We start from the raw sequence: 264,294 nt of genomic DNA, 5'->3' as shown, positions 1-264,294 counted from the left end.
GGTGAAGGGGTGGTTGGATCGTCAGAGAGAGAGTGGCTGTCGATATGCCTGTAAATGGGGCTCTAGATCCTGGTTTTGTGGAACAGCTGAGATCGAGCTCCATCCCAGTGGGGGCGCAGCCAGACTTGGAGGAGCCAGTGGCGGAGAGGGTAAGTGACTCAGGAATAAGGACTCTACGACGCTCATGATTCCCATCCTGATGAATCTCATGCCTTCTAATCGCTTAACCCCCCTAAACAATGTTAAGGGTTTATGTGGGATAATTGCATTTTGCATTTGAAAATCTGATATTCAGATAAAATCAATATATTAAATCTATACTTTCTTCCTCTGGACACCAATTTCTGATGAGATGCCAGCACACATACTGAGGAAGAGTAGTTGGCATGTGTATTTTGTCATTTCACCAGTAGGGGGTGCTCTCCACTCAGAGCTGGGTACTAGTGCAACCAGTTTGCACCGAAAGAGGATCTTTTTGACTTTTTCAAATGTGCAAAACTTTGATTTCAACATAATGCTTATTTAAATAGATTGCAGTGGCACTGACAATAACATACAAAGTAATGACTTCGAGGACTGCTTGTAATAATATATAACACATAATATATAAAAGTAGGTCGATCGCTGTGACAGGTGTCATTTGCAGGCCTTATCCTGCAGTGCACTGTGGGAATGCAGGGAAGAAGTTGAGAATGGATTGTGTTGAAAGGGTCTTTCGTTTCCTTTAATCTCCCGAAGGAAACAGTTCACTTCACCTTGACCTTTGGCGAAGTGCATTGAGGGGAGGTGGTGCTTTTCAAAGACTATGGTGTCTCGCCGGTCACACCTCGGCCTCTGAAGAGCCTGCGGCTTTAAGCGAGATAATGCCATAGACAGCGAGGCACCGGGGGGCTATTCCGCGCGGCAAATGGCTCACTCTGGCCTAGGGGGGCAGATTATACTCGCCGGGGTCTTCAAGCCAGATCAGAATTCCAGACATTTCCCTCTCATCGCCGACCTTGACCTCCCGTAAGCCATGCAGGAGACTGACACCATTCACTCTAAACCCCCCTTCAAATGGCGGGGAGGGGTGTCATGTGTCGGTACTCACACAATACTACACAAAAAAGGCTGCCAAGTGCTCCATAACTGATGGATTCAGCTGCTAGTAGGGTTTGTGTACACAGTGTATGTAAGCAACCCAAATGGATTAATTTGCACAGCGTTTTGATACATAGCATTTTTTTTTGTGATGGTATGGCATGCCAGAACCTTCTTTGGGATTCTTTTTAACATTTTATTTTTTAAAACTTTAAAAGTGATTTAGTGACACTTGTCATACCACAGATTTTTGTCTTTGGTCTCTACTGTCCTTTCCCTACATGTTCGAGTCGTAAACAATTTTGAATCTTTTGGTAATTAAAATCATGAGAATAGGGTGGTCTTCTGCACATCATGAAATCTTTTTGCATACCAGAAAAACCCGGGACACAGTGCTTTTTTGAAGGCTGTAGCTTTTTATCTACGCTGTATTTCGAACAGGCTGAATCCAGCGATGAAGTCAGGACACAAGCAGGATAGAAACTCTGCCCGCTCGGCCTGTAAATATTAATGCGGATTTTTTTAATACGGGCCAAATCCCGACGGCAGCCTCCACATCACCCTCAGCCCCCATTCGAGGGTTAGTTAGTGAAGCATGACAAAGGATGCACATTGGATAAAATTAAAAACCGAAACGGTGCATCAGAGAAGTTGCATATCCACTGCGGAGTATGACAGGTCAAACTCTACCATATGTAGGCTCAATTTATAAAGTTGTGCCTCATCCATCCTTTTTCTGTACACACTTATCCTATTCAGGGTCATGGAGGTTTGGAGCTTATCCTGGAAACTAGGGGCGCAAGGCAGGGAATAACCCAGGAAGGGGTAGCAACCGATGTCAAGGCACGCACACCTGAGGACATATGGTAACTCGAATTCACCTTGCGTGTTTTTGGACTGAGATGGGGAGAACCTGGAGGAAACCCCACCACGACAAAGGGAGAACGTGTAAACTCCACACATGGAGCCACGGCGGAGAGTCAAACCTCCGTCCCGTAGGTAGGAGGCAACATTGCTAAACATTGCACTACATGAAGAAACGTAATAACGTTTTTTTTCGTGATGAGTGACCTGCACAGGCTTTGTTTTCGAGTTTTTTGCCACTGTGTCGTTTGCATTCATCCCTTGCCAAATCCCCCCCCCAGCAGATACTGTGCAACTGGCACAGGTATTATCTTCGGTACCAGTGTCTCTCAGCTGCATTCCTGTCATTCCACAGAAGAGCGAAGAGTACAGTCCCAATGTCACCCTTACTTCCTTGTGTTTGAAAGGGGGGAAAAAAATCCAGACTCTAAGGTCAGACCTCCGGTCTTATCGTAGTAAAAATAACGGGGGTATGAGGGGCATCGAAAGAGCATAACTTCTTCATGTGTTCATGTGTCAGCTCTTGCACACAGGGTTGTCAATCCTAAATTTATCCCACTGTCCATCCGCTAAGGAACGGCTGGTATTTACGCGTATCGGGCCAGCAGTTGCTACTATCATTCAGCACTTCAGTAAGAGTCCATGTCTCTCTCTGGTGGGCAGGGAGAGGAAGAGAGAGAGCGGGAGAGAGTGAGAGAGAGGGGGGGGAGCGGCGGGATCGTGATTCCTTGAAGTGATCTGTTACTGCAGGCTTGCTGTTACTGCGGGCTTGCTGTTACTACGGCGATGGGGCCCAGCCAAGCCAGCCCTTTCGTTTAACGTTTTTCTGCTCGCCCAGACCTGCCCACGTGTTTGGACATTATGATGCCTGGGGAGGCCAGTGGAGGTACGTTCGATTTTATGACTATGGCGGAATTTCGGGTCTGAGCACTGGGCAAAATTCCACTCGGGTTCAAAGGGTGAGCCAAGAGGGGAAAACGGAGAATAGTATCAGGAGAAGTTTCTGGAGGTTCAGAGCTCGGACGAGCCAGGGGGGTTGGAGGGCTGGGGGGGCAATCTGAGGGAGAGAATAATAATAGGGAACCTGTGCTTTGAAGTCTTGTTTGAAAGCTCCAGAGGCACTTTGATGGGGAACCCACTGTCGTGTGGGTGTGAAGCGATAGGCAACTCCGTTCGGTGTTTGGGGGGGCATGGAGAAAGGCAACAAAGCCCCTCATGCCCCTGTGTTCTTTGCGTCGAGAGGGTGAGCCAAGCTAAGGGTGGAGGGGGGAGGCGAGCTGGGGGTTGGCCCCTTCGGAAGAGCAGATGGGACCTGGCGGGATACAGGCACCACCCGACGAAAAGCCGTGAGGAGCAGACGAGAGGCAGGGCCTGTGCCACTGCAGCTGTCCGTGTTCCACCACCTGCCCCCGCCACCCTCCTGCCCTCGCCCCCGCCACCCTCCTGCCCACCCTGCAGCCCCGAAGACGCTCTACTGGACCACTCACACAAACCACAAAGAGCCGATACCTCCTCGCTGCTTATTGCTGCCTTGAGTTCACCAGCTCACTCTTTAAAAAGGATTGCACTCAAAAATTATTAGATATTATGGATGTTTCCAGGATAAACAGGAAGCTAGTTACTGCCAGGAAGTGCATAGCCTGCTTTGTATAAAACATAAGCAATTTTTGCGTAATTTCACAATAGGGATTACACACACTATTTTAAAAAGTATCTGTAGGAGGTTAAACAGTATAAACAATAGTCAGTGAATGAACTTTTAGCTTGTGTTTTGCTGGGATGTAAGTCAGGTAGTGTGGCCTGATTGGGCATGTGATTCCACCCGAAGCATAATTCCTAAAATTACGGGTACTCAGAAATAGAAAGTCCAAGTTCACCCATCTACAAAGAAATAAAACAAATTGAGGAAATAAAAGACATGTATTGCAAAAACACAAAAAAAGAATAATAGTGATATTAATATTTAACCTGTTTAGAAATTATGACACTTTACTGACCATAAACCAATGGCAGCATATTCTGATACCCCAGATAAACCCATCAGAACCTACTACCTTCAGTATTTAACCTGTTTAGATACCATAACCCTAACCCTGTTTCGATTACACTTCACAGCTTTGGTCGTGAAAAAAATACTTTTCATGTTTATTAAAAAATACAAGACTTGGTGCTGTACTTTTTCGTGTTTTCACGGAGCTACTTCAGACTAGTCTTCGAGAAGCGTATGTTGGTAGCATAAATTTATGGCCGTGTAGCCGCAAGAAACAAACATGCTATGCACTATGCACATTTCGATAGGTTGGATGAAATTATAGAACACCTATATTTTCCTGGTGGGCTGGTTTAGTGAGAGCTGGTCTTTCTTCCCCATCCCTGGCATTAAATAGCCGATGTACATAAGGGGTGCATGTTTGTTGATGATTAATAGATAATACTTTATTTAATTGGTGGCTGATCAGTTGATCGCGATCAGCACTTTTTGGTTCAGATTCACATTTTAAAGTCGCTCAGGATATTAAAGTTATTGTCATGCCTGTATATTATAAACAATTTACATGTATGTCTTACTTTAAGGATGTGAAATTAATATAATCCTTATCAAAATTTAAGAAGAATATTTTTAATTGATTTTGGAAGAATATTTGTACCGGCCTAACTGAACTAATACGTTTGAGTTAAAAAATACAGCTGCAGTCTTCCATGCAGTAGTCTGCCATGCGATAGTCTGACATTCAGTAGTCTGACATGTGGTAGTCTGACATGCAGTAGTCTGACATGCGGTAGTCTGACATGCAGTGGTCTGCCATGGAGTAGTCTGCCATGGAGTAGTCTGCCATGGAGTAGTTTGCCATGTGGTAGTCTGCCATGTGGTAGTCTGCCATGGGGTAGTTTGCCATGGAGTAGTCTGCCATGTGGTAGTTTGCTATGGAGTAGTCTGCCATGGAGTAGTCTGCCATGTGGTAGTCTGCCATGGAGTAGTCTGCCATGGAGTAGTTTGCCATGGAGTAGTCTGCCATGGAGTAGTCTGCCATGGAGTAGTCTGACATGCGGTAGTCTGCCATGGAGTAGTTTGCCATGGAGTAGTCTGCCATGTGGTAGTCTGCCATGGAGTAGTCTGCCATGTGGTAGTCTGCCATGGAGTAGTCTGCCATGTGGTAGTCTGCCATGGAGTAGTCTGACATGCGGTAGTCTGCCATGGAGTAGTTTGCCATGGAGTAGTCTGCCATGTGGTAGTCTGCCATGGAGTAGTCTGCCATGTGGTAGTCTGCCATGGAGTAGTCTGCCATGCGGTAAACTGGCCTCCTGTTTAAGGGGGTACCTGTAGGCCTACAATACTGGATAAGTCATTATGAAAAAATGGATGGATGTCCAGAGTCATATTTTATTATGTATGGTATCCAACTTGTCAGTCAAATGGGAATTGGCTTTTTTTAATGCCAATTCACAATTTTTTATGGGAAAATTGCCAATAGAGAAACGGCAAGTACCAGAAATGACAGGGCAAGGAATTGGTACGTTGTTGGATTAAGAATAAAATCGTTAGACCCACTTGCAGCAAGAATGGTGTCATGATACAAGTGTTGACACGAGTTGAACTGGTAAGATTTATCTTCGAAAGCAAACTGAAAGTGCATTTCTATGGGTGCCTTATTTGATGAGGAAACTGGTTTAAAGTGTTAACTTACTCGGTGTCTTGGGGGAGTCTGGTGCATTTTTTATTATTATTTTTTGGTTCAGGTTTGGAACGGAACAACACATTCAGCAAAACAAATGAAAGAATGTGTCCACAGAATATCCAAATTTCTGTCCAGAGACAGACTTAAACTCCCATCCAGAGTCATTCGACATCAACCATCACAGAGGGATCCAGATGTAGGAAGCTGGGCTACATTACCTAAATTTAAGAAAGACAAATTGTTTTCCCCCTGGCATCTGCCTCAATTGTTCTGGGTGTTGCCATTATAAAGAACATTTATTATTAATGATGATTAATATTTTTTTGCCAATTCATTCATTTTCTGTAATGACTGTGGGGAGGCGGGGGGGGGGGGGGGGGGGCTATGGGTGCAAGGCAGAGGACAACCTAGGCTGGGATGCCAACCCATCGTAGGGCACACTCACACAAGTACACCTAGGGGCAATTTGGTAACTCCAGGTAACTTCAGCAAACTTTTGGACTGTGAGGGGAGAGAAGCCAGAATACCTGGAGGAAATCTGGAGAAGAACATGCAAGTTCCATACACATGGAACTGGGGTGGAGAACTGAACCTTGGGGGGTTCTCTCACAGAGATGGCAGGGGACCGCGCTAACCACAGCGTTACCGCGCCGCCCCCTCGTTAATCCTGTTATACATTAACACTACAGTCTGTCCGATTAGCCTACTGGAATGTCTTTCGACCACACCGACTCATAGGGTCCAAGTACTGCCGGACTATAGAGTCCAAGTGCCACTTACTTGACTGCATGGTATAGGCGATCTAATAAAATAGCAGGCGACTTTTCGGTGTGCATCTTTTACCCTTTATCCAGCTGCAGTGAAGTGCCTGTTTAAACTAGCTTCATGTACGAGAAAAGCGCTGCCGCTTGAATGCAGAATTTCGGCGCAATTATGAGAAATTGGCTAATCACAGGGTTTACTGATCACGGTCGTTGTGGTCCTACGGCTCATATTTCAGCCATTCATTCGCAATAACTATACTCGCCTGTTAAATAGCCTCGAAACCATGACTCCAGTGGCGACTGCTGGCAGTTGTAGTAATAGCAGGAAAATTCTAATAAAAATGCTGCGCGCAGAGCCAATGCGTAGATACCTCTTTGTAAATTAATCATTTGGGGGAGTTTGGACATTTGATAACTAGACACGTATTTGGTCGTTAATCGTTTAAGCACGTTAGAAAGTACTTATACACGCGAAAGCATAAAGGACTTATCTTTACATTTAACTCCATATACGTTTTGAAACATGTAGGCCTATTCTTTCTAACATACAAGCCCTTCCAAAATGCATTTAAATAAATGGTGTATGTGAATTAAAAAGTTATTTAAAATAATTTCCTGTGTAAAAATGCTACTTGTGTTTTTTTGAATAGTATGAATTAGTGGAATGATCATAATGAACATAATGTAAGTACATCTTTTTAGGACGTGTAATTTAGGATATTTACCTCAACTCCTGTTTAGTTTGTGAGGAGCTAATTACAACCAATAAACAATAATTACATATTTAGTTCTTTTGAAATAGGGGTTGTATAGTAATGAGATGGTACGATTAATTAGTATAATATTACCTCAAAGTAATTATGCGTTTTGAAAAGACTTCTTAGTGGCATAAGTTAGGAATGACAAATTAACATCCCCTGGGATGAATTATTATATACATCATCATTATATACATCAGTAACATTATTATAGCATCGCTATAATAATTCTTTCTGCTCTGAAACTATTATCTTGTCCTGACCGCCGTTCTTTAATTTAGAGCTCAGTTAAATTATTGTAAAGTATTAAATTTTGACTTCATGACCAGGTAGGGGTAAATATTTGAATTTAGGTGCGGACTGCTAATTCTGGATGATAATTCTTTTCGTTGTCTGTTGAAGTTAAGAGCCACTGAAAATACATAAACAAATAAATAAATTAATTTATTATGACATTTGTCATGGTTCAAAATATCATTATAAACTAGCTTGAAAAACCATCCAATATTACTTTAGCTATATGGAGGACCGGCATATAACAAAAGAAAAGGTACAGTACGTTATTAATGAAACGCTTTTATGGCAGGTCGGCACAATGACTCCTGCCAGATTGGCTTCGCAGGCCTGCAATGGTAAAAGCCGGCTGCGCTGTGATTTCAATACAAGCATAGTCAGCCACACCTTTGCATTATTACCTGCGCGGAAGTAAAGGGGCAAGGTTACACACAAGCATGTCTGGAGATCGCACACTGTAGGTTCTACCTTCGTAACACAGGTAAGCTGGTCTTATCTATTCCCTCCCACAATAATGAGTACAGATACTATTCTTAGGGGTGAAAAAACAGGGTATTAAAATATGAAACTGTTTTTTACCCTTTAAAAAAAATCTCTGACAGAAACATCCGCGAAGATCAATGGAGATTGTCCTGCTGAGCCTGAGTTTTATTCTTCTGTACAGTCTCAGCGTCGTGGGAGGTAAGGAGCGCACCAAACTATTTCCGTCATTTTAAACAGCAAACTTGTAGCTTTTAAAAATGCGATTATTCGCATTCAATTATATAAGCACGTTGCTGGGTCGCTTTAAACACACTTTAAATATACTCTTACGGCTGAAGCGCTTTACCGAAAGAAACCATACGACTGACTAGCGCTTTAGTTGTAACTCGTACGGCATAATCTGGTCTTTAAAGTGTTCAGATTTTTGAAATTTCAAAGTGCTGATATAACGACAGTAACGACCAAGAAAACTGTCTACGTCGACCATACAAGAACAATCATGACTGTCCAACATGAATGCGTTTTCTTTTATTTTAATAGCGAGGTACTGTCATTAGTGATAACCATCCTATTTATTACGCGATGTGTGCTGTTAGAAAAGACAACAGTTTCGGAGAACAATAGACTCGTTTTGTGTCTTGAATTATGACTTGCAAAATCACCCAGGCATAGCGTCAGATGTCCAGTGGTATAGGTGTATACATATTGTACCTTTTTTTTGGATGGTCAGGGACCTGCTCCGTTGGAAGCGTGGTGACCTGTAACGACTGTCTGCGGCAAGGTCCTCAGTGCGCCTGGTGCGCGCAAGAGGTGGGTCGCCGACCGCCGCAACACGAATACTGATATATTAAGTATATGACTATTACAGTATGAGGAATAGTATTAGGATGCGGCTTAGCTATATCTAGATAATCTCTTACCCTGTGTTGGATAAGTGCTTCCAATATGGAAATATTTCTCTATGTCCCAGTTTAACCCCTGCCGCTATGTGTATTCCGTAATTGTCTTGTTGAGAGTTTGTTATTGAGTCTCTGTGTGGTTTGTAGCTCAGATGGTTAGGGATGTGTGTTTGTGTTAGATAGGTTATGGGTTTGAATCCCATGGATGGTAGACTAGTAATACAGTCACTGGGCCCTTGAAGAAGGTCCTTAGCACTAAATGCTAAGGGGCCACTGTTTGCTTTTGCACATTTCTCACATAAAATGTAATCTAAATTGCAAGTTAAATTAACAATGTCAGTGCAGCTGTGACTCTGCATTACACCTCAACTGTAGCATTTGGAAGTACCAAGTCCCATCTCCACCTTGCAGAACTTCACAGACAGGTTTTCTGTCAGCGAGAGATGTGACACGGTGGAGATCTTGGAGCAGAAGGGGTGCAGCCTGGAGCTCATCGAGTTTCCTGTAACCAGTGTTTGGATCTATCAGGATGAGCCGGTGGGGAAGAGCGAAGGCGCTGCCAACCTCACTCAGATATCACCACAAAAAATGTCCATGAGCATGAGAACAGGTATAACTCATTTTCACGGCGCTTAGAACATGGTTCTCTCCGTGTGGAGTTTGTCTGTTCTCTCCGTGTGGAGTTTGTATGTTCTCTCCGTGTGGAGTTTGTCTGTTCTCTCCATGTGGAGTTTGTATGTTCTCTCCGTGTGGAGTTTGTATGTTCTCTCCGTGTGGAGTTTGCATGTTCTCTCCGTGTGGAGTTTGTATGCTCTCTCCGTGTGGAGTTTGCATGTTTTCTCCTTGTGGAGTTTGTATGTTCTCTCCTTGAGGAGTTTGCATGTTCTCTCCGTGTGGAGTTTGTATGTTCTCTCCTTGAGGAGTTTGCATGTTCTCTCCGTGTGGAGTTTGCATGTTTTCTCCATGTGGAGTTTGCATGTTCTCTCCGTGTGGAGTTTGCATGTTCTCTCCATGTGGAGTTTGCATGTTCTCTCCGTGTGGAGTTTGCATGTTTTCTCCATGTGGAGTTTGCGTGTTCTCTCCATGTGGAGTTTGCATGTTCTCTCCTTGAGGAGTTTGCATGTTCTCTCCGTGTGGAGTTTGCATGTTTTCTCCATGTGGAGTTTGCGTGTTCTCTCCATGTGGAGTTTGCATGTTCTCTCCGTGTGGAGTTTGTATGTTCTCTCCATGTGGAGTTTGCATGTTCTCTCCATGTGGAGTTTGCATGTTCTCTCCTTGAGGAGTTTGCATGTTCTCTCCGTGTGGAGTTTGTATGTTCTCTCCGTGTGGAGTTTGTATGTTCTCTCCATGTGGAGTTTGCATGTTCTCTCCGTGTGGAGTTTGCATGTTCTCTCTATGTGGAGTTTGTACGTTCTCTCCATGTGGAGTTTGCATGTTCTCTCCATGTGGAGTTTGCATGTTCTCTCCTTGATGAGTTTGCATGTTCTCTCCATGTGGAGTTTGCATGTTCTCTCCATGTGGAGTTTGCATGTTCTCTCCTTGAGGAGTTTGCATGTTCTCTCCGTGTGGAGTTTGTATGTTTTCTCCATGTGGAGTTTGCGTGTTCTCTCCGTGTGGAGTTTGTATGTTCTCTCCATGTGGAGTTTGCATGTTCTCTCCAAGTTTCTCTAGTTTTCAAGCTACTCCAGTTAACCCTTGTAGTCAAAGGGCATGCAGTTAGGTGAACTGGTGCCAATAAACTGCCCATAATGTGTGAGTGTGTGCCCTGTGATCCGCTCCAATCTGGCAGTTACCCATCCAGGATCAGTATGAACCTGCCTAGGATAAGTGTTTATTGTACATGAGATGAGAATGATTCCTTCACAACTCTTCTGTTATTTTGCTTGATTTTGTCTCAAGGGGGCAAAAAAATGTACTTGTGATTTCTGGCAGGAAGTGAGGTCACATTCCAAATCCACGTTCAGCAGACAGAGGACTATCCCGTGGACATTTACTACCTGATGGATCTATCTGCATCCATGTTTGATGATCTGCAGATGATTAAAAACTTGGGAACCACCCTATCCAAGGAGATGGCCAAACTGACAAGTAAATTCAGGCTGGGCTTTGGATCGTTTGTCGAGAAACCGGTCCTCCCTTTTATTAAAACCATGCCTGCAGATTTAGAGAACCCCTGCAGGTACTCCCTCCCGAACACGTTTGGCCAATCAGAAGCAGGCTGAAATTCATTATTCATTAGCCATCATTGTCATTACAGTCACATGCCATTATCTAGCATTACTGACTTTTGTCTCTTTCATTAAAGGAGAGTTCTTCCAAAATTTGATCATCTCATATATAGCACATGTTTGTTTTCTGAAGAAATATCATCAGATAAACTGTATTTTAGTTCTCTGTTAAATATCATAACAAATTTGAAGACTTTCTTTTTGATTTGGACATCACTCTTGTTAGCTAACTGTTTTACATAGGTCTCAGATAGCTTGTTTTTTTCTTACATTAACTCCAAGTTACTTCCAGAAGATAAATGTCTCTCAGTGATGCCAGGGATTGACTTTTTTGCTTGATATTTGGGACTTATTCATTTTGGATACATAGTAACTCTTATGATGATCAATAAATCAGTTAGGAGTGGAATTCCCTTTTAAGTCTGAAACAGTGACAATTGCATGACATCTTTGATTTTCAGTTTTCTCCTCTAACTCTGACTCTCACTGTCCTCAGCTACTATGGCATCAGTTGTCTGCCCACATTTGGATACAAGCATGTCCTTCCACTCACTTCCAACATGGAGAAATTCAATGAAATCATAAAAGCCCAAAAGGTCTCAGCCAACGTCGACGATCCAGAATGTGGCTTTGATGCCATCATGCAAGCAGCTGTGTGTGGGGTGAGAAAGAGCTCATTGATTGTTTCACTATTGAACTGACACCTTTAATCGATTTATTAAAAGTATAGCAGAATAGTGACAACATATCATGACAGTGCAGCAAGGAGTATTATTATCTTGCAGCTCTTATAGTTTGCAGATGGATCTAGACCTGGCTTCATGGGGCCTGCAACCCTGATGGCATGAGTGGGTTCTAGAGCAGGGACGTGAACCTATGACCTTCTGGATACCAGTTCAACTCACTAATGTACCCACTGTCAAATATACAACGTCATTTCTCACCGTACCAGTTTTCAAGAAATTTCTATTTATTAATACAGCAGACACCTTAATCCAGAGTAACATCTGAGATAGTGCCCCTGGAGAAATGAGAGTTAAGGGCTTTCCTCAAGGGCCCGACAGTGACATCACTCTGCCAGACGGAATTTGGACCAGTGGTACAGAATCCTGATCCGTAGATTTTTAATTTCCGCCTCTAACAGGAGCGGGCTCACAGGAGCACTGGCCTCAGCTGGAAGCCGATTGGCTCCTAGAGTGTCCCCTCCCCTGTCACTCGATGATTCAAAACATATCATTGGCTAATGCTAAGGTGGACCCCTCTCTATGCCCTCTCACCTTGAATTCTAACCTACCAAAACCATCTCTGTCCATTAGGAGAAGATTGGCTGGAGGAATGACTCTATGCACCTGGTGGTATTTGTTAGCGACGCTGACTCGCACTTCGGAATGGACAGCAAGATGTCGGGCATCGTGATCCCCAATGACGGGAAGTGTCACCTGGATGACAGAAACGAGTATTCCAAATCTACTGTCCTGGTAAGACAATGCCACAGTACAACATTCTGGAATGTCCCGGTACAGGTAATCCTTTGTATTATTATTGGCCAGTTTCGACATTCACACACCTATCTGATCTGGCACTTGTTCCCACTGTTCCTGACATAATCATTTTCAGGCCGAGTTCTTTTTGTAGCCTGAGAGTTTATCTGAACTGGAAGGGTAAACAGTAAGTCTGTTTGCGTTCCGTCTCCGATTCATAGCCGTTTCTTTTCACAAACCCCAGGAGTACCCAACTCTTGGACAGCTCATCGACAAGCTGGTAGAAAACAATATCCTTCTGATATTTGCCGTCACTAACAAGCAGAAGAGTAATTATGAGGTAGGCTGTGCCACTACTGCGATCTGAATTGTAATGTGCCTGTTTTAATCGTGTCAATGTGTGTCTGCTCCCAGGATTTTTAACTCTGGTTTGTCGGTGCATAGCAGGTCCTGCCATACAAGCCTTTTGCTAAGGCAAGGGTGTTTCTCGATAGCTGTGAATAATTATGGCCAATTACACCCATAGTCATATATGTAGTGCGCTAATAGGGATGTGGGGGTCAGAGAGTTCAGTGCGGCATCTTGCATGTGCCGTGATGTGCAGATGTTTCTCGTTATCTTCCAGTATGAACACGGCTGTGCAATGACAGCCTCATAGATTAGCTTAAGCTAATGTGGGCGTGGGAAAAAAAAAACTGAATCATGCTTTAAACGTTTCAGTGCCTGAGAGTTTACGATGAAATGTGACACATAATATTTATTTCGCAGAAACCTTTATTAAAATGACGTACATTTTTTGAGCTGGCAGGGTCAGACATTTAGGGCTACAGGCCGTGCATAGGAGCCTGACGGTGAAATCAGTCTGCTGAGTCTGGGATTTGAACTAGCAACCTTCAGATCACAATCTCAGGACCCAAATGGACCGGGACACATGCTGCTCACCCCTATTTCTTTATGTTGCCTGAACCCATCATCAGCGCATGTACGAGATCACGCTTGTTTCGTGTGTCCTTTCCAGAACTATGCCAAGCTCATCCCTGGGGCTACTGTCGGAGTCCTTGCCGACAACTCCCAGAACATCCTGGAGCTGATTGTGAATGCTTATAAAGTAAGAAGGCACCGTCTGTCTGCGTGTGTCAGTTTCGCCGCTTGTGTCATACGGCGTCGACAGCAGCGAAAGCGGGAAATTAAACTGGAGTCAAACGAGTCTCGTCATCTGAAAAAAACCACGTCAGGGACCCAGAAAGGGAAGAAACTGGAAACTTCCATGAGAACTAATTTTCAGCTTATTTTTTCTCCCCCTAAATATTCCTGTAACCCTGTGTCTCCACCTACTTCTTGATTGGTCTTTCCATTAAGCTCCGCCCCTAAAGACTTCCATACCGCCACCAGTAAGGACTTCCATCATAACCTCCCCCCTTTCTCCGCTTCACCAAAGCAAAATCCGATCCAGGCCCACCCGGGAATTGGGAGGAAAGCCAGGGGAGCGTCTCTGAGCTTGCAGACACTTTGATTTGTCACTTTGCAGGAGCTGCGGTCGGAGATCGAGCTGGAGGTCCTGGGTGACACGGAGGGCCTGCAGATCTCCTTCACGGCCCTGTGCCACAACAGCACTGCGCTGCCTGGGCAGAAGCACTGCTCCAACATCAAGGTCGGGGACATGGTGAGTGGCTCCTCCAGAATTTATAATTAAATCAGGGTTTTGGGGCATTTCTATTTGTCATTGTGCAAGTGGGTTACACAAGTGCAATGAAATTTAGGAGCAGCCTGCATAGATGGTGTAAAAAAAAACATACATATGTTCATACATGAAGCAAGAGTCAAATACGGTCTAAAATAAATATTAAATTATCTTGTAAATAAATACCTGAATAAATAATACATACTTCAAAAAGGGTTGTAATGTATTATAATGAATACTATACATATGCAGTAGGTATAATCTGGTGGCTCAGTGGCTGAGACACAAGCATCTCCTGCTTTGTGTGTGTGGAGTATATATGCTCTCCCCATGTGTACATACTTCTCTCTCTCTCTGGTTTACTAACGTCAGCTGCGGTTGAGGTTGACAGCTGAGCAATCAGAGGTGCCAAGCTGACGCCTTATGGTGTCCCAGATGAATCAGCATTTGTGCAGTAATGCAGCGACCACAGTACATGGTAGAAGTCTGGCCTCTAGGTTTCTTTTCAGTTGGACCAGATTAATTAGACCAGGGCTTCTCACACTTTTTGATCGAGGTTCTACATCAGGGTTCCAGAACAGTTTACAATAACAAAACAGCACTTCATGAACTTTAATGAATTAATAACTTTCGATACGCACATGAATATATAACAATACTGGATTTTTTTTCACTGATCGTTTCAACTGTGTCAAGGGGGGCTGGTTATGACAATTTATATGTTTGTGAAGGTCGGCGGTTCTGTCTTTTGTACTCCAAACATGTTAACATGTCAGAGTTATTTATTTATGTTAACCATGCTGATACATCAGGTGACTTAACTTGTGGTTTGTCCCGACTTTGAGAATCCCTGGCGTAGGCAATCCTAGATTTAGAGTAGGGCTCCAGCAAAATCTGGGGCCTGGTTGGTTAAACGGGAGCCCGGCCCTCCTTGAAAAACATGGAACTGGCCAATCGATCTCCTGCTTCCCCTGGCACCTCATGTGCTGATTGGAGGATTATTGATATTACATCGTTTTTAGTTCTCTTTCATTTCTCTTTGGGCTCCAAAAAAAAGCTCAAGTGGACCCGCTTGCCCCCCCAGCCATGCTAGCCCCTGTGAGCGAGTATCCGGTCGCTTCAAGTGCAAACCGTTGTGAAAACCCAGCCCGGCGGTTCTGCCTCGCAGGTGTCCTTCAACGTGACAGTGGAGCTGTCCGAGTGCCCGTCGGGTCCCAAGCACTTCACCGTGAAGCCAGTGGGATTCCAGGATGCACTGGAGGTGCAGTTGGAGGCGCTCTGCGAGTGTGACTGCCAGCGGCGGCCTGAGCCCCACAGCAGCCTGTGCAGTGGTGGCCGGGGGGCGCTCCAGTGCGGAACGTGCCTGTGCGATGCCGGCTACATGGGCCCACACTGCGAGTGCACAGAGGAGAGCGTGCAGAGCAGCAGCTGCAAGGCGCACCCCGAGGCGGAGTCCTGCAACGGCCAGGGCGAGTGCTACTGCGGGCAGTGTGTCTGTAACCCCTCCAACTTCGGCCGCATCTACGGTGCCTACTGCGAGTGCAACGACTTCTCCTGCGTCCGCTTCCGCGGTGACATCTGTGGAGGTAGGGGGCGTGGCCCTGGAGGCCCCAAACCAAGATATGACCAATCAAGAGCAGTTCCCTTTTTAGGCAATAGTAAAATAACTTCAGATACTCAAATTACTTCAGCAGTTTCCTTTAGGAAACAATCTATCTATCAATCAATCAATCAATCAATCAATCTATCTATCTATCTATCTATCTATCTATCAATCTATCCATCTATCTATCTGTCTGTCTGTCTGTCTGTCTGTCTGTTTCTGTCCTTATGAATCTATCTATACAGTACATATCAAAATCCAAATACCCCTGCTTTTATTGCATTTGTCTATATTTTGCCTGTGTCATTCACCTTATAATAAAAGGCGTCGATCCCGCAATGAAGTACTGCATATCAAGTATGGCAACAAACAAGAGAAGTGTTCAACATATCAAAATTTTCTTCGGTTTTAGACTCCTTTAAATAGGCCTTTTTGCATTGATGTCAGGACTCTTGGCATTCTCTCAACCAGCTTCCAGGAATAGCTACTTGGAATGCTTCAAAATCAGGACTGAAGGAGTTTCCACAAGTTCTGAGCACAAGTTGGCTACTCTGATCTTCGATACAACTCATCCGAAAGCAGCTCTGTAGGGTGTAGTTTGGGGGTTGAGGGGGCCAGGTCATCTGTAACAGCACTCCACCAATTAACCTTCTTCGCGAGATAAAACAATACTTACACAACCTTTAGGTGTGCTTAAGGTTGCTACGTTGTTGAAAAACAAATGATTTTCAGTAGGTGTGTCCAGACTTTTGACAGGTATTGTATCTATCATCTGTTTATCTAAATTAAATCATGAGGGTTTCGTACACGCGAGCTACAGAGGCTCTGTTGTTTCACGCCTCTAGGGTTGAACTTTGCATGTGTTCTCCCACAGTCCACAAACATGCAGTTACTTGTGGCCCTGCCTCTGAAGGGCACATTGTGTGCGAGTACGTGTCTGAGTGTGTGTGCCCCGTGGTCTCCTGGAATCCTCTCCATGCCCTTACTCCCTGGGAAAGACTCCAGGCTGCCGACTCCATACCTGCACCGGAAAAGCCCTTATGGAATATGGCTGGAATATCCACACTAAGATATTTGTCAAAGACTTTAACCGGATCAGTAATACTTGTTTATAAGTGGTATATACACTACCAGTCAAAAGTATTTACACACACTGAGATTTGCCACATTTGCATGTCACTCATTTAACATTTACTAAAATAGCACTCAATATTCTTTGCTACAAAATTAATTTACAGTATGTTTGCCAATGTAATATCTTTGATTAATCAAAGTAACCTCCTCTAGCAGTTATAACAGCAGAAAAAATCTGAGGCATTCTTTTTACAAGGATGCATTAAATACTGCTCTGTTTCATGGGATGGAACAGTTAACTAGTGCTTTTACAGACAAATGACAACCTAGAATTTGCCGTCACCACACAGCCAGCCAATAGGATGTCAGATGTGCACTGTTACGTATTCTTTCCATGTTATAATGGAAACTTGTTTGACTTATATTTTCATTTATAGTTGCTTATTCAACCTTCCAGTGCTTAACATGAATAAAAAATCTGCAGTTTATGAAATAAAGGGAAAAGTGGTAAAAAGCCATCGTGTGTAAAAACCTTTGACTAGTAGTGTATAATTTATAATGTAGCATTGTCAGTGATATGCGCTCCCGCGATCGTCACGCATGGCCGTCGCATGTTTTTCCATGCAGGACACGGGGACTGCGACTGCGGCCAATGCGCATGCCACCCGGGCTGGACGGGCGAGTACTGTAACTGCAGCAGCAGCACGGACGCATGCCTGTCGGCGGACGGGGCACTCTGCAGCGGCCGGGGGAAGTGCGTCTGTGGGAAGTGCGCGTGCTCTGTGCCTGGGGCGTCAGGGCGAACCTGCGAGCGATGCCCCACCTGCGGGGATAACTGTGCCCTCTTTAGGTGAGGTCCCACCCTCGACGGTTACGGTGGGGGAGTCATCCGGCAGGAGATCCCTATGCCTGGTACCCTGTGGGGGGTGGGGGTGGCATGTGAGTCAGTTCCTCAACAATCACTTCATCTGCATGTTTCTGATATGATAAAACGGTTCCCACGCCAGCTGTAACTGTATACGTGGTATTCTGGATATTCCGTTACTGGTATTTGTGACATGCGCTAGCAGTAATGTTTAAGGAAGAATGGTCATTTGGATCACTTATAACCAAAATCCGGACACCCCCTCCTGCTCCCCCTCTTTTAGAAATATCCCTACAAAGGTCTTCCTGTCTGTCAGGTCCTTTAACAGTACTCGTGTTTGCATGTGTCCCCTGACCGAGCTCCTGAGCGTTTCTGAACACAGTGCAAATCCAACATGTGAACTTTCAACCGTTTAACAGACCTGAGATCGACATCGCTTGCATTTCATCATCAGGAACACTGTGGAATGTTCTGGACCTCTTTGGGGTTCGAGTGTAAAAGCATTTTCTTTGCTCTGGATTGCATGAGGGGGGGGGGGGGGCCTGGGGGTGCAGTAGGCATGACTGTCCTTCTGCTTCCCGCCAGGGGCTGCATCGAATGTCACCTGCAGGACAAGGACCCCCCCGAGGACTGTCACCTCAAGTGCAGCATCCCTCACGTCTCCGTCAACCGCACTGCAGGTCTCTATGTGCCAGCCGCTTCGGGGAGGGGGGCCACAGCCGATCTGAATCGACGCTGTAGCTTCACTTTCTGTTTCCATGGCAATCTCCCCACAATGGTGTAGGAGGGAGTTTCATACTAGGGGAAGCACAACGTAATAATTTAAATACAAAGGTTTATTTGTTGCCAGATGAATGAATCCAAATTAAATATTGGGGGGTACACTACCCCCCAGATTCTAACGCCCTCGTCTGCACATTCAGAAGTGAATCATAATGGTTTGCATTGAAGATGTGATGTGTGGTTCAGTAATAGCTACTAGCAGTAATTTAAGCACAGACATGGGGCGCCATGTTAAACCCTTTACACGGGTCAGAGATCTACAGGAACGACACCCTGCCAACTCTGGTGACCCTTTATAAACCCGGTCACCCCTTCAAAAACTGTAGATTTGTTCGCCTGACTCTCCACAAAGGGGAACATATTATTTACCGTGTCGTACAGACAGGCTTTTTGTTGGCCAGCTGAATGCCAGGCCCTGGCCCTTTGAACGGTGCTTATTATCACTCTATTCACGCTAATGCAAGCTGAGAGGTGTATCTGATGGGAGAAGCTGATGAACCATACATCTCCCGGCAACATTTGGTTTTGTTGCCAAGTCTTTCTCATGGAAATTGCCGCAGCCGAAGGAAGGGGAAAAAAAGACTATCTTCTTACACTTGGACAAAGACTAAACAGTAAGGGATGCTAGAGATAGAAATGCTACACTGTGTCTTTTTTTTTTTGTTGTATTCTAGATAAAGTTTCAGAGTATGATGTGAGCCAGTCCGTCACTTGTACCCTGAGGACAGAGAAAGACTGTGTCCTTTCATTCGGACTGGTGACAGGAGAGCACGGCAACGTCATCTACAACCCCAAACTATCCGGTGAGTTCACAGACCTCTCAGACATTCAATCCCTCTAGCTGGCCAACCCAGGGCAGAGAGTGCGATACATATGACTGCGTAATATATAATTGTACATCCATCGCTTCCCAAGTGCTTAATGAACTTTTTTTTTTTTTTTTTTAAATGAGCGATTTAGCTTTCAGTAACATCAAAAGCCCTGTTTTTAACACAGGGGTCAAAATTTATGGTTGCTAAGGATGACAAAGTAGTGCTTGAGGGTTTCTTTAAACACAGACAGCGCGTTAATTATGCGAGAACAACCGCCAGGAATAAAAAGAGGAGAGGAGCAAAAACAGACAAAATCGTTCTCCGTGTCATTTCAATACTCGCACAATGCAGCGGTGTGACAAGGTGGATCAGTAACTCCGCCTGATTGGCTGTAGTGTGACTTGCTCAGGCTGTCACCCGCCGTATGTCCTGTGCTTCCTGGTACAGACGCCAGGATCACATGGTTCAGCATGAAACCGTTGGGTCTTTGCGACTTTTTCAGACTGCCCCGAGCCCCCCAACATTGAAATGATAGTGCTGGGCGTGTCGCTGTCGGTCCTCACCATCGGGCTCATCCTGCTGGGAATCTGGAAGCTGCTCGTGTCTGTCCACGACCGGAAAGAAGTGGCCAAATTTGAGGCTGAAAGGGCCCAGGCAAAATGGCCAGTGGTACGTCACCCCACCCCATGTGACATGTCCCCCCCCAAGAAGCAGTTGGGTATCTTAATAACAGACTATTATTCTTTATCTTCCAGGGTACGAACCCGCTCTTCAGAAGCTCGACGTCGACCTTTAAAAATGTGACGTACAAAAATAACGACAGGCAGAAAGTGGACATTTTACCGGATGGATATTGAGCCCTTTCACACAACGTCTTTTATGAACTGCAGAATTATTATTATTATTATTATTTTTGCTGTGAGCATTTAAACTTTCAGGGACGTGAAAAAATCAGTCACTACTACTGATGCAAATGTTTGCTGGAACACTGGAATATCACTCGTTTTTTTACTCCTTTTCTCTGTCAGACTGTACTGTATCGTTTTGTGTGTCGCGTTCGTCACTATTTGTATAGAAAAGTTTAAGAAATCTTAGATGGAATCCTCGAGGCTGAGCCTTGAATTGTCGTAAACTGGACACTTATTTAGTAATATTTACGCTAATAAATCTTAAGTGTGACGGAGCTGCGGTTTTAAGACTGTTTCTGTTGTCTGATTAACGACCTAATCGTTAGCTAGTAAAAGACGAGTTTTTACTTGTGTGCCATATTGAAAACAAACCTAACTTGGTTACACTCCATCTGATTACACAGCAAAGTCTCCCCTTTGAATATGGCTGCCGCTGTCAGAGTGCAGTCTTCTGTCGCCAGCTGTTATAAACAATTTAACTCTGGGATTTCCTGTAAAAAGGACTCTGCGTCCAGTTTAGCATTTGCTTATGGATATACCATCTGTGACAACAATGTGTGAGCGGCCCCCGAAAGGAGGGAGCTCGACAGATCCCTGCAGGTCTGGGAGGCGTGTTCGCAGGCAGCCGGGAAGGCGAAGCCCCGCCGCTCACCCCGCCCATGACACACGAATGGCATCAGGTTTGGAAAATGGACTGCGATTATATATGCTTGGAATGAACTGCTGCGGAGGACACCCCCCCAAGTCCTATGATTGGTTACGGACGCACCCTGGTGGGAGGGGACTCAGGAAAAGGTGGGCACGGATTGGTGGCTTCTCATTCCGGCCGTTCCATTGCCGGGCTGTTGTAAGGATATTAAGTTACATTGACGTTCACCTTTTCCCTAAACCTGAAGATGTTAATCAGAAATTCAAGAGAAAACGGCTTTAGAAACCCTTAAGACTGGCCTTTTTAAAATCATACCTGCTTCATTCCCCCATCTCCTTTTTCACAAATAATACCAACAGCATCCTACGCTGCATTTTTGTTTATTTATTGATAGGTAATAGATCTTCAATGTCCTTAACATTGCTGTTTCCATTATATTACTTTAACTTAATTAATCTACCACTGGGGTATTGATCTTCTTAATGGACAGTTTATAGGCCGATTTACGTCAGATAAAAGTAATTAGCAAGACAGTAAACCGTTGTGTTTTGTTTAGGAGGAAGTCACTCTTATGTCATCAATGATACGGGCAGTTAATAATAATAATAGGTATTACAGCCGCTAAAAGAGCTGTAATATGGTGAATCCCGCCCCGCACCATCGGAGCCGTATGGAGGAGAAATCTGGTTTTACTTCCCCGCTGAGATCAGTGACGCGGCGAGTCCGAAAAGTTTCGGAAAGTTTCCGAGTCAGAAAAGAAAAAAAAGAGGAAAAACAAAACCCCCCAGAGCAGCCTGTCTCTCTCCCCCCCGACCCCGGCATGCGTTTGCGCCTCTCCGATCGCGTCGGCTTTGCTGAGGGAAATGGGAAAACGCCGTTTAATCCGCCGCAAAGCCGGAGCCGCCGGGGCGCTGCTGACTCTGTGCGCCCTGCTCTCAAGCTGTGTCGCAGGAGAAGATGGGGTTTTGGAGAAAAGGCAACTTTCCGAGCTATACAGTAAGTTGAGTCGGCCTGCATGAAACACGGGTACCGTTAACACTTACTTAACCCCCCAACATCCGAACGGGTCTGATTCGGAACCGAAGCGGGATGTTTCATCGCCAGTCCCGTACGTGTCTTTGTAAGCCCCCTTTCTTCCCATCTCTTAGGTTAACATTTCTAGCTGCGGGCGAATTGGGACACAAGTCATTACTTGCTCCTCGGTGCTTTTTCTAACTTAATTCTGGAGCCTTGCCCTCACCCCCCACACCCCCAACCCGCCACGACAAATTCCTCTCTCTTTACACAACTTGTTTTGTGCTACAGTTTGCATTTCGTTTAACTAAATCCCTTAAAATACATCCACCACATCCCGGTTTAATTGTCTTCTGCATACTAGAATGAAACGTGGGTAAACAGAGTGTAAACCAACACCATCTGCAAAGTAATACTACTACCCTAATAATAATAATAATAATAATAATGTGTTTTATTATAGCAAAACCGCTTTAAAGTGACAAATTGAACATTATGGAAGAAGAAAACGCATTCCGCATTATTTTGTCTGGTTGAATAACAGGTTAAATAAAACTCATTTAATTGCATAGTGGAAGATAAAGCGGAAGCGCATCTTCGACAGGGCAGAAGGTCAGACATGTACCGTCCCGTCCCGTCCAGTCCTGGCATGGCGGTGGTCCCCCATGGCGTTCAGGGGGATCCCAAAGAGGAATCGCCTACGGCCATGTATTTGGTAAAAGGACTGTGTTATAAACAAGTTTAACACCCATATCCGCTGCCGCAAGTGTACATCTGAGGGGTGCCTTCATTAACGATTTTCACCTCGGAATTTTTTATCTGGTTAACTAACTATGCTTTCGTCCGTCCCTCCAGGAATACCGATCCTTAACAGTAGATACTGTATTAAAAAGCAGTGCATTTAATTGTTGAGTCAGGCGTTCATAAGGAAAAAATGACCAAACTATGATTTTTAGAGTTTGTTTGAATAGACAGCCACCACCCAGAGCTAATGCAGATAAAATGTACGATTTTGAGTGAGCTGTCAAATTACGCACCCTTCATATAAAAACAAACTCAGCGATAATATCAAACTGGGTCAGGTGATGTAACGGTGCCGTGGAACGTGGACTGGAAAACACGCACACGCCCCAGCACGTTCCCCCGGCCATGTTTCCTAAGCCCGTAAAACTCCCTCCACACCAAAACTTGTTTTCTTCATCTCTGCCATGTTTCCACGATAGCCATCTGAAAATGTAGGATGAGTTTGGCTTCAAAGAGCAACATGGTGGAAATGTGAATGAGTAGCACTTCTGTGTGGGGAGCCCAGGGAGCCATTAGCTTTGAGTTTACTACCAATTAGGCCCTGTACAGTGTCATTTTGTTTTAACTAAAAGATACAGTCATTTTTAGGAGGGGTTTAAATCGCGTATATTATCTTTTGCAAGTTACAGGTCTGAATATATATTTTGTATGGAACTCTAAGTTAAGTTGGGTTATTTTGCTGAAGATGTGCCACTTACTGATTAAAGACACCTCTGGATTTGATTTCTTACAATTGCATCTTTGGTCGCTGTTGCGTGGCTGTTATTTGGATTGGGGTGGGGTGGGCTGGGGGGTGCTGGTGATCTGTGCCGGGCTTTGTGCAGACACAGTAAGCTGCAGTCGCGTCTGAATAGGGAACAGAATGGGGCTGCTATGTTCACGCTGGTCCTCACATTATCTGGCATGCCGCGCCCTCGGCCCGCATGTGAGACGCCTTGTGCCGCTCGGCGACCGGCCCACACAAAGAGCTGAATGTTAACTGGCCGCCTGGTGCCCCGGGTCACAGATGACTTATCCCGTCCCGCTGCAGATCAACGGCGCTGCGTCATCCGCTCTACAGCCGCACTCCTCCATCGACTTTTCCGCAATTTTTTCCGAATGTGTAGGTCTTGATTTTAAATACACTGTTTATTTTCTTATTTTGGGCATTTGTTTGATTTTTAGAGTGTAGCCTATATGCATTTTCGGGCAGATAAGGGTCTAGTTCACAAAAACCGGTTCTAAGAAGTCATTTTTATCTACAGTTATCGGACTGTGGAGGGCTATTTTTTTGGTTGACTGTGCGGCAGTAGGAGTGGTGCAGTTACCCGAGATCAATCTGAATTCAGAATGTAAATAAGTGAATGTGGAAATATCCAAGTGTCTTTTTTTTTTTTTACCCAATATAGACGTAAAAGCCAAGGTCACGCAGCTCTGCCTAAAATGACTGGCAGGTATGTCAGTTGACAGCGATTTGGCAGCCGACCAGTCGCTTCTCCTGAAATCTAAAAATATGCAGTGTCTGTCACTGCTAACTGTCCAAATTCAGTGCATATTTCAGATATGTCCTAGCAGGAAACCGCCCACTTCTGGGAGGTGCAGGTGGGGAGATGTTTTGATCACTGGTCCAGTTAGTAGCACTGAGACCTGCATGCAGTATTATTATATTCCTTCTCCTTCCTTTAAACAGCCTTCTGTTAATTCCATACCTTTGTAGTTTCTAGTCACATCTACTCCCATTTTGTAACCTTTACTTACTTATCTTTACACTATGTGTGTTACCTGGGATTTGAACTCATGATCTCTGCTTTGTTGGCGCCATATTCCATTTGTTCTGCTACACCAGCGCTTGGGTGTGTTGTGTTTTTTTTTGCGTTGTGATGTCTGATTAGGTTTCATGTCACTGACTGAATGACACAAACAGTAATTCCCATTCCTGTAAGGCAAATAAAGAATGTAGAATCCTGAATAATATGAACAACGTGGTGGTTTGGGGGGTGGGGGAGGGTAAAGCTTTTGATTCCCCCAAACCCCCCCCCCCACCCCCACCCGCAGTCCAAAAACATGCACTTCAGATAATTCCCTCTGAACGGCTCGTGGTGTGTAAGCGATTCTGAATGGAACGGACCTGCATCCCATTATGGGTTGTTCAGCAGGTTAGGATGCCATGTCCCTTTCGTCGTTGGGTCCTAGATCAAGGTCCCTAAACCCAAATTGCTGTGGGGCACGATCCCCTTTTCTGGTCCAGGAGGGCCAGGATCCAACACAGTTTGCAGATTTCCCTGCTCAAGTACATCTCAAGCAGCTAATTACCAGGTCTGGTAGGTGTGTCTGAGCTGGGAAATCTGCAAGCTGGTCTTCCAGGACTGGAATTGGGGAATCCTGCTCTCTCCACTGTCTCACGCTGCTTTCTCTTATCTTTCTGGATAAAATGGTTTGCTGAATTACAAATAAAAATCCAGGGTTTTCCCAGCCTCCTGTCTTGTGTTTCTGGTGACAGGCTCGGGGCCTCATTGAGACCTCGTACTGGATCATATAGAGGATGGATGGACTTTGCGAGTATATATATCCAGTGTTTCCCAATCCGGTCCTTGGGAACCCACAGACAGTCCATGTTTTTGCTCCCTCACTGCTCCAAAAATGTGGACTGTCTGGCAGTGAGATGGGAGGGAGCAAAAACGTGGACCGGCTGTGGGTTCCCCAAGATCCGGATTGGGAGACACTGATATAGTTGTTTAGATGCAGACACCCTCGCTCCCTTTCAGACCAAGGCGTCTTCATCCTGGAGAGTGTCCAGCTGAAGCGCTGCATCAGCCTGGACCGCACCAACCTGGTGCTGGAGAGTTGCGAGAGGCCCACCCGCAGCATGCTCTGGAAGTGGGTCTCCCGGCACCGGCTCTTCAACCTAGGCGGCAGCCAGTGCCTGGGCCTCAACACCAGCGATGCACTGCAGCCACTGGGCACCTTCGAGTGTGATGCGCCTCTCCGCACCCTGTGGTGGCGCTGTAGTGGGGACACTCTCTTTGGGGCCTCCCAGTTCAGGCTAGCTGTCACGGGCCGCCTGGTTGTGGCCAAAAGGACTGCATACCACCAGTGGAGGAGGTACTTCACCACTGGGGAAGGCCCCTGCGCTTACCCCTATGAAGGCAAGGAACACGGCAATGTCCTCCCACGGTGGCTTGGAAAATGTGCACCGCTGATGTACTTCTGGGAATAAATTTTTGCTGTCTTTACCACAGAGATCCACACGTTGTTGGGCAATGCCCAGGGGATGCCCTGTGCCTTGCCATTCAAGTACAACAGCAAGTGGTACCCAGAATGCACCAGCGAGGGCCGCGAGGATCACTACCGCTGGTGTGCCACCACGAGCAGATACGACCAGGATGAGAAGTGGGGGTTCTGCCCAAGTACAGGTACTACGTGTCCCTCTGCCACCCTTTCATAGATATCCATGTTAACATGCATGTTGACCAGCAGGTGGCGCTGCAGCTCAGTGGCCAGTTTCTCTAGCTGCCAAATTGTGGGCTACAGGTTGAAGGCCAGGTCCGGTCCTTGTGCTTCCTCTGTGTCAGTGCTGTCTCAGTGCGCTCTTTCTTCCCACTGCCCTGAGACACGGCGTTCAGGGAAATTAGTGACTTTTGAATTGCTCTTAATTACGTACTGATGTCTCATTTAGGGTGTACCCTGGGTACGCCCTGTGGTTCCGGGAATAGACTTGGAAACTCCGAGCATCTTGATTGATGGGCCGGATAGTATGTTATTCTGTATTTTCAGAGTTGGGCTGCGACACATTCTGGGACCAGAATGCAGAGACACGGGCATGTTATCAGTTCAACCTGTACAGCATCATGACATGGGGGCAGGCACACTCGTCCTGCCGGGCGCAGGGTGGGGGCCTCCTCAGCATCACAGATCTCACAGAGCAGAAATACATCAGAGGTATGGACCTAACAACCACCCCCGAGTTGCCCCGGATACGCAGACGCCTGGCCCTCCAACCTGTGGTCTGGTTTGCAGACAGGCTGAACGATGTGGGCGTGGTGGTGTGGATCGGCCTGAATCACCTAGACGAGAACGCCGGCTGGAACTGGTCCGATGGTGCTCCCCTGGCATTGGTCAACTTCACGGAAGGTAACCCCTACAGCTAGAGGACCTCCTTGTTGGCCCGGGGACCAGCAGTAAATCAGACACCCTTGGGCGATTCTAGGATGTGAGATATATAAAATCATTGTTACCAAGTTTATCCCATTGCCCCACTCACATACTACTGCACTGAGACACTCCATACTTGGGTGACGTATGTTGACATAAGATGTAACGAGCTCGAGTGGCCAGGCGTTTCCTGAAAACAATGGGACACACATGATATCTGAAGAGGTGAACAAGAAACAAGCTATGTAAAAACTTGTTATACATCTTTGCACACTGAAAGTGAAACTTCTTGGGAGGCATGTTGCACTCTGATACACCAGCAGACATCCTCATGTTTGATATAAACATTAGTCGTCATAGGTGCAGTCTGTTGTGGTGTATATGCTTAGCCAAAGGCTGCTTTCATGCAGTATTTGGCAAAGTGTGGATCAAACGCACATTACTTGGGTACTTGTGGAAAGCGCGTGAACGCACCTACCAAGTGTGGTGTGTTTAAGTGTGTACTCAGTGGGGCAAATTGGACGAAGCCATAGGTTCTTGCTGCATTTCCTTAAGCAAAAATGTGCAGGGCGGGGGAAGATGAACGACAATTGACGAATTGTAATGAAAAAGAATGAGAAAATGCTTTAAACTAGTAGGAGGTAGGAGGAGGTAAGGAACACTTACACACACCACCTCAGGGACGAGAACCCGAGTGCAGCTGTGCAGGAGGTGACCACACCAGTCAATATGGACCAGTGTGACTTTTTTACTTTGCTTTTTACTTTGCTTAACAAACATTTTTGCGGGGCTAAAGCCTTCCTCACACACGGTGCTCAGAGAAAGTCTGCTTAATTCAGCAAAACTATTGCAAATTTATTGGTTTAATAACGAAAAGCATTACTTTATTCCTTTGTTTACAAAAACATACATCACAGAAGCATACAGATTATAATTGAGCTGTTCTGAGTTAAAAAGTTCATTGAAAAGCAGTCAATGGAGTCTTTTTACCCTCTCTGCACAAGACCTCTAAGCACTTTTCTCTCTTATTTGGGTGTGTGATAACATTTATTGTGGTTCTCACGTCATCTTTCTGTGGTGGAAAAAATGACTGCCCCTAGCGTGCTGCCTGTTCGATGACTCAGCCCCCCCACCGTTTTGCCTCACCTGTGTCGCCGCCCTGCAGGCATCACAGCCCCGTCTCGCCGCGAGAGGCAGTGTGGGGTATACAACTCCACCTCTGGCCATCCATGGCAGAGCCTGTCCTGTGAGTCGGCGCTGCCCTACATCTGTAAGAAGACGCCCAATGACAGCAGGAGGGCGGAGTCCTTCGGTGAGCCTCGGGGTAGCCCCCTTCCTCCTCCTGCGCCCTGTCGCGCCCCATCAGGAGGGAAGATTCTTCTGGGGGGGGTGCTTGTGTTTGGTGATCACACGTCGTTATCTTTGTTATGACAACCCCAGTCGTGCTTTTCCGTACTGCTAGATTTCTGGTCTGCTTCTGTATCTTTCGACGAAATACCTCGTCTAAATCAGATAGATGTTGTTCTCCGTTGATCTTAATTAAAATGCCAGTAACCGAGGGGAGAAATCAATGACACCATGGCTAAGGATGCATTGGAACAACTTGAGCAAATGGGCTGTGGGTTAAATGATCATGTGACCCCATAGACCCCACTTCATTCAGTTATGTAACCCCCCCCCCCCAGGTAACTGGCAACACTATGGCACAGTGTGTCCCGAAGGCTGGACTCCCCAGAACCACTTCTGCTACCAGGTCCTGGAGGAGCCACAGAGCTGGCCGGACGCCTCCGCCTCGTGCCGGTCATTGGGAGCCAACCTGACCAGCGTCCACTCCCTGGCTGACGTCGAGCTCCTGCTGGGACTCCTCGCTAACCGTGAGCTCGGCCGCTCGCGGGGTTTGGGGACCGACAGCCGCGAGGGGGAACATGGGCAGGAGGAGCTGGTTTGAAGGGAAATCATAACCTCTTCTCTTTGCCATATAATTCACACCGTTCTTCATCCTCACATCACTGGGAGGGTGATAAAAATAGCTTGTGTCTGACGCTGACCTTACGTCCGTCACGCAAACTTCCAGAATCGTTTGCAGAGGCTTGGATCGGCCTGAGGAGCGAGACCTCGGTGGTCTTCGAGTGGTCCGACGGCACGCCCACGTCTGTCACGTTCTGGCACAGGCACGAGCCCGACCTCCGGCAAGGCAGCGGGCCGCTCTGCGCCAAGACTCACCGGGAGGTACGTGGGACACGTCCGCTCTCCTCCGGAGGGACGTATGCATTCAGCTCGTAAGCGATCGCTGAGATTTATTTTTATTTGATTTTACTTCTAAGCACGGAAACTGGCTGCTGGCTCCCTGTGGCGCAAAGCTGCCCTCGGTGTGTCGGAAGCTGGGTCTCGTCCCCATCAGGGAAACCGGGGCGAGGGACGAAGGATGTGCCGAGGTGGGTCTCGCTGAGCGCCCAAGGCCTTTCAGCAACTCTATACTCCTACTGCCCTCAAGCAACCAGGCTGTTCAGTAGCTCTCAGGGAGACTCATGTCATTGCCTGTATCTCCTGCTATATTCTGTACTTTGTGCATTTGATAAATGGACTTTGATTTGATTTGTTTTTGGTTTGAAAACGACCTTATTTAGTCACAAGCGAACTTGGTTAACGTCACGGCTTCCTTACAGAGGATTTGGCCAATACTGTGCCTGCATTTTCCCTCAGATTATCAGTCCAAATCAGTGTTTGTTTGCAAGTCATCTGTCAGCTGTGGAACTTCAGGCTGCGACCTGTTTTGTAGCATGGATGACCGCATGCTTGTGGTATCTGCATCATGACTTAGTAAATGTATGCCAGGTTGAATGAAAGCAGCCCCGAAATCCCCCAGCCTATCCTTGCCAGCTGATGTGTCCATCAAACCCCTTGAGCTGGGCGGTGATGGTGGTTTAAATATCTCACTGACATATCATCTGTCTTCTCTCAAGATCCCAGTTCTTAAACCGCTTGAAAAGCTCACGGGAGATTAATAATCACGTGGAGTGAATCCAGGAGACCCTCAAGTAGGTGGGAAGGCCAGGAGATGAGATACATATTTAGCCAGCGGTGCAAGTTTATTTATTTATTTTTCTTTTTTTTACAGAGTTTCGCGTGTATTGGTGGAAAAGCCACTCTGTGCCACTTTCACCTCATAACAACGTACACATTAAATCGTTAGTCACTTAACACTGGGTCCTGTTGTCTAATAGTTTTTCACACTTCGGAATTTTCTGAAGCTGGCAGCAGGGCAGTGCTGGAGAGATTCAGATCAACAGCTGATAAATGGGAAAAATGCTGTTTTTGTGTTCAAACTCCCATAATCCTCTCACTATTTAAACCGGAAACCTAACACCAAAAACTTAAGCTTTAGAACTTTTGACCAGACCTAACCTGACCCGTTTAGTCGCGAGACCAGTGAATCAAATATTTACTATATAAATGAATAATATACTATATGGATACCTGGGGTTGAGGTCAGGGCTCTGCGCAGGCCTGTCAAGTTCCTGCACAATAGATTCACCCAACCCTGTCTTTGTGGACCTTAGTTTGTGCACAGAGGCACAGTCATGCTGGAACAGAAAAGATCCTTCCCCAAACTGTTCCCACAAAGCTGGAGGCATAGAATTGTCCAAAATGTCTTGCTGAGGTATTAAGAGTTCCATTTACTGTAACTAAGGCGTCTAACCCAACCCTTGAAAAACAACCCCATACCATTATCCCTCCTTCACCAAACTTTACAATTGGCACAATGCAGTCAGGCAAGTAACGTTCTCCCTGGCATCTGCCAAAACCCAGACTCGTTCATTAGACTGTCAGACAGAGAAGCGTGATTTGTCACTCCACAGAACACGTTTCTACTGCTGCAGAGTGCAGTGGCAGCGTGCTTTACACCACTCCATCTGACGTCTGGCATTGCGCTTGGTGATGTGAGGCTTGCATGCAGCTGCTCGACCATAGAAGCCCATTCCGTGAAGCTCCTGGCACAGTTTTGTGCTGCAGTTAATGCTAGAGGAAGTGAGACTCTGCAGTTATTGAGTCAGCAGAGTGTTGCCCACCTTTACACACTATGCATTTCAGCATTCCGTGACCCCGCTCTGTTATTTTACGTGGTCTGTCACTTCCTGGCTGAATGTCTGTTGTTCCTAAATGCTTCCACTTTGCAATAATCCCACTTACAGTTAAAACGAACGATTCTTTCACAAATGTTTGTAAGCCTGACTGCATGGCTAGGTGCTTGATTTTATACACCTGTGACAATAGGTCTGAATGAATCACCTGGATTCACCGACTGAGGTGTGTCTCAGTACTTTTGTCCAGATAGTGTATATAGATATAAATGCAGTTTTATGTTCTGTTGTCTGTCTTCAGCAGTGTGTTATCTATGTTTCGATATCTACGTTTTGAATGTTCTAAGGAAGCTACGCTGGGCGATTTTTTTTTTTATGTACGATAAGTGATGCGCATTAGTTTTAGAATGCTGGTACACTGCGCGTTTGCTGTCACTTCAGGAACTTGTTCTTACTCGTCCGACGTGCCCTGCCGTAGCTTACAGGTCTGGTTCCAATAAACCAGGGCTCTCCGGCACTGGCTTCTCATCATGGGGGTCATGGGACTATGAGCACACCGGAAAGTTCTGGTCCGAGCAGCCCACTGGCTCGCCTTTATCTATCCACTCCTCGTGTGCCATTAGCTCATCCCAGGTTCCTTTGTCCTTCAAGGGCTGGAAACGGAGACATCACTTCTGCTACAAGGTGAGCCGTCACCAGCAGAACTATGAGGACGCCATGAAGGGGTATTACTGTGGCGCCGCCCTGGTGACAGTCATGAATAGGTACGCCCGCCTTCCCTGTAGTTTCAGTAACATCAGCATGGAGCAACCGGTGGCTTGGCGGGTGGCTGCTTGCCCCCAGCGTGCTATATTGAATTCTGGCCCCCACCCTGTGGGTGGAATTGGCAGTGTTGGTGCACATCTCCTTCTTGTTTCCTCCCTTAGTCCATAAATATGCAGTTGGGTCAATCGGTGTCCCTAAATGGCCGCAAATGTCCAGGGTGTTCACTGCCCCCTGCAGGGTGCCCTAGGTCGCTGCGACTCAGATAACTGAGTCAGGAAAACGGATGGATTTGAGTGGAATTATGAGAATGTCTTATTATCCACTCCCTCAGGCCATTCTCTCCCTCCCCCCTGCAGGTTTGAACAAGCCTTCCTGAACAGCCTAATAAACACCCTGAGCATGAACTCCACTCAGTACTACTGGACCGCCCTACAGGACCGCAACAGAAGTGGCGAGTACAGCTGGCTGGTACAGAATGGATCAGGCGAGCCGCTACTCTACACAAACTGGAACAGACACCAGCCAGGTGCGTAACGTGAGGAAATCCCCCCCCCAGCCCCCATGACTGCTGTCTATGGTCAATGCTGGGCTTGTATGTTTAACAAGCGTCAGACAGAAGTCCTTGTTTGAAGCCTTAACACAAGTCTGCGGTATTCCCCTTAAAAGACGGGTAACCGTGAAACATCCTCCCCCTCAGAAGGCCTCCTTGCGTTCAGATTCCTCACACAGCTATCAGAGGGCGACATTGCCGGAAGCTTCCTGACTCACTAAGGGAGCATCATTTGCATGTAATTAATGGCTTTTGCAGCGCTGGGAAGAGGGGCTGAGATAGTTGTAATTATTGCCCCCTGTGTGCCTGCTGCACGTTCCGGCTGGTCCCTGTTCGCATGAGAAACACCAGAGACACTGTTTTTTTACCTTTTTTTCTTTTTTTTGCGGCGTTTCTGGTAAACATCAAACCCAGTTATGTAGCCCGAATTTCATTTTTTCTTTAACTCGACACTCGAAGCGTTTGATGCTATGGAATTTTTGAGATTTGTTTTCTATATATAACTACAGTTCGATCCCTGAGACCCTCAACGCTGTATGTCACATGATTTCATAAAGCAATGGAACATTAATGGAATTCCTATGGGATAAACCATTTGGCGGCATAGGAAATAAGATATGGGATTTTTCTCTGCAAGGCCTGATGGGTAAATTATCAAATGACAGGAGATATCGGTATGTTTTTTTTAATAGATGCCAGAGGTTTACATGTTTTTCAAAGGCTGCTCAGTGCCTAAGCCTCACGCTTTGTCCTCTGCTATTCAAAGACTTCTTTGTTCCTGTTCGGCTGTCATTTATACAGGAATGTAACCGTACCTTGCTTTACACCTCCGTTTGCAGCTCCAAGCGGACAGATCGGCCGCTAAAATTGCGATGACATTTTTGGCACTGGCTGGGGCGACGTGGAGGTCGTGCGTTCTTCCTTCCTTACATTTTTTTCCATTCTTAATCCTCTCCTCTCACATAGTCCAGCTCCCAGTGAACCCCCCACCCTCCCACCCCCAGGCTGGCCCCCTGTCCTCCTCAAGACTGATTACCTGCACTCTGCCCGGAATCGTCCACTTCCTGTTCGTGTCTCAGCGCTTGGCGTGTTTGCAGCTCAAGGACTGATGATAGCTCGGCGGTCACACAAGTGCACGCTGTGTTTTTAGGGTCACTTTTATTGAAATCCCACAATGGATAGCCGTCCCATCTGATTGGTCTCCTGTCTTGCCCCAGTGCTTTATGGGATAGGTTCTAGGACGCCCTGCATGGAACAATTATTAAAATAGGCAAAAACATGGCTCCGTGATTCATGTTCTTCCCATGTTGTTGTGGGGTTTCTTCATAGTATTCCGGGTTCCCCTCCCAGTCCGAAAACATACTGGGTTATTTCCTGCCGTGTGCCCGTAGTTTCTGGGATGGGCTACGGACACCTGTGGCCCTGCATAGGACTAACGGGTATAGAAAATGGATCAGCAGTTGTGAATGGATAATGGTACTTATAGTGCGTTTATACCCATTTATACCCTGTCCAGGGTGCATCTGGGGACAGACTCAGTGTAACAGAGTACTGGACATGCAGATATGGAGGATGTGTGGATGAACTCTTATTGATGGTGTGGATTTTCTCTTACTGCTTTAACGGCCAGCATCTGTTCTGTCTCCCGCAGTCAGCGCCGGCGGCTGTGTGGCGCTCACAGGCGGTCAGGCTCTCGGCCGTTGGGAGGTCAAGGACTGCAAATCCCACAAGGCCCTGTCGGTATGCAAACAGGGGATTGGCAGTCGCCAGGAGATCCAGGAGTCTATGGTGCACATCAACAGTTCTGCCCCTTGCCTAACTGGCTGGCAAAGCAAGCCCGGACTGCTCCACTGCTACAAGGTCAGGTGATCCTTAAAATGGTCGGCTGGTAGATGGCAATCAGACCGTGCAGCTGGCACAATGCCTGATGACAGTGATAGCTAGCTGTACTTCCATATTTTGGTTTTTGCTAAATTGCCATTAAGGCCATATCTGTTCCAGCTTGTCATTATTTGCTAGCAGAGTTAGGCGCTAGATTCGAAGCCTTTCGAGTAGCTTGGCTGCCTCTGCATTGTTGAGTGATCTTCATGCTTTGAGCTGCTCCTGTAGTGCTGCTGTAGAGTGACGCTCTCATAGCCTGATGCTATCTTAGCATTGTCTATTTTCTTTAGCACTATTTGGCACATTAAGGATGAAAGGAAGGTAGCTAAGAATGTGGATCGCGTTCCTAAAGCACTGGTAAAGGTGAGAAGGCAGCAGTGCCCTGCAGGTTAACACATAGCTGAATACCTAGCTGGCTGGCAGATAGTTTAGGGAAGTTCTCCCAGCTTTTTGCTCCGAGTAGCTCTTCCGTAGTGTTGAACCATGTGCCATTTTTTAATGGGCGTTAGGGGGCGGCCCAGGCTTGCTTGGCCACCATATTAACGGGAACCTGAGGATGGGTCTCGTTTAGGTGTTTCATAGTGAAAAGATCCTGATGAAGCGCTCCTGGACTGAGGCAGACTTCTTCTGCCGGGCTCTGGGGGCAAACCTGGCCAGCTTCCGGCATTACGGCGAAGAAGCCTTTGTCAAGGAGGCACTGGGGACGATGTTCGCTGGGTCAGTCATTCCCATTTGACGCAACTTTGACATGTGTGCATGCGTGTGTGTGCGTGCATGGGTGTGTGTGCGTGCATGCATGTGCACATGCCCCCCTGTGGAAAAATGGCATCCCACCCTGGGCTTGCCCTGCCATGTTCCCTTTACTTTTTGGGACGCTCTCCAGGATTGCCGCAAGCTGGCATTGGATAAGTGGTTATGTACTTTTGGTATAAAATTACTGTCTTAATTACTTGTATAATTCACTGTAGTGACTTTCAAGTTTTTTTTTTTTTTATGGTTTCGTAATTAGATCTCAGAAAGATGTATCGAGATTAATTAGGCATGCTGCTTAAGCTGTGGCTTAATTAGATTGTGTCTACAAGAGTTTCTATAGCTCAACAAGAAGAGCATTGTGCTAACGACATGATGGTTGTGGGTTTGAATCCCAGGGAGTGCACAAAAATTATAACTCTTCCATCTCATTGACTCATTTTGGTTAGAAGCATCAAATACATGTGAAATGATTACATGTAATGGACACTGGTAATAAGAGCTATTGTGCTGGTTCTCTGCAGGACGCAAAATCGTTCGTTCTGGGTGGGATTCAATAAGAGGAGCCCCTGGGCCTTTGGCAGCTGGGAGTGGTCCGACGGGACACCTGTGGGTAGCTCTCTCCACCAGCCAATTAAAATTTATTATAAATGATCTTATAATGCCTTATACTTTAAGCGCACTGAATCTGAGCATTCCACGTGATGCTTTGAAAGCACTTAACAGAAAACAGAATCTAAAGCTGAAGGCAAATCTCGTCACGGTTTGCTAAAAATAATGAGTTTAATAAATTAACTGCAGATTTTGTGTGCTGTGTGTTCAGTAGAGATGCATCAATGTCATGATAAAAAATAACTCTTGAAAAGTGGGGGGAAAAGCTCTCTAGGAAAGGCTTGGTAAGGGAAGTAGCCGTGGCCAGGAGGCCCGCAGTGCGGCTAATCTGCTTCACTGCTCTTCAGGTGGTGACCTCCTTCATAGAGGACAAAAACAGTGAGGACGATGAGCACAACTGTGCCGTCTTCACCGAGTCGGGCAGCCTGCTGGTCCCTCAGCCATGCGACAGCAAACACGAGTGGATCTGTAAGGTCCCCAGAGGTAAAAACATTGGCTGGTGGCTTTGATCTCTGTGTGGGTGGGGGGGGGCCCTCTCTCCATCCTGCGTGCAATCTTTTAACGTCACTGTTCTCCACCTTTGCTTGGATTGATGTACCATATCATGGTGTCATTATAGGGTTGGAGGTTTGGCCTAGCAATCAGAAGGTTGCTGGTTCAAATCCCAGAGTCTGCAGAGTGATTTAAAATGTAAAGTTGTCTAATGCCTTTCCTCATGGCTCGCATTTATCACAATGGTCGGTGCGCTGAATGTCGTGTGCCGTCTTTTCCTAGGTGTGGAGCTGACCAAGCCATATTGGTACACCGAGCGTAAGTCCCCTGCTTCGCTCTCCTCTGTTTGTTCGTATCGTTTATCGTTTACACCCGGGCATCCGAGGACCCCCCTGTTCACCTCCCTCTCCGTGCAGAGCATCAGTCCTGGGTATTCTTCAGAGGTGCCGAGTATTATTTTGACCAGCAGCTGTTCCCGTGGAACGCCGTCTCCTTCGCCTGCAATCTGATGGGTGCCAACCTGGCCTCCATACACTCCTTGGAGGAGTTGAACTTCATCAAGGGGCGGATGGAGGTGTGAGACTGGAGTGTGTGTGTGTGTGTGTGTGTGTGTGTGTGTGTGTGTGTGTATGTATGTATGTATGTGTGTGTGTGTGTGTGTGTGTGTGTGTGTGTGTGTGTGTGTGTGTGTAGGTCTCTAGCAGCAGTGTGACTAGAAACATAAACTGGTAGCTTCACTGTGAACGTGTGTTTGCTCACAATGATCATCACTGTCATTCCAACCATGATATATACTGATAGATTCCATCTTTTTTTGCATTAAAAGTATTTGAATTTTTCTTGAAATAAGCATATCTCCTCAGATGGACAAGGATCCCTCCCAGTGGTGGATTGGATTGTCATCAGACACCATTAACAAAGAGTACAGGTATATTCTTACGTCACACTTCCTGAAATACAGCTGCTCCTTGACTTACGATGGGGAAACATTCTGAACCCATCGTATGTGAAAAAGATCGTATGTAAATAAAAACTACTGTTACTCAATAAGTAAATAAATAATTACTCTACCTAACTAAATACCAGTAATTGAAAAGAAAAATGAAGTATATTAAGTTAAACAGAAAACAAACACCATACTATTCATTGTTAAACACTGTATGAGATATTTACGCCCCACAGAGAATGGCTGTGTGGATGCTACCATTGACCAGCATCAGTAGAAAGTATCATAGAGCTATCCTGGAAGCTGATTGAAATTCAAAGATGACTAATGAATATATATCACTATCATACCATCGTGAAGTCAAAATATCCTAAGATTGTAAAGTGAAGAGCATGTGTATTACACCATTTCATAGTTTTAATAATTTAGGAATGACACATAATCTGTCGTCCAACAGCATTACATGATTTAGAGTGAAATACCAAATATGTTTTTAGAAAATATACTGAAACAGAATCATCAGGAAAAAAAATCTCTTTGTGTTAAATCTTAAAGTTGTAAATCTAACGGGAAGGTGACTCGTGTTCGCCTCCCAGTTGGAGCGATGGCTCCCCACTGCAGTTCCAGAACTGGCCACAAGCACATCCGCAGAAATCTCCACCGCAGAGTGACGTCTGCGTCTCGATGTCCTCACAAACAGGTGACGAACAGCGGATTTTAAAAACGTTTCATTGGGTTTATGCAACCACAGCAAAGTCTTGAAGAAGCGGCATTTAAGCAAATGCAAGTCTTTACAAATTACTGCATGTTTAAGAAAAAACAAAAAGTTTCTAATAAATAATAAGTCAATGAACTGGACTACCCTTAATTGTGGAGAATAATGTATGCTGGGCTTTACAGGAAAGTGGTCAGGTGACCAGTGTGGCGATCGCCACGGCTACGTGTGCAAACGCAGGATTTTGTCGGTGCTGGAGATCCCCCGCCAGCCCCACTACATTGGGGGCTGCCCGGAGAAGTGGCTGTATTTTGGGCACAAGGTACAGTAATCACTCAGCTATAGGTTTCTTTTTTTGGAGTCCGTTTGGAGTGCACAGAATGTAAACCATGATCATTGGATGTTATTGTTTGCATTTAGCGCCCTCTGGAGCAATCTTGGAGAACTGCTTCCTGTTTATACATGTGGTTCAATTTCGAAATGCTAATTTGTCTCATTAAAAAATGTCTCTTGTTTAACTGTGATGAATATATTACTAATTTGCATAAGAATTTGCTTGGTGTTACTGATTTATGGAAATATTAAGTTGTTCACAAGTTGCGATTACTGTGATTAAGTAATGTATTTGCACAACTTAATGTTATTTTACTATGGAATTTGGGTTAAATTAAGCCCCCTCCCCCAAAGCCTTTACATTACTTTTGTTTTGTTTTTTTTTGTGATCCCCCCAGTGTCTCTTTCTGCATCTGCCAAAACACCCGGAAGAGGGTAAGACTTGGCAGGAGTCTCAGACGATCTGTTCCTCATCCCAAGGCTCGCTGATCACCATAGAAGATGAGATTGAACAAGGTACAGTCAGACATCTCCAGCTACAGCTGCCGCCTGTCCAGGGGCCGCAGATCCCCCAGGGGAATCGTGACAGAATTGCGGCGTTCTTAGCGTATAACGCACTGCATTCAGTACAATTGCAGCTGCTGTATTCTATGTGGAATCTGCACTAAATCGCATCCTTTTCACACCAATGACATTATATTACTTCAGTACAAAGTACATTATACCCTGTGGCAGTCTAAATCTGTCATAATAATTTGTCATTTAGTATTGGCATATTGTCCCTGTCCAAGGAAAACTGCAGATGTCCTCTTTTTGACCATTGTGACTTATTGTCCTCTGTCTGCTGACAGTTTGACATCTAATTGACCAATGATAAGATGTTTTATGAAGTCATGTATTTAACTATGATTATATTTGCCTCTCCAAAGACGTACATGATTTTAAGACATCAAACTGTTTACTAACAGCTGTGTAAAGATGGGTTTTTATTTATGGTATCTCATGTTTTGTGAATTAGTCTCTGAGAAAATGTGTTTTTTTCCCCCCTCGCCCCACACCCCTGAAATAATGGACTTTTGGAGATGCATGTCTTCATTGTCTCAGTGACTTTAAACATCAAGGTTATGTCAAGGAACGAAAACACAGGAAGGCTCAGAATCCTCTCTGTGTTAAAGTTTCCTCTAATTTAGTGTGGTCTCTAGTCCCCATTATTACTTAAAATATGCTCTCATGCTGGGGGAGTTTTTGCTCTCGATTAAAAGTGATTTATTAATTTCTGTTTTTTTTTATTGCAGCTTACGTTACAATGCTGCTGCCTGGTGGCACGGCTGACGTTTGGATTGGACTGCAAGATGACGACCACTGGGTCAATGGGAAATCTCTCACTTACACCAACTGGTCTCCCGTTGATCAGGAGAGTAGTATCTCTGTATGTAGTCTCAATGAAACCTTAATGCGTGTCCACCCTTCCATCATTGTAGGAGTTCTTATAAGGCATAAGGCATGGCTGCACCAGATACCGTCACCTGGTATCCAACCACACACTTTGGACAGTCTAGAGACACGAGTTTGCCTAACCAGAGGTCGATATTTCAGATCCAGAAAGATTTTGTTTCAACCACCCAGTTTTGTATAGTCAGTCAGTCTGAATTTTTACTTTCTGGACCTGAAATTTCCACCTCTTTGCCTAACCACATGGCTATTGGAGAAAACCAGATTACCCAAAGGAGGTACAAAGGGGAACATGCAAACTGTGCATATGGGGAGCGGAGGTGGGATTCGAACCCCAAACCCTGTAGGTGTGAGGAAACAGTGCAACCTACTGCCCATCTAGTATTATTCACATTAATCTCACCATTTTGTAATATGTCGTATTTGTTCATTAGAAAACTCGCGATTTTTGGATGGTTATAACCACAGTTCTCTGTTGCCTCTGGTAACAGGACTATTATGGGCCAGGTGATGGCAAAGAGCCACTCTGCACGCTGCTGTCCAACTACCACAGCTTCCACTTCACCGGCAAGTGGTACAGCGAGAAATGCTCGGCGACCGGCTACGGGTTCGTGTGCCAGAAGCCGCAAGGTGGGCCGTCCGCTGGTTTCTGAGCTGCCCCTTTCCCATGGTCCTCTGGGAAGCGCTCCGTAACTGTGACTGATTAATCAGAATCCACCCAGCTCCTGTCAGCTCTAACGTCATTATCCTGGTCCCGGCCCGCTGCAGCAGCTGTAATTATATTTTAAGGGGTGGCTCTCTTATTATGGGGTATAGTTTGCTGAGTTAGGTTGAAATGCTTTGTCATCCTTGTTTTTATTGACCTGAATCCCTTGTAGCCATCTTGAGGTTTAAATGTTTATACTGTGATTCTGTTTTGGTTTTTGCCGAATATTTACTCACTCTAACTCTCTCTCTGTTCCCCCCCCCCCCCTTTTTGAGACAGACCCAACTAAACCCCCATCCCAGTCCTATTTCCATCCTCTCCCCGACCCTATCGAGTATGAGAACCGCAGCTACAGGGTCGTCCGGGGCAACCTGAGCTGGTACGAGGCTCTGAATAGATGCTTGGAGAGAGAGACGCAGTTAGCCAGCATCACAGACCCCCACCATCAGGCTTTCCTTACTGTCCTCGTGAATAAATTGGCGCTGCCCCACTGGATCGGACTCTATAGCCAAGACGTACGTATCCCCAGTCCCTCATCACGGTTCAGCCTTCCGCTGTTAACGGCACGTCAAGCCTCTGCTTTATGACCTCCCTTACCACCTCTCTCTCCACACGGCCCCGAATGCGCTCAGAACTGACGGCTGCGATGTGCAACGTGACGTGTCGAGCGCTCACTGGAAAAATTCCCTCACGTCTCAGCTGATGCGTGTCTTTGTTTGCATGAGAGGAAATACTGCTTTGGCGGTGTCTTTCTTAGATGGCTGGTTGTCTTTTCTGTTTGCCTCTCTATCTTTCTCCTTTCTCTCTCTCTCTTTTAATGATCAAATGCTTGGGCGTGTTGTTTTCAGCCCCAGGGTTGTTAATCAGGAAGAGGAAAGAGATTGTTATTCTTCTGAATGTCAGTGTGTTTGATGACCCCATTTTATGACAGCTTTTCAAAATGGTCGCCGTAGTTACACCGGTATTGTGTCATGCGGCAATGAGAATGCAAAAGGGATGCAGCCAGTCCTACGTGCTGATAAATGTGCTTCGGGAAATGACAACCCTGAAAGGAATATTTTGCCTGTAGTGTAACGTCTGGAGCTACTATAGCGGATTGCTTCTATACACGCACACACACACACATAGACAGATACAGGTTTGTCATTATATCTTTGTGGGGACTCTCCATTCGTCTCTGTGGGCAAAACCCTAATCCCAACAATGACAATTTTAACCCCTACCCAGCCCTAACCTTAACCATAAGTAACCAAACAAAATACAAGACTTCTGGCATTTTTCATTTTTTGATTGCAGTGACAGATTATTATGAAATTTTAGTTCCCCCTTGAGGGGACTGAAAAAATGGTCTCCCAATGTCAAAATAACACACACACTCGCATTCCATGGTACAGGCACAACTGAGCCCTAGCGTATGTGTAGCTGCAGTTCCACCAGCTTTTTTGACGTTTCAAGGAGTGATAGTTGGACTCCTCATGTGGGTAGACGTTCAGGCATACGGGTGTTCTGGAAAGAGGCAGGAAGGATTCCTACGCAGCTTTAGCAAGCGGCTGGGAAAATTGATGGATTCCCCCCCGGTATGAGTGTGACAGGCAATTACTTACATTCCCCGCAGCGCGAGGTGGGCCGCGCCCTGCCACGTCCTCGCTTTTTTGTCATGGTTTGTGAGGACGTGTGTGCAGAGGGCACCGCAGCGACTGAGTTGTCTTTCTGCCCCCCCCACCCCCCGCCCATAACAGGATGGCATCAGCTACCGCTGGTCCGATGACAGCGACACAGCCTTCATGCACTGGGACTCGGGGGACGATGAGGACGAGGACACGCTGGGTAACTGCGTTTACATGGACATCACCGGTGCCTGGAAGAGGGCCGACTGCGAAGAGACGCTGCAGGGGGCCTTGTGCCAGGCGCCCCCTCCCAGTGAGTGCCACCCACCTCGTCGTCGACGCTCTCCTCATGTCCTCTCATGTTATTATTGATGAAACATTTCAAAGAAGTCTAATAATCCAGCGATAGCATAAATATGGCTGTGGAATTCTCAGTGGGCGGGACTTACCATGGACAATTAACCAATCGGCCAATTAAAATAGCTATAGCCACACCTGTGTTTCTTGTCACTGCTTAATGATCTATAAGGCTTTTATAGTCAAGTATCTTGACAGCTGAAACCAAAGCAAAAGAACCATTAGAAAGCCTGGCATTGGATTAATTATGTCTGCCGTCCACTGGCATTTATACTAATGCAATCTTAGGGATAGCTGAACTGTGGAGCATTGCAGAGAGGGAGATGTGGACAGCGATATACATGACGTAATTGTAAATGTAAATTGTTATGTTTGGAGGCTGTAAAAAATGACTGGTTCTTTCTGCCCTCAAGAGAGCAACGCGGTGTCATATGAGGTGACCTGCCCCGACAGGTGGATTAAATTTAAGAACAGCTGTTACAGCTTTGAGCCCATAATACAGAGACAGAGTCTGGAGGAGGCTAGAGAGCGCTGCAGACATACAGGTAGGGGAAGACTGTGAGTCTGCGAGGGCTCGCCAGGCCCCAGAGCATGCTGGGAGCCTCGCAGGAACTGAGCTGTGTGCTGTTAGAGCTCCCCCTACAGGGAGGTGTTACAGCTGCATGCATACTGAAAATGTGCAGGAATTAAATTTAAATTTATTACTAAATTTAAACTTCTGTTAATCTCAGATTAATTAAATTTAATAATTATGTGTGTGTGACATTTAATCTTATGTGTCATTAAATTTTTTATTAAACTATTAACCATAAGTGGGACAGCACCTTTAATATGTTCCTTACACTCGGTTTGGCATCTAGTGGCAACATAAGTGTCCACTGATGGCAAGTGTTACCCATAAGCAGTTTGTCTCTATGTCTGATAATGAATATTAGGAGATTTGCTTCCACTTCCTTCCAGCGAAGTCCTCGGACCTACTGACGGTTAAGAGTGAGGAGGAGAATCGGTTTGTCCTGGAGAAGCTGAAATCCTATGCCCTGCCTCACCAAACAGTCTGGCTGGCCATCCTCTACGACGCCAACGGCAAGTGCTCTAGCCCACGGTTTACGACTTGGTCCCGCATCCTTTATTTACTGGGGGCCAAATGCCCCCAAAACATTCTTTCATATACCACATCATAACGCTCTTGTAAGTAGTCCACCATACATTAACTTTTTTTCTCAAAATCAACTTAATATAAAATGCCTCCCAAATCCTAATTATTAAATATTATCCTGCTACAAGGGACGTTTGGTTTCAGCAGTGGTAGGGACCACATCAGCCACATCAACCCGCGTTCCTATACACACACGGTACTCCGTAGTATTGGTACAGATCGTCCATTCCCTAATCTCTGCCCTTGTTCAGCTAATTTTGGAGCAGAGCTATGTTTGGTCAAATGGCCGGTATTCTGCTGATGCACACAGCCAAAATGCGTTCCGCACTGTTGGCATAGCAAAAACGTTTACCGAGCTCAAACAAGTTTTTCCTCTTCTGAGTAAAGTTTGCATAAGCCTGTCTATGCAATATTTCATTTGCTTCCAACTTTCCTTGTATGCACAAAAAATGTGCAGTTATACCATTTAAGCATCTCTACCATTGCTAAGTACTGTTCTTATACTTGTCCATTCTGTTTTATAAAACTTATGTGCATATTTTATTTGTAAAATGAGAGCGAGTGTATGTAAGAACATTGCTTTTTTTCTAGTATATTCTATAGCCTCCTTACTAGTCCTTGCCCTCTGATTGGTTTGTTAGCTGTCCGCGCTCCCTCTTCCCGCAGTCCTTGCCCTCTGATTGGTTTGTTAGCTGTCCGCGCTCCCTCTTCCCGCAGTCCCTGCCCTCTGATTGGTCTGTTAGCTGTCTGCGCTCCCTCTTCCCGCAGTCCCTGCCCTCTGATTGGTCTGTTAGCTGTCTGCGCTCCCTCTTCCCGCAGTCCCTGCCCTTTGATTGGTCTGTTAGCTGTCTGCGCTCCCTCTTCCCGCAGTCCCTGCCCTCTGATTGGTCTGTTAGCTGTCTGCGCTCCCTCTTCCCGCAGTCCCTGCCCTCTGATTGGTTTGTTAACTGTCTGCTCTCCCTCTTCCCGCAGTCCCTGCCCTCTGATTGGTCTGTTAGCTGTCTGCGCTCCCTCTTCCCGCAGTCCTTGCCCTCTGATTGGTCTGTTAGCTGTCTGCGCTCCCTCTTCCCGCAGTCCCTGCCCTCTGATTGGTCTGTTAGCTGTCTGCGCTCCCACTTCCCGCAGTCCCTGCCCTCTGATTGGTCTGTTAGCTGTCTGCGCTCCCTCTTCCCGCAGTCCCTTGCCCTCTGATTGGTTTATTAGCTGTCCGCGCTCCCTCTTCCCGCAGTCACTGCCCTCTGATTGGTTTATTAGCTGTCTGCGCTCCCTCTTCCCGCAGTCCCTGCCCTCTGATTGGTCTGTTAGCTGTCTGCGCTCCCACTTCCCGCAGTCCCTGCCCTCTGATTGGTCTGTTAGCTGTCTGCGCTCCCTCTTCCCGCAGTCCCTTGCCCTCTGATTGGTTTATTAGCTGTCCGCGCTCCCTCTTCCCGCAGTCCCTGCCCTCTGATTGGTTTGTTAGCTGTCCGCGCTCCCTCTTCCCGCAGTCCTTGCCCTCTGATTGGTTTATTAGCTGTCCGCGCTCCCTCTTCCCACAGTCCTTGCCCTCTGATTGGTTTGTTAGCTGTCTGTGCTCCCTCTTCCCGCAGTCCCTTGCCCTCTGATTGGTTTGTTAGCTGTCTGTGCTCCCTCTTCCCGCAGTCCCTTGCCCTCTGATTGGTTTGTTAGCTGTCTGTGCTCCCTCTTCCCGCAGTCCCTTGCCCTCTGATTGGTTTGTTAGCTGTCTGTGCTCCCTCTTCCCGCAGTCCCTTGCCCTCTGATTGGTTTATTAGCTGTCCGCGCTCCCTCTTCCCGCAGTCACTGCCCTCTGATTGGTTTGTTAGCTGTCTGTGCTCCCTCTTCCCGCAGTCCTTGCCCTCTGATTGGTTTGTTAGCTGTCCGCGCTCCCTCTTCCCACAGTCCTTGCCCTCTGATTGGTTTGTTAGCTGTCTGTGCTCCCTCTTCCCGCAGTCCCTTGCCCTCTGATTGGTTTATTAGCTGTCCGCGCTCCCTCTTCCCGCAGTCACTGCCCTCTGATTGGTTTGTTAGCTGTCCGCGCTCCCTCTTCCCACAGTCCTTGCCCTCTGATTGGTTTGTTAGCTGTCTGTGCTCCCTCTTCCCGCAGTCCCTGCCCTCTGATTGGTTTGTTAGCTGTCTGTGCTCCCTCTTCCCGCAGTCACTGCCCTCCGATTGGTTTGTTAGCTGTCTGCGCTCCCACTTCCCGCAGTCCCTGCCCTCTGATTGGTTTGTTAGCTGTCTGTGCTCCCTCTTCCCGCAGTCCCTGCCCTCTGATTGGTTTGTTAGCTGTCCGCGCTCCCTCTTCCCACAGTCCCTGCCCTCTGATTGGTTTGTTAGCTGTCTGTGCTCCCTCTTCCCGCAGTCCCTGCCCTCTCTTGGTTTGATGGCTCTGCCATCCTGTACTCAAACTGGCACTTCAAAGCCCCCAGTGTCGAGCAGCTCTCCGCTGACACATGCGTCTCCATGAGGGCGTCCGACAGCATCTGGCATCTGTCCCACTGCGGTGACAAGCTGGGCTTCGTCTGCAAAATCACGGCAGGTACGTCTTGCCGCTACGAATTGCACGTACAGTTAGCAGAGGCTTTAACCAAAGTGATGTCGCGCTGAGAAAGTAGGGTCAGCCAGTCCCTGGAGCAGTTGAGGGTGAAGATCCTTGTTCAATAGCCCCAAGGTGACATTCCTCTGCCAACCAATGGACTCTAACCGGTGACCTTTCACCCTTACAAATACAGTAGTGGCCAAAGGTTTTGAGAATGACATAATTGGTTTTTCACAAAGTTTGCTGCTTCAGTGTTTGTAGATCTTTTGTCAGATGTTTCTATGGTAGATTGAAGTATAATTACAAGCATTTAAGTGTCAAATTACATTAAGTTTATGTAAAGAGTCAACATTTCCAGTATTGGCCCTTCTTCTTCAAGACCTCTGCAATTCGCCCTGACATGCTGTCAATCAACTTCTGGGCAAAACCCTGACTGATGGCAGCCCATTCTTGCATAATCAAAGCTTGGAGTTTGTTGGAATTTTTGGGTTTTTGTTTGTCCACCCGCCTTTTGAGGATTGACCACAAGTTCTCAATGGGATTACGGTCTGGGGAGTTTCCTGGCCATGGACCCAAAATGTCGATGTTTTATTCCCCGAGCCACTTAGTTATCACTTCTGCCTTATGGCACGATGCTCCATCACGATAGAAAAGGCCTTGTTTGTCACCAAACTGTTCTTGGATGGTTGGGAGAAGTTGCTCTCGGAGGATGTTTTGGTATCATTCTTTATTCATGGCTGTGGTTCTTAGATAAAATTGTGAGTGAGCCCACTCCCTTGGCTGAGAAGTAACCGCACACATGAATGGTCTCAGGATGCTTTACTGTTGGCATGACACAGGACTGATGTTAGCGCTCACCTTTTCTTCTCCGGACTATCTTTTTTCCGGATGCCCCAAACAATCGGAAAGGGGATTCATCAGAAAAAATGACTTTACCCCAGTCCTCAGCCGTCCAATCCCTGGCATCATAAAAACTGAGGCAGCAGAATTAAAAACCAATAGTGTCATTCTCAAAACTTTTGGCGATGGATCTTAACACAGAGGCATATGTCACCCCCACAAAATATTACTGTTTCTTGGTGGCTGGGGTTGCCAAATATGAACTTGAGGTAGTAAGACTGTTATGGCTCTTTTCTACTGGCACACGGGAGCCGAGCCGTACCTGAGCCATGCCACGAAGAGAGCACGGTTCCAGCTCGCTTTGGTTTTGCACTGTTGAAGGGTCGGCTCAGTAAGGGCGTTGCCACGTTTGGAGGCAACAGTAACGAAAAAACCAAACAGACATTTATTTACTGATCACAAGGTGGACATCATGATTTACGATGTGCTGAATTGTACTAGCACGTCTGTGAGAACCGCCATGTTATGTTGGTATCAGACGCTAGCGGAATTCGCAGTCGCTTGTGTAAATTTGCATAATGAATCCATTCCGTTCAGCTGTTCTATAGTACATTTTTAAGTAGGAGATTTTCAGGTTTCAAGTTATTGGGAATGCATTAATACATCGCAATGGGCGATACTACTAATAATTAATTTATATAGAATATAAAGAATATGTAGAATATATAGTTTTTTTCCTTCAGATAATCCATGCACATAAACACAGATCACTGGTATCTCCGTGCAGCTCAGTTTTATCACGCTTTCGACCCAACTAGTAAGCTGGGCCAAGTCTGCATGGGTACAAGTTGCATGCGGCTCGCATACTTGGAAATGCGTCAGTTCGCAATACGCGTCAGGTGCAGCTCGGTTCCAGGTAATAGTGGAATGGCGCCATAAGTGTAGTTTAGCTAAATATTAGCATAACATAGGAAGCTGTTTAATATTTTAAGTAATATTTTATTGACTTGTTTCAGATGCAGTAAATGAAGTAGAAGTTGAACCGCTTAATGGTAAGAGATGTGATACATTTACTTGATCATTTGGTTCTTAAAAATGTATTTTAATGAAAACTGGTCATGGTGAATGACCTTAACTGGGTAGGACACTTGCATGGATTGTCTTTTTTTTGGTTTTGAATTCCTCCTTCCCTTCTTGGACTATTTCGTAATGTTCTTTTACTAACATTTGCTTAGTCATAGGGAAAAAAAATCATTAGAACTTTTCCTAAACAGCAGATTGATTTTATTTTACTTTTTTTTTATTTCAGTAGTGGGATGTTTATTTAATGTGATCCTGGCCCATCTTCTGCATTCCAGGGCTGCACCATGGTGTTATTCCTGCCGCCGCCCTGGTGGCCATCTTGATATTTGCCCTCCTTGTTGTATCGCTGTGGTGCGTGTACAAGAGGAACGGGGCACGCCTCCGCAGATTCCCATTCCTCGGGAGCGCATATTACCGGCAAGCCAGCTCGCAGGCTGTGGACTCTGACGTGCTCATAACAGACCTTGAAGGCAACGCCGGCGAATAGGGCTTCATCTCGGAGACCCCTTTACCCGGCGTGAGGGGAGCACAAGGGACTACAAAACCCCCCAGAGGGGATTAATACTCAGCTGAAGGATGTATTAACAAGTTGTTTACTTGCATATTTGCGCATACAGAAATGGGGAAGGGATTCCGTGTGTGGAATTTCCGTTTATTTTATTACGTGTTTTGTTGTCAATTTTTGGTAACGATGTTTTAATGCCAAGAATATGAGTATGCCTAGAATATATATTACCGGAGAGCTTGGCATCAAGATAAAGGTGTGTGTGTGTGTGTGTGTGTGTGTGTGTGTGTGTGTGTGTGTGTGTGTGTGTGTGTGTGTGTGTCTGGTGCGCATGCACCTGTATCTTTTCTGGCTTAACAGTGTCATTGCCATCTTGTCACACACAAACATGGATGAACACATCTGCATAATCGCAGTGAAGCCCAGTCCTGTCAACGCAGGTTACCTTCCGCAGGCACGTCTCATTCTGACTGTGGGAGCTTGTGATTTAGACAGAAATTTCTTTAAAAAGATACAGACGTGTCGTGTTTTTTAATGCGGGACATTATTGGTGAAGAATACCAGGCAGTTTTGCTTAATTGGTAAATATCCTATAATATGCAAAGAATGTAAAAACAACAAAAGGTAGACTAGGTTGAATTTTATTTTAATACTGTGTTTGTTGTGCATATATTACGGTACTTTTCTAGTTTTTAAACATGTACAGAGAACTATAATTACGTCAATGTATCCTTTTGTTGCACACGTCATAGTTTACATCCTTGTATTTAAAGCAATGCAATTATTAATTGAACACTGCTTACACTGAAACTTGATCCATTTGGTTGGTTCTGAAGGAATTTGTGTGTATTTGGCAGCAGCTAAACCATTTTTTTTTACTTTTTACAGACGTTATTTGTTATCAATTATACGTTTCCATTGAAATATTTATATTTCGTTTTTTTTTCCACACTAAATGAACGGTATGCTAAAAGTTTACTAAATAAAAGGTGTATCTCTTAGGGTCTGGTGTCTGTGGCAAAACGTAAGCATTCACGAAACATTTTACCGGTTGTCAACATAGATTTTTAATTGTCTTAAACTAGTTAAAGTGTGTGTGTTTGTGTGTAAAGTTACTTTTTTTTTAAATCTCGCTGTTGTTGCTTAATTTCAGTAACAAGACAATACATTGTGATCCTGGGGATTTTTTAAAATTAATATTACCGTGAATGACGTGTCACTTCCATTTAGTTGACGGTGAGTGCGGTTTTCAGCATGAAGTTCCCTCCTGTCCTGCCTTCCCTATTAAATTAGTTGCTAGCTGGAGATGTGCTCACTTCTGCCCGTACGCTTGGCGCATACGTTTAGGGTGGTATATTGTTTTGACGCAGATCTCCGGCAAGGGATAAAAGCAAAAGTGAAATGAGAAACACTTTTAGTTTTTTATGATGACCATAAAAATAACCATGCATGCCACACTGGAAGCTGCGATGTACCGATATTCGATCCTTCTTGTTGGATTCGGCTTTATTTATTGCGGGGCAATTGCACAAGACGTATATTCGGGTAAGAAAATGTTTGTAATAAAAGAACAGGTTTTCGTTTACTAGTATGTCACAATTGTGTATGTAGCCTTATTGTAACAGAAATGGCTCAAGCATATATTTGGATTTTACTTCAAGCATTGTTACCTGTTCGGTGTAATGTAACAGCTAGAAGATCTTTGGTTGTCCTATTAAAATCTTAATTTAATAGAATGGGTAAATATAACGCGGAAAGTTAGCTATTTGTGTGAACCTAAAATTTAAAAAATTAAACGTACAGTTAAGGGGGTAAGTAGAAGAAATGAAAGTGAAACTAAAGTCCCGGGGGACTTCCCCGCTGTACCTCTCACTTCGTTTGACGTGTAGTATCGCCTCCGTGATGTGCCCCGAAGTAGATTCACGTAAAACGGACGATGAATTAATTAAAGGAAGCTTGAAAACATAGATTGTACAAGAGTGCCTTAAGATCAGGCTTTTGCGCAGGGGACGATTCCTTCAGCATCAGCCACGTGAGCACGCGGAGGTGCCTCCAGGGTGAGGACCGGCGCGTGGGCGTGGCACACTGCACCAGCTTTGACCAGCAGCGCTGGAAGTGGGGCTCGGGCCACCGGCTTTTCCACGTGGCCACGGGCCGCTGCCTGGGCCTTGAGACGGACTCCAAGACCCTGGCGCTGCTCAGCTGTGACTCGGCAGGGGACATGCTCTGGTGGCGCTGCAGTGGCGGCATCATCCACACTGCGTCCCAGGTGTCCCTGTCCGTGATCGATGATACTGTCGCAGCCAGAAAGGGGTTTGGCGACCAGTGGATGAGAGACAACTCGTCAGAAAGCATTTGCCAGAGACCATATCAGGGTAAGGCTGCGAGAACCTCACTCTCCACCTTCAGTGATCTATTACCAAGTAAGATTAGCTTTGCAATGTCCATCCATCTATCCATCCATCCAAGTGAGCTTAGAGCCTGTCCAAGACAACAGAGTACAAGGCAGGAATACACCTTAACTATAACTATAACTTAGGAAAAGTTCCCACAAAGAATTCAAGGAATTCAAGGATCTAGATGATTGATGGTTCCGTTTCATGTTGTAGAGGAACAACAGCAGGTTAAAATTAAATATAGAGTTTCCCATCTCCTTGTAGGTTTCCTGTCATCATCTGTGTTTGGCTTATTCCATTTCTGTTAGTGCCCGGCTGTTAGTGACAGTACTTGGGAATGCCCTGGTTTGGACATGTTTCTATAGCACCAGACCACTGTGCTTAAACAGCTGAAATGGCAGTTTAACCGCAAAGCGAAATCCCGCGCTGTTCTGCAAGTCAATCGGGGATTTTTGTGTACAGTGTTTCGTTGCACTTTCTTTGTGTTCAACCTTCTTGGAGTTTAGGGGGGATTCCATATGATAATGAGAATAGTTTCATCCTTCACAGCTTCAAGATTTGGTGTGATAAAATGGTAGTGAATAGATATTAATGATTTTTTTTATCCTTTTGATGGGCTGGCAACCCTTCGAGAATGATGTCTTCTGGCTTTTGCTAATAAGGGATAAGCTCCCTGTAATGCTGAATTGAATATATGGATGGATGGACTATTTTTTTACAAGAAGCTGATATCACCTGCATTTGTATCAGACAGATGTACATATGTGTACATGCTTCACTGCGATGTCCGCTGGGTATTTTTGAAAAAGCAAAATGGTCAAAGAAATTGTTTTGGAAACAAATAATTTTGTTTTCTGGCAAACAGCAACACACATCTTTATATAACTGCCCTTAGGAGTGTTCAAACATGAATTAAGTTTCTATTTTAATTCTATTTTTAATTTTAAATAAATTAAAACACGTGGTAAAAATGAGCATATCCTTAAACCTGTTCACTGTAAAAGAAGCCTTTACTAGCGGAATTAGTTTTATTTTTACTTCAGTTGGATTGTTCTCATTTCCCTATTTGTTTTTTTTTTATCTCACTGCATCTCACTGATCAGTTTTGTACAGCATCATGGGAAATTCCTTCGGGGCAGCCTGCGAGTTTCCCTTTTACTACAATGGCAGCTGGAGCCATGGGTGCCTGTCACATGGCCAGGACCGCCCCCTCAGCTGGTGCGCCACCACTGGCAACTACGATGCCGACCAGAAGTGGGGTTACTGTCTCAGTCCGGGTAAGCGTTGTCCCTCTCACTGTCTGTCTTCAGTGTGATGTTTTCAAGAAGAGGCGTTCGCTACAGGTTTTATTTTCTTTTGTCTAGGCAAAAATATGCCTACGCCTGAATTCAGACGCTTAACAAAGGAAGCTTTACCCTTGGAAATACTTCTATGTATTTTCATATATAAAAAATTATACCACTATATTTTTAAACAAATCTTCATCGTTGAATCCTGGTTTAACCCTGGCTCTGCTGGCAGAAGGCTACACTGTGAGGCAGGCTGCTTCCAGGCTTAAAGTTTCTCAGACAGCAGTACACAAGGACAAAGGGCTTTTGTGATGTTATGCATGTGCCACAGAGGAACAAGAAATGGTCACAGGCAGCTTGTGACTGTCGATGCAATAGCAGTAGGATAAAAACATTTTTTTTTCACCAAAGATGCAGATATTCTTTCCTGTTATTTAAGTTATTTCTCAGTGCTGTCAACAATTTTACTCCACATGATCTTAATATTTCTCAATTGTGAATATCATGTAATGTTCTTGAAGGGATTATTTTTATTAGGTAAATGGTAAGCAATTTTCCTACACATTTTGAAAGAAGTTTTGATTCTTCTGTAGACTACATAGTTTATTTAATATATTTTGTCTTATTTTCTTATTTGCTGCCATCTTGGCCAGGACATTACCCTCTTTCATTGAGGATGCCAAAAATTCTGAAGCTGATTGTATTAACATATGAAATAACTGGAATTTTGCTGGAATTCCCATTTAGTAAACGGAAAATTCACAGCCATCTTGCTGTGTTGCATATTTTGTGTTCCTCTGGACTTCTCTGGTGGTGCTTACCGGAATTCAACTTTTCATTCCTTCTAGAACAATCCTGCGATGTCCTATGGGAGAACCATGGTTCCGGAAGCTGCTACCAGTACAACCTTCAGGCGGCCCTGTCCTGGCACGAGGCGCGGGCTTCCTGTCGCAGCCAAGGCGGGGACCTGCTCAGCATCTCCGGCCCCAAGGAACTCGCCTCCGTGTCTGGTGAGAGACACTCCGCTGCTTTCCACTCTCGGTCTCCAAGGAGAGATGGATCGCCCGGAGGAACCAGGCGTCAGAGATTCACACATTCGCTCATGGATACGCGAGAATGAAAGCAGAGGGCGGAAATCCAGCAGCAGGGTGGTGTGTGGTTCGGCGGATTAGAATGTTGTGCTCGTGATTGAAAGGGACCCGGTTCAAATCCCAACGTTGACAGAGTGATGTCGCCGTTGAGTCCTTGAGCAAGACCCTAACCCTAAATGGACTGACTGTTTCCTTAATTATATTTCACTTTGGATAAAATTGCTAAATAAATGAACCAAATGGGTGCTCACGCTGCTACGGGGCTGATTGCGACTTTGTCATTTAAGGCACCTGAGCAAACTCTGGACAGCAGTTTGGTCAGCTGACTGATTTATTTCACTATTTATTTGTTCTCTCAGCTCCAGCCAATGCTAGTTTGCCTGAGCAGATGTGGATTGGACTGAATCAGCTGGACATGTCTCAAGGCTGGCAGTGGTCAGACAGCACCCCGCTCAATTTCGTTAAATGGGATAATGGTAAAAATGAGCTTTTAACAGGTCTTAAAAACCAGCATAGGCATGTTGAAACATTGTAGTGTGCATTTTAAGGTAATTATGGAGTACTTCTGTATTTGTAAACACATTTGCATTTAATCTCTACTCTCAGGATTTGATGCCTCTGTATATGTTATGGGCTACGTGATTGGCTGTGTAATATGTTATGAGCTGTTTGATTGGCTGTGTAATATTCTATTGGAGAGCATTATTTAATATGTGCTGTCGGTCTGTCGTGAACACTTTCACAGGGATGCCGCTTACCTCCATCTTGCGGGAGGCAGATTGCGCATTGATGACCCCCAGGGGCTCCTGGGTGAGCGAGGCATGTAGCATGAGGCTGCCCTACATCTGCAAAAAAACCCTCAACCGCACTCAGCCTGAACCAGCGGGTGAGAGCTGCCAGCCGTCATGCTGCTAGGGGCGGAATTTATTCGTTTTGCTAGCTTCCTTTAATTGATTGGATGGGGAATGGTGGGTGGTGGGGGCGGCATGGTGGTGCAGTGGTTAGCACTGTTGCCTCATACCTCTGGGACCCGGGTTTGAGTCTCCGCCTGGGTCACACGTGTGTGGAGTTTGCATGTTCTCCTCATGTCGTCGTGGGGTTTCCTCCGGGTACTCCGGTTTCCCCCCACAGTCCAAAAACATGCTGAGGCCATTTGGAGTCTCTAAATTGCCCATAGGTGTGCATGTATGAGTAAATGGTGTGTGAATGTGCCCTGCGATGGGCTGGCCCCCCATCCTGGGTTGTTCCCTGCCTCGTGCCCATTGCTTCCGGGATAGGCTCCGGACCCCCCGTGACCCAGTAGGATAAGCGGTTTGGAAAATGGATGGATGGATGGATGGTGGGTGGTGCTTAATATACCTGGACCCTTCCTTCAGCACCACCATTGGACAAGACCACCTCCTGTGAGCCAAACTGGAAACCTTGGGACGGCTTCTGCATCAACCTGGTGAAGGAGGAGCCCCAGACCATGACCGAGGCCCAGCAGTACTGCGAGAGGAGTGGGGCGGACCTCCTGAGCCTGCACAGCCTCAGCGATGTGGAGGCGCTCAGCACGGAGCTCCACACAGGTATCACACCCAATTGGTGAAAACTACCAAAATATTGTGTTTTTCCTGTGTTGTGTTACCTAGTTATTCACATTAAATAGCTTTGCCATAGTGACACGATAAAATCATAGCTAACCTGATATTTAGCATTGATAGGTGTATTTTAAGGTTTTGTTACCCCCCCCCCCCAGTACATACTCAGGCACCCAATCCATTGATCTCAAACTAAACCCCTGCATGTTCATGTATTACTGAATCTGCACAGACTAGGGCAGAGTGACTAATACGTTTGGTTATGGTCTCCTCAGGTGATGTGTTTGAGGTGTGGACCGGCCTAAGAAGTGAAGCAAGCCCGTACCTTTTCAGCTGGACCGACAGGTCTCCAGTGTCTTTCACATACTGGAGCAGGGATGAGCCCCAGTTCCCCGATGAAGGGAAACCCGCCTGCGTCTCCTACTTTGAAGAGGTACCGTATGTCAGAAGGTTTGAAGTTTGATGAAGATCTTAGTAGAAGTGGCATGGTAGCCCCACAGGAAGCTCTGTAGGCTCCAGACTGGGTTGCATATCTGTGACCTTCGTGTTTGTGTGGCTCTTCTCCGGGTATTTCGGTTTCCTCCATCCATCTATGTGAATTGGTGCCTCTAAATTGCCTGTAGCGTGTTAGTGTGTTAGCGTGTGTCACCTGACTAGCCAGACTGTCCTCTGCATTATACCCGTACTCCTAAGAATAGGCTCTAGGCTTAAAGCACTCTTCTACTGGATGACTGGTTACAGACGAATCAGGGAAAAAAAAGACAAAAAATATCTGTAAAACTGACATGTATCATTTCTGAAATGATTGGGACGGTTGTGTTCTAGCAAAAAAATGTAGCAAAATTTTGGCAAAAAATCATGCAATATAATGTAGTATATTGGAGTTTTCTTTTTCTGTTTACGGCACAGTCCCACTTGTGGAAAGTGACTCGATGTGATGCTAAACTGCCCTTTGCGTGCAAGAAGAAAGGGGAAGTAAAGGAATCTACTGAAAAAGAAGGGTGTCCTGACGAGGGCGTGAGTACTCCAATTACGATTTGTAAAACTACCATCGACTTTGTTCCGAACGTTTATCCATTGTTGTGCTCGCACCTCTTAGGCAGGCAACTCATACCGTCTCTTATCTGCTAGGAATGGAAGAGACACGGTAATGCGTGTTACAAGGTGGACACCAATGTCGTCTTGTTCAAGGACAGGTGTGACCTGACCATTATGAACAGGTAATGAAACACTGTAATAAAACGATGAAATCCAGGGAGCTTTTTCCATTAGGGTACCTTTCTGTTAAACCAGGCTGCATTGTGTCTTTCACAGGAGCTTTTTCCATTAGGGTACCTTTCTGTTAAACCAGCCTGCAATTGTGTCTTTCACAGGAGCTTTTTCCATTAGGGTACCTTTCTGTTAAACCAGCCTGCAATTGTGTCTTTCACAGGAGCTTTTTCCATTAGGGTACCTTTCTGTTAAACCAGTCTGCATTGTGTCTTTCACAGGAGCTTTTTCCATTAGGGTGCCTTTCTGTTAAACCAGCCTGCATTGTGTCTTTCACAGGTTTGAGCAGATGTTCATCAACAGCCTTATCAAAGAGCACGTAACTCATGAATCAAAATACTTTTGGACTGGGCTTCAAAATGTTAATGACACTGGAGAATTCCAGTGGATTACTAAAGATGGCCGTCAGAAAGATATGACCTACAGCAACTGGAATGCATTTGAGCCAGGTACACAATGTGTGAGAAAATCAGTGGGATATTACTTTCTGGTAACTGGTGACACAGTAGCTCAGTAGGCGGCACTGTTTCACTGTAAGGTTGTAGGTTCAATGACTAACCCTGGCTCTCTGGGTACTCAGACTTCCTTCTGCAGTTCAGTGGTATGCAGTTAGGTTAGGTGCAATGAGTGCCCATACTGTGTGCCAAAGCATATACTGAGATGGATTGGAATCACATTCAGAATTTCATGAAGTTCCACTGCATATATGGTTATGGAAAGTGGATGGATGGATGGATGGATGGATGGATGGATGGATGGATGTGTTTATTGTGCCTGTCTATCATGGGTCATGTTTTTGAAATTAGATATTGACATAATTTCATTGGGAATATCTGGGAATTGGTTGGCAATCTGACCAACACTTTGGGAGAAGTATTAGCTTGACTGTTGTAATTAGGGCTACTTTGTTAAAGACAATTAACATTGATTTCAAGGTTGTAATTACAGCTCTAGCCAGCGGGTGTGTCACCATGTCCACCAAATCACTGGGTAAGTGGGAGGTGAAGGACTGTAACCAGTTCAAAGCTGCCTCAGTGTGCAAGAAGGACATCAGCCATCAGGAGGATCCAGAGCCAGACCTTAGCCTCCCCTGCCCTTCCGGGTGGACTTCCATGCCTGGTCTTCAATACTGCTACAAGGTGAGGAGAACAAACAGCCTCTGAGAACCAGAGGTGGGCAGTAGGGAGGAGGATCTGTTAGGATGGACTTGCAGCACTATTGTATTCCAGTAACTTCAGGGTGCTCTGCTGCCGTCTGCTGGTAGGTTATCTTCTGTGACGTTACCTGACAGGTGTTCGATAAAGTGCGGCTGACTCGCAAGCGGACCTGGGAGGAGGCCGAGCGCTTCTGCAAGGCCCTGGGAGCTCACTTGGTTAGCTTCAGCCACCTGCAGGAGATGAGGACTATTCAAGCCATCCTGAAGTTCTCCATCAGGTCTCACCCTTGTTTCGCTTGTTTACTGCCTGTAGCAAGATGACAGTCATGGGTCAGTGACATCACACTTGCTGAAAACATCCCTGCACGCTAACCAGTCCCAGTAACTGGAAATAAAACACCGCCTTAATTGTTAGAACAAGTTTGGACTAGTCTGGCAATCTTAGTCATATCTAGAGAAAAAGGAAAATGCTGTAGAGTCTCTTGCTCTTTAACTTCCTGATCCCTGGCTGACCATTAACCACAGTGACGGTCTGCTGACATTTATTGCATATGAAGCAGCTTTGCAGAAGGACTGGGATGGGTATAGAAGTAGTCTGCGTGGCAGTAACTTGCGGTAGTTACTCAGCTGCAGACTCTAGTGTGCGTTTGCGTCTGCTATTCAAGGCATACTTCCTCATTGCCCTTTTCTGCTTCTCCAAAGCAGCTTCACAATGCCGCCCGTTTATGAGGCAATGCTATGACTGTCCCAGTTCGTTACCCATCCTGTATGGGAGTAGCGTCACGCTACCGAGCAGGCCTTTGCATCCAGGCCCTCTGTTAGCACATGGCTAACTCTGTGCTGTCTTAGCGCCCAGCAGTGTCTACCTTAGAGATTGCCCTCTAAAAAGAGTCTATTGTATATTTGTAAACAGCATGAACTCTGGCCTTTTCATTGTTGATCTTTTGCTTATCCTTTGCAAAATGGCGATTTGACGGGCAATTGTTTTGACCTTTCGTTCCCTGAAGCCGAGATCAGGACCACTATTTCTGGAGTGGGCTAAACAGGCGAAGTGCCAAGTCCGAAAATTCATGGGAGTGGAGCAATGGAAGACCAGTAAGTGGAGGACAACCTGGAGAGTGATGAAAACCGAAAGGGAATGTATCATAAAGCCTATGCACCATCAGTCACCATTTGTCCGAAAAGGATAAAGGTTATGATGTAGCTAAAGATGTGGGCTTTGAATTCCAACAATGTCTGGCTAATTCTTAACAATTGTTCGGAAATGCACATTCGCTATTCTGCAATTGGTACATTTTATTTACTTCTATTCAAAAGTATTTTTGGATTGACTAGAAAGTAGGAATTAAGGACATCTCAGGAGACCGATCCAGCATTTATTGAGGGATTCCAGCTGATGTGGTTATTTCTGTGCTTTAGGTTTCAATTTTCTCTGAAGAGCTTCAGGAGGAGGATGAGTTCAACAGGGATTGTGCAGCTTTCAAGGTATACTGCCGTGCTTTGTATGTACAAATATGCATAAAATAAATACGTGCATAGACTTTCCATCGCTTTCGCATGGAAAATGAGGAAAAATCCCCCATGTTAGCAATGGGGCTTGCTTGGGAGTGCATTTCGCACCTGGTTTTAGGAGAACGTCCAAAGGAAGAGGATTCGCCATCCTGTTTTCGTTGAACAACGTTGCAATGGGCTTCCTCATAAGGCTATTTTTGCGTCTTCACATGCAAAGCCAAGACGCTCATTGAGCAGCGACGCCTGCATCGTCTATCACATAACACATCCTGCTCCATATTACGTGGTTTACTGAGTCGCGTCGATTTCTTTTTTTTGCACATCCCAATACATCTCGCGAGAGGGGAAGTCTCTTCACTGGGTTTTTCCCTGTGTGCCAAAACAGATCCACAGGAGTCAGTTCACCCGATATCACTGGTCCTACCACTACCTCTCCTGGGAACAGCCAGCCTACCTATCCCCATTTCACTGTGATGCTCAGCTGGAATGGGTCTGTCAGATCCCCAGAGGTAAACCTTATATCTGCCAGCGGAGTATGTTTATAAACCTGGCATCCAGAGAAATTAGCATTTAGAAATATCTATCTGGTAAATTCTGATTGACTGAATGCGACCTAGAGAACTGGTATCAGTAACCTCATTGTGTTTTCCTTGATATCCTAAAAACAATATAAAGGAGTTTTTTAATGTATGTGCTTTTTGCATCTTTGTACCTACAGGCAAGAGCGAAATAATTCCTGAATGGTATAATCCAGGTGACTATGCAATTCTTTTATACGTAATTTACTCATCATTAGCTCGAATTATCTATTACAGCAGCACAGAAAACGCTACTCTTTAGCGAAACATAGCTTGTCTTTTATACATCTACATTTTTTTTTTTTTAACAATTTGTACTTCGTTAAGTCTGTTTGAAAGCTGATTTTGAACTTCGGCACACTACGCTTTGTCTTCTTGGTAAGGCAGCGAATTCAAAAAGCCGTCCCGAGATTTTTTCACAGCAGCCCTTTACTCGATCCCCCTACGCAGGAGGCCATCACGAGACATCAGTATTGGTGGGTGGGAGAGAATTCTGGTTCGTGGCCGACACGAGGCTCACCTACGAGGAGGCTGGCGAGTACTGCTGGAACAATGGGAGCAAGTTGGCCGCTCCAACGACGTTTAACATGATGAGGCAGATTGTGCAGAAAATCTCTCAGGTACAGCCTTTCAAGAACTCAAGCCTTTCAAATCTCGTGTGTGACTGAATAGGCCTCTGTGTCTCTCATCAGAAGGTGACCAGTTCCAAACTATTCCTTGGTAGAAGAATCATGTATTTGATGGACCTTTAACCTCCCAAAATGCTTCAGTGGCACCTAATAAATTGCTGACCATGCACTCAGACCTCAGGCTTTGCTCTCGCTTATATGTGTGAGTGTATGTCTCAGAGGAGAGCATGATGGGATGTATGAGAAGAGGCATTCCAGTGTAGCATTACTTGTGCAAGTGCAGGTACAGCATCATTTCATCTTCACTGTTGTAGTTTCAGCCATTTCCAATGTTTATGATAAGTATCAGGGATCCCAGAATTATGACCCTTCGATTAATTAAGTCCAAGACTTTAGGATTGAGGCTGGGAGACTTCCTCATGTTCACATTCATTCTCTCCCACCTGCGAATATCAGGTGTAAGTAAATGTTCAGTGAAATACTGGATTGAAATAGTCGGAAATGGACATTTTGGGGGGCCCCTTTTCACATTGCCAAACATGTGACTTGTTTCAGATTTCAGAAGATGCGCAAAACTTATTTTGGTGGGTGGACCTGAAAAACGCCATGTACCATTTTCCCTTCAGGTCAGTTAGTCTGTTTCTGAATTTGTCTGTATGGTGTTCCAACGTTTTCCTGGTGTAACCACAGGAATGAGAAGGACTGCATATTAAACATGACAGTTCCTATTAATTAAAAGTAAAAGATCCCGTTGCCTATTTGAGTCAACATTATGTCTGCATTTACGACGTACATGAGACGTTCAGGCATTCTACGCGTGATGAACATAGAACAGCACTGTGCTGAGGCTTTCATATGCAATATGAAATCTGCACCTATGTGAAAATTACATAATTTTTCACTCTACAGATTCTATTTCTACCATTACCCCGGTTCCTATGGTGGCTGCAGTGCTATACATTCATACCAGCCTCCGAGTAAGTTATCGGTCACTCTGAGCTGCCACGCGTGGAGCGTCATAAACTGAGACATGTTGTAATGGAACAGTTGCCAAAAAATCTCTCTCCCCCCCCCACTCCTTTCGCTCAGACTACATGCAGTACTGCGAGAATCGCCTTCCGTTCGTGTGTGAAAGGGTGAACGTCACATCTGTGGAGAAGCTTCCCCCAGGGCCACATCCAGCTGGCATGTCATGTATCAACGGCTCCTTGACCTTCGGAGACAAGGTTTGGCATCGTTGGCGTCGCGATGCTTGGACACGCTCTCTCCTTTTCCGGAACCTGAGTTTGTCGCTGATGCTCTTTTAGTTTTCCGCCCAGTTACCGTAACGCATCCCATCTAAGAATCCGCCATAGTCCTCCATCAGCAAACCCGTGTGTGTATGTACATACATAGTCTTTGTGTAGGAAGCGCCTTTGTAGTTGCAGATATTTCCTTCATGTTGCTCCTTAGTTGCACGTGACGTATGCTCTGACATCACACTACTGCCCAGCTCAGAAAGCAATGATTACATTCAATGTAGAAAATAATCCATCCAACTTTCTTATAGTCTGGTACAGGATTGTGGTGAATTTGGCAAGCAGTGGACACAAGGCAGGGGGCACCCTGGACATACAGTTACACAATCACACTCGTGTAAAACCTATTAACTGCACACAGCACAGAGATCCTTGTTTTGTTTGATGAAGTTTACGAATGTACGAATGTGTAGGTTGGTGGGAATGGCAAGCTGGTGACTTGTAATGTCAGAGCATGAAGGGATCTTGTCTGTTCCTGCAGTGCTACACGGTGATCAAACCCCGCTATCTATCATTTGAACGGGCCAATGATTACTGCCATTCACTGAAGGGCACCCTTCCCATCATTTCCAGCCAACTCGAGCAAGGTCAGTGGGGTTCCTCAGTGGCGACCTCGAGATTCTGCATGACGAACACACAAGGCCACACATCTCAACAAATCTTTTCCCATCTGTTTCCTTTCCCCCTCAGATTTCATCACATCCCTTCTTCCTGACCAGCCCATTAAGTTCTGGTTAGGCCTCAAAATGAATGCAACCATGGGCTTGGAGTGGGTCGACAAGTCTCCAGTCACCTTTATCAACTTTAACCCCCTATTGGATGGACAATACAGACCTCTGGGAAGAGATGCAAGTGCCTCCTGCTGCCTAACATCTGTAGCCACACTTTGTTTGGTCTTCAACACTGACTCATGACATTTCCTTGTTTTTTTCTCAGCTTCTAAATCCAGGGGGTAGGGAATATTGCTCCTTTATGATCCGTGATCCTCATCCGGAAATTATGGGCACCTGGAACTACGTGCCTTGTACAGACTATCAGTACGTCTCCATCTGCCAACATTACGCAGGTAAACAAGCTAATTAACTTCCAGGCAGGAGTTAAGATAAGGGATGTCGTGCCACACTGTCACAGCATGAATTGGTTTGGTGAGTGTAGGTCAGTGTTATCCAATCCGGTCCTCAGGCACCCACAGACAGCCCATGTTTTTGCTCCCTCCCAGCCTGGTAGGGAGCTCAGAGGAAGCAAAAACGTGGACTGACTACGGGTCCCCAAGGACCGAATTGGAAAACACTGGTCTAGATCATATCACCCATTGGAGTGGTGAGTCAGACAGCATTGTATGGCCATGGCACAAATTAATCCAGGTCTCGAACCCTTTTCCAGACAAACCGGAGCGTGTTCAGGTTCCCACGGGTCAGTTTAAGGTTGGCAACCATACGTACAGAATCCTGCAGGGGAACCTGACCTGGTCTAAGGCAATGGAACAGTGTAAAGAACTGGACATGAACCTGGCCAGTGTGACGGAGCCCTTCCAGCAGGCCAGCCTTAGCGTGACTGCCAGCAGAGCCAACATGTCGCTGTGGATCGGCCTGTACAGTGCAGATGTAAGAGATTTGTATTTTTTTTAATTAGTAACATGTATGCTGAAAGACGCATCAACGTCTGCCTCCTTGAATCCTTGAATCTTTAAATATTTGAGAACAATGCTTGCGAATTAACTGCTCTCCTGTTTCCACTCCCCCCTCCAGAATTACAATTACAGATGGACAGACAACAGTCATGTGACCTTTAGCCGCTGGTCTCCCGAAGCCACGAGCGGGCGATGTGTCTACCTGGATACCGACGGCTTCTGGAAGGCCGTGGATTGCGAAGCTGAGCTGCCGGGTGCAATCTGCCACATCCCGCAAGGTGAGGCTTGGGATCGAGGGACTGACAACAGAAACCATACAGCTGACTGGAGTTTATAGTCATAGGATGAAGAACTGGGATTAGTCTGTGTGTATATATAGTCGCGGAAAAAATTAAGAGATCGCTCTATATTTTTAAATAAATCTGCATTTTTAAAATCCTGGGTTGATCCTGGTTCTGCCGGCAGAAGGCTACACTGTGAGGCAGGCTGCTTCCGGGCTCAAAGTTTCTCAGACAGCAGTACATAAGAACAAGGTGAAGCAGGAGACAATGGGTACGACCAGAAGCCATAAGAAGCCCTTCATTAATGAGAAAGCGAGAACTAGGCTGCAGTTTGCAAAAAAAAGCATTTTATTCACACAGAAATTGAGAAATGAGTGAAACAAAAAATTGTGCAGTGGTCTCTTAGTTTCTTCCAGAGCTGTATTTCTGTGTGTGTGTGTGTGTGTGTGTGTGTGTGTGTGTGTGTGTGTGTGTGTGTATACACATACACACATAAATATAAACTGTATATATGAGGAGTTTTGTGCCTCATGCCCCCCCATCCATGACCCTGTATTTCATTAATTGAAAGATGGATGTCAACTTGAAATTACCTCATTGCAGTCATGTCAGTATGTTTTTTTTTTTTTTAAGAATTTTTTTTAGAAATGACTACCAGTTACAGTGCCAGTCAATCCCATTGAGTGACATATATAGACACCTAGGGTGCCATCTTCAGAGGGGCACCAGCTTAGCCAGCCAAATTCACTTTGTCTCCAAGTATGTCTCACTACGACCTGCAGGAAGGACGTCCAACCCGGCCTACCGTACTGCACCTTATCAGCCTGTCAGTGTAAATCAAGCAAAATAACCTGCTTCTTCAACAAACGGCATGACATACCCAGATTTACATTGATAGGCTACATTGTATTTGCAGTTCGTAAGGTTATCAGCTGTGATATAACAGTAGGTGGATGGTAGCACTATGGCGTTGCTAGTAACTTACCTCCATAAAATTGGAAACCCATATGAAGCCTGCTGATTGTCATTTGGCCAGGCCCTGTAGTATTTCATGACGCATAAAGTCTTCAAGTTATCAAATTTTAAGCCTTGGTAATTTCACGGAGGCTATATTATCAACAGTATTTTCTTTACCTGGTTATAGTTTGGTAGTTAGTTGGAAAGGCATCTGACTAGAAGCAATACAACCACAGTTTTTTTATGCTGGAATTAAAATTAAATATTTTTTTACTTACCAACATAATTGGGCCGGTAGGACGTCTTCGGTCTCCTTCGACTCGCTCATATTCATGTTTTCAGTCTCATCCTCATTGTTCCTTTGTCCCCATGTCATGTTCTTTACAGCTGTGGTCACTCCAGAACAGGATAAGAAACCTGTGAATTGTCCTCATGTCAGCGGTGGGCCCACATGGGTTCCATTCCGGAACAATTGCTATACGTTACGGGTGGATTTTTCCCGGTGGGACAGCACTCCAAGGATGGACATGCGAGAAATGTGCAGGAGACTAGGTACCTCAGCTTGTTTGTCGTCTATGATGGGAAGCTGAGCCAAGTGATGTTTGTAAACTGTAGGAGTGATGCCAACAGCTCCAGTTGTTGATTCTGTTTTCACAGACAAAAGCGCAGAGATTTTAACCATTCGAGATGAAACAGAGAACGAGTTTGTGAAGGAACAACTCCTGCCTTTCAAAGATCTAGCCCAGTTTGTTTGGCTTGGACTTTTCAAAGACGAAAATGGTAAAACACTATATTGTTTTCAGTTGTATTTTTCCAAATATAAGCTATTTTGCTTCCAAAGACTCCCCCCCCCCCCAAAAATCTTTGGTATACCTACTTTTGGGGGTGGCTCAGCAGGTTAGGTGTTACTGGGGTGTTACAGGTTACTGGTTTAAATCCCATGGCTGCCAGACTAATGCTGCCATTGGACCATTGAGTAAGAGCCTTAGCAACACCCCCCAAATTTATCATCAAATTTAGAAACCGATATACCTCACCTAATTCGTAAAAATAAGGGTTTGTCGTCAAAAACAGAAATTAAATATATGCCAGTTGTGAAGTACAAAGATTTTAATAAATAATAATAAGTGATAGGGGCGGTATGGTGGTGCAGTGGTTAGCACTGTTGCCTCACACCTCTGGGACCCGGGTTCGAGTCTCCGCCTGGGTCACATGTGTGTGGAGTTTGCATGTTCTCCCCATGTCGTTGTGGGGTTTCCTCCGGGTACTCCGGTTTCCCGTAGGTGTGCATGTGTGAGTGACTGGTGTGTGAGTGTGCCCTGTGATGGGCTGGCCCCCCATCCTGGGTTGTTCCCTACCTCGTACCCATTGCTTCCAGGATAGACTCTGGACCCCCCGCGACCCAGTAGGATAATCAGTTTGGAAAATGGATGGATGGATAATAAGTAATTAAAACTGCTGGTGTTAAAGTCACTTTAGTAGAGATGGTATTGTGATGCGTTGTTACGTGTGATAAAAACGTGTCTTCATATTTCATTCTGTAGACAACAAGTTGAAGTGGTATGATGGCACCAATGTCCAGTATTCTAACTGGCCGGATGGAAGACCAGACATAACAGAAGACTTCATGGTGGGCCTCAACCTCTATGGGACCTGGGAAAAGGTCACAAAATCGCTCTTTACTCAGTTCAAGAAGAGAAGCATTGTGGTCTGTAAAATTGACAACGGTATGTCCTATTTTTTTACCGAACAAGAAAGAAAATAATTACAGATATTTCGTACTAAGCCATCTTTGACCTGATGTTTTCCTGATGTATCTAGATGAGTCTTGGGCAAATATTTTCTGGGGAGGGCCAAATCTGAACTTTTCTCATGTCTCATGAAAGCCACAATAATAGATTTGTTAGATTTTACTATACATTTGTTATTCATTCAAAGAAGGCTTCGGAGATTTCAACGTAAATTTTAAATCGCTTTAACCTTTTTTTTTTTTTAAATGACCACTCAGGGCATTAAAAAAAGTTACTTTTTGAATGGGGCCCCAGAGAGGACAGAGTGCTTGGAGGATGGATCTACCTAAAGAAGCAATACATTTTAATGTCTTTAATTATCGAAACACTGTCATTAAAATTAAAAAAAAAAATTTCTTCCGCCAGACCCAAAACAGCAATATAGGACGTCTCTAGCAGAACTGGGAACCTATGGCAACCTGAGTTACACCATCATCCAGAAGAAGCTGACTTGGTTTGAGGCTCTTCGTGAGTGCCAGAAGACCGGAGGCCACCTGGCCAGCGTCCATGACTCCACCCACGACAGGCATCTGGAACAAGTATCCACAGTGGATGGCTTCCCACTGTGGATTGGCCTGTCCAGACAGCAGGTACATCCTGGTTGGCGAATCCCTATTTAAGATGCTCTTACCATTTCCCAGAATTCCAATTTCTGATATGATCAATAAGTCATTTGCAATTTATACATTTGGAACCGCTGAAAATCCTCTTGTCGATGGATCAACATCTGTGACTTCGCTTGGCTCTCTATGATGTATGAGTAGAATAGGCAAGCATGTCATAGGTATTTATTTTAGTAATATTGTACAGTCCTTATCAAACATATAGTAACATATTGTAAGCAATGCTGAATCTATGCACAGACTACACTCTCAGAGTTGCGTTAATGACTAAAAACATACACATAATGAATAATAGACACCTACTGCAGCGTGAACCAACTTGAGCGTTTAACTACCCAAATGGTGTTCACAGAATCCTTATAATGACAACGTATGTGCTTAGCAGAGCTTGTCCATGCATTTGCACTGCAATTCTTAGGTGCTTCTGTGCAGTGAAAACATTTGCTTTAGAGCTGTTAAGTTATTACTTCTAAATGTATGCCCTGCAATGGACTGGAATCCATTATATGTTTAACATAAAACTCCCTACATGCGGCCCTAGTTTCAAGTAAAATGAATGGTCACACAACCCATGTCAGTTTCACATATAAAATCCATCCTGTAACTCATCGGTATTGATCGTTACAATCTTACAAAAAGTTCTGTATTAATGACAGGATGCTTTCTTATGACCCTGCTTTCTTAGATGAATGGCTACATGATTTATGAATGGTCTGATGGATCCTCATACAACTACATTCCAACTGAGTTCTTGGACTTTGAAGACACAAATAGCAGCTGCGTGTCGATAAACATGAACGGCTCATGGATACAACGAGACTGTCAGTCTCAGCAAGAAGGAGCCATCTGCTACATCAACAACATTCAGAGTGAGCAACTAATCAGTTCTAGAATTGAATAGAATTTGGTAGAGTGTCCATAATTAAGCGATATGAATTAAAGGTTAAAATTGTGCCTTACAGCCATAATCTCCCCACCGGTGGCAGGAAAGATGGATAGTTTTTATTTATTATTTACAGATTCAGACCCCCAGCCCATCTCTGCATCACATAGATGCCCAGAGGGAAGCAACACATCTCGGTGGATTGAGTACAGGGACCACTGCTACGCATTCGACATGACGTTCTTCAACTACAGCATCTACACGATGGACAGTGCCAAGAGAGCGTGTCAGAGTCTTGGTGCGTGCCTTTCGTTTCCAAGGGCGGACGATGATAACTCAGTATTAACATTCATCTTAAACAGACATAAACTGAAAATTGTCGTGTTTGTTGAAGGAGTCGTGATTCCGCTTTTCCGGGAATCAAAAATGGAGGTATTTACACATGCACACTTTTCCTTTTCCACAGATGCATCGTCTCAGCTCCTCACCATACAGGACAGGGAGGAAAATGACTTTGTCTCCAAGTACCTGTCAGAAAACCCCATACTCACCAGCAGAGTCTGGCTCGGCATAGATGTCGACCCCTACGGTACATGTTCGGAACTTACTGTCTCTGTGGGATATGCTTTAAGATAACCCTAACCCTAACTAGTATTATGGTCACATATAGTCTTTGGTAAAAGCCTTTATTTTGTTGCACACATGCTCTGCATTATATAATGACAATCAGACACTGCTCCAGCTTTGAAATGTTCGATGGGCCACAAGATTATCTAAGAGGGGTGGGGGGGATGTAGTTGGGCGCATGGTCTCACTCATGTGCAGTTGACTTGTGTTTGCTGTGCGTTAGGTGGTTGCTGATGCTCTCTGTCTGTTTGTAAGGGTTGCATAGAAATCAGCTTTTCTAATGAGCGTTTGACAGACACTGAGTCTCAGGGAATTTGCTTTGAGTCTGCCAAAGGCATAGCCGCTAAACAGTTTTTTAAAACGGTGACCAAAGGGGTATTAAAAGTTTTCTGAATACCAATTTGCTGAAAATTGCAGTGTCATGTATTTGGCCCTAGAACGAGCCAAGCTTATGATTGGATGGGGCAAGCCTACCCTAAGCATCCCCCCCATCCCTACCCCCCCATGGAGCTGGGACAAATGACAATAAAGTTGAAATCAGTTCAGTTCAATTCAATTCAGTGCAGTCCAGTCCATAAAGGTATCATGCATGATCCAAAGTTATGGGGAGTTCCTTGACCACATGATTGTGCTTTGCTACAATTTCTGATGGCAGTGATGCTAGGAGCCCATTAGAAATGACTGAAGCATGCTGTTTGGGGTTCTTCAGCTCGGAAATGCTGTATGGGTGATCAGCATCCCTACTGCCTCCGCCATTGACTGCACAGTAAGCAGCTCGACTCACCCTAGCACTTCCATTTCTCCATCTTTCTCCACCTCCTTTCTTGGCTCCTCAGGTGAGCCAGTCAGCTGGTTGGATGGTTCCAGCCTGCAGTTCTCTAACTGGGATCTGACAGGTGAAACACACACGCACCTCAAAGAACGCTGCGCTGTCCTTTTGGCGGGAAAACAAGGGGCCTGGAAGCTCGTCGGCTGCAAGGACACACACAGTCGGATCGTCTGCAAGATGCCCAGCTGTGAGTGTTGACCTTCATGACAAACCCGAAATAAGAAATCAACTATTATAATACTGTATTATGGGGCCATGACATGTACCAGGCTGGTACAAAGTGATCAGAACTAAGGGTGAGAATTGCCTGGAGAAATAAAAAGAGATATTTCAAGTCTTTGTGGCTGAATGCTGAAGAACTTTTAACATTGCTCTGCCTCAGAAATACACCCTTACTTACTCCTATTGTCTCTCTCTCTCTCTCTCTCCCCCTCCCTCTCCCCCAAAGGGTCAGAAAGAACAAAGGTAGTCCTCGCCTTCTTCCTCATCATTTTTATAACGCTGGTCACCGCTTTGCTCATCCTGCTGTACAGGAGGAACAGGTCACGGTTTTTTTCCACAGTGCGTTACCAAAGGCACTTTGACAGAGCTGACTGCACCAGCATTGTAACACAGCTGGAGTAAGCAGTGACTTTCGCAATCAGTCAAGGTGAAAAAGACTACAAAATTTAAGCTTTTTTTTTTGTATGTCCACTCAACAAAAAAAATGAATAATATCTGGTGTTACTATGCAATCAATATTTCTCGTGTGTTGTGGAATAACTCGGGCGAATACTTAAAACTCTAGATTTTACATGGTAATATTAAGTAATGATCAAGTGTAAATAGTGTTTGTGGAAAAAAAATGCGTATTGCTCATTCTGGTTTTTCTATTCGCTACAACAATGCTTTCATCTTCAGTAATGTCAAAGCCCCCTCCCCTATCAAAACAAACACGGCTGATTGTCTCCATCGGTTATTGTCTAAATCCTGATCCCCGTTTAATCATTTAAAAACAGAACGTGGTATAATCGTGAGTTCGCGTTCAAGCATGATCACACTGAAAGCTGATTTCTAAATTAATGTCAAAGCTGAAATGTATTTTTCGTACCTTTTTATGTGTTTACTTTTATGTTGAACTGATTTTGATCTGTGAATTGCATCGAATTGCACTTAAATTGCACTATTGTCCAGTTTTTCGTTTTCGTTTTGCACATTTTGTAAATATTTTATCTGTAGTCTTGGACGAGAAACTAATTTATGAATTTAAAGTGAAATTGAGCGACAACCGTATACCCTCGACTTGTTACTAATACTGGAAGCATTTCTCTGATTGTAAATAATGTTTTTTTTTATTATTTTCCTGTATCAACTTAATAAACACTGAAGAATAAACCGGTCTTCTGTATTTCTACTCTATACATTTCTGTTGTATTATTAACCCTCGTTCTCTTTGCTTTGTTGGCAAATATTCGTCGAGTAATGATAAATATGCTGCCGTTTTTTTCCAGTAATGTAAGACTACATGTAACAAAATGTTACTTGGGGTGTGAAGTTGGTGAAGCAGTATTGTGTTTTACGAAAGCGGCAAAGCGGCGCTTCCCAGTCCGGGAGGCTGGGTGGGCACTGGGTGACGCGTTATTACATTTCGGCCTTGTTGGTTGAACGGGAAAAAGTTTGTTCTCAGTTCTCCTCCGCTGAAAACATGGACTCTACAAGGCGATGTCTCCCGTCCTTCTTATGCAAACTCGTTGCTTTTGCACTCTGTTGTCGTTGCTGTTTTGGCGGCGGTAAGTAATTCATCTTAGTTAATTATTTCACAATTACTTAATCACCTTGTACAGCGCAGTTTTATTATTGCGTGCGGGCATAATTCGGATTAATCATTTGTTTCTTTTTACTGCGGTTTAAACGCTACGGCCCGATCATGTGGGTTGACGGAGTTTTTTGTTTTGTTTTTGTTTTTACCCCAGTAACCTTATTGCATTAACTTTTTCAAATCTGTGGCAAAGTCAAGAATGTAGATCGATAGCTAAGTAAACTTGTATATGTGATGGCGGCGGGTCAAGCATGCTTTTATGCAGTTTGTAGGATGGTTGGAGAAAAGTTACTGAATTACGAGACGTTCGTAAAATAACTACTGAACGTTATCTTATATTTCTGTGTCGTATATTATATTTTATAATGTAGGGTTACTGTGTCCTTGGCGTAGAGCTACTTCATAAACATGCCCGTATGTGAAACGTGCACTCTTACTTGCCCCGTTACTCGGCTTATGTCTACAATTTTTATTTATCGCGCCTATAGTTGTAGTGATACTGGGCAAAAGTTTTATACTGCATTGTGTCAATATGTCAGTATGTGGTGTTTTGAAGTAATAGAAGCTTGGCGGTCAGTAGACTTGTTGTTTAGTTGTCATTGCTTGTGACGTTTAAATAGCTGGTTTGATGTAACCGGGTTAGAAAAAACGAAGTAGCGTCTGTTTTATATCAAACTCAAGTGAAATTCTTGCGTATTTCATAAACGATCTTTTTTTGGCAAATAAAGCTAAAATAGAAAAAAATCGCAAGGCAGCTGAACATTTACTCAAGTCTCACAATATAAACGTTTTGCCAGCTAATCTTTTTATATATAGTTAACAATTAATCTGAAGGCCGTTTTTTTCTTTCGGTAGTACGGAATTTTTCGCAGAATCTGAAGCAAATGTCACTGGTATTGGTAAGTTATGTAACATGTTAGTTAATCATGTTTGAAAAATGGAATTACATATAGGAGCACAGAGGTATTATGACGTTTTATTTCCGGATGCGTTTTAAAACGAGCGACGTCACCAGTCGTGAATCGGTCTGGTAAATAATAATAGTAATAATAATTACATAATAATGATCGTTCTGATCAAGAGACGCGGCTATTTAGCTGACACTGCTGAGAACAGGCTTTTCACGTACTATATTGACAAATATGTCAGGCTATATGCTGTTTGTTGTTGATTTGTATTATTACGTTTTCGAAAAATTGTTTTAAAGTGCTTGAAATTTATTCAGCAGTGAATGTTCTTATTACGTATACGTGTTATAAGTAGTTATACTTTTACGTTTTCGTGCATTTTAGTTAAACATGTTAGGGAGAGACTGAAAAATCTCTAGTCTGTGTGTAGAATTAGCAAATCACGTTTCTGGGGTGAACTGTCAACTGTGTGTGTGTGTGTGTGTGTGTGTGCGTGCGCGTGTGTGTGTGGATTATGTTTATATTACATTGTGGGGAACATTTGGTCCCCATAAAACCTGTTATTTTGACATAGTGGGGAGATATTTTCAGGTCCCCACAAAGATCTATGAATGCAATCAAAAAAGCAAAAATGCCAAAAGTCTGAGAGAGTAAAGGGTGGGTTTCCTTCAGTGAGCCCTGCGCCTGTTGAGCGGGGCGCCCAGAGTACATGTGACACAGCTGTCACCTTCACAGGAAACAGCGGGTCTCTCCTGGTCTTTTCTAAAACCATCGAGACGGAGGTAACTTTCGTCCCTCAGTCTCGGCACCCGAGTGGAGCTCATGGCTGGTTCTCTCCTCAGAGTGTCCTGCTGATGGGCGCATGTGGGTACCTTTTGGGAACAGCTGTTACCATTTTGTGCATGGGAAAGAAGACGTCACCAAGAGCTACAGCATCGAGCTGGCGAAAGACCTCTGCCATGGATATGGTAGTGTGATATTGCCGCTAGTCAAACGAATTCTGACACACATGCCCTCCTATCTGGCATTATTTTGAACAGTGTTATCATATTTATTGTACCTTCCTCTTCTCGACAGCCCTACTGACTGTAAACAGCGAGGAGGAGAACACGTTCGTCGTCAACTACAGCTCTGAAGTTTGGAAGGGCAACGTAAACGTATGGCTTGGGATGTACTATGATTCTGACCGTGAGTGTAACTACATGTGATCACATACTTTGAGGGGATTATTGAACAGAGCCTTTTTATGTTGGCCACGTTCCTTCACTAAGCATTACGTAATGCACAGAACAGAAAGAGGATGTTTATTTGTAAATGTGGAGGGGGGGGGGGTTGTAATATTTATTCCTAAAAGGCTCATTTGTGCGTGGGAGCACCTAGCATTTTCTTTCCATGATTTCTCCTGATTCGAGATATACCTGCAGTTTTACTGGATTATTTAAAGTTGAATCAGATATCAAGTTCAAGCCATGGGAAAAAAATCACAGGAGTCTCTGGTCATGAAAAGCAATACTCCTGTACGTTGTATAGGAATACATCAATTGTAAGGTTGTGAAAGGTTATTCGTTGTATAGGAAGGCGTCCGTGCAGCCTAATGACTGGAATTGTCTGTGATATGATTTTTGTTTGATCTGATGAAGAAAGTATTGCCTAATGTTGTGGTTATTGGGGGAGTCTGCCAGGAAACCGCAAGTGATTGTCTGAATGTAACCCCCCCCCCCCCCCCCCCGTCACGGGGCCTGCGTTTGCCACCACAGAGATGGTGTGGCAGACAGAGGAGCCTCTATATTTCACCAACTGGGGCACAATCTCGGAGGAGCTGGCCAGCATGGACACGTGTGCCGCCCTGAACGCCTCCAGCGGCATTTGGGACATAGTCAGCTGCGAGGAGACCTCAGAGAACGGCGTGGTGTGCGAGACGCTTCAGGGTGAGGGGATACCACCAGGGGGCGCCACCAGGGGGCACATCCTTCTCACACAGAGAGAGTATCAGAATCGGAATCCCTTTATTTGCAGAGTACGAGAAGTGCGAGCAGTCTGTTTTGATTCTTGGCGTATACAATTATACCTACGATCAAGTCAGAAATACAAAAGATGATAAATGGAATAAAGGTGGAAATAGATGTGCAAAAAAGAAACATATATACAGATGTGTGGCTTAGTGGGCTAAGTCTCTGTGCCTGTGATCGGAAGGTCACCGGTTCTATTGAAATTCAAAAATTGGCAACATTTGGAATGAAATATATCGGCTTGTTGTGTTAGAAAGGTCATCATAACGTGATCCTTTGGCTGCCAATACTGATATTTTCCATTTCCTCTTTCAGAACCAGAAAAGAAGTCCAAAAAGAGTAAGTCGCCGGTATGATTACCCGTAGGGAGTTTCCTGGTAAGTTCGGCCTTAACCCTTTTCCTGCTGCCCTTCCCTCCAAAGGCGGCACTTGGCTCCTCTCGGCACTGGTCATCCTCAGCGTGGTGGTCATCTTGGGAGTCTCCGCTGTCATCTGGTTCATGCAGCAGAGACACAGCTTTGGCCCCGTGTTCTTCACCGCGTTCGAGTTCCACCCGCCGTTCCGGACTCTCGCGCCCGACGAGGCCTGTCTCATGGAGGTGGAGACGGGGCCGCTGCCCTGATGAAGCCCCTCCCCCAAATCCCCATCTCTCCTTTGGAAGGGCGTGGCAACTTATCGCATCACAGGGAGTGACATTCGGCTTTCCGAAGCATTTGGGTTCAAATTTCTGTTTCTGGTATATAGCAGGGTTGGGGGTGTGTTAGGTTGGGGGGGGTCCAAACTCCTATCTGCACCAGGTAAGGATTGCCCTCTCAGGGTGTTAAAGGGGCCTGTTTGCAATGCTGGCTTTTTCAGTGTCCCACTTCGGTTCGATATTCTCCGAAACACTGCATTTTAAATATGTATTCGCCATAGATTTTCGCTACATAGCCGTATTTCGGCTTGTTTTGAATAGGTGCCCTTCACAATCAGTATTCTTGCACTATTACGGGTAAAGCTGGTGATTGTTTTTTTTTCGTAAAATGTGAAAAAAGTTTTTGTCTGTATACCCAAGTGCACTGTGCCCGCTGTACAATAATATATCATTAGGGATTTAGCATCGAGTTGCTGTTGTATGATTTTTTTGGTTCTCCTGCTAAAATGCACCGCGTAAACCTGTTTTGAGACTCTGTGGCATAACATTCCAGGATTGCAGGTCTCGTTTAGTTGTGATAATGCAGTAAAGCAGCTAAGCACGTTTGAAACGTAAAGCCATGGAATATCGCATTCAGGCGGGAGGGTGTGTTTGTGCTGCTTAACATTTAACATTCAGGTGACTGAGAAGCATTGGCTGTCAGCAGTTTGGGATGGGATTGTGTGCACAGACATTATGCTCAGTCACTGTGTTTTTAGTCTGTATGCCGTTATTAATAAATGGTAGCCGGGTGGTAATCGGAGCGTTGCTTTATACTTCTTCTGCATTTCTGTTGATCCACATAACTAAATGCATTTCGAATGGTTTTCATTCCTGCGGGAAAATAAGTGTAGCTTTAAAAAAAAAAAAAAAAGTAAAAATCCATCACGTCTTAATCATTAAACCATTAGGGCAAAGGTTAAGTCAAAGGATGGGGTAAATGAACATGGACGAAATCCATTTTTTATTATCTCGTTAAAAATACATGGTCGAACGGCGCGGAAAGTTCTCACATTTTCTCCTCTGTGCATACTGTGAGAAAGAATGCATGTACATAATCAAACGTCCTCGAGGAGGGTCCCGCTTCTCCTGCCAGCTTCAGCCGGGGGAGGGCCGGAGCAGGGCCGGAGCAGGAGAGGGGGTGCCCGGTTCCAAGGCCGAGGCGGCCACAGGGCACAGTGATTCTGACTGCTGTAGTAGTTTTAAAGCACTTGTGGCATTTAGAAGTCACACAAACAATTCACATAAATGGTTAAGTAGCAACTAAAACATTTCCCAAAAGCATTTCCTTATCTTTATAAAACACTCATTAAGGCTAGAATTTTCTGAACGAATTCTTGCCTTTTTTCCCCCCTAAAACACCTATATAGACTTTACATATAAGCTTGTCACCACAGCATGAAATGCAGTTCCGCTTAGCCGGCCGTTGCTCAGCAGCGTTCTTCCTCATCAGAGTCACCGAAGTCGACAGATGGACTGTTTTGCCGTGCCTCCTCTTCCTCAGACTCCCTGTAAGCCCCTGAATGAGAGAGACGAAGATTAGGTAGGACAATACTAGTCTGTTATTTATCGAAATTCTCGATGTACAGCACCCGCACGGACCATCCCAGTTAGAGCGACATATTACGGAGGCCTTTCGTGATACCTCTGTCACCCCGGCCTGGTTAAACGCTGCAACATAAAGCGGTTGTTATGAATCATAGTGGCTGAAAACCCAGTTTATGCCTTTGTAACATTTTTGAACAGTTGACAAATCACTTAAAAAGGGACTTTCCCAGTACATCTTCTGAAATACACTCATAAGAACATAAGTTTACAAAACGAGAGGAGGCCATTCGGCCCATCAAGCTCGTTTGGGGAGAACTTAACTAATAGCTCAGAGTTGTTAAAATCTTACCTAGCTCTGATTTAAAGGAACCCAGGGTTTTAGCTTGCGCTACACTAGCCGGAAGACTATTCCATACTCTAACTACACGCTGTGTAAAGAAGTGCTTCCCCAAATTCATTTTTAAATGTTCTTCTGCTAATTTCCACTTATGGTCACGAGTTCTAGTATTTAAACTAATATTGAAATAGCCATTTGGCTGAAAAGCATCCAAACATGTTAGAATCTTATACACCTGGATCATGTCCCCCCTTAGTCTCCTTTGCTGGAGGCTAAACAGATTCAGCTCAGCTAACCTATTCTCATAAGATAAGTACATTTTTAACAAGCCACCCCCCACCGCCCCACTTTGAGATTACAGCAAATGACGGGAGTGTCGAAACGTACTTTCGAGATTGTCCATGTGCTCACGCAGCGTTCTCGCCAGGTTGAAAAACTGGGCGAGAGAGGGGAGGGGGGAGGAAGACATTTTACGGGGAGGCGGAGCTCAAACACGGATAAGACCGACGTTTCCAGCGGTACAGTCACACAAGCGTCACACCATCTCCGGGGCGATGCAGCCAGGTCCGCCCTTACCCCGACGTCGTTGGCGATCCCCAGTGTGTCGGAGAAGCGCTGCTCACACAGGTGCAGCAGGACCACCAGGTACAGGCCGCAGCTGATGAACTCATACTCAGACTGTTCAGGGGAGGGGCCACAATAAGGTCATGTGACAACAGCCAGTCCACATTTCTGTTCTATTCGATTAGCTAAACACCTGATTTTACCTTTTAGCTGGGGGGGGGGGGGGGGGGGGACTATACAGGGTACATGTGGATCTTGGAAAAGTATTACATTCGCTAGTCTAAAAAAGGCTTTCATTGGTATTCATCTTACAACCATCTCTTACGGGTCATAAAAATGGCACAACCGTGGACGATATCACTGATTTACGTGTTCATGAATGGGAAGATTTTATATGTTGCTGTGATTTTGTATATTAATGTCACACTGAGCGGAACCAAGAGCAATCGTTTGTTTGCGGGCGGGAAGGAGGGACCCTAGCTTCATATAACTAACACGTTGCTCTAAACACCTGTAAGTAACGTTATTGTAACGATAATGAATATGAAGCTTATTGTAAACTGTCTACGAAGTTCTTCAAACACAACACAGGGGAATCTTACACTTAAGTGGCATTAAGACAGATTAGAAGATATTTCTAAGCCAACTTTCCTAAACCTGCAACAGCGTTATCTGGCTCTACAGATGCTGAGCGATGTGGGGGCAGAGTAGCAGCATTAGTGCTATGTAAGAGTCTCTCAGGAGCGCCAAGCGCAGCTCGGAACCGACTCGCTGACCCTCTCATGGGTCCGGTGCAGCTCGTTGATGTCAAAGTCCTCGATGTCGAGCTGCAGCTTCTCCCTGCACAGCTCACAGGTGGTGATGGCCTCCAGGCTAGAACCTGGGTGGGGGGGTGAAAGGTCACCTTAAGGCTACGTCTCAATACTGGCATTTCCACTGACCTAGATATACGCAGTCTGAAGATGCAAAAAATGAAAAGCCGTCAATGGAAACACTCCAAATTTCGGAAAAAAAAAAAATCTCGATATCACAAAACAAAAGTTTGTTTGAGGTGGTTTCTGTGGTGAGCCAAAAAGACAATCTGCAAAAGTGCAATCAAAACAGAATTTGCAGATTAGCAGATACGTAGGACAACATAATTTGTTCTCATAGTGCTAACTTGTGGAAAGTCCATTCCGTGTTGGGGTATGAGACACGGATCCTAATCTCGCAGAGTGATTAATGGAAAGTATCATTCATCTGACATCCATTAATGGAAATACACTCTATCCACAATTTAACTCTACCAACGTAAAAAAAAAATTGCTTATAATTTCTGCAAAACTAATGGAAATGGGGCTAATGTGAGTGTTTACCGGCGCCCGCGATACCTGAGCTGATTTTAGCGAGCAGCCACTTCTTCATGCATTCCTGATGGACATACTGGAGGCTTCCTGTACACCGGCAGGGCACGATCAGCGGGTCGGGGGGGGAGTTGTGTCCCATCTGACAGATGCGGCAGAGTTCCCCCTCCTCCTCATCAGAATCCTCCAACAGCAGGCTAAGGAAATGGGAAAGGGGACAATTTTTGGTGCGAATTACTTCAAATTTAGCCTAACTCATTGCTCATTACAACTACATATACCTACATTCCTGTCAGTAGATAATTAAACAGTGGCTGATTAATTACAATACAAATTTGAGGACGGCCTAATTAATTTAAGTATGTTAGCTGTCTCTGTGGTTTGGCTGGTTACCTCTCCTGTATCTTCTTCACTCTCTCCGGGTCTCGGGACGAGGTGGGCTTCTCCTCCCTTTGTTCTTCAGAAGGGATCCTTCCGGGCGCCATCATGTCGATGGTGAGCGCCGCACTCCCACTGGCGCCCTCTAGTGGCGACGGCATGGAAAGTCGCAGCAAGGATCTAGTGATTCCAGATAGCTCTTGGTCTCCCCCGGTGTGAGAGGGTGCGGCTCCTGCCCCTCGGGGCTCTTCTTCCTCGTCCTCCTCCTCGGTGGCGTCGATTCCTGAGGCATGCGTCGTCAATGGCGAGCGCCGTGAGCTCGGGAATGCCGTGGCAGACATGGAGAGCGCCGTCTCGTCTCGGCCCTCCCGCCTCCTTCGTGGAAAGAGCGGGGCGCACCGGTTCCTGAGCGACGATGACAGCCAGGAGCCGGAGGCCCGTGGAGACTCCGGTTCAGACTCTGTGCTATTCCCCCACGGTACAGGCGGCGTGCTCTGGCGCCTGCGGCGGAGGAAGGGCAGCCCAGGCGAAGGGTCTTCCAGACCCCGGAGCCCTGCTCTCTGGAGGCTGCTACCAGCCTCACTGGAAACGGCGGCAGAGCCGGGACCACCAGAGTCCTGGGAGGAGCGTCTGGAGAACAGGGTGGAGGACATGCTGCTGGCCAGGCGAGACAGCAGCGGCTTCGTGCTGTGGCGCTCCGCGAGGTCGCTAGGCCGCCTACGAGGGCGATACAGCGGGGAGACGCCTGGGGACCTCTCAGGGAGGCTGTCCGTCCAGTCGCCTGACCGAGAAGTCCGAGTTCGTACCCGAGGATCCGCTGATGGTTCCCGGGGCTGCGCAGAAGCGTCGCTGCACGACTCATGGGAGAGCCAAGATGGCTGATAGTCGGACGGTAGGCGGTGAAGGTAAGAGGCACTCATCCGACTGGAGGAGACGCCCTCTTTGGGCCTCGCTCCTTGTGCGTAACAGGAAGTGACACGCTCCTGATCTGAAATACCCACAGATAAAAGGAACCGGCCCTTAATATTTAATATCGTCAAATGTCAAACAACTACCAGCACACTTTGTTCCTGACATCTATCTTACATTCGCAGGAAATCCAGGAAGGACCGTGAGCAAGTCGAATTCGGTCTAATAAGCAATTCATGATTTAAGTTACCGCAACCAGCTCTGACTGACGCTCGTCATTAAGAAAGCATTACAGCATCAAACCCACAGAAGCATCATTCATACATCGCTGAAAGAAAAAGTGACAATTTATCCCCTTACTTCCTAATAACTTAATCATTTCTTTAAAAATTTAATGGCCAGTATTCAATCAGCTGCAGGGCTTTGTGAATGTGTTTTGAATCAGCCTGAAGAATACATTACAGGTTTTTGTGTCAGTTTCTCTCTCCCTATATTGTAGATCGATTGTCATATTTGTATTCAAATTGTAAAAAAAAAAAAAAAAAAAAAATCCTGTCTTCAAACCTTTAACGGTGGACATAAGACTAGCATGAAACACAGTGTGATCTTACTGTACAAAATACCGTGAATAACATGTCACCCAACCCCCTCGCTGAGACCCTCCCCGCTGTTAGTCATGTCCATTTGTGTGTCAGGGTTGGCTGTATGCAGTCTCTCCCTCCTGGCAGGATGCAGATCACCAGACGCACATGCCCCTGATTCACCTCCCCACAGCACTCTGTCCTCTTTCCTGTCACTGCAAATTACGCTCTCACAGAACCCCCCCCCCCCCCCCACCAAACACAAACATGGGCCCCAAAATTATAAAAAGTGACACAAAAGTCTACAGCTATGAGGAATGAAAGGATGTGGGGCAGGGAGACGTCTGAAGGTCCACTGGCTAGTCAACAAGATACCCCCGCCTGGTTTAATCTGCCCCCTCCCCTGGTGCAAAGATGCCGACGCGCTCCACCATGGTCTGTGACTTAGCCTTAGCCCCAGCCTGCCCTTTGGACCCTCTGAGCCTCCAAACATCTCTATACTATAAAAGAAAAATGACAGCAGGGCGGCGCCAAACCCTGGAGGGGCATCACACAGACGTACTCTGAGAGGTGAACAGGCTAGTGCTTCTGCTCTCCGGCAGTCCCGCGGTGTGGCCCCCTGGACCAGAGAGGCTTCGGTCCGATCTCTTGTGAAGCTCTCGGCGAGACCAGAAGCCCTCAGAGGAAGATGACGACGACGACGACGACGAAGATGTCGACGACCTGGAAGGAGGGCTGCGCGCCAGCCATGGTGAATCTGCACAGGGGGGAGGCAATTTGTTATTCAGCTGCATGTTCGAGAAATTGCAGCTTAACCAACAGTGACTCAACTGTCAAGGCTAATTACACTGCATACATAAATTACTTAAGTATAATAAGTATAATATCTGCTTCAAGATTACCGATTATTATCTAGCAGGCATGCTATCTGTCACTCTACATGAAACCCAGAACAGATCTACATGAAAATGACTGTTCTGCTTCAACGGTTGATGGAGAACCAAGGTGTGCCTAGGACAGTACCTGCGCTTGAGTAATGGCCGCCCTCCAAGGATGAGCGGGAATCCCCGGAACACGACGCCCTGCCGGTGCCGGATAGTGCAGATCTTTTGCGATCTGCGTCTTGCTTGGTGTACATCTCCTGCTGCGTTTCAGGGCTCCTCTGACGATAAAACTACGAGGAGAAAACATGTCCGAGTTAGACGGAGCGTGGCTGGCTGCGGAGTGGCACGTACACTGAAGATGGAGGACAGATATTCAAATTGTGAGATCTAAATGGCATTAGTGCCTTACCTGCTTGTTTCTGCTCCCCCCAGACTCGGCCCATGTGCCGTCACATGATGCAGAGGTGGGGCTAAGGTGTGAAGGGCGTCTCCATGCAGGATGGCGGCCCTCGGAGCCGCCTTGGCTTTTGGACGAGTCGTTAAATCTTGGACTCTGCGGGAATGGCAACGAAGACTGTCACATTTTCTGAGACCCCGGACACAGGAAGCAAAGAACAGATAATATGGAGACAGCGGACAGCGACATGCGATTTTCTCGATATCGTATTTTTGCAGTTTCCACACAGGCTGTTTGGTTGGCGATTGACCTTACAGTTTGAGCCATTTAAATATTACTCGAAGGTAACTTTGTTTAAATATTCACCTGCCGAGATAATGATGATAATCACAGATGAGCTAAATCCATTTGGAACATGATAGACGGCTAATCTTAAGTAGCTAGTTAGCCCGCAGTGGCTCAGTGTCACACCACACCTGTCATGAAGCACACAAGCAAGCAAAAGCGAGTCCATGCCGCGCCACTGCAGCCTCAAGCATCACCCTACTGTAGCTAAGTGTTGATTCTCTGCTTTTTCTACCCGTCTTTTAACCATTCAGGATTTATTCTCATACCACATGGCAACCGCTCATTGTCAGCTACAAACACCCATTGCAAACAGTGACTCGGTTTCTGCAACAATCCTGGACAACAACCATGTTATGGGCAGGGATCCCAAGCAGACTTTAAATAATACATTTTCAAAAGCACAGACAGGGTAATGTGAGAAGGGGTACATGCAAAGCCGCAGCTCCGAAAAGCACTGGAAGCTGGCACACAAACGCACAAGGACACACCCAGAAATGCATTTCAGACAGTCTGTTACTTCTGAGTGAAACAAGCCACGCTTAAGTCACAGGCACAAAAAAACAGGTTAATTCTAGAAACCGGAGTGAGAACTTTGAGCCACACTCAACCCTGCCAAGATATATCTTTAGCAGTTTCGTATTAGTCGCCATGTGAATAAGTTCTAAATTTAACAGTGGTTTTTCAGTTCTTTAGATAACCCTGTAATTCTTTTTTAAAATTTGCACACTTTAAGTTTTTAAATGCACAGGCCTAATTCTTGACACACGGCTCCTTGACATAAGCACAATTTCATACATTAACCACAGAAAAAATATGCTAGTGTGGATTAAACAAAAGAAGATGTCTGTCAGTGTTCTGAGGGGGCAAGAACATACTCAATACCTGAGAATCAGAGTCTAGCTTAAACGGGTGTCCTCTGGTATGCTGATCGCAACCCAGCACACGATCTCGGCAGTAGAGCTGACCGGTTGGTGAGGATGAAGAGGACATGGCATTGGACTTGGGAGTACACGTCAGCCAGCGAGGTTTGGAATCCATCTCTGACACCAACAGAAAGAGGGGAACACAATATATCAAAAGACATTCATTACAGTCAGGGAAATAGCATTTCCCAATATTAACACTCTGTTCCTAGGTTTGTAGCTGCATGCTAACTAATCAGGTGTTTACAGCTAAGCAAATTAATCAGGGTGGATTATAAATTACAAATTTTATAAAGAGACATTTATAATAATATATGGCTAAAGCATTTCTGCATTGGGATTCTTTAATAGCGTCTCCACGATGCTGAAAAGCCAATTCACGTAAATGCACTATTGAAGGAAGACAATTATGAATTATGAATACAATAATGCAGTGTGTAACAATCAGGAATACGATGGTGTGCAAAAAGGAAAAAAAACGATCAATAACAATTCTACCAATACTACTAATAATACCCATAATAATAATAATAATAACAAAAACTTGTTCGTGTTTCACTTAAAACACTGACATGCAGTTAGGGGTGAAACATGTTCCCCAGCACAGAGAAACAAAATTAAACTTTGTACCAGCACCTAAGATGGAAGCTTGCCTGTCCCTTTTACACTTAAAATGTCACCCTCTTTGAGATAAAAGGCGCTGTGTGCCCGGTATACGGGCGGAACAGCAATCCGAGGAACTACACGCAGACTTATCTCACATTATTTCAAATGTCACCACCGCTCGACGGAAACGTAACCATCTATTAGCGCATTAACGACCTAGCTTAACAATTAAAAGGCTGTCTGCAGCAAAGTTAGCTAGTTGGCTAAGTAAAGCTGATAATCAACTGAGCAATATGTCAGTTCCGTCTCCGCAGAAAAAAATATTAACGTTAGGAAAAGGACAAGGTACAAGTGAATTAGCTACTCTCAGCTAGCTAGTTAGCCATTTTCTAGGCAACATATCTTCACCTTAGCAAGTTTGCAAGCTAGCCAGCAATAAAACAGACTTTGGTTGAATATCTAGGCATTATTACTGTCACCGCGAATGATAATAAGCAGTACGTTATTATTTAGTCATAGCAGACTTTCAGTTTTTGACCAAGAAGCAAAGCAAACGTAGGGTCTCACCTCCAACTTCCCCTGATTCACTTCTTGCCGAATATTAATAATGGAGACGCTGTGTTGACATGTGCTGTCACGTGATGCCTATCGTCAGCGAGTGCAAAGCTCCGCCCATTGTGATGACTGTAGGGAATCTGCACCAATGAGAACCTGGTGTACAATAGAATATTCATTAAATATCAGAGGTGGCCAATCCTACCCGCAAAGGGCCAGTGTATAAGCAGGCTTTGGGATAACCTTTAGGTCAGCTATTCAAACCCAGGTGCGAGGACTCTTCAGCCAATCACCCCACTATTTAGTAATCTAATTAGGGAGTTGCACTGAAAACTGGCACATCAACCGATTCTGGATAAGACTGGCCACCCCTGGTGTATATAATAACAGATGTTATAATATTTCTCACTTTTTAAGTTAGGCCTTTTAAGCACCACTGCAATTAACATCACTATAAAATCAAAATGGCTAATCCTACATTTGAAAATACACAAAATGGAGACTTACACAGATATATATATATATATACATACTACAGACATGCATGCATGTGCACATACATAAATACATATATATATGGGCCATTTTGCCAAATCAGTGCAGTTTCTGTCCCTTGATATGTATTAATATGCATTAGTTCTGTCCCCGTAGATTTTATCTATCTATCTATCTATCTATCTATCTATCTATCTATCTATCTATCTATCTATCTATCTATCTATCTATCTATCTATCTATCTATCTACATTTTTGGTAAGTTACTTGGATGTGCTCAATGTTATCAAACAATAATCAACAAAAATCAACAACTTGTTAATAATTATTTTCATAGTTAATATAAACTGTTCATTGGCATTAAAAAAACTGATGATTTGATAAGATACTTGATCTTATTTCCCCATAGTCATCAAGACACTTGAAATTAATCTGTAACTGCAATAACTTGTTGCTATTTTGTGTCACTGGGGTGACCCACTAGTCCGCAGTTTTCGAGGTTTTTCTTGTACTGACACCCTATAACCACAACAGCTATTGCAACTTGTCCCTCAGATCTATAAAGATGACAACAAATTAGATAAAAGGTTCTTCATTCATTTTGTTTGCCAGCTGTTTTCACAAACCACGCCCTTGTACACCTGCTTGCAGCTCTCTTGCCATTTGCTCTACAAATTTGCTCATTTAAATTAAAAGTTTTTCGATATTTTTCCATATTTTGCAACAAAATAGTCAGTTAAAGTATAAAATATTGAATTGTATTTAATGGAAACTGCTTCATAGTTTGGAATCAACAGACAGCTGGTCCATGCAACACGAAGGAAGTGTGATAGAACAAAGCAGGTGGGTCGCCAAGCCCGGGTAAGGTGCGTAGATTTCGGATGTACTCCTGTACTCGATTTATTTTAGTTCCAATATAAAATAACATTACATGACATGCGCTATAAAAACAAAACTGTCTGGTGAGCAAATCAGTCAGCAGTTTTTTAAACCAGAACCTTTAATGCTGATCTGGATAATATGTTTAGTTTCTTGCCATTTTGGTATATAATGTTTTATCCCTAGCATTTTAAAATTCCGGTTCCAACCAATACTGTGGCATGTTTGACTCTTGCTCCCACAGTCCTTCACTTCCTCGTGAATAGGACATCTTTGGCCACTAGGGGCACTAATGATTACATTTCACTGACTTAAAAAAAAACTGCATCTAGTCCTTCTCTCCCTCCTTCCCCCCTCTTTCTCTCTCACTCACTCTCTCATTCTCTCTCTCTCAAACAGGTTGCGCTGTTTCTGTTTTTTTTGCAGCATGTTTATGTTACACATTGTTTGTTTTGTCATACAGTGAGATCATTAAGATCATTGTAAACAGCACTAATTATACATTCATTTGAATAATAACTAGAGCAGAAGCAAACTTCCCGATGCAGAAAAAGATATTCAGATAAAAATCCTCTTTATTATCCAGTTCGACAACTAAATGTAAATTGCCTTATTTATACTGCATTCCAGCTGAATATTTCTGTGTACAATCGAATGTGAATTTAAATGAAAGAGTTAATTATCACCATCCATCCATCCATCCATTTTCCAAACCGCTTATCCTGCTGGGTCGTGGGGTGATGTATTTGTAATTATTAAATATTAATACAATACTTTTTATTGTAATTTCTTGAATTTGAGTTGGTTAAGAATCCGTTACTGCTGATGTGGTAGGAAAATTAAAAAAAATGCATTTTTGGCTTTTAATTTTGCATTTATATGTGGTCCAATGGACAAACAGAAAAAAAGACTGACATTCTGTTTTTTTAATATAATTTCTTAATTTTCCACTTTAGACAAAGTTGTGAGCCGCAGATGAACAGCCTTGTATGGGAGCTTTGAAACAGCCTTCTGCTCACACGTCTCCGCTTGTGTAATCGCTGAGGAATGCCTTGTGACATTTCTCCTCTCCTCCGCCAGTGTTCCCAGGCTTCTCTCAGACCCAGGAAGCCTGACTCTGCGCCACATGCTCTGCATTCGAGGAGCAGGCGCTTGCAATAGAGCACGCTTTAGATACCAGTACCTAAACACTCGGAGAACGCGAGTAAGGAACGCTTCAAAGTCTATCGTTGTAATATCAAATTTTTATCAAAACATTTTGCCCGCTCATTGTCTTTCAAAGTGCATTCTCTTTTAAAAACAATTCTTTCTACTTCGACTTAGTCACATTTTCACTCTGCGCTATTAGTTGAGTTCTCCCCAAATGGGCTGAATAGCCTCCTCTCGTTTGTATATTTATTATGGTCTTATGTAAACTACTTGTGAAAATAATCCATCTTCAGCCTATCCCATCTTCCATAACTGCTTTTCCTGATTTGGGGCATGACGAGCCTACAGATTAAATCTGGAAGTGTAGGGCAGGGGGCATCCTGGATATGATGCTGATCCATCAAGGTCCACAAACTCATGCACGCTCTATTGGCAATTAAGAGACACCAGTTGACCTAACTGCTTGTCTTTTGTCTTATGAAATCCAAGCAAACTTGATGAGAACACGCAAGACATACAGACATACGGAATCAATGGCAGGATTCGAACCCCTAACCCTGGAAGTGTGAGGGCAAATTGCTGCCATGTGGTACTGATGAGAGTAAAACATTTAAGAGTCAAAGACAAAGCAATGAATGCAAGTGCTGTTTGACTAGAAGGTGCCGTAAAGACACACTTCAGTGCCAATGTTTTGATTTCTACCCAGCCGACTGTCGATAAAATGAACAACTTCTACATATTGATAACACCTGGAAAAAGATGGCTTAGTAAAAAGTGTTGGCACAAAATCCATAAACATAGATTCCCATAGTTGAATATCGAGTTAACAGCATTATATCTTCATGAATACTAACCCCACGTTACTGTTACACTGTTTCATCCATTTAGTGCTGAACCCTGTAATAAAATCTTTTACGGCCTCACTGCACTAATAGGATATATTAATTTGTACGAAATTTATTTTGGAATACGTGTTTATATCTTACATGGAAGCCAGTATACTTCTTGTGTGCGTCAGTGTGAAAACAAAAGACTTGCTTGAGGTCTTCCAAAGCCTGTTTACATTATAATCACATTGCTTTGTTTTCCCGTAACATAAGTTTCCCATCATGCTTTTCAATGGGCTCCTCAATTCCAGGACGTATTTTTATCCCGAAATGGGTTCCTTCTGGGGAGCGCGCGTCGCAAGGAAATCCCGGCGCCCGTTATGGTTAACGCGCTAATGGCCTATGTCTGATCCGATCTCCGCCGAAGGCGTTTCACACGTCTGCCTCGCTAGTATCTGGAGCAGGATGGCACTTGCGGTGACCAGAAATGACTAATTAAAACGGACAGTGTTTTGCATAAATACGATGTAACACAGCCCGACAGTTGGCACCAGACTGTGTCGGACCGCTTCTGTTTACAGAATGTGTGAATAACAATGGATTTAATTTTAAAACACAGCCATAAACAGAACGTGTTGTTTATTGAAAATATGTGTTTTTTTTAGTGGTTCAATATGTATTCTTTGAATTTACGCGTTGCTGATTCAGAACACATCGCATCTGTTCTATAAGTGCATCCAGATTCAAGGACTTAATATATTCTCCCACATTAGTATGACACGAACATCATGATTTGAACTAATATGTTGATTTCCTGATGTTATTCCTATTATATGTTTATTTTACCACAAATTAAAAAATGGATGTGAAGCAGGGTTAATTACTGAGGAAAAAATATGAATCGTGCAACTTTTGCTTAAATTGCAAAGAAAGATCCGGTGTCCAGAAAACGGGTCAATGCGTCAAAGACGAAACAACCAAACTTCAACGCCCCCAGAGAGAGAGAGGGGGAGAGAGAGACGGAGGGAAAAAAAGTCACGAACGTGACATTTAACAATGTTACCTAACCTGTAAAACGGTGCCGTCAGCAAAACTATTATTTTCCGCAACATTAAACAGGTGTTTTTTTTAGTTTTGCTGTTACATTTGATATCTATCCTTTTTTCTCTGTCTTCGTTGCCACTTTTGTGAACGTAGAGTCAGGTAGATGGGGGGCGGGGAGCGTCGCAGGGCTCCGCCGTTATTGTGATTTCCTTCTTTGTCCCGCAGCATGCTCCAATTAACAAAACAAAAAAAAAAAAACAATGGTTACAGACAAAAACGGTCGCCAATCGGTGGAGGTGAAGCAAAGTCTGTTTACAGTCGTAGGGGGAAGAGTGGGTGAGGGAAGTTTTGTAATCCGTGCAGATTCATCCTTAAAAACATGCCATTATCAATATGTAAGCGAGAGGACTTAAGTCACAGGTCAGGGAGAAACCAGTCCCATCTTAGGTGACAACATGTTTTAAAAAGTTTATTTGCATGTTATTCATGTTACTCAAAGGAAGCTCGAATGTATTCCTCCATTTACATGCTATTCCTCTTTTCTTGTCTAGCGTCACACACGTAGAAGCCTTCATTAAGCATGAGATGAATGACGGTTGCTTCTCTCGTTCTGTTTCGCTCACAGATGAAAGGTCTGGCTCGCTTTTATTCGGCGGGAGGCCTGGTCTTGAACGGAGCGTGATTCAATGAGGCGGAAAGGTGACTTTGCGTGGACCGCGGAAACCTCACATTCCCATTTATTTATATATTTCATAGGGGACACATACAATTATTTGCACTTAAAAGACAGCGCTTTCGTTTCTCCAGAAAAATGTAGCTTATTGGGATCGGTCAAGGGGACAAAGATGCGGTAAGAGGGGGGTGCGTTACGTCATGTCGGGACTTCTGTTAACTGTTGGACTGAAGGTCAGTAGGAAACCATAGAAATATCTGTTTCAGAAACAACATTCAAACAAGGTTTCGACATTTTGGTTTTCACTTCAGTTTTAGTTTAGAAATTAGACCTCTCTGCTAGAATCTCTGCTCATCTATCACTCCACCCATCTATCTCTCCACCAATCCATCCATCCATGGACATAAATTATGGGAGGATGGGGGGGGTTGTCAAAGTAAAAAAAAACCCTACAATAACCCCTACAATAATCAAAACTACCCAATACAACCCCTTGGACCCTCTTAAATGGGTTTGGACCTCAAACCCCCCAATGATCAACCAAAAGTTATGTGCTTGCATCCATCAATCTTTCATGTACACAGTACAGGATCAAGGTGGTCAGCATAATATGTGAAGAACTGAGTATCAGGGAATTAAACCAGCTGTTAAACCAACAATTCTTGGTTCAAGCCCCAGTTTTACCTCTGAATAAAATACATAACCAGAATTTATCTGGTTATTCTGTTTATTTGTGTGGCTGTATGCTAAACAACTTAAGATGTATTTAATTGTTATTTAATTGTATCAGTGACATTTAGTATTTGGTCAGTATTCATGTCAGTATTATCAAATCTTCACTAACATTTTAAACTGCTTCTGTTTCTAAGTCGAGCTTAGTGTGTGACTGTGTTGGCTGTGACCGACTGGCGTCCCATCAGTGGTGTCTCCCTCGCCGGGGATAAGCCCCAGGCTCACTAAGACGCTGTATACTGGGTAAGTGCTTATGAAAGATAGACAGATGGATAATAATAATAACATGCCCTAATACCCTGTGCTTCCTGGAATAGGCTCCAGGCTCACGGCATTTCTGTGCCGCATAAGTGATATGAAAGGAAAGATGCATATTCCCTAAGGCAAAAAATTAGTAAGTTATAAGTGCAGTAGAAAACCTATGTTGCACATTATAGATGAATTTGATTCTGCAGCGGTATTTGAAGATCTAATCCGTGGAGAAATGCATCGTGGGAGTCCTATGTCTGTCTGGATGCTTTCAGTTCTGCTTCTTGAGCACTGTGTCGATTCCCTGTCTGTGTATTAGTCTCTGGCTCCAGTGAGTCACCGCCTCTCTGGCACCAGTTTGTCCTCACACCTACGCTGTCATATTTATGTGCTTTTCCACATTCATCCCCAATTCCTCATTCGACCTCCGGGTTCTGTACGGCATCCGGCGTCAGGCAGCATGACAGATGACTGAAGTGTCAGGATAACTAAAAACACTCATAACACATGCAGATCAGCCGACTGTGAATTATTTTGAGCTGTGAATGGGGGTGGGGGGTGGGGGGTGGGGTGCGGGTTGGGTAATATAAAACATCCTTCATTTTCAGTTAATTCCCAGGGTGCAGGTAGCTCTTGGGAGTGGAATTTGGGAGATCATCTGAAATATTTACAGGTGGCTGTGTGCAGGGGGGCATTACATGGTTGCAAGTCTCTTGCTTGGTGCTTTTGTAATATTGATCGATAGTTGAGCTATAGGAGCTAAATTACTGAAGTGTTTTCATGAGAAATGTTGCTTTACATGCAGAGCTTACAAACGTCATGGTCAAATATTATAAGAATTTATGTCCTTGAAAATTGCCAAATCTTTCTCTATAATGATTTTGGTCAATGCCGGCCAAACCATAAGGTGACATAGGCACCGCCCTGGGCACCGTCTTCTGAGAGGGCGCCTACTTAGCAAGCTCATTTCACTTTGTCTCAGACAGGGGGCGCCGGCGGTAAAGCTTGACTACGGTCCTGCATGGGCTTGGAAAGATACAATATTGCACGTTGTTTATCTTCGCCATGTATTTCATTGTCACCGTTAAATATGGTAATGTGATTCTCATATGTTGCACAGTATTTAACAGAGCATATCAAGGCTCATCAACAATCAAGAAAGGTTTGTTAAAGATTCCATCCCACCGGATGAAGACATCCGCAGCATCCCGCTATGCGCTCCGTGTTTCTGCATCAACCGTTGGCGCATAGCGTTCTGACACGCGCTACAAACTGCTAAAATACTGGGCTTTTGAGACAAGAACGGATCTATTCGAGGCGCTACCGATCCAACTTTGATCCTAAATAAAGATCACAGCCTGTTTATTTCCTTTTGGATTATTAATTGAATCATGCAATCATTTAGGCAGATTTTTATTAATAAATACAAATAGTGATATTGATAAACTATGCATGTGAATGTTGAACTTTCAGTTCCAATTTGGAAGAAATACCGTTTGTATTTTCCATATAAAAATATATCCCACACAGCATCTGAATGGAAATAAATTGTAAAGTATGACAATAAAATATTCTGACCTTCCCGTTTTCTAATAATATGATTGCGTGTAAATCTTAATGTTATTTAAAACACTAAAACAAGCACTCGGCTTAATTGGTTTTTAATTCAGTGCACGTTAATGACGTAATATTAGGAGACGATTGTCTTTATTGCAGTTATTAGCTTCTTATTTAAAGCTTTTGAGAGAGACATACCATGAAGGAGCCCAAATTCAATTACGTGTTAAAACCTTAGGCCACTTTCACCGGCGAGGCACCGTCTGCAGCTCCGAGAGAAATTTGTGTCATTGAAATTAAATGCTTTTGTGGCGCTGGAAGGTTCTTGTTTTTAATGGAATTACAGAGTGTGGTGTAGTGAGATGATTAAAATCTGTATTCCCTGAATGTGTCGGGCAAAAATCAATAATTGCAAGCACAGCTCCGCAGCGTGATGGGTATCCTGGGCTCGCCACGAAACTAATAGAAAAATAATAATTAAAACCAAATCACCACATTAATTTGTTTTCCATCAGTCTCAGGAGGGATCATCTTTACTAGTTCTTTTGGTAGCTCATTATACTTTCTAATCAAGACTCTTTAAAAATCCCTTTAAAAGAGACGGACTGCTTTACCCTTCCCCCAACGTGCTTTCATTGCAGGCATTGTACTTACACTTATTATGTTACAAATGACCGAGCTAAGGCTGACATTCTCATCCCGGGGAAAAGGACCCAAAGCGCAGAAATGTTCTTTAATGAAGCGGCTTTGAGCAATTTCTCGCCGGCTGTTATTAACGAAGTTCCGCCGGACGATTAAAAAAAAAAACTCGCCGCATCGGCCAGTCGGTGTGACGGACGCATCAAATTGTTTGTCCTCTCCTGCCATTTTGCGTCGAGGCGTTGTTTTGTCCAGATCCAAAGCAGATCGGAGGAGAATGGGAGAGGGAAGAAATCGATGAACGCACAAGCACACAGCCCTGTTTAAAATACCTATAGCTGAATAAGGTTTGCCCATATTTAATTTAGGAACGGTTCTGTTTCTAAACACTGCTGTATCCAATTACGCCTAGTGTATATGCAATTTAATTTGGAAAAGGGATAGTTTATTACAATCAACAAAGGTACAATTACAGAACTGTTCCCTTGAACTTTGAGGTAATTAAAGTAGAATTTCCGATGTTTCCGCATGTTTGAAAACCTACATAGCATGGCTTTTGATTTTAGGTTTAAAATTGAAAGCATCACGTTAACAAACATTTAGCGTGGAAGCGACATGCTAATGTCATTATGTTGGCTATAGCGGGTTATTTATAAACTAGTCTTATAAAGGAAATCTGATTTTTCTCAAATGTAGGCTGTATAAAAAACTGAACGTGAATTTTTCCCAATAGCATACCAAATTGTTCTGTTGACAGTTTGTTTTCTATAATATGACACGGTAGTATAGTACATCCATTACTGTATAGCTCTTGTAATGTTGAACTGTTTATCGCAGAATGGGATAATCTTAACCCCCTTGTCTCAAGTCAAACTGGGTCAGAAGGTCCCCGTTCAGCCTGTTGCTGAGAGAGAGAGAGAGAGAGAGAGAGAGAGAGAGAGATACACACACACAGTTAGGTACAGATGGCAGTCTTTGCCAAGGTGTTACAAGCTAGCACTTACGCAACAGAGAACTGAGAACTTCTTGAAATCGCCTAGACTGCTATAGTCTACATATCATTTAGTTTAAAATTCAATGGATTTCTGATTTCTTTTCCTCACTTCTTTATGTTTTTCTAAACCATGGCTGCATAGACGAATTTTCTCTAATAACCCCTAAGTGTTAAGCCTTCTGTTGTATGCCTCACTTCCACATTTGCTTTGCCATGGCATGTTTCATTGTATTCTTAGGCGATGACACTGTTCGTGGTAAGATACTAATCTTCACTGGCATGTCAAGCATGTGTTTTATACAGCAACATCTTACGATAAACATTTGCTTATACGTTTGATATACTTTTCTTGATCTACATGTTCAGAACAAAATACACTCACATACATTAAAATATCTTGTGTTTAGGTAGCCTATATGTGTATATGTCACAAAGTAATTTATCTTAATTCATTTGCAGACTTAGGCCTGGAATATCACATGAATGAGACAATGACCTTAATTTTAAATGTAACAATAAACCTCACTCTAACATATTATATGATAAATGTAATTATTAATTCATATTTAGAATAGCTGACAATATCCACCCACATGTAATTAATATTATTTTTCTTTCATGTACACTATAGAGTATGCATATTTTTCAGAAGTTTGTCTATGGAAGATATACTGGCTGAATGTCGGTATAATTTTTGTGAACAACGTGGTATTGATGATGGTGGGATGCACGAATCAGTCCGGGCTCTTATTGATCAGTGGCTCTTATTTGTCATTCTGCACTGTCGCATGGCGATATTACGGAATATAAGTTTTTTTGCCGTTAAAGAGCTCACAGGCTGACGTCACTTGGGGCTAGAAGCCGAAAAAACCGTGAGATGAAAGTCTCCGTCAATTTGCTGTTAGTGGCTGACACACTCATACATTACATACAGACACTAACACATGCACACACACACACACACACACACACTCACTCACTCTCTGGCACGCACGCACGCACGCACACGCACTCACTCACTCACTCACTCTCACCGAGACTCAATTACTGCCCAATTCCCTTCTTTATCTCTGGCTGCCGGCCTCCACTAACGCGATCGGAGAAGGAAGCGAAACGTTTCGCGTTACTTGAAATAAATACTTGAAATAAGGCGAGTCGCGGCAGGAGACCCATCGAACAGCGCAAAAAAACTACTGTAAGTTTTATTCAGTTTATTATGATCGTTGTTTTATGTAAGGTGGCTGTTGGGTGCCGCGGATGGGGGGTCGTTTAATTTCGCTGGGGTTCGATCGCTGCATATGTGTGTTTCTTTTCGTTGGGTGTCTTGTCCGTGTGCTTTCCTCTCTTCGCAATGTAAAAGCGCAGGTTGATTCAAACTTGCTCGGACAAACCGGTCGATCGCTGAAATGAAAAAAATAAAGCGACTCGCCGGGTGTTACTTTTTTAAAGGGGGAAAGAGGGGCATTAAAAAAACTTTCTCTTTTTGAAATACATCTAGGGACCTTTGCTTGTTGCTTTTTTTGGTCGCACTGGTGGCGACTTGGGTTTACGAGAGTCAAAAGCGACGAAATCGCTCGTCTTTTGTGCCCTCACTCTTGCGGTTGAACTGTTTCTCTTTTAAAAATAAAACAAAAATCTTTTAATATATATAGGTACAGGATATATGTCGCCGTCTCCGCGGTTTGTCTGTCTGCATGTTTCAGATGTTTTGTATTTAGTTTTTAAATCTATTTTAAACGCCATGGGAGTCTATGGAAGGTAGAGAGTACCTTTGGTCTGTTAATATGTCTGTCCAAGAGATGATGGGGGGGGGGGGGGGGGGTAATGTAACAGATCTCCGCTAAAACAAACAACATTACTAATTAACAAATTTGTACGTTTCGCATTTTGGCACATGGCTTATGGACGCTGGATGGGCTTTAAACACATTTTTTGGCGTTTCTTGGGGGAAATCACGCTCGTTTTAGAGGGCAGTCCACGATCGCAGGCTTTCCCTTCTCCTGTCTTTTGTTGCTTCCTTGGTTATAAAGAGAAGCAGCTGCTGCCCGGCTGAGTTGTTGAAATTTATCCCTTTGTGTATATTACAATATCCTCCATTTTTTCCCTCTGCCCTCTAAACAACAAGCCTCTCGCCATCTTGGGTAATTTAAAAATCACTGATCTTTTTTTTACCCCCCCTCCCCCGTTTCTCTCTCACACACACACACACTACTACTACCACCGCCGCCACTTTACACGAAATGAATGGTAGTAAAGACTAAAAGTTATGAAATGTTTCGAGGGGAGGCGATGACGTCATGTGAAGTTTAAGATGTATTTATTCGTGGTAACGCGCATATTTAATCGTTATGGATTCAGAAACCCAATAAACGGCAAATAGCCTCTGTTTCCAGCCAAGGCGGAATGTGCCCAACTCGTTGTTAATAATTATTACTGTTTGGTTAGGTGACAGGTGGGGAGGTCAGTACCCCAGAGCATGTTACGTGAGCGTTATTAGCGGTCTTTCAGCAGTGTGTTGAGCTGTTTGCATTGAGCTGTAACCTTATTTTTTGTTTATTAATAAAGTACAAAAATAATTTTGTGTCGTATTGGGACTTTTTGAGGAGCAATATGTTTAACCGCTTTTTGCACGTTTACGATCACGATACAGCTACCGACATACATATTTGTGTATTTTTTTATTTTTTTTTTGCAGATCTCGCCGAAGATATATTTTTCTGAACATTTATATTTGAACGTTAAATAGTAAAAAGTGTTCCCGTGGTTTATAGATTGCGTTGATGCGTATGGTATGGCATAAATGCAGTTCTTTGTTAGTTTGTCACTGCATTTTCTGTGTAATTGTATGAAATTGAGTACCTGCGTTTACCTAATAACCCTGATTTTTGAATGTCGTAATAATGCATCAGTACTCTAGGGAACGGCTCATGTGGACGCCATCAACAGACGGGTGGAAGAAATTCATTTTTTTAAATCTACAAGCAATCGTTACGTTTTATATGAAAAGGACACCTGATTTGGAATGACACGGTCATATTGGGATTTAAAGATGAATACGTCCTTGTTTAGCGCTCTCTAACGCATTTTATAATCCATTTTTATAAACTTTTATAATCCTGCTGCTGTGTGCATCACACCTTTGGAAAGTTCGTCCGTTTAATAAAAAGACGCACGAATATCCCGATTCTGTTTTATGACTGCAGTGCATTCAAGTGTATTTTGGATCAAAGTTAGAAATATCAAAGGCAGTTAATAAGCCTTTACTGATTCTCCTTAAACATATGTCTAGGTAAAATAAACATTCTGAGGGACAGGACAAAATTACACCCTAATTTCATGGATTGAAAATAGTTTATGAAAAACGATGAGAGCGCCTGAAATGTTAATTTTTATAGTCCAACGTAAGCACGATGTCATTAAAACTTTACAAGATTTTGGCCTAATTATGTGTAGAAGTGCATAATTTCCCACGATGTGGTCACTGTCCCCACAAAATATCTCGTCTAAGCAGTGAAAAAGTAATTTGAAATGTCATTTTTTTTTTAATTTTGAGAATAGCGATTCTCGTTTAAAGTAGCCTATTCTACTTCTCGCACTTCTCCGGTCCTTTTCTGCTTATTGTTTGACAGTAACTTCCTGCTAATGTTTTGCTGATTTAAGCGATCGCTAACCTGGTCTACGTCCTACTCCATGCCGCACAAGAAAGTTTGACCTCCCGACCTCTTTGAGACCGATGGGTGGCTCACCTTATGACCGGGACTTTAAGATGAACTCTGGGGAGACCAAAACCGGCCTCTACACACTGCAGTATCGTCAGGATGGGCCTTGTTTAACCCGTTTGGATCCCTCCCCCGTTAGATGGCTCCCCCCCTCCGCAGACTAATAGACAGTAATGTCGTCTTAGCAGAATGCCTTTTATCCAGACGTTAATCGTTGTTCCTCCAATGTCTTTGTCTAGATGCCCACTGCATTTTTTTTAAAGGCGCAGGTGTTTTCGCCGAAGATCCCAATGTCTCTCTTTCCCCTCTCTCCGGATCGCGTTCGCTCATCATCCTGATGTACCGTCATGACAGCTGCTTGATTCTGTGGGGCTGCTGAGAAGCCATTAGTGCCATCAATGAATTGCGACTGAACACACGCTACCGAGCTTCATCTGCCATGACAAATGCCTTTTGTCGCTTTTCCCCGTGGTGCAGCCGAAGATGCACAGGAAAATGTTTTGTTTCTATATATATATATATATATATATATATATATATATATATATATATATATATATATATATATATATATATATATAATATAACAAAATCATTATTAATAATACTCACATTGTGTACCTTAATGCAACATAGGAGACCACGAATCTGTCAGGGCTTGTTTGTGATGTTTTTGTCTGAGCAGGGAAGGGAGTTTCAGAGAGCAAATTCAAACCAGTGATGACCTCATGCATAGCTGGGGAATCTTTAAGGAAAGTCTTTTTTTGGCATGAGATCTTGAGTATTTTTTTCCCCCCGTTTAGGTATTTTGAAAACAATACTTTTACAGGATGTCGACTCCGTGCTCTCTATGGGGGAAAAGATAAATCGCTTCCACTTCAGCTCTCGGAAATTTCAGCCAGACATGGATAAATCCCAAACCGCGTGTCTCGCAAAGTTGCACCCAACATTTTGCCTTTGACTAAGCTGATTAGGAGAAATTAGGATTTGGGAATGTTGAGTCTAGGGATGCTGTAGCTGATGAAACCAGGGGGGGGGTCTATGTTTAATTCATTGCTGTTTGATTGGGTCAAAGTAAAACTATCTTTTATTGTCAGCTTCAGAGGCATGATGTGAGGGGTCAGACACTTGGCTAAAATAAAAAATGTTATTGGTTATAGTGTCAATTAGGTATAGTAAATGGAGTATGAATACTGAGACATACAAACATAATACAAACATAATACAAACATGCCGTTTTAAGATGGGGACAGCGATACAGTTAACCATGTGATTGATTGGGAAAGATTGTGCAAATGTGGTAAGGAAGTTTCGCTTGGAAGCAGGATGTGCACTTAATACATGGATTTAGATTCAGAGTTATGATTCCTGAGAGTTTAGTCCTTTTAACAGGCCCAGTCTTAGGTTGAACAGTTGAATACTGAACTACCATCCAACTGCCATTAAGTCTCGCCATCCTGGCTTTGAATGAGTGTTAAATTAGGAGTGTGTTTACATCTTTTTTTCCTTTAATGTTGCCATTTTGACTTGTAAGCCCTGTTAATATTGGAATGTAGGCCCATTTAATATTTAAAGGTCACTTAATGATAATACGACCAACTTTTTTTCATTATCACTCTCTGTTACGGCCAAGTAGTGCAGACTGAGCACAGTTGTGGTAACGGATCCCAGAGGGTTTGGGTCGAGATGACGCGGTCCAGGTGTTACGGTAGAGCGAGGCTGCACGTTTCCCTCCTCGATCTCACTCCACTGGCTTGAGACCTCCCACGCTGCACAGATCACTGGAAAGAAAATATTACTGCATCATCCTGGACGTGCCTTTCTTCATAGGTCATATTCTGTAATGTTAGAAATGGAGCTGAATGCATAAGCTGGAGTTTTACTGCTAATGGCAAAAATCAGATGTTACAGTCATCATGCTAACGATTCTCTTCAGATAATTTTGTACCTCATCTTGTTTTTTTTTTATCAATATGCAAGAAATGGTTAACAGAATGTTTGAGCCAAAGCTAAGTGTTGTCCAGGAACAGCAATCTTGGAATTCTAATAGTCTGTGGTTTTAAGCTTTAATTACGGTGCATTTACCACTAAACAGTTCTGAGTATTTGTTCATGTCTCTGACAAATCGGGTCCCATTGCTTGCTCCTCTGGTTCTCTCCAAACTGCATGCTAACAAAACAATGCTACTCAATGTTCAAATTGGTCATTTGCTTACTTCCACACATTCTCATATGATTTACATATTCATTATTTGTCAGGGTAATGTCATTCATTTAAAAACGTGAACTTGTATAAAATAGTTTAAACTGATTTTCTAGGCACTCAGAGACGTTTAGAAAATGTTAGCTTATTGGCTAATAGTTTAGTTTTTTGCTAATTCCTAATCCCATTTCCATTAATAGTAGGAATTGTAACATAAATAATATTCGTGGTAAACATACTGCTTTGCAAATTAGTATTCTTCTGTTGCCTGTTTATCTTCCGCTACAGGTTTAGGTTGCGTTATCTTGAGTGACAGGAAAGTAAATCGCCAGATCTGGTCAGGAAATGCCAATCGTTTACCCAGGCGTGCTAATTTCTGTCAAACTCAGATGTCGTTTTGATTAGCTGATGATGCTGCTTTAGATGTCAGGCCAGAAATGTTTTTTACATGGCAGACACTGTTAATGAGTTAAAAATACAACTACATAGAGGTAAGAACTTTATAAATAAACGGGAAAAAAAATGGAAAGTGTGAAACTTGGAAGCGAAGGTGTGAATTTTCACTCTGCTAGTTTTAGCAGCGCTTATGTTTGATTTGATGCCCCTGAAACTACTGTTGATAGACACATTGTTTGTTTTGTGACATTGATTTCATGTGTTCACACAAATGTCCCCTTCGGTGACTGCGCCTTGGCCCTGTTAGGATTCCATCGATTTCTTTTCCTACATAGTTAATTGACGATAATGAACTATTGCTCAGGGTATAAGTGAAACTCTATAATTAAGGTCCATGATTTGAATAGTTTTAGCAGAAAAAGGAAATGAGATGAATCTGATTATGATTTTCAGTGTGGCAAGCATGTATCTACTGGTTATCAACAACCAAACCGATAACCAGAATAAAAAGATTATGGAATTTGTCGTTTTCAGAGGGAGTGAGGATTTTAGGGTGAGTTATTTAATAGGAAAGAAAACAGCGATTGAACACTTCAAATATAATCGGCTATTTTGTCTCGCGGATGAAAATGCACTCGCTGAAGGTTACAAAAATATCGCATAAGAGTATTTGTAAACACTGCTGGACTGCAAGTTTTAAAGCTGTTTTTTTAAGGTGATTATTTTCAGGCAGATTTAATTATGGAAAATCTGCCATTTGACAATGATTTCATCGCTAATAGCCACATATCGTTGGGTAATTTATTCGCACCCAAGGTAGTCGTCACTGTAACTGATGGTGGAATATGGATCGCTGTCAGTGCCAGGCCTGTTAATATGATGAATTTGTGTATGGTTTGCATTCTCGTTTCGGCCGCTCCACCGTCTCTCTGGGTCTCGCCAAGGTGATTTGTATTAAAACGCTTATGACTTTTAAAGAGCACCAAACGGACGGAGAGCTTCCCAGAGATGACGAGATTGATAGGCCCATCTTCACAGGTATAATTGGCACAGAGTCCTTTTCTTTACACAAAATATGAGCAAACAAAGGGATGGAGGAGCGGTAGTTTGTTGCAACAGCCGGTGATTAACGGCGCGTTCTTGTCTCGTCTGTTTCTCTCTGTCTATCCTTCAACAAGAGAATGTCCTGGATGGAGCTCCAAGGTTAATTTTCTTTGTATGAGTGCATGTTTGGCAAGGTGAGGAGGATAACTGTGCCTGGTGTTAAGCTTTATTTTGGGTTAAATTTGTGTGTTTTGTTGGATGGGAAGGGCGGGAATCAAAGTTGCGATACCGGCAAGACAATATTTAAGTTAATAAAGTTTTTCTGTGACACCAGCTTCAGTCTGGTCCGGTGGCATTTTAATCCAACTGTGACGAAATTTCTTTTCTTGTGTGTTATTTATTGATTTACTATGAACAAGAGGCCCTAGCATATTATTTATGTGGGGTGGGAGGGAAGCCTGGGAAAGGATGAACTGGTTCCAGTAGTACTTACAGCAGCTATCCTGATGACAGCCTGCCAGAAGCTTGTGCATTTTGCCCCCCCAATTCCTTACTCTGTGCTGTGTCCTCTGTGTTTTCCACGAGCACGCATTCATTAATCAGAGACTCAGAACTCCTGCTGGTTGGGGGGGGGGGGGGTCGTCAAATTGGCGGCCAGCTCGCGGTCCGGATGGCGGTAATGGTGGCTCTTAGTGCTCAGACGTAAATAAATCTGAAGTCTTTGTATGCAAACCCCAGAGGTTAATACTGTATAATTCAGTGTCCTCTCTTTGTTTTTCCTGATTGATGTTTTGAAATATTTGAGGCTCATCGTGAGTCCCTTAGTAGGTCAGGAATGACAGCTCTTGATTGGACGAGCTAGAGAACTGTAGGGCTGGTTTAATAGGAATACGTTGTAGAGATTACTATCCTCTCCCCCCCCCCCAGTGTCCTCATTGTCATCTTTATTTCTTTCTCTCATTCCCCCCCCCACCCCCAGCCAGATATGACTGTCATGCCGCCTGCATTGTGGCAGCAATGTGCCACTGATGGAAAGTCTCTCGCTGTGATAATGGAGGCCAGCGGTTCTCCTCCTTTCCTCTGCTTGCTGTTTTTAAGTGAGGCGGCGCCATGCGTGCAGCCAAACTTGTCGGGATTTCATTTATTTAGCTATTTATTGGCCGCTTCCGCTGGCGGCGGGTGTGAGTCTGTCGGTCACAAAGGCGGCTGCAGGAGGAGCACGGACGTGTGGCGGTAGCTATTGCGCGTGCCGGCGGCTCACGCGGGCAAGATCGCACTCGGGCGGCAACCCCGCCCCCCCTTTATTTATTGATCTTCATGCATTTAAAATCCGCTCGCTGCAGCTACAAAGGCCTCACATTTTAGCTGCGCTAGCAAACTGCTGTAGCCTCTCGCTCTTTTTTTTTTTTTTTTTTTTTTTAATATTTAATCTCAGCTGAATGCCTCACAAAAACACAAGGGCAGGGAAGGGGACCTGTTCGTCTCGCAAACGACGCGCCTGGATCAGCAGGGGCACTGAATGTGACCGCCGCTTGTCCGGCTAAGATGCGCGTAACGAGGGCAAACAGAAGGCGAGCTGGGGGTCAGTTGGTCCTGTGATGCGTTTCTGCCTCCTCGCGTTGCCGTTTGTCCCGAACCATCGTTAGCTCTCATGCAGAGCTTTGCTGTCATCTCTTGCCACCAATAAAAAAAAAAATCTGGCTACGAAAACAGTGAATTTCCTCATGGACTGTAGCCCATCAGAAGAAGCCAATGATGCTTAACGTTAACGCGATCCGGAGCAGAGACTTCACTTTCTCGTTAAAGTTCGTTAAACAGCATTCTGTGGGGATATCTCGCACAGTGCCCCCTACACTTTTTTCTGGGAGGGGGGTTACATGGGAATATTTATATGAGGATTCACATGAGCGTGAAGAGAAGACACAGGTTGGTCCTGGAATTATATCATTAGAGCATCATTCCTAATTTGACCAGACGTGTTTGTTTTGTTTCGTTAATCTGGCCTGTAGTTTGATGGACAACAAACAACAAAGATCGATTACTGGCAGAGCGAAGGATTTTCTAACCTTCCTGCCCTGTGTTTAGCTTGTGCCATGTAGCGTCCTCCTCCACATACCACTCAGAATTTTTTTCGAGTTGAAATGGGACCTTTTGTGCAAATTGATCCGCAGGTCGTGGAAATGAAGTGAAAATTTAAGGTGGACTTTTAATCATGGGGTGTGGGGGGGGGGGGGGGGGGCAATACTTGCCAGGAAATGGTGAGAGTGAGTAATGTTTCCCAGCTGTCCAAGGCGATGGAACGAATGCTGGACTGACCTAGGGTAGCACAACTGTTTGTTACTCATGCCTCTTTTTCTCTTGAGACAGCTGCAGATTATTGTCTTTTAAAATTTATCGTCTTTTTTGTTTTTTGTTGCTTGAAAGATGACTGCAGAAATATGAGACGGCCCAGCCCACGCTGGAGTTCAAACAGCTACTGGGAAAGACCTGTTATCTATGGCCTGGGAGTGACCTTTTTTTGTAGCTTGGAGCTCTGTGCTAAATGTCTGAGTATTAAAGCAAGTAATATCATTTCCTTCTCAACGTGCAAACATTCAAATGGCGCTGGATGGAGGGGGGGGGGGAGGGGTCGACATCATCCCTGGTAAAAGTACCCACAATCCCCCTCCAGACTGCAGTATATGCTCCATAAGCATAACTAGCTGTAATCCAAATATTTGGAGGTAGTTTAAGCGTGTGGTGGACTCCATCCAGGCAACGAGTTGTCACTGAGGAACGGATGCGATGCATATGGGTGGGAGGGAAGCATTTTGTCACCTGCATTTGGCATTATACCCCTAACTGCCCCCAATTCAGGTTTAATCCTGATGGGTGTTTGTACCGCAGCCATTTAATAAAGTTTTATGTTGAAAGTGTTTTTTTTTATAAATCACTTTTTTTCTATTCTGCATGTTTGAGAGGCGGAGATTTGGGGGGAAAAAAGAGATGGGGAGGACACCAAACCAGGCAAACTGTGGAGTGCCTGGTTGGTTCAGAACAGTGAGATATTTTTTTTTTGGGGGGGGGGGGAGAATTAGCGTGGTTGTCATTGCATGAAAGCAGCAACAGCTGTGTCGGCTGCCGCTTTGACCTCCACGTGGTGTCTGGTGAAATTTCAAGGCCCTTTAATCATGAAGATTTCCGCGGCTTTGAAAGTTCCTCTGTGATGTTTCCCGAACCCGGAGCCGAGGGCCCCCTCGCTCAGCAGAATCAAACCCAAGACGCTTGACTCTCGGGTGCCACTCAGTCAGTGCCTGAGCCCTGAGTGCCTGAGTGGAGTGGGAAAGGCCAGATGAATTCCTTAGGCCATATCTGGTTTGCGTTTACAGATTAATGGTCTGCTGTTTTTCTTAGCTTTTTTTTATTATTAAATATCGGATGACGCACCTTGTATTTTCATTAAGAGACGCGTACGGCGTGTTTGATGCCCAGATGGTGTGTGAAATCCCTGGTTTTTGATTTCAGCTTGGCCTATATGTCTGTGATAAATGCCTCCTTCCGCCAAATGTGTCGATAGAAAGGTCCATAATTATGGACGTGACATTTGCACTCAAATGAAACACAAAATGTCACATAGGATTACTAATTGAAACGTTGTAATGATGGAATATATCTGCGTTCTGCCTTTGGATTATTACACTTCTAAAAAATTATGATTCTTATCAAGCTATGCTATGTTATTGCTTACAAGTGTGCAACTTATTTTTTTACAATATAACCACAATAATTATAAAAAAAAAAATTCAATGATTTATTTGGTGGTATGTAAGGGACATAGCACCTGAAACTGCAGCTAATAACGGAAATGGTATAAAAATACATAATGCATATTAACAGCCAGTATTCCGTGATGCAGTTCTTTTGTTTAGCTATTAGTGCTGTTTTGTGTGAGTTTCTATTTCATTATATATATAAAAAAACATACTCAGCCAGTTCCAATTCAGTAGAACCGGCCTATTCTGCTGAAAGCTTAAATGAAACACCCCCACTGCACTGTCAATTCATATCATAGTGTTGCAAATGGAGGAACGAATTCTTTTTTTTTTCTTTTGGCGTAAAAACACCATACCTCCAAAATGGTAACGTTCTCCCTCAATCACCCTGATCCGGCGTCAGCTGCATTCACGCCCCTGCCTGTTTACACTCTTTTAACTGGCTGTTATTTTATTGCCAGTGTTTACAAACTCTGAGTACTAACAAGGTGTCTGGGGCAGAACATAGACGCGTTGCCGCAGTGGTAACATTCCCCTATCAGTGCCAGTCTAAAAGCGCGAGGTCGATTCGGCGCGTCTATCATTATACGCCAGCTAGGACGTCAGCGGAGTGACGTAACTCCGCGAACGCAGCGTCGCAGATGGTGACGTCACGCCAAACACATAGCAGATGTTTTCCTCAGTCGTCGTTCCTTCCGAACATTTCGAGTTGATTGTGGAAACGGTACTCTCGTTTCCTTGTAAATATTAGTAATTTGTAAGAACAAACATTTCAAGACGGATGTATCCCCCCCAGCAGGCACTCGGCGGTCTAAAATAAGACTCCCTCGTTGCAAGCGGCTTTAAGTTTTGTTTGCCGTGTTTAAGAAGAGAAATCCGGAGAAGAGCTAGGAAGAATAGACGCATCCACTGTTTATTTCTTATGATAACTGTGGCTCGTTCCCTTACGGAGCAAAGCATGGGGGCTCAGGACTGTCACTCCTCTAATTAATAAGAGATGCCGGTTCTCTGCACGGATGAAGACAAACTGACGCTACTATTCATTGGATCAGAGCCATTTTAGTAGAGGCAATAGCACGCCCCCGATCCGGGGCCTCCTCTAACATCCAAACCTAGGCAAATGGCAAACAGGGACCTGGTTTACAAAAGATTAGGGAATATTTAAGTTAGGCACAGATACAGATTATATATTAGACATGGCTGGTCCCTAGTGGTAGAGTAGGTGGAATCTCCTCTATTCCTTAAATTCAATTATGAAGCGATTAACTCATTACTAAAATTTAATTGTCATTTAAAATCACATTCTTTCTCTTTGGGAAAAAAAATCACTATTGTAATATTTTAAAACGTATCTATTTATCTAACCATTTTTTTCTAGCTACCAGCTGCGAATGATGTATGTATCTTTAAAATGGTTTTTTGAACCACAGCTGGTTTTCCCTGCACATTATTTTTAGCTGCATATTTGGAGTAATTTACAGTAATGAAAAAATGCTTAAGAAAAGCAGTATAGGGGGGAGCAGGAGGGGGACAGGCAGCGAGGAAAGCGGGGCAGCGTGTGTGCATGCAAGCGCTGAGATGAGGAATCGCAGGTATTTTTCCTTCTGCTTCCTGAAAGGATTGTACAATAGTTCTCAGAGGGATATTGTCAAGACTTGCCTGCTTATCCTGAAGTCTCTCTCGCTGTTTTTTTTTTTTTGTGGCCTGCCAGTGTGTTACATACAAGCTGTTTAAAGTTTCACAGAAAGGTGTAAGCGTGCTGGCAGAGACCTCGGCAGGCTTTGCTGTTCCAACTTCAACTGCCATCCCCCCCCCCCCCCCCAAGATAAATATGCAGGCTGGCTTGGTCCAGGACAAAGGTGCAACTTTCTGCTATTACAAAACAATAACAGAAACCGTCTGAAGAGCAGGCTGGCTTATGTGCTTAAGGCCTCCCTTTGCTGTGACTGTGCGGCAATCAAACGAGGGTTAATTTTCAAGCCACGCTGACGTCTGCTTAGCAGGGGTGAATAAATTTGTTACTTTTGTGATTCTAGCTATGTAATATTAATAATCATTCTGCGTGATGGTGATGCTGACTTTGCTCAGCAGTGGCAATTCTAGGATTTGTTTAGTTTTTTTTTTTTTGGTGCAGGGCATGAGAGGAGCCATAATTCATATATAAGAGTCAACCTTATTAGCCAGTGACATGTTTTGAATCATTGAGTGACAGGGGAGAGGGCACCAATCAGCTTTCAGCTCAGGCCAGTGCACCTGTGGCCCCACCCCTGATGATCAGGTTTTATTTGTTCACACTTTCAGGCTAGTCACTTTAATGTGGATTGAAAAGCTTGTGTCGGTTCAGTCGTCTTTAAACACCGCGACACATTTTCCTTGGAATTGCTTCATGCTACTGATTTTACCCTTTTTGCTGCAGCTGCCGTTTGCTGTCATAGTACCATGACAGTCGGATCAAACTCTAAATGAATGTAAATATTGTGAATAATACTGATCCGGTTGATGATGATGTTTGCACAATAAATGTCTGGTTATGCAAATGTGGACTGTGATGCTGGGGTCGTCCCAGAATGCGACACCTTGACCCCCAGGAGACCGCGAGGGGGCGCACAGCGGGCCGTAAATCACCACGCTGAAGTTTGCTGCCCCTTCACTCGCGTTAACCACCCATGGCCTTAGTTTCCTCCGCCTCGGGGACTCGAACCCCAGAATGGAAACATTTAATAGCTATAAGGGAAACCCGATGGCTAGCTGGAGGTACCTGCCCACCTAGCCGGCCCTGTTACTCCCGATCCCTGTTCCATGGCAGTCGGGAAGGGTTATGCAGTGGTGTGTCAAGTCACGGGATGGAAAGAAAAAAATGGTACTTCACTAAAACTGTGGACAGTAACATGGAAACTGGAAACCACCCCAAGTCTAAAAATGCATTATGTATTACTTCCGGTTTTGCCGCTCAAGTTCCAGCAGGTTTAAAAGCGAAATCGCTGAGAGTGTAGGCGACGAGCGGGCCAGGTCGTATCACTCTGCATGTGACCGCTCTTAACCTGCGCCGAGCTGCGGAGCGACCCGCCTGTCTTCCCTTTACGGCCCCCCGCACTGGGGGCTGTGGTTTCCAGAAAGGCTTCTGTGGCGCTTCTGGGACACTGAATGAAAAAAAACCATCGGCGCTAAGCCCTTCACCTGACCGCTGCCTGTGTCTCTCTTTCAGTTTGCAGGGAAGTGATGTCACTGGGCTGAAGACACTCCGCAGCGGTAAGCCTTGAGTCGTACCTCCTGCATGTTAATCGCCTGCTGTCGTCGTTCGCTGTCTGCAGCCGCTACCAGGGCTGCTGTACTGACCTCCTCTCCTCAAACACTGAAGACAAGATGTTGGATTATTTCTTCATTTTAATTTCAGTGTTTTTTTTTAAATTTTTTTTTAAAAAGCTCAACATCTATTAGTACTGCCTGAGACAAATTTGTCCTCCTTGTGCAATTTTTCAAATAAGATGATTAGTTTCTCACTTTTTTTGTTGTTGTTGTTTTTAAGAAGGCTGAAGTTTGCAGCTATACATGTGGTTTAATATGCGTTGCAGTTCTCATCTGCGATTTCACATTGGATGCCCTCAAGCTAAATCCTTCACCCTGTGTCCTCTGTTAAGAAAACAAAAAGATTATGGTCCCCGGGCCCCTTGAAAACATTAGTGTCAATAAGTAAGTAAATGCAGGTTTTAGATCTTGATATGTTTTCTTCCTTCCTTGTGTGTCTCGGGGGAATCGAGGATGGGAGTATTTGAGGGTGAACAGTCTCGCAGTGACACACAGCCTGGCTGCTGTTTGCAAGCTCCGTGTGGGATTCGGCTGAGTCCTTTGCTGTCAGGAAAATTACTGACGATTCGGAAGAAATGTTTTAAATCAATATCTTACCAATTAATGCCCCTCAATAAGCAAGAGCCTAGAGATTTCTGATAATCACTCGTAGTGACTCACAACCAAATACCAGAATGTCTCAGTAAGTTGATCAGCTGATTTAAATCAAGGTCTGACAGAATATATCAATATATTCCAGTTGTAGTACGATGGATGCGGTCCATAGAATAGTATATAAATAAAACTTCAGTTTCTTACCAGACAGATCTGTTCTTCAGGTATCTGTATCGGGAGCCTGAGCGCAGCCAAAACTGCACACGTGTGTCATATATGACATAACATTACACGCTTACATATGTATGCTTGTCGCTTGTTCGGTGTGGCCAATGATTTCAAACTGAGTGTCACGCTTGGCTCAACGAAATGCCCTCATGCTCAGTAAAGGTGTGAACTCATCCGGCAGCGACAAGCCTGTGGCTCCGCCCCCAGGCTCCGGTTCCAGTGCCGTATTGGACGAGCAGCGCCTCATGCGCGGCGGGCATCCGACCTTAAACGGATGAGTCCCTGGGGCCCTTTAGCAACAGGCTGTTTGCTAATTATACAGCATAGTGAGTGCCGTAGAACAGGACTGGGTTGCCCACCTGCGAAAGGATGTGCCATTGTACTGGTTTGTGGGCCCCCTCTTTAATTTTGAAGTCTGAGGATTCCTGGAAATAACTAATTATTCATGACATTCGGGTAATTGGTGGCTTTTGCTTTTCCTCCTTCTTTTGATTTAAGCCAGAAACGGAGCTGTTTGAACACCGCTTGCGAACGCCCGGCGGTCCTTAAGGCCTGGTGCCCCCCGGATGATTCCGGAAGGAAGCTTTAAACATTGGTTGCAGTCCTCTCAGACTTAGGATTTTCTTTTAGCCCCAATTATTACCACATGGCAGAACTGGTGCTCATTAGCTAGTATGTAAAACACATGTTTACAGCGCAGTTTTCATACATATCCCTGCCTGTGATGCTTTGGGGAAGGCGAAAGTTTAGTGGCACACATGTGATATGCCTGCGAAGGTTTCAAGGCATTGTTTTTTTTTGCCGTAATCCACAAATTTCCAAACAAAAGTTAATCCATGCCAGGTTCAGGATTATTGAATTCGCAATCTGGAGATGTACTGATCTTGTGTGTGGGTTTTTTTTTTTTTTAATTTCCATCTATTTTACGGTAGTACGCTAACAATTAATACAGGAAGTGAAAATGTGATACAAAATCAACTTCTGATTTCTGTGGAAAATTCTAGTTTTTGCAGCTCTCTGGGTCTACGGGTAACCGTTGGTGGAGAGTTTTTTTTTTTTTTTTTTTTTTGTTTTCAGTTTCAGCGTCGGTCTGTGTGAAACGCCTACCTGATAAAGAACCTAAGCAGGCCTCGGTCTTTTGTTTGGGATTGACACAACGTGGGACGGGATGAAAAAGGAAGTGAAAAATATTAGCTGAACTCCCAAATAAAAACAAACAGGAAGCAGAAGGACTTTGGAAAGAGAGTGGCGTTTGTGACAAAAGCATTTTTAAAAACTGATATCTCCAGCAGCAGCTCCTTATCAGGCATCTACAGCTATGGACCATGGCACTGGTACTGGACAATAAGCTAACGCCACAACTAGTTTTCTTATCTGTGATTTATTTATTTTTTTTTGGTCCCTGGTTCCTGGTTGCATAGCTGGGAAGGTATATCTGGTGTTCATTAGTGCATAGCGAGGGTCTTCAAAGGATACCTAACACAAAAATGCTGTTTAATAAATCAGTGTTAGCCAGGAATTTTAGGATTTTTTCCTCCTCTCGTAAAGGCTCACAAATGGTACGGATGCAGACATTTTTGTCCTTCTCCGTTTCAGCTCTGTTCTAACGTGGGATGATGTACAGTAATTGCTGAACGATTTCAAAAGCTTCAGAAAGAATTAGTTTACAATCTTTGTTTACAGTCTCAGGTATAATGTCTAGCAACAATAGTCGGAGGCGTAGGGCTGTGAGGTTTTCATCATGGATGCTAATGCCGCTTAGCAGAAACCAAAACGCAATTAGCGCTTCCCTGCAACGGCGTGTAATATATGCGACCGCTGTGCGTTTTGGCCCTGCCACACTAATTTTTTAACGCTTTCTGCCATGCAAGCATGCCTCAGTCCAGCAGTCAGCAGGAACATTTTCCCGTAGCCAGGTTTAAGTGCCACCTTAATGACGGATGCACTGTATTGACTCACTCGCTCATCAGCCACACCCCCGACACTGCTTTCTTTAGAGGGGCTGCTTCTTAAACGTCAGTGTCGTTTTCCTGTTTCTTCGTTTTAAAATATTTATGTCCTCCTATGGTTAACAGTGTGCCTTCAAGGAATGGATTCTGTGACCAGGGCTGAATCACTAACGGATTGCTGTGGCTTTGTAATATGATGTGCTGTTAAATACTGCATCTCTTTCTCTTGCAAGAGTGATAGGGAGGGTCGTACATGTCCCTGTCTGAAAGCATTTCGTCAAGGAAATTAGAATACTCCTCATTGATTGGCTCTATCACTCCATGTACCTGGATTGGGGAAGGTATTCAAATAGAAAATCGCTAAACAACAAAATATTTACACTTTGCATATTGTGAAGTGATGTTGTTATTTGCCTTTTGTCACTGTATGAAACTTGTTGGAGACAGTTTGATAAGTGTTGCTTTCCTGTGACCAGTTATTTTGGGATACAGTAAGCAAGTAGAAGGATGTGTTTTTGATTGTTTTTGAACATTTTAGTGGGGAGAGCGTCATTCATGGTTTTCTTTTATGGAGGGGAGCTAGGAGACCATTGAGATTGCCACATTGAATTTGGAGTGGGGGGGTGTGTAGGGAGGGGCGGGGTTTGGGCAGGGAGTGGCGGACAGAGGGTCGCCTGCTTGCTCTGAATTTTTTGGGGTGGGGCTGTGGAGTTGCAAAAGAAGAGAAGGCATTTTGCTGATTATAGATGCCCCTTCCATCGCTGCGACGTCAGAGTGGAATCCAGGCACGAATGAAAATGAAATTTTTTCCGCATCTTTCAGCCCCTAATTGGGGGTTGGGGGTGGAAAAAGGAGTGCTCAGTCTCGGATCCACAGCAGGATCGGGTCTTCAGCCAAGATGGTCTGGACCACGGTGGGGTTAAACCACGCCTTCTCAGCAAGTTCCGGGCCATGTTGTATCTACTGCTATTGTTTCACAACAAGGCCGGCCACGTGAGGTCATGTGCGATTACGCGTGCCTTCAGGAGACCCCATTAGAACGGCAGAGGAGCTTCCCCCCGCCCCCGCTGCTGCCTTCTCTGGAAGAACGCGACAGAACGCCTGGCCCAATGCAATGTAACCTTCCGCAGCTGTTCTGTAAAAAAAGAAGCAGCTCTCCCCGTCTTGCATTTCTTTTCGTCATGCTTCTTACAGAGACGCTCGCGTCGTGCTGACGATGCGGCGGCGGTCGGCGTCTCCGTGTCACGCGGGTGCGACTCCACCTCAGACGGTGGCGGTAGACCGCGACAAGAAGCACGTGACGGGATCTGCCGCCGAGGGCCTCTCCGGAGCACGGTTTAGCGCCTACCGGCTTCACTGCACCGCCATTCCTGAAAGGCAGGTGCGGAAGGAGTCGGTCAGGCTCTGTTCCGATTTACCGGAATGACCCCGGGGTCTGTGTTCGGTGGCCAGAGCGAGAGACCCGATGGGGGTGGGCTTAAGGGAGTGTTAGACAGGAGCCTCTGGGGAAAGGGAGAAGGCTCCAGGCTTCCGCAGGATTAAATGCGATGTCACTACGAATGTTGCGGCACCAGATGCAGAAACACTTAAATCTGTGTGCCGCAGCATCTTAGTGTGACCAACCCCCCCCTCGCCCCCTCCCCCGCCTGTCCATTTAGCAACCTATGCAGCGCATGCACTCCGCAGAGGACAGAGGAGGCATTAGGATCGTCCAGGGATTTGTGGTCCCTGGGACGCTCCTGTCTCTTATTATTATTACAGAGGCTGTGTACTCAGACACACTGGGAGAGGTTTGTAAGGCGGTACCACGGTAAACCTCAGAGAAGCGATTAGCTCTGAAATTCCGAATGTTCCTAAAAGAGGAACCTCTGTCCAGCTGTGTTCGGCAGACTAATTTGTTATCAATAGCCTGGGCTAATAATGGCAAACCCCCCCCCCCCCCATTCCCAGGGTGAAAGGTTAGAGAAGACTGGTTTTGGGACCCCTGTTGTGGGGAAGGATCTTGCATGAATAGGAGCTGCAGAGTCTCATAAGTGCCTCTCTGTGGTTTGATGTGCAGATGGTCTGGGGGAAAATTGAATTTTCCTTTAGCGTCGTTCGGATGTCGGGGCCAGATGCCTGCGTGCTGCCTTTGTGCTGGCAGGGGACTCCATTTTTATACATCTACAATACACGTTTTTGTCCATCTTTATTTGCAGCCACTCGGAATTTTTAAGGACGTTTAATTCGGTTTCTGTTCTTTGCGTGACCCCCGGAGGGACAGGGCCGGTGTGTCGCGTGTTAGCCGCTCGTAGCGCACATGACTGCCACGTTCCCCATAAAAAAAAAAAACCCTGCAGAGTGAGATTCCCAGCACCGGCGCTGATCTGATGCCCCCCCCCCCCGAATGGGGACCTAAGACGCTCCCAATAATATCAATAGCAGTTGAAGGAGGGGGGGAAAGCCTTTCTGTCAGTGTGCCGTAAAAGCTGCTTATCCAACAACGCCCCCCAGCACCCCCAGTGCCTACATGGGACCATATCTGCGCCGTCAGCCCCTCAGAAGCCAGCAGAGGTGATACCAAGGTGAACGCAGACTCGGGGAGCGGCCCGGGAATCATTGATATTCCGACTCGAAGGCTGCAAATGGCTCCGTGGCAGATGGAGTCTTTGTCAAGGAAGAGAGATGGTGACCGGGGAGAGCCTGAGTTGAGCGCGGTCACCTTCGCTTGCTCAGAGGGTTCCCTTGCACTTTGATCAATTACCCCCCCCCCCCATTGTTTACTGGAGATGTGGAGAAGGGCCATTTTAAAAAGGGGGGAGGGGGGTATGTGCAGGGAGTGCACTGGCACCGGGGCTCAGAGACGTGTCTCTGGGGAGGGTGGCTCGTATCCGGAAGATTCCTTTTCGTTAACGCGCTCTATAACATCAAGGTAAATAAAATAACAGGGCTCACACACGCCTGCTAATTTCCACGTATTTATACCTTTTCAAGTGTTAATAGGGAAATAAATTGAGAGGGAAAATGGATATAGCACCCCCCACCCCGTCTGGCAGTGCCCTCTTATTGAAAATGTCTTAGCGGTAAGAGTGCACCGATGTGGCGTTTCATCTGAATTTTAATTAGATCTTCTGGGCTCGTGGAAGCCTTGTCCTTTTATTTATGTTTCTTTCCTGATGTCGTCATGCCGCCATGCTGGGTTTCAAGGCTGGCATTAGCCCGGTTTTTGGTTAACTGGTATCTCGCGTAAAATGAATTGTGTGATACCTGTCAACTATTTATGATTAACTTTTTTTTTATTTTTTTTTTTATTATTTGTAATATATGGTCTGATGCACAACAACATCTCCCTTCCTGCCGGTTGTACCCCCTCTGGATTTGTGAGAACCTTAGGAAGACGGTTAGCGATTATCAAACGGAGGGGTTTGGCACCAGAAATCGATCCTCATATTTAAAAGCGAGTGCGTGACCATCGGCCAGCATGCAGTGCGCACGCGACGGGCGCTTAAATTAAAACGAGGGCAAGTGTCTTTGACCAATGACCAAGAAAGGAAATGAAAAGTGCCTCGTTTGTGAATTGCTAATTGTATTTGCTCTGTCCTGTACTGTATAACAATTTAGAATAATTAATTTGACCCGGCTCCCTTGATTGTTAAACATGGCCTGTAATAGATTGTTTTAATGGTTTGGGTACTCCATTTTGAATGAAGCAAATATCCAAATGCCTGTCTTTGAGCAATGAAGTGCTTTTTCCCCCTTTAGATTTTAATAGTAATTAAACAAGAATTACGATTTAATTGGACGAGTGATTATTAAAGCGTGTTGAATGTCTGTCCAACGTTTGTGTTTCCGGACACGGGCTCAGCTTCTGTGTTCCCGGAATGAAAGGTTAACGTTCAATAATAACGCTCTGAGCGAAACGGCGAGGTTGATAAATAGGACGGAATATCGGAAAGGTCAGAGAAGAAACGAGGGAAAGGACAAACGACGCAAAAAGCGGATGACACCGAGGTCTCGGTTTAATATGTATGTGTTGCAGGTTGATGGTTGGTTTCATTAGCCAGTCTCATTGGTATGCAACCGCTCTCCTCCTGCAGCAAAATGAATATTGTATTCGGGCATCCTGTATGTCGAGGAGAAAAGCTTGGATTTTAGACTCTTACATCCTTCTGAAAGGCTCTTTTTGTTTGTAACCTTTTTTTGGTTTCAATTAAAAATATTCAAAGAATTGATTCAGTCCATATGTACTTCAATTTCAAGAATGATGTTACGGTTTTTGTTGCCAGCTGGCTTTGTTTCCAGAGGAAGGCTAGTCAAGTTTGTTTTGATCTCGGCCAAGTGAATTCTTATTTCATGTCATCCTGGATGCCGGGTGGGAGTGCTTGCACATATCGCAGCCAGGACCGCTCTCTGTCTGATGGTGGATGACCAATCTCTTGGGGCTCCTGTCCACCTCTGGGGCGTCTATGTTTCTGACAGGAGGTTGGAGTCCTGCTGGCGGGAGAGACGACGTGGGCTAGCAATGTATAAATTTTTCCCTCTCTGTTTCATAGGAGGGAAAAGTTGGATTAGTGTAGAGTTTCTGGCCCAGATGCCTGACAAGTTCCTCAAGCTCATTTAATCCACATTGCCTAATCGCTTATCCTAGTCAGGGTCATGGAGGGGTCTGCAGCCTCTTGTAGTCAGCCACAGGCTGCCATATACCCTGAATAGGGTTCCAGTACTTTGCAGGGCATGTGCACACATTCAAAGTCAAACGCTATGGGCAACTTCGTGACACCAATTAGTTCCTTTGCTTTGGACTGTTACCGTAGTAAGAGGAGGAAACCACACAGAACAGAGGTGGGATTTGAACCCCCAACCCAGGAGATCAGGCCACTGTGTCACCCCCTTTGACTGCATAATCTGCACTTCACTGCAAGATTTTTTCGTTTTTCTGTTCTAGCACCGGCAAGTTGACAAACACAGGGGCACAGACATGACAGGCTAGGTCTGCTCAAGGACAACCAAATGTTTAAAGATGCAGAGCGGGCTGAGATGCTTCTACTGGAAGCTGTGTGCTCTCTCTCTCTCTCTCTCTCTCTTCCTCCCTCTCTGTTGTTGGTGAGGGTCATGTAGACAACAATGGCAGATGTGGCCCATTTGTACATAGTCGGCTATAGACCTTATTGGCATCCTACTGTGAGTGACAAAGTCTGAGTGTTGGGGTGATTCAAAGAAATGTGAACAAATAGTTTGTTCAGTTCCTCCTTGTTATGAATTCATTGCATCATTCTGACACGTATCTTCTGCCAGGAAAACCAATGGAGAGCACATTCGCTGCAGCCCCCTCTGCCCCCCAAGAGATTCCCATGGCTCATACTGGGTTATGCGTTTTTGGTTATTCAGTTACTATCTGAGTCAAAGCAAGTCTCACCTGCTGAGGTTTCGATAGTGAAAAGGAGCAGCTGAGGTTGAATTTAAGGATCAAATGAGTGATATCATGAAAGAGTGACATCATTCACATTTATGTGATCATTTGAGGAATTGCTATAAATACATTTACGGGCACTCCCCTGGTTATGAACGCGATCCGTTCCCTAAGTCTGTCTTTATGTGGAATTCATAGGTAATTCGGAAAATAATAATACTTATACAGTGAGAAAAGTGATTATACGCTACTGTATTGTACCAGAGCCGGCGAACTGCTGAAACCGCGCAATGTTTTCACAAGTGTCACAAAGTAGTGTGTGCATTCGTTGTTATGAACCATTGTATCAAAACTGAATTCTTAACATAATAGGCTTTATGGCAGTCCGTTCGTAAGCCAGACGTTCTTAACTTGGGGACTGCCTGTAAAGTATATACCTCCTTTATGGCTAACATCCTACTTAGCTGTTTAAGATGACTGTTACAATTGTAAGGTGTCTTACTGCTTAACTATAACGCTCAGGAAGCAGTATTGAAGTATAGATTCATAAATTTTGGGTTGCTTGCTGGGTAAGCTCTCCCTTTGTTAGTGATTGTTTTGCTTGCAGCTTGACCCTGGTTTGCCGATTCCTGGAAGGCTGAGTCACGCTGTACTGGCTGTGTTTTTGATGGAGTAAAAGAATCAGCAGCATTGTAAAGAATCCCAATAATTATTTTGATGATCGTTCTCAAACCTTTAAAACCTCACTGGGGATCATTTCGCAGCTATTAAGTGCCAGATTAACTTCTGATGGTAACTGGTATTGAGAAAGGTGCAATATGTACTCGCTTTAATTTTTTAATCTTATACAATGGAAAAATACAATGAAATGCCCTAGTCCCTGTATCAATATAGCCTTTAGGGCAATACAGTCTCCGTCCACAGTTTTAAAATCACATTTGCACAAAAGCTAATCATTAATTAGGGGGGAAAACAGGTAGTCTCCTTTTTACAAGCTACTCCATTGTTTAGCATTAAGTATGTAGCTGGTTATCTGTTCTGCTTTTTCGGAAGTTTGCAGTGAATTGGTAACGGAAAGGGTGCGTTGCTGGTTTATTCTGTGTAGCTTAAGTAGTGCAAAGGACATCTAGAAGTCGGGAAGTAGAATCTTCCGCTGAATGACTCGATCTTGTTACAAATAAGTACCGGCCCAGAAGCCGAAGATGTGCCGTGAGTGTATGAGTGTAGGAGGATTGGGGCTTGGGGTGCGGGGCCTTGGAAAAGGCCTCTTTCAGACTTTGATGAGAAAATGAACCATAATTCTGGTCATTTGTATATATTCCATAACACTTCCTGACTTGTGGGTTCTAAAATTTGATTGGTTGGAAGGAGGTCAGCCTGGACTGTAGAGGGACACTTTTGGAAGAAGCTGAAATTCCAGAGCCCAGGGTGGGGGATAGATACCAAAAGAGTAATTCAAACAGAATTGAAATTAAATGAGATTTTTGACTAGTCAAAAGCTGTGAGATCATTCTGTTTCCTACGAGCAGCTCACAGGATGAAAAGAGATTCCCCAGTTTGAAAATCGTCATCTTTCAGATGTCCTAAAATTATGTGGTTCTCTTGATTTTCACGACACACTCTTTCGTTAAATATTAAATGCGTGGTGGTTTAAAAAAAAGTGACGCTCCTGGGATTTGTTTATTCGTCACGCAGACAAAATCCCACGTGGAATGTTTCTGTGTTTTTAACGGTTTTTTTAGAATCCTGCTCGCAATGTAAGTCGCTCCATAAAGGGACTGCATCTTCCACAGCATAAATGCAGGCAATCCAGGCATTTAGATCTAATAATAGTCATAATTTGATCTCTTCGAGATGCTCACATTCATAGTTTCGTAGCTGATTTGTAAGCCATTATCCTTCATTTTATAGAATGCGTTTTAACTCACCGATGAAGACAAAAGACCTATGAGCAATTAGATGCAAATGATACGAAATTCTAGCATCTGTTCAACTTTTACAGCAAAGCCTGGAACATACCCGCGTTTAAAACATAACCGGTTTTATTTTATTTCTGTATTTTTCAGTAGTGTTGAATAATGTTGTATTATGTGTTAAAGTATGTGGTTTGTATAAACCGTCCAATTATTCTTACTGAAGGATTACCCAATTAGCCCAGTTTTAGGTTGAAAATGTAGTGTATAATTCTATTTTTAGATTTCATTCCTCCTATTTACTTGCCGAAGTGGCAGATTCAAATTGCAATTAATTTTCTTACCAATTGGTAATTACTTTGGCAATTACTCAGCTTCGTGTTCCGTTCCGCATTAAGAGTTAATTTTTTTTAAGCGTATTGTAGGTGAGATAATCCTGCGATATCAGGCATCTGTCTCTCGCTATTTCATGCCGCAGCGCACAGCGCTTCTGAAAAGGGCATTTGTTAGGTGCCTGTAACAGGAGATCCGGCGAGGTGCGTTTTTCCATTAGCGAGGCCCAGCGTGGACGGTGCTCTGTTTCACACCACCATAAAACAGCCGCTGCTGCTACAAAAGGCGGCAGGGAAAATTGCCTTCCGTAATGTTTGCTCGGAAGAAATACACGTCTGGCGAATAACACGTGCGGGGGGGGCGGATCATTTCTAAAGACAATATTATTTATATTAACTGAAAGCAGCTGATTATTCCATCAGCAGCGGAGAATATCAGTAAATATATATGGTACCTTGGTTACCGAGGCAAATGTAACTCTTAGTCACTGCTGGTAAAATGATCAGCGTGTCGGACTTCCTCTCGATTGAAGCAGTTCGCTGGTTTTTAAGATGATATCCATGATCATCAGACCCAGACGTGAAGGCGTTTATTTAAAAAAACAAAAAAAGAAAAACGTCCTGTTGCCGAAGCAGAAAGTAAATAAAAACAACAGAAAACGACATATAATATATGTTGATGCTGTGTGATGTTTCACTTATTAATAGGGAGGGGGGGGGGCTGTGTGACTGGAGGCTGCCGTGATTCGCTCGTGTGTTTTCGAACACGTTCCAAAAAAACCCCCTCAGTACAAGACAGCATAACAGCTCATGGGGTTTCTGTGGTTACAGGTGACAACAAAAACTAGCCAGTATGTTTCCCATGTAAATGTATAGTCTGGCCCCCGCTTACCTTAACGCTTTAATTGTTAACATTAACTCTGAACGTATCCCTGCAAGCTCCTCAGACGCTACCTCATTGACGAGGCCGGTAATGGCTCGGCTGGACCGTCATGGGCAGCATGACGGGCAGACAGACACGAGAGACGTTACCCTGCCGTCTGCGCGCCTGTGTGTGTCCGTCCTCTTAGCTGCAGACGACAGTAACAATGGACTTTGTGCCGTGCTGATTTGCGTCCTGATAACAGGAGCGCGGAAGGGCGGCCGAGGACTGTGGCCTGTTCTGCTGTCATAACCAGATGTGTGTGTGTGTGTGCAGGGGAGAAAAACAAATAAGATGGCCGTCCCCCTGCTCGCTCGCTCGCTCCCTCGCCTGCGCCTCCTGACAGTGTCTCCGCGGCTCGGGCGGTATGGAAATGAACAGGAAGCAGCTTCTCCCGGCCTTTCCCTCGCCGAACCCGCGTCCTGAACCGTAACTAGACGCCGAGATGGCACGAAGGCCGCAAACTGGTCCGGTGACATGCCTCTGTCAAGACGACACACGCTTTCCGCTGTTGTCAGGGACTTTTTTTATTTACTACGATAATTTCTTTTCTTTTTTTGCCAGGCCGAGAGCAGCATCTGAGAAAAGAAGGCGAGCTGCACATTACTGCCTTATGATTTACGATTATGAGATTCGTTTGCTGATCTCATCTCGGACTGTTATTTCGTTACGGGAACATATCAGTGCACATCATTGTGGTTTTGTCGTAAGACGGGACAGTTTTAAGCGGGTGAGACACTCTTCTAAGTTCCTTTCAATTAATAATTACAGTTTTGCGTTAAAAAAAGCAGGCTTTAAATGCAGAAGTGTAAGTCCTTTGTGTGGAAACAAGGTGGTGGAAGTATTTATTTCGCAACAAAAAAAACTTTTAAAAAGTACCTATCAGTAATCATCAAAATAATGTAACAAAATAAGTCATTAATTAAATAGATCATTGCCCTCCCTACAAAAAAAAAAACTCCAGTTGATAGTTATCAGTTTTTTTTTATTGATGGAAAGTTATTCTGAGGGAACTATGGGGTTTTCTGTACTGTGGCTAAAACAGTCAGTTGCCGTCATTTAGCTTAATATTGTATTGCAGTGGTTAAAACCTGTGTGACAGAATACTTCTATTCTGGTCTATCACACCGTATCATGTTTCTAGGCAGATGCATTCAACGCTGCGTTGGGTGGTGTGGATCTGTCTGGACTCCCAAGGAGCACAACGTTTACGAAACATCGGATAACCTTTAACTTAATGGCAAAGACCAATAATATGCCAACTGTATTTTTTTCTGGATATCAGATGATGGAAGATGTTTTATTTAAAGATTCTTCCCGTTTCTGTGCCATAAGAGCAAAAAAAAACTTTACTGAAGCTGTTCTGTTTTTCTCTGCGGTTCAGGAAGTCTAGTGAACTTAGACGTTCAAACATTCATGGCTTTTTTTTTTTTATTTAGTTTTTGCGTAATCCCTATGGCCTCAACTTAAATGTGAAAAAACGGTTGACTGAAATCACATCTTCTGCTTTCAGTTGCATTTTTGCACTGGTTAGGCAGTGTAATATCTGCATTTTAAATAATTGCACAGAGAAGTATGTATGTTTTTTTATTTATCGAAAAAACATGGATTCTGAAGCTAAATCCAACCAGACTTCTTCTCTTGACTTGACAAATTTGGAAAGGGGAGAAGGTATAGATAGATGGCAAAAGCAGCTTGAGGAGGCAGGCTAGCAAGAAGCGAAAATGGATCAGCGTCGCCCCTATGGTCCTCATCTGCAGTCGCTGTCAAGTGCAGCTGTCTGTCTGCTTCTGAACTCCGACAGACAGTTTTTTCTTTCTTTCTTTTTCTTTCATTTCTCGTGATTTGAATTTGATTTACAGAGAACATCTGCTTTTGGCAGGTGCAGCAGGCAAAGGAGGTGGCCTGGCTGAATATCTGTATCCACGCAGCGTGCCTGGGTACAGAAAGCAAGGGGGGGGGGGGCTGCTTTTGGTCCTGCACTCTCACGTTGGACCGAGAGAGGAGATGCTGTAGTTAATGGCTAGAAGGTGGGGATTTCTTGGGACACGATGGACTTGGCTTGGAGTCGATGGTTAGCCAGGTCAGCATGGCCCCCCCCCCCCCGAACAGGCCGCTGTGCAACTGGGAGCATCTGCTGCTCCAATATTTCTGCCTCCACCCCCCCCCCCCAACAAAGCCCAGCACCCGAAAGACGGTTACTGCCGTTGACTGCAGTTTCGAAACAATCTCCACAATGACTCAGCAGCTGTAGAAATACTGAAAGTTAACGTGGGGGGGTAGGGAAACAGGGAGAGAAAAAGAGAAGTCGACCCTTATCAATGTTTCCTCTTACGTAATAGGTGGGGACAATAATTAACAATTAAATCTGTATTTGCTTGGTGCCGTGAGGCATTGAGAGTGTTGCACCTTTTGGCCACTAGGAGAGCACAAGCACCCCCCCCTCATACACACACACACACACACACAACTCAGGAGATTACAACCTCTGAATCTCTTAAGGTTTTGGCTTCGTTCCGATTGCTTTTGTATATCACAGTACACCTTAATCTTTGTCTGCTGTGTTTGAAAGAATGCGTGTTTTTTTTTTCTTTTTGTCAGGCGTTCATAGGCCTACAAGATGCAGAGGCCACATCCTGCCACTGAGGCAGTCTGCCTCATAAACTCTGGGAATGTTGCGCAACCACAGTTCTCTGTTTCCTATTTAAGAGCCCTGTTTGCAAATGGAAACGCCATGTGGATTTTGAGATCACGTTCGCGAGTTTTAAATCATCATTTACTTGTAGCCCTGGGCAAGCTCAGGGCGGGCGGGTGGGGGGGCTCACACCCTGGATGGGGGCTTTAAGTGCCTCTCACAGAAAACAGAAATGAGCCCAAATGCAAGAGAAGCTACTTTATTCATCAGAGCGGAAGACAAATTGGTTCACTGTGTGACTTTTTGCCACAAGCATCACAAGGTTGCTTGTTCTTCTAATTGAATTTTTCTTTTTTAAAATTGCAGAAAAACAAAAATGACATTGTTGAGTCTTTTTTTTTTTTTGGAAGTTGTCCTGGTGCTGCAGACTTAGCCTCTGAGTCATTGACGGATTGGTCACAAATTGGTCATGAAATGTAAACGCTTTTCATATTACTGCAAGTGCTGTCCCGTTTGTCGTGCCCCAATGGTGAGAGACATTCAGCTGCAGACGCAGAATTTGCTGCGAGAACGAATAGTGCAGCTTCAATCTGAATATCTGGGGCCTGGCCGGTTTATTTTTTACATACATTCGTTAAAAAAAACAAAAACAAAAGCAAATGATTTGGAGCTGAAAAACACAACCATCCGCTATAAATTGCGCGCTGATTTATTTCCTTGCAGAAGGAAAGGCGCTGCCTTGATTTTTACGGCGCTAATATTATTGGAGGATAAACGAAATAAACGCACAGGCGCCGGTTTGCATATGCTTGCATTTTTTAAATCATAGTTGATCTTTCTTTTTTTATGAAATCGGAGCAATTTATTCATGAGGGTTTGCAGCCCCCCACGATGCAAGTCAGTGAATTAAAAATTCTGGCGTTGGGAAATATCCTACATTGCGGATATGCTCTCCAGAGTGCTGCTTATCTTCATTAGAAATGCATATTCCTGACGTTTAATGAAAATCAGTTTAGTTTAAGGATATGCCGTGTCGGATACAGAAAGATAATTACTCGCTCTCTCTTCCCGCATGCAGATTTTACATTTCCATGCATCCTCTTAAGGTTACAGGCTACTTAAAAAAAGATGCATCCATCGCAAAGCCACCTAATGCACCGTTACTGCGTCGCCACTTTTATGTCCGGACTCTTACGTCTTTTCTCCGTCGTCCTTTTTTTTGAGCATGATGCAATTTGGTGTTAATCAGACTGAAACGTGATAATGGAGTCCGCGTCTGTTCGCTGATTTACGAACAGGAAATATTTCTTGATGTTTCTGTGGTATGTGATCATTTTTTAGATGTATAAGGGTAACCTGTAATGTGGAAATGAAATGAACAGGAGAGCTGACGTGTAGCACCAGAGTCAAAACAGTATCTGGCATGTGTGCAGACATAGTTTTCATAGAAATCAAGATATAATCTACGAAGTGTTATGTATTTGTGAAAGGTATAACTATAAAGGTGTTAAATCCATGTGCTTTTTATTGGAGAAACGGGTAGTGTACATTAGTGTGGCTAACGGGACGAAGAAGGGAAAAAAGACAATGCCGCCGCCATTAGAGGAGCCACTTGCTTATCTACCTTGAAATGTCAGTGCGGATTCCCCCGGTGAGAAACTCTGGCAGCTCCACTGCAGAGTGCCGAGGATACGGCGGGGCCGGGAGGCGCTCCTGCGGCATGTCCGCGCCGTTGTTGCCCTCCCGGTGCGCTGACGTGCCGCGCCGCTGTAATGCAACGAATGACCCCGGCCGTCTGAAAACTGCGTGCTGCGTAAATAAATGGAATGTGGGGGGATGGGGGGGGCTGAGGGCGAGCCGTCAAAGCTCCGTGTTCCCCGATAGCAGCGCACCGACCCGCGATACAGGCGCTACCCAATTAACGGGCTATCGATCCGTGTTCAAGTCGGGCGCGGTACATATATTATGTTACATTGTTTATGCTGAAAAACCAAAGACGCGCGATGAAATTGCGAATTTCAGTTCCTTTCCAGTTACTTTCGATCTTCATAACAGTTTTCTAAGCTTTTTTTCCCCGTTCCATTGAGTGACGCTGATTTTCTGTCATTTAAATTAGTACTAGGAAAATTAGTCCAGTGACTAATGACTGTTGATTAAAACGACAGAAGTTTATCACCGTCTTACTCAGTGGGACTTCGTTGTACACAGACTGCAGCTAAATCAAGCCCCTTGGATTCCGTTTAGCCGTCTCATCCTTCCATTAAGTTTATTAATTGACTTCTGCATTGTCGGTTTAAGCTTAATAAATATCAAAACCACATTGTAAAATATAGCGTTAGCAATCTCGGTATATGCTTTGTATAAATTTGGCTTTATATGCTTTTTCAGTCTGTCATATCTTAAAAGGTTTCTGCGGGTCTGTGTTAAACAAAAAGGGGTTTCTTTGAAGCGGCACTGGAGAGCATTTCAAAGCTGTCACAGTGGTGTGTGTGTGTGTCTTTTGGAGAGTGCAGCAGGAGATGATGTAGCTGTTGGGAGAGTGAGTGTGTGTGCGTGGGGCTCATTCCAGGTGATTGGCAGATGAAGGTGATGCTCTGGCCTGCGCTTGAGCCGCCTGTTATGCGCTAGGGTCCTGCCTGTGTCCTCGCTGTGGCCCCGGAGTCTCCCCTGGCTTGTTTCCAGGGATTTGTCACTTGCCCCCACCCCCTGCCCCTGCCAGTCAAGCCTACAGAGAACCCCCCCCCCCCATTTGCTGCCAAACAGCACCTCCAGCAGGGACTGAGAAATTTGTTTCCTCTTTCTTTTTTTAATTCAGCCACTTTAGCGTCATAACTAAATGCAGAAGCAGCAGGATGGCTGTGATGTAATCGGGTCTGAGGCGGCTGCCCCCCACCCCCACCCCCACCCCGCCCAGCACATCTCAATGACTGTTACCCTGGCCGACAGGGGTGCACAGTCCCCGATCACAAAGCCTGTGTGGTTAGACCAGGTAAAAGCCCTCCCCCCTCAGGCAAACTTAACTGCCCATTTTCGCTTTGTCTTGGGTGATTGGGGGGGGTGGGTGGCGGTGGTTTTCTAAGGCTGCACCACCCTGAGAAGATGGACGTTTGCTCATCTCGCCCCCGTCAGGATCCGCCCTGTGTGTGGTCGTGAAAAGGCAGTCACCGCTGACCGAGTGTATCTTCCGTCCCGCACTGCGTGATGTCATCCTGTTTCAGATTTCAGAATCTCTTCTCCCCAGCAGGGAGTGCAGGGCTGTGTGTTGGTTGACTTTTGTGAAAGCATGCGTCCTAAATTTCCAGTTTTGTTTAACTTCCTTTCGTTTCATTCTGGGGGCCTTTCCAGCATGCTTTTGAGTATTGTTCGGTCATGTAGGAACCTGTTCCACGGTCTTCTTTTGTTCCTGAATCTAGGATTATGTTTTTGGAGTCCACATCCGGCCTCGCTAGGGAGGAAGGATTCTGTTACGGAAAAAGACAGCAGAGTGTGGATGGTTCAGATGGAAAGATGAACATCTGACTCCAGTCCAAATTTAAGGCAGGAAATAATGGACCTGTGGATCGGGCCTAAATCACTTTTGAGGGATGTGACTTGTCCCGTAATGAGGTGATTAGGTGTTATTGCAACGGACTCGCAATAAGTTGAACAGGAACACCAATGTAAATGAGGAGATATCTCTTCAAATGAAAGAATTATGTGGTATTGTTACCAGCGAGATTGACCCAGTAGGGAGAAACTGTGCCTTCCTGACCGGGGGGGAGCTGAACCCAGCAGCACCCAGGCCCGTGTGACACTGAGCAGCTCTGCATAGCAGTGGGGGAAATTCCCTGCTTTTTGTTTGATATGTAGTACATGTATGCAAGTGAATGTTTAATGTCTCTTTTGGAAGCTTTCCTATGACTTTATATGCATCGTAGTGCATATTCTTGATACGTCAGGCCTCACGATAGCTAAACAACAGCTAATAAAACTGATTCTTTGGGTTTTATGCCTCTCCCCTGTCCAGACGGTGCCGGTGCTAAAATCTGAAGCCGTTATGAATTTGCCTCACAGCTTCATCTTGCTTCCTGCTGAAACCCTGTCTTGCGATTTGCACCCCAGCTCTTCCTCACCAAAGAGCATCCGGACTGCAGTAATCGGGGAAATTCTCACCCCAATCCTGCTCCGGTTTGTCCTGGCTTCGTCTGCATTTAGGTGGGCCGTAGGATGAGATGGAACACGCAACCTCTGCTGTTTTGGTGCTTCAGGAAGACCAAGGTGCATCAGCCACCTGATGAATACCGGTTCCTAGCACCTCATTATTTACACCTGGGCTTGGAGTCCGCTGTCTCTGCCAATGATGTCATAATCCTTACCTCAGATACGGTGCTCCAGCCATCTGTAGTCTGCCAGCCTGGCGCAGATGGCTACATGGGCCCTTCACGACACCCTTCCTGCTTTACGGGGCGTCACCTGCAGTGGGATTTGTACGTGGAGTGACGCCGTACGGCGCGTTTACACAGGGGCGTAGAAAGGTACAAGATCGTCATTCTGGCAGAGCAGCGATCAAGTCACCTTTCTTCCTCAACTATGATACTATAATTCGTCTACAAGGGTCACGTGTAGAGCAAAGTTCGGCAGACAGCCCCAGGACACATTTTATCATTCACCATCCCCCCATCCAAAGTGTTAGCGATAAGCCTGTAGCTTCATGGCACCTGATGGGAAATGACAAAGCTGGAAAGCTTGTTTACGGCAGATGTAACAGACAGGAATAACGCTCTCAGGCATGTCGTCTTTAATTTGGCAGGATAACCTTTACACAGACAAGTCTCATGTTTAATTTGTAACCAGTTTCCTAATCACACAAGCATTCCTTACAAGTTCTAGGTATGCTGTCGTTTTTTGTTTTCCTACACTTATGCAAACCACTTCTCGGCGGTAGCACTTAGGTCGTGTTGGAGCAGGACTTCTTTTAGTACTCTTAATTTTTGAGACGATAATGCAAATTCGTTGCCTTCTTTTTCTTTTAAATGGATTGCAAGTTCAAACCTTCCCCCTCCAGTTGTATAACTCGCTCTGTAATCAGCGGTACAACAGAAAAAGCAATTATCATTTGTTTCGCAAAGAAAAACGTCAAAGGAAATTAGTTTTCTTTCCCCTTCACATTAAAACCAGCATGCCACAGGTTTTTTTTTTAAATTTCTATTTTAATTTTAAAAGAACCTGACAACACATAACATTATTGCAATTAATACATGACAACATTTAATAAAAGTTCAGAAAACAAACTAAATTGGATATTTGATTGCACGAGGTTCCGGGTTGAATAATGGCACTAATTTCCCACGAGTCATGTGATCGGACTCATTCTTAAGCTTTGTTCTTACTGTGACCCAGCTAGAAACGTCAAGTCCGTCAATGGCAAAGCGCACGCAGGGAATGACGCGGTGGAACCTAGCGGAAAACTCGCAGACAGCGGTGGGGCTGTGGGGAATCCCCCCCACCCCCAATAGTCTCTCGTGCTGAGTGCGTCAAAGCAACCGGAAGTCATTCATTCTCTGTGGGAGGGTGCATCGCCAGGCAGTGAACAGAGGCTCAGCGTGCGAATTTTAGTATTACACGGTAGTTTGGGAAAATTAGTTAATATTCATGAGAAGCGCTACCTGATTGACCGGTGAATGCTTTGAACGGAGTTCACTGGCCAATCAGGTAGCCTCACTAATGAATATTAATGAGCCCCCCCCCCCCCCCCCAAAAAAAAAAAAAACCCTGTAAAATGAAAATTCGCGCACGGTATGGCGATTTGGGAGCTATGAGCGTCAACATGAAGTTAATTCCAGGCAGCTTTTTGGTAATGAGCTTTGATGCGGTTCGGCAGCAACCAGTCGAAACGTGGAAATGCTCCGCTAAAGAGAGTTCCACAGAACACAAGCCTGCAAACTGTTGTTTAAATCAAACTTTTCCCAAGTACAATGAAGGGGAAATGGTATGGAATGCCGTCGGCGTATAAGCCATGAGATGTACGACCCGACATCGCATTTATAACCTTTAGACAAAACGCCCATGTTTAAGCATAAGTGTTAAAAAAGCTCTTTCAGTACTGAGCTATTCCTAGGCGAATGCTATTTAAGAGTAGAGGGTTCAGTTTGCAATGCATTTTATCTCTAATATATAGGCTTTTAATCATAATCACTGAAAGTCAAATTTTGTGGACAAAATTGTTTTGTCTGATACACTGAATTAATATGTCTCACTTGGAGTAAGTGAAGTAAAATAGCAGAATAGTCAGGGCTGAGGTGGGACTGATTTTCTAACTTGGAGTTCAAGCCCCTGGACAGCCCAGTATAGAACTACACAATTATTATAAGTTTCCATTAACATCTATTATTTAAGCCGTTGAACGCACATTCTTACCTAAACGCTTTAATTTTACGTTCATGTAATTTTTGCCGACACGTTTCACGGAAGTCATTAAACAAAGTTTGTTTAGACGTAAACAAATATGGAATCTTCATGAAAGTGCACATTAAATATATGATCTGTGCAAATTCCAAAGCATTGTTAATAAATCACTTTTTGCACTATTTATTTTTGTAGAATTTGTACAGAAAATTTATGATGCGCACTTTCGCGTTTCCATGAGAATGCCTTGACAGTCCTAAATTAAACCAAACACCGCCGTTCTAACACTGACCCGAGAGTGCTGCTTTCTGGATTCGAGCTGATTTTTTGGTGTAGGGAGAAAGAGGCAAAATGCCGTATAGAGACTGTCTCTCTGTTTATACCCTGATGTCATTCCTTAAAACTCATCATTGCCATAGCAAGGTCCCCAGTTATTTATGACGTGGACTAGACTAGGGTGTCTGTAATTGTCGGTGCTGCAGGTGAGTTGAAGTGCATAATATATTTGTGTGAAATACGGAAGGAAATTGCTTACTAATTTTGGCACCAAAGCATGCAAAACAATTAAAATCCTCGGTTAACTTAACGTTACTGATTTATAGCAGTAGTGTTTGTCTTAACGTAATTACATGTGCTTTGACAAATTATACCATTTTAGCAATCAGCACAAAGAACACGTTTCTTTGCTTTGAGGTCCAGTTAAAAAGTTTGAAGGACCTGACATTCTGAATGACCTTGTCCCCACCTACTCCATCTATGTCAGGGAATATCGCCAGTAGCGATGTCTGTTTCGTGAACTAATCGTTTATTTGAACCGGTTCTTTTCAGTGAATCGATGGAACACAACTAGCAGAATGACCGGTTCTCATTGTACCGAAAGTCTACCGGAGGGTAAAGAGATCTGCTTAGTAAATGTGCTGATAGCAGTAGCCTTTGCAAACAGCGTTTGTTGTATTCTGTATTTCGTAGCTTTTGTCTTGTTTTTTGTCCTTTAATGAAAGCATTTTAGACCATATTTTTGCAGAAAGGTAACCTACTCACGATTTTATCGATATACATTCAAAAGACAGAGAGATGACCAGTATTTTAATAAAAAAATAAGGTTTTAATAAACATCCAATTTCAATATAAGTAACTGAAAAAAGTGCAGCACCATGTTTACCCCCCGCCCCCAACCGACACTTTTAATCGAATGTTCGATTCATTTAAACGAACGGGTTGATAAATTTGGTTCTGTAGATTGAACCGAACCTGCCGTCACACAGCATGCTCTGGCCATCCGCGGTGTGAATGTACGTTAAGCCAAGCACACTGGATGCTCATTGGAGCCATCGTTATCCCAGGGAGGAAAGAAACGGCTGATTTCTCTCCTTTTGTCTTGTGCGCGGCACGCCCAATCAGCCCGCTCGGGCATACCGTCACTCTCTCTGGGGCCATCGCTCGCAGCCCCCGCGTCTCCACGATCTCTCCTTTACCCAAGCAGGGAAAAACATCCCTCATTTATCTGCGAGATCTATTGATTTAAACCATGTGAAAATTTGATGACTCCTCTGTTATTGTGAAGGGTGGTAGGAAAGAAATCTGCGCTGGGTTCGAGTGTTGCAGTGCACTGAGGAGGTAAATGTGTCCTGAAATTTATAGTGTGTCTTTAAAAGCAATACAGATGATTTTATTTGAATATCAGTGTTGTTATAAACAAACCATATATATTGAAATAGCTAATGGGGTTTGAGATCATTAAATTCGGATGTTGTATATATATTTTTCCCTTTAAAATGCTTTAAGCATCCATCCATCCATATGTTGTCTTAGCACTTTTCCTGTTCAGGGTTGTGTGTGTGTGTGTATGTTTGGGGGCTGGGGGTCCAGGTATACTTTACTTTGTGGGGACCAAATGTTCCCACACCGTGATGAATATCCTATTTTTTCCCATTGGGGACCAGTTTCTTGGGAAAACTCTATTTCCATGACTGCAATGAAAAAACAAAAAATTTTGTTTTTTACTTATTGTCATGGTTAAGGCAGGGTGGGGGTTAAGGTTGTCGTAGTTAGCATTAGCATTTTTCCCATAGAGATGAATGAGCGGTGGCGAGTGTCTGGGACCACGCGGTGTCCTTGATAGTGGGGTTGCCACAGCGGTCCCCCCAAAGATATGATTACATGACTCTGTGTGTGTGTGTGTGTGTGTGTGTGTGTGTGTGTGTGTGTGTGTGTGTGTGTAAACAGAAATACCATAATTTTGCCGTAATGCACCTGACTATCCTTTTCAGGAGTTTTATACCATGGAATGCAATGCCATGCTTGCAGGAATTTTAATTACTATTCTCACTGAGCTGTTTTTTTTGGGGGGGGCGGGGGGGGAGGTGGAGGAATGTGTGCATTGATACTATGGGCACTGCAATATGGCCTTACTTATTTCTTATAAACAGCTGATAATTATTGTATAGCTTTGGAGCTGGGGACTTGAGCAAATGACTTAGGAGTAAAGAAAAGGAAAGATGAAGATGTGTGTAATGTATGGGAGAGTGTAATTACCGCTAACGAGCAGCGGCCTGTCGCTCCGTCATCCCCCTGCGTTCACAAAGCTGCATATTAACGAGGATGCGCGCCCTCCTCACAGGCTTTCCCGTATAATGGAGTTCTCTAAATATATCCAGTTAAGGGCAGATCTGAATTTGCCGTCACCGCCGCCCGTAATGAATAAGAAAATTGGCTTCTGGAGAGGAGATGGAGGGCGGCGGCTTTCTCAGTGCCGGCTGAAACGTTTCCTCCTGTTTGTTCCCCACCCTTGAGTGGCGTTGAGCTCAGGAGAATCCGGAGAGATTCTGCAAGGAAAACCCCAACGCCCATGATTGGAAATCGTACCTTTCTGGGTTTTCGGTGAGCGAGGAATAGATGAAGATGAGAACTTCAGAGGAACATATTTATTTGCATATCTTTAGTGATGCATCAGACCCCCAGTAGGCAATAGGTGGAAATGACTCTATAATGATTTCACGATGTTCTAGTTTGCGCCGGAGCAGGCGTTGTGTGGATCCAACGGCCGAATCCCAACGTCAGCGAATGAAACAGCCCTAAAGATGAGATCTGAGAGAAGGTGGCTGAGATTTTTAATGCAAAATGACCCCGCCTTTCAGCTCCTGAAACTCATCCCGTGCGTAAATGGTGGCCCCTTTTCATCACAGTTTTTGACATCGTGTTAAAAAAAAAGAGGCTTTACGAATGGGGCAGAGGATCAGTGGACGGAGACGAAGCGCTTCTGCCTTTCCTCTAGCTCCACTAGCATAAACTCGGTGGGGGGGGGGGGTGTATGTTTTCTGAGTAATGCCTCCCATTCAATGCTCCGGAAAGGTGGCAGTCCCGTTAGCGCGGCCGCCATGGTCTGCACTGAGGCCTTGCTGGGGCTGAGTTACCTACGCTACACCCAGGGCCCTGCACCCTTCTTCCTGCTCTCCACATGTCTGTCACATTAAACTACTTCATTCTTTGAAACGGATTGCTCCCTCCCCTTGCCCAAAACTCCCCCTTTATCCATGCTAACTTAATTTTCTACACCTCTCTGCTCTGTGCTGAGTTATTCTCCTCCTGTGAAGTCTTAAACATATGCCCCATGCCAAACGGTCGCGTCACACTGCTCTTTCTCTCTAACTCATTTCTCCACGTGTGTGTGCACTTTTATCTCAGTGTGAACTCAGTAGAGCTGTTGTGTCACGCCTGGTCTCTTAGCAGCTATTCATGTGAGTCCTTGTAGGCCTTTCAGTTTGAACCAGCTTGCCCATGAATCTCCTACCCGGTCCAGGGAAGGCCCCTCATATGTTGATTCACTTACTAATTAATGATATCTGTTAAACTGCTCTTTATCCATCTATATATTACTGAATTCCGGTAAATCTAAAGCTCTGTTTCACTGCCAAAAGTACATCCATCTGTCCATCCTTCTATCCATCTTCTAACCAGTTATCCTGGTTTTTGGGGGGGGGGGGCAGGAACCTGTCTCAGACGATATAGGACATGAGGCTGGGGTGTACCCTGGATGGGATGCCAGTCTGTCACTGAGCACTTAAACAGACACTCACACAATCCAGGCTCTGAGAATTTAAGATGGGCAAGTATATGGCAAAACTTTATTTACTTGTGTTAAATATCACAATATTTTATAAATGTGGGGAAAACGTTTGAATTTTTGCAGCACATTTTGTTAATTATGAAAAAAACGCATAAAATTAGGCACCCTATGAAATGAGTTCGTCTGCCTGTGGTTTGGCACATGGCCGATCTTCCAAAAATCGGTTTTGCCGGTTCTCAGAATTCTGGTCGCCGCCGTGTCGAAATGCTTCAAGGAGGCAGGACAAGTCTCCCCCAGTCTGCCGACGCCAAAGTGAACCAGCTGGATTGCTTTTCTCGCGGTGTGTAGCGTAACCAAGGTGTCAAAATCAATACCATTGTTTACAAAGAATGGTAACCATACCTGGAAAAATGAAGGGAATGTGTGATATCTGATTAGTGGAAACACAGTATCACTCATCGCAACCCGTCTCAGTCATCCCATTAACTGTTTGGTGTATGTGGGCGCAGTGTCACTGCTTACCTCACAACCCCCTTTTCTCTTGTCCACCCCCCCCTCCCCCCCACTTGTATGATATCTCACTATTTGGCTTGTTAATTGTTAATGTCCCGAGTCAGGGAGGGTCAGTCTAAAGTGGTAATTGTAGAAGATGGGCTTTTCTTCTGGGGCGTCAGTTGGCATTTCAGTGAACAGGCACCGTGTCAGGCACCTCCAAAGAACACCCGAAAAATGGAAGCGCTCTCTGTTTTCCGCACCCCTGCAGCCAGGTCCGATAATAAACATGAGATCGAAACCTATTGAATGACCAAACACGACTTGCTAAGTTGGTGTAACTGGTTCCCTCAATTTAAACATAATTTCTAAAGCATTACGGACACACTGTCTGCATTGTCCCTATTAAATTTTACTGTGTCACGGTCTGCTAGCCTTCAGTATCATCATCGTGATCATCATCATTACCATCATCATCTTCGTTATTATCTTTTTCACACTGTGTCTCCAGGTGAGGGCAGAACGCCAAGTGGGTCACACCAGATCTCGGTGTCTGAGGTCACAGATTCTAGTGCTTTCTGGGAGATCCCCGAGAAGCTGGGCGACAGGGCCGCCTTGGAGCACTGTGGGCCTGTCTGTCCTGCAGGCTTCACCGCTCTGCCGCCGTGTCATTAGAGGTCGCTAATATGCACATGATGGCTCTGTGTTTCCTCATGTTTAATTAAGAACATGCTTTCTATTAATGTCTCCAACCCTCTGCTGCAGATCGCTGAAGCCGGCAGTGGTGCAGTTATTTGTCCTTTGCGACAGAAGCCCTGCTAATTACGTTTAGCGGGATTAGGATGGTGGCGGTGGAGTTGGGGGGTGGTGATTTGTGAAGGTAAATGGATGCTGCTGGTGTCACCAGGCAACCGTACTGAGTGACTTTCCCGGCGGACTCAACGCTTCAGGAAGTTGACTTGTGCAAATATCTGGGAGGGGGGACTGAGTGTGGGTCATCATGGGGCCATTAGGGGGCATAGCCGAGCCACATGTTAGCACTGCATCTCCTCTTCATTTTGGGGGGGGGGGGGGGTGAGTGTGTTTCATTTTTGTGGTTTTGTTCACTTATCTGGATATTTCATGTTTTCGTTTGAACACAAATACTCATGTACAGACGCTCCTATGCTTACTATCGTTCAACTTACGAACTTTCAGACGTATGAACAAATTGTTTTCATTGGCCTCCCGTTTCCTGTCAGCAACATCAATTTTTTTCGCCAATTTCGTCTAGCACGACTCCTGGCCGCTACTCCCGCCGCGCAGCAGCGTAGCGTGCGTACTCCCACCATCCTAGCTCTTTGTACTTCCGTAAGCCCTTAAATTATGTTTTTCAAGTTACAAGCGTCTGTATAGAGAAAATTAGATCTGCACATTGGTACCTGTGTGGGTCGGTACATGGGTGTAAGCAGGCCCAGCCGGGTAATGTGTTTGGGGAGGGGGGGGTCACGTGAATGGGGTCACGACCCCCCCATATAATACGCCTTCCATTAGTCGAAAAAGACATTGTGTCTGCACCCTGATTACTGCTGATCCGTGCTGATGACTCTGTTGCGGGATTATCGCTGTCGGCATCGGCCATCTGTTACAGAGGCGGATAATAAGGAAGCCAAGCCGGCCCCCACTCGGAATACAACAAAAATAAGATGATAAAAGATCTCCGAGCCAAGCACAGGATACGGAGGCAGAGGAGTGACATTTATCCCATAAGCAGCCACATAATATCCCTTGGCATTTAAGTAATCAGTGGCATTTCAGGTGTGTAACACGCTGCCACATTGCTGGAAAAAACACAGATCCTAATATTGACAGTTTTTTTCTTCGGGGGGGGGTTCTTTTTACTGCATGGCAGCTGCATTGTGCTGTTGTGTTTAGTAATATTTGTTGCCGTGACTTTGATTCCGGTGGACTCACATGCCCTATAAATCATTCCTACCCCATTAGCATGCTCCCCCCCCCCGCAGACCACTGTTTGTAATGGCTCCACTGCGTGTTCCGCACCCCGCATGCTGTCAGTGACTCAAGATTGGTTGCACATCCAAGTCAAATTAATTTAATCGCGTGCGAAGATTATACATCACGCGGTATAGCTACTACTGTGCCGTGATGTTAATTACCGTTACAATCAAGCTAATTCTGATGGTAAACCCATTTTAATTCCTGATAATTAAGCCAATCGGCTTCTTAAATACCGAAATGCATTATTATTGTAATTTACTGTTGTGTGTGATTTTCCCCCTAGTCAAATTTATTTCTTGAGGCCCTTCTGGGTTTCTGAAATATGTCTGAAAGCACCTATTTATTTCCACATCCCTCCCAGCTACTGGGGGGGTATTTTTTTCCTTTTTGAGAGGGAGATAACTGCGGAGCTGAGAAAAAAAAACAGATTTGATTTCAAATGGAGTGAAAATAAGTTGCTCAAGAGAAATAATTTCCTCATGACTTAACGCAGTGCAAGACAGCGATGTGCGGCCTGTTGAGAAATCCTCGTGAATTGTCAAGGTGTGCAGAGATGTTTTTGTGCATGTGTACACATTTTCTGTGCCTTGCATGTGTCTTTGTTTTATATATTTACTGTTTTTTTCTGATTACTTTAGCACCTGTACGTTGTCTAGCAGATGTTGCCTCTCTGACATGGCATCATCTGATTGGTGGCAACAGCACGACTTCAGCTCAGGTCCAATCGGTCCGGACCTCATCCGCAGGGAGGAGACTGGCCGCTCCTAGTGCATATTCTGCCTGGTGGGAGCTGATACTTGATATTCACGGGACGGTTCCGTCTCCCAGATTTAATCAGCTCCTGCTGCAGAGGGCAGTTGTGGGGGAGGTTTAGAGATTGTTTAGGCATATTGATACGATAACAAAGCCAGCGGAGCTGTACAGGAAGATCTGGGTTTCGCGCCTTGTTTAGGATTTGGGATGTGGTTTGGGTGAACTCTGAGATGAGGGATAACTTAAGTAGCGTGCGGAGTACTGCCTCAAAAATCAAAATAACGAAGCAAATGAAGTAGTCATTTTGGGGCTTAATCTGAGTGCTGAACAGCCGTTTTGGGGGGGGGGGGGGGGTCCATTCACCAGGACTGGTCACTGTCACTGCAGGCTGCACAGGCCTGGCCCCGGTTTGGCGTGTTTGGTGTCCGGCCCATTTTCTCTACAGTCGCTTCATCGCACTTGGTGTCTTTCGTCTTCCTGAAACCCCCATGTTTTTAGCATATTGTCTTTGCAGAAAGTTGCATCCAGTTTGTGTGTTTTAAGGCAAATGGCTAACGTTACGTGCCGCGATCTTGCAGTGGTAATCCAGACATGAAGCGTGATTCTCAGTGGGGTGTGCGTGTGTTTTCCTGTTTTCTTTTTCTCGTTACTAAGCGCTCTGATTGGATTGTGTTTGACAGATATGGAGCCAGGGGAGCGGCCTCCACCCTCCATGCACAGCGTCCCCCCCGCCGCCGCTGCCTCCTCCCTGGCCCCCTCCTCCAAGCCCAGCCTGGCCCCCGCCCTCGGCTCCCCCCTCAACACCTGCGGTAAGGACAATGCCCCCCCACCCCCCTCAGCTTCTCACACTTGTGGCCCACGGACCCTCATGTGATATTAAGCAGGCCTTGTCCTGACCCAAGATTTGTAAGCAGACTGAGAGCATCCTCAGAATCAGCATCTCCAGAGAAAGACCCAGAAATACTCTCCTGTCGTAGAAATGATAAATATATTTATGTATTTTGTTGGCTTTTCACAATAAAATACCAATGGGGTATAGATAATCGAAGATGTTCATTTTCGTTACTCTCCTCTCTTAGCCGAGCTCTCAGGTAAAAAAAATATTTTGGTTAAATTGTCATTTTTGAGACTCGCAGAAGCATCTTCCTGGTGTTAATTACGTGGGTACGACTCGGCCCGAGAACGCACCTTCGTCCCACTTTTCTGACAGCTGGGGGTGGAAATTGAAAAGCTGTCGCATTAATGAATACTAAACAATTAAAAAAGGGAAGCGAGAGAGCGAAAGCCCCCTTTGTAAGACGTGCGCCCTCGCAGATGTCTCCCGACGGCTTCCCGGGCCCCGTCAAGCGCGTGGCCGCTAATGTCCGCCGTTTTTCCGGAATACTAATCGTGGCCGGAGCCATTATGCGGCGAGCGCCGCTCGAGCGTCAGCCGTCAGATTACCCTGACCAGAAAATAACATGCAAATTTCCAAACTCTGATTTATTTCTCCCCCCTCCTTTCCTTCTCATCCCGTCCCTTTTATGATACGGAAAGCCAAAAAACATATCCTGTATCCCCCCTCACACAATGAATAACCCATTAGCGCCGCTCTCATGCATTATGCATTTTAGCCCGCGCTCTGTACGTGTTCTCTGATTTTTCTAGATAAGCTGTTTTCGGTTTTTGCCGCTGAATTAAATGCCAAGGAACGCTGCCGACTCGGGGGTTATATTGAAGATTTAAAAGTAAAGCAGATTGAGTTATTCCTCCTCTGATATTTCCCCCTTTTGAACAGCATCATATAAATACTCCCACTCAGATGTTTATAACGCTTCCCAGTTTCGCTTCAGTGATTGAATCATTCCCTACCGCTACCTTAACTCTATGGAATACAAACACATTTTTCTTCCCAGCACATTTCGTGTTTGTGCAGCGGCAAATTCAGGTCCTTACAGCCTAATAAAAAAAAAAACATATATACAGTTTTATCTGTGATTCAATTCAAATTCAAGTATCCAGCATAAATAGACTTTACAAGGACAATCGTCTCTGCTCTCGTGCCATATTTATACACCACCTGTCCAGCACAAGTGCCGCATGTACGCATAATTTATTATTTTAAGTGCTATGTGTTTACCTTTTACGGGTAATTTTCACCTGTTTTAGAATCACCGTAAAACATGATAATAAATAAATAACAAATAATAAAACATTAATTTCTTCACTAGCCTGCTGCCTCTTTATATCCCTTGAATGCCTGTATGTTGGTCTTCTGGCCTTTGAATAACCTTATTAGGTTCTGGCTTTGTTAGAACTTGTTGTGTAGCTCCTGCTCCGATTCTGTATACACTTACATCTGCTTATGCACTGGAAGCTCAGCCTAGCCGCACTTCATGCCCATTTGACAGCCGTATGTTTGCACTGTGCTGTTTGCCTATTTGTACATCGCTTAGGACAAAATTTCTGCTAAATGTGTAAAATGTTAATGTAAATAATCCCTGCACCAGATGTAGATGTGCAGGTCAATACCTATAGGAAGGGATTATCCTTGCAATTTAAGTCTTAAAGTTCTGAAAATGGTAAGCCATAGCATACAAACATTTTTAATTAAGGGGAAGGAGACATTTTTTGGTCTTGATGTTTTTAAGTGTATTACCCTGTACGGAACGACTTGTTCAACATCATTACCTTCTATAAGTAAATAATAGTTTCTACAAAGCAGTCAAATCCAACAATAATTTGTATGTCTGTTGTCCAAACCCTTTCGAGACATTACAGTGCGGTGTAAAGTTTATTTGGCGGTGTTTTCAAAAATATCCTATTCCAGTTTTTATCTTGGTGACACTTCAGCGAGAGGGTGGGGGGTGGGGGTGGGGGGGGGGTTCTCCATGGTACACGTCACACAATATATGTTAGTACAATTTCAAAATTCTGCAGGATACTGTATCACCGTTATAAGGCGCAAGCCTACACTGATTTTCTTAGCTAGAAGTGTATTCATCTGGAGTTTGCATTTTTCAATTTTCCCTTAAAACATTTAACAGCAATTTAAAACAATTTCCTTTGTACGATGCATTTCCATCTTGGGCAACTAATGGATACAAGAACAGAAACAGTGAAATTTCTGGTGCACCTCAATCTAAAAAGGTTACACTTCACATAGATGAAATGCAGAGGATTAATAATCTAAAATATGTATAATTTTTTGTCAATACAATTCCTGTGTTGGAGTAATATAATTATGCAGTCTGCAGTTTAATTTCTAGGGTGTAAAACGTCATTGCGATGACTCACTTACAGGCCTAACAAAACAAAAATCATGCTGTAATTGTCAGATACGACCCCAAATTTACAACTTCACCGTAAAGTGATAGATCAGTGGCTTGTGCAAAGACTATATATAGTACAATGGCTATAAAGAAAGTTGATTCAGTGTGTTCGCCCATTTGTTTTGGTGCCAGTACAGTTTCATTAATACATCCGCCCATTTGGCTGTGATGACACCCTTTACCTGCAACATACAGCCTTGCAAAAAAATTAACTTTGAGGGCAAATGTTCGATTGTGAGGTACAGGAAGTATCATGTTATCCTCTATTTATGCTGCTGTTTTTTGAAAGTCTGATTTAATTATTCTGCGGCTTGAAATGCATTAATATTAAAAAGGCACTTGCAGATGTCATTCCTTGTTACTTGGGCAACAGTGCTATGGAAACAGAAGCTGGCCTTTTGGGTAATACTTTCACTCGTTTATCTCTGTATCGACGGGCCGACTTTGAGGGACCAGCCTCTAAATATTCAGCTTATTATAATTAGATTCAAAGTGTAGATTTTCCATTTTGTATGTAAACGGGCATGAAGCCAGCACAATGAAGAGTCTTTGTATCTCTTGAAGAAAATTTTCCCCTCCTGTCGACAATCAGGGACTCCATTCCTCCCGCCTCCTTTTCTCTCCCGCTCCTTTCATGCCAGTTACTTGTAGTTGGTCCTCCAGGGTTTGAAATGAACAGCTTCATAAGCAAAAAGATATCGGCCTTTACAAATTCTGGGCCTCTGCGGAGATGCTCGTGGTCAGGGCAGGATTTGAAATGATTCTCATTTTGCTTGGTATTCACTTTCCCGACAAATGCAACCGAAGGTGTGCATTGTCTGAATAACGTGCAGTATTCGATTGGGAAATGCGCCGAATTTGGCAGCAATGCATTGTTCATTGTTCGTTTGCATTAATTGATTTTATATACATATAAATTCTGATATATTGAAACGCCGAAAAGGTGATTTCCAGATCCGATTACAGTCCCTCAGTATATCAGAATAGAGCCCAAGAATTTTTTTAAACAAGGAATCCAGTACATTTTATAGGCATACAATGTTTTATTTCATAAGTAGTTAATGGGTTTTGTTACATTGTAAAATGAAGAGAAATGACGAGAATGAAGACAATTAATGTACAACCAGCTAACAGTTTGTTAGTATTTCGGAATACATGTTTGTTTCCATCAGTCACATTAAATGATCATAACTCCAGGATAGTATATTTACTTCTGGACAGCTAAATGTGAAAATTGCATGTATTTGTAGTGCGCTCCATCAAAGGCTACCACAGAAAGGCCAGTGTCTGGCTGTAAGATGGAAATGCCAGAGGGAGGCTCTCCCTCGCTTTCCCACTATGTGTTATTTTGAAGCCAGATACCAGCATCAGAAGGAGGTACATTGTCAGGTAGCTAAGCGCTTCTATCACCTGGGCCTTTGTAATCTGACTGCTTTAAAATTTTGCTCCCCCCACCCCCCCAATACTCTGCAGTCTTGCCAAGCCTTGGTGGGGAGGGGGATAAACTAGACAAATATGCTTGAACAAAGTAAACAGATATCACTTTAAGATATGGCAAATGGAAATGCTTGGACTATGTCTTGCGTGCTTATTGTCTGTATGCATTGATTAACACTGTAGCACTCGACGTTTGATAAACCCCCCCCCCCCCTCCCCCCCCGCCCACTGCCAGGTTTTGAAAACTCGTTGTGGGGCTGTGTGACCTCCTCAGGCGCCTCCACATCCCGCCATACAGTTGGCACGCTAGGATTCTCACTTCCAAGCAGTGATTAGAATTTGTATGAAACAGGTTCTTTCAACCATGGAACACGGAAGGATGAAGGAGAGGGCAATATACTTTGTCATACCAAAATACACTTTTTAATATTAAAATTAAAAAGAAAACAAAAACCTATAATGATTACTGTGACAGTCTAGGAAGTGGGACCCTGGAGCAATTGGGGTTAAAGGCTTATTTAAGGACCAGCCTCGGGATTATTTGAGTCTTTCACCGGAATCACGTTAACTTATGTTTTCTGATTGCGATTCCAGTATTACCCATGGCGAGGTTGTAAATACAAGCAAAGAACTCAATGTTGACCCTTTATGTCTGAATAAGCTGTCCTGCCTCTAATGGTCCTTTTCTTGGCTAATCGAAATAACCTCTTGCAAACTGCACCAGCGAAGGAGTGTTTGTACTCAGATTTTCCTGCGTTTAAGCGCCGACAAGAGTAAGGCTCGTAAAAAATGCATGATGAATTCCCAGTGAGTGATATCCCAGATTCCCAAATCTGCTTCGTATTTGCACAAGATGTGTTTAAGCAGATCAGGCGGAATGGGAGGAATGCCTAACTAACAGCTAATGTCTTTATTGATAATGCATAAAAGATTCCCTTGCTAACCAGAGGTTGTAAAATCGATAGGGAGATGTTATGATATTAAACTTTAACATACGTGTAGATGAATTATTTAGACGAGCCGTTTTAGCTACACGGTGTCCCTCACCTTTAAGTAACACTCCCACTGTTTTTATTTGTTTTTTCCTGCTTCCTCCAGGGCGTTTGTTCCGGGCAGCCAGTGATCAGTCCTTTGGCCTCTCCTCTGTCCCAAGTGCCTTCCCCATGGTGAACCATCCAGCCTTTGGCCTTCACACTAACAGCTCAGGGCGGTCTGAATTTGGAGGCCTGGGCACACTGGGTGTACCCGCTGCCCTGGCTGCTCACCCCCAGCTGGGAGCCTTTCCAGGTAAGCAGGGGGGGCGGCATGTGGGTGGGTGAAAGTGAGTGTGCTCTTAACCGCTGCAGGAAGGACCGGAGTGGGCTGGGCTACAATAATGAACCGGCCAGTTAATTAGCAGCTTGTTCGAGGGTGACTACGGTATCTGTGAATACTTAGAATATCTTTGAGTATCTATGAATACTTTGAATTTTGCAGTGTTGAGGATGTCCACAATTTCCACAATTTTTTCCAATCAGTGGAAAAAATAGCCCTGAACCACAGTGAATATATTTATATATTCATTCATTTTAATGTTGGTTATCATGAATTTACCCAGTTTTTACCATTCGCAGTGAACTGTGCTGTCGGGTATCGTACAGTAGAGCAGCCAGCAGTATTTTAAGGAATGGCAGTTATGCATGCTATGCATGCTATGCATCAAAACACCGCTGCTTTGGACTATCCTATGTTAGATGTTTATTTGACATTGTGTATTTATGTCCATTAAATGGGATATTATAAGTAAATATATACATTTTCCCCTCAAAGTACTATATTATAAAGACAAGAAATTTTGGTTATATTCAAAGAGTGAAATTGTGAGAGTGAAGATGGATATTATTGATCACACTCTTTTCTGACTGCACATTGATTTGGGCAGAATTGAAGCAGGTTACCAAACAGTCACTCTCCAATGTTTTATATATAAAGAGTTCTTGTGAAAAGAGTTCTTGAATTCATAGTGGACAACCATTTGAGATTATAGGAAACCAGACTTTTTTTTAGCATTATCACTGTTGCTCATGTTTTAATATAAATTATACAATAAAACACATAGATTTGTATAGATATAGGCCAGAGAAAAAAATGTATCCAGTGTCCCATTGGTTAAACGCATATGTGTGTATATATTTATTTTTCATGTTACTGTATTTCATTCTGCTGTATAAGATACATTATTTATTAGCCCTCATCAGATCATTACTTAAATTATTATGGCTAAATGAGTGGTTGTATTGTTGTATGTATTAATTATCTTGAAGCAGGCATTTGAGGAGCGCAGTTCAGACGTCGCCTGGCGTTGTATGGAGCCACCAGGTGGCGCAGTAGATCCGCTCATGCAGTCTGCCCCTCTGTTGCCCCTAGCAGCGGACTGGTGGCGAGCGTCAGAGGCTCACCGGCGGAGCGCGGCCGCTTTCTTCCCCCCTCTGCTTGGCCTGCCCCCCATGTTCACTCCCTCGGTGCAGAACCACGACGGCACCTTCCAGTCACGGACCCCCAGCAAGAACGGACGGGACACACCCAAAGGTGCGTGGCTCTAACAAACCAGCGGAACTCTTGCGGCCAAAACGTCGGCACGTTGAATGCAGTTAATTAGCCATGGAGGCGAGTGACTTATAGGATCTAATTAATCAGAAGAGGAAGCAGCTGGTGGGCTTTTACTGTTAAGATGTGGACTGTTGATGCTCATTCTATGCTAGATTTGTTCAGAAACCTCCCACAATTCCATATTTATTCGTGTTTTTGTCTTTATTCATGTTCAGACTTTTGGTCATAGTGTATTTTGTCTTAGTGTCTTATGATCCCGGTTTTGCATCCATGCCAAACACAGGGGTGAACGGAGCGGTGAACGGCAATGGCGCCACCCCTTCCTCTGGGGGGAGCTCCGCCCCTGCCACACCTCTGCCACAGGCAGCCCCCGAGCGGCCCAAGACCACTAACTCTGGAGGCAGGACCCGCAAAGGCAGCGCAGAGGGCATCCAGTTGTCTAAAGAGAGCGCCGGTCAGAAGCCCAGTCAGAAATCTAAAGACAAGGTGAGCTGGCATTTCAGGCAGGCAATGTCCAAAGACGGCCTACGAGGACCAGAACTGAGGTCCTTTCATGTGTCACTTATATGCCAGCTTTTAACTTTGTCAAGTACCTTGGTGATCCTAAACTAGTTATTTATTGCCAATTAACAGTCTTTCAGATGTGATGTCCTGGGTAAGACTGGATTCTTTCTATGCCTTTGCGCACTAATCTGGGGATGGAGTTTATTTACAGATTGAGTTTCATAGGTTGCAGGCTGGAACACCCAAGGGTGTACCTAAGGTGTGTGAAAATGTCCTCACCATTGAGTAACCGGCAGGATATCTGAGCTCCAGACATCTGACGCCAGTGCGGTTTGCATAGCCCAGGGCCTCAGCCTGTCTCTGTCTCCATTCTGAGTATTTTTATTCATTTATTTTTTTAAATTCCTGTTGCAGAAACTCCACAAGAAAGCGGCAGAGAGCTCTAGCAACAGTGACAGCGAGTCGGGAACCTCCTCGGACACCTCGAGCGAAGGGGTGAGCAGCAGCGACTCCGAGGACCTGGAAGAGGATGACGATGAGGACGAGGATGACGAAGATCAGAGCAATGAAAGCGAGGACTCAGATTCTGAGAGGGAGAAGAGGGTGAAGAGGAAGGTAAAGGTGAACCAGGAATTTGATGCTTTTGGGGGGGGAGTTTGGGATAGAATTCCTAAATGAAATGTTATTTATCTAATTTTTTGTACGTTTTTTTGTCCCAACCATAATTAAAAGGCAAAATAATGAAAAGGTAAAATGTCTTAATTGAGAACCTTACTGCCAAAGAGTAATTCTTGCCGCATAAATGCTCTTGCAGGTAGTACAGTGCCTAGTCCAATAACCCTGTTTCCTTTATCCTAGTTTTAGACAGAGCTGACTGTTTATTTCATTTCCATGTGCCCCCCCCTCCCCACTCAGGTTGGGATTTCTGAGGGTAAGAAGGATATCCCCAGGCCTGCTGAGGACCGGGAGTCCCAGGCAAACAAGAGCAGCCTTGCCCGGGGCTTCCCCATCGAGGCCCTGGTCCCCAGCCACTTCTCACCTCCACCCTCGATCCAGTCTTCGGCCTTGGCATCATCCAGTCCGCTGGTCTTCCAAAGCCCCGGCTCCAGAGAGGAGGCCAGTAAGCCACACATGAGTGTCATCCAAGCTACTGGGCTGGCGGCCAGCATCAAGCCCCTGGCCTTGGTCACACAGCCACGCCAGGAGCCCTCGCCCCAGCCCTTGGACCCCTCTCCTAAGCCCCTCCCACTCACATCCTCCCCCAAGCCACTCCCACTCACATCCTCCCCCAAGCCCCTCCCACTCACGGTCTCCCCAAAGCCCCTCCCACTCACGGTCTCCCCAAAGCCCCTCCCACTCACGGCCTCCCCAAAGCCGATCCCACTCACGGCCTCCCCAAAGCCCCTCCCACTCACGGCCTCCCCAAAGCCCCTCCCACTCACGGCCTCCCCAAAGCCCCTCCCACTCAGGTCATCCCCAAAGCCCCTCCCACTCAGGTCATCCCCAAAGCCCCTCCCACTCAGGTCCTCCCCAAAGCCCCTCCCACTCAGGTCCTCCCCAAAGCCCCTCTCACTCAGGGCCTCCCCCAAGCCCATCTCCCTCTCCAGTTCGCCCAAGCCCCTCTCTCTTTCCAGTTCGCCCAGGCCTCTATCTCTCTCCCCCCCCTCCCAAACTCAAATCACTGGCCCCCTCCCCAAAGCCACCAACTCTTTCCCCCGATGGTATGAAGATGACTCCAAGGAACCTCATGGAAGACTCAACTTCACAGATCAGTGAATTCAGACTAAAGCAGGTATGTGGCTCCCATCAGCCGTTTGTGTGTCATTGCATCTAGGCATGTCAACAAAATTAAGCTCTTTTCATGCCTAAAATATTAAAATATAGCAAATGTGTTTAATAATACCAGTTACTATGATAAGGGAAAAAAATTCATCAGCCCTTCTCATCTCAATAAAGGGACAATAAAATTGAAAAGTGTGTGCGTGTGTGTGTGTGGGGGTGGGATGTGTGAGCTGGTGTGTATATATGTAATATAATATAATATCATATAATACACACACACACACAAGGATTCCTGTCTACCCCCGTGTAACGGTACAGTCAAATATAAAATGAAACGACATTAAATTGCCACTCCATATTTTACAGATTAAATTTGGTTCTTGTTTATTTGTGACATTGGTCTGCTTTTTAATGATTTATGCTGGTTCTAATTAATTGTAGAATATCAAAATTACACGGTTTGACTTGTCATCGTGATGGGCGTTACAGCAGTAACCCGTATTAAATACGAGAACTTAAAACCTTTGTAGATTAATAGCTCTTCATATCCGTTTAAAATATACTTCAAACTAAGAGTAAATACTGAACATTTTTGGTTAAATCAATATAAATAATGTTTCTTTGCCTTCCTCTGAGAAAATTCAGTTTATAATTTGATTAGACCACTGTGGCAAATGTTTTCCTCTGATGTCACAAGTGAAATACAATAGGGTTGCCTAAATGAAATGTCCGTCCGTTTACAGTTCAACATTACGAATAATGCAGTGCCATGCAGTGATTCCGTAATAAAGGAAGAGAGAGATGCAGGATCACAGCGATGAGAATTTAAAAATCTCGTCTGCCATTTTGATGAGCTGAATTTATGCAAATGGAAACCCTGCATGGATCTTAATTATTGTGTCGAAAAAAAATTAGTATTTATAATTTAGTTATTGCAGCTCACGGAGTCCCTCTTTGCATATTTTCACAGTTCGCTGTTGTCTTTTTATATTTTATGTCTTTAACGACTTACTCTGCGCCTTCATTTTTTCTGACACACAAATCTTAAAAGGTCAGTCAGATTTCTCGATGCGGAGCGAGCCGTCTGGAGGGTCCCCCGTCTGCCACTTGACGGTGTTGATGCCGTTCTCTGGCTGGGTACACCAGCGGAGGTGACAGTGCGTTCACTGTTATTATAATTACTGCACCCAAGCAGACGAGCGGTTATCTCTGGTGAAGCCTCGGGAATCTAGTTATCAAAAAGGAAATAAAAGCAACCCCCCCCCCCCCCCCCATGAGCATCACCGCTAATTTTATTCTTGCAGGATTGGGCAGGTCCAAGTTTAATTGTGTGCATAATCATCACAATGAACAGTATTAACAGTGTGATTCTGATATTTAATATTATTTTATTTTGTATTTAATAAGGATTTTTTTTAATAAACACTTAATTCTAGTCTCGTAAACCCAGATATTTTCTTTTAGCTGCATAGTCCGTAAGATCTTCAGCTCCTAAGTTCATGACTGTTTTGTTCATTAACTATAGGAATTATATGTAATGTCATTATCCGAGTTTTAATATATACTGCATAGATAAACTAATTTATGCAGTATTGGTTAATTCGAGTCTGGAATTTATTATTTTACTTTTGTAGTCAATTTCTGGTTAATAATTGGACATAATTACTTGGTATTGTACTTTACCACCTGCTTTCCCCATCTGCATTAATGTAAAATGACAGGTAATGTAATTATATTTTTTTTTCTTCCATTTTCTCCTTTTCTTTTTTTCTTTCCACTTCAGCCATTTCATTCCCAGGAGCATTTCAAGACGACATTCCCAGTGCATCTGAAAAAGCAGCAGGAGTCCTACAAGACCCAGAAGAAGGTCGCATCGGTACCGTTATCATCATTGTCATCGCTGCCCCCTCCCAAACTCTCCCCTGAGGCCCCAAGCAGCCACAAACTGGCCCCCCAACATGGAAGCCACTCCAACCTGTTCCTCTCCAGTACCCTCCTCGGACACCATCACCCGAACGGTGTTATCCAAAGCGCCATTCAGGAAGTCCCCCTGGCTCTCATCACCAAACCCCGCAGCCAGGTCAAGACCCCCGACAAGCCCCCGCTCGCGGCTGCTGGCGTGCCCCCCTTCTCCACACCCGTCAACTTGAGCATGGGCGCCAAGAGCCACGTGGCCATCTCCATGGTGCCCACAAGGCCTTCTACCTCACCTGGCCTGGCCCACGCGCAAGGGAAGATCGGGGCCCCCAAATCGATAACCACAGGTAGAGGGGCAAGCCAGAGTCACCTGGTTCAGTCCCTGGTGGACCTCTTCCGGGGCACCGAGTCTGACATCCCCAGCAGCAAGGATTCCGATGACTCCGTCGAGGATGAGGATGACGAGGAAGAGGAGGAGGAGGAAGACGAGGAGGAGGATTCTGACGACAGTCCCTCAGGTGAGTCTGCCTCAGCAAAATGGTCACAGTGTCACAATCATCACAAACGGTGCGATGACGTGACGATCGTGTCCTGGTGCAGACTCCGAAAGCAACTTCGGAAGCGACTCGGAAGGCTCCGAGGATGACATGAAGGAGCGCAACGAGACGGGGACCGACACCGAGGGGGAGAAGACGCCTCTGAAGCTCACCAAGAGCACCTCCTCAGTGAACGCCTCCGCCGACTCTGCGGCCAACAGCTTCCCCCTCAACCTCCAAGTCGTAAAGTCCCCCGACATGGTTGCTTCCACTGTATTGGCTGGTTCCGGAGCCCCAGCCTATCACACTGCTCCCTCCTCATCGTTCGCTGTCGGTACTCCTCCAGGTAATGGCACGTTTTGCTGTTGTGGGGCCCTAAGTTTGTTTTCCACATCTACATTGATCCGTACAGATTATGGCCATGATTGTGGTTAGAATGAGCTCCTGACAGGTAAAAACTGAAATCTGGAACACGTAAAAACCAAATGAAGGCAAAGTCAGCTTCAATGGTTATTGAGAGATGGCTGCTGGGGTACCTCGCCCCCCCCCTCACCATTAAAAGGTGGTTTCTGATAGCGAGAGTGAGATGTTGCTGCAGGTCTTGTATTTTGGTAACTAGTTCGCTGGGTTTTTTTTTTTTTGTGGGCTTCCGTTGAACAGATGAAGGTGAAATCGACCAAAATTATTGGTCAAGCAGTTGAAAAAATTGTTGCATTTCAATTGATAATTTCAGTGCTAATTGATCATTTCAGAGTTGTAGGTTGGCAAAAAAAGGAATATATGCTTATTTTTTCAAAAAACCCCTTTATGTGTGACATTTCTGGTCAGAAAAATGAGTTGAATCTGAAGCGTTTGGGCCAGATTTTTCCACTTTTCCACTTTTCCTCCAGTCAATATGCTTACCTGCCAGTACCTATTAGAATCTTCACAACTGAACAGAGTAGGTTTGCAATTACCTATGGCAGTCAGAACTCCCTCATCATTTTCAGCATATCAAGAAACAGGACCCAACTGGGCTTTTCCACTGACCTACTTTGAATTAATCTATGCAGCAGACACTCCTATGCAAAGTGACGTGCGGTTGAAAGCAGGGTGAGACAGTGTCCCCCCGGAGTAAAGGGGGATTAAGGGCCTTGCTCTGGGGCCCGATGATGAAGTCACTCTGCTGACTTTGGGGGACCTTTTGATCACAGGTATGGCGTTCTAACTCACTGACCCACATGCCGCCTGTGTTTTCCCTTCTGGTCATGGCATATTGACCGACGTACATAAACCTGCCCATTGATGTGTTGAGTCGATGACTGAAGCCACCATCGCAGTCTCCAGCAACCCCGTGACATACCCCCCCCCCGGTCCCCCCCACCCTATTTGAAACTTGAGAGGCATTTGAGCTCATCCTCTCCACAGATTGTGCTTGATTCCTTTTTCCTGTGCTGGGGCACATTGGAATGCTTTATGGGATAAGCGTATAAATCAAGCCAACGCCTCTTTGCACAGCTTCTCAACGCCACGTGGATTATGGATTAAGCTATAATTGGCTGTCAATTTGGAATCTATACATATTTTGTGAGAAAGAAACCAAAAAATGCCAAGAATTCGCAGTTAACAGAAACAGAGTGAAAATCTTCACTAAGAATCTAGTGAAAATCTTGTGTGTAGCTAATATTTGGACTTCCTTTCTAAATTGGAGATGATCTGCTTGGGTATAAATGGAGGTGGAAGGTTCTGTCTACCAGAAGTTGAGCTATATCACAAGCAGTTGTTCTAAACATGGTCCCATAGATCTCATTGAGCTAGTGAAGATTTCCCTGCATTTGCCCATGTCCTGGACTTAAACAGTGCCCCCCCCCCCCCCCCCATCCACAGGATCTGCAAAACGACGACGAGTGGACGAGCAGCAGCTGCGGATACCTCTTGAATTAGGGTACGTTATCATGGAACTCCATCTCGTCTTGCCCCATGATCTGTCGGATCTGCAGGCTGGGTTCGATGGCATAGCGGGTGATGTGGTGAGGGTTTGACGCTGGCACTCCGGCTGATGATGGAATACTTTCCAAAGGTCAGGATTTCCGAGTTCCTTGTGACGGTGTCTCATAAGTAGGTTGCGAGTGCTTTGAGGAACACCTTGCAAGTCATGCATGAAGCCAAGAAGCCGGCCGTAGACTCTATAGGTAGCATCAATCAGTGCAGGCCTAGGACATTAGCGTTTGCATGTTTTTCTCTTTATAAGCAGCGAAAGCTTTCAGTCGGCATCTCAGCACCTTGAAGACCTGCACCCTTTCATGTTGGGCGATGTTCGATTTCCGGGGGGGTGGGTGAAGAAGAGGTTCTGCAGAGCTTCACTCAGATGAGTTTCATTACCGGTGGAACTACAGGTCAAACAGGTGCAATGATGGCTGGTCTCCCAGGCTGGGTGGAGCAGAAGTCACAGCTGCGGTCAGTTTAAACAGCTAGCCTCTTGATCTTTCCTGTCTGGACCGAATCACTGGCAGCTCTCAGAACTGGGGCCTGGCAGTATTATTTCCATAAATATCCTGTTCCATCACCACGGATGGGAAATATGTTCCAGTTCTGCATATCGCTGCTGTCCAATGAAAAAACATGTATCTCTAAAAACCCATTATTTCAGGATCATGAAAAAAAACACATTTTCTCAGAAACTACTTTACAAAATTAACCTAAAATTACATAATGAGACACCCTTAGCACCACAGAGAGAAACGTAGAGTTACACAGCTGTCAGTGAACAGTTTAATGTTTTAAATGGACTTTTGTGGATTGTTGTCGATGAGGTAGATTCATCAGTGTCTGCAACACATTAACTAATCTTACTTTCTGTTCACAATTAACAGTGATGTTAGTTATCTAGCCAATGCCATTGAGTTGCTAAAATTAGCAATATAAAGAAATTGTGGAAAGGACCATTGTGAATACAAACGTTAACTAACTAGTATTTATGTTTGCACTAAACATATGACTCCATAAAACATATTTTTATCGGAAACTTAGATGTCAAACACTATCTTTAGAAGGAGGGGCATAGGTGTAGTCCTGTTGCAATTGTCATGAAGTATACATGCGTGGTTTTCATTGGACATACACAGTATACAGCCTTTGACCGATTCACTGCCACTGTAAGACTTCTGCTGGGATTAGTAGTTCTCTCTTTTCCAGTGAGCTTGTTCTCACATGAAGCCATTTGAATCAGGGCTGTTCGTCTGAGTCATCGGCCGTCGTTTTCGCCAGAATGGGAGGCAGGAGACACGCCTGTCTTCTGTCGCATGGAGCCGGTCTCAGGTGTTGCGTTTTGAATCACATCTGGGTGGAGATAAAGTGCCCCAAGATAAACTCTGACTGACATTGTCCCAGAGACCCAAAGAGCCAGGAATTCTGTGATGAGGCCTTCATCAGTGAAATATATCTAGTTTGTGACCGTGGCTTGTGTGAATAATAACAAAAAAACAGGTTCTTGATATTTAAAAATGATTTTAGTTGGTGTGTTTTCATGTAAAGGTATTATGAACATTATATGTTACGTAAAACTGGGGTCTATAAAGGAGGCCTTAGTAGATGCTGTTGTGTGTGTTTGGAGAAAAGTTTGTGTGCCTTCAGCTTGGAGAGAAAGCCGTGCTGTACCCAGTAGACAGGTGCTTAAGCTAGACAGCTTGAGGGAATATTGATAAACAGGTGCAGGGTCAGACTGAGAGCTCAGCATGGCTGGCTGATGTTTTCTACTAGCGAGCTGAAATGGAGAGTCCTTCCTGCCAGAGTGTTGTATGACATTAGCGTGTCTCCACCCAGGTGGCGGAGGGAAACCCGAATCCGAAACCTCAACGGCCGCCTTCAGGGCAACGTGGCGTACTACGCCCCCTGTGGGAAGAAGCTACGTCAATACCCAGATGTCGTAAAGGTAACCTCCAAGAAGGACCCGTCCATCGGCACCGGAACTGGTTAAGGGTAGTTACAGTAGGGTCACTAGAGGAACTTGCTAGCTTACCGTGCCATTTTAACTGGGCCTAAAAACCTATTAGGTTGCTATCAGTGTCACACTCTGCCTGAACTCTGAAAATCTTTGTCTCACCAAAGCCATTATTCTCTCTTCTGTAGTATCTATCCAGAAATGGAATAACTGACATCACACGCGATAATTTTAGCTTCATTGCAAAATTAAGGGTTGGTGACTTCTATGAAGCCAGAGATGGACCCCAGGTGAATGTTTTTATATCTATTCTCCGTTTCTTTTTTTATTCTTCCACATTAAGAGAAGCGTTATTCCAGAACCCCCCGTCCTTTTAGTTCTGACCCATATTTGCGGTACAGCGATGGTTGAATCAGTTTGCTTTTGCAGGTAAACTGTGTAATGCAGTTCTAAAGATGTGAGGGAGTGGAACTCTGAGGCACTGGACAGAGAAGCTTTAGCGTACGCTGGGAATGGAAAAGACCAGGCAGAACGTTAAATAAAAGTGCCTGCCTGTCAAAGTTTATTTTTCTATTCTTCTCTGTTACTGTTTTTGTGTCTTGGCAGAACAGTATAAAGAATGAAATATAGATGTAAAGTATATTGAGGATAATAGGTGATTCAGCCTGGATGAATAGTGTCTTGTTGAAAGGTGCCTCCTCTTGGACGTCTCCCATGGTCAGGGAAGCAGGGGGGTAAGCTTTCAGTTACTGGAGTGGGCCATGAAGTGCCTTATTGTGAACCTTCCCCCCCATGTCTCTCGGTTTAGGGCTTGCAGTGGACATTGCTGACAGAGGAGGAACTTCTCCCTCACGTCATGGCGATGGAGGGTCGCCGAGGGCGTCCCCCGAATCTGGATGGCCAAGAACAGTCGGCAGATGGCTCACGGGCCAGGCGCCGTAAAGGCCGGCCTCCCAACGTAGGGGAGGGCGAGCTGCCCAGGTCCACTGATGCCAAGCTCCTCCGGAAACTGGAAGCCCAAGGTGAACGTCGCCGCCCTGTTGAATGCTCTGTGAATTGCGGCCAATGGCTGAGCTAACTCTTCCTCTTCTCCTTCGTCGACAGAAATAGCCCGTCAAGCAGCTCAAATCAAACTAATGCGCAAACTTGAAAAGCAAGCCCTGGCGCGGGCGGCCAAAGAAGCTCGCAAGCAACAAGGTATGGCCGCCCCCTTTCCCCGGTAAAATGTTGCCCTCCAACCGCGCACCAAGCCGCAGACCAGCACCTCTCTGCTCTTTTTCAGCAATCATGGCTGCTGAAGAGAAGCGGAAACAGAAGGAGCAGATCAAGATACTGAAGCAGCAGGTGAAGACATAAGCATGCTCGACACATAGAGCATTGTGCTAGCAATGCAAAGGTCATGGGTTCGAATCCCATGGGTTCAAATCCCAGAGTGTATATGAACTGTAGCTCTTCCATGTAGTGTAAGTCACTTTGGATAAAACCATCAGAAAAACAAGTGAAATATATAGGATAGGAGATATATAAGCATAGGATACACCTGGGAAGCTGTAGTTCTATATGTTCCATTGTTTGTTGTGTGTGTATGATGTATGTACATAAATAATATATACATTATTTAAACAGATGTGCAGGCATGTTAAGTGTGGGCATGCAATATTTACAGTACAAGAACACACACAGTCACATACCAGCACTGCTGTATAAAGGGCGATGTGAAAAAATTATTTGTATATAGAACATTTTTATTCTTATGTATGCCTCCAGTGTCATGTGGCTGCCCCCCCCCCCCAACGCTTATTCAAGCAGTGTGACACTCGTATTCAGGACTGGAATAATGTGATTGATGACACTTCTTACTGATAGTTTTCCTGCTCTTTTTATTTTATGTTATTTTTTTGAAGGAGAAAATCAAGCGGATTCAGCAGATCAGAATGGAGAAGGAGCTTCGCGCTCAGCAGATTCTCGAAGTAGGTTCTGCAGGAGATGAATCGGGGGTGGAGGGCACTTTCGGATACGGCCGTTTTTATATCATCTCGTCCTGTTTCGGGTTAGGCCTTCCGCGTCATTTTGCATGGGACTAATGCTGAATTATTCTCTGTGGGCTGTCAATGAGTATTAATTCTGCTTTTACCCCTTCAAACCATGGTTAAATTATGCATAAAAGATTGTCCATAGTTTACCATAAAAAGCTGTTTTCCATACGTATGTAAGTTATAAACATGGCAAAGTGTTTTAGTGGGTCAAAATCAAATTGGAATTGACAGGGCTGGCAAACCAGTCCTAACAGGATTTCTTGCAGTTTGTAATTCCATATTTAATATGCAATGCATTATGTGGAATTTATCTGTTTCTCAGTTTGGTATTTTATGACCCGATGGTTGGGGGTTAGGGGTAATGCTCAGACCTGTCTCCCCCATTTAAGGATCAAAATAGATTTTAAGAAAAACATAAGACACTAGTTAAGTTTCACATCCTGTGCTAGATCCCAAAGGGGTCTTCCTGCAGACTATCTTTACATTGTCATTTTGCTCTGAAGACAGTGTAATATATCATGAGTCCCACTAAACATTAACATATCATATTCATTTTTAACTGACATTAAAATAGCTATACAGATCCCAAATCTATAAAATCCCTAACACGTGGTACAGGCCCTGTGTCTCTACAGGCATGTCTTTTCACATTTATTTTGGGCAGAATGATTTATGTATTGTGGTCAAGCTCTTCCTGTGGTTTGTTTTAAATGTTCTGCCATCACATTAATTTAGGAGTTGTAGTTTTGTATATGTATAGCCTTAAAGTATGTAATAGTTTAAAGGAAAGTCCTCACATCTAATGTACGTGTTAACGTAAACCAGTAATAGCATTTCGAGCTCGATTCCCGGTGGTCTCCTGCCATTCTGTTTCCTGTGTCTGTCTGTGAGATGTCTGCCGTTGTCGAATGAGATGTTTTGAAGTTCACTGCTGCTTTTGCATAACCTGAAGACCTGTTTTGCATGCACAGGCTAAACGGAAGAAGAAGGAAGAAGCAGCCAATGCCAAAATTTTGGAAGCTGAGAAGCGAACAAAGGTCGGTTTAGATGGGCCGTAAAGACTTGGGGCAATGATCTGACAACTGAGCGGTATGGACGAGAACTGATACCCACCTAGTGCTGATTCATGCACCTCTGTCATGCACGTCTATTGCTTGCTCATTGTTTTTTAAATTTAAATTTTACAACTTATTTTAACTGTGGATCTTCTCCATCTAAACGGAGAAAGAGATGAATTCCCGTCACATTGGCTCTGATCCGGTTCAGCTGTATGCCTGCAGGTTTAGCTGTAGGAACTGAACTGCCTGCTTGTATCAGCTTTTAAAGGAGAGAACATGAATGTGTGTTTGTGTTGAGGGTGAGATTTTTCATTCTCCTGTTTTTGCTCCAAGGAGAAGGAGATGCGACGGCAGCAGGCTGTCATCCTGAAACATCAGGTGAGTACCATCCACTCCAGACGCACCTGTAGCATGGAGTTAAAGATACAGATTTTCTAATTCCGTTTAAAACTTTGTTTTTTGTTTTTTTTTTGGAAAAAGGGGGGCTCTCTAACTACTTATCAGTGCTTTATTAAATCTCTTGTTTCCCTTTTATATGTTCTGTGCTTTTGGGGACTGGGTTACCTCTGGGGTTGGTTGTTTTTTGTTTTGTTCTTATGAACCTTGTTCGTATGACTCTGTGATTTTCTGTTTCATAATACTTTGCCAACTCTTTCTACCAGGAGTTGGAGAGGCATAGACTAGATATGGTATGGGTATGTTTATTTTTGTACATCTAACACCGCATCGTGAACTGGTTGTGATCTGGTTGTCATAGCAATGCGTGAAGCATAGCACTGGCTGCTGTCATACTACATTTCTCTGCATGGCTTTCCAGCAAAGTTGCATCTGCTGTCTGTGTTCCTGGGGGGGGGGACCTGAGGGACCCCCCCTAGAAAATAATTTTTAAGCCAAGAGGCCGGGCATCTTCACTCGCTAGCGAATTGGGCCAAAGCCCATAATACAGACACCCATAGTCTGGAAGCACATGTAACATTCATCACGTTTCGTATTTGTCTCTTTGCTGATTGTAAGTGCTTGTTTTCTGGAAGTCTGGGGGGGGGGGCATTTGCACTTTGTATCCATCTGTCCCCCCCCCCTTTTGTCCATTACCCATGGCAGCTCTCTTGCTCTCCCGCCTGCTCGTTCGGCCTGTTACCAAAGAAAAAAAAGATCATATGATCAAGGAAGCATTCTGTCATTTATCAGATTTTTGTCTGCCCCCCCCGCCCCCCCCCCCCGCCTCTTTTTAGTCGAGGCCCCATTTTAGTCGAGGCCCCTCTTGATTATCACGATCAGCTGAAAATGGGCAATTTCAGCAGTTGCCATGAACCCACTCCACATTCGATCTAATAGCATCCTGGGTGAGATCATACCGTATAGTGGTGTCCCGGTCGACCTTGAGCTATTAACAGTACCAGCTTGTCGCCCAGATCCAGTTAATGTGATGGACTTGCCGAGTGAGAAATTCCCTTCAGACACCGACCCATTTGCCCCTCTGGCCCTTGAGATGGCCATTGGACGCTGATATTTCCTCATTACTTTCTTCATTGGCTTCATATTTTTCCACTAGAAGGCACGCCTTGCCTGTCGCCAAACTGTACAGCAAATAACCTTTCGGTAGCGCACGTTAACCAGTCTGTAACGGGCAGCCCTATCCGCTTCCTACCGGCCAGCTCATCCCGAAGCACCACGACTGATCCCGTCTCCGAGAGTATGCTTCTCCTACATGTCTCTTGCTTCCCCCTCCTTATTTTTGCTTATTGGTTGTCATTGTATCAGCTTCTAAGTTTCAACTAAAATACATAAACATGACCGCTGTCAATGTGACCTGTCTGCCCCTACTCCCCCTTCCCCATTGCTAAATGTGCTACATTACGCTGTCATCCTTTGCAGTGTCATCACACCCTTTCCGTCCCCCTGAGCTCTTTAGCCCCTAACGCTTGTCCTCCTGCCTTGGCAGGAGCGGGAGAGGCGACGGCAGCACATGATGCTGATGAAGGCCATGGAGGCCCGTAAGAAGGCAGAGGTAATTTATGCGTCAGCCACCGCCTCCTCTTAGGGGCTCGTACATTTTCGTCGCCTCCCGACACCTTTCATTTAAATGTACAGGCCCTGAACGAAACTTAAGAATGCAGCACCCCGAGCGATTTCCCTCTGAACGTGCGGGAGGCCCCTCGGCATTCCGCTGAGCCGCAAAAACGGAATTCCTCATACGGTGGCACACCCTGTAAACCTGGGCCGCCCCCGTCAAACCTGAACTCCCCCAACCCCCCACCCCCGCAGGAGCGCGAGCGCCTGAAGCAGGAGAAACGTGACGAAAAGCGGATCAACAAGGAGCGGAAGCTGGAACTCCGCAGGCTGGAACTGGAAATGGCCAAGGAGCTGAAGAAGCCCAATGAGGATTTGTGTCTGGCGGACCACAAGGTAATGATGTTTGTGGCCAATAGAGGGCGCCACATCCCCCTTCTCCGCAAAAGAGATGGAGTCGGTCAATAACCAAGTGTCAGAATGCTGGCTTTTTTGGGGACGTTCCCGAGATTCCCAGATGGGGCCGTTTGCTGTTCTGAATGCGAGGAATACTTTACTAATGTCCAGGCCGCATTCCTGGGCTGCGTTCTGACAGACTGTTACGAGAAGGCATCATTTCGCCTTTTGATGCACACACACACGCAAGCTATTAGTACGGAATACTGCCCTCAAGTGGCTGCAGGTGGCAGGATAAATATGGTTGTGAAATCCTAGCATTGGCACTGAGCTTATTGGAGCTTACAGTGTCTTGGGGCTGGAATAATTGAAAATTTTCTGAAATAACTTGGGATTCTATAGAGGGTGTTTGTTTAGGAAATTCCTTATAAGTTCAAGTAGATTTATAAGTTAATTTCCCACTTGGTGGGAAAGTATTTAATGAAAGAAGCAAAGGCAGGTATAATTAAGGTTAACTGGCAGTATGGGTGACAGCCTTTGTGAATCTCTTGTCATCCAGCCTCTCCCAGAGTTGTCACGGATCCCAGGCCTCGTGCTTCCTGGGAGCTCCTTCTCTGACTGCCTGATGGTGATGCAGTTCCTGCGAAGCTTCGGGAAGGTTCTGGGCTTCGACGTGTCTATGGACGTGCCCGGCCTGGGTGTGCTGCAGGAGGGCCTGCTGAACGTGGCCGACAGCATGGGCTCCGTGCAGGATCTGCTGGTGCGAATGGTGTCAGCCGTGGTGTGCGATCCGGGCCTCCCCCCGGGCCACAGGGTGAGTCTGTGGTCGGAGCCCATGCCTCCTTGATGTACCTGCACCCACAGTGGAGACAGCAGGGTTTGCCTGAGCCTAGAGCGACTGGGGTTAAAGATGCAAAAGTGAAAACACTCTGTCAGCCGTGATATTTGAACCAGCAACTAACACACACTCACTCTCTCTCTCTCTCTCTCACGCTCACTTTTTTTTAAAACAGTATATCATATACCTGTATGTGCCTGTGCATCTGTGCCTGTAAATTATCTGTATATATCATGCATGAGAGATGAGGAAGATGAGATGGAATTTTATTGATCCCTGGAGGGAATTTGGGATTTTACATCAGCGCAGAATCTGATGGCAAAAACGGACAGATGGACAGAAAAGGGACAGAATAAACGTGTCCACAGATAAACTGTAATTGCTAGCAGACTCAGTCTAGGGCTGTGTTATAAGCTTCGATGCAAGCAGGAATGAAGCAGCACGAAAGCCGTTCCCTCGTACACCTTGGGGCAATGAACCTTTCGCCTAAGGCACTTCTCTGTGCCAGAACAGTCTCATGGAGTGGACAGGGAGGTGTTGCTCACGATGGCTTAGAGCTTGGTCAGCATTCTCCCCTCTAGTGCCTCCTCAAGGGGGTCAGGGTTGATTGTTAACAATGAGGCTGCCTTCCTGTGGCGCTCTTAAGGTCTCCTGGGGTCTGCTGCCTTCACACTGCTGGCCCAGCATTCCTCAGCATACAGAATGGCTGTTGACACCACTGACTCATCAGAAGTCTATAGCAGCGTACCACCTACGCCAAAGAACCTGAGTCTCCTCATGAAATAGTTGAGCTTCTCGTACAGGATGTTCCTGTTTACAGCCCACGGCAGTTTGTCGTGCCTGACTACCCCTAGGTACTCGAAGGCCGGTACCATCTCAACATGCACACCTTCGGAGACTTTGTCCTGCGGATCCTGTAGTCCATCGCTTGCAGTCCATCACCATCACCTTAGTCTTCCTGATGTTGAGCTGGAGATGGCTGAGCTGACTCCACCCAGCAAAACTGCTCATGAAGCTCTTGGCTTCCTCATTCTCCCATCACTAATACACCCCACAATGGCAGAGTCCTCTGAGAACGTCTGCAAAAGACATGTATTGGAGTTGTTCTCGTAATCAAGTGTAGAAGGTAAATAGGATTGGAACATGGACAGTCCCCTGTGGAGCCTGCGTGCTGCTCGCAACCTGATTGGATGCGAGGTTTTTTAGCCATAAGTACTGTGGTCTACATTTATATTAGCAGCTGGATGGATATTATATATGTGTGCTGAAGTGCGGCATGTACACTGTTAAAAACACTCTGGCACACATCGGGTATCGCTGTAATGAGAACACACAAGTAGGGTGTTATCTCAGGAATTCTGTCTGGCTCTGATTAAAAACCATTACAAGGCATTAAAAAGAGGCCTGCAGTCTGGTAAAGTCTGCTCAGAAGATGTTTTCCTCTTCCCGAATAGACCAAAACGGCCCTGGGGGACCACCTGACCAATGTGGGCATCAACCGGGACAACGTGTCGGAGATCTTGCAGATCTACATGGAGGCGCACTGTGGGCAGACGGAGCTGGCGGAGCTCTCAGAGAGCCTGAAGACCAAAGCGTTCCAGGCACACACACCTACGCAGAAGGCCTCCATCCTGGCCTTCCTGGTTAACGAGCTGGCCTGCAGCAAGAGCGTCGTCAGGTAGGAGTCCCCGCTGGCCACAGGTTGTCTTTTGGCCCAGGTATTTCAGTGTCAGACGAAGTGTGGATGCTTCACTTCTTTGTAGAGGCAACCTCTGGACCAGGGATAGGGAACCTGATCCATGGAGAGCCGGTGTGGGTATTTGGGATGGCCCCTCAATCAGCCATTAATAAAGCAGCGATTCTCAACTCCATTCCTGGGGACTTTTTAACGTGGGGGGCATTAGAGGGGTCAGCCTTCTCATTAATCAGTTATATGTTTTGAACCAGTGAATGACAGGAAAGGGAGTAACTCGGGGAGGCCAATCAGCTTTGAGCTGGGGCCAGTGCCTTGGTATACACATGAAGGAAATGGTTTCACCTGAGACAATAGCTCTAGGTGGTAGTTTTAGCTGTAGCTTGTTGCTATTTTCAACTGACTTTGATCTTCCCCTTTCCTCACAGCGAGATTGACAAAAATATTGATCACATGACCAATCTAAGGCGGGACAAGTGGGTGGTTGAAGGCAAGCTTCGCAAGTGAGTGTGCGACCATTGACGCAGAGGAAGACTGTATAACCGCATAGAGATCGATCCATTTCTGCCTGTAACTGCCTTGGCAGAGACGGCAAAATGGAGAACAGTGTAACGCAGTTTGGTTTATTCCACTGTCTTCTCCGTCCATCCAGGCTGAGAAGCATTCACGCCAAAAAGACGGGGAAGAGGGAGTCTGGCGTGGGCGGCGAGGAGGCCCAGGCCCCGGGCACGCCCACGGTGGGCCGCAAACGCAAGCGGAAGACCGGGGACAGTGACGATGACGAGGATGACGACGAGGACAGCGATGACCAGGGCGACGAGGACGATGAAGAGGAGGAGGAATGCAAGAAAGGGAAGAAAGTGGAGGCATGCGAGGATGAGGTTAGTCAGGGAGGAAATGCCGGGGGGCAGCGAACAAGGAAGGAAAGTAGGAGGAAGAATTTTCGACCCTGAATCGTAACAGGAGTGTGTAATTATCTCAGATAAAGATTGCTAGCAGGTTGTAAACAGAAGTAGTAAAATGCAGCGGTTGAAGGTCAGTTGCCTGTGATGCAGATTGAGCATAATTATTAACATATACTTTGTTCCTGTAAGTGTCTTTCTGCTTTGCGCCCCTTTCCAACGGGAGTATGAACTTGGTGCTCTTGTTCCAGGATGAGAGCTACCAGGTTGCCAGTGTGGAGGAGCTCGAGAAGCAGATCGATAAGCTGACGAAGGTAAATTGCAAAAATCGCTTTGCTCCATGGGAGGATGGGGGCCAGAAAGGGACGAAGAGCTGATGTGAGTATGTGTCCCCCCACCCCCCAGCAACAGAACCAGATCAGGCGCAAGCTCTTTGAGGCATCGCATTCCCTGCGCTCCATGATGTTTGGACAAGACCGCTACAAGCGGCGCTACTGGGTGCTGCCGCAGTGCGGGGGTGTCTTCGTGGAAGGCATGGAGAGTGGCGAAGGTCTGGTCAATGGCTACCTTCTTCATGAGTTTGTGTTTTTCTGCTTTTTAAAAATGTATGTAGACACTACACATTGATGTATGGCGCATGTCCCGATTGGGCCGAGTTTGATGTGTGCCTGGGTCAATAAGGGAGGGACTTGCATTTCACTTCTTTAACCAATCACAGTCTTCGTTGTATGACATCACCACCAGAATTGAAACTAGTATTTTCTGCTAAGCGGCAAGATGCATAGATTTGTAAATTAACCATTTTAGGGATATGTCATAGATACAACACAGGAATAAGCTTACCTGTAAAGGCTGTACAGGGACACGCGATGATGATGATGATGATGATAATAACAAGGCTTGAACCAGTGACCTTCTGGTGACGACCACACACCTCCCCCAGCTTGATGGCCAGAAGCCTTGAGTTTGAAAATGAAAAGAAAAATGGGGCAATGTGGTGACATCAGATGATTAAGACTGTGATTGGTTAAAGGAGTGAAATACAAGCCCCTCCCTTGTTGACCCAGTGACATGTTAAACTGCAAAATCAGGATGTCCCATGTAGGGTAGTGGTCACTTCTTTACCTGTTTATTTTTGGTTCTGGTACAGCACACATGTACACCGCCTAATTAGGCCACCCTGCCAGTGGGCTGCTGGTTTGTTAATGTTGGCTGGTGGTGGGTTTTTCGGTCTTCTCCAGGTCCAGAAGAGACAGAGAGAGAAAGGGAACGATACAGAGAACAGGAGAGCGCGGTGGCTGTTGAAATCAAGAAGGAGCCACCAGACGTGCTAGACGAGAAGCCCTTGGACATTAGCCAGGACATGAACTTCCAGGGGAACAGGGCAGCACCGGAGAGTGGCGTCGAGAAGGACTCGCCTAACCTCTTCCTTCAGAAGCCAGGCTCCTTCTCCAAGCTTAGCAAGCTGTTGGAGGTGGCCAAGATGTCCCCGGAATTAGAGGGCCAGCACCAGAAGCAGAATGGCAGCCCGGTGATGGTCCCCATGTTGGCGCCATCTCCTCCGCACGTCGTCTCTCAGGGCACAGTGGCCGGCAGCAGCCCCGGTGCCTTGTGCGTGGAAGCCAAGCCGGAGCCCACTGCCGCCAGGGTCAGCCTACACTTTGGCATTCCTGGGGGCATGTGCAGTTCCCAGCAGCTGTTGCCTGGTGACCAGCTCTTCCGAGCTCTGACGGAGAGGAACGGACATTGGTTCAACCTCCTGCCCCGCTCGCCTTGCGACGACTCCTCCCTCACCACCACCCCAACGCCCTCAGCTGCCTCCCCCCAGTCTTCCTCCACCCAGCCTAAGTCTCCTGCCTCCTCGTTGCCAATCCCCCTTGGGGCTTCTGCAGGAACCAGCCCCCACAATCCTGTGGGGATGGGTGGCATGGCATTGTCTGTTCTCCAGGTGTGCGGTCTATCCTGTTTTTATTTGGCTTATATCTGATTATATAAACAAACATCTGATGTTATATAACCAGGTCAAGGATTGTTGAAGCTGTTGTTAAAAGTTTTGTTGTTCAAGTAAACTTCATCCAACACCGCAGGTGAAACCAGGGATCTCCGGAATGGGGCTCCAATACTGCGCGTGGTCTGCCGGGATCATGAGCCCGAGTATGGCCTTCCCAGGTAGCTCCACACCAGGTGCGTCCTACACAGGGGCCGATGGAAGCGGGAACCCCTTCTTGGCTCCCAGCGTGGCCACTAGCAAGAGCGAGTCCCCTGTTCCCCCCAGCGAGAAGCCTTCCTCTGCCCCTTCCCCTGCCATGGAAGTAGCCAAACCCCAGGACTACCCAACCCCTCAGCCCATACCGGAAGGTGAGGAAACCGGCGGGGCTGGTGCGACTAACAACCGATCCCTATTCCTCCTTTTCATGTTGTTATATATGGATAGAAGTATTACATCATCATAAATGGTTGTGTTGGCAACACTCTCAACTATATTGACTGGCATCTCTGTGTTCTACTCACGGTTGGATGCTACCCTGAAGCATTTTCCCTTTGTTATGGTCAAGGATACTGACACGGGTCCCTTGTTGACTCTCGGAGCTCCTCATTAGAATGCTGTCTGCCAAAGCCTCGTGGGTGCACAGTGAGAGATGTCTGCTGTTTGTGTGTCTGGCGGGCAGAAATGCTGACGGGCTGGTGGAAAGTGTCAGACATGGAGGAGCTGAGGGCCCTGGCCAAGGCGCTGCACAGCAGAGGCGTCAGGGAGAAGGTCTTGCAGAAGCAGATCCAGAAACACATGGAGTACATTGCTCAGGCCTGTGCCAAGAACAGAGATGGTGAGTGTCTTCCTACATACTGGCCTACTCTATCCACGCTTTATCTATATATGCCGATCTGGGCATCATGGAGAATTTGGAGCCTATCTGGACAAGTGCTGGGTATTTGTTGCCAATCCACCATTCACATAATCAAACAGTATGGGTGACTTATGGTCACTGGTTTTTATCTGAAGTCTAGGGATTGTGGAAAGAAACCCACTTGAATATGAGGGTGAGCATCAAACACACAACCTATGGGGCGTGAGGCCAAAGTGCTGGTCTGTTTATTTTGCATTTAGTTATCATTGTTCCTTTGTGACAGCACTGGCTTAGTATGCATGCTGACCAAGAATTACTGAAAGGGCTTGTGATTCTGCAGTGAACATCTCTAAACTGTGATGCAGCATGGTGTCTTGACCATTGTTCATCCTTCATAGCCATCGGGACAAGTGGCCACTTCCGGACTCGTGCCCCCGTAGCTACGCATGACTGAGTTGCAGCAGAGGAATAAACTGTTTTGATTTAGTGTCTGTAAAAGTTAATAGCAGCCCAGCAAGCAGTCCTGACTTTCACAATAGCTTTAGTGTTGAAGGTTGATGTGCTGTGACAGCTGAGAGTAGCCATGCCTCTGCGGAAGATATTAAGGCGGTGCAAACATGCTAGCATGGGTTCATCTGGCTAACGTAATTCTTCAGATATTTGTTTTCTGGAGACTTAAGAGGACCATTACCTCTGTGATCGGGATATAAACAATGATGTATGACGTTGAATCATTTTCTGTCCCGCAGGTTGTGTAAGAGTCTCCACTTCAATATTTTAATGGGATAATTGATGTACGATTTTGGTATTATTATGTGTTCCTAGCTGCCGTAATTGATGTGACTGACCTCGAGGAGAACCAAGTAACGGAGGAGACTCTGGAAAGCTGGTGCATAGAAGAGCAGGCCATGGAGATGGACATAGCGGTCCTGCAGCAGGTGGAGGAGTTGGAGAGGAAAGTGACCTCGGCCAGCCTTCAGATTAAGGTAAATTCGACGGGCGGCGTAGGATGCTGACGCCTACAAGACGTGCAGTGTAGTGCGTTTTCATCACCTCGCATGTTCGTTTAGGGATGGATCTACCCCGAGCCTCAGTCAGAGAGGGAAGACCTGGTCTACCATGAACACAAGCCCTTCACAAAGAGGAGTCTGGCAGAAGACAAAGAGGCCGGGCCGGAGCAGGAGGAGAACGGAGGAGGCGGCGGCATTGTCCGACGTGTGAACAACCCTCTAGATATAGCTGTAACCAGACTGGCTGAATTGGAGAAGAACATAGAGAGAAGGTATCTGAAGAGTCCCTTAAGCACCACCATTCAGATCAAACTGGATAATGTGGGTACAGTCACAGTCCCTGCTCCTGCACCATCCGGTAGTGGTGATGGTGAAGGGTAGGTCATCCACATTCATTTGGACGCTCTTTGTGCTTCTCTGCTCACTGGAAGCTTTATGGTTGTTTGCTTGTTTCTGGCCCTGCCCGCTTTGTGCTTTTTATTTTGGCTCCCGATTGTCGTCCCCCCCCAAGTTGGGCAATAATCCCCTTCCTCCTGCTGGACTGGTACTTGTCTGTTGTCATTTGCCACTGGTTCTTGGTTGCCTGCATGGTCCTTCGTCTTGGTGACCGTGGTATTTTGTGGAACCCCCCCCCCCCCCTGACCCGACCCACCCATCCCCTGTTGGTGGTGCTTCTGCTGCTGCTGTTGCTATTGATCCTCACGCCCCTGAACCTAATAGGCATGTCATTGGTTGTGCTGAGGGGTTTCTCCCCAAAATCGGGCTGCTTTGATGTTCCCACCCCCTTTTTATTTTGTATGTTTTATCCCCCCCCCCCGTGGCTCTGTGCACTGCTGCCAATGGTGATCCTGGATGTCTCACTAATGTGGTGAATGGTGCCCTTGGTGTCCCCGGTTTACTTTGTTTCTGTTCCCCCTCCACCACAGAAGCGAGGAAGACATTGCCCCGGGGATGAAGGTGTGGCGCAAGGCCCTGAGTGAGGTGCGCAGTGCTGCCCAGCTGGCCCTCTGTATCCAGCAGCTGCAGAAGTCCATCGCTTGGGAGAGGTCCATCATGAAAGTTGTGAGTAGAGCTGGCGTTCTCCAGGTACCGTCACTCTGGAGTCTTGGCTTCCACTAGTGATCATGGAATCACGGAGTGAACTTTCACATGTGTTGCAGTACTGCCAAATTTGCCGGAAGGGAGATAATGAGGAACTCCTCTTGCTCTGCGATGGCTGTGACAAAGGATGTCACACATACTGCCATAGACCAAAAATCACCACGATCCCTGAGGGCGACTGGTTCTGTCCTGCCTGCATATCCAAGGTATCCAGTCCAGACCTACATTTAACATCAGAACAGTAAATACCAGACAAGAAAACTGCTGCAAATGGTTAGAATTTATAAGTATGAAAAATGTAGAATGAGATAATCAAAGATTACACAAGTCACTTTGTGAGGAATGCTGCTGTCCAATTGTAGAACCTTCCCATAAAGAAGTTTGGTCTTTAGCATGTATGTGATACCAGCCTTTGGGTGTCCTCCTAGGCCAGTGGGCAGTCCCCGAAGAGCAAGAAGCTGCAGAGTCGGCCACCGGTGGGCAAGAAAAGCTGCGAGGCAAAGCGGAACAGGAAGCTGTCCATGGCGGGGGAGATCTCAGAGGACGATGCTGCCAGTGCAAGTGGAACCCCGAAGAAAGCGACAAAAGACCCCAAGAAGAGGAAGGCGGAGGACAGCCCTCCCGCTAACCAGAAACCAGAAAGCCCTTCATCTGTGAAGAAGATGAAACCGGGCAGAGACAATTGCAAGGACCTGGTCTTGTGCAGGTAAAGTCCAGGAATTCTGAAGAGTCTAATTGGTTGATCGATAATCCATAATTTGACATTTGTCTTCATTCATCTTCCAACTGGTTATCTTGAACAGGGTTTGGGGGGGGCAGCATAGGATAGAAGGTAGGGGCACACCCTGGACAGGTTGGCAGTTCGTTGCACAGGACAAGCATACAAAAACTCACAATCACACATTATATTTACAATTTAGAGATCACAGCCCAACTGCGTGTCCTTAGATTGCAACATTGGGCCAACATGCAAAGACCACACACAGGGAGTGTGGCCTCTACCTGCTGAACCTGTAACCTGATACACAGCAGGAATGTGCCCATTGTTCATGAACATGTTTAGCTACAGTGTACTACCTCCTGCTGCCCACAGCATTCTACTCTCTGAGCTGGAGGGCCACCAGGATGCCTGGCCCTTCCTCACTCCGGTCAACCCCAAGTCGGTTCCTGGTTACAAGAAGGTGATCAAGAAGCCCATGGACTTCTCCACCATCCGTGAGAAGCTCAGCAACAACCAGTGTGTATCTCCATAATTGATGTTTAAGACTTACAATCCAGATGTTGTAAGACATATTGAAAAGTTTGAGCTTGATAACGTGTGTTGTCTGTGTTTGTATGGCGAAAACAGTGATGGTCTCCTCTTCAAATTCTGTTGCAGGTATCAGAATCTGGAAACATTCATCATCGACGTGAACCTGGTTTTCGATAACTGTGAGAAGTTCAATGAAGATAACTCTGATATCGGCCGGGCTGGCCACAACATGAGGAAGTTCTTCGAGAGACGATGGACTGAACTATTAAAAACAACCTAAACCTGTTTACCGTGACTATTTGGGACCAGCTGTTTCTGATTCAGTTTTCAGAGCAGACCTCTTGTGAGAGTCGTACTGGGGTGTATCTCAAAAGCGTGCGACTGTAATCTCTCTCTTTCAAAAATGAGAGTTCCTGTATTACGTTGGTCACTAATATACGACGCTGGTTTGGCAAGAACAGGGAAAATGACCCCGTATTGTTCAACACAGGGGTGTTCTAGTGCAATACCATTTCCTATAAGAAACTGCACTGAATTTACAACCATCAGAGCTGTAATTGGGAAAGAACACTTTCCACTACTTATATGTAATATATATATAATATTTACAAATATTATATATATATAATGTTTTGTTTTTTTTTTTTTACTTTACCCTTAATATTATAGTGAATGTATTTAATTTTAATTATTTATGAGTTAACAAGTCCAGTCTTCGTTTTCTATGAAAAGGAAGAAACAGCAAAAACTGCTTTAAAATCTTAAGGAATGTTTTTCAATTATAAAAACAAAAGCCAAGAATAAAGGAAAAAAAAAAGATTAAAAAAAAAAAAAACTGTTTACACTGTTCAGTGTCTCCAGGGCACCGAAAGATCCATTACGGTAATACTGTAAAGCTGCATTTATATATAAAGATGTTTTTGCATCACTCAACTGTGTAAGACATTAAGGCAAGTGAGACACATCTGTATATACTGTTCATTAATGTTAATAATAAGTCTTGTTTGGAATATGTATGATGTGTACATATTGTTTGAGACATCAGATATGGTTTATGCCTTAGAATGACTGTAGCATTTTATTTTAGCCCTAAAGTGATTAAACATATATTGCTTGTACAGTACTTATCCTCTGCAAACACTGTGGTCTCCTTAATCTTGGTAGTGCCTGCCTTTCCAACAGGGTGCGGGGGATATTTGTTTTTTTTTTTCCTCTCCATTTTTTTTTCTATTTTTGTATGATTTTAACCCTCCCAGGCCTCGGATTCTGACATAATCATTTCTTATCCATATGAATTATATCGTGTTGCACAGTATTTTTCATAAAAAAAAAACAAAAAACATTTCCCTCCATCTGCCTTGCCACAGACACAATGACATTTGTAACCACTGTGTTTGAATCTTGCTGTGTGTCGTGGTCTACTGGGGGCAGCTAGAGCAGATTCTTTTGTACCTATGTCAGAGTACTTGAAGTTATTTTATTTAAAGATATTGTGGAAAACGGAAAGCTAGCATTCCTTTTGTAGAAGCATTATTTTTCACTAGTGTGTGTGGCACGGATCTAATAAAGAGATGTTTTTCAACCCATAAGCATTTGTCGGTCACTGTTTGTTCACAATGTCGATTTTGAGGTGAAATGTTACCAGTGGAAGTTTCAATAAATCATAGCTCAGTGCTACATTTCAGCATTTGCAGGGTTGCCAACTCTCACGCACATGGAGTGACACATTCTTTCAGTCTCACGCACATGCAAAAAAACTTAAGGCAAATCTATATTATTCCATTATAAACCTAAATTTAGCTCCACTGAAAGCATTGGGGTAGTTTGCAAACCCAAAAGAATATTTACTAGTTAATAAAACTGTTACATACATGTAAATGAGTGTGCATGTTTGTGCAGACTTGTCTAGAATTTAAAATCTCATTCCAGCCAGCTGACCAAAGTTGGCAACCCTGCAATTGTAAGACACCAGAAGAAACGAATTCCTCGCAGTTTTTAAGAGTCATACGCTGATAAGCCTTTGAATACTGTGGCTGATTTCAAGTACAACTCGCCTGTCACATGACTATCCCCACCATAACACAGTTTGAGTTGTCTTGTTGACGTTTAGATGATCGGATAAAAAAAATTATTGCAAGGTGAAACAAATGAGATTATGTGCTATATTCACGCAGTATTTTTACAGTATTGCGGAAATACATGTACAGCTTAAAGGGCAGTGCGTGGGCATCCCGCAAGGGCCCTGGGCGGCGTCACGTGACCGTCCTTCACCGGAACATCGAGCCTGCGAACCGGGATCCGCGAGCCAAGGTGGGCGGTTGGCTCGCTTTTATGAAAAAGCTGTTTTGTTACTATTCTGAGCGCATGACAAGTATTTTGTTTTCAGTTCGGTTGAAGTTATCGGCGGCCACGTATATCTCCCTTGCTCTGAGTTTGCAAATATGCTACCGGGTTGTACATGTTTGTGTACCACGCTGGGAAAATCAGTTCAGGGTCGCAAGCGTATAAAACGTTAGTGTTAATTGTAGTGTTTATAGTAATTTAGTGAACGAGCAGAAGGTAGGAGTTTTTCGGTGCAGTTGCGTTTGTTGTCAGCTGAGCTGCGCCATCTTGCGTAAAAGTGCGTTTGTTTACCAGCACTCTTCCTTGTTACGGTGTTTTCAGGGACCGAGGCGCGCCGTGAAAATGGTGTCCCTGGTCTGCACGCTGCAGGACCACCGCGACGACGTGAACTGGTGCGCCTTCTCCCTCGGCCTCCTGGCCACCTGCTCCACGGACAAGACGGTGCGCGTTTACTCGGCCGCCGACTTCTCCGAGCTGCCCTTCTCGCCGCTCGTCGGCCATGGCTACGCCGTGCACTGCTGCTGCTTCAGCCCCTGCGGCCGCTTCCTGGCGTCCTGCTCCACGGACGCCACCACCATAGTCTGGAGCATGGACAGCGGCGACATGGCCGCGGTGCTCGAGCATCCCGGGCGCAGTCCCGTCAGGGTTTGCACTTTTGCCCCGGGCTCTTCGTACCTGGTGTCCGGCGCCTCGGACGGAACACTGGCGCTCTGGGACTTCCAGTCCAAGGCAATACTCAAGTAAGTAGCTGTACGTTAAGAAAGGCAGATACGGGTGATTTTTTTTTTCAGTGACGTCGACATTGTCCAAGTTCAGTTTAGGGAAGTTTAGAGGCGTTTCCAGGGGCCCTGGGGGGGCTACGCAAAAAAAAACTCCCCCTCCCCCAGCATGGTAAAAGGTATTCCTTTGTTTTACTGTGAAGTGTAAATTAATCATATCAACAAAAAGAATTGAATATACAGATCCTTTATTTTGACTTTAGTGTGAAAAACAAAACACACAAATAAAGCAGATTTGTCGGTGCAATGTGCTCTGTAATCGGCTGCCCTCGGGGGGCCCCCTTACCATCTTGGGGCCCCAGGCCATTGCCTGCCCTGCCCGGTCCTGTTGCTGCACCTCTGTGGAAGTGGAGCAAATAAATAAAGGGGGTGGGGAGCTCCACGGTGGGCTCAGAATGTCCAGCTACTCCCCCGCCTGTCAGAATCATCCAATTCTGTGTTATGAACAGCTGGATGGCTACAGACACACTCTGGGTGATGGAGACATTTGCATGTGTTTGAATTCTATGAAGAGAATTGTAGTGCTTGGGAGGTGCATGCCAGTTCAAATCAGTTGCATCTTGGATTGTACCCTGTGGGTTTAAATGAATAATAAGGGTGGGAAGGTGGGATATGACTCCAGCTAAGCAGAAATGTGTGATGGTCCCCAGGACAGCAACTGTGGGCGAGACAGCTGTGGTGGCCTGCAGCTTCACTCCATGTGGCCAGATGTTGGCTACTGGGTCCACCTATGGGGACCTCCGGCTGTGGGACCTGTATCTCAACCAGCTCCATGTAATGAAGAATGCCCATGACCTGGGGGTAGCCTGCTGCCATTTTGCTCCTCAGATCCAGAGTGGTGAGTGCAGCACAGAGAGTAGTGCACTTTGCTTCTGCTGCTCTGACCTTTAAACTTTAACGCTGACATTAGATCTGGTGCGTTTGGCATATTTGGAAGAAATCCCCTGGTGTTGCTAATTTTTATATAGAATGAACACTGAAGACGGTTTGTCCATCCATCCATCCATCCATCTACCCACCCACCCATACTGTAGTACTGCTACAGGGTTCCTCTGCCAGCATTAACTTTCCACTTCAGTAATATAATCGAGATGTCTTACTGCATTGTTTCTAAATCCAGTTCTCGGGGACCCCTCCAGACAATCTAAATTTTTGCTCCCCGCCCAGCTCCAAGCACATCTTAATCAAGAACACAGAATACCTGGTACAGGTGTGCTGGGGGCTGGGAGGGAACAAAAACATGTGGAGACTGGGGGTCCCGGAGGACTGAGTTGAGAAACATTGTTTTAGCACAGTATTTTTAAATTTTTTTTTTTAGGGGTATAGAGAAATGGTGTTGGCAGAACTCAGGACTCAAGTATTTCTGCAGTCTCAAAGGAGTCGGTCTCACTTTGGTAATACATGTAGTAATAAATTAAATGGCAGTTAGGTTGTTCTCTTACTATACGTTGTGACAAAGACTCGTGTTCCTGTAAGAACAAATTCAGGATTTCTGCAGAGGAGAAGCAAGACAGAACAGTCAGGAAATTGGTGTCGTGTTTATTGCCCGTTTCTCTTTCCCTGAACTGTGAAGCAATTATAAATATTCAGAATACTTGCTCCAAGGACATACCCTTATTTGAAAAGACTGCTAAGTTTGGGGCCGTGCCTGTATAAGGTTTTTTAGTTGTTTCTGTGATGCATAATAATTCTCAGAGGCCTATTTTTAAACCATGACCGTATATGTGGGTAGCAGGGATGTAACAGTACACAAAACTCACGGTCCAGTACAAACCTTGGTTTTGGGTTCAACAGTTCGGTGCAGTTTTGGTACAGCAGGGAAAAGAAATTATTTTGAAAGTTATTAAAACTGCATGCAAGCAGAATTAAGTTGAAAACAAACGGCAATGCAGCTGTCGACGTGTCTAAATAAAACTAAAGATGTTTATTTGCACATCGTAGATTAAGTATGTAAAAATAAATGTAAAAAATAGAAAATCATAATCAACTAAATCCCCTCTACTACGGAGTATGGTTGCATGTCTGTATTAGTAAACATCACTGTAGAAGTAATTATTTTTTAGCCTGGTCTAAATTTCTCAGCAAAAGTGCTTTAGATACCATGGTAACCCTAACTTGGATCAGCTCTTCCTGCCTTGCTCCGGTCACGCACACACTCGGATGTTGTCTCAGATGACTTTGCCTGTTTATGTGTTTCCAGCCACCCATCAGATTTTGGTATAACGGAGCAAACACAGTATTGTTCTTATCAGCTGCTCTCCAATGCTGGTGTAGTTTATTCAGAAGCAGAATTGTTCCCAAACCACTTTTGAGTGACATGGTTGGCTCTCCAGCACCATCCGAAGCCAACTCACAGCTACAATTAGCATAATGTTTTGTGTGTTGAACATCTACTTTTGAATTTAATTTCATTGTGTGTACCGATCCAGAAATGGTACACGATGAGTACACGTACCGTTACAATCCTAGTAGGTAGCTTACAATGATCAGTTTTTGCTGAAACACGTACCCTGTGTAATGTTAGAACATGATCAGGGCATGGGAATCCTGGCTCGTTAAACTTTAATGGCATAGGTAGTGGGTGCAGTAGCATAAAGTATTTGGTTTTGCACCCCTTTGAAATGCAGGCTTTATGATTTAGTAGTGTCTGTAAGAGAATTATTTTGGTTTAGATTGAGAGTACAGATGTCTTTTGTTCTTTTTGTGTCTCCTTGCCCCTCAGATGGCCAATCTGTGCACTTTCTTTTGGGATCCTGTGGACAGGACAGCCTGCTGAAGATATGGACCGTATTGTGGCACAGGCCAGCAGGTAGGTGGCGCCACCCTTGATGCAGTTGTGACTGTGCGAGGCTAGTCTCGCCCTTGCATGGATCATGTAATGAGCACTTCATGAAGCCTTGTTAATAATGTAGTAATGATGTTGCTGTTAGTAGCACATGACCTTGGAAGATTGAGTAGAGTGACGGTTAATGATCTAGACCCAGAGCTCTTTGTAGTGTCCTCCTGAGGTATGATGTGCTCTCATCCTCACCCTTAAGAGTAGTTCATTTAGCCTTTATATTATCTTTAAACGACTTAAAAGTTTCTGTCGCAGGTCTTGTATGTGTGAATGAAATTTTGAGAGCGATTTCTGCACAGCCTGTCTACATGTTTAGGTATCAGGTTTACTTACCGTATCAAGTTCCCCTTGTGAGTTTTGATGGTGTATCGGCTCTCGGCTGTGGATTTGTACCTCAAATCCCAAGACGGAAAATGTTAGTAGATAGTAAACATGGGCTTTGTGTATTTTTCTAGCAGTTGTGTACGAATTTTTGTTCTTTCTGTCAGCAGGATGCTAATATCTGTTGTACTTGTGCTTCTATAGTCTGAGCAGCTGGAGGTTTTTGGAGCACATCTGATTGTAGACAATGAAATGATGAAGAGCAGATGGGTGCTGATGGTGCTCAGAAGTTTTGAATTGTTTGTGCTTAGGAGCTTCTGTAGCCGTGGATAACAGTCGGATATCGATGGAACTGCGTGGCGTTGTGATGCAGCATAATGTTTGACTGATTATTAGATGTGGGGATTTTTATTAACAAGGACTTTAGATGTATTTTGTTGGTCCAGAATCCTTTGTAAGGGAATGGGGCTGATCATAGGGATTTGATTGGACGTCGGTTGAGGTCTGGGGAGCTGATGTGTGGGATTGATTTGCAGGCTGTAAGCTGCGTCTCCTGCACACACTGGCGGGGCAGTCGGCACCGGTGCTGTCCTGCGCCTTTTCTGCTGATGGGCAGCTACTTGTGTCGGGGTAAGCAGGTCCTGCATGTCACGCAGGTCCAAAAAGCAGGAGGGAGAGCACGGTTGTACTAATGTATCCAGAGTGAGGGGCCTGACAGTGTCTGCCTTTCAAAAGTGCCTATATGAAATTGTACTTGAATGGCTTTGAAATAGTTGGAGGTGTGGTAAGTAGCTGCGATTGGTTAAATCATGAGGTGTGTGCATGTGATTGAATCACTCCTGCTTATTTCAGAGCCTGAATCAGTGATTTGGCTTCTGTGTCTACTTTGAAAATTTTGTTCATGGAAGTCATTGAATTTTAGCCTATTTTTTTTGTGAGCATGTGTTTATTTGAGGTTATACACTCAGCCATACGTGCGATTTAAAGGTCACGTTTGTATTATATTGGTAATTGGCCTGTTGCGGAAATGCTGCCATGATTATTGCTTGTGTTTGTATTAGAGAAAAGCAGTGTGTAATTTTGCAAGTACAGTGTCATTATCAATTAAAGGTGATCATTGCTGATTTATATGGAATGCTTAGTAAAGGCATATTAAAGATGCAGATGCTACCCAGGCCTATGTATCATAATCTGTACGTTTCACGCTACTGAAAGCCTGTCTCCCTACAGTTCGGTGGATAAAACTGTGGCAGTTTATGATGCGGTAAGTAACTTGTCATTTTTTAGATGGCAGTATGAGTGACTCTCGAATTATAAAGGTGGTGGGAGGGGGCGGGTAGAAGAGCAGCCGATCCTATCATTATTATGGTTAGACTCATTGAGTGGCAGGGCAGGGGGCCAATCAGCTTTCAGTTGGACTTGCGGCCCCGCCTCTGTATTGGGCCCTGGGCGGCACTACTGTGATGAGATGTCGATTTGAGGGGGGTGTGAATGGCGACTCTTATGTGTGTCTATGCTCTTTCAGCACCAAGGGCTCCTGCTCTACACTCTGAAGCAGCATGAGAGGTGAAGCATTCTGCTTGTATGCTGTCTCCATCTGCTCCTGTCTCCTGTGCTGCCCGGCCTTGCTGTAAGTCCCATGACCCTCTGCCGCAGGTACGTGACGGCCTGCGCCTTCTCGCCGAAGACGGCCCTGATCGCCACCGGCTCCATGGATAAGACTGTGAACGTCTGGAGGCTGCTGGACGGGAGCAGTGAGCATGGTCTGTATCCCTTCTTCCGTTCCAAGGTCTGGCAGGTAGAATAACATTGTGCTTTTCATGAATGACAGACACTTCCCGTATGTGGAGATGGTCATCAATGCAGCTTAATAATGCTGGCCATAGGTTAGCTTATGCAGCGAGGAGGTCGCCCCCTAGTGGACTGCTGATCAATTAACTGCAGCTGGTGAGTGCTGGGGGGGGGTGTATAGAGATGATAGCAGTAGGTCTCAGTAGGGGGTGAGATGTTACAAAGTGTTATGGAATTGGGGGGGTAGCTTTTTAATGTCTTTTTTTTAAAGTCACAAGACAGCTGACCAACAGGGTTATTCCACTCCAGTGTGCACAGAGTGAACAGCATGTCTACAGACTGCTGCCTAAGCTGAGGGTTGTCAAGCCTGCTGTGCCACAGATGTCTGTCTTATTGCCCACACTGATAGTTTTCCTTCTTCCTGTTGCTGTGCCTCCCTAGGGAATGAGGAAAAGGCCGTTCCTGGTGAGTCCTGCCATTGCATTTGTGATTGGCCACTCTGTGTATGCAGAAAATGTTAACATAATGTTACATGGAAGGACCTGAAGGGGCTTTAGTGTCAGTAAATGGCACAGAAGTGTTGACAGCATGTGGAGGCAATGGCTTCTTTCATATAAACAGATGTATTGAAGGATGTTATAGGTCATGTGATGTAGTGTGAGATTGGCGTAATTCAAATGCGCATCACGACTGCATTCTGTATTTCCGTAGAATAATGTAATAACTCAGGATGGTTTTGTCGTCTAAGAAATCAATGTGCCAAGTTGTATATTTTCTGAAGCAATACAATATTTGGTAGCCTGGTTTGTCACATGTATGGGAGGCGTTCTGCTGTCCTGTTCCCCGCCAGTCGTTTGTGCAGTAATTTTAAAGGCTTCAGCAGATGGTGAGAATGACTGAAGCTGCTTTGCTCTGAGCTAGTGGGGGAAAATGAAAGGTCTGTTTGTGCATCCTTGTTGACATTTATGACGCGCCTCAAGATGCCAGTGGCATTAGTATTTCAGCGGGTTTCTCCATTGCTGATGAAATATTGGCTGTCGTTTAGAAACCTTCGCTTTTGATAAAGCTGAGTTGGAGCAGATGTGTAGAGTGGAGAAGACTGAGTGAAATTTCAAAGTAGTTTGTGTTATTTTGAAATAAGAACTGGCAGCCTGCCTTTGGTAGGGAAATTGAGCGTTGAAGCAGTAGAAGTAACACTTGAGTGCTGGTGTGGTGACTGGCTGAATTGTCAGTTTGCCTGTAAGCATGTTTGTTCCTCTTTAATTGTATGGTTATCATCTGTACGGTTTTGTGGTGTGGTTTGTCCTTGAACTCTATGTATAACTCAACTGAGAAACTAAAAGGGGCGCGTCATTGTTTCAGTAATTGTTGGAAGCCGAAATTAGAATTCGATTAATTGCCCAGCCTTAGTGTTCGCTGTTTTGGAATTTGTTTCATGTGTCTGGCCAGATGGGGGAGAACACTAGTGGAAAATGGATATGAGCTCTGGTTAATGAGATGTTCCTTGGGAAGCTTTCTCACCAGGCCTGATGGTGGAATTTGTGTGTGTTGCTCTGAAAAATTAAGGTGGCTTGAGCAATGTCACGGGAAGGTTGTATATGATTTGAGTGGGGATGATGCCTATTCACAGGATGCACAAATGTCATTGTGAGGGGTTGTAAATAAGGACGGGATGCATAGTAATGCAGAATCAAATTAGGCCCTGCTTGATGCTAATGACTTTTTTTTTCTGTGGTAGTTTGGAGGTTGTTGGGAAGGTATTTGTTGTTCTGCTCTCTTCTCAGGGAGGAGATCCGGGGGCTGTGTGAATCTGCTGGCGAGTGACTGGTCAGAAGACGACGTCTCAGCCTGGCTGTGTGAGGAGGGGCTGGATGCGCTGGTCAGCACCTTTAAGGCCAACAATATCGACGGGGCCGAGCTCCTTGGCCTGACGAAGGAGACCCTGACCACGGAGCTCAAAGTCGGTAGGGGCATTGGGTTGTTAGAAATGTGCCAAACACTCATTTATATATATAATCAAAGTGGACAGCAGACTGTATGTCCTCTGGAATGTAGAGGAATGCTCTGTTCCGTCAAAGTAGCATGGATGGGTGGTCAAGTTAAATGTAAATCTACAGAGTGAAATATAGGCCGTACCATGTTTGAAATTACTCTCGTTTAGACAAGGGTCAACTTTAAATATCATGGGACCTGGTCATCTATGGAGCATACTAGAAAGACTCATGTTTTTAAAGGGAATTTTACATGTTGTAAAATCTCTAAGTAAACACATTTTATGGTATTGTCCTCCTTTTAACTCCTTAGGAGATAGGTCTGGTGTGTATGCAGGTTTTTGGGATGACCTATAGGTCAGGTGTGAGGACTTTTTGGCCAATTGGTCCTTTAATTAGAGAAAACCCACATATACACCAGCCTTTTCTGGATAAGATTGGCCACCCCTGGTGTAGACGGTGCATTAGTGTCCTGTTTCTTTTTTTCATATTAGATTCTCTTGGCCTACGCAACAAGTTGTTGAGGAAGGTGGAGGAGCTGAAGATGTCCATGGTCTGTACAGGTGTCCCTGATGAGTTTCTGTGTCCAATCACCCGCGAGATTATGACGGATCCTGTCATAGCAGCAGGTATGTACATTTCCGGGAGCCCTAATGGCAGGTCTTGTTTTGCACCTTTGCTTAACTGGCTGGCAGTACATGAAATCACTGTGTGTTTTTATCGTGACAGATGGGTTTTCCTATGAGAAGGATGCGATTGAAGGTTGGATCAGCAGCAGAAATCGTTCCAGTCCCATGACAAACTTGCCTCTGCAAACCACAGTGCTGACTCCAAACAGGACACTCAAGCTGGCCATTGGTCGCTGGAAGGCCACTCAACTATAGATGCTGGTCTAAGTAGTTGCCTTTTCAGTTTCCTAACAGCCTTGAGGGAATGTTGCATCCATCCATGCATGTTTTTGAACTGTGGCGTGGGAGGGACGGGCAGAAACCCCCCCCCCCCAAACTCTATTCTCTGATGGAGCCATAGGGCTAACTACTGCACCACTGTGGGAAGGTTGAATGTGTATAAAGATTGTAAATTGTTTATGCTCAATTACCTAAAGATCTTAGAGACCATGGGCTGCTTGTTTATTGCACCAGGTATAGACCTGGGAATAATTACAAATTCTTTACTAGTAAACCTTCTGGGATACTTATCAGTTATGCAAATAATCTGAAACTAAGTGTAGACAAGTTAGGAGACCCATTTTCTGTGTTCACGTTCTGAAAGATTACTTCATTGCTGCATTTTTGCTATGAAAATCAACTCAATGAAATCTAGCCCTACCATTAAATTTTTCCATGTCACCCAATCGTATGATACAGTACTGTGATCAAAAACCAGTTTCTTACTGAATTCAAAACACCGACTGTCAAGCGCACGAGTCTGAAGGGAAAAGTGTCCAGTTGTATGATGGTAACGGGCCCACTGCTAAATGTTTTTATTTGTTATAAACTGCACCTGTAGCATGCACGTCTCAGCAGAGCCTGTCCTTGGAAAGGTGGGAATAGCTGTGCAAAAATAACTATAGAAAATATTGCTTTTACAATTGATGAAGCTGTAAATAAATTAACCTAGGCAGCACTGACAAGCAGGTAGAGAAAGAACTTGGTTAAGCATTATTAGGGCAACTTTACAATATACAGACAAACATTAAGAACCTTCAACACCATCTGAAGCAAACTGGGGGGGGATAGACAAAGGTATTCACAATAACAGCCTTCACTTGAGGGGAAACTTATGTACATGTGTGAGGATTTGCAACACCCAGCTGTAAATGTCCTTCACAGTGAGCACCATGTGTTCAAATAGGAACATCTCCTTGAGACCACCACAGCCCAGCAGGAAACACAGCTGACATGCCTGTTCCGTGCCCAATTTAAAGTGCCGTTGCCATTTCTCTCTTCTGTGTGCACCTTACCAACATCTTAGCAGGGGTCTCCAGCTTGGCTGGATACCAGGATGGCCTGCAGCTCCAAACAGAAGCTTGGGGAGGCCTGGTCACTCACCTGACACAGATAGGATGACAGGATAAACAAGACCTATAAGCTTTAAATCCACTATAAAGTATATGGGAACAGGGAGGAGACGAAACCCAGACTAAAGCCTCCCAGGAAAAATTGGATGAATGACTTAAACGTTAGACTCTATAAAGGATCGCTTTGGTTTCATCGCCGCAACATGAATGGCAGGGTTCTCTCTGGGCTTGCCGTCTGAGAGAGGGTGCGGCCCACCCACGGCCAGCTTGGGCTCCTTGTAGCAGAACCTCTCGGTGAGCTCCTTGGTGTGTGTCCCATTGTGGAGGCCCCCTGTGGGACCCTGAGATGGGCCGGTGAAGGCCTCATGGTAGGCGCTCCCCACTCTGCTGAATGGCAGCTCACAGTTCAGGGGCTGCGGGCCTGTGGCGTGGCCCACTAGGCCCTCCGAGGACTGACTCTGCCAGCTGCGGCCTTGGTGGTGGTGCTGCATCTGTTGCTGCTGTTGCTGCTGTTGCTGCTGCTGTTGCTGGAACCTTGCTGTTTTGTCTGTGATCCCCATGAAAGGACGGGGCTTGTACTCTGTCCCCCCACTCTGGGCCTGCCGAGCCTTGTCCCCGACTGTCTTGGCACGCACGTCCGCGCCCTGTGGCTTCCCGCTGTCTGAAAGGCTGCTACTGGATGCCAGGCTGCCAGTGGAACTGGAGACCTTCATCTTCCCGGCCTGCGGCCCCAGTGCCGCTGCTTCCTGGCTCGCTTTTGATGGGCCTGGGGACATCCCCGACAGCGCGTCCAGGGAGGATGCAGACAGAGCAGAAAGCCTTTCGGATGCTTTAGGGAAGCCACAATTCTCCCCGTCGTGGTGGTGGGTGGATGAAGTCGGGCTCTCCGCGAACCCTGAGAAATCTGGGGACAGTGGGCTGATATCAATGCCGGGACTCGGTTGGAGCACACCAGAGAGGTGCCGGCTGGGCAGGGGGCTGGAGGAAGGGTACTGGGAATGGGACTTGCTCCCTGACCTGCCCCCGGCTTGCAGGGAGTTCATGTGCTGGTTGGTTTTGATGATCTGGGCTTGCTTGGTAGGTTGGAGCACCAGGCCCTGCTGGGTCACAGGTTCCCGGAGGTACTTGTGGGCCGGCCTGCCGGGAGGTGAGGCCGGTCCGAAGTCCTGAGCCACGGGGGCTGCCGGATCTAGAGTCCTATTTAGGGAGCTACTGTTCTGCTGCCAGCCCTGCTGGGAAGGCTCCTGTTTATCACCATCTTTTGGCCCTGGTTGGCTCTGGCCTTGTAGCTCCCTCTCCGGGGTGCGATCGGCAGAACCCTCCTCATCGTCGGAGTCGTGGCCAGGCGGCCCCGGCTTCTGCTGCGTGCGCTGCAGCTGCCGGCACTCATCCTCGACGCGCGCCAGCAGACGACGGATCTCGCGGTTGTTGGGGGACAGCTTGGCAGCCTCGTGTAGGTCAGCCAGCGCGGCAGCGAATTGCCTGTAGAAAGAAACGCGACACGTTCTCAGTAGTCCGGGAGAAGGAGCGACTTCTCTCATGCCAAATCGTAGGTCTTCCTGGCAACAAAATGATACCATGTCTTTCCACTGACAATACTGAACAACCGATAACACAATAATCGCAAACGTGCAAACTGTGTATTTTTGCATGCTTCATTGACTTTAGGAATGTTTCACATTAAATCTGGCACTAGGACAACACCTTCCATACCTTGTTTATGAAATAAGCCAAATCCATACACACACACATGCATGCTACATTAGGCCAATTTGTATTTGGTCGAGAACAGACCATGCAGTGAGACGGCTCAAAGCCAACATGCCGTGTTCATTCTACGAAATAAGGCGGCTGCTGGAGCAACTTCAAGATTCCATCCTTGCACTCGACAAATTTCCTCCATATGTAGGTGATCCGACAGTAGTGTTCTGCTATGGAGCTGTTGTGCGCAGTAAACAATCACAAAGTTTCTGGTCATCCATAAAGACCAGATGCCAGTAGAGCAGCTACTGCTTTTGCTCTTGGCAAGACCTCCATGGAGCCCCTTGAATTATGCTTAACTTGGCTCAAAATTCAGTGCTAAATTCATTGGATTTCATGAAACTGCAGTAACTGTTCAAAGTGACATGCTGAAGAACTTGGAATATGGAATGTTAAAATGTTAACTGCAGGGCCTCAAGTCCCAAAGAGCTTAGCACAAACCACCCCACAGCAGCTTGAGGTCTTATTTAATTTGGTAAGTAGGTTGAAGTGATTCACTGAAGTGAAGAAAGCATCTACCACTGGATTAAAAAAAGGGACCTAACCTTGCTGTGATGTACTATTCCTCATCTGTAGTGAATATTCAATAAACATTCTGAAGAAAAATGACACCTCAAAGTCTTTTTCTAAGGTACCTTTTTATGCAGAGGAGGCAATGAACTAAGCGGCGGGATTTTCACACACTGCTAAATGATTTACCCCCACAGTGGAGCCTGGAACATCCGTTGGGGGAAAATGAGAGCGGCACAGTGCAAGGGCTGCTTCACTAATAGTCTTACCTGCTGCTCCTTTTTGCCCTGGCTCTGGCATAATAGGCCTCGTAGGATTTCGGTTTCAGCTCGAGAGCCTTTGTCGCGAATTCCTCCGCCATGCCAAAGTCCTGTCAAGAGGCACAGACCAGCATTATCAACCCAGAGAAGGCAGGGCCAAATGGCCGTCACCCTACGATTGGCTTTGAGAACATTTCGCGAGGGAAGGGGGACAGCTTCAGTGACATTAGCAGGCCGCCAAATCCTGCCGTTATCGCTCTTCCATGCGAGGGGGCATGCGATGAGGTCATCAGAAGCTGCTCACTGGAGGGGCCAGAAGCCTTTGTGCAGTGTGATTAACGTACGATTCAAGACTAAATAATAATTTTCTCAAAATCGAGAGTACAGAAAGGAATGGTCGACATCCACCTGTCTCCTGTGACATCCATCTGTAGCACAGCTTAAAGAGTAACTCTTTGTTAATGATGATACACTAGTGGTGGGAACAAGAATGCATCTTTTATGGATATAAAAGCAGAGCCAGTAATGAGATATTTATATTCTGATGTTTCTCAGACTGACTCAAGGCAAACAAAGAGATTCTGTCCTTGAGCGACATACACAAAAGATCACCATAAAAGGCAGCTGACAGTTTCACAATTGCTGCCGTGATTCATCTGGGCTTGGAATCCGCTGCCTGGGTCAGAGCTCGCTGCATATTTAGCCAGTGACATCCTTCCTTGCCTTTGAGCAAAGACCCTACAGCAGAACTGCAAACCATTCCTTCTCACACATCGGCACTGGTTGACTATTCATTACTACACATCTGTTTTACTGAACTGCACTGCACTCCCACATATTTTTTTTCCCCCCAATCGACCTTGACATTTTCTCTTACCGCCCCTCTGTATAATTACAGTACCATAAAATTAAACAATACACAACATACTCTATTGATGCAATAGCTGAATACGAACTATATACAAGGCACAATAACAAAAGGTTCAGCTCACATTGGTTTTCCTGCGACAGCGAGAGAGATTGAGGTACAGTGAGACCCTCAGCTCCTTGAAGGCCTTGAGATCTTCCCCAAACCCCTCCCTGGGGAACTTGCGCAGGGCGTACTGGTACCTCTGTGCCGCCTCCTTCATCTTCCCTTTCTGAGAGAGCAGAACAGGTGGCTTAGGACAGTGTTTCTTAAACACTGTCCTCAGGGGCCCCCAGATGGTCCATGCTGTTACTCCTAATTTCCTGGGAGTTGGGAGGGAGCAAAAATGTGGACCGTCTGGAGGGTCCCTGAGGACTAATTTAAGAAACACTGGCTTAGGAGTCTTCAAGAGTCCAGTGCTTGTCTCACTTCCATATATGAATGCCTGAGAATTCATCTATTCCACACTGCGGTATTAAAAAAAAGAAAAATCCCACACACTTCACGCAACACAAATATTGGTGGTTCAGAGGTCTTGACACAACACATGCACAACAAAAGGAAGTCAAACTGCTTCAATAATGGTGACTTCAAGTTAAGTAAGATGCCACAATGAAGGAATGAACCTCATTCTCCACAAAGCTGCTGTGAAAGTGCGCTTATCCAATCCAGTACCTTATACAGCAGGTTGCCTTCCTCCATGAGCTTCTGAAGGAGGATGATGAGAATGTCAGGCTTGGATGTTGCCATCGCCCAGGCGGCGTTCCCTGTGGCGAGGGGGACAGGCTCACACCGGGACGACACGCACGTCTTAAGGCAATATCGAGAGCTGAACTGGTACGGAGTAAAGTTACCTAGAGATTGTACCTGATCGATCATAAGGAGATGTTCTGTAGCCTTAACAATGCATTATCGAAAGCAGTTAAGGGAAAGAGAGCAGAAGTCATTACAGGCATAGAGGACAGAAGAGAGATAAATAGCTTCAAATATATGAGGCCTATTCATACACACCAAGGTCAATAATTTGAAACTGAAATATTAAGGAGGACTGGACAGGTATTGTTAATTTCTTTATCAGATCAATGTGTAACTGGAAGACCCCAAACCATGCCTTTGGGATACCTTCAAATAGCGGAATGCACTCTGCATGACAGTTTGATCCCGCGAGGCATTTTATTAATAAGAAAGTATAAAAAAAATAAAAAATTCACAAAGATTCAATTATATTACTGTAAGGTGATGTATTTAGATTTCAAATATAATTTGGCTAAAACATTTTTTATGCTGTCAGAATATTGGCATATGAATTTATTACAGACCCCTGTGACATTCAATATCATAGCACAACTTCTTGTGCAGTATGAGCAAAGGAATTACTTGCCTATATCAGTAAAAAAAAGTTCTTGCCAAAGTGAGCCCACACTTCAGTTCTGTATGCCGCAAAGCCGGTCTAACCGTTTTGGATTCAGCCATCCGTAACGTTACTAGTCAAGCTAGGTTAGATAATGCTAACATTAGCAATGTGCCCTTACACCACTTCTTGTCTCAGTTCACCTCGTTGCATTGGAGTGGAGAAGTCAAATGGCAGAAAAAAAGATCACAATGCTGCTCTCCAGTGGTGGGGTTCTAAACAACAGACAATGAACCACCGACCACCAGGCATCGTTGCATGTAAAACTATAAATTAAAGAATTGATACAGTATCACAAAATATTGTGTGAGGTTAGTGTGATATACGAATTCAGTAAGTTAGCATGGCTCTCGAAAGATGTTACAGAAACTGAAATGGCTCTTGGCAAGAATAAGGGTCCTCAGCCCTGCTATAACCATTAACTTTGAGCAGACAAGGTTTAAAAATGGAGGGAGATGGGCAGAGGGCCTCAGTAGTCTAGTAATCGCTGTTAAAGTGTCGAAGTCCCATGCTTGGGCTCCACACTCAAGCGAGAGTGACAAGCACAAACGACAGAAGGAAAAAAGTTGCATGGAGCTGGGCGTCACGTTTCATCCCTGGAACAAGTACTGCACCGTATTCCATCTCTGTAGCCATATCTAGTTTTCCAGTAATTGGAAACGTTGTGATGCATGCCCAGACTGGCTTTGTGCATCTTGCTTAAAACAAGCAGAGCGTTTTTTCATTTTTCAATCCAAAAGCCAGCAATCCAACCTAGCACAGAATATCCGAAGCCTCCTAAACACATCAGAAGCATGCTAAAATAAATTCCCTCAGAGTCCTGCCTGCATTAATAAACATTTAAGGATGAAATCAGCAGTTCTGTACAGAAGACGTTTGTCAACCCTGATGATGAAAGCAGAAGGAAAATGATTCTTGTGTCAATCCAATCCTAGTTCTAGAGGTATGCAGCCAAAACTGTTACTTCAAATGTGTCATATGCTTTGGAGGTTTGAATTGTGACACGGAGACCAGATCTCACCCAGCTTGGCTCCCTTCTTCAGCAGGGTCACCACTACTGACGTGTTCCGGCAGCCAATAGCGCGGTCGAGAGGCCTCATGCCACTGTAGTCCACATGCTCAATCACTGCCCCTTTCTCCACCAGGTAATGGACCTTCAGCAAGACAGGAAGAGCTCAGCTGGGTACTAATGAAGACAATAAAAGCTCACGTGACAGCTGGACTAGAATGCTTTGCTTCCTCCCATATTTGCAGAGTAGTGGCCAGAAACGTCTAAGAATCATTGACAAATTTGCTGAATCTGAGATATGGAGGCCAAGGTAGCTTAAGTTATTGCCAAATACAAGCCCCTATTTATTGAGGTACTACTTACAATATCTGCATCACCGTAGAATGCGGCCAGGTCCAGCGGAGTACGTCCGTTCTTGTCCGTATGATCAATGACTGCACCTTTCTCCACCAGAAACTGCACGACGCTCTTGTGTCCCTTCAGGCACGCCCAGCTCAGCGGCGTTAATCCCTCCTTATCCACCGAAGTCAAAGCAGCACCTGAGAATTGAGCCAGAACCCCACGATTGCTACATGCGTCTACAGCACCTCCTGCGCTGCCCAACTTGCCTAAGTAGGTTAGGCAGAACTTCTGGATTAATCTGTCCCAAGGTCATGGATGAACAGCTACAAAAGATAAAGCCGTGGGGCGCGGAGCTCGTGGGTGTGCGCATTCACCTTTCGAGAGTAAGAACTCTGCAGTGCTGAGATGTCCCTCACAAGCGGCCACCATCAGCAGCGTGCGGCCCTGCTTGTCACAAATGTCGATGTCCGCGCCGTGCTGCAGGAGCACGTCCATGATCTGATGCAAAAAGAGAAGTGGGCCATCACTCTCTCAGCTAAACGGGTCTGGTAGATCCTATTTCATCAGATCAGAGGAACCTCCATATTTGCAGCACACAATCTGGGGTAACTTCCATGGACTCCCTCACCTGCCAGTGGCCCTGCCTGACGGCACAGAAGAGTGGCGAGACCCCCCTGCGATTCGCCTGCTGCACTGAGGCCCCTTGATCCAGGAGAAAGTTGCAGACTTCCAGCTTACCACGGCCAGCGGCGGCAGTCAGGGCTGAGGATGGCACGGGAGACAAGCGTCCATTACAACTATGAAGGTTTGTAAACATCCAATCATCTGCTAAAGAGAATATTAGCAAATAGGTAGGGTTCCCTGGGCTAGACTAATAGGGTTAATTAGCTTATGACCCGCCATCTACATACAACTCAATCGCGAGGGATGGGAGGGAGTCCCACTGGCTGGGCACTGCTTCTATACTCACAGGTGTCAGTAGGTCGTTGGCAAGTTGCAATAATTTGCACATCAAATGTGTAGACAGCCCATAGGAAAGCTGCCCCCCCCTCCCCAAATAACGGGCCAATAGCATAATACATCAACAGGTAATGACAGGAGCTGCATTTATAGGATGGGGGGGGGGAGACATTTCCTTTAGGAATTCAAGAATACAGCCTACAAAAGCACATGCAAGGTCTGAATGCAGAACAGGATGCTCTACTGATAAGGAGAACAATTCCCAATGACTGCACACGTTCACGTGGGAAACAGCTCCGGGTAAATGGCATTGTTATCCTGCGGAATGGGAACGGCGGCTGCCCTGTGAAATCTTGGAGGTCACAGCAAAAGGAAGTCCGCCTATTGAGCCAGGAGAGGTGCCTGATCTCACAGATACAAGGCCTGAACCCTCTTGCATGACTCGGGACTCCAGAAATACTTTGCGTTAACAGATCAGGACATGACACCGCTTTTACACAATTGCATACTGGTGTCGGAAACGGAGATTCCGGCATCCTATAGACCAGACAGTGAGGATTTACGTTGTCCCTGCAGTCCGTCAGAGGTTTGATCATACCCATCTGCGTTGCTTTGAAGCACAACTCTGTCGTTTTGCAAAGCAAGTCTGAGTAATGCAATGCTATTTGGTCCTCAGAGGAAAAATTCACGCTACAAAAGAATGTGAAGCTACCAGCTATTCAGGGCCAGGTTTCCAGTTCTCATGAAATGAACACAACAGCATTTGGAAATCAACAAAACGAGTGCAGGGTAACACCATGTACAGCACTGTTGTTTTAATTACCTAACAGTTACTGCTCGTTAATTTTTTTTTTCCTTTAAGGCGCCATCTGGACAATGTTTATGCATGTTTCATGCATAAACATGAAGATAGTTTGAGTCACAGTTCACAGTTCCTTTCTTAGAAAGCCCCTAATTTAATCATACATTAACCGGTAATAGCTATCTAGCATCTTTCTAACTGAAACTAACGGCAGTCAAGGAATATCTACAAAAGTTTAAATGAGGTTCTCATGACCGTTTACCACTGATCTTAAAATTACTACACAAGGATGAAGGATCCCTGTACTTCTACCATAAGAGCAAGCCATAATTTCCACCACTGGCCTGTGTAGCTACAAACCGATTGTGGCCAGTGTTACTGCATCAACTGCGGTGGATTAAACCGTAACATACATCACCTCAGGCGATAAAGCAAAAACGCACACAGAGCAAATAATCCTGCTCCCAGAGACAACCTGAAGCCTCGCAGCCCCCGAGAAGCTGAGCCACGCGATCCATCTGGATAGCGAAGCTTTACTTTATAGAGACAGTCTATCAAGACCACTCTCCATAAGCTCCCCTAGGAAATCTCACCCACAGCAGCTCTCTCTCCTTTTTAAACATCTGAGTTCCCATACACGTTTCATATTATATATATTATATACACACACACATATACACATACATATATATATACACATATACATACACATACACACATACATACACTGAACAAAAATATAAACGCAACACTTTTGTTTTTGCTCCCATTTTTCATGAGATGGACTTAAAGATCTACAATTCATTCCAGATACACAATATTACCATTTCTCTCAAACATTTCTCACAAATCAGTCTAAATGTGTGATAGTGAGCACTTCTGCTTTGCTGAGATAATCCATCCCACCTCACAGGTGTGCCACATCAAGATGCTGATCTGACATCATGGGTAGTGCACAGGTGTACCTTATACTGCCCACAATAAAAGGCCACCCTGGAATGTGCAGTTTTTTGCTTTATTGGGGGTCTGGGGACTCAGAACCGGTCAGTATCTGGTGTGACCACCATTTGCCTCATGCAATGCAACACATCTTCTTCGCATAGAGTTTATCAGATTGTCAATTGTGGCCTGTGGAATGTTGGTCCACTCCTCTTCAATGGCTGTGCGAAGTTGTTGGATATTAGTGGGAACTGGTACACGCTGTCGTATACGCCGGTCAAGCACATCCCAAACATGCTCAACGGGTGACATGTCCGGTGAGTATGCTGGCCATGCAAGAACTGGGACATTTTCAGCTTCCAAGAACTGTGTACAGATCCTTGCAACATGGGGCCGTGCATTATCTGTCTGAGTGGCTGGTCTCAGACGATCTTGGAGGTGAACCTGCTGGATGTGGAGGTCCTGGGCTGGTGTGGTTACACGTGGTCTGCGGTTGTGAGGCCGGTTGGATGTACTGCCATATTCTCTGAAACGCCTTTGGAGACGGCTTATGGTTGAGAAATGAACATTCAATGCACGAGCAACAGATCTGGTTGACATTCCTGCTGTCCGCATGCCAATTGCACGCTCCCTCAATGCTTGTGGCATCTGTGGCATTTTGCTGTGAGACAAAACTGCACATTCCAGGGTGGCCTTTTATTGTGGGCAGTATAAGGTACACCTGTGCACTACCCATGATGTCAGATCAGCATCTTGATGTGGCACACCTGTGAGGTGGGATGGATTATCTCAGCAAAGCAGAAGTGCTCACTATCACACATTTAGACTGATTTGTGAGAAATGTTTGAGAGAAATGGTAATATTGTGTATCTGGAATGAATTGTAGATCTTTAAGTCCATCTCATGAAAAATGGGAGCAGAAACAAGAGTGTTGCGTTTATATTTTTGTTCAGTATACATATACACACATATACATATACACACATATACACACACACACATATACACACACACACACACACACACACACAATTTAAAATGTTAGTTCTTCCAGTTCTTCCAAATGAAACGGCGCACTGCAAAATGCTACACACCAAAATGCTACACACCAGCAGAAATACAATAAACGAAGGTGGTGTCCTTTGCAAACTTCTCTGACAAACTTGAGACCAGTATAAATAATAATCATTCTAAAAAGCTGTACATTGCTCAATAAAATCCTCCCTTGTGGAGCACAACCCAATGGAGGGCGGCCTTGGCGTCACGGTGCCCTCAAAGCTCCCGGACAGCATCTTTATTAAAGCCCTAGAGTCCTCGACTCATCCCCCCTCCCCCACAGACACGGGCAGATTGATGCCTTGTCGTTGCGCTGTAAGCGAACGCTCCTCCTGCTCTTTGACCACAATCCTCCTCGCTCACCCCGGCAATCTTCAGAGCCGACACTGTCCTTGGCCTGACCCGAGGCTCGTAAATCACCGGCCGAGCGATAAAACTCAAACGGTGCAAACGCACAGAATGGAGCCCTTGACATTCTACGCAAGGATGCGCTGCGACGTCCGCTGGACCGCTGATGCCCAAAAAAACCTGCGAGCTATCAGACCCAGCTGTACGTCAGTAGTTCGCGACCCATTTCTCAGCCCACATTTTCATTCCGTCCCACTACCTACACACCCAATTTTAACTTGACTAATTATAAAGCCCTCTGATACCTAGCCCAGGTGTGCAGGTGCTGGACCACAACTAAATTGTGGAATGGGGGACCTGAGGCTTTTAACCACTGCAGTATATAATGTATAGCCAGGGAAGCAACCACCAATAGTTCAATGAGCCTTAACGGCATTGATTTGCTCTAATCGTGCCGAGTGTCCCCCACGCCTGTGAAGGCACTTGTATGGTAATAGCTTGTATTTGATGGCTGGCAGAGGTGACGGCAGCTAAATCTCCCATGCATCTTCCATAACGGCTTGTCCAGTGGAGAACCTGGAGCCCATCCCAGGAAGCACGGGGTATGAGCTAGACGCTGAACGGGATGCCAAATATCCAGTTGACGTGTTGCGCGAGCCCTGCACACGGTTCCACTTCGTTCAGCGGCTGGCTAAATCAGAGGCGACCCGCGAGGTAGCTAATATCGGAGGCACGCCATATTTCTCTCTGTCACGAGTCCCACGGGATGCGGGTCCCCTGTGGCCCCCGCGCCGCGTTGACCCACCGTGCCCCCCGCGCATTAAGCATGCACACCCTTGCGCGTGATCGATGTTGCGGCCCCCGCGTGTGACGACCACAAACTGAATAATGAAAGAGTAAAACACTTTAGAGCATTAAACACTACATTTATTAAACAATGCCTGCAAATGGGTGATTTTATCATTTAAAGTGATTCCTTGTGTAATTACAATGGACAAAAGCAATATAAGACTGCCCCCCCAGGGCTAGTGTGCACTTTATGATATTTTGATTTTCATCACATGCTGTTTATTGCTTCATATAAAATCTCTGCCAGTTTTATATTTATACACCAGTATTATATACTGAATACTACTAACGTACATTAGAGAATAAATACAGCTTTGTCAAATACTGAGCACAACCAAGCGATCAAGTAAATATTTTATACTTAAATACACTCAGTTTTCCTTGGATATTTCCCTCTCTTCCACGTCAGGACTTTTCGCAGCTTATTTGATTGCACAGCTACCCAGCAGACGCGTCTAATGAAACAGCCATTCTGTCCCATTAGCATAGATACTGTCCAAGGGGGAAAAAAAACTAGACAGACTCTCGACAGACAAGACCGGCTCCCATCGGGAATTTGCTCCGCCTGTTGTCAGGCGCCATGACATCCTGCAGAGGCACCCTGGATCTTCACAAGTGATGCATCGCCGAATCCGTACGAATCAGAAGGAAGATTTACGAACTTCATAAAAAGTACTGACCCTGGTCACTTTCTACGACTAGACTAATTCAACAGGAAAGAGAAAAATTCTCCCTGTTCCTCGTGCAACACCAGCGCTAAGACTGGCCATTTAAATTCCAGCATTATCATCTAAATTTTGCCTCACCGCAAATCACATCAAATTGTGGATGAAATAGAAAATTACACATAAGAACACAGAGTACTGCCTCTTTTCAAACCTTTCAGCAATGAGCAATAGGTAATTTTTCCCCTCCCCCTCCCGGTGGCAGCTGAATGGCTCACAATTTATGCTTTTGTGTCTCCTTGAACGCGAGAAGGTTTTTAGTTTTTCTTCCGCCGGTGCCAGATGCGAGCAATTAGCTTTCGGCTCGCATTCATTAGCTGCGGCAGTGGCTCGACGGGCAAAGGGACACCTGCCGCTGCTCCGGTGCATGTTGATAAATGATAGGTGTAGTGTAGCATATCAAGTCAACCACAAAGTCAAGGTTAAGCTATTAAGCGTAGCTTTCCATCAGGCCGTAAGATAGTTGAGCCCAATGGCAGCAAGAACTTGTATGCTAAATCTTCACTACTGCCAATTCATTTTGGAAGAATCACTGTTTACCGCCCTACTAGGGCCCTCCAGAGGCAGTTTTCTATAATGAAAATGCCTTTGATCCCCCAAAACCTTAGCAGGTTTTTCAGGATGAGCCCATTTGGACAGAAGCAGTGAGCTTCTAACCATTAACAAATGCTTGGTAGCTGGAAGGTGAGGCTCCACTACAAACTGCTTCCTGCCTGTTGGGCTGACCTACATCTCAAAGCTAGTTGTTACATAGGCTGCCAGTTCAGCACAGGATGACGATCTAACTATCACTGATGTCAGCCATGAATCCAGAACCAGCAACACCTAATGGACCTTGACACACACATGATCCAGGAACAGCGACACAGCCGAGAGGAATGTGCTGGAAACGGTCTTGCGTTTTTATTGCAGGCTCTGCTCCGGGAACGCACCCTGACATTTCAGAACCGCCGCCATCGTGATAACCGAGCCCAGACGCTGCCGCTCCAGGCCATGAGACCAGGGCCCAGAGTCATTCCACACACTCAACAGGGCGTTTGGCATTTTATCTGCTGATAACATAATGCCAAAGGGAACTGTGGCCTCACTTTCCGGCTCTGTTTATCTCCCGTGCCCAGCCTCTCCCTAAAAGAGACGACGGGTCGACTCCTTGAAATGCAGTGCATGGAAAGAAGTACTAGGATAGACCTGGCCGCACTCAGATTTTCCATTCTGAAGTGATTTTCAGCTTCTCCTCGGTATCTGGTGACACTGCGCCAGCCCGTCTTTGAGAAAAGGATCAAAGTAAACATCCTTCAAATCAAGATGTTCCTAATTCCGGGCCACATGCTCCTCTGCTAAATGAGCCCAGAACAAACACAACATGACCTTCTACCCCTGGGACTTCCTCCCTAAGGTCCTCCGTTTGGAGCAGTCCAGATCACCTCCACTATCACAGATGTTCCAATGACATCTCTGGCTCCTCCACCCCTGCTTCAGAGGAACTCGAGGAGCCCCGCAGGACAGATGAACCCCCCGCCCCCCACCCACCCTCAAGTCACCACTCGCACCATCACCAGCTGCCTGATGACTGATCACAGATCAGCTGTAACTTGATGGCTTTAGCTTAGGCTGCTTTGCCACTAACTGTGATCTATGTCATCTGTTAAAGTACGTAGCACAATAGAATCTCGACTGAAAGACACCTGGGGGCCAGTGCCTGGAAGGGACATATGCCTGCAATTCCACTCCGAACGTGGGGGGGCGGGTGGGAATCACTCACTCACAAGGGCTGAACATTTAGGGCTGGCGGCTCTCCATTGAGGCAAAGGCTACAGTAGGTTGGAGACAAAGGTGAATTCCCATGCTGGGACACAAGGGAGCGGGGCTAAAAAGTGTCGGAAACAAGCTTCCATTGTCCACAACTGTGAAATATTTTAAACAGATTCGATGCTGCAAAAAATCACACAGCTGGAAACCATCAGAAAGCAACAGGAAGCATTTTTGATGACAACCGATGACAAAATAGGATCCACACAGCAGTGTTCTGTGACGGGAGGGTAAAAACACAGACAAACCTGTCTCCCCCCAGAGAGTGTCATGGCCATCAATCTGCACGGCGGGCTTATCATCCGACGCCAGCAAGCTCCTCACAACCTGTCAGACGACAAACGGTGATTAATGACACCGAAGGAAAACCTGCATGGGGTGAAGCTGCATTCGCTGAGCGGTACACGCACTCAGCTGTGAATTAAACACCAGATATTAAATTGTACATAACCCTGACATCACCACAACAAAATTCATTTAGCTGATCAAACAAAGCCCACGGTGACAGCATCTCACACACTACAAATGCGCCCCTTCAGACTACCGCCTGTCCAGCATTGTTAATTCTTCTTTACTCTTCGTATCTCATTACATTATCTCTTTCGCTATAGGTCGACGACAGACCACCAAACCCATTGGTGGATAATGTGGCCAACCCGTTGCCTTCAATTTGGGGGCACTACTTTAACAAGCAGGCTAAGGTAAACACCTACAGACCTTGATGGATACAAAAATACACGCCAATAAAACCTTGAGCAAAACAAATGCAAGACCCTCCCCATCACTTTTATATCAAGTCTCTTTGTATTTCTTCAAAATGTATTTCTTCACAAGGCCCATTAGCTTAGCATCCCGTGTAGCAGAGGTCTACCAGAGGGCTGTTCAGCTCACCTGGGTGTGGCCCATGCTGGAGGCCGCAATGAGGGCCTGCTGTAAGGCCGTGCCTTTTGCTTCACTGTCCTGTTGCTGGCCATTAGGGCTCCACTCCAGCTCCAGCAGGCACTGGATGATCTCGGGGTAGCCCCTCAGGGCCGCGTGCACTAGGGGACACTGACCGCTCTTATCCAAATGGTCAACCTGCATGGGCAAAGCATTGAAGCTTATTCATGAGAATTGCCAATTATGAACTGGAGCATCTTTCAGGAGACCTTAGAGCAGTGGTTCCCAAACTCGGTCCTCGGGCCCCACCGCCCTGCTTGTTTTCCTGCTATCCCAGCCCCACACACAAGTCCCAGCTGTCTTTCAGCTTCTGATTGACTGAACACACCTGATCCAGGTAATCAGCAGTGTGTAGGGCAGGGATAGCTGGAAAACAAGCAGTGGGGCCTGAGGACCGAGTTTGAGAACCACTGCCTTAGAGGAAGGTTAAGTGGACAGTAATCAGGTCGATATACAGCATGATAAAGGTCATCTCCAACTTAGGAGATCAAGTCACTCGAGCAGCCCAGTTCCTGCTTACCTTTCCTCCGCATTTACAGAGCAGGTTGACGAGGCTCAGGTGTCCGGCGGCCGCTGCCAAGCAAAGGGGCGTCATCCCGTTCTCTGACACACAGTCAACAGCTGCCCCAAACTCCAGCAGGAGGCTGACCATCTCCTGGTGGCCCAGGTGCGACTGCACGCACAGCACGGGCGCGTTGCTCAGGGCCTCAGTGCGATAGTTCACGTTGGCCCCGCCGAGCATCAGAAGACGGCTCACCTGGTGTCAGAGGCATGAAAAGTGGAGCTTCAGGTCATGAATGAGGGAGATCTACAAGCAGCACCTCAGACAGGTCCATTAGGACTGTCCCGTACATCCCGCAGAGTGACGCTACATAGTGATTTGAGGGAATGAACCTTTGCCCAGATGCGCTTCTGTACCATTATCAGTGAGTTCTGGCTCAAATGCAGGTTCTCAGTGGAGATCGCAATGTCTCACAGCATGTTACATTGTAAAGTTCTATCCATTAGATTCAATTCTGCATTATAATCAATGATTATATTAAGTGCCGTTGAGTCAATGTTGACCCCTGGCAACCACACAGACTACATTACTGCAGATCATCCTGTCTGGGTCAAAATCGATACGTCACTCAATTTGGCACATCATCATTTCTGGGCTACAGGTAAAGGACTTGAAGCTGTTCCAGCAGGACTGGCCAAGGACATGCAATGATCCACTTTGAGAGAATATGCGATGAAACACATGGCAAACACAGCACCCATGGCAACAAGGGGCTCTCGAGGATCAACGCCGAGCAGCTCACCTTGTGGGCTGAAACGATTTCTGGCTCCTGTGTAACGATGACAAGAACTGTGCTGTGCATCAAACGATGTCTCAGGATCCTATATTTTATTTGCACTTTTGTGCATTTTAGCTTTTTCTTATTTGTTAATTTATCTATTTTACTCAAAAGTGCTATATAAATAATGATTATTAATATTATTGTTATTACCTACAAACCTTTGGGGAACCGGGCAGAATGCAAAGCCAATCCGTCCACCTGCACCAGCCCGTTTGGATGGAAAGAGCGAGTTTCTAACAGTTAAAGGCTTCGTAGCTGGAAGGTGACGCTACTCCTGGCCCTCAGCGTCAATTTCACTGCTGGGAAACTCTGATTACACTGCGCCTATCTCTGCGCCCCCCCACCTCCCCAGCCGGCCCCCCATTTCGGCTTCAAGGCCAAAATGCAGACCACCCACTGGAATCCTCATCTTTCACCCAGGCAACACAGCACCCACTGCCCCACACAAAACAAACCCTAACATCTCACAGTCAGCATGGTACCTTTGTGGGGGTTTTTTCCCCTCTCTTCCTTTCCCTTAACCGAAACGATTAATTCCAGCTTCGAGGAAAATTGCATTTTTATCTTCGGATCCTTTGAGCATGCAGACTGCACGTCAAATTTGTTAAATGCCCCGATACGCCGTTTTTAACATGAAAACGTATTTTCCTCAATAAAGACATGAACAACAAATCACTAATCAAAAGGCGGCAGATTTCAATGCTAAAAAAGCTAGAAAAATAACAGTTTTATTTAGCAGAATTCAACGGAACATGATCACTTCTAATGGGCATTCAAGGGTACAATCGGCTAATTGATTATTCTCTCATTCCATGAAAGTTAACGTTACATAGCATGGCTCAAAGACTCAATGAATAAAGTCTAAAAATGTTAAAACAAAAAAATCCAAAGGGGAGGAAAAAAAAAAACATTTTTCCTTAAAGCTAAAAATACTTGCACTCAGTTTCATTCAACATAAGAAAATCAATCTTATTTCCCACTTGCATGCAGTGTCTGTTTTTTCTGTCAAATTACCACCACTAACAGACCCCAAAAGGAGGAGAATTGGTGGAGCGTGGTGGATGTCTCCCTTGTGAGTTTTGGAACGTCAACCCAGTGCTCTTGGAACTCAACTACAGCTAAGAAGGGACTATTATGAAGTCACCGAGGCCCATATGATCTTGTTAGCGGAATATCTAGTGAAACACACGCACACGTCAGCTGTGTAAAATTTCTCTCTCCTTCTCTCAGGCAATAAAACGTGATGTATATCTATGCAGGCGTGATTTGGTGAGCTCGTGATGACAGCAGAATACTTAACACAGCAGTCGTGCAAACACTGACATCGATGCACACTGAGATGCACAACTAAATGATGCAAACTGGGTTCCCAGTGGCATGACTTTTAATAAAACTGGAGGTAAGTCCATCTTTTGTAAATAGGTTGAGCCGCAGACACTGGCTTCAGGGGGGCGAGACTGCAGGCTTACCTTCACGTTCGGTGTGTAGAGGTTCCTCAGAGATGCCAGGGCGGCTGAAAGCCCGTCGGTGCTGCAGCTGATCCACAAGGCCTGCAGCACGCTGGAGGACACGCCCGTCTTCTTGCTTTGGCCCTGCGATCAGACCAGCGTCCTTAATATGAACGAGCCCACCTTTCCAACAAGAACAAGGTTACAGAGGGTTCCACGCACCCATCGAAGGAGTTTTACAGCAGGGGCTCGCTTTTCATTCACCCACCCACCCACCTTCCATAACCGCTTATGCAGTACAATGCCGCAGTGATCCAGGAGCCTATGCCAGATATCACATGGCATAAAGCTTGGAACACTGAACAGATCTGCATGCCATTCCACGGCAAATACATAATCACACATCATGGGCAATTTAGAGAACCGATTTATCTGTTGTTTTTGGAGCTGTTCCACGGACAGAACAGGGGGCTACAACACCCCACCCTGAAGGCCTCAGGGGCTCACAGCACGGCGGCCTTGTACCGTACCCAAGCATGATTGCCCCCGCTGGTCCGCGCTCACATTACACTCAACGATCCTGGCCCGAGCTTCAACTTTTTGGGTTGAAGAAAACATAGGAATGAAAGCACTACTGCTCAGCATGATGGAATTCCTGATTAAGGAATCCCTTATTTTGTGGCGTATCTTTTTGGTGCGATGACAGATTTATTTAGCTTGCAATGCAGCGATTTTTATTTATTTGTGTTGCACAAATGTTGCATCCAGTTGTTCCAGGATACTCTCATTAGCCCAAGTTTTCAGCAAGTAGACCAAAGTGATCCTTTGCTGACATGTTTGTTAAATGATTGTTCCTATTCAGTCTGTATGCGGCATTTTCTGTCGCTATGCAGTTTTGTGAAAAAAATTACGCCATCCGTACAGCTTATCCGATCTGTTCCTTCCGGGTCTGCTTCATGTATAGTGTACATGTATGAATGCGTGCATCAGTTGCATCACTGATGTCATTCCACACCTGGGCACGGTTAGTGATCACACTGGACGTGCACTGTGCCTGAATCAGGCACCTCTAAGTGGTTCACTCAATTGTGCTCGGGCACAGTACGGAGCGATCACAGTAGTCAAACGAACCAGACTCTGGGGGTCATATGCCTGGGCACTGTAGGGACTGCCTACTGTGAGCATACCTTACAGCGCTGAGCCATCATGCTGCCCAGACCAGCATCTCATGATCCGCAGGTTTTTTTGCTCAGTGTCCCATAAGGACGATGGATACCTCCTGCCGTGGTCATGTCCTCATACCTTAAAAATGTGTGCTTTAAGGATATGGTGGCCGAGTTCCATCGTCTGCTGCCGGTTCAGCTTCCCCTCTTGCCGAGACAACATGAAGGCCATCAGCGCATGTCCACTCCTGTAGGGGACAGGAATCAGCAGGCTTAAACCGGACCTCGTCATAAAAATAAATAATAATAAATAATAATAATAATAAACTGTCCGCGAAGGGCAGCCACCCGTAGCGGCACCCAGGGAGCTGGGGGTTAAGGGCTCTGCTCAAGGAGCCGCAGACATGCTGAGGCTGGGTTTGAACCGGCAACCTTCTGATTATAGGCACACAGGCTTAGCCCACTGAACGCTGCCCCCACTGCTTCTCTAAGATACAGAGTGCAAATTCCCTTCGGACATTCAACTGGCAGGATGACATCGCCAACCACAAGGGTGATTTTTAATGACAAGCTCAGCAAAAAAGAAAAACGAGAAAAAAAGGTGTTATCCTTGGGAATGTTCTTTCATCGACACACCTCAAAGACTCAAAGATGCAAAGTCGATGTATTTCAGGGAAAATTGGCAGGACATTCTAGCTCCAGCCCAATGGCCTCCAGCTTTTGCACGAATATCTCTAGCGTATTGGTCATTCTGCATTCAGAAAAATGTGTTTTTTAATTATTTTTTTAAAGTTATTGTTAATTTAGACACAGATAACAACAGTAATCAGTCCCCTGCTTGGTGGTTTGCAACATTTCCTGAGACAGGCATATTAATTAATTTGTTAATGCTGCGCCCCCTTGACTGACTAAACTGTGCTAAATACCGTCTAGACAGGCGCCTCACCTCGTGTGGACAAGGGGGGAGGAGGGGGGCAGCGGCCTGGGAATGCCTTTCCTGCACAGCCCAGCTAGCCTCGCTTGGGTGTTAATTAACGGAGAAGTTCATTAAAGGGCCACACATGACTGGCAGAGATGGGGTGGGAGGGTGGCGGCGGCCAAGCATTTACAATAAAATGGCGAACCAGCATAGTCCGGACTTCGCATAAAAAGCTGCACGGGGGGGTGGGCGGTGGGTGCATCTCTGTCCCCTGGTGGCCGCGGCTAAAAAACCAGGCCTTTTCTTCCCTGTCTAATGATCAGGGCTGGGGATTCTGAAATCACACACTGAAACGAGAGGCGGAGGGAGGTCCACAAAGGCACAGAGACACACCACTCCTCCCCCCACAAGGAGACTCAGAGGGGGAGGGTACTCAGGCACAGCGACGCGCCTCTCTGACGAGTTAATGAGGAACGTCCTGGAACTCTGTCCAGCAGGTGCTCCCCCCCCCCCCCCTCAAGGTGAACTTCCGAGACTCAGTTTCTTTTGAGGCGGAGGAGAAGCGAGGAATGATGATCTTCCAGAACCGTCCTCTGCGGGGGCCTAATGGTCGCGAGCCATAAAAATCCTTACCCAGCCACCCCTGCTTTTACCCCTGCACAAGTCACATGTCAAAAGATGGGAGTGATATGGCATTCAATCAGAAGGGGCCAACAAAGAGTGCCTGCAATCACCATTTCCCAGTTTCCTCGGAGCGCTCAAAACAAAACACGCTTGTAAAAGTATTTTGCTGAATGCATTTAAAATGCCTACGTGGGGTGAGGGGGGATTTTAAATCAACAGTTGCATTTTTCCTCTCAGAGACCTTAAATGCTTTCAGCTGAATACATATCTTAAACAAAACACCGCCCCCTAATTTTTCTTTGGACTGTGCCAACAAGAGGAGCACACTCTGAGGTTTCTGAAGGACAGCAGTGTACCTCTGAAATTTGCCCTATGGTTGCCAACCAGCTCCAAATAGATGCTCTCCACAAACAGTTTGCCAGATGGCTCGGGGTTAAGGGCCCAAAAGAGGAATGAAGCCGTCCAACAATTATAAACAGAAGAAGCCAATTTCACTAGTATAGTTCATTTAAATATTTCTGCTATGACATAACAAGAGGATGTTTAATTGCTGGTCAGCAAACTTTATAGGAAAGTATGTTCTTCAAGCACAAGAAGTTCAAATTTAGCTCAGCTATTTACTTCATCCATATATCATCACACTTGTTTATTTGGACTGCAATAAAAAAAAGAAAAAAGAAAAAAAAAAAAAAAACTCGTTTCCCCTTAACAGCTTTGGTCCATTGGCACAGCAGCAGGATACCGAGCCAGATCTCAACATCTAAGCACAGCAGCAAATCTGCCCAACATGGGATGTAAACAGCCACATTATGAATGATGTAAACAGGCTGGTACAGTCTGGTCTCAGAAACCGCCCTGAGAAATTATCGCATTTTCTGTAGCCCACCATCGGCATGGTATTACAGGCATTACAGAGTTTGATTAAGATTTATCGAGAAGTCCTACAAGCGGTCGTGCGCTCCTGGGGCGTCCTGCTCACCTGGGGTCACACAGGAAGTCGGAGCTCTCTCCGTCTGCCCGCCACACCAGCCACTCACGAAAGGACGGGTGGCAGAACATGCGTGTCTTGTCCCTCCGCTTGACGAGAAAGCCAGAGAGGCTGTCAATGCGCTGGCAGAAGTCATCCCACTGGAGCTCGCCGACCACGCCGCCCGCATTGATAGCCTGGAACAGCTGCTCATCCGTGAGCGGGTGCAGGGAGGCCAGTGCCACGTTGAGGATTGGCCGGGCGCGCTCGAACGCCGAGTTGGACATGAAGCGCATGTTGCACTGCAGCAGGTAGAGCTCGGCCAGCGAGACGGGCACCACCTTGTAGCTGGCGCTCTTGATGACCAGGTGGCCGCGTTCAAACAGGTCCAGGGTCAGCTTCAGGTACAGGTACGAGCCGTGGCTCAGCGATACCAGGTGGCTGCTGAGTTTGCCCACCGTGACCGGGTCGGCTTTGCCGTTGAGCGAGATGTTGTTCATGATCTCCTTGCTGTTGTTGATGCGGTGCTGGACGTAGGCGTTGAGGTCACTGCTGATATCTTTGTTTTCTGGGAAGTCGTCCAGGGAGATTTGGGAAAACGGCAAGAAGCTGGTGATATCCTGCCCGGGATTAATAGGCCATTATATTCACAGTGCAGCAATAAACAAAAACAAATTTATTTATTCACACATTTTAATGGCCTGGCTAGGACAAACTGTTACTGAAAAAACAATCACACATTCCACTGAAAATGTAAATAAACCCCCCTCCCCAACACATCCACCCAACTGAAGCCTTCGATATTTCCCCCAGTGGTTCAACAAATAAGGAAGCTAGTTCATGTCATGATGTCAGCTATCAGATGGCAGCGACAGCTCATTGGGGACAATGTTCACAAACGTTTAGGAGGCCAGGAGATGGGTCAGCATGGATACCTCTGCTGCCATGGTGAGCATGCCCAGAACTACAGCCTGAAAAATCAACACACCCTTATGCTGTGATCTGCGCCCCGCCGCAGATGGAGAACGGAGGGATAAGGGCTACCTCTACATTAGTGCTGGCAGACAGAGGAGAAGCTAAATATTTCAGGGCTATGAAGCTTATGCAAGGCTTATCATGATGCGCGGGATACATGCACTGCAGAAACACAAACGGCGGCTGGCGGCACTCGAAACAGCCTGGAACTTTGCTTGGTTTAGGGCAGTAGACGTTCTCCACAGGAGCCGCTCCACCTCATTTGTATACACATTGCATAAATATAACAAAAGTCATGCATAATTCAGAATTTTGCCAAAATCACAGCACTCTTTTTATTACGAGAGTGCCACGCTCTTCAGAGTAGAGGGCTCTCTATGTGGCACTGCCACTGGCCCCCCAGCCTCAAAACAGACCCAAAAACAAAGGGGTGACCCAGTTCTGGGTTTCGCTAGATGAACACAAACATAGGAAGATCACTGATAATGACAGACGGACAAGCACAGCGTGAAGAACAATGAATAACTTTGGAAGGACTAACAGGCATGGAAATGGAAGCGTTAGAACATCAGTCTTTTCCCCAAAGCATTTTTACTTCCTCTTAGCTGTTCTGCATGAGGAAATAAGAACTTGAGGGTAACATTTTACTCAAAGCACTCATGTATAATAAACTATAGATACTTTCATAATGCATTACGATGCATTCATAAAGTGTTATAAACAAGACATAACTATTTATTAAAATACATATCATAGCTGTTGCATGTTGCATGTATGCATTATGAATCCTCTATGAAAAACTCATATATATAATGCACTACCTTCATAATGCAGTACAAACTATCCTTAATTCTTAGACTGACCATTGTAATGCATTATGATCTGTTTTAAATTATCCAGCTAGTATTATAGAAGCAGCTGTAACTAAGACTGACTGTGAAATTAGTTTGTTGTCAAAGTATCTGGTAATAAGACATAAGTTGCTAAATGAATCCCAAAGGCAGCTACCAAACTTTTTTGATCATCATCATCTTAAGCACTAGGAACAATAGTTATATATTGTGTGGGAGGTCATGGAGGGGCCTTCAAGCATCATGTTTTCGGCCCAAAGAGTTCGAGGTCGCTCTCACCAGAAGGTTCACTCTCACGGTGACGATGACCTTCAGCCAGATAGGAAATTTGGAAATGATTTTGGTGATGAACGACGCAATGGTGTCTCCATAATCCGGTTTATGGAACTCCGCCTCGTTCAGGCCATCAATGAGGATGAGGAGGTCATCTTCAGGTATCTTCCTCTCTAGAGAGAAGAGGAAGAATACTGAGGGAAAGAACCTCGTTCCGGGGGAAGGCAATGATGCACTGCTTCAGTGTTTACCAGATCTCTCCAAGCTACACCATGCTAATGGAATACAACTTATTACACTCCTCCATCTTCAACTTCACTGGCCAAACAATCAACCAATAATAAAGCAGTGGTTCAACCCCAGTCCTGGGGACCCACTGTTATTGGCTGAATGAGCGGTCATCCACAAAACCGGCACCCACTGCGGCTCGCCATGGATCATCTTCCCCACCCCTGCACTATGGTAATGATAGAAGCAAAGGTGTGTTTGGTTTCAAGACTAGCACTTTTTTATGCTGAGTGAAACATTTCCAAAAATTTATTAGAAATAAAATGGAAACTGTAATCCCAGTGGAAGTAAAAGCCCTGACTTTGCACTAGGAGCAATAGTCATATATTCTGCAGAAGGTCACGAATGCTAATCGACTGATTGATTTACACCCAACTGTCCACAGTTTTAATCTTTGCTAGGGTATCACCATACCTTATTTTTCATTTATTTTGGTAACTGAAGGGGGGAAACAGGACTATTCCATTAATTCCAAACAGACAGAAGCGTGTGTTTGGGGGAAGGGGGGTGGTGGTGGTGCAAGAATGCAGATCAATCACACTCCAGCCTGCAGCTTCGGTCAGGATAGCTGAGCACGCCCCCATGCTCCAGGCACGCTCACCACACACGTGTCAGCCATTCTTTCCCATGCACACATTCGCACCATAAGGCCAGTGTGCCTCTGAATTCAGAGCGGCTCCTACAATAGCCTGATTCATTTCCAGACTGGAGATCCACAGTCACCTTGGAACGCCCTGAAAGGGCCTCTCAGAACAGAGCATCGCATTCCCCCTGAGAGACCACACATTTGAGGCTGAGATTCTAATTAATATCACTTCAGATTTTCCTTCCACATACTGTGACTGTGATGATTAAAAGTCCAGAAGGTTCCATGGAATTCAGCCTCAGGAAAATGCATTTCACCTATTCATTGGGACTAATTCTCCATCTCCGTGATGGAACTCATCTGTCGGATAGCGGTCCTCTGTGAATGATGGCTTCTTCTGGTTCATTACGACGACCAGGAGGATAACCCATCTCAGTTACTGTCAACAGATCCCCATGTCCATGACTGATATAACTCATATAACTGAATCCAAAATCGCTCTGTAGAAGTATCGGATCTGCTTGCGCAAATATGGCAAATCTGTTGAACTTGCAGCTTGAGAGCGCTAAAATGAAACAGCACTACGGTGCAGATAAAATATAAATCAAGACTGATTGTGAAAGAAAACTCCAAGCAAGATGGGGAATTAAGGCAGGGCTGGAACCCCGCCCCCTTTAAGGTCTTACCCTTACGAAGGTTGGCCAGCGGCTCCAGCACACCCCTCCGGAAGGCAGCCAGAGGGTCCTGGACGCAGGAGCGCAGACTGAGCATGCCCTGGAGGTGCGGTTCCCTCAGCATCAACTCCCTGTAGGCGGCGAGCTGGTGCGCCCTGCACAGCAGGGCGGCGATACTGTGCACAAACTCAGGAACCAGGCAGGTGTATGTGTTGTCTGCTTGGCAGTAGTGGTACGCCACCACCTGGTAAAAAAAAAAAGAGGAATAGCAGGGTGTTCAAACTCAGCTCTACTGTGTTTCGGCATTTAAATTCTACAGCTGTAAGAATCTCAAGGCACCAGATGACGCCACTCGCATCATGTTATCCTGCATTGACGTAACTGAAACGTAAAACTCAACATGTGGCAATTCCCGGACGACCCTCAGCACCCTTCATCGTCAAGTCCTTACTGGGCCGCAGTAACCAAGGGAACTTTCAGGGAGAGGGAGCAGACCTCGCGCACCGCGCAGTAACTCACCGGGCACCGGACACACTGTCGTGTGCCGACAGTATGAAGGATGTGGTGGTGGACGTACGCTGAAGGGCCCCCGCATTTAATGCAGTGCTCTAAAAGTAGGCTGTTGGCATTATAGTTAGTGGAGAGGGAGGGGCAGCGGCCCGTGGGAGCTGTACCCATCTCTGTCCTAATTACGCTCAAACCTGGAGGAGCTGACACACTTCCAGCGGTACACGGAGTACAGGTGACTGCGCCACAGAAACACACCCCCACCCCAATGCAAGGATGGAACATTCCAGGAGGCCATTCCTACGTTCTGCCCTCCGGGACGACTTCCAAAAGAGAATCCATTCGCAGCGAAAGAAATATGACGCCCCCCCCCCAACTAATGAATTAAAAGTAAGCATTTGGCTAGGATGCACTTCAGTGCCAGCTCCCGCTATATCTGAACCATTTTAATCTCTGCCATTTGGGTAATAAAATGTTGCTCAATTAAAGCAACAGTGCGCCACTCAGCCGGACAGTGAGACAAGCACCTTGAATCACAGGCTTTTGCCTACTTTTAATTTCAACTGACATACTGCTGAAGACCTGAGAGATTATGGTACTTTTGCTTTCATCAAACAAGATTAATAGGAACTGCTGGCGTTCCTCTCCTGTGGTAGATGGTCCGTCTTGCAGGGGAAGTCAGAGTTGGAAATGACATCACAGCAGAGTTAACAGTGTTCCAGCACAAGTTGGAAAGATATTTAGCAATACCAGTTCTACCCATTGTTAGCAATACAAGCTGATAATGCATCATGTGGTATTTTTCACATACAAACATGGTAGCAACATGTCCACAGATAGAGGCAATTTAATAAGATTTTGGAGTTCAGGGTTCTAGAGGTTCTTCTGACAGAGTGTGTTCCAGATGAAATTTCCAACTAGGAATTAGGAAATTCTCATCTCCTGCTTCAAATGGAACATACCACAAGGATACGTGAACACAGACATCTACGCACTATGTCCCGCATGGCCACTATGTAAGCTACAGCCCCAACTGCAGTTATTCAAATGACATCAAGTAAAGAACCCCATAGATCTGTAATTATGTAAGTTGTAAGAGTAAGTAAGCTATGCAACGAAGCCAACCATATGCAACTAAAGGCCGTCAACGAATTACTGAATGAGAATGGGACCTATTCCAGACTGATGTAACACTGTCATAATCAGTGAAACGTCATTACTGAAACACCATGGTCAATTAGGACATGCTTTCCTGAGACGATCAAGCGAGTGCCGTCTGAGGACTCTTCAAACAGCAGGAGGCTCTCATCAGAATCTGCTCCAAACAGGGTGTGTATGAATCATAGCTTTGGGCAACACTTCTGAGACTGCAAGGCAACCTCTTCATCAGGATAAAGGCCAGCTGAGGGGCTGACGGCTGGTTCTGAATAAAAACCCAAAGTTTATCAGCAATCCTGGCAGCCAAGACCCTACGTCCAGCAAACATTGGAGCAAAGGAAAAAAAACAGGTTAGCAGATGCAGCCTGAAGCATCGATAGATGTATGAGGCTTAGAAAGGGCTCCTTAGCCCTCCAATCCATAGCAGCAGACAACGACCAGCATCTGGCTGTAGGAGTGAGCACAGCCCTTATTTACAGGGTACAACCACAAGGCCACTGGAGGTCTATTATCTGTTCCTAGAATCCATTATTATCTAAGCAAGAAAGACAATTCATGAGATGAAATACAGCGGACCATCTCTGAGAAATGTCTACCTTGAGATCACGCTATGAGACAAAGGAAGAGAATGAAAAAAGTGGATTGAACAGGGGATTTTCAAACAAATGCTCAAAACATAGTTAAGCAGGCGAGTGAGAAACAATAATTGCAGGAAAGGAACAATTAGGGGGAGGCATGAATTTCAGCAAAAAACTCCAAAAATAGATGCAGGGGAAGCAGGGCAAAAATGTTGAAAATATGCTGGACTCTCATATGAGACCAGGTCTGAAAAAGCAGAGGACCTTCTAAGTGTGCACAAGCAAAGCAGATAAGCTGTGTGACATGGCTACACCCACCAGCTATATTTACAGTAAAACCGCACTTTTAATCTAGTGACCTAACTAGGCAGGAACGAAGTATAAACCCACAGCACCAGCTGCGAGGGGAAGGGGAGACAGAACAGACAGATCGGTTCCCTCGACGACATGGAGGATGCCTACAATTCCCCCCCCCCCCGGCTGGAAAAATAGGACGAGTGCGAGCGGCAAAGGGGCATGATGACCCAGCAGGGTCCAAAGGTAAAAGGTCACAAAACGAACCCCCAGCATGCAAAAACTTGCCGGATGAGATACTTCCTGCTCCCGTCTAATGCAGAACATGAAAGCGTCGTCCTGTACACATCAGACACGCAGGAACCCTTGACTATTGAATAAGTTCTTGCCCTCTTAATTCCTTAATGCATTTAACAAAATAAAAACCTTGACTTAGACGAGGAGCGTCACTAGAGATTTATGAAAAGGGAGCCTGTACAGAGGGGGTATGATTTTAATGAAAATAAATGAGAACACACTATTTAACCTAATTAGTGTACATTTATTTGGGGGTGGTGAGCTTACACACCCCCCCCAAAATAGTCCTATTGATGCCCCTGACTTAACCAAAATATCTGTATAGGTATGGTAGGGTGGGAGGTCAGGAGGGGGGCGAGATTGTGGGCTTGTGGGAATGTGAGATTGTGGGAATGCAGCCGGTTGCCGAGGTAAAGAGGCATTTTCTGACATTTAATCTGGATCTGGAAGCATCTTCGGGGGCTCGAACTCTGCTGGAGGTTGGTGCCCCCCCGGCCGACTTACAAAGCTAAGCCTGCTAAGATGCAGCACGATTATGCCAGCAGAAAGATAAAGCTTACACATAATAAAGAACCCAACCCTCCCACATAAGCAACTGGGGGGGGGTCAAAGTCACCCCACGCGCTTCGACTCTCCTGGGTGTTACTCATTCACACGTTTTAAAAACGCCCCGTACGGTCGATCATCCACTCAAGGTCATTCACTTCCTGCCAGCAGATGGTCAGCCATTTTAAACATGGGGGGGGCGGTTACCTTAGCGGCTAGGCGCTTCACGACCCCCTCCCTGCGCCTCTGGACCTCGGGGGTTCCGGGGCAGCTGCCGTCCCGCAGCGTGCTGGTGATACTCGTGGGAGGGGCAGGCTGGGGTGGCTGGCTGAGGGGCAGCTGTGCACTTGCGTCGCCACCTGGAGGGTGAGAGCGGAAATCAGGGCGTTATAGGGGACCATGACACAGGCCCATTCTGTGCCAAAGCTAGACTACATAATTAATTAAATTCAATTACTCAAAAACCAGTAAGATACCATTCCAGAACACAGTCTGCAAAGCTATAATGGTTTCTATCCAGCAGATGTCAAAAGGTCCGTAAAGCGGCAGTTACACATCACGCCTATGTCACGTGCGATTGCGGCGTCCTACAGGAACCGCTAAGTCAGCCACTCAAGGTCCCCTGACTTGATCCCCCAAGGCGGCAGTTTGTGACATTTATGTCTCCATGGTTACCCCAGCGTTCTCCTGCCGACATTTGAATCGAACCTGTTAATAAAATTCTAGGAAACAGTCCTAAGTATATAAAACTCCCCAACCTGAATGGAGTCGATTCCCCGTCTCACCCCCTACATGGTGATGGCGCAGCAGTGCGTGCTGGGTAATGCTTGGATGACATGCTAATGGGAAGGGGGGGGCAGCCTTACTTCTTGGTGAGGCCCCGGGGCTGTTGGAGGCGATCTGCCGCATGCGGCCCCCGTGGCAGCTGAGGGCCACCAGGCGCGACACCACTGCCGTCTTGCCGAATCCCACACCAGCGGCCAGCACAGCGCCGCGGCCCTCGTCCCCCTCGGCCGGCCGCAGCGCCTCCTCCAGCCTCTGGAAGAGCCAGTCACGGCCCACGAACACCGAGTCCGTGGTGATGCTGGGCACCTCGAACAGCAGCGGCTTCAGCATGATGTCCACTGGCTTATAGGGCACAAGCCGGGCTGGAAAACACACACACACACACACACACACACACACACACGGGTGTGTCACTAAGGAAGCCTGTCTCTCGTACACAGAGCTCCTGAAGCATCAAGGCAGGTTGATGGGGCAGAGGATCTTAATTAGCCCTTAATTAGAGTATCTTAATTAGTCCTTAATTACCTACCAGCACAACATGAGTCCGGTTACACTGGTTAAATCACTTGACTATTTGAATGGACTGAACCATCTGACTGTTGACACAAAGTGGCTTTAATGCAGCATTGTGAATTTTACAGACATTCCTCACACGCTTGGATAAAACTAAACAAGAGATTAAAACCAAATCACAAAACTAACAAAACTACAATATGTTAAAATATGGTTCCTTAATGTTTTATTTCAGAGAGTAACTTGCTAGGACAGCATCGCTGACACACCGCTGAGGTCAGCACTGAAGACGATGCTTCACCGGTGAGTTTGGCAATCTGCTTCAGGCCTGAACATCTGCTGAGTCCGCCGGAGTGACCCCACCTCACCCCACTAAACACCCCCACAAACCTGCTAGCATCCTAAGTGCCTGTGATGAGGAGGTCATCAGTTCAAATCCCATAGTGGGCAAGTGATTTCACCATTAGGCCTTAACCACTATTGCTCCAGGGACTGGCGGACCCTCCACTGTGTAGCTTTCGATAAAAATGTCGGTTCAATAAAGAAACTGTGTTCGTAATAGTACTTCCACACTCCATCCACCTTTCCCTGTTGCAGCATGAAAAAGCAAAATTTTTACTTTGCGTTCTTAAAAAGCTGCCCAGTCGACAGGAATGACTGTTGTTCTATGTGGTTTTCCAGTAGAATCGACCAGAAGCCCCAAACTAAACGTCTTAATTACATCCCCGAGCCGATGGCAGCTCACAGAGCCAAAGGAAATTCAAAATGCCCCCCAACCACTTCCACAACAATTAACCTGCCTATCAGTATTAGCGGTGCTTAATTTCTCAGCTGAGGCTGCCGCGGCACTGTGGGTGGGGTACCTTTGGGGTCCTGCGGGGTCCTGCCTCCGGTGTTGTGCCAGGGCAGCCGGATGGACGTCCGCAGGGGCGTGTTGCGCTGCTCATCAAGGTAGCTCAGGTCCTCTAGCTTGGTGGAACTCGTGGCTGCAGAAGGAAGCGTTGGAAGAGTGATTGGGGATGGGGGGGGGCGGGTCATGGAAATCACCAGTGTCTGGGCTATGGGGGCTGCCCCCTGCACCTCATTCCCAGGACCGTCCAGCCATTGAGAATGGCAGCTGGGTACATACACACATACTCACACATGGATATAGACGCACACACGCATACACTCACACATGGATATATACACACATGCACATGGATACATACACGCACATATATACATACATACATACACACACACGCACAGAGGAGAGAGGAGCCACAGGCACACATATAGCTACACACACATGGATATATACACACACACATACATACACACATACATACATACATACATACATACACACATACACACACGTGCACAGAGGAGAGAGGAGCCAGGCCATCACATGCACATAGGAGTGAGGAGCCACAGGCACACATATAGCTACACACACATGGATATATACACACACACATACATACACACATACATACATACATACACACACGTGCACAGAGGAGAGAGGAGCCAGGCCATCACATGCACACAGGAGTGAGGAGCCACACACACGCATTTAGCTACACACACATGCACACAGAAGTGAAGAGCCCGGCCATCACACGCAAGGGAACATGTGAGAGAGGAGCCTGGCCCTCACACTCACAGAAACCTGATATACAAGCTCAGAGAGCAGCCTCAAAGCTTCAAGCTGGTTCATACTTCTCTGTATGAGTACTAGTGGACGTGTCTGCTGAAACGTTTATGACGCATTTGACGTCACCGTGCTCCTCCGCGGACGAACGCCTGCTGCACTATACGTGTGTCCACGCGAGTGTGTACGTGCAGCTCTGGGCACGCTGCGCACGATCGACCCGCTAGCGCTTTAAACACCAACGTGTATGCTGTTCACCAGTGCTTAAAAACCCTACAGGCTATTTACAAGGTAATATAACTGTTACATTCAAGTATGTGCACGTGTGTGCAGACATCTCTTGAATTTCCCACGCCAGCCAACTGACTAATGTTGGCAACCTTGTAAGTTGGCTCTCTGAATGTGTAACACACAGAGCAAACGAACTGAAACCTCACTGCTGTGGTACGTGTGTCGGGTGAACGTTTCCGTGTACGTAGAGTGTATGTACTACGAACATTTCCATGTACGCAGAGTGGATACGCGAGTGTTGCGCCTGTGTGGAAAGTATGAACCTTTAGAGAAAGGTGGGATCATTAATGGCTGACACCAGTAGCTGGAGAAGATCTAAGGCAAAGATTCCAAAGGAGAATTCCCATTTATCTTCCTGGCACACGGACACATGGATGCACACGCACAGACACACACACACACATGGATATGGATACACGCGCACACACACGCTGTGCTGGGCGCTGAAACAATCAAATCACCATGGCGACCCAAAGGTTCTTTTCAAAAGAAACACAAATTTCACTCTGCAAAGGCAAAGTGGGGGGGGGGTCACTCACTTCCCCAACTTATCTCAGAGATTAAATCTGAAACAGGCCTTCCATAGAGACACGGACACAAAAGAAGCTGGCTCACTCGTGCTGAACTTCACGGTTTCCAGAAACGGACCCAGTCACTCCAAATATCCCCCCGACATTTTCATACAAAAAACAGAAAGCAACACCTCCCTGACTGTTGCCCACCCTCTCCCCCAAAGGCACGGAGACCTGCTTTCATCCCACGGGAGATCAGAACAGCAGCACACCCTGGATTGCCATCCTCCCAACAGCACTGTGGCAACCTGTTTGCACCGGGGGGGGGGGGGGGGGGGGGGGGGATGGGGGGCTCCGCTCCCAACCCCAACAAAAAAAGGGGGTGGATTAAAAAAATTTTTTAAAAAACGTGAGAAGAGCAGCTACTTACATGCGGCGGGCAGCAGGCGTGACGGACAGCGGAGCTGGCGCTCAGGAGCTCCCGTCCTGAGGAGGAACAGCTAAACGCGCGCCGCCTGGCCAAGCCCAGGAGGAGCTCCACGGGAAAAGCTCAGAGACACACAGCGACCGCCCCATGGCCACCGGCGGCAGCGTAACCACTTCGCAGAGCGGACTTGGCACCTGCCGGCCACCAATGTCAGGGCGTCCGCGGCATTAGCATGCAGAGAGTGAGCGGCAGCGGTAGAAGATCGAGGGGAGGAAGTAGGGAGGAAGGGAGCGGGGGGGGGGAGAGAGAGAGAGAGGGGGGGGAGCCCTATGATTTTAAGGAGAATGGGAGGCATGAAGAAGGAGAAAAAAAAGATGAATAAGCGGCAGGAACATGGCCGAGGTTTGTGGGCAGGAGCAGCAGAATCTGAATGGAGCGCTTGGGGCAGGCACACGCACTGCCCCCCCACAGAGAGGTGGGATCAAGAGCGGGGGGGGGAGATGGAGAATGATAAAGAGGGATGAAAAGCAGTGGCGGGGGGGTAGATCTCAAAGGACGCGTGTCGATTGTGCCCCCCCCCACAGACACACACACCAGTCAGGCCTCATGTTGGGGGGGGCGCCCCTGGATTACCATGCTCACCACATCATCTGCTCTGTGACTTTATGACCAAGTGCTTCTGCCTTAAATTATATTACTGTTTCTCTATATAGATATCAGCCCTGGAAAACCAGCAGGACAAGGCAGGGGGAGCGACTTTTGTGATAATTAGCCCCGAGAAGTGGGGGGGTAGTGCTGTGACGTAAAGCCTCCGTGTTTCAGTGGCCGCCCAAAGTCTGCTTAGGTCCAGGCCGGTTCTCCGTTCTCCCAAATCAACCCTGAACAGATGTTTCCTCCCTAATGGTACTACAGGATCTCGCCCTCTGTTCTTTGTCTTTGGGACACCATAATGCAACTACTTCGAGAGGCAACATTATGCAAGCAAGCCACAAACCAGCAAACCAGATTACACGCGGAACCAAACAAATAAGAAAAAAATACTGCACCCAAATGTTTGAATTTGAAGTTGCAATGTAATTAGTATTTACTGCATAAATGAAAACTGTGCACAGCATGTACCAGAAGGTTGCTCATCCACAGACACACTTTACACGTGGCCATAGCCGGTCATCCTAAAAAAGGGACTGTCTAAGCAGAGGATCACCCCAAAGCCACGCCCCGCCAGCGAGGGTAGGGTGTGGATTAATTTCCAGAAACTTCTCCACCACAATAAGCCCCGAGATGACAACGCGTCGGCTTGCACGGAAACTGCACTGAAACCTCACCGTGCAGAAATCTCATAAGTCAATGTTTGTTTACATACCAACACTCGTATGCAGGTGGCATATATAAGCTGGGTCAGACAGTCCTTACTAAGGGTTAAGTGCCTTGCTCAGGGTCCCAATGATGACATCACTCCGCCAGCCCCGACTGGGATCCTGACCCACTAAGCTAGAGTGCTCCCCTACAGTCCATTCAACTAGGCTTCAAATCCTGGCAGAGGTTGCCATTTTCCTGCAGCCGAAATGAATAATTTATTCACTAAAATCAATTCAGTCGAAGCAAAGAACTAATCCCAAAGAGCCGCCTGGCGGCCTAGACACACCAGTGCTGGGGTGAAAATCACATTTACATCCGTAAACTGTCATCACCGCTCCATGGCAGCGTGTGCCAGCTGTCTGAAATCTCTCACTTCGCCTCAAATTACATTATTACTGTGTTATTTCCTTATCGAGTTCCCTGTTTAGGGGGTGGCATTTGCCCCCACCGCACGGGAACAGCAAGTGCAGTGCCAAATGGGGTACGGAAGTCCTCCAGCGCCACCCCACCCCCCATGCCAAGCTTATTTGGCAGCTCGGCGAGCCTGAAGCCGTCGCTCGAGTCTAATGCGGCAAACGGCGACAGATGGTGACACCACGGACAGGGAGACTCTGCAGCCTTCCGGATCCTTCTAGGCTGGCACTCATGACAGAGACGAAGCCAACTGCAAGAAACGGGCCCATCGGGTCACACAGCACCCCCACTAACGAAAAAAACCCTTATCCAGTCCCAGGTGTCACCTCTAATGGTACAGAACGTTCCAGAGACAGCGGGGGGGGGGGGGGGAGGGTGTTTAGACGGTGATTAAGGTCGCCGTCGCAAATTTGGGAAGAAAAGCATCTGCTTGCGTTACGCCGTCGCTCAATCCTACCAAGCGAGAAGACGTTTGCTTTATTGCTCTGAAGGAGAAGAAGGAAAGCCGAAGAGTATCTGGGCAGTGAAGCAGAGACAGGAAGGCCAGGGACAGCTCAAAGGCCCAGCATGTGAAGTCAGGAAGCCACATGGCGTGTGATGCAGGTCTGGCTGCTTTACCTGCTCCTGCGGATTTACACAACTGCTGGGACAAGACATGGATGCAAGAGAAAAGTAAACGCTGACTGTACAGGATGCAGAAGTGGGTTTTGTTAGTGTTGGATTGGTTACAGGCTCAGCATTTTACTCGCACGGCACCAGTGAGCCGAGCCACGGGCCAGGGAAGCAGATAATGCAGCTGCACCCCCCACCCCTGCACGCTGACGGCTACACATCACTGCAACACACACACACAACCTAGCAGTCCTCCCCAAGCAGCCTTGCACCGCGGCAGAGCATAAAAGCCACAGCGCTCCCCTAAAGGCCCGTTCTGGCGAGACAACTGATTCCCCAGCAGATTTACAGAGAATCGCTTGGTCGGGGGGGGGGGGGGGGGGGGGTGTGCTGATGTGCTTCCCAGCTCAGTTTTCTGTTTAGGGTTTAGGCATAGACATGGCCTCCCCCCCCCCACATCAGTAAGCAGTCCCAGCTTGCATCAAGCGCATCCAATTCACAGAAGACAAAGTGAATATGGCCACCGTGCCGTTTTATTTCATGTGTGATCTTCTGCTGAAGGGCAAATGCAGAAGGCTTGGGGACATAAATACGCCTTTGAAATCTGCACACTATTCCAGAGATAATGAAGCACCACAAATATGTCACCGATCCTCAGTTTATGGAGGGCCTCTCTCCTTCCTCTCTTCTGGTGTAAACAGACCAAGCAGCACAGGAATATGTGCCATATTCAGACTGTCCCCAACTCGAAACCTATGCGCGCCTTATGACGACTTGCATATACAAAGAAATATTAAGTGGCTACGTTTAAAACTAAATCTGAGTGCTGTGCGATAGCTGGAACGGCAACTATACTACATGACAGCACGACCATATCCGTCTCATTGTCACACCTAAAATTCTGATGATTCCAAGTCTGTATCCGCCTACTGGAATGGGGACCAGTCATAAGCCAGGAACAGTCTGTATAAAGGGGCATCCAGCTTTGGCTCTGAAATGTTCCGGACAGATCCCCCCCGACTGGGATTACTACTCATCCCAGCCGATCTGTTACACGCCAGGGCAGCATTTACATGCACGGCTACACGACCCTCACAGACGAGACCCTGGCAGGACTCCCATGACCGGCTGTCATCCTCTGTCCATATTTAAAAGCCGTAATTACATCCTTAGCAAAGGTCCTCAGCCTGTGCTAATAAAGAGTTAGCGCTTTAGTGAGGGAGCCATAAGAATAAAATCTAAGTAACCATCCTCCCGGGTATAATCTGGTAAACTTTGATGCAGTAGTTAGTGTATAACAACAACCTGAGGACTTCATGTTATTAAGCGCTGTAGACCAGGCAGTCCCTCCGGAAGCCTGCGAGCGACTGAGGTGTCGGCTTACTGATTGATGCCGCCAGCGATACCAATGACAGACAGAAAGATGCGACAGGTGTTTAGAGCTCATTTGGACATGAGGGGGCCGGAAATGTTGAATTGCAATTCTGCTCGGATCTTGGCATGTCAACGAGGAATTGGGCCTCTTTTTAAACAAAGAAGTATACATTTCCAAGTTACGATGAAAACTTTGCGAGTCTGCAAACCAGTAACTATGAAATATACACAACACAGAATACATGAAATCCAGATTAAACAGGGGACCCAAAGGAGGCAAGAAGCCTGCTGTCACCACTGACAGTATCAGCCGTACGCTGGGAAGCCCCCCCTTCGCTGGGAAGCCCCCCCTTCCCCACACCCCTAGAGCCGGCTAATGTCAGCTTCATACTCCGCGTGAGCGTAAGGGGTGGGACATCACGGCTGCCACTGATGAAATAATTATTGACTCTGCAAGTTGAAAGCAAGGCTGGCCTTAATTATTCGGCTTCTCTTTTTTATTCCTGTCCAGGTGGGAGGTCTAATTACCCAGAGCGGTCCTATGCGCCCCCCCCCTAAGGCTCTATGGCAAGGCACTCACTGATGCTAGAGAGGGCAGAACAGGCCAACTTTGGGCAGAAATCAGAGATGCGGAGAAGGGAGCCTGCAGAAAGTCGGCTACAGCAAATCAGTGTAAACAACGAGCGAGTGCAGCGAGCCCAAGGAATAAGTGATATGGGAGATTCACAATCCACAAGGAGGGTCAGCACACGCGACGGGAAAACAAGGACCGGGACCGACGTGACAGGCAGCGCTACTCGTTCCAATGTGACAGATAAACCAAACTCTTCCCAGGAATACAGAAGCCTGACTGCGGAACAACAAATGACCTAAAAACACAACCACACATAGCTGTAAATGAAAACATTCCTTACAGGTTATGCTGACTGACCACAGCTGGGATCGGGCTGCATCAATAGCAGTCTGCTGTCTTTGTACTCTTATCTAAATGCTAACGAGCACTCGTGCACGCAGCCAAAACAAACATGCCACCACCAGTGCTACCGATCTGCATCCCAGGAATGTTTGCCCACGCAGGTTAAGCTGCTGTGACTCGGAGGGGCAGGGGGGGTGGGGTGTGTTCCTCGATGATCATTCCTACCATCCTGCTCACAACCAACCGAATCCAGCAGGTCCCTTGAAGGACACTGCCATCCTTGCAAACGTCAAGCAAGCTGGCCTCCACTATTAAAGAAACAGCTGGATGGGACATTTCTGGAAGATTCTACCCCGAAGCACCAGGCGCTCGCTTATCCCCAAGGCAAGCTTGAAAGTTCAAGATGGCTACAGCACTATCAAGCAATGTGACCGATGGTCTGTTACGCCCATTCCCCCTGCTTTACACCAACCTGCAACGAGAAACCACAGCATTGATGACATCATTATGGTGTCTCTGATTGGCCTCCTGGTCTTCTCTGCCATATTACAACATAGAGATGATGTGCGATAGGCTGTGAAACACTGTTTTAACTCCTCCGGAAGAACATGGAGCGAATTGGGCTCATTGCTGCCCAGGTCAAGATATCATAAACACAAACCCGTGCAACAGCTGGGTCCCAATTCCCCACACCCGTCCCCCTACCCCACAAGAGCTGCCCCCACCCCCACCCCAGTCACAGCTGTGGAGTACCAGAGGGGAGTCCAACACTACCAGCTGTTCCAGGCAAGTATGTCTACCCTCTGTGGCAGTTTAAGAAGCCCCAGTGATTGCCGGCAAAACATCCCCATGCCTGTCACTGTCCCTCAATCCACCGGGGGAGCGTCTGCCCCCAGCCTCACAGTAAGGCCTCCTCCACGTCGACATTACCCACTACCAGAGGTGGACATTTCAAGGCCAGAAAGTAAAATTCCAAACCAGGATTTTGTTGCAACCAACCAGATGAGTATAAAGAGTCAGTCACAAAGTACTCAACTGGTAGGTTGAAACTAAATCCCGGTTTTTACTTTCTGCACCTGAAATGTCTGCCCCTGCCCACCACAATATAAACACCGCGAACATGCCAACTGGAGGGGCCACCACACAGATCATTCCGGAAGGTGCAACGCGATGATTCAGTTAGCAGCAAGTCAAATTAAAATCCGGTGCAGCAGGGAGACCTGTCGGAGGCCAGGTGGGCGGTGATTCGAGTTTCCAGCATACGTTTCCCAGAACACTCATCTCCATGGCAAATGCTGTTCATAGATCTGTCACTGCACTTTACTGGCCACTGACCGCATTCAGTTTTGCAGAATCTGGTACTGTTATCCTACATGCATTGTTTTGTACTTTCTTGTATTGTCATGCACCATCTGCATTGTTCTGCACTACCTATATTGCCTTGTTTAGTCTCTTTGTAATTTAAATGCGGCTCACGGACTAAGCATTCCACTCACCTGCCACTGAATTGGGGCGTGGCATCACGAGGGAGCTGGAGGACGTGTGGGTGGGGAAGGCAACCACGCCCACACCTGCCAGAGGCTCCGCCCTCGATGGACCACCCCCAGCCCCCGGTGGGTCCTCCTCAGCCACGGGGGAGCACGCATCCATCCGCGCTGCCCCTGTCGGCCCATGGGGGGCGCCGTCCCTCAAGCTGCCGTCTCTGCTCCACTCCAGGCTGGAACCGCTGCGGTCATCATTCTCCGAGGAGCTGGTGATCGTCGCTGTGCCAAGAAAGGTGGGCGGGGTCAGATCGCCAGCTAACTATATTTATGGTTCATCATCATGACGGCATTAGCGTGAACTCTGCAGGAATTTCGGCCGCTCATTAACACCCCACGTTACTCTGAAAAGCCAGCCGCTCCCTTTGATCCAATTCCTAACGGATCGGTACTTATCAGGAAGCACTGAAAAAATGTATCAGGCAGATGGGGATGTACGGTCCGCATCAGATATGCTCAAAGACCATCTGGCAAGCTCTGCCGCTAATTAGCATCTGTATATGTATACCTTACATGGTAGCCTCACACTAAATCATGCGCCCGTTCTGTGGATGCGTTCTCTGTGGTTACATTGGGTTTCTCCATGTGCCCCAGTATCCCGTCTTGAGTTGGCGGGTTCACATCTACCTCAGTGTGGGGGCCAAATGTCTCCACAATGAGATAAAACCTGTTACGTTTTTTAACTTGTATTTTTTAAATTGATTTTCAGTACCAAAAATACAATCTTACAGCACAATTACAAAAGTCTGGTGTTTAGAATTCCTGCACCCCACACATACAGAGCCAGAGGGAGACCAATAAAATTTACATCTTTGTAAACACAAGACAGGCATAATATAAAATATAAAAGTTAAACGAAGCACTATCCAACTTCACTTGTGTCTTTTAAGAACAGTTCAAATGTATTTATCCCACTTTTGCATGAATGTTGGCCCCCTATTACTCAACCTATATGACATTCTTCTGTATGCAGCAACCTTTTCCCACTTCAATTCTGTAACCTTTACCTTGTGGGGACTGAAAAAATGTCCCCACAAGTATAACCTCAATTTAATAAAAATCTGTGAGTACAATCAAAGAAGTAAAATAACCAAAAGTTTTTTTTGTTTGGTTACTTATGGTTAAGGTTAGGGCTGGCTAGAGGTTAAGGTTATTACAGTTGGGATTAGGGTTGTGCCCATAAAAATGAATGGACGGTCCCCACAAAGATATAAATACAAACGTGTGTGTGTGTGTATGTATGTCTGCAATGGACTGGCACCTCATCCCTGGTGTCTCCCTGTCTTGTATACTGGCCTTCCTGGGTCACAGAAACACTAAAGGCTAACCCTGTACTGTATTAAGGAAGATGTGTCGATATATAATTATTCCTAAGTGACAAGCAAATGATAGTTTTAGTTACTGTTAATTAATGGTTTTAATTACTGGAGAAATGAGGTTAAACAATGATACCCTCATATATTTTTCCCCTACCAGACCCAACAGTATGATTAAAAATGCAGCAGAGAGAATAAAAATGTATTTTTAGCATTTGGACAGGTGCATGCTTCTATTACAGTTAATCCTTTAATCCTTTCAACTATTCTTATGAATCCAGCTGCCACAAAACACAACTGACAGCAAGAGGCAGACGCTGGCAGTTAGCCTAAAAACACAGGCACACAAATGCATCACACTGAATACATAATTTTAATCTGCATTCATTATGAAGTCATAATGGTAAATGGCTTTGTATTAAAAGCACAGAGAGGCATTAGGGTGTAAGGTACCACAATCAAACGACACTGACACAAATCCCCTGGGCGGGCCGTTTAATCAGTTTCGCACAATAGCAGTAATCGAGATGTTTTCATGAAAGAGCACCAGTTACAGGGAACGGCTCCGGAGCTCATTAAACAGGTGAATTAAACGTGGTTTCCTTATATGGCCGCCGTCTGCTTTCTGAAGAGGTGTGTGTGTGTATGTTCTCCTCTGTCCTTGTGATGTAAGAGCTGCTCGTCTCGTCCTGCCACACATCCTCTCTCATCATGCTCCCTTCTTTCCGGAAAATACTGTTAGAAGCAGAGATGCTTTGGGGGGGGGGGGGGGGGGGGGGGGTCAGCTGCAGTATCACCTGATCTCCCTCTGGCCATCCCTCCAGACAGCGCTGATCAGTTTGGGTTTGGACTGCGTGCGTGCACGCACACACACACACACACACACACACACACACACACGCACACACGCACACACACACACACACACACACACACACACACACGCACGCACACACGCACACACACCACACATATCTTTTGTGAGGACCATTTCATTAAGGGTATAACCCTCACCCTAAGCGCGACAACCTTAACCCCCACCCAGCCCTAACCTAAACCGTAAGTAACCAAACAAAATAAGAGACTTTTGGCATTTTTTGATTGCAGTCAAAAATTCTTATAAAATTGAGGACCGAAAAAAAATACCTAAACATCATAATTATTATCACATTGTGGGGACATTTGGGCCCCACAATTTAATATATACATAACCCACACACAGAGATGCAGACATGCAGGCAGACACACCGGCACAGACACAGGCAGCTTCCTCTAGTGACCACTCACTGAAATGTAAACATCAGTCTGACATTCACCAGTATTCACCTTTAAACATTTTTCAATATTAAATCAGAAATGAGAAAAGCCCTTAACATGAAGCAGCAGGTAGGAGCCGGAGCCTTCAGAAAAAGCGTCCTTTTCACCAGCAATCGAGTAGGACGCCTCCCTGGGACTCAAGACCCACCCTCAAGCAGCCAAGATCCCCCCAGCACCACTGGTTCCTACCATTAATAATTTAGCTCCTGTGACGCGGCTCAATGGGTGAAATGGATGAGGGGCGGTTACTCATTGCGTCAGATAATCGGGAGGAATGGCATCGAGGGGACAGTGGGACAGCTGGCAGGAGCCCGCCAATGGGCAATCGCAGCTCCCAGTTAACTGGGAAAAACTAGCATGAGGATGGAAGCCCATCATAGCAACGGAATACAGGAGTCTCTGGTGCGGCCAGCATGTCAGAAAGCAGCCAAAGCTAAATTACGACCAAACCTGTGAACACACAGCCCCGGCACTCAGATCCGGGCCCAAATCCAAATGCATAAAGTGCTTCCCAAGCCCAGAATGGATAAACCCCGGAGATCTCTGTCAGTCCTGTCCAAGTGCCGAGAAAGCGGCGACGTCGGTGAGGCAGATGGAGCGCGGCGGAACAGACCACAGCACCGAGACAAACCACAAGCTTAGGTGGCACAGAGGAGCACAGAGCCTTAATTACACAACCAGGGTACTGGGTGCAGAACAGACGGCAGACCACGGGGGTGTCGAGAAAAACGGAGAATTATAGGTCTCAATGGCACAGATTCGGGACACACGGAGAATGGGATGCAGTAGATGGTGTGACTTGCGACACGACGATACCTACCGATGATGCCGCTGTCCTTGCTCTCGAGAGTGGAGCTGGCACTGGTGATGGCCGCGCAGGGGCTGGGGCAGCTAGGGGGCGCTCTGCTCGCACAACTGTTGAGGGTGGAGCAGGGGCTGTCGGTGCTGGGAGAGGCGGGGCTGCCGGTCAGAGTGGAGCAGGGGCTAATTCCCTGGCTGCTTGTGGCGCACTGGAGGGGGAGAGGACAGCACTTAAATATTCCTTTAAACACTCCAGCCAGGAAGATTCTGCAAACCCTCCAGTCTGAGCTAAAATAACCACCGTATCCAAAACAGTTACATGAAGCTGGGAGCCGTTCCGAAAATAATTACCCAACTACATATTTTACCGTATATTAAATGAATTCTCCTAAATGGTCCTTCCCAGCTGACAGGAGAGGTTACAAAAACCACCTCCATACTTTTGTGACTCAGACCATAAGCGAATATCGCATTAGAAAGAGAAAAATTTACAATAAACTCAAGCTTCACAAAACATGTTTACAGACAGACGCACACGGCAACGGCGGGATGATGACATTCTCGCTACACACTGCTTGCTGCCTAAAAATAGGATCAATCTCCATTCTGATACAAACACCCCTCTGATCAAAGGCAAGCATGTGGGGGGGGGGGGGGGGGGGGGGGATCGGCTTTCCAGGGCTTTAGCAGCACCAAGACGGACCCCCGCTCCACTCGCGGCCACGACGCTTACCTGAGGGGTGGGGGGAGAGCAGCCCGTCTCTCACCGACACGCCAGGAACGGCACAAGGAACGATCCTCGCGGCAAGGCAACGGAAACACAGCCGGGAGACTCCGGAACAAGGAGCTCAGCGAGCGGACCGCCGTACAAGATTCAACAACCTTGCCCGCACCCTCCGTACTGTAAATAGGTCAGGCAGCAGGCAAGCAGCAGGCAGGCAGCAGGCAGCGTGCCGTCGGGGGATGGGGGCGTCACCAGCTGACATGTCCTCATGGGGCGCCACTTTGGTCGGCTTCCCATCCGTACAGGATTCCTCACTCCCTTCATCCCGCACTGTTCACCATCTCTCCGTAACCCCTCTGGAACCCGGCAAAGGACTGATCAACCGCAGCAGAGCCTCAATATTACCATCGATCCCCCGCTGTAGGTCGGGAACGTGCTGTGGCGGCAGATGTTGCCGCGGTGACCAGTAAACGTCACTACGGGTGCAGAGGTTAATGGGCTACGCGGAAACCCGAACGACACGAGCTCGGCCCGAACTCGGCATCCGCCCCCCCCATAGCTGGGGGGCTCTGACTAACGCCCAAAAGTTCTGTCACTTCCGGTTACGCCACAGTAGCAGAGCGAGCTCGGCAACAGAGAAGCAGTCTCGTTTAAACAACAACCATTGTATATTAAAAAAATGTATACAATAAATACAAAAAATAAATCCAGATGCAAATGCCGGCATCTAGCCGGCAGCCCCACACCAGTAACCGCCCCACACCAGTAACCGCCCCACACCAGTAACCGCCCCACACCAGTAACCGCCCCACACCAGTAACCGCCCCACACCAGTAACCGCCCCACACCAGTAACCGCCCCACACCAGTAACCGCCCCACACCGTCCTCTCAGAGGCACCCAGACGCCGTGGCAGTTTTGCCTGGTGTTCGCTTTGAACATTTCTTCAAAGAAATATGATAACAGGATAACAAGCCTCCCACGATCCACACAGATGCAGATGTTCTGCCAGAACATGGAAAAGTAAAAACCATGTAAGGTGGGGGGGGCGCAAAACATGAAAGCCAGACCTGTACTTGGGGACCCAGGACTTAATAAGTGACCCTGCTGTGAAGACAAGCGGGCCGGTCTTATTTCTGGGCCAACACTGGAATGGCTCTATACAGAGGCAGATACAGTGCCACACACACACACACACACACACACACACACACACACACACACACACACACACACACACACACACACGATAGCACGCAGCTGGTCATCCTGGCCACTGTCATGGTCACGCTCAGCCCATGCAAAACTTAAACCGCTGCAAACACAAAGAAATTGCAGACGTTAATAAATAATAATTCCACAAGCTGTGGAAAAAGTTACAGCTGGCCAGCCTAATTAGCGGTGGTCCTGCAGCCTTTTACCGATATCCTACAAGAACCACAAGGAGCAGAAACCAACAGGCATTGGGAGAAAGTCACACACGCACATACACAGACAGACAGACAGACACAGCGGAGTGGGAGAGGGAGGGAGGGAGAGAGAGAGGTACCTTCTTTTCATTCTTGTCTTCCATAGGTATGCGACCTGTCCCAGGGATGCCTTCCCCCAGTAAGAAGCCCAGCCTCGTCATCAGCTCCTGGGCGGCGGGGGAGGAGGAGGTGGAGGAGGAGGAGCTCTGCTCACTGTCGATTCGCGGCTCTGTTGGGAGAAAGCGACCGGCGTGAGCACACTCCGCTGCAGACGACAAGGTCCCGTTTGTGTGTGTGTGTGTGTGTGTGTGTGTGTGTGTGAGAGACAGAGAGACAGAGAGAGAGAGAGAGAGAGAGAGAGTGTGTGTGTGTGTGCGGGCAGGTGGTTCGCCTTGTTACAACCCCCCCCACAAGCAGCTCTCGCTCTCTCTACTGCTTGGCCCGGGTATGCAGTGCAGGGCTGGAATCTCAATGAGCCCAGGATGGACCGCTTCCAGATGAGGCTCCGACAGCGACTGGCAGAGCGGTGACAATGGGGCTATCGACCCTCCCCCCCCCGGCTAGGGGCGTCACCGCTTGTCCGCACACGCCACCCCTTACATTCCTCACCTGATAGCCGGATGGCGATTAAAAAGAGGGAGATCAATCTGAAACTGAGGGATCTCATTGGTCTGTCACTGCTGCGTTGAACCGGAACAGTCCGGATGGGAAATCTGAATAAACCACATTGTCCGCTAGGACGCCACATTTCCCAGCCGTGCCAGTATGACATTCAAACTGGGCACAAGGCAGGACTTTGGCTTCCAGTGGGACAGTGTTTGGCAGGGGGGGGGGGGGTGTTTAAAGCCTGTCAGTGGTACTCACAGCAGCATGACAAAACACAGAGGCTGCACCTCGGGGCCAGTGCATCTACGTAACACCACTGAGCGGGGGAGGGGTCTCAGGGAGCTGGATACGTCGCTAATAATCGAGGGTCTGACTGACGCCTCCTGGCACACAGTGCTTAGCAAAACAGTTCATATTAAAAAGGGGGGGGGGGTTTGGCAAACTGTGAAACGCAGAGGCAGATAAACGACGTGCCTGAGCTGCAGGGTAATAAGGAACGAGAAGAGATTCACTCGACCAACCTACAGCCCCCCCATCACGTCACTCCATGTCCACCAGGCTCCTCATTTAACAGAACACTCCACTGTGTTAACCTGCCCCCGCCCCTCCCAGCCACAGATAGTGCAATCTATATGCATGTTAAATTGCGCCCCCCCCCCGCGCTCCACTTGCAGACACCCGATCAGAATCTCATCTCCCCCAAATCACACACGCCGGCCTGGTAATCCATTGCCTCGCGGCCCGGCTTCTCACGGTGACACGATGCGGCCCCCTGCCCCAGCAACTCACACCCGGACCCAGGCACACCTGCACACGCATGTCAACATCGGCACTGTACTCAGAAACACTAACGGTGAACATCAGCTCAAGTGTCTTCGGGTCTAAGGAGAAATGAACCACTAATGGCAGACTGAGATACATGGGGGGGGGGGGGGGGGGGGGGGGAGATAGGTTTCGCTGTGGTGGGGATGAGGCACTGGAGAGAGGTGGCTGCCCTGACCCCAATGCACCAGGCTTTTAAACAGCCCCCGCCACCCCCAGAAATATACCGAGTGCTGCCAACTGGATAGATGAAGTCTCAGGTGGGGTCTCTAACAAAGACCCACAGTCAGGAAAGATGAGCCAGAAATGTGGGAGGCCTATTAATCAGAGGGCGTTTATCAGGGTGGCCTGATGGGACTGTCTGTGATTCAGTTAAAATGATGAGCACCTGCAAAAAAGCCCCCTTCCCTCCCTCTGGAATGTGCCAAAAGGGGCAGCCAGCCTTTACAGCGGACCGCAGTCGGCTCGCCGTTACCGTGGATCCCGCCTCGGCCGGCGCTCACACCTTGCATGCCCTGATACGATCTCTATTTCGGGGATGAAGTTCTAGCGAACGGTGCTCAAGACTTGTAACCCCAGACAATTTGCCAGGGCGACAGATACGGCCTGGTCCCCACTTCCAGGCCCTGGGGACTAAACAGTGCCACCCCCACCATCTGGACATTTCATTAGCTAACGGCACACGACGCAGCCTGCTTTAATAAAGAGAAGGCTGCCGTTTCCACACCTTAATCACAATAATCACAAAGCTCCCCCTTTTGGCAAATAGCGCTCCATCTACAAAGAGGCACCCCCTGGCTTATGGTGTACGCTTCCCTCTGCGATATCAGAAGAAATAACAATAATGAGACTGCCGCTGGTTTCTTAGAGGAATTCAAAGCACAGAGCCCACAGTGGCACAGCCTCTATATCAACACCACGGGTAAGTCTGCAAGGTGACAGATCCCCAACAAGGGACACAAAACTCGGCAAACATGTCTATTCCAGAATGATTTCCCTCAGCGCACTCACTGGAGGGGAGAAGAGAAAGAGAAAAGACATTTTCAACACTCAGAAAGGTCTTTTCCATCAGCAAACCTTTTTGGCATTTATTTGACTACATGTATGGAGTACAGTTATGGCGACACACAGGAGAGGAAGAGCAACTCCTGATGATTCGGCTCCAATAAGCTGTCAGGAGAGTCTTCAATAAAACAGCCTCCCTCCCCGGGTCCTAGGGACCTACTGGAGGCTCTGGTGACAAACCGGCGAGAGGGTCCCATTCAAATAAGCGCTCAATAAATGACAAAATTGTTTCTCTCCATTGACCACTGACCTGCAACGAGTCGCCACGGAAACAGGACAGAGCGTCGGTCTTCCTGGGCTTTACGCCGGTTCCGCCCATCACAAAGCGTTATGATTGCTGCACCCCAAACACAGTTACTATAGTAACCTAAGACAATTCCATAGGCAAATGGAAAATCTTGTGCTGTAATATATGCAGTGACACCAAGCGATATTAATGTTCGAATTTTAACAGATGGGAAATGCAGTCCGATGTCACTAGGATCAGAGCACCAGACCGCACTAAGAAAACACCCCACCCCCAGTCCCGCGGGTAGAGGATAACCACAATCGACGCCCGGGGCGGTACACTGCGGTCACACAGGCCAGCTTAGCTGGGTTTCCGCACACATGCTGACGACCACGACACCCATTAGCAGGAAGCTATGGAAATGCAGACAAAGTCCGCAACGCGGCAGACCCGCATCATCACCGTGGCAACAGATTAACATTCATGGAGGAGTGCTGGCTGTGGGCCTGCCATGGTCGCATGTTCGCCAGGAAGATACACACACCACCGAAGGCTGGCATTTTATAATTTCTCTCCGCTTTTTCCACCGTTTCATACATTCCAATCCTGTGAAACTATGGATGGAATTTGACTTCCCAGGAAAGAGACTATGGCTGAAGATGGAAAGCGTTTGTTTCACTGAACAATAAACCCCACTTTAATCAAAGTTTGGACTGTGTGCTTCAACGCCCGTGAGGGGAATTTAGGCCACATGATGCTAAAACGGGCCTCGGCGTTCCTCTGACCTTTTATGGACCCAAGAGGAGTTTGCAAGGCAGGGGCTGATTCTAGGCTTTAATAAGGTGCTAGGCATAAGCGGGGCCATAAATCAGAGAAGGCAACCTTGTCATCAGTCAATGATATGTTTTGAATCTGAGTGACAGGGAAAAGGACACTCCAGAGCCCAATCAGCTTTCAGCAAGGGCCAGTGGCCCCTCCCCTGTACACAGCGCTGTTCCAAGGGCCTGTTACTAGGACCAAGCTCAAAATCAAAGATTTTTTTTGTTTTACAACTAAACAGATCACAAATAATCTGATGCTCCTATAACCCTTAACAAAACATACGACTGGAGATGACAGGCAGCATGGAGACACACATGTCAGCTGGGGCCTCGGGTCCGAGCAGCAGCACTAATTACATCAGCAAAGCTTTTTAGGTGGCAGAAACCAATTTTCTCCCAGGCTTACAGGCAGAAAGGCCATTGTCATTTTAATAGGCTTCCGTAGGAGGGTTTGGATCGGAGGACACACTTTCTGCGTTGAGCTTCACTTGGTGATGCCATAAGTCATGATTAAAGCATGGCAAGCAAGGTAGCCCTGGCCAACCATAACACCACAAAGCGACACGCGGTGACCCAGATGGACGTCCCCAGGCTGGATCACCAATGCCGTTGCTAGGTTGCTTACTGGCCGATTCACCCCCTCCACATCCAGGAGAGGGACGGTATAACGGCAGAATGACGTCCAAACTCGTGGCTGGCAGCTGGAGGCCCCTTCGACACGCCATCTCCATGCAAGTCGGGGTACGAGACCACAAAGATGCCGACTGTGCCGAGCCTCAGCTGTGCTTTCATCCCCCGTGGCCCCAGTCGGCACCGGAGAGAGCAGAGAAACGGAGAGACCTGACAGCACAAAGAGGAGGCTGATGGGGTGTCAGACGGAGCGGCGCGGCAAGAACTGCCACGTGGCACGGCGGGGAAGTACGAGAACGTCGCTGCTCACCGGCAGGCGTCGGGCGGGGAAAGCAGAGAGGGGCTTCCCTCAAGGGGGAAAGCCAGCAAAAGCCGAGAGCCACAAAAAATAATAGTCATACCCACATAGTCATATGACGACATAATAAACAGCCACAGTGCTGTTGATATAGGTATCTAAAGTAGACCACTCCCCTCTCGGACCAAACAGGAAGCTGCAGGCTTCAGTCAGGGCTGAAAGCACAAAACCAAATATAAACAGGCGTCCCGCCCAGCTGTCTCACCACAGGGGAGCTTTTCATTATCATTTCAACACTTACCTGCAGGGGGCGTGAGTGTGTCCAAACCCAGCGACTAAAACTCAAACATCCAATGACAGCCTGGAGGAGAAGGGCTGGGATTAATTTGTTATTTAAATAACTCAGACAGAAACCTTCAATTAAAGCTTCAATCGAGCTCATTATCCCCACCCATGTTTATGAGCCTGTGCTCTCTTCAGTGAGGGATGGGGGAGAATAGACGGGACATTGGCATCGTTGCCATGGCGAAGCACCATGAACCGGGTTTGTTAGTGCTGTGTTAAATAGCTGAGCCGATTTCACAAAACAGCCGGTGAGCTCATAAGGGGCCCAAACAGGTGTTGAGGTGGGGCTGCGTCTCGGGGCCAAGGGGAGTGGGTTCGAGCACGGTGTGTGTGTGGGGGGGGGTCCCAGTCTCCTCCTGACGTAACCTCTCCTAAGCCAAAATAGCCGTTCCCCTGACAATATACACGTCACCTGCTCGGAAGCACCGCGATTCATGGGACCCTCCTGTCCATCGAGGACGACGGCTTTCCGTGCCAGTTACATTCATTATGGTTAAACATCTGGACCTGCCAGCCACTAAAACAGCAGCCTAATTGCCGTCGTATTATCATATTACACAAATGCTTAAATGTTCCCTGAATTCTACATAAAAACTCTGACTGCAGTTTCATGAATCACCGGCAGTGCTGATGTGGCAATATCGGCAATAGTCGATCGGCCTCATGAACATTTGTAGTGTAGGAAAATATTTTTATTTCACCGATGAAATAAGTGCATTTAGATTGTGTGTGTGTGTATATTTACACAGTGGTCCCAAAGTATCCATCGGCAATGGGTTCCAGGAAATGGAAAGGATTATAAAAAAAAAAACCCAGAGGAAAACGAACCACCCGCAGACCCCAATTATAAGTAGTTCTCACTTTCCAAGCTCCCAATTTACAAGTTTATATGTTGAGAATGTTCTGCGGCAAAAACACAAATTTCATTTTTCATATATTTTCTTTAAATTTGCATGCAACAACACACACTGCACAAAAATGCTATCTGTGGCCCGACAAAGTTTTCAGACGGCTTCGCTTTGTGAAATATTTGACTGCACATGCCAGATTTGTGCCTCGCACGTCTGCACGTGTCCAGCATCACACTTTATGGCATGTTTCACAATGGTGCCCAATTTGTACCACTTCATTTCATGACCCAGTCGTCCTTTTACATACTGCTTGTGCGTGACCTTCACCAGTTCGAAATGGGATACGAGAAGAGAAAATCCATCTGCTTAAAATCAGTAACTAAAACTAATGTTACAATTTTAGCAGTTTTGTTTTTTTCTTTTTGCCAAAGGTTTTCATTTGTTTGACGTAATGCAAGAAAGAATTAAATTTTTTTAAATATGTAATCATTTAATATAAGACTGACAATAAGATGCAGTTTCACAACTAAACATAACACACTCACACACACAAACACACATGAACTGATCCGTACGATAAAATGATTGTTTGATATAACATTTCAGTCTTTGTTAGATATACGTTTCGTTCTCACGCAGATTCATAATGAAAGATAAGGAACAACACATTTAATTCTTACCTGTGTCTGTATCATGACAAACGGCACCGTTACGTACATTATACAGGACTGTACTCCGGAATGAAAGGTATTGTGAGCAATGAAAAAATATGTATCGAGGGAGGAATCAAAATAAAGCTTTTTATCACCCTTCAAAGGATGAAAAATCAATGAATAAACATGCTGTTACACATGAGAAATAGTGTATCATGTATCTGGATGTAACCTGTAATGGGAAAATTTGTTAAAAAATATCAGCCTATTGTAGGTATTCACCGGCTGTACTGGGCAAGACCAGGCTGGCAGATTTCACCCTATTATAGCCCGTTCTTACTTGAAACTTATGAGCTGGTTATTTCTGGAATTTTTCCCCATCTTCTTTTCTCTGAAGCCAGTAAACCACGAACAACAAACCATAGTTACTAAAACTACGTATGAGAATTCCACTGTATACACACACACATCCATCCATCCATCCATCCATCATGACTCTTTGCTTTTTGCCTGCTGGAAAAGATTCCAAATTCACACCCTTGAAGGAGGTGGGGCTTTAACAAGAAACTGCGTTTGTAAAGTGTTTCCGTTTGCTGCTGGGGTTAAATTAGGCATTGAACATCTTACGACTTACTGCCTAGAGGCCTGCTCAGTGCTTGCTGTTCAGACAAGCTCCTGAACACTTCCTGGTTGCCGGTCACCATATGGCTGCCACCGGCACAGGTGGTCCTCCTGGATCCCATCTGGCTTTCCTTCCGCAGCCAGAGAGCATTCCTAAGTTAGGCTGACCTTGTTACGGATTCCCACATGGGTTATGTAAGCAAACTCCTCACCCAGCGACCACGAGGTGTGCCGTTTCTACAGCGATACAGAGCACTGCAAACTCCTCACCCAGCGACCACGAGGTGTGCCGTTTCTACAGCGATACAGAGCACTGCAAACTCCTCACCCAGAGACCACGAGGTGTGCCGTTTCTACAGCGATACAGAGCACTGCAAACTCCTCACTCAGCGACCACGAGGTGTGCCGTTTCTACAGCGATACAGAGCAGTGCAAACTCCTCACCCAGCGACCACGAGGTGTGCCGTTTCTACAGCGATACAGAGCACTGCAAACTCCTCACCCAGCGACCAGGAGGTGTGCCGTTTCTACAGCGATACAGAGCACTGCAAACTACTCACTCAGCGACCAGGAGGTGTGCCGTTTCTACAGCGATACAGAGCACTGCAAACTCCTCACCCAGCGACCAGGAGGTGTGCCGTTTCTACAGCGATACAGAGCAGTGCAAACTCCTCACCCAGCGACCACGAGGTGTGCCGTTTCTACAGCGATACAGAGCACTGCAAACTCCTCACCCAGCGACCACGAGGTGTGCCGTTTCTACAGCGATACAGAGCACTGCAAACTCCTCACCCAGCGACCACGAGGTGTGCCGTTTCTACAGCGATACAGAGCACTGCAAACTCCTCACCCAGCGACCAGGAGGTGTGCCGTTTCTACAGCGATACAGAGCACTGCAAACTCCTCACCCAGCGACCACGAGGTGTGCCGTTTCTACAGCGATACAGAGCACTGCAAACTCCTCACCCAGCGACCACGAGGTGTGCCGTTTCTACAGCGATACAGAGCACTGCAAACTCCTCACCCAGCGACCAGGAGGTGTGCCGTTTCTACAGCGATACAGAGCACTGCAAACTCCTCCTCTGATGATTCTCTTTACTACTTCAATACATCAGCTGTTTTTTTTCCCCTAATTAAAATTTCTTGCGCTGGAGCTTGGGAGTCATTCATTTGCATGTTTGTGGGGTCTCAGTATAGCTTCATATTCCATCCGCAGGAACATGGTGGAGGGGCGGAGGGGGGGGGACAAACGACAATTTGCTTGTAAGTGTGAAATGGACTACTATACCATCCAAAACGGCCATTACCAGAATCATCATGACCAAAACGTACATCTACACTGAGCTATGGTGGCACCACATTCCCTACAGGGTGGCACCAAACTGACCTGGCACTGGGGCAGCCCCCCCATCACCACACCGCTGGAAGCATCCGATTGGCCATGTCAGCATTCCACCAACAGAACCAGGCTCATTTTCCCTCAGCTCTGCATGCGTGCGGCCAGCCACAGGGGCGTCACTCTCTTGTCCCCCCCCTCCCCCCCAAGTACCTCAAACATTCACTTTCTGACCATCGACAGCTTGCTATTGCTGCTCTGAGCCAAACCCCCGCTGCTAACTGCTTGCCCATTTTGACCCATTGCTTAACCCCAGGTAACCCATTTTCCTTGGAAACGTACTGTTCACACAGGTCCTCCCCTGCCCACTCCCCATTTTATTTCCTATGAGTCTGACTTCTCAAAGCCTCATGCTCGGGCATTCGAACCGTGAGGTGACCATCGCTCTGCCTTCCAATGGTCCCGCAGAGCCGGAACTCACAGGCAACAGCCTGTGGTCTCACCAACTGGCAACGGGAACAAGTCATCACAGAACCCACGCTGATCAGGTCTCATGCGTAATCACAGATCAAACTGCAATGGGAGTCAGTAACGGGGTCTCCCTCCTAGCCGCAGGGACAGGCCTCGCACACTCGCAGCTTTAAAAACACTCCATGCACCGCAGCCGACTGTCCCACATGCAGGTCCCCAGGAGAATGCAGACTGACCGTGGGGAGAAAGCTCTGCTGTGGGGGGCACCTTCCTCAGCAAGGAGACTGCAGTGCCGGCGGTGTCTCCAGGAACGCGCGGGCTCTCCACATACTTGGCCTTTCGTATGGGACCTGTGGGTGTAGTGACAGGAACAGCAGAGGGATGGAGGGAGAGAGCGAGAGAGAGAGACAGAAAGAGAGGGAGGGAGGGAGGGAAGAGAATTCTTGGTGGATTAAGGCCTTCCAGAGGGGTTTGAGATGCTCACCGGGAGTCTCCAGCCCGGATATTGCCCGAGCGTGGGGGGCGGGATCTGACCGCGTATGGGGGGGCTTGCGTCAGCAGGAGGAGGAAATTGGCTCCCGTCTTTGGGACTTGACGTTGTGCGTGTGTGTGTGCGTGTGCGTGCTAGTGACAGAGAAACAACTGGCTGGGACATGACCATAGCACTCGGGACCTGCCAGCCGTCTCCCCTAGTCCCTCCAGGATGAGGGGGCACTGCACACACACTACAGTGGGTGCAAGCGCGGGTTCCTAGCAACGAGAAGCACATAGGGCGCCCTTTGATCTTCCTGGTTCACAGTTCAGGTCACCAGTGGGTCATTAAGGAGCCGCAGTCAAATGTCTCCCCATCCGTTGGGAAATCAAAGAACCACTTGTCCTCTGCGACACTGTGCCCCCACTGGACAGTCACCACGCCACCCACTGCCCACTCAGAGACTGACCGCGGTCACGATTTGACACGGCGGCATTTTAAAATAAGGCGTCTCCCTATCACTCAGCAGCGCATGATTTCTTAAGGCTTCTAGAAAAAAGGCGGGTCTCTTCTTGCAGAGATCAGCCGGACTTTTCCCCAACACAGTCATCACGATGCAGCAGCGTAGCAATTTAAACTGATGACCTCACCAGGGACCAGTCATAACAAAAAAATAAATAATTAAAATCAGATGGCAAAACAGATGTGCACTGTCTTACTGTCTAACAAAGGCTCTGACACACGCGAATACATTTCTATTCATATCTTCGTAGGAATCTCCATACCTTTCTATGGGAAAAACCCTATTCTGAACAATCCCAGCCTTAATCTTAACCGTAAATAACCAAACAAAAAACAAGACTGAGGTTTTTTTTTTTATTTATTGTATTCACAGATTTTTATAAATGAGTTTCCCCTTGTCGGTACAGAAAATGTGGACGTCAAGTCTGCCTGGGGGACCCCGAGGACCAGGCAGAGAAACACCACATTAGGCCACCCTCCGGTTCAGGCAGCACCGGCCACCTGATGCATGCTGCCATCTACGGACGCTTCCCATGAAACACAGGCCACAGCCTGGTCCGCGTCCGAGAAGTACTGGGATGCCCTGTTTCCACGGATACGGACGAGGGTTCACGTGGCTTCTAGTGAGAAGTCAAGCAGGTCCCGGCAAGACGGAAAGGAAGCCTAAGGGCAAAACCTCGCCAGTGAACTCCCACTACGAGGACGTGTTAACGCAGAAGCAGAATGAGCCACAGGTCTGACTAAAGTAGAGCACCTGGAATCTGGTTAAACCCACGTGCGCTTAGGACTAACAGTATTTATGAGTCAGCCATGGGGGGGATTCCAGATTACCAGGCCCAGAACTGGGCCCCTCCCCCCCCCCATTATAAGGCTTTGGGTCTTCATGCAGTGGGTGGTTACACAGGTAGAACAGAACCATTCAGCAATGGTGAAGGGGGAGATTTAAAAACACAGCCAGTCGCGGGGTAAATCCCGAGGACAAGGCCTATGGGGGCAGTCTGCTGAACTTTTGACGACTCCGGACTTTCGGTCGTTTTCTGAAGCATTTCCTTCACATAGAAAGGAGGAGGGGTTTCCCCAATGAAACTCAAGCCCTTTAAGACTGTTTGATGGACAGCGCAGGCAAATGGGCACCCTGCAATGAGACCACGCCAGTGAGAGCGCCTCACGCTGGCCGGGATCAGCACTACATCATTGGCGGCACGCACCCCCCCTGCGGACCCCTGATACACAGCAAATTTGGCACTTTAGGGGCAACAAGGGAGGAATTGGTTTGTTTAACAAGCATGAAAGCAGTGGTGGGGAGGGAGCCGGAGCGGCTGCTGAAGTCCCAGTCGTGAGCACGCAGGGTTTGCTGAATGAACACCAGGCACCCGGGAGTCAGGCAGTCACAGATGAGCGCCACCTTAATTTGACCGTGACACCACTACACGAGGAAATAGGGCTGGTAGCAAAGCATAACAATCAAGGGATACCGGACTAAAATCAGCCCCTTTTGGAGGCCAGAGCAGGAGGGGATGGAAGGAGGACATACCGAAGAAGATCCAGCCTGTGTTCTTCCAGCTTCTAAGAGGATGCATGAATTCCAGGCCCCCCCCCCCCCGAGGCTCACGCATCACACTTCCTGAGAGTGGGAGGGCCTGAGAAGGGGGACAGACAGCCCCCCGCACCCCCCGGCTGGCAGAGTTGGGCTGGGACCGGAGAGGTCACATGCTATCGGCTTTTGCCGAGGCCGCCGTGAAAGGCCGTCTCTGTGGCAGTTCGGAAGGTCTTGGCGACGGTACAGGCGGGTACGGGGGAGCTGGGTTATGGCTCAGCTTGGCGCAACATGCCGACCCCCGCAGTCAGGCTTCTTAGACACATCAAAAAGGAGCAATGCACACACAGCCCGGAAAAACCCCGCGACTGCTTGCCGAATGCGTGAATGATCAGCCTCTTCCTCAGACAAAGCGCATTTACAGCAGAGCTGCTGGCCAAGCAGGGGGCGCAGCCAAAGGGGGTGGGGGGGGGGGGGACAAGAGGCCCATCAAAGACGTGGACTTTCCCCCTGACTGGACTGTACGACTTCTGTACGCTTCCAAGTGTCCCATCACATAAGACTGTCTCTGTGAGGAGGCCGCGGTCCCCACAAAGCACTCCTGTCTCTTCCGGGGAAACAGCTTCACAATTCAGCTCAAGGGGAGAAAGGGAGTGATGATATGCTGATCCGCCCCACACTGAGGGTCGCAGACCCTTTAACCCGCCGGGGCCCAGGGCCCCCGAACAAGGCGAGGCACAGCAAAGTCCGGAGCACACAGCGGACCCTCTCTGTTCTTGTTGCCACAATACTTATACTGTAGCTTTAAGGTTTTATTATGCTTACATTGGCATTATGCTATTAGGGCTTATGCTATTGCACATGCTATGCACAGCCCGAGACCTCACCCAACATAGGATGGATGAATGGACACAGTAATAAAGTGCCATCCACTTACCCGTTTGCTTTTTAAAAACTCCGATACAGCCACTTTGGTTTAAGGAACAAGGATATAATTCAGGCTTTTATTAATAACGTTTATTCCCTCCAAAATGTGGCCCCTTTGCTCCCACGGTACGTGCATGATGTGCTCTCGTTAACACGGCGACATATTAGCCTTAGGAGACTTCAGGCACCTCTCCCAGAGAGGTATTAAAAACATGCCTGAAATCTCTGCGCACATAACGGTGCCCTGGATGTACCCGGCCTGTTTCTGGGTAAACAAAACCGCTCAGGTATATCCCCTGGTAGGCTGCACACCGGCACCTGCCGGCCTAAATGCATCCCCGAGCCTGCAGTATTCCCGCTCTCTCTCGCTAACCGGAAGCATGCCGGGGGCGCTTCCGGGAAGCATCTGTCATCCGGGCGTGGTAGCCATCCAGCAGAAAAGGACTGTCCGCCCGAGTCCAGCAGAGACCACCACAGAGGCAGCAGAGAGCGCCAGCGAGACTGCTAGAGAGACCGCCAATGAGCCTGCCAGCGCTGGCAGAGACCACCAGAGAGACCGCCAGAGGCTACAAAATGAGCCATTAGCACTGCAGAGGTACCGATTAACATGCCGGGCCGCAGCATTCATCTTCCATCAGAAAACTCAGCATCTTAGACGCCAAAATGGAGCCAAATTTAGTCATCACAAAAAAAGCAAAAGAAAATTGGCACGTTGGTTCGTTCATCATCATTACCAAAATTGGAGGTTTCCCTCATCTCCGAGTTAAAATGATGGCGCCAAACACCAGGGATGGGGCCTTCAGGATCAAGCTGATAATTTCGAAGGCATCAGAGATGAGAGAGAGAGAGAGGATATCTAGCAGATATCGGTCACAGTCACCATTAAGAACTGTGGCAGCCCTTCACATTTCCGTATAATGAGTGACTGGCACAAGAAATCATGTCTTCATTAGAAGGTTACTTCTTTGAAGGCTGAAGGACACAGAGAACTTCTGCCACAGCGAAGGTGCTGTATAAGGGTCATTAAACAGCCAGGAGGACTGCCCCAATCGCCATCACAAAAGCACATGCAAAGTCTACAGATCAGCCTGTGAGACCCTTCTCCAGGCCATCTCCAAGGCTTAGTCAACCAATTAAAAGCATGGAGAACTAGAATCAAGGCAGAAGGTCAATCCCAGGATGATGAGAGAGCAGTTAGTTAAAAAAAAAAATCTTAAGATCAAGGTTTCAACCACTACCCTAGAATGGGCTGCAAATATCCCCAGCCTCCCCCGGACGAGCATCACGCAAACCCCGTTCATCTGTAGATCATCCCAAACATAAACCTCAAGCCTACCCCAACGTTAATGACACACTGCCGTAGAGAGGCCTTTTGCCTATCAGGTGAACAGAGTGTGGCTATTACGCAGCATTCTAAACTCATCCCAGAGTAATGGGTGGTAGGAAATAACTCCATAATTAACAGCACAGCCCTGGGGTAGAGCACATCTCCTTTACTCGCCCACATCTCCTGCAGATTCCAGGCCGTCTCTTACTCACAGCAGCTGGATAAGTCATGAGGGGGACCAGAGTTCTCACAGTTGCTGCCATCTGAGAGGTACTCTTGTCTCTGCAGAGACCTTCATGTCCATGTCCATCGACCGGGTGAAGGCCGACGGTAGTTGGCTCTGGTACCATGTCCAGGACGGAAAGGCCACCGCGGGACGTTCGCTACTAGGACGCCGCTTCTCCATATGCAAATTAAAACAATAAGTCGACAGCGGTAACCATAAACGTGAAAGGAACCACCGATTTATGTCCCCCCAAGCACATCATAAACGTCGAGCACGGAGACCGATCTCATGCCATGCAGCTCATGCGGCCCCGAAAACGGTTCCATTCCTCAGGGGGGAGTCGTATATCAAGGCCATCAAGTACATTTGAACCCCCTCAGCCCAACCACGGCTCCCAGCTTTGGTATTTCTAAGACGCCACATAAATACATAGCTATCCCTGAAGACGATCCAAGACGTGACCAGCCCAGATCCAAGATACCCCCATTTGGAAAGGCGGCAAGATGATCCATCTGACTGACCCCGTCCCACGCTCAGCTGACCCGAGGTCTTTAGGGTGGATGTACACAGGAGCCCAACCGCACTCCTGCACCCACCCCGAACCACTGCTTCCTGACCCACAACACCAAACCTGCTATGCTGCTATGAAGAACACCTGAGCCTCTGAAACGCAGAGGTTTTTCGGCACCCGATCGGGGAAAGTTGGAACAAAGTACCAGGATCCGACCGCAACAGCCCAAAAGGCGTGGGGCTGAGGTGGGGGGCAGATCATAAAACCATGCAAACCCCCCCCCTGCATACATTATGGCACTCCTCACTTTCTTTATAAAATTAAAACCAAACCATTTATCATTGGACGCCAAGCCCTCTGCTTACATAGACCCATAACGGTTTCATTCCCGTTTGCCCTCATATTTGCCTGCAGATCAGCCTTCATACAGCTTGTTAAATATTCCTCTGTTTATTTGATGCCACTCCCGAACATTTTCAACAGCTCCCCGCGAATGAGGGGAAGTCCACAGGTGTCCTTTTCAGAGCGGCACTGCCCACACAGCAAACAGGACTCACCTCTATCTCAGGGACCTATTTATCCCCTGAGGCTCACCGTCCACCTCTGAGCTTTTTGATCCGGCACGCTTTGATGATGTCACCTTCCACAGTCGCTCAGAAAAGTAAATAGGAAGAACAAAAAAAAAAAACCCAAGAGGCTAAGGATGGCAGATGTGTTCCCGGGATCCGGCCATGACTCTGCCGTTATGTTTCATCTGGACGCCTGCACTTTTAGTAGCTCAGCTTAACACCGTACATTAATAAAATAATGAGACAAAATGAAATGCTGCAGTTTGACTGGAAAAGGATGGGACAAGTGCCCAGAAACAGAGGAAAATGGTTATATAAAATGAAAAACGTGTACAGATTCATAACACTTGCATACACCGACAAAGTAACAGCCACGAGCCAACAGAGCCAGACGGGGAGAAACGGCTCTTTTGCTTCATTAACACAAAACAAAGGCGTGGCACAGGGCGGCCATGTGCTGTAGAAGCAGTGCGGGCTAATAAGCAAACTGCCTGTGACAGCTCTGTTTAAGGCTGCATCTTAACAGTGAGGAAAACCAAAATTGCCTGGACATTTTGGAGCACAAACAGAACCATCCGATCTCTCTCTGCCAACCCGCAGTTGGGAGCATTTGGTTTCTCTTAAGGATCCCTTTCCCCTTGGGCTCGTCTTTGGGAAAACAGACGCTGCAGACAATAAAATTGATACCGACGCAAACTCTCTCACTTGGCTTTAAAGTTCACACAGCTGCTGTCAACTATGTTCTCAACAGTCTTGGGAGGGGGAAGCAAAGGGTGGGGGCATGAAACCAGATGCTATTTATACATGCCCTTAAAGAACAGATAGTGTTAGACTATGTGTAAACAAGGTAGGTCGGGAGTTTGGTCAGGATGTCACCGGGGGGGTGTGAGAGAGACACTGGTAGAACCCCCTCCGATTACAGAGCCGGAAACTCGCCCCAGGGCAAAATACTGATGGCACCACACTGCGACTGCCCCCACTAGAGCTGACGGTGTGTGTGTGTGTGTGTGTGTGTGTGTGTTTCTGTTCCACGTCCTGGGCTTCACAACATTCATACCGAGCTGACATCTCAAAACTGCTGGCATGAAGAGGTCTGCCAGAAGCTTCTGTGTTTCATGTCTGAAGCAGAGAGCATTTGGGGAGAGCTGCATATCATCATTTGCCCTCTCCATCACACACACACACACTCCTATATAGAGACAGGAAGCATTAAGCCCTCCACTCTTAGCTTCTAAAGCAGCCTCAGAAATGAAGCCAGTGTTGGTGGAGGCTAATCTGTGACACGTGACTACAGCTACAGACATTTCTTGTATTTAGCAGATGCTTTTATGTAAAGTGACATACGTTTGGGAAAGCAGGGTCATCCAGCTCTGGGAGCAGCTGGGGCTTAAGAGCCTCCCTTAGAGGCCCAACGATGACATGACTCTGTCAAAGAGGAGATGCGAACTGGGACCTTCTGATCACAAGCACAGCATCCTAACCCTCTCAGGCACACACCACCACCACTGTGAATCAGCTGCAGAATAGCGAAGTCGAGTCATACGGTACCTGGAGACCGTTTGCTGGAGCGGGCCGGTATCATATACGCCTGGCGAGGGAGCAGAGGAGACGAAGGCAGCGACATGGACACCCCCTTGGCCAAGCTCAATCGGAACACATCCTCCGGGGTGTAGGGAAGGACCCCTCCCAGCTCCTGGGGATGGCCAGCCCGCCCGCCTGGACCCATGGACGGGGCGCTTGGGGTGTAGAACTCACCAGCTGTGGACAGAAGGAGGGCTATATGACCGCTACTCCCAAAACCTTAGAGAGTTTCACGAGGAACAAAAACTGTTTTCTCGCCCAACTCCCGGATCAGATGACATTTTCCAGTGCCTGACTGCTGGCTCATTTCGGACACACCAGGGCAGGGAAATAAAACTGGCTTCGGAGGAGGTTTTCAGGAGGGGAGTTGCAAGATGGGCTGTGAGCCAGGCAGACGCGCAGGAACAGGTGTAAGGAGCCAAAAATAACACTGTTGTAAGCCATAGGAGGAGATTAATGCCAGAGGTGGGGGGGGGGGAGGGGGGATGGATTTAATGTTATCCCATGGCCCACAACAGGGCCGGTTTCTCATTGCGCTGCCTAAAAACACTGCTGTCACCGACAGCTGTGTTAAGGTTGCTCAGTAACGAGGACTGAATCCCACAGTCGCTCTCTCACGATAATCTCAGTTTTCGGCGAAGCGCTGTGATTTACAATCAAGTGTCACACCTTCATATTCCCGCCGAAACCAGCTACACAACCGTCTGCAGATCATTTCCACCCAGACATGTGAGGGGAAAGGCCAAAACGGTCATAAAAACCGAAATAGCAGGGATGCGAGATGGCAACAGCAACGTGAACCTAGACCACATGCGGAACGCCCGGGCAATTAGAACTGGATACAAGTTCAATGAATAAATAGCACCTAACCGATGAATGACAAGAATATGGAAAAAGTGCATGTGTGAGGTATTAGATGTGGACAGTGGGGGGGGGGGCATATGTTTAGTTAAATACCAGCTAGGCTTCAGTCACCCAAACAGACATCATAATTTCACACGTCGCATGACATCCACCATTACCTCCCTTTCTTCCCATTACACTTTAAATTTGGGGGTGGGGGGGGGGGTCGTGCCATGGGGAAATCAAAACAGTGACAGCATCATCAGGCAGTGCTATACACTGGTGATAAACATGCTAACCTCGAACAGGGATAGGAGGTGGCAGAGAGATAGCAGAGAGATAGCTTTGGCTGTGCTCGAATGAGACGTGTGTGTGTGTGTAGCAGGTTATTTGGCACACAAATTCAGAAAACACTCGGCAAGGATCCGCCTTGATTTAACGCGGCAACATTTCCACCGACCAGCATAATGGGGAGTTTGTTGCTGCTGATAAATCAGAGACCTGAACGCTGGATGTTCTTAAATCCCATCACCTTTCCATAGCGATCGCGTCTCCTCTACCTAAAGGTGCCGCCCCGTTACTCCCCCGTCTGTCTGGCAGAGTTATCATTCGTGTGATGACACCTTTACTACTGCAATAGAAAACATCATTACATTTACTTTTCATTTCCTCCAACCAGACCTTGGGGGGAGGAATTGCAAATGATGGAATCATGCTTCTGTTGTATTCAGTCAACAAAGAAGTGCCAATTCAACTATTCATGCATCTGTATGTATGTCGTATTTCAAAGGAACGACTCGGATAACAAATTCAAACAAACTGCTACCACACAGACTGCAACACTTAAGGACAAACAATGTCAACAATTCATGATAAACAATTAAGGGGAAAAAAAAGCATGGTAACAAGCAACTAGAGTCATATAAAATCACTGGAGTAATCTGACAGACAATCCAGGAGAATGGGTCCAGTTTCACAGCCTTGAGTAGATTAACAATTTACTATCAATTCTCTTTTCTGCCATTAGGGGGCAGGTGCACAGCTTGCTCTTCCCCAGAGCCACTGTATTTGGATTCTTCTACAAGATCCTGGAAATTTTAATTAGAGTGCACCAGAGACGACCTTCCAGGGAACGGCTTTCACCAGCTCCCGGAGTTTCACTTTATTAAGCAACTGTGGAGATTCTGTATCACACCACGCTAAAGCGCTAGCTGACATCACTTTCCTAAAAATGACAGGCATGTAAATGACACTCATCCATAAATCCACCCTTGTGAAAGTGAATCGAAAATGAAAACGTACACACAAAACCCACACAAATCCCCAGGAAAAGAATTTATCATCCCTGTATTTCATTCCTTAGGTTTATTTCGGGACTAACAAAATCTAATGAAACACAAGGGAGGCACGTAATCCTCCTGGAGCCAGCAGGAGACAGCCACGTTAAAACTGGTCTAGATCAGTGTTCCCCAACCTGGTCCTCAGGGACCCACAGAAGGTCCATGTTTTTGCTCCCTCCCAGCTCCCTGCAGGACAGTCCACATTTTGCACATTTTGCTGGTAGGGAGCAAAAACTTGGACTGTCCGCAGGTCCCCATGGACCAGATCGGGAAACACTGATCTAGATTAAACAAGTCAAGATTCAATCTTTACAAACTCTCAGTTCCTCTGCTTATTGGAAGTTGGCACTTATCCCCTTATCTTCATGGCACTGACTTGACTGTGACAGTCAGATTCACAAATTCTCTGTAAAATTCTTAGATTGCCGTGTTCTCCCCACAAAGTGCCCCAGACTGTCTAAGCACCACAGTACCAGAGCTCGCTCCGTTAGAGAACCCTCCATTTTATGTGGCTGGCTTTTCTGAAATCCGTCACCCAGACCAAAGAAGGCCCAGAGAGGTTTGACCACAGATGCAGACCTCACCTCGGTGAGGGTGCTGACGGCACATCTTTGTCATTGTGGATCTCCCTGTTGTCATAAAAAGCTTGAAAGGCGGCCCAAGCAGAAGGAACACAGCCCAGGGCAGTATTTTTATTGACTTTTATTGACCCGACACTACAGAAGGTGGCACGAGTCTGGACAGCGAGTTCCCAAAGCAACAGCATCAAGGTGAATTAAAAAGACCCTTCTCATATCTACTGAAAGGGCAGGAGACAGATATGGGCTTCTATAGAGGTTCACTTCCCCATGGAATAATCCTTATAGATAAGGGTGGAGGGGGTGTGAGGTGGTTTGGAATCCCAAGCATGCAAGTGCAACTCCTCAGAGGCTCCTAAAGTCCAGCGAGCTGCTCGCATTTCACAACGTGGAATTTCATGCGGCGGTGTGCGTGAGCATCTTGCATTACTACAGCATGACATTCAGCACAGCCTTGGAAAACAAGCTAAGTATACATGAGGTGGCAGCAGCCATCGCCGCAAGAAAATCTGGGGGGAGGAATAATGTTTAGCATCCACTGCTCAGGGCTAGACGGTGGGTGTGTCCCAAAACGCAGACGCTCCGGCCCTGTTCTCTCTTAATCCGGGATGGCGGACAGCAAAAATAGTAGAGAAATGTCACACCGATTGTTGGTGCCATCCATCAATAACGCAGAGTTGCTCACAGGAACGATGCAGTCTACGAACCTGAGAGACGACCAACGAACACGCAAAGCTGGCACGTAATTGGACACATCAATTCGAATTGGAGCATCCTTGTTAAAAAAAAAAGAAGAAAAAAAAGAAGCAGTTTAGAGCAGCGTCCCCAATCCGAACCCATATGCTGATTATCTTCAGAGCTGGGGGGGTGGGGGGGGGGGGGGGGGAATGGGCTAAGTGTTAGCTGCTGGTACTAATGAAAGCAAGGCAGAGCACAGCCTTATTTTCCCCACGGTGGGAGAAACAAGGGCATCCTGTGTTTAATAAGCCCCTTGACAGGGGAGTAAAGGAATGCTGGGAAACAGGAAGAGGCCTTAGTGTGAGGACACCTCGGGTGGCTACTGAGAAGCTCCTCCTGAAGCACGCGGCTGCCCAAGGTCTCGTTTTAATAAAGGAGCAAAAACGTGGACTGTGTGGTCGGGAACTGGGAGGGAGCAAAAACAGGGACCGTGTGTGGGGTCCCCAAGGACCGGATTGGGAAACTGCAGTGCAGTTGAGCTGACGTCAAGCGTCTTGCCATGGGAATAGACCATTCCTCAAGGCCGCGGGAAAACCGTTCCCGTCATTAACCCGGCTGTATCACTCAGAAAGGGACTAAAGCCAGCAAACCGGAACACACTCGCCATTTCCTGCTCCCGGCTGGGAGTGCACAACCATGGTGGTTTATATTTAGATACCTACTAAATATGAGTGTATAACTAGCAGAACTTATTTAAGCTCACGAGGCGTTGCCAGGGCACCAGCGAATAAGGAAGCCATCACGTTGTTCTTTCCCTCCATTCACAGGGGAAAGAGGCGACATTAAACCCATAATGCACTGCGCAATCCGTTCCAAACCGCTGACACACTCTCCCCAGAGAAACCAGATGACTTGTTAAAATTAAATTGGTACCTCTACTACTGAAATTTTGAACCTTATACAAAAATATGGCACTACACTTACTTCAACAATGAAAACAAAACACTTCATTGATCGTAACCGGTTGCCAATGAGGAAGAGGCCTTCTTACCAACAGCCAATCATTGCTGAGGGTATTACCCAGACAAAAGAAACACCCAAAGCTGAAGAAAATGGAGTTTCAAGTCAAACAAATCACCATGTGAGATCCATTATGTATGAGACGAAACCATTTAATGCCAAATCGATTGGCGATCTGGCCACAGTGACATGTTAACAGGCAAAATCTGCAGAATTTGCAGGCTGCGGTCTGGGTCAAGTAACACTATATAGCATCATACTGCTCTGGGAAACGCACCCCATTCAATAACAGCTAATTAAAAGTCAAAGTGTCTTTAAAAGTCATTAAATGACTGAATAAGCTGTAGAGTGGTAGTTATATACAGGAGTATCACCTTATGTACCAGCTTGGGCTGGGCTATTAATCAAAATTTTAATTTCAATTACAATTTTGGCTTACAATGAGTGTCAAAACAAAATGACAGATAAAACCATCACTGTGCTGCATTTCATTTCACGAGGCTCCAGTTTTGTCTTGTTAATCCAGTGCACCCCTTTCCAGCCACTTGTTGTTTCTCAGTTGACTTATACAGTTCAAGGAAATCCACTGTTACAATATTTTTTTTACAATAAATGCATGACATTTCCAAAGTCAATGAGTAAGTGTGTTAAATGATGGTTTTCAATATGGACCAAAAAACTCATACTTATGATCAAGCAACCTTACATACAACACAGGCAAAATTCTTTTCTCTTTCTCATAAGTAACTTTTCTCTAAGAAAATTACTTGTGTTGATGCAAAATTATGATTCTACGTCAGAGTACGCTAGTCTTTTCAAAACCTTCCCTGAAGTCACCCCAGTGTTTGCAGTTACCATCCAATACACCCACATATTTGTTGAACTTGACCACAAGCTCACCTTGTTTGGTTAATCAATACCTCATGAAGTCAGGTATACCTAAACATGGAAAGGCAAGAGAGCCCCAAGCAGAATCCAAGCCGTGTCCCAGCCATCCAACAATATCATATCAGCAGTAACTGAGAAAAGACTATAGTAAAGTAGTCATTATTTTATTGTAATACAGTTTATTTTCTAATGTTAAATGGTGTTTTCTGGGCAAATATAGCCTTACTAATAGCTTTAAACATTTTCTTTGGCGGCCTAATACTTTAGCATAATACTGTAGATCTTGACTTCCACCAAAAATGCCAAAAAGCATCCTTCCAGAAATATCCTTTTTTCTCCAACTGATCGAGGGTTTCTGTGCTTGAAGGTCTCATCGTTAGTGGGGCTGGAGTTACTGTTTGCTGTAACTATGGGACCACACAGCTTAATAGCCGGGGGCATTGGGGTGCAGCTTAAACATTAAAGGACCAGCTAAGCGATCAGCACTGTGCGAATTTGTGGGAGTTGATTCTGACATCTTGGGGTCTGGAATTAAGCCGCAACAGATGCTCTCTCACTTCCGGGCTGACGCGTCTGCACCCACCAAACGCAAAGGGCGCCACGTACAGAACATCCAGGCATGGTCCTGTGTGAAACCACTTTGAAAGGGTGGGGAGATGATCCTCTACACCAGTGCATCTCAATTTGGTCCACAGGGTCCCACAGTTGATCCATGTTTTTGCTCCCTCCAAGCTCCCTTCCAGACAGTCCACACCTTTGCTCCCTTGGAACTCCCGATAGGGAGTAAAAACATGGACTGTCTGTGTTCCTGAGGGCCGGATTGGGAAACACAGCTCTAAACAAAAAATTGGCGCACAGAAGGCAACAAAGAGGTTACAGCGGCCACCACAAGCTCACCGGTGACGCCACAGCCCAACCTCGACAGCAGCGAGAAGCCCCATAGCAAATTCACCGCAGATATTTCTGTCACTTCCTGCCATTCTTAGCGGAGACCAAGCCTACAATTTCAATCCCTGCTGAGGCCAGAAAAAAAGAAAAGCTCTTCCAAATTACATTGCATCACACTGCAGTGAGCACGAAATTTTCATCCTCAAATTCTTGAAGAGGACGGTCCTCTCTCTCACCTAGCTAGACGAAGCTTTCAACCACTGAATATTCAAGTGGAGATCAATTATTCACTTGACATTCAGACGTATTAAAGCTCAGGAGGTTGGACCCTACAGAAAGTTGGCACTTCATGGAAAAGGCAAGAAAGACTCTTGATTTTCTTGAATTTCTGAAAGATTAACTAGCATGCCTCCATATCCCTGGGGAGCTGAAGGGGAACTATTCACTCCGATGTTCTTATTAGGCGCGTGATGCATAGATGTAGCAGATCCTGACTCGTACTTAAAATTATTCAGTGCAACAAGTCACTTAAATCACATCTCTCAAGTGATACCAAGGGATACTAAAAATGTAGCCAGGAATACAGAGAAACATGTGGGCAATGAACACACACAGATTAACCACCGTTCCCACACTTCATATTAAATTCACTTAAAAACCGAATATTAGAAAAGTATACGTGATGTACTGTAGCATGAAGAATTATGGAGAAGCACAAAGCTGTTATGATTAAACTACATCACTGAAGAACTTGGATACACACACACACACACACACACACACACACAAAGAGCTATATTAGATATATATACAGACAGGAATTTAACATGCATAGATCATATTTGATTGTAAAAGCTAAAACCACTGGGGAAAGCAGCAGCAAATCTGTCACCCCACAGATATTGACAGAAACCCTTTTGCTGTACACTAAAGCACTATCACAGCCATATTAAATATGACCCTATAAAACACAACACACAGGCGTGATAAATAAGTACTCACACGTGTGTACCATACGCCATTAGCAGTAGACTCAAAGCCCCCCCTTCAGCAGCAGTATATCCTAAACAAAGGGGGTGCACTGTTGCCAGGACAACTAGGCGGGACGGCTGAAAGACAGTTACACATTCAATCCACGTTCCCGCGCACACCAGCCAGCGAGGCCTCTATCAACAGGGAGATCCGCCCCGGTTGCAGGCCGGAAACCCCTCCGCCGGGTGTATGCTATGGCATATAATCGCCGTGGTGTTTCCAGTTATCAACCCAGTAATTCAACAGACTTGGACTACCGCTCTCGATGTGGTGCAAGTGAGGATGGGATGGAGGACTGAACCTAGATGGTACCGTAGCATGGTGACATGCCAAGAGCTGCTCTCGGCCTTGCTTTTCATTCAACTCTTATCTCCTTTATTACACTGCTGTTTTGTCATTTATCACACTGTTGATCCTGTTGTCCCACCCAGACACCTGTACCCTCCCCTGGAACTGTGCAGAATAATTTCACTATATTCCCGGGAACACGCAAAATTAAAATTCCAAACTAGAAAAAAAATTCACAAATCATGACCCGTTGACACAATTTGGCCTTCAGCCTTTCACTGTTAAATATGAACAAGCCGGGCCTTTGGATGAAAGACTCCAACAGCTGTAATTAATGCACCCTTTCTGTCAAAGCACAAAGCCCGTCGACCCTCGGACATTGTTCCAGTGGGAATCTCCGCCGCCGCATCACATCTCCCCCCCCCCCGCACGCTTCTGAGGCCTGGTCTGACAGACCCACAAAAGCCCTGGGGGTTAAAGCCAAGGCCAGCAGCAGAGACTATCCAAAAGGCGGCTGATCTCTCTCCCGCCTCGCCGCCTCCAGGCCAATCACAAACTCCCGGGAAGAGTTCATTCCAGGCCTCTGCCAATCGTTTCCCCATTTTGCCTGCTGGGCGTTGTTATGGTGACCGTCTCATTCGCCACGTGTTGCCATTCCACCCCTGGGTGGCTGAACCAAGCACAGAATTCCCAGTGAGCACAGGTAGCAGTCAGTCACAAAAGAAAGTGTGACACAAGGTCAAAGTAAATCTTCCGCGGAATGACACACTTTTTTTTTTTTTTTTTTTTTTTTTTAAACTTATAACCACAATAAGTGTCAGGAGGCACTATATGACTGAAGAAACGCACACAATACATGAGGGGAACTGAAAATCTTGTGTGCCACTGATTTTTTTCCCCCCAAATATATGGACAAAAACATCTTGAAACATTTTCAGTACCTGCGCTGCCACTTAAAATTAATTGAAACCGCTATTGAGCTATAAACCACACTACTCCTTTGGACAAAACAGCCTAGATTTTTTCTAGTTTATTTATAGATCCAGCCTATTTCCTGTAATGGCTCCCACAGACACTAACCAAGCCCGAATGTTGCACTGGAGCCGAACCAGGAGTCCCAATAGACAGCAGACATGGCAGCCGATGATCGGAGGAACCTGGACCGGAATGGATCAGAGCAGGAAACACGAGTGACATTTTATATGTGGTCGATTGAAGCTGGCGTGCTCCGAAATATCTGGGTCACACCAGGCACATGCCATATGCTCGCACGCTGTTAGGACACCGGTCGCCAGTCTGACTTTTTCAGGACTGCTGACGCCACAGTGCCAATGGTGAAGGGGGGTGGGGGGCAAAGCGAGACCCCCGGTCTCTAACAGGGAGTCAGCAAGCATGGGGATGAATATTAAAATCAATGCTTTATCCCTGAACGACAATATACACATGTTAGCGACAAGCCCATACAAAGCACATGGTATGCTGCTCATCTCCGGCAAAACCGTTACAAGCTTGCAAAATAAAGCAGGATGTACCAGTTCTAATTGGCATGGGGATTCGCCCAAGACGGCAGACTCCCACGCCGATGCTGCCCCCCGGCTCTGGTTTTTTGAGCCAGGTTCGGAATCTCAGCTGAGAGCAACAAGAGCATCAATTAATATTCATGCTGTGTCGGCCAGAACGTCAATATGGATCGTCGGGCCCTGGGGGGCTCTCAGCCAACTCGCTCACACACAGCCACCGGCACTCACACACAGCCACCAAAGTCAATCACCTCCTAGTCGGGCATAATGGCAGAATTATGTCCTCTATAACTTCCTCTTATTGACTTTACTGGGGAAAGCCATGGAGATGGTCACCATAATTAGGATCATCAAGAAATGGCCACATCGAGATCACTGGATGCAACTAATCAGCAATATACCGAATGCACCTTCATCCCCTGGAGAAACAGATGAAAGGTTCACCTGTGAATCAGTATTTCAACCCAACCGGAGCTTACAAGAACATCCAGGTCAGTGTCTGCTCTCTTCAGCCTGTGTCTGACCACTGGCATGGCCAAGAGTCGGAGGGTGGGGGTGCATCAGAGGATAATGGCCGATCACCATTAGCACAGACGATTAAGCAAGGCTTCCTCGGGGGTCTAGATGTGGGTCATGAGCACAATACTTTTCAGGGAACAATTGGGCACTCGGTGCGACTGAGCGGACAAGAATGTAGATAAAACGTATGCTACAAAGCCGCCACCCCCAACCCCCAAGACTAATCCCACGAGCAAACAAGCAGCACCAGCTAACTTGACTTTTCACACCCTAGTGACACCAATACCCACGTAAAAACACCGGTGGCCATCGTACCCCTGCAGTCACTCACAATGCACTGTACTGACAGCCGCGAAAATGTCTGTTGCCGTGGTTTCAGTGATACATCCACAGGTCTGGTTTCTTTTAGTGGGAGGGCGGCAGCACTAGCACGTCCCTCTGAGATGGGAGGCGGGGTCCGGGGGTCATCAGTTCAGTCAGTGCTTCTGTGCCACCAGCACAAGGGGTCAGGGCCTTTCAGTGGGGGAGGGGTGCCCAGGAGCATGCTTGGCTTTGAAGCCGCAGCCAAGTGCTTTAGCAGCATCGCTAGCCAATTTTAGAGGATCACACACACACACACACACACACACACACACACACACACACACACACACACACACACACACACACACACAAAGTAACAGGTTTAAAGAGGAAGATGAACTACACCAGGAAAAATAACAAGTGCTTATCACATCTGTAAATAGAGGTATAACGACCAAAAACAGGTTTCCCTGAATCTCCAATCAGCAAAGGGCTTTAACCAGCATGTGCTGTGGCATGCGACAGAAAATTGACAGGTCATAAGGTGACCGACTAACTCAAGTGTTTATTTTTATGCGAGGATTACTTCACCCAAAAATGCCAACAGCTATTAATGCAGGGCAAGTCACATTCCTGGCAAGCCTTTTAAGACCCTATTAATTTCATGTTAGCAACGTTAAAACATACATAAAAGCCATCAACAGCAGCCCAGGGATGTCACTCAGTATTCAGAAACACCTCTGATCCCCCTGACGTAGTCGTTTTAATAGGGTAGAGCATAAACTTTCCAGACTAAACACTTCCCAGGTAAAAAAAAAAAAAAAAAAAAAACACTCCACCCGTCGGTCAAGGACAGCAAGGTAGAGATGTTGCAACCCAAAAGGACTCGAAACCACTTCAGATTTCCTGGATAATGTTAGCCTGACCCCTAGATAGACCTCAGCCCACCCAGCAGCTGGGGCACAGAGAAAACACCACGACCATGAGCCAGCTGGAAAAGTCAGAGCTAGAGAATGTAGGTGGGGCAAGTCGCCATCCTATGAGGGAAGAATGAAGAGGAGGGGCAGGGGGAAAAATCCCCTTAAGGCAACAAGGAATTAAACAAATACTGAAGGTATCATCTTCCTTAGCCTCCGGAATAACTGGTGACACCATGGTATTACAATAACTACCCCGGCCAAATTCCGCTAGGTCTCTCACGTATGCTTCATCTCCTGTTCTAGAGCACCTGAGCGATGCCAGGGAAACGTGTGCTTGTCGTATAAGCTTCCACGGGTTACCCGATACTGCATCTCCTTTCTTAGTGGTCCGATAGCTTTGGGCGGCAATTAATGCGAAATTTTTGTGCAGGCGCCGTGTAGGACGCCTAACCGAGCTAAAAGAGATTAGCAATATTGCATTAGCCGAAGGATATGGGCAAACATTCACGGGCACCGGGCTTGATCATGTGATGCAAGAGGAGAAATTAAGCCATTCGTTTCTTACATGAGTTTTAAAAATGGCAAAATGGACAGAAGAGCATTACTCTCTATAGTACATAATAGCGGCATTTATTCTGCATTATGGGTCAAAGCTGGGACTCCATGAGCAGAAAGTTCAGAAACAAAATACTTACAGAAAAACATGCAGGCAATTTCATTCCTAAATATAAACTCAGCGTTTTACCCATGCTTCCAATGACCACAGTTTAACCAAGAACCGTACAGCAGTCCCCATACAGCTAAGCGATAGGGGTGGGGGAGGGAACCACCATGTCTAATTGCTCGTGAGAAAGTGACTCCAGGGACGAACGACGGCCCACTGACAGCATGCCTGGAGGATGCACAGCGTGCGGCCCACACCAGCAGCACCAAGCTGCTGAGAGATGGCACATCCTCGCGGTCGTAAGCGTTCCTCAGCCACCTCGAACCACAGGCGGAAGCAGGACAGGCTCCTCATAGTAAACGATACTCAAAAGCCGCAAACACTGTCTCCCTCTGGGTGCTGGGGGGGCCTTTCTGTCAAGTGACTAAACCCAGCAGTTCCCGAGAAAGAGGAGTATTGGTTCTTTGGGGGAAAGAGGGGATTTAAAATAAAAAAAAAAAGAGCGCGCACACACACACACAAAATGCCACTTTATTTTTGGCCAAAGAAAGAAGCTCATGATTCATTTGGAACAATGTGCTGTTATGTGATGTAATACATCAACTGGTCAACTAGTTTGTCTATACTGGTTACAGAACATAACGAGACCCTGATTTAAGGGACCTGATTTAGAGTACAAGCCTACTATTAATACAAAAAAGGTCAGATGCTGTTATCCTGAGAGTGTTCTCCACCATCCCAGCTTATCATCAAATCCAAACTCAGCTTTTGTTAATTCACCCCAATTGCTAGACCAATGAAATGCTACATGACTGCACTGTTGAGTCAAACAAAATGGAACAACAAAAGCGACTGGAGGAGAACAGACATCTTGGCAGCAGGCTGATCGGCCAGGAAACCACAACGATACGGTTTGATGATGTTAAAAAGCCAGCAGTGATTAACGAGACAGCCAGTGGGCAAGGGGCGGGGGTCAGCAGTGGGAAGCCTTTAGCAAGGAGCCGTCTCCCAGCACTAATCGCAGCCCAACATCTCCCTCTGCGGTCCAGACTTCCTGTGGTCCCAAGCCTGAGCTTCTGCTTCCCCGGGACCCGCCTGTCCATCTCAGGCTGGGGAGGAAGAACCTGGGTCAGCTAATCAGTCTCAGAGGGGGCCCAACAAGACAAGGGTGAGATTTGAAAACTGTGACACACCCCCCCCCCACCATGTGCTCGATCTTGTTTCCAAGTCAGGCGGAACGGGGACAACTTTCTGTTGCTGTTACAGGAAACAATTCGGACTGGGTCCCCCAACCCACCATGCAGAGCCTGACGTGTTATTGCCTCATCCGTTAATGCTGCAGTTGTATTATACATGTGGAAAGCGTAGCATGCTAATTTAGGAATTCTCCCTGCAAATAAAGACATGCTTTCCCTGCCCACAAAACCTCGACTAGCCTGCATTTACCACATCAAGCATTATTACCCTACAAAAGGCCTTATTCGCTCTTTTAATCTCCTCTTGGCGTCATAGCAAGACGGCCGTCCTGAACCAGCCTGATCCCCCCCACCCATCAATGGCTGCATTTACAAAAAAAAAAAAAAAGTTCAAAGAGCTGGTTCAGTCAGTGAGAAGACGTCCACCTGGCGAGGGATCAGGGGGGTCCATTTGCGGGATAACTGGGCAGGAAAGTGAGGGATTGGATGTTTTGACAGACTATTCATTCCTTAAGCAACCCGCACAATCTGGCAGAGAACTTGATTCACTCAATTTGCCTGGTCTCAGGGCTACCAGGAGGAGCATGCGTGGGTGCTTCAAACAGCTGAGAGGCACCATTCCTTAGAGATAAGTTCCAGAACTTAAGGAGAAGCATCACTCCCCTCAATAAAAACCAGCCAATATTGGAGGATAGTGCTAACCCGCTAAGCTTCAGAAGGAGATGGACTAACCTGAGACTACTGGAAACGAAAAGACTAAGGATGCAGAATCAGATGGATTAATGCTCTGACAGCCTCTCACAAAAGCTGCCGACATCACACTACAATGAGAGATTCACGATCTCAATATCGCCAGATGTTCGTTAACAATGAAGACATGGGAATCTTGGTCGATATCTCCGATCAATATTCAAAGGTAACAGAACAGTTGTTTTTTCCCTATCCGCTGTTGCGCTGATATTTTTAAAGGTCCGGATCTGGTTTAAAATCAACTACAGTTTCACCACGAGACAAACTGGATGCATCTAATGTTTATCCGGTGAGCTACTAGCCAGGAACATTGGTTGTGTGGTTGCATTCCCAGTGAGAAACGATGACAAGTGTCTGTCTGCAGAACAGGTACAAATGGGATCTTGCAAGGAGTGTGTAGGATTGGGTCTCTCAGTATTTCAAATGTCAGTTTCTTTGACAAACACAGAAAATATGAATACAAGTTAAATTATACCAAAAACCAGTTCACTTCACATTTTCACATTATTGCACCACTGACAAAGAAATGACAGGTCAATTGTAAACTGCATCTCAGGAGAGACATCTTCAAACTGCCCAGTTCCCTAAGGGAACAGGCTGAAACAATTATCCAGATAACATCACTTGGCCTACAACTGTAACCATTAAAACTTCCAATAAATTATTCAGAGGGAATCCACATCCTGTCAACATCTAGCTCCTCGCTTTTAAGTTACTTGAACATTTTCCAAGCATTCCCAATAAACCTGAAGGCATTTTCTTAAAACGACGATTAAATTACCATGTTTCGTGCAGAATATTAACAGTTCTTTCTTCCTTTTTTATATGAAGCTGGAGTTCGCACATGCTTTCTATGAGATCTGATCACACAGCTTTCCTCCTCTCACATAACTTGATGTTTTGCATTTGACAGATTTGAAAGCCTTCATTTGATCCAAGGCCTCAGACTGTCAACATCACCAGGGCTGAGAGAGCAGCAGAGAGGTTAAGTAACAGTTAACTAGGCAGCATAAATCATCTACGTATATCATGTTTGTGGGCGTGTATGGGTGAATAATTCCTGTCAATTTGTGCAGCAGTCCCACCAAACCAGCCTGTTGCACCTGCCCACCTCAATGCCAGCAAAACAAAGCCCCCCCCCAACCCTTGGATCAATAAAAAGTCCCATTGATCATTTCCTTCCTTTGATTTACAACTAAGCATTCAGGTCAAGCGTGTTAACACCTCATAATTAGCCAGGCCATTCTGCAGAATGATTGCGATTGTAACCAAAGGACATTTATTCGACCCCAGTGTAATGCGATCTTGTCCTTTTTCCCCTCGACTGTTTACCCAGTCTGGGAACTGGGGGGGGTCAAAAGCGGATGCTTTTGAGTGCTGAGCTAACAGCAAGACACTCAGAGTGCGACGACACACCATTACCATTAAAAGTTAGCGTTTATTATCTGACTGCATATTCAATCCCCCAATTGAAACCTTTGTAAAGGAATTCGATACTAATCATGTTTTGTTTCTCAGAGCGAGTCGCACACGGTGGGGCAGATCTGAGGAAATAAATTGAACTTTCACCTAGTTCGTTGACCTCTAGCAAAGCAGCATCCAATCACGTATAATCTTCGATTTGGGAGAGGTAAATTTGGCAAACTAGTTAGAAACCAAACTAATTAATAATATGGAGGGGAAACTAATTATTGCCATGTCCCAGTACCCCGAATTATTTAACACCTTAGATCGAGATTTAATTCAGAAAAATTATGCTTGGAGGTGCATAACTTCAAAGACAGGGATGCCAGGTTGATTGTAGTAAACATATTTAGCAAATGAAACTAAAACGCACTTAATGCACTTTGCAAAACACCAGCAATAAAGCAAGAGCTTTTTGTGTACACCAAGAATGCAACTCATTTTGTTTCAAGCCGAAAAACACCTACAATCACACTACAAGCTTAAGGGCACTAAGTCGGACAGTAGGGGTTGTGTGCAACACAGTTATTTCGGGTATTGACAAGGAGGCCTGAAAGGTCTTTAAGGATCTAAGGGCCTAATTAAATGTGCATGTGAACAGGTACCAAAAGCTCAGCAGACATACACCTGGAGCAGGACATCAGTGCATCACCCCCACCCCACCATCATGAGCTGCAAAGTCTTGCCTAAAGAAAGGATCAGGTTATCCTGCTGCGACAGGAATCTCGAGGCCCCTCCAAGCAAAGACCAGAACAGCCGGGAGCCTCAGGCATCTATGAAAACGAGCCAGATCATCCTCTGGAAAACCCCATTTCCTCTGCTGTCTGGCCCTTCCAACAAACTTAACTGTCGCAATATGGTCTCAACAAGACAGTCAACCACTCTATATGCTTAAAGAGATGTTGTTCCATTGCAGTGCCATCAGTCATAGGAGGATCACAAGGCTGAAGTTTCTAAGGCACTTGCACAAGTTCTTGGCCATCGCTCAAGATTAGGGGGACGAGGTGGGGGGCTAATTTGGTTAATACACAAGGTGGGTAGGATGATAGAGAGCGTTTAAAAGCCATCTGGGGTGGGAGAGGGGTAGTCAACTTCTCAGAACTTAAGATATCTACAAGGTATTCATAAGAACAAAAGAATATATAGGGCACGGCATATTTTTAGCAGCTGAATGATAATTGATGCCTCTAGATAATCAGTAAAGAGCGATATCATAAAACTGAACAGCTATCAACCAGAAACGGCACCCAGAAATTAACATTTCCCCAGGAACAATCAATTCTGGTGCCATCAACCCAGTTTAATGTCAAACATAAAGATCCCAAGTCTGAAAACAGCCAATTTATCTCCTGGGGCAGTTTCATTAAATCAATGAGCGGTGAATCTCACCCGTGGTCTGCAACCCGTATCCACCAAAGCCCCGGCATTGTTTAACAGGGCTGCTACAGCCCAGGAAAACCCAACAGAAGATGGACTCCACCTCTTTAGAGCTCATCTCAATTAGTGCAAGACCTTAAACAAAATTCCCCACCCACCGCAGTTTGGGCCCCATGTAGACTTTGGCCAACAGGGAAATGAACAGCCAAAATCCCACGGGGGTGGGATCCTGGTACAGAAACAGCATACCCTTTGGGGGGGGGCACAATAAGGCAGTCTATTTTAAGAAGTTCGAAAAGGCCAGTTACACGAGCCAGGAACAGGGGAGTGAGCGGCGATGGGAAATGACAGGGGTGAATTAGAGGCCTGTGCGTTAGCGAGCCAAGGCAATCCGTTGAGCAGACGGTCCCGTTTCCATGACTCCTTCCTTCCAGGACAAAGCCGCAGAATTCCAAAAGCCGTGAGCGGAGCCATACTGTGTTTACCTTACGACAGGGGCTTCTCCCGTGCCCATTCCGTATCACTGAGCCGTTTTTAAGGCTTCCTGGACCTTCTACCACCTTTGAGCTCCTCAAGCTTTGGGAGGTCTTAAACAGTCCATTGAGCTCGACAAGGTCCTAATCAGGGGATCCAGTGCGCTGACCCAGCTGTTTCCCAGTGATCGCTAGCCCACCAGCTGGTCGCTAGGCCGTTCATGATTCTTCTGGTTCAGGCACCAGAGAGAAGACTTAGTAATTCGGCTCTGTGAGCTACATAGAACCTATCCTTTCACACAGTCATAATTAAGACTTTTGGTCTCCAAAGGGAACAGGGGTAGGATGCTTCACTGCACCAAAAGCCAGCAATGGATTTAAAGTATTGCTCCCAAAAGACAGATTTTTATTTCCCCCCGTTACTTAAGGCAGCACACTAAATATTTATGCGCCATGTGTCAGTCCGAACTCAAGGTTCAGTAAGGATTCAGAAGTTTTAGATAACATGCAATTCTCCTTAAGGACGTCTATGTAACTAGGATCCTCGTGAGTACCGCAGGAAGCAAAGATTTTACAAAAAGGCAGCAATCTTCTGGGTGTAGAGAGAAATCCCACCAGACGTAGTTTATAAACATCATCTGTAATAAATTGAAGCACGTCACACTGAGTTATCAGATGGAATATGAAAGAGCCTTTTTCTGTTGGGTAAAATGTGTGTGAAATCAAACCTGCTGCTTGGATACATATGCCTGCAGTTCTCGAAGAGCATGGTTTATCTATGGGCACTTATCGAAGACAACAGGAAGCACACGGCCCAAGGGGAAGTGAAATTTATCGTGAAGCCATAAAAAAAAAAAACTTGTCAAAATGGCTCACGATCATCTGGAATGTGTCGATCCCAAAGCTTATCAGAACACCTGCTCACTGTCATAGTGTTTTGGTCCTTCAGCATTTTCCAGAGCTCGAAAAACGCAACCTTTCAGGCCAATAAGAAGCATCATAGGAACGACAGTTTACAGAATAAACTAATCCTACGAGTGCAATGTTGGGTCACCAGTCACCCACCGGTGATTGATGCGCCTGAGCAGAGCTGGACCCCACCCCCCGGCACTGGGTGGGGATGAGACGCCCGACAGACATGATTTATTGGAAAAGCAGCTCGTTGTCCAGCTTTTTGACATTTTGACGCCCTTCCAAAACTGCTGACTGGTGTTTCCCACCGTGCACAGAGAGCCTCTGCAAGCTTCCACAAGCCCCACCGAAAAGCAGATCCTCAACGTCGGCAGCGGTATCCTCCGGGGAAAGCAGCCCGCAAACAGCTGCACTTGATTAACCTCTTTGTGAAAACACCGGGTTGACGGAGAGGAGTTTGAAAGAACGTTCAGGAACTGGAGGGCTGAAAGCCTAGGGTTGAATTCTTCTCGCCAGGATGAAAATCTACGCATACCGACAGGGGAGGGAGGTAGGCTGAGCTGAAACAGGCAGGGAGGAGAATATAACCAGGACTCAGGAGCAGAGGGGATACATGTGAGGGTGGATAATTAACCACTGAGTCCATCAAAAGCAAACAAGCCACAGGTCAGGAGTAACTAAAAGGAAATCGTGGGCGGGGTAATTCAGTCACCAGCACAACAAACACGCAAAACAGCCATGAGCTAGATAAATTACCCCTGTGACTACAGCCATTCCGGACCCACTGCAGCTACCAGCACATCAAAAACCTAAACGGTAAACAAGAGCATTCATTGGCACAAAACTACTTAAGGTGTCGCTATTGCTGCGAGCAGGCGTACCTCTGTCAATAATGGCAAGTTCTGTCAAGCGATTAGGTGTCACCTAGGGGAGAGGGGGGACAATTCACATCCTGTCCCTCTGGAAGGTGTCTAGGTGTGGTCTGAGAGGTGTTGCCATGGAGACATGACCAAAGGCTAAGTGTGATGGTCCCAATTAAAAAAAAAAAGACAAGGGTAATATCTGGTGTTTTCGCTTTAGAAAATTAAGTGATTTGAAGGTGTGGTTTAATTTAAAATTACCTTGATGCTCCTCTGAACGTCTAACATCCATCCATCAGAGTCGCATTGTCATGCTTTTATAAAACTCTAATTTCCTCAAGGGTTAGACCTTTGGAGGAGATCCAGTTAATTAGTCTCTTCCATCACGTCACCCTCCCAAACCCGTTTAATGCCAACTGTCACTTTTTACACCCACATTAAAAAACCCCTCCTCCCCCAACACTCACAATTTACTTATCATGGGGGAAAAGTAAGGGTCTTTAAGTGCTGCACTTGTTGTAGAAGCATTTCAAATAGGTCAAGGCATAATTTCACCTTCACACTGCCAAGAAATTCTTCTAATTAGATTGAGATTTAGCCTGCATTTCTCACCTTTGTGAAAGTCACTTTGTTCCAAATACTCAAATTCTGCCTTTTCACTGATATCTAGAAGCCAAAAGATCCCTGGAAGGCCCCGAAAGTTGAATATTTTTGTTTTGATGCAAGAATAATACATAAAGGGAGCTTCAAACACAAAGCAAACAAAAAGCTGGCAAGGCAGAAGGGGAAAACGGAGGAAGAGATACAAAGGGAATGCATTAGAAGAGAAGTCAATCGTGAATTATCCAATCACCAGATGACATTTTTACTTTTGTTTGCGACCAAGCGTCTGATTGGTACTTTAAGATAAGCAGTGAGGATGCAGTGTTACTTGTGGTGGGGTCCTGCCACTCATTCATACCTGGCTCCTTCTTGCTGGCCCTTCCACCTTCTCGGCTCTTCTTCAGAACAGCTTTAAACATGCTGAGATCTCTAGAGCCTTCAGTCTCTCCCCTGTGAAAACATCACCACCATCAGTCACAGAGGAACAGGGCAGCAAACACTTCAGGGCGCAGTACTGCACATCTGCACGCGCGCGCACACAGAAATGGGTGTTTTCCTCACGCAATCCCACGGGTGGTCTACATGGAGCTGCACTGAAGGAATGTCCCTCTATTTACAGAGAAAACGGACCTCATGAATCTGCTGGATACCGAACGTTTCCTGCCTAACCGATGCTACATCCCCAAACTTGGCCTTCTCCAGCCACCCATTACAATAAGCCGAACCCCCTGCCATCAGTGCAAGACCTCTCTGATGCAGGACTGGAGAAAATGGACACATACCATTAAAAAGGGAAATGGTATGCTTGAGGCAAAAATGGCAAACTCTCCCACAAACACCAGGAGATCACACAAGTTGCATATGTGCAACATTGATATGGCATCTAGATACAAGAGCGCAAGGGTTTTTATGGGATTCTGCTGGGGCCTAATTGTCAAACGTGAGCATGATTCAGATTTGCAGCCATAAAGGGTGGGGTGGGGGGGGGGGGGGGGGGGGGAACAAGACCCCAGACAAAACAGGCTGGCTTCCAATTGACAGGATAAGAATGTGCAACGATCCAGATTCATTTTTCCTCCTTATAAAGGGGGAATTCAAACATGCTGTGATGGCAGAAGAAGTAACACTACCATCAGGAGAGCAACCCATTCAAATTCCCCAAAAAACTGCTGAGTCTGGTGCTCTAGTAAAGGAGAAGTTTCTTAAATTCATACAGGGGTTCGGAAGGATCTGAGCAAGAACACTCAGGGGAACCTCAAGCACCACTGAGATAACCCCAAAAACGGGAAAAGCCAGTATTTTTCCATTAGTCAAGAGAAGGTCCTGCAGACAAGTATGCCGACTGGATTCCATAAAAATGAGACAGAAATGGGGGTATGAGAGGGCAGAAAATGGATGACATGCTGAATGAGCTGGCATTGCAGCAAAGTTCTGATGAACCATTTCATCATAACATCCAAGCTTAAGAGCTTCTTGAAAAAAAACCCACGAGTGCTCAGACCTTGGTAGCCGATTCCTACAAATTTCCACGGTAACGCATTCTGTACAGAATCACTTCTGCCGCGTGCACGTCATGAAAGGCTAGAGGCAGCAGAAGAGGTGCATCCACTAACATGAGTATGAGATGCATGACAAATACGAGACCCCTGGTCAGTTTAACCAGCTATACTAAGTGCAGTACTTAAACTCTGCGATTAGGCAACTCGAACAAAGCGAGCCGATCAGAGTTCGAAAGGTCAGCATGGCAGAGAACCTCAAACGTTCTGCCACATGAGCTCGCTTCCAATTGAGGATTCAGTACGCCTCAGGAACCAATGAGGCTGCTACAGAACCAAAAAAAAAAAAAAACACCCCTTAGCGTAAGAAAACACACCATTTTTGGGGAAACATGCAGCCATTTTAAGTAAATTACCATGGAGCAAAAATGCAAAAGTCACTGGGCAGAAATACAGCAATTTAGGGGGAAGAAAACTAAGATCAACAGCAGCCTTCTGATTATAATTCACAAGTACATGCAGCATTTTCAGGGACCACGAATCGACGACCGCAGTCTGGCAGGACGGTGTCAACAGAGACTTGCACAGCCGCCCTGTGTTTGACCTCGGCCCGCCAGACAGTCACCCCGGGAAGAAACGGAGACGGCTTCAAGTCGGAATGGAAAGCGGGAGCAGAGACGGCTGGCCAGGAGGAACGAGCAAGGAAAAACGGCACAAGTAGTAGAAAATACCAGCTTTCATGCAAGATAACCCAGCTGTGTCCTATGAGACCCTATGGCTGCCTTTCCGAAAAGCTGCAGTCACATCCCTTTCCCAGAATAAAAACATTAAGAAACATCTTGTTCCTTGATTACATTTTGGTTCAATCGAATTCAGTAGCCAAGGATGTGCTATGCACCAGACTATCCTCTTCAACGGCATAAACGAATTACAGGCAAACTGATAAGACAAGAAGTTTATCACCCTATAAACAAAAAACTTCAGCACAGCCCTGCTAGTCTGCCACGTCTAATACTCACCTTCCTCAAGGCATGTGCTAGGAGTCTCTCATTCCCAGGAATAAGCAGCCTCCCTGCAAAATGGATCTCTGGGTAAACAGAGCAAAAGCCCCGACAGCAGCTGCTCTCTGCAAAAACGTCCCTTCGAGATTCTCAGCAGAACATGGCAGCATCGCCATTATAATCAAGGCAGAACTTTAAAAGACAGGAAGGGCCATTAGCGGAAGAATGGACAGAGAATCTTAGTTCTAAAATCTGATTTTTAGATGAATGGGACGGAGGCATTTACATTTCGGCAAAGCGGTCAGCGAGGAACCTCCATTTCTCAATCCCCAGGAAATGACTCCACAAACTTAACAGCACCTAAAATACCTGTGAAGACTCATCGATGACAATGAGATGGAGTCACAGCAATATTCTGAGAGGATGGCGCAGGACAGGGGTCGCCGCACCCTCACGACACTGTGGCAAACCGCAATCCCTGCAAATGTCTGACAACCTTCAACTCTGCAATACGGTAATGATTCGTGGGGGGGGGGGGGGGGGGGGGGGGTGTATACTGAAGCCCAGTAACAATCAATCAGGCCGCAGTGAAATTGGAACACAGAACAGAAATGCTCCAAACAAACAGTCACACACTTCCACAGGCCCCACTTCAGTTAAAATAAGCTCAGAACTGGTCAGGCAGAGACAGCACCAGTGCTCCAAAACCGCACACTCATTCTTGGCCTATTTGGGACCCGGTGACTGTTAGTACTCTACTTGCTTTTGTTAATATGTCCCGATAAAAACTACATCCTCTAGTACAACCTGATATGTGTGATAGCAGCCCCCCCAACCCCCCCACATAGGAAGGCAGTCCCTCCCTCAAGGCATCCCTGCAAACGATTGCAAAAGCATCTCCCGGTTCCATGTACCCCAAGGTTTTGCAAGCTCCAGCTTCTCAAGTCCCAGAACAAGTCCCCCGTTCCGTCGACCCCCCCACCCCCAATTCAATGCAAACTCCACGGCCCCCTGCCCGAGTCGCCTCTCCATCATCTCTCGCTCCTCTGAGCTTCCCCTGGCTTCTGGCCAGCAACTGATTTTCCCACACAACCCCCCACCCCCAAAAAAACCCTCCTGCTTGGTTCTCACCACGCCATGACAATTCCTGCCTAAATAAGGCAATCTACATAATAAAGAGAGACACCAGCACCCAGGGATGGCTATAGAAGATCGCGCTTTATGGGGGGTATTTACAGGAATGCAGACAATACAGAGATATGAGCAGCCTACACAAGAGCCACCGAACAACACAGCCACGCTTACCCTCCCACTGTAAGCAAACGCAAACCACAAACCAGCAGCATTGGAAGGTGGAAAAAACAGACTTAATGTTTAATTATTCTTTGATTCTGTAAAGGCATTGGCCTCCCTTACAGCCCATATTCCCCTGAAACGTTTTTTTTATTTTTTACTTAAGCATTGGTAATTGTGTTTTTTTTGTTTTTTTTTTTTTTTTAAAAAAAGGCTGTCCACACGTGACAGGGCTGCAACCATTTAATCGCATTTTGAAACCATTTTAGAAGTGCAATAAAATTTTAAAACTAGATGCACCAATGTGACTTGCACATATGCCCCCCCCCCTTTTTTTTTTTTAAACCATTGTCATGTATCACATGACACTCAGAGCGAAAACTGTTGGGGACATTTTCCCACTGGAGGAACTTCCTTCCTGGAACCAGGAACTTCTGTCGTGGTCCCTCCACAGGAACTCGATCCTCAGAGGTACTACTGGGGTGGGGCTTACAGGGATAGCTTGCTGATTGGTTGACCATAAGCACCAGTGCTAACTTGGAAGTACTTGGAACTGGCAGGAACAGATATAGGACGTAGCAGACCAAAAACTGAGCAGATAAAATGTAACCAAAGCAGAAAAATTCATATAAATTTGCGTGCTCCACATTATTTCTGTATCAGAAAATTCCATCGATAAACCGATATACTTTAATATTGCAATGCAGTCAGTAAAACTCACTAACGGAGTAACGTCACTTTGCCATTTGTTTCTATGGAAAATGATCTGCTGGACACACTAATGAATCATGCACAAGTTAGGGTAGAATACATAAAATACAACTAAAAAGCTATGTCCCATTAGGATTGCGATCAATTGCCTCAGTAACTAACAAATAGCTAACAAAAGTACTTGTTCATCCCTCGTTTTGGGGTAGCAATGTAGTTTCGTTTTAAATTGTGTGTGAAGTTTAACCTCCACACTCTATGCTAAATAATCACGGGAGACACAAAAAGGTCCCAGCTGCTGTTGTGGGGTGAGAAAGCGACACGTGAAACTGGCCAGGAGCTAACAAAAGTTCCAGGTCAAGATTGCCCAGGTACTCGAACCAGGAACTAGGTTCTTGAATGCCTTGGAAAAGTGCCTCATGAAAGTCAAAGCACAACACCACACTACTGCAGAGACGGATTACCTGACAGAAAAGCACTGACCACATACTAATGTTTATCTTTGTAAATTTGTGTGTTTATGGTTTTTAAAAAAGAACCATTTAACTTCTCAAAGCACTACTTCACTTCGTGATCTTTTTTCCTTTAACATAAAACATAACATGGTCATTTCTATAAACAGTATATTAAATACCAAAGCATTTATCACAAATACTTCTAAGATGGAAAAAATGTGTTGCGTTGCATGTCGTTTTAAGTGGGTGCGCCTACATTTTGTGCTGGTACTACTAAAATTTTCAATAAGGAACAGGAGTGTCACTACTGGAGAGTGTCAGTCTGGAGCCCCTGCACTGTTATCTAAAAGCCCTCCTGTCCTAAGGATCAACAGGACTTAGTGGCATGAACATGGCACCTGTGTCAAATTTCAGCACTGCACTGCTTAAAATTAAAACAAACCATCATGTGTGCAACATACCATGTGCTTAGGCGTAACCCTCTCAGTTGTGTATCTTGGCGTGTATTCATTCTCTGTTATTGTTGTCTGTATTGTCATGTCCCCAACATCAGCAAGCTATGGCAGAAATGAAGTTCCTCCAACCGTGGTCACGTGGCAATAAAGATTCTAATGTATACCATGAGAGGAATGAGCAAAAAGCAAAACGTCCTCTACAGGAGGACAGAAAAGAATTGCTGGATCTTTGGAGGATACGAATCTTCATTCAGCTTCTGATGTTTCCATTAAGACATGACAAGAGTAACTGCTGGCCTGTGTGTTTTTTTTTTTTTTTTTTTTTTTTAACCCAGACGCAAAGTAACAGTCAAGTCAACAGCGTAACCAAATCTGCTCTAATCGTTTGGCCATAGGAAAGGAACTGGTTGTCATTACACCAGAATTTCACACAATGAATGGGGGTGGAGAGGTGCTCCAAAATCGTGTGAACAGAATATACTTTCTTTCAGATGCAACATAAACAGCCTACTCATCTCATCTTCAGGATAAATGTCTAACCCACAGTCGGTAATTCAGAGGTTCCCAAAAAACAACATGATGTCATGAGAAAAGCAGAACGGGGCAAAGCAATTCTCAAAAAAAAAAAAAAAAAATGATTTATGTTACAAGACAGGGATGACTGCATTCCCTTCACACAAGATCTCACAAAGATTTGTGCCCATAGGCAATTATGTATGGTGGTTCGGTAGTTTTGAGATAAATACTGTGAGAAGAGGGGAAAAGCAGCACTTAACGTTAAATTAAATTTACACACAGGTAGGAAAGAAAAATCCCACTGTCATGCCAGAAAAGATCAAAGAGCAAAAGCAATTTCGAACTGAACTTGACGCATCCTGTGGTCAGCCTCAGTGGCACCACATACCATCCCCTGCTCCTTCAAGACCTAAGCCGTCTGTCATCAGTTTCTGTAAATGACCCAGTCGCTGATTAGCTGGGCTTGGCGTCGCGGCATAATCCTCACAGCGTCCGGCCCCAGGTATCAGAGAATCCACACACATTTACTTGCCCTCAGACAGAAAAATCCCCATTGTTCAGCATCAGCTACATCATAACACAAATATGCCGCCTGCAAGTTCACCCCCACCAAATGTGATTTCCGGAGGCATAAGAACGGAGGGAACAACAACTATAGATCAGAAAACCGGAGGACGTCACGGGAACAAAGGCTGGATGAGGCAGAGCTAGAGGCGAAAATAAAAACAGCAGCTACAGGCGGCAGACGGGAGTGTTTAAACAGCTTAAACTATTCGA

General features: G+C 46.0%; 8 protein-coding genes across 15 annotated transcripts; 6 read left to right on the top strand and 2 right to left on the bottom strand.

Annotated features, from left to right (window-relative positions):
• Nucleotides 1-2,673: 2,673 nt before the first annotated feature.
• Nucleotides 2,674-20,529, top strand: itgb6 (integrin, beta 6). Of its 3 annotated transcripts, none has more exons than XM_049027185.1 (16): nt 2,674-2,830; nt 8,040-8,118; nt 8,651-8,730; nt 9,231-9,429; nt 10,752-10,998; nt 11,544-11,709; nt 12,364-12,525; nt 12,773-12,868; nt 13,547-13,636; nt 14,057-14,191; nt 15,378-15,795; nt 17,514-17,736; nt 18,337-18,431; nt 19,209-19,337; nt 19,849-20,015; nt 20,102-20,529. In XM_049027185.1, exons 2-16 carry the CDS (start codon nt 8,058-8,060, stop codon nt 20,201-20,203), a joined length of 2,370 nt encoding a protein of 789 aa, XP_048883142.1. In that variant the 5' UTR covers nt 2,674-2,830; nt 8,040-8,057; the 3' UTR covers nt 20,204-20,529. The 3 variants fall into 3 exon arrangements, with proteins under 3 accessions (XP_048883142.1, XP_048883133.1, XP_048883145.1); XM_049027176.1 differs by lacking the exon at nt 2,674-2,830 and adding an exon at nt 6,028-7,918; XM_049027188.1 differs by lacking the exons at nt 2,674-2,830; nt 8,040-8,118; nt 8,651-8,730 and having other exon boundaries at nt 9,294-9,429; nt 10,756-10,998.
• Nucleotides 20,530-20,663: 134 nt separating this feature from the next.
• Nucleotides 20,664-49,218, top strand: pla2r1 (phospholipase A2 receptor 1). 2 transcript variants are annotated; one of them, XM_049027165.1, is made up of 30 exons: nt 20,664-21,899; nt 25,466-25,846; nt 25,940-26,113; nt 26,475-26,639; nt 26,718-26,831; nt 28,018-28,164; nt 28,538-28,726; nt 28,939-29,081; nt 29,177-29,287; nt 31,586-31,698; nt 32,056-32,225; nt 33,901-34,109; nt 34,702-34,847; nt 35,405-35,489; nt 35,840-35,975; nt 36,267-36,302; nt 36,401-36,558; nt 36,848-36,912; nt 37,527-37,630; nt 37,831-37,967; nt 38,377-38,494; nt 39,274-39,407; nt 39,922-40,060; nt 40,416-40,651; nt 41,876-42,056; nt 42,514-42,645; nt 43,061-43,183; nt 45,613-45,789; nt 47,646-47,681; nt 47,988-49,218. In XM_049027165.1, the coding sequence occupies exons 1-30, from the start codon at nt 21,767-21,769 to the stop codon at nt 48,197-48,199; spliced, it is 4,404 nt and encodes a 1,467-aa protein (XP_048883122.1). In that variant the 5' UTR covers nt 20,664-21,766; the 3' UTR covers nt 48,200-49,218. The 2 variants fall into 2 exon arrangements, with proteins under 2 accessions (XP_048883122.1, XP_048883111.1); XM_049027154.1 differs by having other exon boundaries at nt 28,927-29,081.
• A 181-nt stretch (nt 49,219-49,399) lies between these two features.
• On the top strand, nt 49,400-70,009 carry LOC125749670 (lymphocyte antigen 75-like). Its single transcript, XM_049027143.1, has 35 exons — nt 49,400-49,762; nt 50,224-50,592; nt 51,717-51,890; nt 52,751-52,912; nt 53,353-53,469; nt 53,739-53,879; nt 54,370-54,561; nt 54,849-55,006; nt 55,483-55,590; nt 55,705-55,793; nt 56,122-56,291; nt 56,791-56,981; nt 57,134-57,276; nt 58,006-58,093; nt 58,418-58,483; nt 58,896-59,019; nt 59,229-59,264; nt 59,539-59,708; nt 60,273-60,343; nt 60,627-60,694; nt 60,807-60,943; nt 61,497-61,602; nt 61,706-61,863; nt 61,952-62,081; nt 62,399-62,619; nt 62,764-62,923; nt 64,271-64,435; nt 64,541-64,663; nt 65,428-65,610; nt 66,040-66,263; nt 66,982-67,165; nt 67,316-67,477; nt 67,646-67,768; nt 68,643-68,822; nt 69,084-70,009. Exons 1-35 carry the CDS (start codon nt 49,642-49,644, stop codon nt 69,257-69,259), a joined length of 5,190 nt encoding a protein of 1,729 aa, XP_048883100.1. The 5' UTR covers nt 49,400-49,641; the 3' UTR covers nt 69,260-70,009.
• Nucleotides 70,010-72,203: 2,194 nt separating this feature from the next.
• cd302 (CD302 molecule) lies at nt 72,204-73,972 on the top strand. Its single transcript, XM_049002572.1, has 5 exons — nt 72,204-72,309; nt 72,419-72,529; nt 73,099-73,269; nt 73,666-73,689; nt 73,773-73,972. The coding sequence occupies exons 1-5, from the start codon at nt 72,204-72,206 to the stop codon at nt 73,970-73,972; spliced, it is 612 nt and encodes a 203-aa protein (XP_048858529.1).
• A 998-nt stretch (nt 73,973-74,970) lies between these two features.
• On the bottom strand, nt 74,971-83,498 carry LOC125749708 (E3 ubiquitin-protein ligase MARCHF7-like). The gene is made up of 11 exons (XM_049027189.1): nt 83,409-83,498; nt 82,195-82,352; nt 80,977-81,120; nt 80,707-80,857; nt 80,246-80,440; nt 78,209-79,181; nt 77,843-78,012; nt 77,249-77,352; nt 76,485-76,586; nt 76,296-76,344; nt 74,971-75,542 (listed from the first exon to the last, which is right to left on the bottom strand). Exons 2-11 carry the CDS (start codon nt 82,348-82,350, stop codon nt 75,454-75,456), a joined length of 2,133 nt encoding a protein of 710 aa, XP_048883146.1. The 5' UTR covers nt 82,351-82,352; nt 83,409-83,498; the 3' UTR covers nt 74,971-75,453.
• A 10,026-nt stretch (nt 83,499-93,524) lies between these two features.
• Nucleotides 93,525-167,434, top strand: LOC125751511 (bromodomain adjacent to zinc finger domain protein 2B). The gene is given in 40 exon segments (XM_049030389.1): nt 93,525-93,829; nt 106,953-106,996; nt 135,389-135,517; nt 140,555-140,743; nt 141,863-142,024; nt 142,329-142,531; nt 142,964-143,170; nt 143,465-144,018; nt 144,073-144,208; nt 144,210-144,341; nt 146,115-146,766; nt 146,849-147,130; nt 148,651-148,708; nt 150,586-150,694; nt 150,892-150,993; nt 151,512-151,725; nt 151,808-151,900; nt 151,986-152,047; nt 152,608-152,673; nt 153,711-153,776; nt 154,131-154,175; nt 154,460-154,492; nt 155,740-155,805; nt 156,063-156,203; nt 156,763-157,017; nt 158,496-158,719; nt 159,163-159,237; nt 159,387-159,615; nt 159,888-159,950; nt 160,042-160,186; nt 160,878-161,584; nt 161,724-161,994; nt 162,306-162,461; nt 163,308-163,468; nt 163,553-163,869; nt 164,419-164,554; nt 164,653-164,799; nt 165,022-165,299; nt 165,687-165,830; nt 165,972-167,434. Coding segments are annotated over 38 exon segments (7,161 nt in total). The 5' UTR covers nt 93,525-93,829; nt 106,953-106,996; nt 135,389-135,390; the 3' UTR covers nt 166,126-167,434.
• A 550-nt stretch (nt 167,435-167,984) lies between these two features.
• Nucleotides 167,985-177,258, top strand: LOC125751524 (WD repeat, SAM and U-box domain-containing protein 1-like). 3 transcript variants are annotated; one of them, XM_049030437.1, is made up of 12 exons: nt 167,987-168,155; nt 168,510-168,928; nt 169,618-169,805; nt 171,690-171,776; nt 172,664-172,757; nt 173,358-173,391; nt 173,653-173,693; nt 173,784-173,890; nt 174,360-174,383; nt 175,703-175,882; nt 176,404-176,538; nt 176,639-177,258. In XM_049030437.1, exons 1-12 carry the CDS (start codon nt 168,045-168,047, stop codon nt 176,791-176,793), a joined length of 1,575 nt encoding a protein of 524 aa, XP_048886394.1. In that variant the 5' UTR covers nt 167,987-168,044; the 3' UTR covers nt 176,794-177,258. The 3 variants fall into 3 exon arrangements, with proteins under 3 accessions (XP_048886405.1, XP_048886394.1, XP_048886416.1); XM_049030459.1 differs by lacking the exon at nt 167,987-168,155 and adding an exon at nt 168,168-168,404; XM_049030448.1 differs by lacking the exon at nt 174,360-174,383 and having other exon boundaries at nt 167,985-168,155.
• A 110-nt stretch (nt 177,259-177,368) lies between these two features.
• On the bottom strand, nt 177,369-258,065 carry tanc1b (tetratricopeptide repeat, ankyrin repeat and coiled-coil containing 1b). Of its 3 annotated transcripts, XM_049030402.1 has the most exons (26): nt 257,952-258,065; nt 238,445-238,654; nt 231,042-231,155; nt 222,138-222,286; nt 219,885-220,074; nt 216,387-216,653; nt 208,210-208,332; nt 206,914-207,195; nt 206,255-206,406; nt 202,680-202,911; nt 201,126-201,292; nt 199,033-199,640; nt 196,650-196,758; nt 195,369-195,491; nt 193,077-193,313; nt 192,509-192,694; nt 191,866-191,944; nt 184,758-184,891; nt 184,504-184,627; nt 184,151-184,326; nt 183,800-183,932; nt 182,235-182,264; nt 182,043-182,134; nt 181,453-181,599; nt 180,470-180,570; nt 177,369-179,411 (listed from the first exon to the last, which is right to left on the bottom strand). In XM_049030402.1, the coding sequence occupies exons 1-26, from the start codon at nt 258,010-258,012 to the stop codon at nt 178,085-178,087; spliced, it is 5,553 nt and encodes a 1,850-aa protein (XP_048886359.1). In that variant the 5' UTR covers nt 258,013-258,065; the 3' UTR covers nt 177,369-178,084. The 3 variants fall into 3 exon arrangements, with proteins under 3 accessions (XP_048886359.1, XP_048886367.1, XP_048886378.1); XM_049030410.1 differs by lacking the exon at nt 182,235-182,264; XM_049030421.1 differs by lacking the exons at nt 182,235-182,264; nt 231,042-231,155.
• Between the last annotated feature and the right edge of the window lie 6,229 nt (nt 258,066-264,294).

The sequence above is a fragment of the Brienomyrus brachyistius genome, chromosome 1, assembly GCF_023856365.1.
Source record: "Brienomyrus brachyistius isolate T26 chromosome 1, BBRACH_0.4, whole genome shotgun sequence".
Taxonomy (NCBI): Eukaryota; Metazoa; Chordata; class Actinopteri; order Osteoglossiformes; family Mormyridae; genus Brienomyrus; species Brienomyrus brachyistius.
Note: the sequence above shows the minus strand (reverse complement) of the source record. Positions and strands in the feature narration are given on the sequence as shown.

What these genes read in the sequence shown, in the direction of transcription:
- itgb6 (XM_049027185.1), top strand. Translation starts at nt 8,058, where the DNA reads ATGGAGATTGTCCTGCTGAGCCTGAGTTTTATTCTTCTGTACAGTCTC. An exon ending in AGCAGAAGAGTAATTATGAG is followed by an intron (nt 12,869 to 13,546) that starts GTAGGCTGTGCC and finishes TGTCCTTTCCAG; the next exon opens with AACTATGCCAAGCTCATCCC. An exon ending in GATAACTGTGCCCTCTTTAG is followed by an intron (nt 17,737 to 18,336) that starts GTGAGGTCCCAC and finishes GCTTCCCGCCAG; the next exon opens with GGGCTGCATCGAATGTCACC.
- pla2r1 (XM_049027154.1), top strand. Translation starts at nt 21,767, where the DNA reads ATGGGAAAACGCCGTTTAATCCGCCGCAAAGCCGGAGCCGCCGGGGCG. An exon ending in CGTGTGCCAGAAGCCGCAAG is followed by an intron (nt 40,061 to 40,415) that starts GTGGGCCGTCCG and finishes TTTTTGAGACAG; the next exon opens with ACCCAACTAAACCCCCATCC. An exon ending in AGAAGTTGAACCGCTTAATG is followed by an intron (nt 47,682 to 47,987) that starts GTAAGAGATGTG and finishes TCTGCATTCCAG; the next exon opens with GGCTGCACCATGGTGTTATT.
- LOC125749670 (XM_049027143.1), top strand. Translation starts at nt 49,642, where the DNA reads ATGATGACCATAAAAATAACCATGCATGCCACACTGGAAGCTGCGATG. An exon ending in GCGTCTCCTACTTTGAAGAG is followed by an intron (nt 55,007 to 55,482) that starts GTACCGTATGTC and finishes TTTACGGCACAG; the next exon opens with TCCCACTTGTGGAAAGTGAC. An exon ending in GTCTTCAATACTGCTACAAG is followed by an intron (nt 56,982 to 57,133) that starts GTGAGGAGAACA and finishes GTTACCTGACAG; the next exon opens with GTGTTCGATAAAGTGCGGCT.
- cd302 (XM_049002572.1), top strand. Translation starts at nt 72,204, where the DNA reads ATGTGGGTACCTTTTGGGAACAGCTGTTACCATTTTGTGCATGGGAAA. An exon ending in AGACCTCTGCCATGGATATG is followed by an intron (nt 72,310 to 72,418) that starts GTAGTGTGATAT and finishes TCTTCTCGACAG; the next exon opens with CCCTACTGACTGTAAACAGC. An exon ending in GATGTACTATGATTCTGACC is followed by an intron (nt 72,530 to 73,098) that starts GTGAGTGTAACT and finishes TTGCCACCACAG; the next exon opens with AGATGGTGTGGCAGACAGAG.
- LOC125749708 (XM_049027189.1), bottom strand. Translation starts at nt 82,350, where the DNA reads ATGGATTCCAAACCTCGCTGGCTGACGTGTACTCCCAAGTCCAATGCC. An exon ending in GGGGGAGCAGAAACAAGCAG is followed by an intron (nt 80,858 to 80,976) that starts GTAAGGCACTAA and finishes TTCTCCTCGTAG; the next exon opens with TTTTATCGTCAGAGGAGCCC. An exon ending in GTGAAGAAGATACAGGAGAG is followed by an intron (nt 78,013 to 78,208) that starts GTAACCAGCCAA and finishes CCATTTCCTTAG; the next exon opens with CCTGCTGTTGGAGGATTCTG.
- LOC125751524 (XM_049030437.1), top strand. Translation starts at nt 168,045, where the DNA reads ATGTACAGCTTAAAGGGCAGTGCGTGGGCATCCCGCAAGGGCCCTGGG. An exon ending in ACCGGGATCCGCGAGCCAAG is followed by an intron (nt 168,156 to 168,509) that starts GTGGGCGGTTGG and finishes CGGTGTTTTCAG; the next exon opens with GGACCGAGGCGCGCCGTGAA. An exon ending in CAGTCCAAGGCAATACTCAA is followed by an intron (nt 168,929 to 169,617) that starts GTAAGTAGCTGT and finishes GATGGTCCCCAG; the next exon opens with GACAGCAACTGTGGGCGAGA.
- tanc1b (XM_049030402.1), bottom strand. Translation starts at nt 258,012, where the DNA reads ATGTTTAAAGCTGTTCTGAAGAAGAGCCGAGAAGGTGGAAGGGCCAGC. An exon ending in GCTGGCCAACCTTCGTAAGG is followed by an intron (nt 201,293 to 202,679) that starts GTAAGACCTTAA and finishes TCTTCTCTCTAG; the next exon opens with AGAGGAAGATACCTGAAGAT. An exon ending in AGGGCAAAAAGGAGCAGCAG is followed by an intron (nt 179,412 to 180,469) that starts GTAAGACTATTA and finishes TTCTTTCTACAG; the next exon opens with GCAATTCGCTGCCGCGCTGG.